The sequence below is a fragment of the Lactuca serriola genome, chromosome 3, assembly GCF_051521515.1.
Source record: "Lactuca serriola cultivar US96UC23 chromosome 3, Lser_US96UC23_V15, whole genome shotgun sequence".
In the NCBI taxonomy this organism is placed as follows: Eukaryota; Viridiplantae; Streptophyta; class Magnoliopsida; order Asterales; family Asteraceae; genus Lactuca; species Lactuca serriola.
In genome coordinates, this window is record NC_136410.1 from 102162635 (window position 1) to 102450992 (window position 288358).

The following is a 288358-nucleotide window of genomic DNA, read 5'->3' on the forward strand; positions in this document are numbered from 1 at the left end:
CTTTTCTTATTTTGAAACCATTTAAAATCATTTTTAAAATCTTTACCTTGATTTGAGACTGGATTCACATGAGTGCCTCCAATTCACTCAAACCAAGGCTCTAATACCAACCTGTAACACCCAAAAAAAATCAAGCCAATTTAAAAATTTCTCAAACATCCAAAAGTCATTAGTTATTACAAAATGTTTCAAAATACTTTAATATCAGTGTATCCCAGAAACCATAAGTCTAAACACGAGGATGTGTAAGGTCATACCTTCGCCTTACTAAGACATCTGAAGCACCTGAAACAATAAACTAAAACTGTAAGCACAAAGCTTAGTGAGTTCCCCTAAAATACCCATACACACAACAATACACATATAATCACAAACAACATATTATGGGTCCAATCAACCATCGGGTTGGAATACCCCAGGCCCACAACCAACAGGTTGGAATGCCAACATACTATGGGTCCAATCATCCTCGGGATGGAATACCTCAGGCCCACAACCAACAAGTTGGAATGCCCACATAATATGAGTTCAATCATCCTCGGGATGGAATACTCAGGGCTCACAACCAACAGGTTGGAATGCCCAGATCTATTGGCCTCCGTACAAAGCAGATAAGCCTCAACGGCCAAACAAACAAGTGCACATATATATAACAGATAATCACATAACAATTTATAGACAACAACTGATCTAACGAATCATACCACATAGCATATAATACCAACCTATCTACAGGATACCGATCTAACAGATCATACCACATACTACATAATATTATCCTACCCTCTAGGATACCGATGTAACAGATCATACCACAGACCACATAATATTATCCTACCCTCTAGGATACCGATCTAACAGGTCATAGTAGGATAACAAAAGCAGATAACAATCCAAAGGGCCAACCTTGGTGCCTTAGACCCTTGAGTATAGTGAGGATAACTCACCTGGCACTACTAAATTCCCGTGGATGAAACTCTAGCTGCTGGTTGACAGATTCCCGAACAGCCAACATCAAACAACACCCAATTACTAATTGGGTTCCAAACCTAAGGTCCAACTCACACTCCAAATGCCAAAAGTCAAGTAATAGGCCAAAGCCCAACATATGGCGCAATTTTCCAAATTGGGCCCAAACCTTTACATAGTCATAATTAAAGGCCCAACTACTTAGTCCAGTCCAAACATTTGGCATTTCCAATGGCCCAATATCATATAATCATCAAGGCCCAAACTATGGCTCATCTACGACCCAGTTTTCCAAATTGGGCCCAAACCATCATATGGGTCTTACCCTAAAGCCCATTAAATTATTCTAGTCCATATGCTTGTTCTTGGATGGCCCACTAAAAATTAAATTACCAAAGCCCAAAAGAAAGGCACAATTCAAGGCCCAAGTGAGATTAGGGTTTTCACATGAAATGATGATTAGGGTTAATTGTTTCTTACTTAACCCATTAGGGAGTTAATCCATTAAGTCCAATATTGCCTTAGGTTAATTTTCCAATGATTATTAATTAATATTTTAACTCTACTAAATAATTCCCGTGCGTTTCCTACCCAATACTAGCCCATTAGTCAATTGGTTGGGCTTTTAGATCACTTTGGACCTCATTGGGCCCATTAGGGGCTTATTGGGTCAATTACGGTTTCCTTGGGCCCATTAGGGCCTCATTGGGCCAATTAGGGTTTCATGCATCCCAAACGAATCAAACACAATAGGGCAAAGCACACCGCCACCCGACACGGCGACCGGTGGCGGCAACCACCACCTCACCCTCATAGTGGTAGTTTGAGTTTCTTTTCATTATTCTACATTGTTGTTACATTTTACAATGCCTTATACCAAAATAAATACACACACACTAAGTAGATAAACACACACACAACCACCTTGTGGTGGCCGGCGGTGGTGCATAGCGGCGGCCACCACCTCATGGTGGTGATGGTGGTTGTTCTCGTGAGTTTCGGCCAATGAAAACTCATACAACACGTTCTTCTATTTGCTAAACAAACCCAGCGACCCACCTAGTGGCGTATTGTGGCGGTAGTGACACAAAAATGCGGCTAATGGCAGTGTTGACGGCAGCACGGTAGCGGCTGACGACGGCAGCCACCGTGTTCAGTGGTCATGGTGGATTGTCTTGGGTTTTTCTAACCAAGCGAACGCCCATAAGCACGTCGCGATTAATCAGCAATCCTCACAACCCAAGTTCATTCGCGAACATCAGTCGCTTCGGGTGGTAAACGAAAACCGTGGCAGCAGCAGCGGCAAGGGTATGATAGCAAAATAAATGGAGAAAAGACACGGTGCTATGGTTCCTTCCGAGTGCAGCAGTAGTGGCAATACAACGAACGTCTGGCCATTTTCATTTCGAGTCATCGACGGCAACTAGAAGGCGACGTGCAAACGACGGGTCAACATGGTAGTGAGGTGACGGCGTTCACACCTCCAAACGGTCTTTAGCGGTTCTCTCTTGAGCATCCACCACGTCCGGCAGCAAGATGGACACAAAATGGTCTTCTGGTGACTTGGGACTTCGACCGATCGGAAAGACAAAAGGGAGTCGGAGTGGTAACGTCAGCTGGAGAATGGAGGAAGGACCTGGTGGCTGCAATGCTACTAGGGTTAGGGGTTTGGACGTGTCTCTCAACTGTTAAATACCGGTTCACGTAACTACACCCCATAATGACAACAATGGCCCCTCCCTCTATTAAGCTTTTTAATTTCAATCCTTAATTTACCCTTTAAACCCTTGTTCCCATAATTCTTTTCAATATAAGTCCAACAGTTACAAAACAACCCCTCCTCTACAAATTGTTCCCAATTAAGATCCATAAATTACCATTTCTACCCTGGCTTTGAGAATCCTTCTCGGAATAAGTCTGATATTTACTCTTTAACCCTCGAAAATCAAAAGTGTATCATTTGGCACCCCGAAACCAACACCCCCACTAATCATTATTTCACTTTGGACAATAATAATATAAAATAATAATAGAATTACTTCTCGGGGTCCCGGGTTTATTATTGACATACTCTATTTTAAACGGGATGTTACTAGTTATGAGTATAGTACATCGAGCAATGAATAATAAGAGGAAGAAGAAGAAGAAGAAGAAGAGGAAGAAGATGTTGACTAGATGTTTTTGTTTCTGTATAAAAGGATGGTTACATTGTATCATTTTTTGTTTTTCCATGCAAATTGGTAAATTTGATGTTATATATTAGTGTCCTTCATGAAAGTTAAATAAAATGAAATTTTATCATTTTTTTGGTACATTGAAAGCATTTAATAAAAGGGGGTATGTGTTTTTGAGATATTCGTATGTACAATATTTTCATTAAATATCAAATTAAGTAATTGTTTATGATGTAATCCAATTTTTTACGTTGAAATGCTAAAAAATTATTCAAGATAACATAATAATATATAATAGCAAATCTTTGTTCTTTCATAGTATTAAATACATATAGAATACAATAAAACAAACAAAATATATTACCAATTCAAAAACATATCATTCAAACCATATCTTACCAATTCCATTGAGCATATTAATAACTCATCCATAGAATAAGAAAATTAATTAAGCATATAATATCCCAACAAAGAAACAAACCAAACACACCATTATGAACTTGATGATTCCACGAGTTTTATTGTCGATGTAAATTTCCATACCTAAATATCTATGAAATTGAACTACTCATTATCAATGTTGCTATGGAATATAATTTAGTAACAAATGTTGTCACAAATTAGCTAGGCTTTTTGTTGCATAGCAAAACAAGCAAACGTAATCAAATTCTATACCAGAATTCCCTAGGAAATACCTACGAATGATACTTCCATAGCAAAACAACTATGGAATTGGTTTCCATCACAATGTTTGTTGCATAGTTACCATGCTTTAGTTTCATGGCAGCAGTACAACGGAAAATGATTTCGTTACAGATTTCGTTGGAAAATTGCTACAAATCTTTTCCCATAGAAATATCGATAGCATAATATCAACGGATATGGAGTCGGTAGCATTTTCCCTAGCAAGTCCCATTATCGCTACCGGAAATAAATTTCATAGACAATGTTGTAGCAACCTTGCTATGAAACGACATTCCATAACACGATTCATTGCAGATTAATAACGAAAATATGTTTCATAGCGACCTTCCTTAACAAAATCATGTTTTTCTTGTAATGCTTTTTATTTGTGTCACGGATTCTCCAAGTGACCTTTAGTGGCATTTTTAGGGTTTTTAGTGACACATTTTATGTGTCAGTATATGACATTTTTTATAGTGTACCGTCGTCGGAATTGGCTTATAATAAAACTTTTTTTTTGTCGAAAATTAGGCCAGACGACCCTTTGACAACCCTTTGACAAGGACATGTCGTCTACATTGGTGGCTCTGTACCGATGACATCCATCCCGACGACATTTTCCACTTTTACAGACGGGCTATCCCGATGACTTTATACAGACGACAAAATCGTCGGTATAGGTTTTTCAGACGACAGGTCGTCTGGATAGTTGCCGAAAATATCGTCGGTATACGCCTCATTCCTTGAGGTGCATGATTAAAAAATGAATAAATGTTTATGTGATTGAGAAGTCGAAGAAGGTGTTGATATCGTTCTTGTGAGATATTTGGTGCGTGAAGATTTAGTTCTTGCAAGCTGAACAACATATTTAAGTTCATCTTTCTTTGTTTTAGTGCAATCCAATTATTTGTGGTTGTCTTCTTTTTATTTTGTTAATTTTTTTTGGAAAGATTAGCAATCATGGTCATTTATAAATAAACAATTATCTATTAACCAATTTCGGTGATTGAAATACGGATTGGCCTAAAAAAATTTGCAAACCATCAAGATTTTTGCAAGGCAGTGGCTTGTAAAAATTGTGGCTATTTGGGGGTTTTCTTATTAAATTTTAGTTATTTGTTTTGAAATTTTTGTATGAAATTATGGCCATTTTTAAATACAAAATTATCCCGTAACCAATATCGGTGACTGAATTACATTTATTTAGGGTGGATTGTGGAAGATTCTAATAAAATGGGGGCTGACGTGTACATTTGAATGACATGGAGCTGCGGACGAAAGTCCTAATTTCAAAGGGGTAGTTCATGTAATTCTTGCTACATAATTAGGAAACAAATTCGAATTCCTTAATCTTGATAAACCTTAGCTGCGATAACCTATCTAAACTTGTGGAAATCGTTAGTATTATAAATGGAAATAAAGCTGTGGTGGGATAATTTGAATCCTACTACAATACTAAATAAAGTTGATGCATATATATACATATATACATCCGAAAATCGAAACTCCCTCGTAAAGAATTTCTGGAAAACTTGCAACCGTTGCAATTAATGGATTCTTCAAGAAGAGGCAACAATGGCGGACAACGTCCAAGTGGCAATCGGGAGTGGAACCAGCATACAAGGTTTAACAACATGCAGCGTCAGAGAGGCTTTCGTAGGGGTTTTGTGAATCGTTCAACCTCTCCACATGTTTCAAATTCTTTTATGCCTCCACAAATGCATGTGCCAATTCGCCCTTTTGGCAACAATTTCATGTACCCTGGTAAGCTTTTTATTATTAGGGTGTGAATCAATTTTGTTGAGTTGGGTTCAAGTTGATATGTTTAATTAAACATATTAGAAAATTGTTAATTCAACTCTACATGGTGAATTCAACAGATTATAAATTTCTAATCAAATAAGTTTTGATAAACGGGTTAGATTTTCTAACCCATCTCAACTTATTTTTCACACGGACTTGTTAAATAAATAATTCATTTGTATTTCATAATATGAAAATACATCTAGTTAAATTAGTTACAAGTTGTACAAAGTTAGAAAAAAGAAATCCAACAGCAAATACAAATTAGGTTGATGTATTTAATTTTTACAACCCTTTTTTTGCTTTATTTCTATGATGCATTTTATGTACATGCAGATTTGACGACTTATGTTCAAGGTTCAACTCCTTCTCCATCGCTGATTACACCGATGCAATTGCCATTGTGGTTTCCTGTTCAAGATCAAGATTTGCATGAAAAGATTGTGAAACAAATTGATTACTATTTCAGGTTCTTTATAATCTTTCATATCTAAAACTTTTGTGGTGGTTTATAATTAGTTCAAAACAATTAACATCTTATATATTTCCCTTTGTTGCAGTGATGAGAATTTGGTTAAAGATTTATACTTGCGACAAAACATGGACGAACAAGGCTGGGTTCATGTCAATTTAATAGCAAGCTTCAAGAAAGTAAGTATTATATACAAGATGCATAAATTGATGCATACACTTTTTTTGAAGCTTATGAGATTCAAACTTGGGTAAACTCCATTTTAATTAAAGTGTTTCATATAAAGTGATCACCATCATGCCACGTTGATATTGGTCCCTTCATACACTCTCTTTTTTATGCTGCATTTGATATCAATTAATTTTCGTGTTTTATTGCAGGTTTTATGTTTAACTGACAATGTTAAGCTAATTCTTGATGTAATGCGGGCATCAAGAGGTGTGGAAGTGCGGGTATGCATTAGTCTTTTTCAAGTCCATCAAACATGTGCTAATTCATAAAAATATTAAATTCTATATAACTATGTTATGGGACTTTATACGAAAATTCATTTTGTAGGGTGAGAAGATGAGGAAGCGAAATGATTGGATGAAATGGATTATCCCAAGTTCCATCAATGTTGAAAGCTTTTATGGTAATTCGGTATCGAATCGCAACATGGTGGAGGCGTCCATGGTTTTCAGGGGGCAACGATGGCTCAAGTGAATCTCGGGTTCAAATGAGAATAATGATGGAACAGATGGTTTATAAGTAACAGATTACTGTTTTTTTTAATAAACGAGAAGATCTCGATGATGAATTATGCGGGGATATCATGAATTTCTATGGCATATTGAAATTATGTTTTGAGATGTTCATTTAAAACATAAAAACGTGAAAAAAATACTAAAAATAGTAACAGAGAAAAAGGCGAAAAGAAAAAAAAAAAGAATAAGACTTGAAACATAGAAAATAATAGATTTAGTTTTAACTTTGGAGAATGGTTGCTTGGATGTTATGACTTTTTTTTGGACCTATGAAAATTATTAGATACAATTTTGTTTCTTTCTTGTGATTGTTTGTTTTTTATAAGTTGGTTGGTGGTTTTATAAGGAGTTGTTTGCTTTTAATTTAATTAATAATGAAATTTATGGGTTAGACACTATAGATATGGTTGTTTGTTTTTGTTATCTTAATCAACAGACAATGATTTAAATGATTTCCAAACCAAAATCCAGTAATGCCTTTCAAAAATTATGAATATATGTGCATAGTTGGTCGAATATATGCCAAAATAATTCCAAAAACTGGCATATTAACATGAAATAAAGAGAATTTAACACAAAGAAACAAAAAAAGATTAGCATATAACCAAATTTAAATCTCACTGTATATATAGGTAATATCTTCATTATCCATTTTTGTATCAAGCAAATCAAGCATTACTAGGCATTTCAATGATCTTTCCATTCTTTTGCACGAAGCAGTGATTGTTAAATTCCGCACCATGATCACAATGGAATGATTTAATTAATTCTCTTTAATTAACGATTGCGCTTCTAACCAACGATATTAGCTATTGTATTCACATCTTGAGGTTGCGGTTTCAAGTCTTGTCTCAGACAGATGATTTAGGAGTAGTTTACTATTAGATTAGATTAGTTGTTAAAAAATATCTTTAATTAGTATTGGACATAAGCTTGAAAGTGGAGAAATCTTGCAAATGTGTCAGATTTATTGCATAAGCAATACACCCACAAGAAATAAGAGTAATGATCTAAATACATATAATAATTTATACCATCTACACTGATAATTGATAATAAGGGAAGTCCAAAGATTAGACTATGCAGTACTAAACATTGAAGAAACATGTGTATTTAAACTATCAAAAGCTAAATGAATGTGTTTTCAAGATGACAAGCATGGCAAGACAAACTAACGTCGCTTTTATTACATTATATAAAACAACTAATTGAAAAAGAATCAAGTACATGAGGACATGCCAATCATTGATTCCATAAAGACCCAGTGGTGGAAAAGAGAGCAACATGAGATCGAGATTGAGTCGCCATATAGGTCACATGAGCTTTCATATCGAATGAGGATCTGGCGAGTACAAAAATCCATCAACGAATATCAAAAATCATCAAATTCAGTAGTAACCTTATTATCTTTGGGTTTGTCCAACATGGGTGATAGGCATGGATAAACCAAGGTTGTTAAGATCGAGATCCTACCTAGGATCGTTTTTGTATTTGCAAGATCGGGATCGGGATCCTAAGATCCCACAAATAAAAGATAATGTGACAACCGGCAACCTTCTGGCCAAGTCAAAGTTAAGTCAAGAGCAAAAAGTCAATCTGGTCAGCTCAACTAGTGTTATGTGTTAGGGATTTCTTTATGTTTATTTATGTACAACTATAAATCTTAATGTAAAGTAACGCTTGAAGGTCCCAAATGTTCAAAAGGTAACACCCTAATTTTATTTGGGGAAGTAACAACTCTAGAAAGTACTATTAACTACCCTTCGGGGGTGTATAACACTCAAAATGGAACGTAACTATGAAGAAAAAACATTAATAAAGGCTCCCGAGAAAGTCTCTCTCAATCTCTCCCACTATATCTCACTCTCTCCCAAATCTCTCCAAGTATGAGAAATCTCTCCAAGTATGTGAAATATCTCCAAGAATATGAAATCTCTCCCAAATCTTTCCAAGTATGTGAAATCTCTCCCAAATCTCTCCAAGTATGTGAAATTTCTCCCAAATCTCTCTAAGTATGTGAAATCTCTCCCAAATCTCTCCAAGTATGTGGAATCTCTCCCAAATCTCTTTACGTACCTTCCTCAGTGAAAAATAGCCCAAAACCGGAGGAGAGAACACAAAAGGACCCTCTTGGTCCGGAAACATCTTGGTCCGGAATGCCTTCTAAGGAACCAAGAGGAGTCACATCTTCGGAACCCCCCTTGCTCCTGATCTCGCATACGTCGGAAGACTTAGCCTCGCCTCGGTTCGGAAGCACCTGGTCGGTCCGGACCACTGACTCCGCCTCCTGAATTCCGAATTTCGCTTGTGACTCTGAAATTTGCGAGATTTAGCCCGAAACTCCTCTGTTTACTTTGGAAATCCGAGAAGATGCTCCGGAAATTGCTTAATGGCTCCGAAATCCTTCCTAAGCCTTCGGACCCTCGCAGAAAATAGCCCCCACTCCGGATTTTCATCATTTTCGGACCTTTTGCTCATTTTAAGACATTTTGATGTCGGAAATCACACCAAACTTGTATTTTTCATATCCTAAGCCCCTTAAACCCCTATTTTATGCCAAAATCAATTATTTTAAACATATTTATATAAAATAATACCCAAGACTTTTGATAAGTTTAAAAAACTTAAACTTGAAGATCGATTAGATCTTAAACAGGTAATATAAAGAGTAAACAGCAAGAACACGAAAACAGTAAACAACTCAAGAATGAATCAAACGTGTCGAATGATTTATAAACAACCCTCAGAAGAGCTCGATAAAGAACATCAACTGTAGAGGATTAAAAGGGTTTACAAGAACGATAAAGAAAGAAATCTGTAATGCTATCGTCTTCTATCAATCGTACTCTGGATCGTTAACCTAATATGCATGCAAGCATATTATTATATACTAAACCCTACAGCTCAACGGTTGGACAGGCCCAAACCGGAGTACAAAATATTGGACTATTAACCGAGCCCAAAGACGCAATACATAAACGAATCTGCTACCCAACAATCTCCCCCTTTGCGTCAATTGGAGCGAGATCATTACTTCTTTCTTGGGCCAGCAGCAGCAGGAACCTTCTTCTTTACAGTCTGAAACAGACGAGAAATAAGAGCAAGTATCGTCTGTCTGAATCGGATGTACCACTGTATCATATCGTCAAAGTATTTGATATCATCCGCTGTATTCTCTTTACACCGATGGATGATCCCAAACACGTGCTCAAGACAAGCAGTGGTATAAAGATGTTTATCCGCTAAGGCAAAGAGACATTTCTGTCCTTCAGCCCTAGTGAACATGACCGAGTTTCGCCTTGGGTCAATCTTTCCCATCTTCATCTGGTTGAGATCACTGGCCGAGCCAAAAGGAGAGATCTTCGGTTTCTTCTTGAAGACAGTGGCAATCTCCTGATCCATCAAGGCGACCTCCATGATATAGCATACCAACTTCCTTTTGAGATGGTCTATGATCGGACCATATTCAGCTTCATTCATAAAGAGGATGTTGTGCATAACGATCCAGTCATGGGGGTTGAGGTTCGGTAGATCTGCTAAGGATATAAGATGTTAGGTTCTTGCAGACCCTCTGATCACCCTGAACCGAACGTTGATGAATCTCCCTTCAGTGTAAGGCTTTAGCACCCGAACGTTAACGATCTTCTGAGCGCTCTAGGTTTGATACTGTGGTTGAGCGGCCTTCAGATAGAATTCGATCAGTTCACGATCAACCTCAGGATGAGGATGAGGAACTTCGGCAACGTTGGCGAAGGCGTGGAAGATAAACGCCTTTCGGGTTAAGGGCATGTCGAACTGCGAGTCGACAGAATTGTAGGAGTCGAAGGAGATCACCGGTTCGAGCCATAGGATGCTTGGAGTATCGATAGCCTCCTTTATCATTCTCTCTCGAGTCCAAGCAGGGAAAAGAGTCTTCCTGCTCTCGAGGAGATCGTGGGCTTCTTTCTTTTTGCGTTCAGATTCTTCAGCTTCTCGCGCCACACGAATGTTGTCATTATCAGCATTGCGACTATTTTTGCGTTTCAGCAAGTCAGCAATGGTTTCTTGATCATCTTCATCTTCTTCCTCAGCTATCTTCTTTCCTTTATCCTTCACACCCGAACCCGAAGTTTGACCTGTAGGAGGAGGTTCGGTTGTGTGAGCAGCTTTTGAGGAAGGAGGTGGTTGAGATCCGAACTCCTTTTCTCCCCCTTGTTTTGGAGTGTACACGAAACTAGGCAGCCCTTCAGTTTTGCTGAGAAGATCCAGGGCAGGGGCGAGTTTTTCTGCAAGGGTTCGCCTCACAGTGTGGTTCAGAATGGGATCGTGCGCTTCCAGGATGTTAGATATTGCTGAGTGTACATCTGAAACACACGTCCTTATCACCTCCCGTTCGGATCGAAGAGCGTCAAGTTGTTGTTGAGAACTTGAAAGTTGAGCACTCTTGACCTTGAGGGCAGTGGTCTTCCTTGCTAGAGCATCCATCAACGAGTTATCATAAGCAATATCCTCTTGGAGTTTAGAGATGCGCTCGTCGATAGATGTCCTAAGGGCAGAGTTGTCGTCACTGATTGATTGGCGAAGGGTAGCGATCGACTTCGACTCTGTTGAGACGAACGTGGTCAATTGTTGAACAATCGGTTCCAGCGTTGTCTTGGTTGCATCGGCACTCTCCTATAAGGACTTTAACAGGGAAGAGGCGTCGGAAAATAGTTTATCGAATTTTTCGGTCGCAGCCTCACAAGCTTTCGTCGAGGCGTCAATTGCTGCAGTGGCAGAAGCGACGGAATCATGCTGAGCCCTGGGGAAGGCATCAACAATCTTCTGAAGAGTGGCTTCAGAGACAGAGGATTGAGAGTTGGAAGATGAGGCAATAAGCAGGTCAACCTTCTCATGCAGCTCCTTAAGATGTTTCTTTGTGACTGGAGCTTCCTCATCATCGTCGCTTTGGACCTGAAACGGACTGAAGTAGACCGAATCGAAGGTCATATTTTCCCCTCCAAGGAAAGGGTTATCTCCATCAGAGGCATGACCTGGAGATGTTGGGGGTGGTGAAGCTGGGGGTGTTGTGGTATGAGTAGGTTCAGGTTGAGGTATAGGGAAAGAGGTTGTAGGAATTGTGGTAGAGGGGTTTATGGTGGGAATGGAAGTGGGAACTATTTGAGTGGGAGAGGGAATTGGTGAGATATGGATTTCCATGTCTGGTGTAGGTGATCGGGGTGGGATGTTGCCTCTTGGAGGGGTTTCGCCTCTTTGAGAGCCGTCCGAATCCGAACTCTCACCTTCTGATTCACTCGAAGAGGAAGCGATGATGAGCTTTCGCTTCGGTTGAGTCTTTCGCCTCTTTGGCTGCGGGGACTGTGCAGCTTTTGTTGATTTCCTCTTCCTTGGAGAAGGACCTTTAGCCCCTTTGGCCACTTGCTTCCCTTTGTCTGCCTTTTTGCCTCTATGAACAGGCTTATCAGCATCGTGAATGGACTTGAGCATCTCCAGCGTGAGATCCCTCGGTCCAGACTGTTTGAACTCCTTGATAGTCCGGATGATTCTGCTGTCTGCTGGGACATCAGCATACATTGTCTCCGGAATAGAACCAATAAAGGGGAATTTTGATGCATCTGAGACGATAATCTTCGTGGTATGGAAAGTATCTATCGAAGACATCGATGCACCGGCAACAATGGGGACATCGAACTTATCCATCGCCCACTTAGTGATGACAGTCCAAAACCTTGCATACGACACCTCAGAATGTCGTGATGAAGAAGAGAGGCTTTGGATGAGTTGTTGCCAGAGAACCAACCCATAATCGACGTTGATTCCGTTGTAGACGCCGTACATGATCGATAAGAAGAGTCGACTGGAGCCATCTGATCCTGAGCTCCGTTCTGATAAACCCTTGAAAAGGACAGTGAACATGCCGTTCCACTATGGTGGCAAACATGACTTTTTAAACTTCGCGACGGAGGAGAGCGCCTCCGTGTACCCCATGTTGTAAAACATACTGTAGAGATGGCCAATCGGAATCGTCTCCGGATTAACCCTTGAAGGGTCAGTAGCAAACCCTAGCAATGCGCCAAATCGTTGCTTTGAAATCGAGGCTTTGTGATCAGAAACCTCGAAGAAAACCCTATCGACTGCTTTATCGTAATGTGCAGTCGCATAAACCTGCGATAGGAGCTCCATGGGCACAGATTCCACCCTAGAAAGTGCAGGAGCGATTGGAGAGTACTTCAGGCACTCGATGATCGGAAACATGTAGGAATCGTACGACTGAGGGGTTAAATCGATCACCAAACACTGTTGAGGGCGAATGGGAAGGATGTGTGAAGTAGCGTGAACTAACGATGATTCTGCCATTGTTGAAGTTGGGAAGAAGATGATGAACAGTGAGGGTTTCAGGGAGATTTTGCTCTTTTGGGAATTTGGATGCGGTAAAGAGGTAAAAGGGAGATGAGGTTGCCTTTTATAGTGGTTATAAGGAGAGAGAAAAATCTGTTCAAATCTTCTATCGAAATACGAAAGGTTTTCCCAGAATGACAGATGCGTGACAGTTAAGGTATGCGATGATCACGCAGGAGAGAGAGTGTCAGATTCCTTGTAACACGCCGCCCAACAAGCGCTGTTTCTGAAGAAACCGTTTCAAATCCACACGCGCCTTTTTGTGCCAAAGAGGAACCGCTTCATATTCGCACACGCGTCCACGACGTCAGTTAAAGAATGCACGTTTCAAATTCGCATGCGTCCCTTTTTACCGCCGTTTGAAATTCAATCCGTTAAACTCCCGCCTGAGTTAGCAACCCTTCATCTTATCCCTGTAACGGCATCTTTTGAATAAAACTCCCACGTGGATGATTTTTGACCACATCTTTTAAGTAACCACCAATTCAGTAAAACAGCCTGTAATTATTAGTACCAGATTTTTGGAAAATCAAAGATTTTCGTGCTAAGAGTGTAAAAAGAAAAGAAATAAAGCAAATCTTTTTAGGAATAAATGTGATGTCAATAATGACACGAAAAAAATGATCCCGGGCACGAATCTCTTCCTTCAAAGTCAAGAGAGACCTTAAAGTGTTAGTGTGGTTTCCCATTAAATAACGATCAAACACTTATTAATAAGTGTTGAAAGGCTTCTTTTAATTAGACTCCTTAGGGTGGCTTTATCTTTGATTCAACAGTTCTAATCTTGAAATAAGATAGAAAGTGAACAAAGTACTTGTGAGACCGGTGTAGTCTGTTGAACAAGTAGGTAGGAATTAATATAAAAGTGGTTAGGAAAATATAAAATCTCAACAAAAAATTAAAAACCGGATCCCAAGGGAAGAAATGTTATGGTGTGTAACAATTTCATAGGAATCACACAAAATAAAAATTTGAGATTTCATCAGCATACATCCGTCAATTCTTTGGTGAAATCTTGAGCAAATTACTTGTTCACCGTCAATTCAGATTTGGTTTTGAATTTTGGGTTTCACTCAGCTCGTAGTGGCACGAAACTAAGATCATAAACACAGTTGTTGTGTAACCATAAACCTCAGCGGTAATTTCTGAGAGTCTCAAGGGTTACGTTGATGAAACGAATGTAATGGAGATGGTGTAAGAAATTAAAGTACCTCTGCTGCGAAAACAAGGACCAAGCAGAAAACTCTTATCTCATGTGAGAAGAGAGTGAGGTAGCTCACGATTAGAATAAAGGTGATAGCCTAATTGGGAAGACAAGGTTTGTTTATACCAATTCATTAAGGCTATTATTCAGAATCTTATGAGGCTTGGGACACATACAGCAGCATGCTTCTAGGGACACTTAAGTAATCCAACAATTATATCCCCATAAACGAATGAACACACAAATAAAATAAAAGATAAGAAAAAAAATATATTTTTGGAGTTTTTGAAATATTAAAAAAAAGAGTAAAAAAAACTTAGAAAGAAAATAAAGAGAGTAAAGAAAACTTTGGAAAAGAAAAGAAAAACATTGAAGAAAAAAAAAAACTTTGGAAAATTTTGGAACCGAACCCGAACGTTCGGTTGGTTTCGGTTGAGAGAAATTTTTGACAAACCAAACCCGAGCGTTCGGTTGGTTTCGGTTTTGAAAAATTTTGGAAAACCGAACCCGAGCGTTCGGTTGGTTTCGGTTTTGAAAAATTTTGGAAAACCGAACCCGAACCTTCGGTAGGTTTCGGTTTTGAAAAATTTTGAAAAACCGAACCCGAACCTTCGGTAGGTTTCGGTTTTCAAAAATTTTGAAAAACCGAACCCGAACCTTCAGTAGGTTTCGGTTTTGAAAAATTTTAGAAAACCAAGAAATTTAGGCTTGCAATAAGAAAATACTTTGAACAATAAGATAAACAGCTTTGTACATGACATTTACAACCAAGAAAACTACCTTTGAAATGATGAGCGAGTGCAGATGATTCAACCGAACCTGAGCGTTCGGTCAATTTCGCTTCTTACGTTTGAGGTTGAGAGGTAGTTTGTGGTACTGACTCTGATTCCATCATACCTAGCCCTTGTAAAATTCTATTGAATGACGCTTCAGGAAGAGCTTTGGTAAAGACGTCGGCCAGTTGATCAGTGGTTCTAACAAAGTGTACTTCGACGTTTCCATCTTCCACATGATCTTTGATGAAGTGATACCTCAGTGCTATGTGTTTGGTTTTGGAGTGTTGCACTGGGTTATGACAGATCCTAATTGCACTTTCAGAGTCACAATATAGTGGGATCTTCTTCATATTGAGTCCATAGTCTCGAAGTTGACTCTGGATCCAAATCACTTGAGAGGTGCAGGATGCAACTGCTATGTATTCAGCTTCGGCAGTAGACAAAGACACGCACGTTTGTTTCTTTGATTGCCAGCTAACCAACTTCCCGTCAAGGAATTGGCAGCCACCTGTGGTGCTTTTTCTGTCGAGTCCACATCCTCCAAGGTCTGCATCTGAGTAGGCTTGAACGAAGAAGCCTGAGTTGGAAGGATACCATAGACCTAAGGAGGCAGTTCGCTTGAGATATCGTAGAATGTTCTTCACTGCAAGCATGTGAGGTTCGCGTGGGTTTGCCTGAAATCTAGCACAGTAACACACAGAAAACATGATGTCAGGCCTGCTAGCAGTAAGATACATCAGAGAGCCTATCATTTGACGATAAAGCGTGATATAAACAGCCGGTTTGTCCAGGGATGGGGTGAGCTTGGTGTTGAATGCCATTGGGACTTTGACTTTGGAATCTCCCATCATGCCAAATTTTGCTAAGAGAGTCTTCGTGTAAGCTTCATGATTGATAAAAATGCCTTCGGGTCCCTGTCTAATATTTAAACCAAGGAAAAAGTTAATAGGACCCATTGACCTCATTTCAAATTTAGTCTCCATCAACTTTTTGAATTCAGCTGTTAGGCTAGGATTCGTTGAGCCAAAGATGATCTCATCGACATAAATTTGAACGATCATAAGGTGGTTACCTTCCTTTTTGTGAAAGAAGGTTGGGTCAACCGAACCTTGTTTGAATTTGGACATCTTTAAGAATTTAGTTAGCGTTTCATACCAGGCTCTCGGAGCTTGTTTCAGTCCATATACGGCTTTATCCAGAATGTAGCAATGATTTGGATACTTTTCGTTCACGAAACCAGGAGGTTGCTCCACATACACTGTTTCTTCGAGTTCTCCATTAAGAAATGCACACTTGACGTCCATTTGGAAAACTTCAAAGTTTTTGTGGGCAGCATAAGCTAGAAATATTCTTACAGATTCCAGCCTAGCTACAGGAGCGAAAGTCTCTTCATAATCAATCCCTTCCTCCTGACAATATCCTTTCACTACCAGACGAGCTTTGTTCCTTATAACGTTCCCTTCCTTGTCCATTTTGTTCCTAAAGACCCATTTGAGACCAACAACCGAGGCTTCTGGAGGAGTTGGAATGAGGCGCCAGACTTTGTTCCTTTCAAATTCGTTCAGTTCGTCTTGCATCACTTGAACCCAATCGGAGTGATCGAGAGCAGTGTTAACTGTCTTCAGTTCAACTTTTGATACGAATGAGTTAAACATGTAGAATTCAACTTTGGAAAATAAGGATGTCTGTTTTGCCTTGAGTTGTGATCGGGTCAGAACCTTTTCAGAGACATCACCAACAACTTGAGAGACAGGATGATCTCTGGTCCATTTGGTGAGAGGTGGGTAATGAGGATCAAAGGTAGGATCTAATTCAGCATTTATCATTTCTTCTGGCTCGGACTGGCTTTCGTAGTCGTATGACATATCAGCTTGCTCCCCCTCGATAGGTGAGCTTTCAGGAATGTTTTGTGAATCTTGGGCTTCAGAGGTTTCTTGTGGTGCTGAGCTTTCGGGCGTTGATGCACCTTCGGATGGTGAAGCACTTTCGGTTTGTGAAGTGCTTTCGGGAGCAGTTGGAGACCTTGGCTCCCCCTCAACATGTGAGGTTGGCTGAGATGACGATGGTTGATCCTCCCCCTGGACTGAAGCATTGTTTGGTGGAGGTTCGTCAGAATTTGATCCTCCTTCATTCATTCTCCTGGCAGCTTCTTCGACAATTTGCTGCATATGGTCTACCTTGTTGTCTGCTGCGCCTGCTTCTGAGAGAGTGGCTTTCTCTGGTTCGTCAAATAGCTCCATAAACTTCTCGTATAGATTAGCGATCGAGACCGTGACTTGGCCAGTTTGAGGAAAGATTTCCCCAGCGGTGTCTTCATTGGCCTTTAGCTTTTTGACATAGCTATCATCGAAAGTCACGTAGTAAGTCTCTTCGATTTTCCTCGAACGCTTGTTTAATACCCTGTATGCTTTAGAAGTGAGAGAATAGCCCAGAAAGATTCCCTCGTCGGCTTTGACATCGAACTTGTTGCGGTGTTCCTTAGAGTTAAAGATGAAACATCGTGAGCCGAACACATGGAAAAATTTCACATTGGGCTTCCTGTTGTTGAGAATCTCATAAGGTGTGAGCGTGAATCGCTTGTTGAGATATGACCTGTTCTGTGTAAAACAAGAAGCAGAAATAGCATCAGCCCAAAAATAAAGAGGTAAGGAAGCGAAACTTAACATGGTTCGGGCAACTTCACACAAAGATCGGTTTCGTCTTTCGACAATTCCGCTCTGTTGAGGTGTATAGGGAGCTGAAAAGTTGTGACTTATTCCCTTTTCTGCCAGGAATTCTTTGAATTCTCTATTTTTGAATTCCAGACCATTGTCGCTCCTGATGTTGCGAACAACCTTCTTCAGCTGTACTTCAATCTGCTTGATGAACACTTTCAGCTTATGAGTCGCTTCAGATTTAAGCTTTAGAAAGAACACCCATGTAAAACGCGAAAAGTCATCAACAATAACAAGAATATACTTGCTACCACCGATGCTTTCGATAGATGATGGACCACATAAATCAATATGAAGTAATTCAAGTGGTTCAACAACTTTAGTGTTTATTATAGATGGATGACTTTCACGACTCTGCTTCCCCATTTCGCATGCAGCACACAAATGATCTCTGTCGAACTTGAGCAGTGGAAGACCTCGAACATGACCTCCAGTGACAAGTTTGTTGATATCTTTAAAGTTGAGATGAGAGAGCCTTCGGTGCCACAACCAGCTTTCGTCAGATTGTGCTTTTGATAACAAGCAGATAGTTGGGTTTCCTTTGATGGGTTTGAGGTTTAGAGGAAACATTTCACCCTTACGCTCTGATTTGAGAATAACCCTCTTCGTCTTTTTCTCAATAATTTCAGAACCCTCATCGCCGAATGAGACTTTTTAGACCGGTACCTCCAACGAGCTGAGATACACTGATGAGGTTGTGTTGTAGCCCTTCCACGTATGCCACCTTCCTTATCGTGAAATCACCGTTAGTAATCATTTCGTATCCCTTGATGGTGCCGAAGGAGTTGTTTCCAAACTTGACGTTTCCACCATTTGAAAGAGACCTGTATTCCCTCAGCTCTTCTTTCTTCCCTGTCATGTGATGCGAGCAGCCACTATCGATGTACCATTCTTCGTCAAACTGCTCGTCACTGATAACCTGAAAAATTTAAGCAGATTTAGGAACCCAAAGTTTCTTGGGTCCACGTGAGCCTTTCACAGGTACAGGAATAGTAAGAGAGATGTCAACCAAATATGTTCGTTTTATTAGTGTTGTTTCATCTTTCTTTTTGATGGTAAAAACTTTGATTTTATTAGGATTAGGTGCGTTCGGTTTAGACTCTGGTTTGGATGCTGAAACCTTCTGTTTACCTTTTTGTTCAGCTGATGATTGAGATTTTTGAGAAGGAACAAAATGGAATTTAGAGCGAGGTGGAGAGGAATTGGAAGAATTAGAAGAATTAGATGAGTAAGAATGAGAGGGCTTAGATTGAGATGACTTCTTAGCTGGAGACTCTAGGTGACCCTTTTGCTTTTGATCATTGGTGGGACCGACCTTAGAGTTTTGATCTCTTTTGATTTCAGAACCGAACCTTTGCTTTCGGTTGGTTTCGTTCTCTGAACCAAACTTCTGCTTTCGGTTGGAGTCATTCTCAGAACCGAACCTTTGCTTTCGGTTGATATTTTCTGAACCGAACCTTTGCTTTCGGTTGATATTTTTCTCCGAACCGAACCTCTTCTTTCGGTTGTTGTGGATCTCGTGCGTTTCAACAGGATTTTTCTCATACTTTAGGTTCTTGTCTTGATGTGAGAAATAAGCATTCTGGGATTGCCAGAACTGTTTTCTTTCAGAGAGATTCTTCCTGTATCTCTGATTCCTTTGACGTTTCTGATTTCTCATCTGCTTCGGTTGATGATGGATGTTAGCTTTAGGTTTCGGTTTTTCTTTGGCTGGTTCACTCTGAACTGAGAAAGTTTCACTAGACGGAGTGTCTTCCTTTGCCGAACTTCCATTTTCTTGAGGAATGTCTTTCGTACCACTAGTACTTGGCACATCAAAGTTATTAGGCTTGTTCAAGGGTTCTGGTACGTATCTACCTTTAGTTTTCCATGAGGTCCTTTCAGATAATCCTACCGTTTCATCAGCATTATCGATTGGAGCTGACCAGAAGAACTCATCGCAGCCATCAGCATTGTCTTCGTTTACAATCGCTGTGAGTTCAGCAGTCTGATGTTCGGTTACTCCTGTGACCTTGTACACTTGATTTGGAGTGGTCCTAACCTTTTGATATACAACCGCCTTCTCTGCAAGAATCGGGGACTTTTGTTGGGACAATCGAGCGAACTCCACTGAATTTTCTGAAATTAGATTCTTGTGGTTTTCAGGTTCGCTTTGTGCAAATTCTGAGCAGTCAACCGTGTCCTCTACAGAAATTTCACTCATATTATCATCCTCATTAAGCTCAGATGCATTTTCAACATCAATTTTGTTTTCTGAGCTCAAGTTGGAGTTTAAAGAGTCAAATTTTTGTATGGTTTCGGTTCTTAGTTTCAGTCTATCATTTTCATCCAAAAGGTTTTTAAGCATGTCCTTATGGTCCTTGGATTTAATGAAAGATTCTATTTTGTCCAGTCCATACATATAGGTCGGATTAACGTCTTCAGATGATATCACACTCTCACAATTATACGCTTCGGCATCAATTTCATCCTCCTTAAACTCAAGGAAGGGCAAAATCATGCGATGAATCTTTTGTCCTATTTCACAATCTAGATGAAGCTGAGTAATATTAGTGTAAAGACGTTTAGCAATTAAACAAAAAACATTTTGCTGTTTCAAAAGCTTTAAATTGTCTCTTTGTAAATAAATGTTTTCATATTTTATTTTGACTAATTCCGACTCCTTCAGTTCGATCCACATGCGCCGTTCCTCACTCTTCAAAGACACCCTGCTTAATTGATCAGTTAGGTTAGAATTGGTGACTCGAGTTTGAGTTAAACTACTATCTAGATGAGAGATTCTTGAATTAACACTTTTTAGTTCTTTTTCATATGAGCATTTTGGGACTTTAAATGAAACAAAAACCGATTGTACCTTCTTAATCAGTTCATCGAGCTCGTTGAACTGTACGCTGAGCGGTTTGGCTGTAAAGCACATATCCCGTTGCTCCTTCGGTTCATTACTTCCACCATCGGTGTTGTATCCCCTCATCTGAGACACGTCAGACACCATCAAGCACCTTCCTCCACTGCTTTCCTCTTTTGCCACACAAGCCTTTCCATGAGAAGGCTTCCTCACTTCATTGTCTTCAGAGTCGGTTGACCAAACCTCCACGCCACCGAACTCGTCATCAGAAACCGAACCCTGCACAATTAGAGCATTCATAGAAGGGTTAGCGGTAGATTTCTTCTTCCTGATCTCATCAAGCTTTTTCTGTAGCAAAGCTTCCTCATCCTTTTCAGCCATCTTTTTGAGGACACAATCATTTGCGTAGTGGTTCTTTCCCCCACAATAGTACCAGCTTACTCCAGAATCACCATCTGCCTTTGGTTCCTTCTTTGACTCTTCAGCCTTCGGTTCATCTTTAACCTTTTTTGAGCTATAACTCCCCTGCCAGTTTCGGTTTTTGTTGATGGGGAATCTCTTCTTGATGAACCTTTTAGGGTTAGACACCATCATAGCATAATCCTCAGACGTGAGGTCATAATCCTCCAAGTTGAGGTCTTCGTCCTCCATCACAGCTTTACTTTTTGACAAGAGGGCCAACGAACCTAGGCTTGATACCACATTCTTCTCCTGCAACACGATCTTCTCCTGAGATTTGAGAATGCCCACTAGTTTTGCAATGAATATGATTTAAATTTCACGTGGGCTTTAACTGTGGACACGACTGCTCTCCATTCTGATCTGAGACCATTTAAGAACGTAACCTTCTGCTCAATAAGCTTCCTTTCGATGTCATGTTTGATCATCTTGCTGAGAAGATGATTGAAGCGATCGAACGTTTGGGTCACTGTTTCTTTGGCTCCTTGCCTGAATTCACCAAACTCAGACAAGAGTAAGGTTTGAATTGAGTGTTCAAGGTCCTCGTCTGTAGAGTACAATTCACGTAGCCTGTCCCAAATCTCCTTTGCCATCGTGCATGAACTCACCAGCCTAAAAGTGTCGGACTGAAGGGCGAATCTGATCAATCTTAACGCCTTGATATTACACTGAAATTTATCTTTTTCATCTTGCGCAATATCTTTAACATCCTTCAGGAAATCATTATACTCCTTTTGAGTTTTAATAATCCTTGAAGTTGCAGAGTGAGAAAACGGTCCAGAAACAATTGCTTCCCAGATGAGGTATCCATTATCCTCAGATCCTATAACATAATCTTCAAAGTGATGTGCCCAGACTTCATAATCATGGGTGTACAGGATGGGAATCTTTGTGGTTGATAGAATGTTGTTCAAAATATTGATGGGATTCGATTGTGACTCGTCCATAATGATCGAATAACATGTTCAAAGATCAGACTTGTAATAAATCAGATTAGGGCAAAACAATAAATATCAAGATATGTCAATAATGAGATGACGGCTCAATAAATATCAGTAATTGCGGAAAACCCTAATTGAAACCTTTTTCACAGAAAAGAAGTGTATCGATTACACAGCCTCCTGCTCTGATACCAATTGATAAGTTTAAAAAACTTAAACTTGAAGATCGATTAGATCTTAAATAGGTAATATAAAGAGTAAACAGCAAGAACACGAAAACAGTAAACAACTCAAGAATGAATCAAACGTGTCGAATGATTTATAAACAACCCTCAGAAGAGGTCGATAAAGAACATCAACTGTAAAGGATTAAAAGGGTTTACAAGAACAATAAAGAAAGAAATCTGTAATCCTATCGTCTTCTATCAATCGTACTCTGGATCGTTAACCTAATATGCATGCAAGCATATTATTATATACTAAACCCTACAGCTCAACGGTTGGACAGGCCCAAACCGGAGTACAAAATATTGGACTATTAACCGAGCCCAAAGACGCAATACATAAACGAATCTGCTACCCAACAACTTTAAAGAGATTTCTAAGAAGGTAAGGTGTTTGACTTTATGATGTGATGCTAATTCTTCATCTCCCATGCAAATCTCAAATAAACACACATTATCCATAAGAAAATAAGCTTTACCCACCAGCTTTCCATGCAAATGTCAAGTCACCCTTATCCTCCCCTTCAGATACGTGAACACCTTTCCTCTCTAACTCCCATTTCTTTCATTCACCTTCAGTAATATCCAAAGAACACTCTCAACACCTTCAAGCTTCAAGTTCATCCATTCAAGGGAAATTCCCAGATTTCTTTGGTGAGTATTTTATCCTCTTTAAAAAACTACTCTTTCCATTACTCTAAGATTTCATTATATTTACACACAAAAATTATTCTTAGAATCCCCTAAAGATTTAAGAATCTTTCAAGTTTTGGAGCTTGGAGACTTCCTCATCACTCATCAAAATCACCCAACAAAGATAACCAAGGTGAGCTTCATACCCCACCTTTTTTCTAAGTTTTTATTGTTTTTGGGGGAGAATACAAGTCAAATCTTGTCTAAATCCTTAGATAATTGCATGTATTTATATGTTTAAGTACGTATATTAAGATTTTCTAATATTATAGAAAATTTTTCATGAACGTGAGTTCAAAGATTATATGAAAATCCTAGAAATGTTTACAAAACCACCATATAGAGAATACTTTATGTACAAGAAAGGCCTCCCAAGGTTTGGAATGTGTCCATTCATACCCCTCTTATTTCACATCTTTATATCCAAAGATAAAAAGTTGTTGAAATAGACTTATAAGTTGACAAAATTGCTAGGATCCACAAAGTTTTGGACTTTATGCCCATAAATGATTGTTTTTGCAAACTATTAGGGGGTATTTCATAAATATTGGATATTAATATTTGCGGCAAGAAAATACACAAATAAAGCCTTTATGCCAGCAAAATTTGCATGTTATAAAGTTGCTATCATAAACTCACACAAGTAAAAAATACAAATATAACTCACAACTAGGCTTTTTCCGATAATTTGAATCACACATAGTCTGTTATAAGGAAAAAGGAGCTGTTTGCCAGCTTTGATAATATTGGGTCATTTTGGATAAATATTTAAAAGCGGATTGATTTCAATAGACGAACGAACGAAACGATATATCTAGTTACAACTACAACGATTATTATTATTATTGATTTAGTAAATAATGAATTTCACGATTTGCTCAAAGATCGGTTAGTATTCTAGTCAGACACAATCTTCACGGTACATATATTAATACAATATCGTACACCTTAAGTCCTGTAAGAGTTAAAACTAGAGTCTCCTGGAGAGGGATCGGACATTTATGTATAGATCTATACGGGGTTGACAGCCCGCACCTTTGCTGTTCGCTACAGCTAGACCGGCCAGTCTAGGGTTACAAATGTCTTCAACAAAACCGACGCCTGAAGAACTTCATAACAGACACTCCATCATAGTAGTATGGTTATAACGACTCACTAGAATATATCAGAAACGTATTTATACAGATTTCATCTTCGGTTGAAAATCAACTATTTTTTACTACCTCAATGAGACTTTTCCACACAAATGTTATGTTTTTACCAAAACTACTATTTTATACATCAGATTATATAGGATTTTCTAGGGAAACGATTCGTATAATTTTGAAAACGTTGAATTAAGACACACTTGCAACTATACTCAATTGAAATAAGAATTACAACCATTTGATAAGAAAATATTGGATTTTATGGATTTCTAAACTATCATTAAAGTATTTATACGCAAATGCTTATGAACTCACCAACATATTTTATGTTGACGCTTTTCAAACGACTTGTATTCTCAGGAAAACAATAAGCAGGTTATGGATTGCGGACTCAAGCTTATTTTCTTGTATTTTGGGAAATTTGCTTAGTGATGTTTCGTTTGTGTACACTTGAAAACATAAACATGATGTAAAACAATATAAGCTTGTTATATTTATGTATGTTGTTTGGATTTGCTATGTTTAATTTATATGCAATTGTTATGATACTACGCAATGAAGTCACCCGCCTTCGGACGTTTCCGCTGTTCTGGTCTGGGGGTGTGACTGATTGGTATCAGAGCATTGTTTATACTGAACTAGTATATCTAACCATAAAAGATATAAAACTATAAATACAATTGGATTAAAACTCTCTGACTAAAAGTATACATACTTGCTACGATTATATCATAACAAGAACAGACAAGACAACTTAAAGGTTGAAAACTATAGTCAAACCTGGACAGTTATGTAATCATATATGGGATAAATATAGCCTGATCAACTATATTTATTTAAGATATGACCAACATGTCTTTGAGAGTGGTAGTAGTGTTGCAACAAGCCTAAAGCCTCCCAACTCGTTATCCAAAAGTTTTAAGAACCAAACCTAAAATAATTAAAATACTATAGGAGTATTTTTGGCATTATATCTATTTTCTCGTACTCATATATTCTCGCACAGACGACACAACAGGCTTTCACATCCCTGGCGATCCATACTTTCCCAATCAGGGGAATGGGGGTTGGATTGAGGAAGACCCAGAAGAAGACCCCGAGGAACCCATGGAGGATCCCGAAGAGCTGGTAGAGTTTGAGGAGGAAGACATCGATGAAGAGATCAATGAAGATGACGAAGAAGAGATTGAGGAGGACGAGGAATCAGACGTTGAGTCTGAAGTTATCAACCCTCCCTACATGGAAAGGGTACCGCCATATAGATGGGGCTACAATGGCCCTACACCTCCTTGGGCTGACACTATTGAGAGGTGGGGGCGAAGCCAGAGCCAACAACCACCATTTGGGATGAACCGAGATTACTACAACCTCTAGCATGGAGGACCAGCAGATCGCGCACTCCGTGTCATGGTCAGACGTATTAGGGACATCGGCAACCAGACTCAAGAGACCGCCGACCGGATGATGCAGATGTGGATGGCTATGCAGATCACTGATGCTCGCACGCGAGATTTATATCTAATGGAACGACTCGTAGAAGATCTTGCCACTACACGAGCGGAGGTCAGAGAATACTAGGAGCGACACATCGCTTTGGAGGAGCGTGTACGGATCGCCGAACGCAGGTTAGCCGAGCTCCAAGGCGCATCTACCTCGTTGTCAACACCACCCGACCCTACTCTTCGCGATTAGTACTTGTCTAATTGACACCATATCAATCTTTCTTTTGTGTATTTTCCTATGTATTACCGATGACATGACTAAGTGATCTCACTATTCCTGGAGTCGTGATTTTGCTAGATTCTATTTCCCTACAATAATTGTAAGCCTTATGAAGGCAATTTTCCATGTACCCGGAAGGTTATTAACAATGAAAAATGAATATATATTACCTATTGTGTGCTCTATTGTTATTATTCCATGTTAAATTTATACACACACTTTCTCGTAAACACCCAATCACCGATGTTATTCTATAATCGACAAAACATAAAACAAAATACAATGGATACTCATTTTCCTTCTAATCTGAAGGAACAACAACATAGCACCACCACTGCCGCCCCCGCCGGAGATGAACTCTGTGGCCTTTCAAGCGGCAATATCGGCAACAGTAATACCGGCGTTAGCTCACATCCAAAACGGAAACAACGGCGGTAATGGTCAAGGGACGGGAAGCTCTCATCAAGGGATGAATCAAGGGCCTGTACCTACAAGGACTTTACCAATGGAAGACCCCGCATGTTCAACGAAACTGGAGGAGTTATCGCTTTAAAATGATGGATCAAGAAGGTAGAGTCGGTGTTCGAGATATGCGAATGTACAGAAGGGAGTAAAGTCAAGTTTCCGGCATGCACCTTCATCGATCAGGCATTGTCATGGTGGAATGGCACATTGAGGCCATGACACTCCCCATTGCAAACACTATGTCATGGGAAGAACTTAAAGAGATGTTAATCACCGAGTACTGTCCCCGAGGGGAAGTACAAAAACTTGAACAAGAACTGTGGAACCTTACAGTGCAGAACTCGGACATTGATGCATATATCTCAAGGTTTAACGAACTTGCGTTGTTGTGTCCTGGTATGATTACGTCCGAGGAAAAGAAAATCGAATCATTCATCTGGGGATTGACGCCTCCTATTCAGGGCAACGTGATTTCCTCAAAACCCGAGACCTATGACAATGCAAAGTGCCCGGCCAAGAAACTTTATGATCGCAGTGACAAGAAAAGCATGAAAACAATCGAGGGAGAAAGCAAGCAAGGAGGAGGAAACAAGAAGAATTGGGGAAACAAGCAATAGGGACGGCAAGATGCAGGGTCATCCAAGAAACCACAAACACTAGCAGTGCATTCTGCTACAGCTCTAGCTACACCAGCCCCAACCGCCCCCGCCTCAACCATAGCAACACCAACAAAGTCATACGCGGGTTCCAATTCCAAATGTGACAAGTGTAACTATCACCACTACGGGGCATGTAAGGATTTCCAATGCACCAACTGCAATCGAAAGGGGCACACTGCCCGGTATTGCAAGTTGCCCCCGCAACAAAACAAACAAGCCAGCGACAACAACGCTGGAGCCAACCGTGCATGCTATGGATGCGGAGAAACCGGCCATTTTAAACGCAACTTTCCCAAGAGCAAGAATCAGAACATAGGAAGGATCTTAACCATGGGGCAAGGAGAAGCGTTCCAAGATCCAACAGTGGTGACTGGTACGTTTCCCCTTAACAACTCTTATGTGTGCATTTTATTTGATAGTGGTGCTGAACGAAGCTTTGTAAGCCATAAATTGAAGCACTTATTAAATCAAAACCCTCACAAATTGAACGAAACTTATACGGTCGAGATGGCCAACGGTAAAACAGAATCAACCAACGATGTCTACGTAGGGTGCACACTAACGTTAAATAATCACTCCTTCCCAATCAGTTTGATGCATGTTAATATTAGGAGTTTTGATGTGATTGTTGGCATGGATTGGTTAAGCCCCCACCATGCTGAAATTGTGTGCCACGAGAAGGTCGTTCACCTTCACCTACCCAACAATGAAACTCTCATGGTTTACGGCAATAAATCTGGCTCAAACCTCCGACTCATTTCTTGTATCCAAGCATAAAAGTGCTTGCATAAAAAGAATCACGCATTTCTCGCTCATGTCGTAGATAAAACAAAGGAAGAGAAAAACATTAATGATATTCCTGAAGTACGTGATTTTCCCGACATATTTCCCGAGGAATTGTGTGGAATACCTACCAAGCGCCAAGTCGAGTTCCGAATCGATCTTGTACCAGGAGCCACCCCTATCGCCAAATCACCTTACAAATTAGCTCCTCCCGAGATGCAAGAGTTATCTAGTCAACTAATTGAAATTCTCGACAAAGGATTCATCAGGCCAAGATTTTCACCTTGGGGAGCTCCGGTTCTGTTTGTCAAGAAGAAAGATGGATCTTTCAGAATGTGGATAGATTATCGACAATTGAATAAGCTCACCGTCAAGAATCGATACCCACTCCCCCAAATCGATGGTCTATTCGACCAACTCCAAGGAGCCATTTACTTTTCTAAGATAGATCTGAGATCCGGATACCATCAGCTAAAAGTCTGAGAGGAGGATATCCCAAAGACCGCCTTTCGAACCTGTTACGGACACTTCGAGTACGTAGTCATGCCTTTCGGTCTCACAAACGTGCCAGCAGCCTTTATGGATTTGATGAATAGAGTCTGCCGGCCATTTCTTGATAACTTTGTGATTGTTTTCATCGATGATATACTCGTTTACTCTAAGAGTAGGGAAGAGCACAGTCAACATTTACTGCAGATTTTTGGAACGTTGAGAACGGAAAATTTTTACGCAAAAATCTCAAAATGTGAATTTTGGATTCGTAGAGTGGAATTTTTGGATCACATAGTCAGCGAAGAGGGAATACATGTGGACACTGCCAAGATCAAAGCTATTGAAGGCTGGACAACCCCAAGAACCCTAATCGGAATCCGCAAATTCTTAGGCCTCGCTGGTTATTACCGAAGATTCATCCAAAATTTCTCCAAAATCACCAAGCCTCTCACCGCTCTCAGCCAGAAGAGTGTGCCTTTCCTTTAGAGTGACAAACAAGAAGTTGCCTTCCAAACTCTGAAACAAGCCCTCTGCAGTGCTCCAGTACTATCTTTTCCATAAGGAATGGAGGACTGCGTAGTATACTGCGATGCTTCTAATCAAGGGTTAGGTTGTGTGCTTATTCAACGAGGAAAAGTGATAGAGTATGCCTCAAGACAACTAAAGACCCACGAAGTAAACTACACCACCCACGACCTCGAGCTGGGAGCCGTGGTCTTCGCTCTAAATATTTGGAGGCACTACCTTTATGGTACCAAGTGCACCATCTTCATAGATCACAAGATCCTCCATCATATCCTAAATCAAAAGGAATTGAACATGAGGCAATGAAGATGGGATGAACTGCTAACCGACTATGAGTGCGAAATCAAATACCACCCAGGCAAAGCAAATGTAGTAGCCGATGCCTTAAGCCGAAAAGAGTACTCAGGTCGTCGAATAAAGACATCGACGATGACTATCCATTCCCATCCATCCTCAGAAATCAAAGAGGCCCAGCAGGAAGCCTTGAAGCCGGAGAACGTCACCAATGAGGCATTGTGCAGAATGGAAAAGAATCTGACGGTCAAAGAAGACGGAGCCTATTACCTTATGGACCGAATCTGGACACCGAAGTTCGGTGGGTTTTGGGACATGATAATGAACGAGGCTCACAAAACAAGGTACTCTATCCATCCTAATTCCTACAAGATGTACCTAGATATCAAGCAACACTATTGGTGGCCAAATATGAAAGTAGAGACTGCTACTTACATTGGCAAGTGTCTCCAAGGTTCTAAATAACGTAAGGCGTCACTTGGCGACAATGTCAAGCCTCAAGCTTTTCTGAGCCTTGGCGAGTCACGACGTTTGTAAGGCGTAACTTAAGGCGGCAATTTTCTATATAATTAATATTTTTATGTGTATTTTCATCTATTATTCATTTTTATACACATATATGAGTTAAGGCGGCGTTTTGGCAAAGCTTGGCGGCAGGTGCAAGCCTTGGAGTCGTGGTGCGCCATGGCGGAGCCATGGCGAGCTTTTTAGAACCTTGAGTGTCTCACTTGTGACAAGGTTAATGTGGAATATCAAAAGCCCTCAGGCCTACTTCAGCAAACCGAAATACCCGAGTGGAAATGGGAGAGGATAACAATGGATTTTATAACCAAATTACCAAGACGGCGGACGGTCTGGATACTATCTGGGTGATCGTTGACCGATTGACAAAATCCGCCTATTTCCTGCCAATAAAGGAGACCTACAAGATGGAAAGACTAATGCGAATATACCTGGAAGAGGTGGTAAGACTTCACGGGGTCCCAATATCTATCATCTCGGATCAGGATAGTAGGTTCACCTCTCGTTTTTGGCAATCACTCCAGAAAGCATTGGGTACCCGACTGGATATGAGCACTGCCTACCACCCCCATACAGATGGCCAAAGTGAGCAAACAATTCAGACTCTAGAGGACATGCTCCGAGCATGTGTAATAGATTTTGGCAAATCCTGGAATACCCTCTTGCCCCTAGTTGAATTTTCATACAACAACAGCTACCACACAAGCATAGGAGTCGCCCCCTTCGAGGCCTTATATGGCCGGAAGTGCAGATCACCCTATTGTTGGGCTGAGGTAGGTGACACCCCGCTGGCAAGAGGGAAATTACTGGATAGCACTCTCACCAGGCCTGAGATCATCCAGGAAACAACCGAGAAAATCGTCCAGATCAGATCATGACTTCAAGCGTCCTGGGATAGACAGAAAAGTTACACAGACAAAAGGCGAAAGTCACTGGAGTTCCAAGTGGGAGACCGCATGCTACTAAAAGTCTCTCCATGGAAACGGACGATCCGCTTCGGGAAGCGAGGAATGTTAAACCCACGCTACATCGGACCATTCAAGATTATTGCCTGAATTGGTCCAGTGGCCTATAAGATGCAGTTACCCTCTGAGCTAAGCAACGTGCATCCCGTGTTTCATGTATCAAATTTGAAAAAGTGCTTATCGGATGAAACCCTTGTAATCCTGCTGGAAGAGATCGAGGTAAATGAGAATCCCTTATTCGTAGAAGAATCGGTTGAAATCATGGAAAGAGAAGTGAAACATACTAAGCAAAGTCGCAGCCTAATCGTAAAAGTTCGTTAGAATGCCAAATGCGGGCCTGAATTCATTTGGGAATGTGAAGATCAAATGCTACACAAGTATCCCCACCTATTCGCTAAACCTTGATGACTGCCTCGAAACAAAATTTCGGGACGAAATTCCCTCAAGCGGGGGATGATGTGACAACCGGCAACCTTCTGGCCAAGTCAAAGTCAAGTCAAGAGGAACAAGTCACTTTGGTCAACTCAATTTGTGTTATGTGTTAGAGATTTCTTTATGTTTATTAATGTACAACTATAAATCTTAATGTAAAGTAACGCTTGAAGGTCCCAAATGTTCAAAAGTTAACATCCTAATTGGATTTGGAGAAGTAACAGCTCTAGAAAGTACTAATAAGTACCCTTCAGGGGTGTATAACACTCAAAATGGAATGTAACTAAGTCTAAAGTCCTTACTCTACGAAGAAAAACATTAATAATGGCTCCCGATAAAGTCTCTCTTAATTTCTCGCACTATATCTCACTCTCTCCTAAATCTCTCCAAGTATGTGAAATCTCTCCCGAACCTCTCCAATAATATGAAATCTCTCCAAGTATATGAAATCACTCCAAAATCTCTCCAAGTATGTTAAATCTCTCCCTAATCTCTCCACAGATATGAAATCTCTCCAAGTATGTGAAATATCTCCCAAATCTCTCCAAGTACGTGAAATCTCTCCTAAATCTCTCCAAGTATGTGAAATCTCTCCCAAATCTCTCTAAGTATGTGAAATCTCTCCCAAATCTCTCCAAGTATGTGAAATCTCTCCCAAATCTCTCCAAGTATGTGAAATCTCTCCCAAATCTCTCCAAGTATGTGGAATCTCTCCCAAATCTCTCTACGTACCTTCCTCAGTAAAAAACAACCCAAAACCGGAGGAGAGAACCCAAAAGGACCCTCTTGGTCCGAAACCCTCTTAGTCCGGAATCCTCTTGGTCCTGAACCTCTTGGTCCGGAACCCTCTTGGTCTGGAATGCCTTTTAAGGAACCAAGAGGAGTCACATCTTCGGAACCCCCTAGCTCCTGATCTCGCATACTCCAGAAGACCTAGCCTCGCTTTGGTTCGGAAGCACCTAGTCGGTCCGGACCACCGACTCCGCCTCCTGACTTCGGAATTTTGCCTGTGACTCCGGAATTTGTGAGATTTAGCCCGGAACTCCTTTGTTTGCTTCGGAAATCCGAGAAGATGTTCCGGAAATTGCTTAATGGCTTTGGAATCCTTGCTAAGCCTTCGGACCCTCGCAGAAAACAGCCCCCACTCCGGATTTACATCATTTTCGGACCTTTTTGCTCATTTTAAGACATTTTGACGCTGGAAATCACATCAAACTCATATTTTTCATATCGTAAACCCCTTAAACCCCTATTTTATGCCAAAATCAATTATTTTAAACATATTTGTATAAAATAATACCTAATATTTTAAAGAGATTTCTAAGAAGGTAAGGGGTTTGACATTATGTTATGATGCTAATTCTTCATTTCCCATGCAAATCCCAAATAAACACACATTATCCATAAGAAAATAAGCTTTACCCACCAGCTTTCCATACAATTTGTCAAGTCACCCTTATCCTCCCATTTAGATACATGAACACCTTTCCTCTCTAAGTCTCATTTCTTTCATTCACCTTCAGTAAACTCCCAAGAACACTCTCAACACCTTCAAGCTTCAAGTTCATCCATTTAAGGGAAACTCCCAGATTTCTTTGGTGAGTATTCTATCCTCTTTAAACAACTACTCTTTCCATTAATCTAAGATTTCATTATATTTAAACACAAAAATTATTCTTAGAATCCCCTAAAGATTTAAGAATCTTCCAAGTCTTGGAGCTTTGAGACTTCCTCATAACTCATCAAAATCACACAACAAAGATAACCAAGGTGAGCTTCATAACCCACCTTTTTCTAAGTTTTTATTGTTTTTGGGGGAGAATACAAGTCAAATCTTGTCTAAATCCTTAGATAATTGCATGTATTTATATGTTTAAGTATGTATATTAAGATTTTCTAATATTATAGCAAATTTTTCATGAACATGAGTTCACAGATTATATGAAAATCCTAGAAATGTTTACAAAACCACCATATAGAGAATACTTTATGTACAAGAAGGGCCTCCCAAGGTTTTGAATGTGACCATTCATACCCCTCTTATTTCACATCTCTATATCCAAAGATAAAAAGTTGTTGAAATAGACTTATAAGTTGACAAAATTGCTAGGATCTACAATGTTTTGGACTTTATGCCCATAAATGATTGTTTTTGCAAATTATTAGGGGTATTTCATAAATATTGGATATTAATATTTGCGGCAAGAAAATACACAAATAAAGCCTTTATGCCAGCAAAATTTGCATGTTATAAAGTTGCTATCATAAACTCACACAAGTAAAAAATACAAATATAACTCACAACTAGGCTTTTTCCGATAATTTGAATCACACATAGTCTGTTATAAGGAAAAAGGAGCTGTTTTCCAGCTTTGATAATATTGGGTCATTTTGGATAAATATTTAAAAGTGGATTGATTTCAATAAACGAACGAACGAAACGATATATGTAGTTACAACTACAACGATTATTATTATTATTTATTTAGTAAATAATGAATTTCATGATTTGCTCAAAGATCGGTTAATATTCTAGTCAAACACAATCTTCACGGTACATATATTAATACAATATTGTACACCCTAACTTCTGTAAGAGTTATAACTAGAGTCTCGTGGAGGGAGAGCGGGAATTTGTGTATAGATCTATACGGGGTTGACACCCCGCACCTTTGATGTTCGCTACAGCTAGACCGGCCAGTCTAGGGTTACAAATGTCATGAACAAAACTGATGCCTGAAGAAGTTCATAACAAACACTTCGTCATATTAGTATGGTTATAACGACTCACTAGAATATATCAGAAACGTATTTATACAGATTTCATCTTCGGTTGAAAATCAACTATTTTTTACTACCTCAATGAGACTTTTCGACACAAGTGTTATGTTTTTACCAAAACTACTATTTTATACATCAGAAAATATAGGATTTTCTGGGGGAAAGATTCTTACGATTTTGAAAATGATGAATTAAGACACACATGCAACTATACTCAATTGAAACAAGAATTACAGCCATTTGATAAGATAATATTGGATTTTCTGTCTTTCTAAACTATCATTAAAGTTTTTATAGGCAAATGCTTATGAACTCACCAACATATTTTATGTTGACGTTTTTCAAATGACTTGTATTCTCAGGAAATCAAGAAGCAGGTTATGGATTGTGGACTCAAGCTTATTTTGTTGTATTTTGGAAAATTTGCTTACTAATGTTTCTTTTGTGTACACTTGAAAACATAAACATGATGTAAAACAATGTAAGCTTGTTATATTTATGTATGTTGTTTGGATTTGCTAGGGTTTCATTTATATGCAATTGTTATGATACTACGCAATGAAGTCACCCGCATCCGGACGTTTCCGCCGTTCTGGTTTGGGGGTGTGACAAATAATGTTAATTTATAATTTTAAAACATTAAAATATTTCAAACATTAAATTTTTTGTTTGAACGATATAAAAACTTCAAAATATTAGTCATAAGTCACAATAAAAAATGATAACTGATAAATTAAAAAAGGGTAAAGGCATAAAGTGGTAAAAAAGGTTTCATTTGAAAAAAGAAAAAGAAAGAAAAAAATCAGTGGAAGGGAGGATCGGATCAAATCGGCTCTCGATCTTACGATCCTACCCCAAATACGATATGTTTACGTCCGACTCATTTTTCATACCTACGATCCTACCCCAAATACGATATGTTTACGTCCGACTCATTTTTCATACCTAGGATCGTAAGATCCTAAGATCAGGATCGCGATTTTGACAACCATGTGATAAACCATTGCCAACAAGGACGAACTAAATGGTCTTTTATAGCTAACAGAAAAGAGTGTACCTATGGTCAAGGAAAGATCAGATGTGACGCTAATAATATTTGTATACAATCCAACGTCAGTTGTGAGCGTCATTGTGTAGAAAGCATTAACAACATTGTCTTTCATGGTCATATATCGTTAAGGGCAACCACTACCAAGGCTGAGTAATGGAAGCATTATAAGCTTAAGTATAAAACATAACTTCTATATAGGTCATTGGGCTTCCTGAATGTATGGGCATGTCTTCTTATTGTTGCGATGGTTACGGATGATTATCAATGTTCTAAAAAAATCGATCTTTTAGTTAAATTGGTCTAATAACCGATTCCCGGTTCGACTACTGGTTTAACCGTCGGTTGACAATGGTGTGCATCGACCTTTGAGTTGTGTACACTACGTATAACATAAGTGATCGAGCTATTCAATTTTCTTTGTGAATGAACACTTTTTAATGGGCTAAGTGAAATCAAATTATACAAGTCCAATAAACCGGTTGAAAAGGTTTTTTTACTGGTTCTTTCACACTGGTTTTACTCGGTTTTTAAAGAAATTGTCGGTTCGATCTGGTTTAGAAATTAACATAAAATTTGTCGTTGTTGGACAACTCTCGTCCCCGCTTTCCAGTCTGACTACTTCGGCCGGTTCGAAGCAATTTTTTAAACATTGGTGACGATACCACTATGGAGTATGCATTGACAATTCGCAATCGGTAACATCTGACAAAGTATAAATATAGGCGACAAACATATCATGTCGTGTCATGTCATGTTTTTATCTATTTGATATATAAATGGGTTGCAATAGCTTGAATCTAAGCCGACTTTTTAATTATCGTGTCGTATCAACTACTTTAATTCCATTTCGAGTTGTGATGGGTTGATGGGATTAGGCTTAGAGGAGGTAGAAAAGAGAAGCGACAAGCATGGAGTAGTAGTAGGGAGTTGAACGGGCGAATTTCTCAATAAGTTTAGAAGAGGGAAGTCATAGTGAAGTGAAGTCGCTAAGTCGTGGAGTATGGGATATTAAAAAAAAAAGTGAAAAACTAAAAAGTGGTGTTAACTCAGCTAATCAGTGGCTTCCCCATTACAAAACGACTAAATCCAAAGTTTTCGTTTATATTTCATTTTTGTTTTGGGCATACCAATTTACGTAAAAGATCAAAGTAAGTTGCATTTAAATAAATTGGTCATTTTCATGTCATTTCTTATTATAAGTTTGGACCCTAACCTTATGTGTTTAATTTTCATAGTGTCGTCTCAACTCATTTAATTAAACAATTTAAAATCTCTTACACAAACTCGTTTATTTGAGTCGCAGGTTTGTGTCATGTTGAGATTTGCCACCCTAACCACAAAGGTGGTGACAAGTTAGCGACGGTGACTAAGATGGTGACATAGAGGCCGGTTGGTGTGGCATCGGGTAGGGTTGCCAAAGCAGAGATGATGACTAAGATGGTGACAAAGAGGCCGGTTGGCGACAGTTATTAGTCTATCTCCCCCATCGATTGTTTGAAAAACATGGCTTATTGTGATTATTGTTTTTAGATATGTTTTTAGTAGAGCTTGAGGCAACGAAAGTTTGAAGCATGGTGGGGGAAGATGAGTGGATCGAGTAGGCCAGTTATGGAGGATGAGATCAAGAAATGTGTTTCTCCTTGAAAACTAGCAAAATACTAAAAGATCTATATTCCCAATAATCATCATATAAAATAATATTTGCTAATGACATATAATTCTATAGGGTCACACTTTATAAAAAATTACTACTTATTGATTATTTATTAAATAATCAATGAAATTTGATTATTAATAAATATAATCAACATTTATATTTAATTAGAAAATTATTATTTTATGAAAATAATATTTTAAAGTAAATTATACATTCAGTCATGCGGCTACATCCCGCCATAATTTCATTAACACGTTCCCATTATAGTGGTGGCACAGCTACGTTAACTTATGTCAAAATTATATAGAAAAGATGATTCCATTCATTTTTATTTCAATCCATATGATAAAAAACCATCCAATTAAAACTGTTGAATTAAGTATTATAAATCATAACAAATTTCTTCAAACTAACAACTCTTCTTATAATGTAGCTTAAAAATATTAAAATGTTAATTAAAGTTTATATTTCCATGATACATTGCATGTTTTATGAAATATTATATGTTTTCCGAAAGAAAATTAATCGTTACAAGAAACTATTTATTGATAGAAAATTATTTGCCGAAATAAACTCATTTGTGACAATGAAAGAAAAGAAAATCAATCCATAGTTTTTGATGGAATATATGTACAAATGTTGTATTTTACTTTAGAAAAAACATATAGAAATTCATACTTGAGGATTCCCTTCTTTATGGATTCTTAAGATAATAAGAAAAAATAAATAAGTACCTAACGATTATATAATATTATTAATCTTTTATATGATTTTGTTAATTTTGCTTCTATTGGTTCTCAACCGAAAATTGGAAATAGAAATGATTTATTTTTGAAAGAATGGATCTGACATATAAAAACATATACTCAATATACACAAAAGTGACGAGAGACCTGCCAATACATTGTGTCTTATTTTTAATATGACATGTTTCATAACGCAAAGTAATCGTTAAATTGAAAATAATCATTGTCTATATGTCCCAAGATAACATGTTCCAATTTAAGCAGAAGAGAAAACAATTTCCTATTCGATTATGTTTCACGATGACAAACAATAAAACTCAAGTACAAACAATTTCCAAATGTATGTATTTATCTTACAAAATCGGTTTTCTCCCATGACCAAATCAATGTGACATTATCCAGATAGATATCACATGCAAAAGAATTAATCGCATGTCGAAACTAATTTCTGAAAAAACTATTTACATCCGTCGCTTAGCGCGGATAAACGGCTATTTTGTGTGTGTGTGTGTGTGTATATATATATATATATATATATATATATATATATATATATATATATATATATAGATATATATATATATTAGGTTTAAAGTTAGATGAACCACAATTTTAATTAAAATATTTTCCAATAATAAAAAATAATCATAAATGTTAAAAATAAATGAAAAATAAATAGTAAATTAAACGAATCGTCCATTGTCTAAGTGTCAAAATGCACATTCAATCCCTATTTTCAAAACTAAACTCAGATTGTTCCTCGTTTGGTTAAAAATTTCACGATTCATCCATCCGGACATAAAAATACAATTTTGCCCTTATTTATTTCTTTTATGATTTATTTTCCATTTAGTTGTTATTTATTATTTATTTATTGATTTTTTATTTTAAAAATAATTTTTTATTTCTTTTAATAAAAGAAAGACTCTAAACCCTAAACATAACATCTCCTTACCGCAATTTCTTCTTCAATGTGTATCCTCACCGAAGCAGGTCACAAGTCTATCTGAGAAGAGGGAGATTCAAATTCGAGAAGTTGGTTCAGATCGAACACAAATTGTCTCCATCGATGACCCTCTTATGCGTATACAACCTCTTTCCCACCATGTACATGTTCCACTAAAAACCACCATTGGAACTCCAACTGCGGTGGCGACACACAATGGAAGGAGAGATTACTGATGGTGGTGAGGCTAGATGTGAAACCCCCAAAGTTCTTAATCTGAAACCACACATCTCCTCCTGATTTCTCAAACCCTAGCGCACGGGTGGTGATGGCAACTTCCTCTTTTCTCTCTCTCTCTCTCTCTCTCTCTCTATATATATATATATATATATATATATATATATATATATATATATATATATCTGTGTGTGTGTGTGTGTCTTTATGTATCACATCATAAAACACACACAAGGTGTGTTCGTGTTTCTTTGATCAGGAAGAAGAACGAGGAAACAGATGGCCATGAAGGGTCAAGAGTTTCATGAAAAATTTAGGTGAGATTAGAGGGAGAGAAATCGGTGTGTATATTTCAGGTTTTTAAAAGGATCCACCACCATTTGTTATTTCTGGAACGATTTTGAGATTTCTTAAACAATTTTCACTTTCTAGAATCATTTGGGTTAGAGTTTTCAAATTTTTGGTTTTCTATTTGCAATTTCTGGAGAAGAGAATATCGGGAGAGGAAGATAAGGGGTGGGTGTGCACATTTTCGGTTGTGCTCCATTTTTCCGGTGGTGGTGTTTGTTCTTAAGTCTTCAACAGTAGAGGAATATACATATATATATATATATATATATATATATATATATATATATATATATATATATATATATACTAGTTTATAACCCATGGGAACCACGACTATAAAATTAATTAAACTTTCATAATAAAAACTTATAATTATTAATCAGTTATTTTAAATAAATTATTTATTAGGAGATATATCAAATTTTTAAAGTTATTACAAATTCAAATTTAACATATAATTAGAAAATATAAATTTAAATTTTGAAATGAGTTGCTTAATATATCTAAATGATATAATATTACCGAGAGTTGTATTAGAGTGACATTTGTCAAATGAAGATTAAAACTATTCATTTATTAGAATAGGATATATATATATATATATATATATATATATATATATATATATATATATATATATATATATATACATATTATGTTTAAAGTTGGATGGACTCATAATTTTAATCAAAATATTTTCATTAATAAAAAATAATCAAAAATATTAAAAATAAATGAAAAATAAAATTAAAACGGAATTGTTGTCATTTTATGTATTGCAAGGGATTAAGCATGTAAGTTTAAACTAACGAGGGATGAAACGTACAACGTTTAACCAAACGAGGGACAGTCCGAGTTAATTTTTGAAAATAGAGACTGAACATGCATGTTGGCACCTGGACAAAGGATGATTCGTGTAATTTACTCAATATTTTAACAACTAATTGAGAATTATTATTTCTAGGAAATAACAATCAAAGAGGGAAAAATTATTTATATTTATAAGGTAATATATATTTCATGTAGATTTATTTGGACCCTTAGTGTTTCATTTATTTCTTACATGGGATAAGATAGCATAAGGTTGAGTAAAAGACAAACCACACATCCCATCTCCTTTCAACTTCTCATGAATTCATCAACGATTTGGAGGATTGTGTGTTGACTTCGTCTTTCACCCCATACTTGTACCAAGAGCCATGACTTTTCATTAAGTGGAAGTATAGCCTTCAAGGTATGCATACAAGTATAAAAGGAGAAGAAAAGCTAGTCATGTGGGTTGATTCTTTTACTAGTTTTTCTTTCATTTTCTTCTCTTCAAAACCGACAAATTGAAGCTCTTTCCCTCTCTCCCTTTCTTGCAATAGTTTTCACCTTTTGAGTTCTTTAGTTACATCTCCTTTTAAGGTTTATTATGTATAAGTCTTTAAGGATTAAGAATAACTAATTATGAGTGAAGTAACATCTTCTAAGGTTTACCCTTGATTGGTGGATACATATAGAGAGCTTCTAGTTTGGAGTTTTTGTCTCACTTCATCAAATCCCAATCTCTCATGAGAATCAAAATCTTCGAAGGTTGTAGTTATTTTTCCTTCTATAGTTGATTTAATCTTTCCATGCTTTGCAAAATGATCATTGGTGGGTTAAAATGGTTTTAAGTTTATTCATTTTAAATAACTCTCGCGTTGCTACTCTCATAGTTTATTATAGACTATTTTTAAACTTACTATAAGTTGTTGAAGCAAGTGACAGAATGAAAACATCATAAGAAGATTGTATCCCTTTATGTCCCTTAGAACGGAGTTAACATTTACGTAGTGGATCACAAAATTTCATTAGTTTATGGTTGGTTTATGCACATATGTTTTATTCTTTGTGATGCTTGTTAATGTTATATAATGCATGTTTGTAAAATTAGATTTTAAAATGATAGAAAATATTTCAAAAATAAAATGATCACAAGGCGTTTGGTTTTAATGAGAATTTTCTTTCAACATAAGATTGTAAAACGTTTTAAAAAAATAAAATGATCTTTATCGTTTAAAACTAGCTAATGTCAATTTTCAAAGATTAAAGTTTTATAAGTTTAAGAGTGGGATTTTAGTGACTTATCAAACTCCAAAACTTATATTATAAAAGGAAGTTTTATTAATGTTGTTTAGCACTCAAACATCAAAAATAAATACCACATATTAAATTCTCAAATTTGATCGTGGCAATTTTATATAATTGGATTTGATAAAAGAACATTGGTAAAATGTGATATTAAATAAAAGTATATAATGACTTATTGGATGCACATCATGATATCATATGTTTTTTATACTAGAAGTATAAAAACATCAAAGACCCCTTAAGTGCAAGCCTATGTCATCCACTTAGAAAGCATACGCACGTCACTTGTATAAGCTAGTGGGGTAAAGGTCACCTAACCGCTAGTGTTGTCTTTTGATAGGCCGAGATGTATTCTTGATTTTTATAACCAAGTTATAGGCCGATTAGACAAGTTTCTCAAACTAGATAATTTCATCGGATATATATATTATGATAAAGGTTACCTAAGCAATAGAGATTTGAAACACATATAAGATCAAACATGTCTATTAACTAAGTTATTAGCTATGCCATAACGCTAGAAAATATATAATAGAATGTAACTGATACTCGATATCTACCTTTTTGGATTCAATGAATGGAATAAACGATACTTTAAAATTTATTTGTTTCGCAACTTGGATCCTAGACTTTTATAATTAATGTTTTAGAAACTTAAAGGGTATTAATTATTAATGATTTAAATACTGAAACTACTAAATGAATTTTGTGAAATTTTGTAGATGAAAACATAATCCAATCTCATTACCATGCATTATCTGTCTCTTGTTGATCTTCAAGAAATAGTAACATTCAACAAATACAATTTCTATGAATGGCTCCGTACATTCAGGGATAACCTCAATAGAGATCCGAAATTTTACATTCTTGAATGCCCCTTTCATAAACAACCCGCACTTACCAGTAGAACCGAGCATGATGCTTGGTGAAAGCATCACTATGATGTTGAATATGTATCTGTCATCATACTAGGAACTGCATTGTTGGACTTTCAGGAAGTCTTGCTGAATTTACAAGCATATCATATGTTTCGTCAAGTGAAGAAAATATTTCTGTAATACAAAGTTATTTGGTTTGATCCAGTTCAAACATTGGAAGAATGCAAGGTTGAAAATAGTCATCATGTGTGCTCTAAGAGGCCCATAATTCAAGGAAATGATACTTATACGCCTAAGTAATACAAAAGGCTCATAAATATGGATCTTGTTTCTATCGTCGAGCAACACGACACTTGAAGAGGATTTGTCCCTCTTATCTGAGAAATATTGGCAGGACCAGTCATTCAGGTATCTACCAGATAATAATTATAATTTTTATTTAACACTCAAGTACTTGATTCTTAATATTAATCTAATATTTCTAAATGTCTATAGATATTCAAGAAGAGTAAGCAATTGAACATGAAAGTTGGAACTTCACTCTTGGAGTTTGTTATTTATGTTTAGAACATAAAATTACTTGTATTGTAAAATAACATTAGTTTTAGAAAAATGTATGTTTTGATTTTAGCTTGTCTAAATATATGTCTCGGTTGATTGATTATTTACTTTATCGTTTTTCATAACGAAAACCTTCATATTCTGTAATGATTTAATCTTATTTTTAGAATTAGACCTCTTAATAGAATTATAAAGTAAATATTAGTATTTTCTAATTAAATTTTTTATACAAAAACACCAATTGACTCAAACATGATTTGAATCCAACCGATCTATGATATTCTTATGTTTATTATATAAATATAATATACATATTCCAACTTCAAAAATTGGATTTTTGAATGAAAATAATGTAATTTATTTTACATAGATGAATCTAATTCAAATACAAAAGATTATTAATTCCATTTTCACTAAACTATAGTGAAAACAATTATTAAGGAATTATACATAATGATGTATGACTTCCTTTCTAATGAATGTCTAGATTTAGTACAAGATACATAATCAATTTTATTAACTATAGTCGTTGTAATTATATTTTATATGATAAAAGATAATTGTGAAACCTTTCTTGAAGTTTTCAGTAGTTGAGATAAAAATGAATAGTACCATCTAAAGCCTTAGAGATAATAAATGATCAACTAAACCCTACTAGATATTGGTTTACTTTTTAATCGCTAGAAATTATTCTCCTTTATCCTTTTGGGATTATGCCTTAATCACAATCACTGGTATCTCAAATACAAACACCATGTAAGAATAATTATATAAAACAATTTTATAATTGTTAGTGTAGAAAGACTCCATCCTTATCTTACTTAATGTTTTGAGGATTTGAAGTCTATGTTACACTAAAGCTTCTAGACCAAAAATCTACTAAATAGATATTTATAAAAAAAAATTCTAAAAGGTTATTTAGATTATTATAAACAAACACACCCATAATAAGGTCTCTTATTCCTATAAAAACTGAGTTATCAGAAAGCAAGCTTATAACGCAAAGGCAAGTGGAAGGCATATGGAACTTGAAGTACCTCAAGAACCATAGTCTGGCGTAGCAAGATCTTACACTAGTTTTAAGGAAAAACTGTTAAACATGAATAATAGCTATTTATAAACACAAATTGTTCGCGTATATGGTACAAATCATCTATAAAATGAGAAATATGGAATCTCTATTTGATTAGTTTTATTGATAATTTTTGGCAAATCTATCAACTACCAAAATGCTATATTAGACTTTGAACTTGATAAATGACTTAGAATCATGAACACTGAGATGTAATCCACGTATAATAATCAAGTATGGACTTGATTAATCTTCCTCTTTGTAGTACGACTAGAAGGAGTAAGTGATTATTTTAGAAAGAGTACATACATGAAGATTTATACACATTAAGCAAAAGTTGTTATAAAAGGCTTCACTCATACTCATGTCATTGACTATGACTAAACCTTTTTTCAAAAAGCTATGATTAGAAGAGCAAGGATATGATTTACCATAACCACATACTATAGTTATGAGATTGGACAAATAGATTTCAAGAAAACAAGCTTTGCTTAATAGACACATACTTAGAGATGTCTATATAGCTTAGCCTGGAGGTTTTGATAATCCCAGTTATCCTAACAAAATATGTAGGCCTTAAGATCCCTTTGTGGATATAAAGGAAACATCTCAAGGTTGGAATCGTCATTTTAATATGAAAACCCAAAGTATGTTTTTATATCAAATTGAAAATAGCATGTGTGTTTGCTAAAAACTAGAGGAATCATATTGATATTTCTAATCTTGTATGAATAAGACATACTTAATCATGAGAATTTATATTATGACTATGCAAAGCAGTTTTGCCTTGACTCAAAGATCAGGATTTCTAAAATAAAAGACTGAGGAATGACAAAATACATTCTTGGAATGTAAAATCTATTGAGATAGATAAAGATGAATTTTAAAAGTTTAAACCTTTATGCATATGTTGATAATATCTTAAAACATATCAAGATACAAGATTTCTTTAGAGGACACTTGACATTTCCACACGACACAATTTTGAGCTTGCCTCAAAAAGACCTAACACATAAGTTTGAGCTAGATAAAATGATTTATATTATATTTTATTTGAAAAATGAATCCATCAGGAATGCCATATTATGCACAAGACTAGGTGCATGATCATGCTATGAACATATCCTAAAATACGAATAAGATACATGGGAAAGTCATTAGATGACTATAAGGACATTCTTAAAGTACTTAAGAAGAACTAAGAGAATTTATGGGAGTTAATCAGAGATATTTATGTAGAAGAGCTAGATAAGATGCTAACTTCAAAACATATTGATATAATTTTAAATTATAATCGGGATAAGACTTCGTTATGAATGAAGAATAAGTTTTGCTGGAAAGAGTTCCAAGCAAAACATTATTGCATAATCTGTTATAGAATTTGAATACAATGCTACTTCAGAGCTGCAATCAAATATGATTGGATGAATGAGTTCATTCGAAAACTAGGTTGATTACTTCCATTCAGGGATCACTTACATTAGAACACCACTCATATTATCCAAGACATTTAACTATATTTAGAATAAAGTCAAATATACAGATAAAAGTATTCACAAAATTCATACAAATTAAATTTGGTAATACCCATTAATTAAGTCATTCCTTTAAGCTAAGCATGAAAGGTCATGATTAGGCTATAAGACTTTGTTATTCTAGAATTAAGATTTGATTTCAATTTAGTATTTGGATATTTGAATATTGTAACAACAACTATTATATTGTTTTGATATATTAGGATATGATGCTCATATTCATACTTGTTGTGTTGCATACTAACATGTTTAGTTCATGAATAATTTATTTAATCTAAAAATTCATAGCCAGTCATAATTATGGGATCAATTATGAAGTAAGACTAATATGAGTTAGATTGGTTGTCACTCATAAGATTAAAGTAGGTAAGAGTTTGTAACCAAGATTCACAGGTACTTGTCAGAGAACAAGTATTGGACATGACCCAAATCAATATCACTTCATGGATCGTTAACATGAGTGATACTTGAAAAAGGTACTATATTTGTATCCTTAATACTTTAGATATATATTAGGATTTGCGTTTAGGGAGTGTTATGCTTTGATATGGATAGATGATGTTCTATGACCAGCCAGTTATCAAGAACATTGATAGGTATGGTACGAACTGTATAAGAGGCATATGTAGTCAAGATTGGATTTATTCCTCTTATGTGTTGAGAATTAGACATTTAACGCGTGTTACCCAACTTGGAACACTAAAAGAGATTGATTTTGATCCAAGTCTCATGTTCAATAGGATGTTTGCAACAAATGGGTAACTGATAAATTTACCTTATGCATCAATTGTAGCATTAAGCTTTTGGGAAATAGATGTTGATGACTAACATTCTTTGTCTTGTGTTATTAGGGGTAGTGAAAAGTTGTTAGACGTTCACCACTGTCTATATGAATCTATGATGAGTCTTGTGCAAAAAGGGAAAATGATATATATATATATATATATATATATATATATATATATATATATACACACACACAACCAAGAATCGTTATAGAATGATATTTTCTAAGTACGTGTGATCCTATATGGTCACGCCTTAAAGCAAGTTAGTACTTATTGATTATTTATTAAAGAAATTTGATTATCAATAAGTATTAATAAAATTGTATAATATGTGATGGCATTACATATATGGATTTTGAAAAAAAAAAAAAAGCTCAAAAAATGACAAGTGGAAAAAAAATTCTAAATTTTTTAGAAAATGACATGTGTCAAATTCAATGTGAACTTGACATTTAACAAAAATAATATTTATTAATTTGGATAAGATTTATACACGTTAATTGAGATATTAATCATATTTTATAATATGTGATGCCATTTAATAGGTGGAATTTGAATAAAAAAAAGTTTAAAAATGACATGTGCAAAAATATAAATTCTAAATTTATAAAAAATAACATGTGTTAAATTCGATGGCAAGTTGAAATTTGGCAAAAATAATCTTTATTTATTATGATATATTTTCAAATACAACATTCATATGTTGACAATTTTTATAAAATGAAAGACTAGTTTAGCAAAATTTGGTGATGGGTTCAACCGATATAACTTTGCAAAACAAGTCCCTCAAACTTTCTTTTGGTTTTTTATGACTCTTTGTGAACGATTTTTTAAATATGGGGTTTTATATAAAAGTAAAAATTTCTAAGCGGATTGAGATAATTCATATTTACACAGTGAAAAGATGAGGAATCCAAATGGATGCATGAGATGGCCTATTCCAAGATAATTTAATGTGGAAAGCTTTCCAAAAAGCTTGGGCTTCGCCTTGGGATGCTTTTTTTTGTGTTTTTCTATGTTAAAATGTAAAAGTTTTGACAACAATGATCAAAAGTGTCAAAGTGACTAAAGGATTATGACAAAAACCCAAAAGCACTAATGGTTACTATTGTTTGTCTCTAATGAACTCTTATATATATATATATATATATATATATATATATATATATATATATATATTAAAAAACCATCAAGGCCCGATTTTTATGGCTCAAACTCTTCCAAGAGCCTAAAAGGACAGCTCATATGGACTGAAACTTGTAAAACTCAAGAAACCCCAACTATGGATCCAAAATGCAACATAAAACACCCTAAAACTAGATCTATGCTTGAAATGGTCAAGGTTAAAGCTTTATACCTCAAATGAGTTAGAAATGATGCCAAACTTCTGGATCTACAAGTCATCTTCATGTTCTTGCTCCTTTGAACTCCTTCTTCTTTAAAATCACCAAATATAACCAAAAATGCTCAAAACTAGCTCAAGATTCATGCAAGAGGCTTAGGGTTCAAGTTTAGCACTTTAGGGACAGTGGAGGCTGAGGGAATGAAGGTTGGGACGAACTTAAGGTGTTTATATAAGGTGCAAATCCTAAAATTTAGGGTTTGCATTTGGCCAGCTTACGCCCAGCGTATGCAGGGGCTTCCCCTGCTTTGCGCCTCACCTTTGTATGTCGTGCGTACATTATGTACGTCCAATGTACGACCCTCCTCCCAAAACTATAATAGATTTGATCAATAAAGCAACAAAAGGAAATACCTCGCAACTTGGGCATCAAAAATCTCCCTCACGTGAATTAGACTTCGTCCTCGAAATCTGCTGCTGCTGATGCTGGAAATAGCTCCGGGTACTGCTCCCTCATCTCGTCCTATGGCTTCCACATCAATTCTGAGCCCGTACTGTGCTGCCATTGCACCTTCACTAACTCAACCCTTTTTGTTCCTTAGATCCTTCGTCTTCCTGTCGAGAATCGCTACTTGCCTCTCTATGTAGTTTAGGCGGTCGTCCACTTGAATGTCCTCTAAAGGAATCATCGCAGAATCATCAACCAAGCACTTATGTAATTGCGAGACATGGGAAGTGATGTGGATTTGTCTGAGCTTCTCCGTAAGGTCTAGTCGGTATGCCACCTTGCCTACCCGGGCTATAATCTTGAAGGTCCCAATATACCTAGGGCCCAACTTGCCCCGATTATTGAAGCGAATGATACCTTTCCAAGGTGACACCTGGAAGAGGACCATATCCTCGACCTGAAACTCTAGGTCCGATCGGCGTCTGTCGGTATTGCTCTTTTGCCGACTCTAAGCCGCCTGGAGTCTACTCCGGACCTAATGGATCATCTCAAACGTCTTGAGCACCACCTCGGTACTCCCCATGACCCACTGACCGACCTCACCCCAACATATCGGGGTTTTGCACTTCCTCCCAAAAAATCATCTCAAAGGGAGTCTGGTCGATGCTGGCGTGGTACCTATTGTTATAAGAGAACTCGGCGAACAGGAGATATATATCCCAGCTACCACCAAAATCCAGAACGTACACCCGCAACATATCCTCCAATGTATGGATGGTCCGCTCGCTCTGACCATCCATCTGTGGGTGGAAGGTTGTGCTGAGGTGCAGATTGATGGGTTTTATACAAACAATCCTATGTGAGCATGCAACCCTAGATACGGATCTATGTTTTCACTATTAGTCATACAACACTATGAACACAAAAGGAAACCTAGCATGCATCAACTATCTTCGAAATTGACATACGAGAATAGAATATATACCTTTTGTGGTTATATAGTAATAACAACTAATTCCTTGAGTTTCCTTAGCACTTGAAAGCAAGTTCCACAAGTGTAGTACCTCTAATGGATCACAAACACACTTTGAGTGAGAGGATGAATATGAGAGAGAGGAGGAAGGTACTAAGCTCCAAAATTCGGCCCTAGTAGGGTTTTTGCAAGGGGTGGTCGAATTCTAGTGCCTTAGGGTGCTATTTATACTTGAGGCTAGCTAGGGTTTAAAGGTGGAAACCCTAATCCCTTAGCTTAGGGCCTAAGCAAGTTCATGGACTCTATTCCTTAAGCCCTTGGATGAAAACTCCTAGATCCTTCTAGGATTTTCACTCAAGCCTTAATAAAGGTGATCCAATAACCCAAAGTCTCAAATATCAAATGATTACAAAACAGCCCCTATACTTTTAATTAATTCCTTTAATCTCGAAATTAATTCCTAATTAATTTCTGATTAAATACGAATTAATAATATGATTCCAAATTAATATATTATTCATATAATATATTAACAAATCATATTTATACCCCAATTTATTATTCTTAACAATAAACCAGCCCCTCTCCTCAACAGTCATCCTGTCTACTCACCAGTGTGAAGGCAACCCAAAAGGACCATGCTCACAATCGGTCAAGTACATACCAGAATAGTTATGGACTTAGACACAAATCCAACAGTCTCCCACACGGATAAGTCTAATAACTATTATGCGTATGACTTCAAAACCTGAAGCAATCGTAGCTTTCAAAAGCCCTTGTCAACTCTGATCTTATCAGAAGCGTGTCCTTTAGATAAGGGATCATATATTCCTCCATTCTAGATATCGTATGAACTGAGACATGGATTTTAATCATACTCTCTATTCACGTGTTGTTTCCCGATTTCCCATTTATGACGACTGACAACAGACTACAATTGAACACATCAATTTAGTCCCGGCTTGGCCAAGCGCTTAGGGTGTCATCACTAAATCATCTAGGGGCCCACAGATATCACTTTTATCCCACTTTGGGTAAAAGGAACGGATAAACTTCGACTCAATTATTGCTTGCATTCACTCACCGAATCACACACAACAATACGTTTTATAACACCAAGTTACTGGTGCGTTTACATATTATCAATGTGTAGCCGACTCGCAAGATACAACTCACACATCTTGGTTTCAAGAATATAAGATATTATCGTCTCACCAATCACTCGTGATAAAATCCATGAAGCGATCCAAGTGAGCATGGGTTTAATCCAATATTCTAATCTTATAGTAGCACTCATGAACCCTGCAACAAACTTTTGCTATGTCTAAAACACTTCAGTCAATCTACAGTCAGATTCATGACATTCTTTTTTCATTCCTACTTCCAAAGAATGATCGACTGCGGAGGGTTTGAGTAGTCTTATTATTCGGGAATTCAAAACATGCAAAGTGAAACATAAGAATAATACTAATCATATATGGCCCCAAACCTTTGAGTATAAATAAAACACCATTTATTTAATCACCATATTGATTACTCATTATTTGTTGTTTCGGGTAATCAACTTCTTACTTGAATTATAACAACAGTTGTCCCATGCTCTTAGCATGCACAATATGTTTACCTATGGTCCTTTCTTTGTGAAATAGTATAATTAAATAACATTTTCAATCACCCTCATTTCACAATTCCTAATCCATTAGCGTAAGAATACAAAACTCTCGCCAGTACTAGAATATGTTATACTCTAACATTTTATGTAACGGTCATTTCGTAATGTCATGGCACAAAAGTCACCTAGACTCGGCCAACGAAATTACAAAATGCTCTATTGGAGATTGTTACACGATAAATCCATAATTATGAAGTCTCGTATTCAAAGTACATTCCTTTAAACATCCTTCTTGCATAAAAGTTTCTAATCTAGACATTGATTCTTGATATCTAACTCCCAATATGGAAACATTTCCATATTTGCCATATGACAACTCATTCTAAATAGAATCTTATCTATGATGTCAATATGTTCCATCCATGACTATACCTCCAACTGTCCACAAGCGACCAAGCACTGGCGAACCTTAGATTGTCCTTGGCAGTTGTTTAATTCTTTTAGTCAAAACCAGTTCTATTTCCTTTTTCCTTCAAAATGGCCTAGGCATTTGGAAAATTCTAGAACGGTCAAATATTATAGCATATGCAATCGATCCTATACCCGAAGCATATGTGATACAATTCATAATGAAAAAGGTGATACTTTACCAGTTTCATACTATAATATCGTCATAATATTTCTATTTGACGTGCTCTCAAAATTCGAACTATGAAGAGGGATGTCGTAATCATAATTGAATTTTGAGAATGCAAATAATAAATATACCCTTGACTGAATTCAATTAAAATTTCTCGATCTAAGCTTTTAGATCGGAAATGAGGTATAACATTCTCTCCCTTAATTATAGCAAAAACAACATTTCAACCCTGCAACTTTGCAAAGTGAAACTTTTTTTTCTATAATTAGTATTGCCAACTTGCAATACTTAAATAATAATCATGCTCTCACTAACATGATGATTATATCCATTCCTGCATAACATTTATGCTCCCACTAGCTTTGACACATATTCAGAAACCAGCTAAACTTCTAGAAAACAATACTTATTGACTTCCAAAGTTCATCTTTTCTAATATGAGGTGCTTCGATAAGCCTTTATTTAAGCTTTTCAAACTCATACACCTTCCCTTAGATAGCTCACATGTGTGTCTAAACAATTTTAGAAGTTATATTACTAAGTCCCAAATGTTCGGACTAATTGCCAAAAGTCACAATTCGAACTATGAAGAGGGATACCGTAATCATAATCGAATCTGAGAATCCAATCTACACAGTTGCTATCTTCTTAAAATCTTTCTTAGTGAAAGCGTTCCTCACAATCATTTTCATGAAGGAGAGAAACCTTATGACACTTAGATTTTATGGTGTATGTGTTCCTATCCATGTCAATTTGCCATAAGCATAATCGAAAGATAATGTTTGTGACAAATTCAAACTCTTCTGGACAGAACTTGTTCATTCTTAATTTGTTGCCGTCAAGGGTACCACCATTGCTTCCAAGCTATTCATCAACTCACCTATCCAGTCAATGTATTTTCATTTAAAAGGGTGCTTTTCCTTATGCAATCTATTGAGAACTCGTAGAACTCATATGCATAGTTGACCAAACTGGAATGGCAAAGAAACAAGAATATGTCAACACGATAGGCTACAATCCTCAAGTCATGTGCTAGTGTATAATAATAGATTTATTCTTGATTAGTTCTTGAATCTTTTCAAAATTTTAAAACTCCCACTAACCTCTTGACATATTATATTCTCTTATCAAGAAACATTTCTTGACAAAGCAAATATCCAAGAGTTAGTGTGTCTATGTCAAGTCAAAAACCTACACGCAATTTGGTACTAGTTGGTCTTTGTCTTATTGAAGACATCACAACTTACCAATATGTGCAAGTGTAAGAACATTCCTAATTAAGATCTTGTCACTCAAGTCACAATCTTGGAGTATGACTCTAAGACTTGATTTCGGAACGAAGTATGACTCATCCTTTTGATTCAACCATTTCAACAATTTTCGATTAGCCATACTAGTGCACTAAGATGTCTTTAGAGGATCAATTGTGATATGGTTCTTAATTATTAATACGATCATAAAATCCGATACAAAAGTACTCTCCCTTCTTCTTAGATTGGAGAAACTTTTATCTTTCTACCAACTTGATTCTTCTTATTCGTTCTGCCATTCATTGAAACCTTTCAATGATTCAGAATTACATTTAATCTTGTAAGTATAACCACATTCACTAGACTTTTAGTAAATTATGACGAATAGTGTTATTGTTATTTGTGGTGGACTTGACTAGTGCACAATATTGTGTTCAAGTCCTTTAGTCCTTCACTCATACTTTTGTGATCAAGGAATTAGTCTTAATTTCCTAAGTATCAAGATTTCCATACATCACGCAATACAAGTTGTATGATTCCAAGTTTCTGTCCAATTGAAACTTGGGCGATGGTAATCTTTCATTAATTAGAGGAATTTGACACTTCCATAAGCAACATAACTAAGAATCACATCCATTTATAGAAATACACAAACATCAATTTTTCACAACGATTTCATTGCAAGGATATATATAAATAAGACAAATAAAAAAATTATTTTATTCATAATCTTAGCGGAAAACATGTCCTTCAAATGCAAAATCAACTGAAAAGCTATGTAATCAAATATATATTCCTAACAAATCTATCATAACTTTCTAAGCTCAAAATCTGATCTGCGAATCCATGCGATCGTAATCCATTTCTTCGTGATCAGACTCATCTTGCTCTTCCATCAAGCTTCCTCTCTTTTCTTTGATCCTGCAAAACATTCAATTGTAATCTTATCACATTATGTATTAAAAATCAATGAATATTAACTTAATGGAGTTAAATAGTTGATTTTTACCTGAAGTAGAGCCATACTTCTTGACTTTCCCATCTCTTAGATTCTTCAGGTTTTCTGGGCAGCTTCATATCCAATGTCCATTCTCTTGGTAGCACAAATCGGTGGGTTCTTCTAGAATGTCCACGGAATCATGGTTGGTTGAATTACCAGACAAATATGCTCCGTTACTTTGCCAAATCATTTCTGATTCAGCAGCAATAAGCATGTAAGTTAGGTCAATAAGGGTTGCGTTAAGATCCATCATATAATACTCTCTTTTGAACTTATTATATGATTCAGGGAGTGACTTAAGAACCTAGTCTACAGCCAACTCCTTTGGGAAAGTCACACCCAACATTATCAACCTATCGATGTGTGATTTCATCCTTAGGACATGAGCACACACGGATTTTCCATCTTCATGTTTCATTGCCAACAGGGCTTGAGTGATTTTGAACCTTTCAATTCTTCGGTCTTGTGGGTTTGGGAGAACAATAGGAGGTGGTGGTGGAAGTGAAACCAAGCTAGTCCACAATGCAAGGATCGATCTTTAACGTTCATTGTGTAATAAACTTTCACTTTGAGCAGGAAAACCTTTTCCTTGGGATTCGGGAAGACCATGGTTAGATCCAGACATCTACAAAACGGGAGAAAAATCAAGTTAATTGATTGAGTCCTTAATAAATCACCCAAATGAGATATTAAGGCTAGGACCCAACACAATACTCCACAACTTGGGAGAGGGATGTTGTAACCCAAATTGCAGAACATTTGAAGGTAAGTGAATGACGATTCACTAATTTTCCACCATTAAAAATGAAAAAAATTAGGTTTTAAATGTATTGAAAGACTTCTAGATCCTTTGAGATTCATTGAACTCTTCAATAGCATGTTTAAATCTCGATATGCCCCTCGATTTGTGCCTGGGATGTGACAACCTGAAATTTCTATTATGTACAACATTTCAATTCAATAGAAGTCAGAACAGTTTCTGCTAACTTTCAAGCTTTTTGGAATAAGTTTGAGTCATTTTAAGTTAGTACTTCGGGAGATACCAAGAGAGAGGATGCTCTAGGGTTTATTGATTAATCTTTTAAAATGTTTTTAAACGTTTTTATGGGGGGATACAATTTGATCAATTATAGTTATTATATCAATCACATGTGATTAATAACTACCAGTCTAGTGGATTTCTTACTTTTCAAACTGAGTTTTCAACAAACTACTCTTCGAACGGTTTTACAAGCTCTTTTACATATCAAATGAGTACTTTTCAAACTCTGTTACAATTGTGTTTCAAACAAAGGTTTCCTTATACTTTAAATTGTTCTTATCAAACAAACTGCTTTCAAATCGTTTTACAAACTGACATCAAGTCATCCTATCTTAGTTACTAAACTTTTAATTGGTTTTACAAAACTTCTTTTATACTTTTATATTGTCAAATGCATGCCTATGTATGTATAGTTATATAAGTAATGTTTAAAGGACTTAGGAAGGCTAGCTCAGTTTATCTCCTTTTCCTCGTTGGGATGTGGCTTTAGAGCATCGGTTATTCGTCCGAAGGTCATCTAAATATTAGTTATATATTATGTATACATATATAGACATAAAAGTTCTATCAGTCAATTCAATACCCTTGGGTAGCAAGGGTATACTTTCATGCTCATATGTACAGGTCATATTACTAGTAAACTACGATAGGGGTAGTTTAGGAAGTTACTAATACTATTACTAGAACAAAGAATCATACAATGAGTTAGTTCATTCATGAGTCAATACTTGCTAGATAGAGAGAACACACAATACAGCTAGTACACACAGTACATTTCAATACTTGCTAGATAGAGAAAACACACAATACAGCTAGTACACACAGTACATTTCAATACTTGCTAGATAGAGAGAGAACACACAATACAGCTAGTACACGCAGAACATTACAATACATACAGGCTAGATAGAGGGAGAACATACAATATAGCTAGCACATTCATTTCATATACATTAATGCAGTTATGTGAGCCACTAAACGGGGCATGGCACTACCTGCCATGACCGTTTTTGTATCCAGAATCTCCTTAATTGGGGAGCGTATGAGTTTGCGTATAGATCTATACTAGATTGACTATCCTATACCTTGTTTCTCGCTACAATGGGACTTGCAAGTCTACGGGTGCCAAATGTCATTTCTTACGGCGTCTTACATCGTCGTTTTACTAGAGTCAGTAGCAGGATACAGGCCGATCACATGTTACTTTAAATAGCACTTGGTAGAAGGCTACTTTTAATACGAAACATAGGGTTTTCTAGGATGTTCAAATCGTTTACATACCTATACTTCACATCCTTACAAATACTTTCTTACAAATACAAACACTAAAATATTTATGATCTCACCAGCTATAAAGCTAATACTCTCTTTCAAAATAAGTTGTATCCTCAGGTCACCAGTAGACAGGTACCGGTGCAAGTTTTAGAGAAGATGGAGCTCGTTCAAGACTCATCTTTCATTTTGATTTATATTTTGGTGTCTATATAACTTGACAGAACACACTTGTATGAAAATATATTATTAATGCAATGGATGATGTTGTTGCTTGTTTACTATTTTCCCTTGCTGTGATACTGGACATGACGTCCTCCGCCCAAGAATGTTTCCGCCGTTCATGGTTTTGGGGTGTGACAGATTGGTATCAGAGCATTGTTTATAGTGAATTGAGTATATCAACCCATAAAAGATATACAGACTACAAATACAATGGGATTAAAATACTCTGACCAAGAGTTTATACTTTAAATAATAAAATATTTAATTAAGTATACGTGCATGCATTCATACTAAAATAAGTGTCACTAGGACAGTACAAAAGTATTACGATTGTTGGGCAACACAAGTGGACTTAGAGACATATAGTCAAAACTGGGAAGATATAGCCTGATCAACTATATTATCCGAGGGTTGACTAGCATGTGCCTAAGTGTCGTTGTGAGGTTGCAACAAGTCTAAAAACTTACCCACAATACCACAGCGAGAACAATAGAACCTAAACCTAAAATACTATAGGAGTATTTTGTGTTACTATAAGTTACTTATGGGCTAGATTTTTATACCTCTTTTCTCGGATAGATACTATGGCTGGATTCCATCTTCCCGGAGACCCGTACTACCCCAACCACGACAATGCATGATGGCTTGAAGAAGAACCAGAAGATGATCACCCAATGCCTTTGGATGATCATGAAGCTGAAGGCTTTTCTGATGGTTCTGACTCAGAGCCAGAAGTCAACAACCTACCCCCAGCTATTCAAAACCCAAACCCTCGTCCAGCATTTCAAGGACCCACACCCCTGTGGGTCATAAACTTGAATAGATAGAGTCAGGAACAAGGTCAACCTATTCCCTACAATGGAGACAGAAGATTCTACAACCTCACCGAGGGAGGTTCAGCTAACAAAGTCCTACCCATCATAGTTCGTAGGATTTCTCGAAACACAGAATAGGGTCGAGCAGCTATTGGCCGAGTCATGGAGATTGACGCCAACTCTGGCGTGAACACAGTCCGCATTCGCTAGCTAGAGTCTGCTCATGAAAGGACTCGGGTCCATAATGCAGCTCTCCAGAGGGAACTCACTGAAACCCAAGCTGAAGTCAGGGAACTTCGAGCTCAACAAGCAAGATCTGATAGGCGCGTGAGGGACATAGAACGTCTTCTGTCTGAGTCAAGAACTCACTCTGGTAGTTCTCGTCACCGATAGATTCTCATCAACTTCTCTCTTTTGGATATAACCTAGTTATGTAAAACTCTGGTCTAATTCCCTATCTTTGTAAATGTTAGGCCTGATAGGTCTTGGTTAGGTTGTAGCCCTGTCAAAATTTTCCCATTTTGGTTTATGTAAGGCCTCCTTTGGTTGGCCATTTTTCCCGAACTTGTTACATCTGTAATTCCAGTAATATTGACAGGTACCTAATCTCATGGGAATTATTATCCAAATGTTATCATCTATTAGTTCTAGATCTACATTCAATCGTACTGTTGGGCTATGAAGAGTTAGTCCATGAATCATTGTCATCAAATTTTCCTATCGATTTCTTATCAATATCTTCATCTTTGTAAATTTATAGCTCAAAGATGCCTCCACGTAAATCACCAAGACGCAATCCTCCCGCACCAACACCACCTACTCCTCAATTCAACACGACATCTCTAAATGTTGTTGTAGCTCCAGCTGTGGCTACAGCCATGAATCAATATCATACATCCGGTTCCACTAGAGGAGGAACCCCTGTCCTATCTACTCATGGTGAAATCCCTTTGCGCTTGAAAGAGTGCTCCTACAAGGACTTCACCAACTGCAAGCCATTGTCCTTCAAAGGGACTGTTGGAGTCATTGCCCTCTCGCAATGGTTCGAGAAAACCGAATCGGTATTTGCTCATGTCCAGAGGAGAGAAAGGTCAAGTTTGTTGCTTGCACCTTTGAAACAAAAGCCCTAAGATGGTGGAATAGCCATGTTAAGTCACTATGTGTTATAGTGGCTAATGTTATGGGCTGGGAAACTTTGAAGGACCTCAAGATTGAGGAATACTACCCAATGGGCGAGACCCAAAAATTGGAGGAAGAACTGTGGAGCCTAACCATGAAGGGCTCCAATGTAGTCGCCTACACCACCAGATTCTATGAGCTGGTGGCCCTCTATCCCAACATGGTTCATACCTAGGGAAAGAAGATCGAAAGATACATATGGGGGTTAGTGCCTCCATTCCAGGGAGATATGTTGGCTTCAAAGCCCACTATATTTGATAGTGCCAAGCAATTGGCACAGCGGCTCATAAATCATGGGGTTCATAACCCGGCCGCAACAACAACCCTGGCCATCTCAGAACCTTCCAAAACCGCTGACCCCAAGTGAAAGTTCTGGGAGGACAAAAAGAAGACGAAGGCTGCCAAAAACCAGCAGGTCGTGGCAACTCATGCTGCGATATCACCTGCCGCTGCTGTTCCGGTAAAGCAGTACGCTGGAAGTTTACCCAAGTGCAACAAATGCAACTTCCACCACATTGGTGCCTGCCTAGAAATGCAGTGCTTGAACTGCAACAGGAAGGGGCACACTACCCGTTTCTGTAAAGCTCTGGTGAAGCCAATCAACCAAGTCCCCGGTGTTGGAGTGGGCCAACTTTCTATGGATGTGGTGAGGTAGGCTACTTCAAAAGGAACTACCTGAAGAAAGGGTTTGCTGGTGGAGTGGCAAGAGTTCTGGCCATAGGCCATGAAGAGGCGGTTGCCGACCCCATAGTGGTCACTGGTACGTTCCTTCTCGATAAATCTTATGCATGCATTCTATTTGATAGTGGAACAGAGAGGAGTTTCGTGAACCAAAAATTTGCTCATTTACTTAAGAAAAAATAATGAGCACTTAAAGAACCGTTCATTGTAGAAATGGCTAATGGAAAGACAGAGAGCACTAGCAGCATATTCATAGGGTGTACCCTAACTTTAGATAGCCATTCATTTTCGATCGATCTCATGCTAGTCTCAATTAAAAGTTTCAACGTCATTATTGGCATGGATTGGTTGATTTTTCATCGTGCCCATATCATGTGTTACGAAAAGGCTGTTCGCCTCGATCTGCTGTCTTGCGAAGCCCTAGTATTTTATGGCGACAAACCCGGCACGAACCTTCGTATCATCTCGAGCATTCAAGCTTAGAAATTCTTGCGAAAGGAATGTCGAGCATTCCTTGCTCATGTGGTCGATGTGAGCCAAGAAACGAAGGACATTCAGAACATTCCAGTAGTACGTGGCTTTATCGACATCTTTCCAGAAGAACTCCCAGGATTACCTCCGCAACGTGAAGTCGAGTTCAGAATCAACTTAGTTCCAGGGGCTACCCCCGTAACCAAATCGCCCTATGTGCATCGACTACAGGAAGCTCAACAAACTGACCATCAAAATTCGTTATCCGTTGCCTCGTATCGACGATTTATTTGACCAACTTCAAGGGGAGAACTTCTTTTAAAAAATCGACTTAAGATCTGGATATCACGAACTACGAGTGCTAGGGGAGGATGTTCCGAAGACAGCCTTCTGAACTCGTTATGGGCACTACGAATTCATAGTGATGCCGTTCGGATTAACAAACGCGCCCTCTATATTCATGGACTTAATGAATAGGGTGTTTCGTCCTTACTTGGATCAGTTCGTCATCGTCTTCATCGATGACATACTTATCTACTCTCGTAGTAATGAGGAGCATAGTCAACATCTGCAACAAGTCTTAGAAACATTACGTTCGGAGAAGCTATATGCAAAGTTCTCGAAATGCGAATTTTGGATCCGAAGAGTTGAATTCTTAGGGCATGTGGTTAGCGAAGAGGGAATACACGTGGACCCTTCCAAAATCAACGCCATTGAGAACTGGTCAGCACTGAAGACGCCTATAGAAATTTGTCAATTTCTAGGCCTCGCTTGCTACTATCGCAGGTTCATTCAGAACTTCTCCCGCATTGCGAACCCTCTCACAACACTGAACCAGAAGGGCGTGGCCTTTGACTAGGAAGAGAAGCAACAGAGAGCGTTCCAAACGCTCAAACGAGCCTTATGCACCGCACCAATACTATCCCTACCCAAAGGGATAGAAGACTTCGTCATCTATTGCGATGCGTCGAATCAAGGACTCGGATGTGTTCTGATGTCGCGAGGTAAGTTCATCGCCTATGCCTCGAGACAGCTGAAGACACATGAGGTCAGCTACACGACCCACGATCTTGAACTAGGAGCATTTGTGTTTTCTCTAAAGATCTGGAGACACTACCTATACGGTACAAAAAGCACGATCTTTACAGACCACAAAAGCCTACAACACATATTCGACCAGAAAGACCTCAACATGAGACAATGACGGTGGGTCCAGCTACTCAGTGAACCTCGTGGATCGGATCTGGACACCGAAACACGGTGGCTTCAGAGACTTGGTCATGACCGAGGCACACAACACTCGTTATTCCGTGCACCCGGGTTCAGATAAGATGTATCTGGATCTTAAAAAGTTATACTGGTGGCCTAACATGAAAGCATAGATTGCTACCTTCGTGAGTAAATGCCTTACTTGCGCAAGGGTCAAGGTCGAATACCAGAAACCCTCCTTTTTACTACAACAACCGGAAATACTGGAATGGAAGTGGGAGCGGATCACTATAGACTTTATAACCAAGTTGCCCAAGACAACGGGTGGACTTGATACCATATGGGTCATCATCGATAGATTGACCAAGTCTGCACACTTCCTGCCGATCAAAGAAACATACAAGATGGAGAAGCTTACAAGAACTTACATACGGGAGATTGTACGACTGCACGGTGTTCCCATATCCATTATCTCAGACAGAAATAGTAGGTTCACTTTGAGGTTCTGGCAGTCGCTACAAAGTTCCTTAGGAATGAGGTTGGACATGAGTACAACCTACCACCCACAGACCGACGGACAAAGTGAGAAAACTATCCAAACCTTGGAAGATATGTTGCGAGCCTGTGTGATCAACTTTGGGAAAGCATGGGATACTCATTTACCGCTTGTCGAATTTTCCTACAACAACAGTTATCACACGAGCATATAGGTTGCTCAATTCGAGGCCCTCTATGGCCGAAAGTGCAGATCCCCTCTGTGTTGGGTTGAGGTGGGTGATACCCAGTTAGCTAAAGGACGAGTTCCTGATAGCGCTCTCACAAGTCCGGAGATCATACGAGAAACAACAGAGAAGATCATTCAGATTCGTGAATGATTGAAAGCCTCTAGAGACCGACAAAAAAGCTATGCTGATAAACGAAGGAAACCGTTGGAATTCTAGGTGGGAGATCGCGTTCTACTGAAGGTCTCAACCTCGAAGGGCTTGATACGCTTTGGAAAGCGTGGATAGCTAAATCTAAGGTACATTGGGCCTTTCGAGATTCTTGCCAGAATCGGCCCAGTAGCTTACAAACTTAACTTACCGCGCGAACTCAGTAACATACATTCTACTTTCCACGTCTCGAACTTGAAAAAGTGTCAGTCCGACGAGACTCTTGTAATGCCACTCGACGAGATCGAGGTCAACGAGAGCCTCAACTTCGTGGAAGAACCAGTGGAGATCATGGACCGGGAGGTCAAGCAAATGAAGCAAAGCTGTATCCCGATAGTGAAGGTTCGCTGGAGCGCCAATCGAGGACCTGAATTCACTTGGGAGCGAAAGGATCAGATGAAACTGAAATATCCTCTTCTTTTTACTTAATTATTTGTAACTACTTATTTGCTTAAACTCTAATTTCGGGACGAAATTCCTTCTAACGGGGGGATGATGTGACAACTCGAAATTTTTATTATGTACAACATTTCAATTCAATAGAAGTCAGAATAGTTTCTGCTGACTTTCAAGCTTTTTGGAATAAGTTTGAGTCATTTTAAGTTCGTACTTCAGGAGATACCAGGAGAGAGGATGCTCTAGGGTTTATTGTGAAACATTAATGCTCCAAAAACTCCAGGAGTTTGGAGTTTACGGCCCAAATGGTATTTGGACCATAAACCCTAGTGACTATATATATGGCACATAGCCATTTTTCACACTTTTTAACCATTTCAAGCTAGAACTCAAATCCTCTCAAATAGCATCTGACTTTTCCTCCTTGATCTTCAACTTGTAAGTGTTTCTAGCCCTATTAAGTTGATATATTACTTAATCTAGTGATCTAACACACTTCCATCCGTGAAATCATTCCAAAAGGTTAGATCATCAAGTTTCACCAAGAACACCAAGAACACACACTAGTGTTCTTGGACTTTTAGCACCTTTTCAAGCCTCTATCTTGTAAGTACTTCTATCCTAGAGTATCTTAAGGCTTGTTACACTTCCATATATCAAGAAATCACCCAAGAATCACCAAGATCAAGGTGTTTATGGTCCAAGATGTTCTTGAACCGTAAACCTTAAAAAGGGTGCCAAAGTGTGCCTTAGTCCCTTCTAAGCCTTGGAAACTAGCATAGATCCTTTCCTTGTTGCTCGCTACAGTGGGACTTGCAAGTGTACGGGTGCCAAATGTCATTTTTTATGGCGTCTTACATCGTCATTTTACTAGAGTCGGTAGCAGCATATAGGCCGATCACATGTTACTTTAAATAGCAATTGGTTTAAAGTAGTTAGTACAACATTTGTTACTTAATACGACACTACGGTAATATAATATTTTTCCCATTACATTCACTTAGTGAACATTCACACGATGCATGGTAATGTAAAAACTATATTTTTGGTTAATGATAGTCGGATTTGGGAAAATACACACTCTTACAAGAGACACACACATATACTAGACACCTTGGTAGAAGGCTACTTTTAGTAGGAAACATAGGGTTTTCTAGAAGGTTCAAAACTTTTACATACCTATACTTCACATACTTATAAATACTTTCTTACAAATACAGACACTAACATACTTATGATCTCACCAACTTTAAAGCTGATACTCTCTTTCAAAATAACTTGTATCCTCAGGTCACCAGTAGATAGGTACCGGTGCAAGTTTTAGAGAAGATGGAGCTCGTTCAAGACTCATCTTTTATTTTGATTTATATTTTGGTGTCTATATAACTTGACAGAACACACTTGTATGAAAATATATTATTAATGCAATGGATGATGTTGTTGCTTGTTTACTACTTTGCCTTGTTGTGATACTGAACATGACGTCCTCCACCCCAAAACGTTTCTGCCGTTCATGGTTTTGGGGTGTGACATGGGATGCGTAGGATCACAAAATAGGGTGTGAATAACCATGCAAATGTACATGGTGCCCCCAATGTTACAACCACCTCTTCGATGTGCCGGTTAACCACAAACTCTCCACCGAAATATGAAAAACATTGAGTCACCTTTTTCTACCATTTCTTAGAACCAATTAGTGTGCCGGTTAACCACACATGCTCCACTAACGTCTTCGCAAGGTTACAAAATGTAATTTCATGGAATTTCAAGTAACTAAGATTGAGAATTTTGTAAAAAAGGTTTAGTTACTTTATAATTCATTACACTTTTAATGGAAAGTGTTTGCCCTATCCTGCCCGTTCGACTAACGACCCTCCACCAATGAAGGAAGCGGTGGGTGAGAGTGGACACCCGTTAAACGGCCATTTTATAGGCCATAACCTTATACCCCCCTTATAGATCGGCTTCGTGAATGAGGCCTACTAACGGTAAGACTAGCAGTTTAAGTTATACATATATAATATTAGACTTTTAATGTTATATAGAGCATAAGGGTGTATTTTACGCTTTTAAAATACTAAGTGGTTTAATTTAATAAATTAGACTTTTAATTTGATTAAATATAAACCATATGATTACGGATTTATTAATTCTCTTTTAATTATACTTTTAATTAACTTAACAAAACCATAAGGGTGTAATTTGAACTTTTCGAAACTAGGGGTTTTAGAATTTAGACTTTCAAAATTAAAACTTTTAATCAAACAATTTAAATTCCAAAACTTGAGGGCAAGTTTTCAAACTTTTCAAAACAATTAGGTTTCAATTTTATTCAAAAATTTTGAAAAATTAAACCCTTTAATTTTAAAATTTTAAATATTAAAACATTGATTTAATAATTATCTCAAAATTAAACAATTAATTTGGATTATCAAATCTTGTAGGATTTTCTATTAAATTAAACAATTAATTTAATCAAATCCCATATCCCCTAAGATTTGAAAATTTATGGAATGGGATAATTCAAAAGATCTTTAAATATCTATTTAAGGAATCAAGGATAATAACAAGATATGGCATTATCCAAATCCCTAAAATTTTGGGAATCCTATCTAGCGGACAAGGCAAATTTCGAAATTCTAGGGTTAGACAACCCTAAAATCGAAATCTTGGGGCCAAAGGAAAGGGTTTAGGAAACCCTACCAAAAATTTCGAAATCTAGGGTTTAGAAACCCTAATTTCGAAAATCAAGCCTCTAGGGTTTATTAGCCATAAACCCTAATTGTCATATTCATAAATTTGTATCAAATCTAATTGAAAACAAAAACCAATGGCTCTGATACCACTGATTGGTTTTATACAAACAATCCTATGTGTGCATGCAACCCTAGATACGGAACTATGTTTTCACTATTAGTCATAAAACACTATCAACACAAAAGGAAACCTAGCATGCATCTACTATCTTCGAAATTGACATAGGAGAATAGAATACATACCTTTTGTTGTTATATAGTAACAACAACTAGTTCCTTGTGTTTCCTTAGCTCTTGGAAGCAAGTACCACAAGTGTAGCACCTCTAATGGCTCACAAACACACTTTGAGTGGTAGGATGAATATGAGAGAGAGGAGGAAGGTACTAAGCTCCAAAATTCAGCCCTAGTAGGGTTTTTCCAAGGAGTGGTTGAACTCTAGTGCCTTAGGGTGCTATTTATACTTGAGGCTAGCTAGGGTTTCAAAGTGGAAACCCTAATCCCTTAGCTTAGGGCCTAAGCAAGTTCATGGACTCCTTTCCTTAAGCCCTTGGACGAAAACTACTAGATCCTTCTAGGATTTTCGTTCAAGCCTTAATAAAGCTGATCCAATACCCAAAGTCTCAACTATCAAATAATTACAAAACAGCCCATGTACTTTTAATTAATTCCTTTAATCCCGAAATTAATTCCTAATTAATTTCTGATTAAATACTAATTAATAATATGATTCCAAATTAATATATTATTCACATAATATATTAACAAATCATATTTATACCCATATTTATTATTCTTAACAATAAACCAGCCTCTTTTCTCAACAATCATCTTGTCTAGTCACCAGTGTGAAGGCAACCCAAAAGGACCATGCTCACAATCAGGTCAAGTACGTACCAAAATAGTTGTGGACTTAGAAACTAATTCAACACAGACAAGTACCCAACTCTTCATTAAATATCTTCAAGAATCTGGAAATGAATGACACGTCTCTGTCGGAAATCATAGAAACCGGCACCCCGTGCCGGGCCATGACCTTCCTGATATAGATATCTGCTAACTTCTCGGCAGAAATGATCTCCTGAATTGGAATGAAGTGGGCACTCTTAGTCATCCGATCCATGATGACCTATATCGCATCAATTCCTCGCGCCGTCCACGGCAACTTAGTGATGAAATCCATGGTAATATCCTCGCACTTCCACATGGGGATGTCCAATGGTTGCATCTTGCCGTGAGGTCTCTGGTGCTCGGCATTGACCTTCCTGCAGATCAAGCACCTCTCGACGTACTAGGCTACATCTCGCTTAATACAAGGCCACCAGTAATTAGGACAAAGATCTCTATACATCTTCATCGCCCCGGGATGGATGGAAAATCTAGATTTGTGCGCATCCTCCATCAAGATTTGGCGCACGCCGCCTGAGTATGGAACCCACACTCAATGATGGACTGTCAATAAGCCGTGGCTAACATTATCGAAGGAGGAAATCTGACCCACAATTCACTCACTCTTCCGGTGTTCCTCTTTCATAGCCTCTAGTTGAGCCTCCCGAATCCGCTCCAGAAGTGGAGTCACCACTGTCATCCTCAGACAGATATCCCTGATCGGAGCCGCAACTTCCTTGCAGCTAAGAGCATCGGCCACCACATTGGCCTTCGCTAGGTGGTAAAGGATCTCGTAATCATAGTCCTTCAACACATCCAACGACCGACGCTGCCTCATGTTCAGATTTGGATGATCCATCGGGTACCTCAGACTCGTGTGATCCGTGTAAATAGTACAACGGACCCCATAAAGTTAGTGTTGCCAAATCTTGAGGGTAAAAACCACTGCCCCAAACTCAAAATCATGCGTCGAGTAATTTTCCTTGTGAGGCTTCAACTACCTCGAGGTGTACGCCATGACATGCCCCCTCTGCCTCAACACCACGCTCAATCCTGAAATAGACGCGTCACAATAGACTATGAAATCCTCGGCACCCTCAGGCAGAGTAAAAATCGGCGCCCCGAAAAACTTCTGCCTCAAAGTCTCAAATGTTGCCTACTGCTCAGGCCCCCAACAGAAAACGACAGTCTTCTTCGTCAATCGGGTCAAGGGTACTGCTATCTTGGAGAAGTCCTATATAAATCTCTGATAATATCAAACTAGCCCAAGGAAGCTCCAAATCCCAAATGGAGACTTCGGGACCTCCCATCTTATCACGACCTCCACTTTGGCCGGATCAACCAGAATAGCGTCCTGGTTGACAAGGTGCTCCAGAAACTACACCTCGTGCAACCAGAACTCATACTTGGGGAACTTCGCGTACAACCTCTCCGTCCTAAGGGTATCCAACACCTCTCGCATATTCTCCTCATGCTGCTCCTGGGTCTTGGAATAGATCAGGATATCAATAATAAATACTATCACCGACTAATCCAACATCGGTCTGCACACATGGTTCATGAGGTCCATGAACGTGGTTGGGGCATTGGTGAGTCCAAAAGGAATCACCACGAAATCATAATGGCCATATCGAGTCCGGAAGGTTGTCTTCTGCACATCGTCCTCCTTGATCCTCATCTAGTGGTATCTAGAGCACAGATCAATCTTGGAGAACCAACATGCCCCCTGAGGCTGGTCAAACAAATCGTCGATCCCCGGGAGTAGATAATTGTTCTTCACCGTCAACTTGTTCAAATCCTGGTAGTTAATACACATCCGATGCAACCCATCCTTTTTCTTCACAAACAAGATCGGTGCACCCCAAGGTAAACTACTCGGTCTGATAAATCCCTTGTCTAGCAGCTTCTGCAGCTACGTAGACAACTCCTACATCTCTGGTGGGGCCAATCGTTATGGTGCCTTGGCTATAGGGGTTGCACCAAGAACCAAATCAATCTAAAACTCCACCTGCCTCTCCGAAGGCACTCCGGGTAAATCCTCCGGAAACACGTCCAGGTACTCTCGAATAACTGGCACTCCATCAACCGTCGCTCTATCCTGCTCTCGAGTGTCCATAACGTAAGCGACAAACCCCGAGCAGCCTTGATGGAGATAGCGCTTTGCCCTAGCAGCTGAACATAAAACGGGCCGCGCTGAGCTCCCTCTCCTTGGACCACCAACTCTCCCCCACTTGGGGTCCGCACACGCACTAGCTGGTGCTCGTAATCAATCACTGCCCCATTACGGCTCAGCCAATCCGTCCAAACTATGACCTTGTTCCCGTACAGAGGGATGGGAACCAAGTCGATAATAAAACTCTCTGCACATCCTCAAAACACAATACCGAGGGACCCTCAATGCTCGAACGGACCGTTCGTCTGCAATCTCAACCTCTAACGGGTAGTCTAACACACTCGGAGATCCGGATAAACCTCTTGCTGAGTGTAAAAGATATGAACCATCGGATGGCCCTGAGTCAAATAATACCAAAACACATAAAATTTAAGTATCGAAATTGAAATAAAATAAAATCTAAAGGAAAGAAACATACCCGTCACCACATCTGGTGCAGACCGCGCCTCCTCGGCGGTCAACTGAAAAGCTCGGCTCCTCACCATTGCAGCAACCGTCTTGCCCTGACGGCCATCTGTGATCTGTAGGGTCGTTGGAGCTGGCGCCACCACTGGCACTCCTGGTGCTAGACTCGGGCAATGGGCCTTCTTGCGGTCCCTATGATTGCAATGAAAGCAAATCAGGTCTGATGTCTGAAGAGTGGGAGTAGGGACAGTACAATCCCTACTAAAATGTCCAGTCTTGCTGCACTTATAGCAGCCTGAGCCCCCTAACATACAAGCTCCCTCATGTGGTTTGCCACATTTCCCACAACGGATTCGCCCCTGCTGGTTTTTGGACCTCAGGTAGTATCCCTTGGGTTTCTTCGCTGAAACCGTAACAGTCTGACCAGGCTCTGCCTTCCATTTCCCAATGTGCTCCATATTAATCTCTCACTCTCATGCCCTGGCAATCATATCATCCAAAGTCGGTCACGCCAAATAGGTAAAAAACTCCCTGATATCTGCTGTCAACATATTGTTATATCGGTTTTCTTCATCTCCTCATCAGCTACATACCGAGGCACCAACAAGGCCCTTTCCCTGAACTTGGCGGTAATCTCCGCTATAGTCTCTATCGTCTGTCTCATGTCCAAAAACTCCCTGGCCAACTGTTAAATCTCCATTGCTGGTGTGAACTCTGCCTAGAACTTGGTCACAAAATCCGGCAAAGTCATGGCCTCAATGGTCGGACCTCCCAAAGCATAATCAATCTCCTCCCACCTGTCTCTGGCTTGCTCCCTCAAACAACCCGCAACAAATCTAACCTTCAACCCCTCAGGGCAGAAGCTGGTCAGCTGAGCAGCCTCGATGTCTGCTAACCATCACCCCCACCACCCACAACCACCCACCATCACCACCACCACCTGCCTCCATCACCAACCACAACAGCCCCTACCACCTACCCACCCATCCCCATCATTCGACTCTATCACCACCACTTGCCACCACCCTCACAAACCATCACCACCACCTGCCTCCACCATCCATCACCACCACCCATCTCCACCACTAACTATCACCCACTATCACCACCCCCACTACCACTACCAATCATTACCACTCCCATGCATCACCACCACTTACCACCCCCACCACCAACGAACACCACCCACATCCATTATCCATCATCACCCACCCACATCCACTACCCGTCATCACCCACCCATCTCTACTACCCATCACTATCGCCCATTACAACCACCCACTATCATCACCACCACCCATCACCATGACCAACCACAACCTATCACCACCACTATCCATCAAAACCACCTGCCTCCACCGCCTCGCATGTAACGCCCGTGTTTCCTGGCTTGCCATTTTTAGCAATGTAATAGTCTAGGTTAACCTTTGTAAATAAAATTGAAATAATAAAAATGTATTATTTGTGGATTATGTGAATTATGTGATTTATGTGTTTATTTTCTTGATTTTTATAATTTAATGAATTAAGAATAAAAAAAGCGTCAAAATTAAAGTGTGAGATAAGCCCGATATCTTTGCATAAAGTTGTAGTGGTTGAAACAAGGATTCCGGAGATATAAGGAATGCCAAAATCCGAGTTATAACGAAGAAGTTATGACCTGTCGAAGTTTCGCGACAGAACCGGCACGACACCGAGTGACATAAAATATGAATTTAAGATAGAGCGATATTTAGCCTTAGCGATCTAAATGAAAGTCGTAGATTTCGTTAAACCGAGAGCGTGCATAAAAGGAACGCCTAAATCTGACTTCATATGAGGAAGTTATGATTTTCTGAAGTTTCGACTGGGCAGTATGCAGCCCGAATACTCGATTTGAGATCGAGCGGTTTTTAGCCGAAACAATCTAAATGAGAATCGAAGATCTCGTTGTTAGTAGCGAAACGATGAAAAGATAGGCGAGAACGGACATCGGACGAAGATGTTATGATTTTATAACGAAGTTTTCCTGTCCGAGCCTCCTAAAAATAATTAATAAAAATAAAAGTCAAAATTAGCCGACGGAGTCTAAACAAAAGTTGTAGAGCGTAGTCTCACCTTCGCGTGGATATAAAGAACGTCGAAAACGGAGTTCGTATGAAGTAGATATGAATTTTTGAAGTTTAATAAATATTTAATATTTATTTTTAATTTAACTCCGATATTATCCGAAGAAGGGTGAGGCGGTCTATCCGAAGTACGCACCGCGTACTGCTGTACGCCCCGCGTACAGCGAAGGGCACTCGAGTAGTCCGAAGTCGTATGCAGTGACGTAAGGGGACCGATGACGTAAGCGCTGACGACCCCCCGAGGCATACGCCCCGCGTACCCCGAAGTTACGCCCCGCGTACGTGCGAGGGTCAGCCTATAAAAAGGGATCCGAAGGCAGCTTATTCTTCACATACAATTTCTTCATTCTCTCTAGTCCTTTGCTTCGTTTTGCGTGCCGTTTGCACCTCGAAGCCCCAGTATTATTCCCGAGCCCTGAAGCGAGATCCGAAGCCCCGAGAATCCCGAAGAGCGTTATTCCCGAGACGAAGCCCTGCCCGCGAGGAGCCGGTTTTTGTGAAGATCTTCCAGATCTACGGAGAGACGCTGCTTCTATAAGCCGTAGTGCTGTCGGATTATCTTCTGATCAAGTGAGTGTGTAGTTATTTTCTTTCCAACGCAATATTATGAAGTATTTAATATAAAATATGTGCTACGTGTATATATTTTGTGGTTATATATGTGAATGTATATTCTCTATGAAATATGTGTTATGTGTGTGTGCCTCATCTGTTATGTGGAATATGCTTTGATTAAAGCATGTTATACAGGTTTTTAAACAATGTATAAAAATGTATATATTTTTCTCTACTAATGTGTTGGGTAGAACATGGGTAGATAATTGGTGTGAAATAAACATATGAGAGGCCTCGGTGTTATTGGTGTTATTCTAGTCATTCAGCAGAGTATGGATGACGACCACGGACTATTCTAGACTGTCCTGTGGAACACTAGCAGGCTCATTACCTGTAGGTGTTGTGAACGACGTGTTCACCGGTGTACTCTATCCCCCACATGGTTGCCTTTAGGACACTTATTGTTGAGGAAGCCCATCTGCAGTAACGTCCGTCCCGATGAGAATCCTGAAATAAGTTCCTTACAATAGACGTTATTTTTAGGAACGTAAGGTGAGGATAACGGGAATGGGTAATCGGGTTTATTGTTGATTGATGAAATTAAATATAATTATTGTGGGTTTGAAAACCCTATATGCTCACCAGGCTCCCAAGCCTGACCCACTCAGTTTAATTGTATTACAGGAAGTGGCGCAAGAGCTTAAGATGGGCGAATCATCAAGTCATTTTTGTTTACAAGTCTGCATATGTATATATTTGTTGAATGACTTGTAATGTAACCGTTTATGCTTTATGATCTATATCGGAACATGACATCCCGACTTTTGATTATGAAATGAAATCATGAAATGTCTTGATAAATATCTATTTTATCATGTTTTGTTTTTAGGAACAAATTCCGCATCTCTTTTAAAATCAAACGGATTTACTCTGAAAATGTTTTAAAAAGCATAAATGAAATCGGTCTTTTCTGGCCGAGATTTTGGGGATGTCACAGTTGGTATCAGAGCATTAGTTTAAGCGAACTAGGAATTTGTAGGATTTCTAGACTTAAACTTAGTATGCTAAGTGGAGATTGTGAGATGTGTGTCTGATAAATTTTAGACACGAGCACTAGTTTATTTGAGGAAAGTTGCCTAAAATGCTTTTATGTGCTAAATGTTATATGTTGCCATATATGATATTGTTTGTTCGGATCTACGGTTTGTTGCCAACCGGATCTGAAGGTTTATGTGCTTAGGATTCTAAGCGTATGTATACGATATTAGAACTAGCATGTAATCGTTTGGAGTAATAAGGTGAAATTATTCGGTGTATAGATCAAAAATGGTGAGAACAAGAAGTGGAGTTGGAAACGCGGATGAAAACAGGAATCAACCACCTGTAATTCAACAAGTACCTGTTGTAGCTGATGCACCTGAGCCGATAACAATGGCTGGTGTACAAATGATGATTCAAATGATGTTGGATCGTCAGATGGAAGAAACAAGACACCTGCTTAGGCAGAATCGTGAAGAACCGTCAATTCAAGCGGAAGAGCCCGAGGAGAATGGAGGGCAATCGTGAAGAATCGTTTATGTTTTATGATCTGTATCGGAACATGACATCCCGACTTTTGATTATGAAATGAAATCATGAAATGTTTTGATAAATATCTATTTTATCATGTTTTGTTTTTGGGAACAAATTCCGCATCTCTTTTAAAATCAAATGGATTTACTCTGAAAATGTTTTTAAAAGCATAAATGAAATCGGTCTTTTCTGGCCGAGATTTTGGGGATGTCACATCGCACAACCTACCATCACCAAACTCACCACCATCCATCATCACCACCACCTCCCACCCATCACTACCACCCACCAAAATCGTCACCGCCTACCACCATCACCATCCACTACCCATCACCACCACCAACATTACCACATGCAACCACCATTCTTTACCACCACCACCACCATCACCCACAACTACAATAAACCAACTATCACCCATGAAACCAATCACTCACCACCCACGACCATGACTACGACCACCACCTACGACCACCACCCTCCCCCACCTTGTAAAATCCAAAAAATACAACTCGAAAATTTCATTTTTTTTGTTTTACCAAATCACAAACATAAAACATCGTTGATTCCAAGATCATGAAAACATAAAATAGTTATAGTGTATAATCAATAAATTCGTGGAAAAACATTATCAGAGCATAAGTCCCAAAATCCCTACTACAGAAAATCATAGTGTGATGCGTCGCGATCACGTCGACCCCTTCCCATTTGAGTTGGAAGTGCCTAAAACATAAACTAAAGCAGTAAGCACAAAGCTTAGTGAGTTTCCCCTACCATACCACATATAACATAAACTTATTGTCAGGCATATCTGGATGCCCGCCCTACCCTGTCGAGCATATCTGAGTGCTCGAGCTACCCTGTCAGGCATATCTGGGTGCCCGACCTACCCTACAAGGCATATATGGGTGCCTAACCTACCATCTGGTTTATTTCAACTGGTTACGGGGTCTATTTCGCCCCTTACCACTACCAAATAATAACACTCATAAATAACATAACCATCAAGCAATATGTGAACCATGATAATTATCACATAGGCAACCATCATACTGCATGATAAATAAAAGGGTCGGCCTTGGTACCTTCGACCCATAACATTCACGAAGGGAAACTCACCTCAACTTCGAATGTCAAATCCTACTCCAGGGACGACTCAGAACTCCTCTCCCTATAGCACAACAAACCTCCTAATTAGACATTGGCTCCAAACCTGTCCTCAAAGCCCAAACCCTGACTTATGACGTAAGGCAAAGGTTCCTAATCCTTTCCCTATTGGGCCTCTTCTTTCCAAGGCCCAACTTTCAAATTAAAATGTCCAAGTCCATCTAGCTAAGCCTTAAGGCCCAATAAGTCCTAATACCATAAATACTAGGCCTAGGCCTAGATGCCTTAATCCACAGGTGGGCTTCAGGCCCAACAAATCCAGGCCCAAAGTCCTAAGGTCCAAAAACCACATTTGACCCACTTCATGCGTATGCGCGACATACTTGGCACGTACACCCAGCATATGCTGGCCTTCACCAATTACGGGAAGTTGACCCAATACACACAGCGTACCAGGGGTACACCCAGCGTATTGGCCAGCCACCTTAGAAACTTCATTGTGACTTAATTAGTTAAGTCCTCATGTCCAGAACATATATCCAACACCTAAAAGACGTCCTAAACCATAAAGTAATAAAATTTATGCTGTTGCATGCATGGATGGGGATTAAGACAATATTTAAGTCAATAAACACACTTTATGGCCATCTAACAGTTGCATGGTTGAGACTAAACCATCGACGCCCGATTTTTATTGCTCTAAACACTTCCAAAAGCCTAAAAGGGCAGCTCATATGGACTAAAACTTCTAAAACTCAAGAAACCCCAACTACGGAGCCAAAATGCAACATAAAACACCCAAAAACTAGATCTAAGCATGAAATGGTCAAGGTTAAAGCTTTATACCTCAAATGAGTTAGAAATGATGCCAAACTTCTGGATCTATAAGTCCTCTTCATGTTCTTACTCCTTTAAACTCCTTCTTCTTCAAAATCACCAAATATCACCAGAAATGCTCAAGATTAGCTCAAGATGCATGCCAGAGGCTTAGGGTTCAAGTTTAGCACTTTAGGGATAGTGGAGGCGGAGGGAATGAACGTTAGCACAAACTTAAGGTGTTTATATAAGGTGCAAACTCTAAAATTTAGGGTTTGCATATGCATGGGTATGCCCAGCGTACACAGGGGCTTCCCCCGCTTTGCGCCTCACCTTTGTATGTCGTGCGTACGCTATGTACGCCCAACGTACGACCCTCCTCCCAAAAATATACTATATTTACTTAATTAAGCAACAAAAGAAAATACCTGGCAATTTGGGCATTATACACCTTCATCGCCACCAACCACCACCATCTCCACCATACCACCACTACTTACTACCTGCAACCAAATGTGATTGAATGCATATAATCACATAAATCATGTTTGATTCTATGTATTTTATCACATAAATCACATATGATTATATAATACATATAATCACATGTGAATATATGTATCTAATCACATATGATTTATACAAACATGATGCGTTTTCATGTTTTCTAATGAATAATTTTTGTCATGTATTTAATCAAATCTAATTATATGCATTTAATAATATATGATTAATCTAGACAAACATTTGTTTTCATTTTTTTGATTGAATGGTTGTTCTTTTATATATAATTACATGTAATTATATGTATCTAATCACATATAAATTATATTGACAAGATTCTTTTTTGTCCATACAAATCATATGTGACTAGATACATATAATCACATGTCATTAGATGTATTTAATCACATATGATTAAAGTTGACAAAGAACAGTTATTGAATAAAGAACGCAAAAACAAATTTTACACACATAAATCATATGTGATATGATACATATAATTGCATGTGATTAAATACACGATAACAAATATTGAAATCAAAACGCAAAACGAATATTGTAATATAAATCATATGTGATTATATATATATATATATATATATATATATATATATATATATATATATATATATATATATATATATTCTAATCACATTTGATTAAAGTTTCTAAAGAACAACTATTGAATCAATAATACAAAAATAAATCTTGTATAGAAAAATCATATGTGATTAGGTACATATACTCACATGTGATTATATATATATATATATATATATATATATATCGAATTATATATGATTCATATGGACAATATACATTTTATCGTTTTCGATTCAACAATTGTTCTCGTGTATATAATTAAATGTGGTTATATATTTATTTCAAGACATATGATTTATATGGAAATAATTCATTTTTGTTCATATAAATCTAATGTGATTAAATATATCTAATCACATGTGATTAAATACAAGAGAAGTAATATTAAATCAAGTATGTAAAAAATAACTTTTTCTATATAAATCATATGTGATTATATGTATTTAATCACATATGATTTATTTGTGCAATTTTTAGTTTTCACATTTTCAATTAAATAGTTTTTTCGTGTAATTAATCACACGTGATTATATATATGTAATCACATATGATTTATGTGGATAAAACTCGTTTTCGCATTACTGATTCTTTAGTTATTCTCGTCTATTTGAACACATGTGATTTATATATATTTGTAAATGGATTCGTTCATTATTAAATTGTGTTTCATTGTTTTTTTCCCTTGATGTGTGTTTGAGATGGAGTATACTCATTCGATTGTCTTAAACAAAAAAATGTTTGTTTTGTCTGATGGAATAGAATAGAAATAGACCGGTGGTAAAAAATTGTCGGCAATCACTTATTTATTTATTTAATTTTTAATGATACAAACTAATTTTAGATTTCATGGTTCTAATTTAGTTGCAAGTTTATTTTCTAAAAATACTAGAAAATATAGTTTTCAATTTATCGCGATTACGGTCATTTTTTTACTTCCGTTGATAAAAATTTTATTAAAAATAAGTAAGTAATTAGTAGAGCTAAAATTATATATGGTATCTACGTATAATCCAAAAAATCCTTACAAAAATGAATTTTAGTTGAAGCCACATAAACATATCATGTAATGGCTCAGTTTTATTACATATCATTCCTTATACTACTAACTGTAATAAATAAAGATGGAAGATAGGTAACATTAACAATTCTAGTACTTTTATTCATCTTTCTCAACAAAGAAACAAAATAAAATGTTGGACTTAGTTTTCTATTGGAGATGAATGTCTAACAACTAATATAACTTTAATTCTTTTTACCCAAAGATAATGATACGATATGTTATCAGAATTGATCTAATAGTAGGAACACAATAAATAAATAACTAGCTCTAGCACAATCTAACATCCATGACTGTAATTTAATAATGTTTTATTCCACTATAAAATTTTTGGTTTTGGTATTTGATGGAATGGTTGGGATGCATACATAGTAAGTTCAAATTTTCCCATCACCTAAATTTCAAAAATGAAGAAGAATTGGATCGTTAATAACTCACAGATCATAGAAAAAATCAACTCAAAAACACAAAACCCAAAATTAAAAAAATTGTGAAGCATCCAGATGAATGCGTATGAGATATAACTGTTGGATTAATGTCTAAGCCCGTAACTATATTTGGTAAGTATTTGACCCGGTTGTGCATGGTTCTTTTACGTTGCCTTGACCAAAGCAACATGATAGGATGATTTATGAATAAAGAGGTTATTGTGATTTATTAATATGTTATATGAATAATATATTAAATGAGAAAGCATATAGTTTAACTAATATTAGACAAGAATTAATTAAGAATTAATTATGTGGCTAAAAGAGATTAATTAAATAAAGGGGACTGGAACTGTCAATTATGTGATAGTTGATTTGGGCTGAGAATCCTTTTGGATTTAAGGGGTGGACGAAAATTAGAGTGGGAGCCCATCTAATTTCCTCCAAGGCCTTTATTCTGGAAGGTTCTTTGGATTGCTTAAGGCCTAAGCTATCCAATTAGGCTTTTGACTAAAACCCTAGCAGCACAAGTATAAATAGACCCCATAGGTTTCAGAAATCGGCTAACCCTACTTCTAAGAGTATCAGAGCCGATTTCAAGAGCTTTCAACCTCTCTCCAAGATCATCCTCTTGTTTATGGTGTTTGTAAGCCATTAGAGGAGTGACACTTATGACTCTAACCTCCACAGATAAGAAGATTCAAGCTTTGAAGAAGAGGTAATCATCTAGATCTATGTTGTGATGTCAATTTCGAATTATATACACTAGATCTAGGGTTTGCAAGTCTTGGATGAATTGCATGTATAATAGAGAAACCTAGATCCAAGCGTTAGGTTTTGCATGAGCACATAGGATGTTCTTTTGGCTCAAACCCATCAGTGGTATCAGAGCTTTGATTGGTTTCTTTTGTATTGATGTCTTGCTTGTTAATCCTCTCTGAAAATCGTTTTTTCTGCCTTATGCCCGACCTGAATCGGCAAGTCACTAGCTGAACTCGGCAAGTCCAGTTAGTGACTCGGCGAGTCGGAGTGTCAAACAGAGGATATTCGGGATTTCTTGTTGTTTTGCTTAAGGATAATTGCCAAAATTGTTTTTGACTAATAAAATCCAAATATTATTGTTGTTATATTTTTAGCCTTTTCAAAACGAAAGATAATTACCACTTATTTGAATAATAAATTTCTTATGCGATAATAGTTGACTATTTAAATTATTTGATGAATTATGTTGTGAATAAAATTGATTTGGTCAAATTTAGATAATCACTAAATTAAATTTTTAATTTTAAATTATTTGCTATTTGATCCTATGTGTTTTAAAAAGTTCAAAACTTGCACTCAAGTTTTGAAATTAAAATTTTTTGAATAAAAGTTTAATTTGAACTATTTAAATTTCAAACCCTAGAATTTTACAAGTTTAAAATTCAACCTTATACTTTATAATATTATAAGATTAATATATATGTATAACTTAAATGTTAGTCTTACCATTAGTAGGCCTCATTCACGAAGACGATGTATAAGGGGGGTATACGGTTATGACCTATAAAAGGGTTGTTTAATGGGTGTCCACTCTCACCCACCGCTACCTTGATTGGTAGAGGGTCGTTAGTCGAACAGGTAGGATAGGACAATCCTTTCCTCATTAAAATTATAATGAATTTATAAAAGTAACTAAATGTTTTTAAAAAATTCTCAATCTTAGTTACTTTAGGCAAAAGTGAATTCATGCACTTCCATGAAATTACACTTTGTACCATTGCTAAGACGTTAGTGGAGCATGTGTGGTTAACCGGCACACTAGTTGGCTTCTAAGAAAAGGTGGAAAAGGGTGACTCATTTTTTGTCATAGTTCGATGGAGCGTATGTGGTTAACCAGAACATCGAATAGGTGACTGTAACAATGAGGACACCATGTACATTTGCATGGTTATTCACACCCGCTTTGTGATCCTCGGCATCACAGTCACAAACTTGAGGGGCATATCGAGATTTAAACATGCCATTGAAAAGTTCAATGAATCTCAAAAGATCTAGGAATTTTCAATACATTTAAAACTTAATCACTTTTTCGTTTTTCATGGTGGAGAATTAGTGAATCGTCATTCACTTACCTTCAAATTAGTTACTTGTTAGATTATGGAATCCCTCTTCTAATTTGTAAATAATGTTGTTGGATCATAGCCCTAATTTCTCATTTGGGTGTTTAATTGGGGATTCATTTCTAATCAAACTTTGTTCTTTTCCATTTTAGATGTCGAATGTCAACAACATTGCTTCCGGCTCGAGTTCCTCTGACTTGTTTTCACTCATGAACTTGTGTGGGAGAGTGATCTTTGACGGGTCCAATTTCAATGATTGCATCCGCAACATCCAAATGGTCACTCGCTACGAGGACAAAGAGTATGTCCTCCATGAGAAGCTAAAGGAAATCAACGTCAACACTACCTCTGCTGAAGAGATCGCGGCCTTTGAGGCCCATGAGTGTGATGCTACGAAAGTCCATTGCATCATGTTGGTGACTATGACTGCAGAAGTCCAGAAGTCCTATGAGGACATGTATCCCTATGAAATGCATCAAGACTTGCTGGACCGGTACCACCAGAGCGCTAGGAAAGAAAGGTACGAGATCATCACTTTGATGATCACTACCAGAATGGGTAATGGAGAGTCCTTTACCGCTCATCTGCAAAAGATGCAGAGATATTTCGATCGCCTGCTAAAGTTGAATGTTAACTTTTATGAAGAGCTGGAAATCGACATCATCCTTCACTCCTTGCCTCCCTGCTACAACCAGTTCCGCATGACCTACCACATGAATAAGGAAGATGTCACTTTGAGCAAGCTTCAAGGCTTTCTAAGGACTGATGAGAGCAATCTTAAAGGTAAGTCTGTTGCATCAACTGTTGCTCCCGCTGCTGCCCCAGTCTTGGTAATTGGGCAAGGGAAGGGTAAGAAGAGCAAGGCTCCCTCAAAGAGCCACCACAAAAGGAAAATCCTAAGATGGTACCTTTTCTAGTGGATCCAAATTTGGTTATGCTAAACCCAACTCAAACCCCAATGAGGCAGAGTGCCACCACTACCACAAGATAGGGCATTGGAAACAAAGTTGCGCAGAATATCTACAAGCAATCAAGGATGGGAAGATCAAGCCATCCTACGCATGTATTTACACTATTAAATCAAATGATTCATCACAGGCTATTTCTTGGGTACTTGATATAGGATGTGGTTTTCACATTTGTTTTGATTTGCAGGGCCTAAGAAGAAATAGGGATGTGGAGCATGGGAAGATAAATTTGATCGTGGTGAAGAGAAGATCGTCTCCTGTCACCAAGATCGGAGTTTACTCTTTAATGCTCAGTAATGGATTAGGAATAGATTTAAATAATTGTTGTTATTCGCCAGATATGGAAAGCAACATCATTTCATTTCATGATTTATATAGACAAGGTTTTAGATATTCATTTGATAATGAAAAGGGCTCTATTAATGCTTATCTTAATGGTGTCTTTTATTTTGAAACATTGCCTTGTAATGGAATATATGAAACTGTGATGGTTGTAGACAACTTAGGAAATGATGTATTATGTATTGATTCATCCAATTGTTTGAATAAAGCATGCTTGTGGCATTGTCGTATTGGACATGTCAACAAGAAACGCATAGCCTAACTCCAAAAGGATGGAGTGTTGGAGTCATTCGACCTTAGGGACGATGACGTATGCGAGTCTTGTTTACTTGGAAAGATGACCAAGTCACCCTTCACTCGCACTTGTACGAGGGGTGAGTGTTTATTGGATCTCATACACACCGATGTGTGTTGGCACTTTAGATCCACCACAAGGGACGCGAGCCGCTTCTATGTGACTTTTACCGATGATTATAGCAGATATGGGTAAATCTACTTAATCAGGCACAAGTCGGAAACCTTTGAAAAGTTCAAAGAGTTTAAACAAGAAGTGGAGAATCAATTGGGCAGGAAAATCAAGATGCTTCAATCCGATCGAGGAGGAGAGTACCTAAGTCTTCAATTCCACGACTACCTCAAGGAATACAGAATCGTTTCGCAATTGACGCCACCTAGGACACCGTAGTTGTACAGTGTGGCTGAGAGGCGTAATCGAACCTTGCTAGACATGGTTCGTTCCATGATGAGTCGTGCTTCGCTCCCTATCTCATTTTGGGGGTATGCCTGAGAGACTGCCACCCATATCCTTAACTTAGTCCCTATGAAGAAGGTTGCCAAAACACCTCACGAGATATGGACAAGGAAAGCTCCCTCGTTAGCACATATCAAGGTTTGGGGTTGCGAGGATTTTGTAAGACGAGAGACTCACGACAAGCTCGAACCTCGTAGTGAATGGTGTATTTTCATCGGCTACATGTAGAAGTCCTTTGGATATCTCTTTTATAGACTGAGTGACAATGTTGTCTTCGTCATGAGGAGAGGGGTTTTCTGTGAGCGAGAACTCATAAGCCAGGGGGATAGTGGGAGGCAAATCGATCTTGAATAGATTCAAGAGTCAAGCGGTGAAGGAACCTCTAATGCTGGCGCTCAACCCGAGGAGGAAACTCTAGTTGAACCGATTGACGAGTCCTTACCTCTTAGACGTTCCGAAAGAGTTAGGGTTTAACACCAGTTTTATGTTTTTCATATTACTACAGAAGGAGATACGTTCATTAGTGATAGTACACTAGTGAATTTGGACGAACCTAACAACTATAAGGACACCATGGCAGGCCCGGAGTCTGAGAAGTGGAAAGAGGTGATTAACAGCGAGATTCAGTCCATGTATGACAATCAAGTTTGGAATTTGGTTGACAATGTACCAGGTCGTAAGACGGTCGGGTGCAAATGGATCTTAAAGAAGAAGACCGACATGGATAGGAATTTGCACACCTATAAGGCGCGGTTGGTCGCGAAGGGTTTCACTCAAACTCCCAGAGTTGACTATGATGAAACCTTCTCACCAGTTGCAAAGATAAAGTCTATTAGGGTGATGATGGACATTGTTGCATTTCATGACTATGAAATATGGTAGATGGATGTCAAAACCGATTTCCTTAATGGAAAGTTGGCTGAGGATATTTACATGGCTCAGCCAGAGGGTTTTGTCAATACAAAGAATCCCAATAAAGTGTGCAAGCTTGAGAAGTCCATTTATGGATTGAAACAAATGTCTCGCATATGGAATCTTTGTTTTGATGAGAAAGTCAAAGAGTTTGGTTTTCTGCGAAGCGAGGATGAATCATGTATATATGTCAAAGCCAGTGGGAGTGTAACATCCCAAAAATACAGTCTGAAAATTTCGTTTTAAATTAGTAATAAAACCATATTCATCAAACGTCATATAAGAATCATAAAGAATGTATCTCAAAATATCTTAACAACTGTCAAATATATCAGAGTATAAACATCCCAGGCTGAACAAATGGTGTGTGCACTGCAATCTTCCCGAGCTCCTCTTTTGAAGACTGAGTACCTGAAACCAAAACTGAAAACCGTAAGCACGAAGCTTAGTGAGCTCCCCCAAACTACCACATACCATACAATAACATATAAAGCATCTACTGGGCCTTTCCCACTGCATCGGACCGAAGTCCGGAAACTGCATCGGTCCGAAGTCTAGAAACTAACTAGGACCTTGCCCTCTGCATCGAACCGAATTCTGGAAACTACATCGGACCGGAGTATGGAACTAACCAGGGCCTTGCCCTATGCATCGGAATAAAGTCCGGAACTAACTGCATCGGACCGAAGTCTGGAACTAACTGCATCGGACCGAAGTCCGGAACTGATTGGGACCTTGTCCCTGCATCGGACCGAAGTCCGAACATGACTGAACATAACATAGCATAAACACATCAACTAGCATGAATACATATATTGCATACTGCATCGGAACAGAGTCTGGAACACATAACACAAAACATGCTTGAATCACAAAGACATCAAGCACTCTAACTACTGCATCGGACCGAGGTCAGGAACTAACTAAAAATAGTATAACATAATCATAGCATATAATATAAACACATATACTGCATACTGCATCGGACCATAGTCCGGAAGACATAACTCATCTGTATCACAAAGACACCAAGCATAATGAACTACTGCATCAGACTGTAGTCCGGAACTACTGCTAACTAAACGGGCCGACATTATGGCCGTAGACCCGTTCCTACTGGAAGGAAACTAACCTCACACTACTGACGTACCGTAGACACAATCTTATACTGCTGAAGTCCCGCAGACTCAACCTTAGCTGTTGGATGACAGATTCCCGAACTGTCAACACCAAATAGCACCCAATTAATAATTGGGTTCTAACACATAACTATAAATAAATACTTTGGGTAATTACTACATTACCCCTGGCTTGGCTTACCCAAGCCCAAGGCCCAATCCATAGGCCCAAAGTCAACTAGGGATCAAAGCCCAACATATGGCCCAACATTCCAAATTGGGCCCAAAGCTCTACATGGACTTCCCTTAAGGCCCAATTGTTCAGTCCAGTCCAACATGTCTCATTCTAAGGGCCCAATATCATACAACCATCTAGGCCCAAACTATGTCCCATCTACGGCCCAATTTTCCAAATTGGGCCCAATCCTTCATATGGGCCTTACCCTAAAGCCCAACTAATTACTCTAGTCCATTTGATTATTCTTGGATGGCCCAACACAAAGCCCAAGTGAAATTAGGGTTTCACATAAAATGATGATTAGGGTTAAGTGTTTCTTACTTAACCCATTAAGGGCTTAACCTACTAAGGACTTAATCCATTAAGTCCATTATTGCTTAGATTAATTTCTTCCAACGATTATTATTTAATATTTCACTTATTAAAGAATTCTTGTGTGTGTCCTAATAACTTCTCTAATATTAGGATTTTCTCAATTAGCCCATTAAGGACTTGATCCATTAATTCCTATACTAGATAAATGGCATGGAATAATTTGGGCTTAATTCACAATCCAATCCCAATGGCCCACAAGTAGGCCTAATAAGTCTAAGGCCCAATACTCATAATTAGGGTTTTCCACCCAAACATGGCCCAATAGGCCCAAAGCCAATCTCTAAGCCCATTAGGGTTTGCTAGTGCGGCACCACCCACTACCACCTTGGGTAGTGGTGGTCAATGGCGGCTCGCGGCGGCGGCCACCACTTTACGGTGGTGGTTTGAGTTTCTTTTCATTAATCTTTTGGAAATTACAATTACAATTCTTTACTCAAGGATAAACACACACTAACTAACTAACACATACACACATAACCACACCGTGGTGGCCGGCGGTGGCTCATGGCGGCAGCCACCACCTTACGGTGGTGGTGGCCCTTCTTCTCACTTTTCTGAACAAGCATGGCATACAGACAACACACACTAAGTAAAATACTCTTCTATACTCGAGAAATGGATCCAAAACTCCCACCTACAGTGGTTAGAGGCGGCAGTGGCACAACAATCGGCAATAGTGGCGGAGACCGTTGAACGATGGTCTCTAGCGACGGCGGAGTGGCGACTGATAACGACAATACCCCACCACGACTATGGTGGCGGCGCAAAAGTAGCTAATGGTGGCAGGAGGTGCACACAAAATCGATTCCTGAACCACACAGGGTTTGCTTCTCCGATCCGGCGACTCTGATTGCACACAACGACTCCAGCAACATGTAGCGGTGGCGGAACTTTGATGGCAAGGTGACCCAGAGGCGGCTTGGCCTGATTGGAACAACAACATGGATGGCAGTGATTGGGCTGCTCACAGGAGACGGGGTTTGCTTCCTTAACCACGGCGGTAGCAGCGACAGCCAGGCTTGTCAGTCAAAGCGGCTCTTCTCGGCTACAGTGGAGATGGTGGCGGCTGGACATCCTTCGGTGATGGCGACTATCGGAGATGAAGGAGGTGGGTCGGGAAAATAGGAACCGATGCTTAGGGGGGTTTGGCGGCTGCATACATGCCCTAGGGTTAGGGTTTCACGAGATATATATACCCCGATCAAATAGAACTTTCCCATAATGTCAAAAGTAGTCCCTTCTCTCTCCATTTCTTTCAAAGTAATCCAGGAAATTACCTTTTCCACCCTGCCCTCTAAAATTATTTACAAGTTAAATCCGAATATTACCAACAGCCCCTTACTCCATAAAATCTCTTCAACTTCAGCCCCAAAATTACTATTTAGTCCCTGTCTTATATAATACTTACCAATTAAATTCAGATTTTACACTTTTAACCCCCGGCTTCTAGAATGCTTCACATATTAGTCCGAGACTTATATTTATTAATTTATTTAAATAACCGGGGCGTAGTATAGTAAGATTTCTCGTATTGTATGTCGATGACATGCTACTCATAGGAAACGACATCCTGATGCTGCAGGAAGTTAAGTCCTGGCCTGTGAGTGCTTCGCTATGAAGGACCTCGAGGAGGCTTCCTATATTCTGGGAATAAGGATAGTGAGAAACAGAAGTAAAAGGATAATAGGACTTAGTCAGAATACTTACTTGGACAAGGTACTAAAACGTTTTAGTATGGAGAATTCAAAGAAGAGAGAGTTACCAATCGAAAGTAATGCCAAGTTGAGTAAGACTCAAAGCCCGAGTACCGAAGTCGAGATAGCAGAAATGAGCCGAGTACCATACGCTTCCTCGGATGGCTCGATTATGTATGTTATGACTTGTACTCGCCCTGATGTGGCCTTTGCTTTGAGCATGGTCTGCAAATATCAAGGGAACCCTGGCAAAGCACATTGGACCGCAGTTAAGAATATTCTTAGGTACCTTTGGAGGACCAAGGAATGGTTTTTAGTCCTCGGTGGTAGTGATGACTTAAGGTTGCGAGGGTACAGTGACGCCAGTTTTTAGACCAATAGGGACAACTACTGTCCGCAGTCAGGCTGGGTCTTTACCCTTAATGGAGGAGCAGTGACTTGGAAAAGTTCCAACCAGGAGACCGTAGCTGATTCAATGTGCGAATCAGAGTATATAGCAGCGAGCGAAGCGTCAAAGGAGGCGATATGGTTGAAGAACTTCATTGGAGACCTTGGAGTTGTGCCAGCCATAAAGGAGCCCATGGAAATTTTCTGTGATAATGAAGGTGTGGTAGCCTTGACCAAAGAACCGAGGGATCATGGCAAATCTCGACATATCGACAAAAAATATCACTTTATTCGACATCGGGTGGAAGAAGGTCTCCTTGTAGTGAAGAGGGTATTGTCGAAGGATAACCCAACATATCCACTTACAAAGGGATTGTGTAAGGTTAAGCACTTACAGCACGCTAGGAGCATCGGGCTGAAGAACAATATTAGTTTAGAAACATGTAACAGATAAATTGTAATTAGCAATCGATGATTAAATAAAAGAGTATTATTTATTAGTAATGTTACTGTCTTATGTTAATTGTTTACCTATTGTTTCATTTTGCATGTTTTGACTTCCTGAATAATAAGATTATTCGAACAGTCCACAGTCGTTCATATGTTGGAAGTAGGTATGAATGAAGACTGTCATGAATTGATGTGTAGATTGTCTAAAGTGTATTAGACATAGAAAAAGTTTTCTACAATGTTCATGAGTTCTTATGAACTTGATTTGAGCATCGGAATAAACCCATGCTTGCTAGAATCACTTCATGGAATTTATCATGAGTGATCGCAAGATGATAATATCATATGGTCTTAAAACCTAGATATATGGTTTGTTGTTTGCTAATTGGTTGTGCATTGATAATGCGTAAACACACCAGTAACTTGATGTTAGAAAATGCATTGTTGTGTATGATTTGATTAGTGGATAGTAAATGCATATAAGTTGAATTTTATCTATTCCTTTTATCCTAAGAGGGTAAAAGCGATATCAGGGCCCCTCGATGATTTGGTTTAAGTTATGTGTGGGGCCCGGTCAGGACTGAATTGATGTGTTCAATTAAAGTTCTATGTCAAACAAATCTGAGATCGAGAAACAAACTGTTGGACAATGAGTATGACTATGTTCCATGTAATTGTCCGCATGATATTTAGAATAGAGGACTGTATGATCCCTTATCTAAAGGACATGTTACTGATAAGATCAAAGTTTGATAGCATCTTTGAGAGCTACGATTGCTAATCGGATTATATTTACATTTGTAGTTACTAGACTTATCCAAGTAGGAGGCTGTTGGATTAATGTCTAAGCTCGTAACTATATTTGGGAAGTATTTGACCTGGTTGTGCATGGTCCTTTTGGGTTGCCTTCACCAAAGCAACATGATAGGATGATTTATGAATAAAGAGGTTATTGTGATTTATTAATATGTTATAAGAATAATATATTAAAGGAGAAATCATATAGTTTAATTAATATTAGACAAGAATTAATTTTGTGGCTAAAAGAGGTTAAATAAAATAAAAGGGACTAGAACTGTCAGTTGTGTGATAGTTGATTTGGGCTGAGAATCCTTTTGGATTTAAGGGGTGGACGAAAATTAGAGTGGGAGCCCATCTAATTTCATCCAAGGCCTTTATTCTGGAAGGTTCTTTGGATTGCTTAAGGCCTAAGCTATCCAATTAGGGTTTTGACTAAAACCCTAGCAACACCAGTATAAATAGACCCCTTAGGCTTTAGAAATCGGCTAACCCTACTTTTAAGAGTACCAGAGCCGATTTCAAGAGATTTAAACCTCTCTCCAAGATCATCCTCTTGTTTATGGTGTTTGTAAGCCAATAGAGGAGTGACACTTATGACTCTAAGCTCCAAGGATAAAAAAGATTCAAGCTTTGAAGAAGAGGTAATCATCTAGATCTGTTTTGTGATGTCAATTTCGAATTATATACACTAGATCTAGGGTTTGCAAGTCTTGGATGAATTACATGTATAATAGAGAAACCCAGATCCAAGCGTTAGGGTTTGCATGAGCACATAGGATGTTCTTTTGGCTCAAACCCATCAATAACAACAAAATTGATGCCAAATTAGCGAAAAAAACCGAAAATTGTTATTATTACATCCTCGAAATTGATTTCTCAAAAAAAACCCACCATATATAACACATCATTTGAGAGAGAGAGAGAGAGATAGAGAAAGAGAGAGAGAGAGAGAGAGAGAGAGAGAGAGGGATATATGAGGTTGTGGGAAACAATGAAGTAACGTCGGTGGCCATAAGGATGAACAGGCTCTGTTTATGGTGTTAGGTAAAGGAGGAAGTGACGTTGGTGTTATCCGGTGAATCGAGATCTGATGGCCGCTAAACGAGGTCCAATGGTTGGTGTAATGAGATTTGGTAACAGTTCGATGGTAGGAGATGGTGAACAAGTAGAATCAGGCGGCGGTACGGTGGTGGTAAGTGCACAAGCGGAGGAGGTGGTTTCCAACAGTGGGAGGCGAAAGCAGATGACAAACATGCAGACATGGAGGGAATGAAGAGTGGCCGACCTGGTGGTTTCGGCGGCGTTACAATGGTTCGGGCTGTGGTCTGGTGATATCATGGTGGTATTGTAACGACACAAAAATCAAGGGTAAAAATTTTATTTTTATTATAGTCAAAACAAAGGTATCTTTTAAATCCAAGCATTCCAAAACATTGCTAATTAAAAACATTTATTAGAGTTCATCCCAAAATCACATATTGCGGAAACACGGGTGTGTGCGTTGCGATCAAGCCGCGCCCTTCCTTTCCAAATCGATGATACCTGAAACCATAAACAAAATTGTAAGCACGAAGCTTAGTGAGTTCCCCAGAGCATACCCACCATAATCCACATAATCACATAAACCATATTAATCACATAAGCCATGCATATAAACATACAAGGAAGTCGTGGAAAGCCTCCAAGGTCTAACGTCGGGTGCCATATGAACCCTTTCATGGTCTTAGCCCACTGCCATGGGAACCCCCACATAGTCTTAACTAAAAATGCCATAAAAACCATACATACAAACATATAAGGATGCCCTGGAAACCCTCCAAGGTCTTACACCGGCTGCCATAGGAACTCCCTCATGGTCTTAGCCCACTACCATGGGAACCCCTACATGATCTTAGCCTGGAATGTTGTAACAACCCGAAATTTCATGTCACTTCTTGTATCACAACTTGTAATCCGATCCGATCAACCAAACGTTATTTTCAATTTCGTTTCCAATTTCGCCATTTTATTAAGTCATTAGTTTATATTGGCCTAAAATGACTTAATGGGTGTCTTAATACATTAGAAATCATTTTAAACACCCAACTTTAGTGATCGGAATATTTCTAGAAATTACCGTATCGGGTTACGGTAACTCAATCGGGTACGTCCAAAAGCCCCACTTAACGTCGGTATCGGGTAGAATTCTATCTTGTCCAATTCCCGAACACTATATAAACATGTTTAAGACTCCATTTGAAGCCTATGGCCAATTTCTCACTAAACTCTTACAACCTCTCTCCTCAAGCTAGAATTAAGGTCCAAATCTCAAGTTTAAAGCTTCAAATCTCTAAGGTAACCTCCCTAGCATGTTAATCAACACCTTTAGCCTTCAAATTGATGAACTAATTGAGTTTTAGGACCAAGAACATGAGTTTACGGCCAAGGAGCAAGCTTGGGCCGTAAACTCCATTAAATGGGGTTTTAAGCCCTTAAACTCCTTCCTAAACTCAATTGGACTTTAGATATGGCTATGGGACTTCAAGATATGGACTTAGAACATTTGAAACTTTGATTTTGAGCCATTTGAAGGAGTTTACGGCCAAGGCATAAGCTTGGGCCATAAACTCATGTAAAAGGGGTTTTTCATGCCCTTAAACCCTTCCAAATCACTTCTATGGCTTAGATATGAATTATAGGACCTTGGTTTTAGCATTTGGACACTTGAAACATAATTTTTGAGGGACTTATGTGAGTTTACAGCCAAGGTAAGTGCTTGGGCCGTAAACTCCCCAAAACAAGGCATAATTTCATTTCTAAGGTGTTAGAAAGCCATCCAACACCACCAAAAGCCTTGGAATAAATCAAAGGGCCAACCAAAAATAGTTTAAGGGACTTAATCACATCATTTGTGGGATTTCTAAGAGTTTACGGCCAAGGCTTGTTCTTGGGCCGTAAACTCCAAGATTTTTGGTGTTAGAATGCAAACTAAACACCCCTAAAGCCTTTAGATGAATTTTAGAAGCCCTTCTATGCAAGTTTTAGACCTTGAAACACTTTGTATCACCATATATAAGAGTTTACGGCCATGAGGAGGGTCTCATGGGCCGTAAACTCCATATCACCCCTCAAATGTCCCATAAAACTCATGCTAGGTCTTGGAATAATCCTATTAATCACATGTGATTTGTTTTAACAACATTTAACACCATTTTCATGAAGATTAAGGACTTTATGGCCAGGAGCCTATATTAGGCCGTAAACTCCCATAAAATAATCATTTTTATGATTTAAATTCATTCCAAGTGTTCCAATGCATTTTAGATAATCCATTCTAGCAATCCCCATGTCCATTTAAGCCCTTAGATCATCAAAACCACACCAACATGAGTTTACGGCCGTAAACTCATGTGTGGGTGTGTTTTATGGTTGTAAACTCACTTAAATGTTTACTTATGGAGAGTAAACTCAAGTCCCAAGTCCCTAGTGCCATTACAAGTCCGAAGATGTCACCCGGGTCACTCCAAACGCTCGTTTTGAGGTGTTTAACCTCATTGGAGTGTAATGTTCCATATGATTAGTGAATGTATCTCTAATTGTATATATATGGACATTATTTCATTTTACATAGGGACATCGCGAGTAATCAAACCCCGAACCAACGTTTAGTATCCAAAACCGACACGTTTCCGAGTCCGGTGAGTTCATACCCCTACCTTTTTCACTGTTTTTCACTGTTTTCAGTGGGGGGAACACAAGCAAAGTACAAGGGTTTTCTTGTACTCAAAACTTAATTTTTCGTGTGTGTGTGTTTCACATTTCATATGCTTTTAATACTGATATACGTAACTGATAACCAGTAGATCATACAGTTCACTTAAACATTTATTTGTGAAATGGATTTTATAAACGGTTATGTTTTATATATATTTCACAAATGGTTTCCACATTTTATCAGTTAAAAGCATGACATTATAACACATGAACAATATAATTCGTACACTGTCTTGTCCTCGGTAACATTCCATAGAGATACGCGAATGCAGGATTATCCTATTATTACTAGTAAATTTGTTATTCCGTATGATTGGAGACACGTCCTCGGCGAACACTCCACAGAGATACGTGAGTGGAGGACTACACCCGTAACCAGAATCTCTGGGATTTAGAGAGCGTTACTTGAGTGTATAGATCTATATGGGGCTGACTACCCCACACCTGGCTGCTAGCTACAGCCGAACCAAAATGGTTCAAGGGTGACGAAAGTCATAAGGATTGTGGACCACTTATTGCCACAAGGTTGTGGACTACTTATTGCCACAGGTTCAGTCTTTAGTATGGTTATGGAACTCGCAACTAGGATAACAGAGATTTACTAATAGTAATAACGAATCACATACTACATTTTACAGATAACCAGGATTCAGTTTACATCTTTTACATCTTTTGCATCTTTTACATATGATAACCAACCTTCAGGAAGGTATGGGACCTTCCTGGGAAATCTTATACACAACCAGGTCTAACAGAATACATCTTTTGCATTGAAAACAAACATACAGGAAAGCATGGGGCATTCCTGGGTAACCTACACATAATCAGACAAGAGTAACCAACTGAATAACATTACATCTTTTACAATAACTACACTTCAGGAAAGTATGGGACTTTCCTGGGAATACACTGATACATTAAAGACATAAAACAATGTGCCGGATAACTAAACCATACATTACTCTTATGAAACAACAACCAACTTTTAAGAAAATATGGGATTTTCTTGGTGTGTGTTACATTTTCAGAAACCGAAAGGAAACATAAACATTTTCACAAAACAAAACTGCTTATGAACTCACTAGCGTTATGCTGATTTTCAAATGGCTTGTGTTCTCAGGTCAACGATAGTACAGGTACCCAAAGACTTACTTGGTTAAGGATCGTGTGCGTGCAAGGCTCGTTCATTTTGTTTATATCTATATTATGTATCACAACTGTATAAACTGTGTCTTTTGAAACAAATTGTAAAACTTTTAATATGTAATGTAATGTTTGTTTCACTTTACTTACTATGTACATTGGATTTGATACTCAACGTGGAGTCAACCCCGGAAATGTTTCCGCCTTCGGTTTTCGGGGTGTGACAAATGTCATTGGAACCCCTAACCTAGCTTGGTTCAAAACGAAGGCCCAACTCACTCTCTGAAGGCCCAAAAGCACATAATCAACTAAGGCCCAACATATGGAAAATTGGGCCCAAACTTCTACATGGTCTTACCTTAAGGCCCAACCATTTATGGCCCACTTATGGCCTAATTTTCCAAATTGGGCCCAAGCCTTTCCAATTGGCCTTATCCTAAAGCCCAATAATTTACTTAGTCCATAAACATGTTCCTAATTAGCCTATGAAGGCCCACAAAAACTTAGTCCAAGAAATGGCCCAAACCTGAGGCCCACAAACACGAAATCCAATCTCACTAAGTATGCAGGGCATACTCAAAGCGTACAGGCTGTTTGGCTTGTACGCTGCACGTACAGACTTGTATGCCCAACGTACAACTCCATTAAGCCAAATCCTCATTAAGCTCTTAATGCTTGGTCCAACAAGTCCAAACCACAGATCTGAGTCCCAACTAACGTCTAAACTCATCAATTCACTAACTTTGTGACTTTGCATGCCCCAAAAAGACCAAATATCATTTTACTTTCATGGAAATGACTCAAACTCCAACATAGATGGTTTTAAACTCCAAAGGTGCCAACTTTATGGACCTTGAACCTCATAAACACTAAGAGGTGCAACTCAAACCTCCTGGAATAAAATCAAGAGCACTAGATCTCATACTTGGGACCAAAATGAACAAAAACCCATAAATGGTAGATCTAAAACACCAATGATCAAGTTCAAAGCTTTATGCCTTCATCAAGCTGAAAATGAGTCACGAAATCCAGATCCATAACCTTCTCCTTGATCCCCATCTTTGCATCAAACTCCACCTTCTTGGAAATGGACTCCATAAGCTCAAAATGCCACCATGAATGATTAAGGACGATTTCTAGGGTTTTAGAGGGTGGGGCTGACTTAGAATGAAGAATAAGCTTATATAGGGTACAACCCTTGAATTAGGGTTTTCGATCTGACCCTCGTATGCTCCACATACGATGCGACACACCCCGATCCAATCCTTGCATATATGCTATGCGTTCCTAGCTACGTCTCGCGTAGTTCTTTTCTCTTCGGTACACCCTGCGTACCACTTTAGTACACCTTATGTATTACGGATTTTCCCAAAACCCTAATTCTTTCGAAGGCTATAACTTACTCGATACAACTCCGATTCCAACCATTCACCTATCCATAACAAGGTATCAATAAACTCAACACTATTATCGGTTCCTGCCTGACATAAAATGTCACACCCCAAAACCAAGAACAGCGGAAACGTTCTGGGGCAGAGGACGTCATGTACAGTATCACAACAATGAAAAGTAGTAAACAAGAAACAACATCATCCCTTGCATTAATAATATAATTTTAATACAAGTGTTCTATCAAATTATAATAGACACTAAAGTATAAACAAAATGAAAGATATGTCTTGAACGAGCTCCATCTTCTCTAAACCTTGCATCGGTACCTGTCTACTGCTGACCTAAGGATACAAGTTATTTTGAAAGAGAGTATCAACTTTAAAGCTGGTGAGATCATATGTATTAATGTGTCTTAATTTGTATGTAAGTATTTGTTTGACATGTAATGAAAGAATTGAAAATGTTTTGAAAGAAAGTTCGTGTAAGTATGAAAATGTTTGTAAAACAACTGTAAACATTTGAAAAACCCTAGAAATCCCTATGATCCCTACTATTATAAAGGGAGTCTTCTACCAAGACCTAACAGTTCTAATGTAGTCCTCTACCAAGACCTAACTGTTCTAATGTAGTCTTCTACCAAGACTTAATTGTTCTGATGTAGCCTTCTACCAAGACCCGACTGTGCTACCATTATTATTATTATAAGACATTGTATCCTTTTGTACTAGGATACTCAAATATAATTCACCTCATCGATTATGCGAATGGGTCACAAGATAAAGGTAATAATATAAATAACCTAAGGATTACCCTTTGGTACTAGGGTAACTAACAGTGTCAACTAAAGACATCCGTAGATGTACATTTACCTCTGTTGCTAACAGCTGGGTCTAGGAATAGTTAGTCCCTTAAAATATACCTGTAATGGTATCAACCGTTGACATCTGTGGATGTGCTTTTACCTCTATAGCTAACAGAGATTTTATGAATGGTTGATCCCGCAAAGTATCCTTTGGTACTAGGATATTAAATCCACTCTATCTCGCCGATTATGTGATTGTATCACAAAGTGAAGATAAGAATGAGGATTATATAACAGAATCTATACATATAAAATGTATTAGTAATTCATCATATGTTATCTATGTAAACGTACTCATGTAAGTGTACTCATGTACTCATGTAGATGTATCTATGTAGATGTACTCATGTAGGTGTACCTATGTAGATGTACTCGTGTAGGTGTATATATGTAGATGTACTCATGTAGGTGTATATATGTAGATGTACTCATGTAGGTGTATATATGTAGATGTACTCATGTAGGTGTATATATGTAAACGTATTCATGTAAATGTACTCATGTAGAAGTATCTAAGTAATAGTATAGTAATGTATTGTGTGCACTAGCTATAATGTGTGTTCTCTATCTATCTAGCAAGTATTGACTCATGAATGAGCTGACTCATTGTATGATATCATGTTCTAGTAATAGTCCTATATGGTAGCTTACTAGCAATGTAACTGGTACGTATTAACATGGATGTATACCCTTGATACCCAAGGGTATTGAATGAACTGGAAGAAACTTTATGACTATATATGTACACATGATATATAACTAATATTTAAACGACCTTCGGACGGGTACCCGATATCCCACTAGACCACATCTCAAGCACGAAAAGGAAATAGGGTGGATAGCCTTCCTAAGTCCTTTCAACGTTGCTTATATAACTATACATATATAGGCATGCAATTGATAATATAAAAGCATAAAATAAGTTTTGTAAAACCTTTGAACATGATTATTATCTAAGAAAAGATCGACTTGATGTCAATCTATAAAACGGTTTGAAGGCATGGGTTTGATAAAACAGTTTAAGTATAAAGAAACATTTGTTTGAAACACAATTGTGAATGAGTTTGAAATGAAACATACAGAGTAAAAATGTATAGTTTAATAAGAAGTTTTAAACATATAAAATGTTTATGAAAATCATTTGAAGGAAACTGTTTGGTAAAACAGCTAATGAATAGTAAATCATTTGAATGTTGCTTATTAATCACATGTGATTGATATAATAAGTAGCATGATTCTACTTGTATCCCCCCCCCCATAAATCTTTTAAAAAGATTTTAAACATTGATTAAGGGGTATGAACTCACCTGTAGCAAGTGGATCGGAAGGAAGTGTCGGATAAGTGCTTGGTGTCAAGTAAAGACTTAGACACGCACAAAGATCCTAATTACATATGAGGACATATGTATATAAACAATTAGTCTTTAAACAAGTAATAAACAATTCAAGACACTCTAGGACATGACAAACACTTTGTATAAGTGTTATGAGTGTTAAGGAGTGCATCTAAGTGTTGTAGGGAAAGGATAGTGTGTTTGGGGTTCAAGGGTAAACTCCCTTAGAGTTTACGGTTTTCATGACCATTACCCAAGGAGTTTACGGCAGTAAACTCAAGGGTTTACGGTCGTAAACTCTACACTTTATGACCATTTGTTGTTTTGAAGTCTTCTAAGCTATTCCAAACATTCCTACTTCATGTTTAAGCCTTAGGAAGTGTTGTGTAGCATCAAAACAATCCTAAATGGAGTTTACGGTCTAAGGACCATTTCTCCATGAGTTTACTACCTTAAACTCATGAGTTTACTACCTTAAACTCATGAGTTTACTACCTTAAACTCATGATTTTACTACCTTAAACCCATAAGTTTGGTATTTGGGGGTTTTCAAGTCCTTGGCTCAATCATGACAATAGTCTAGGTTAGATTTAGACATAAGGAATAACCATGGGACTTTTATGGGACTTTTACACACCTTTTGGGGTGTTTACGGTTTTGGGAGATCCCCAAACCATAAACACATAAAAATGTAAGATTTTGGTGCTCTTTATGTGTTAAACTCATCAAGGATGAATCTAGACTAGTCCCTAAGGCATTGTGAAGCATCTAGACACTCTAAAGCACCCTAAGGCACTAAATTTGGTGTTTATGGTTTTGGGAGCCTCCCAAAACCGTGAACACCTTGTTCTTGGTGTTCTTGGGACTTTTCCTTGGTATAAACATGTATAGCAAGCTTTAAATGACTCTAGGATAGAAGTACTTACATTTTGGAAACTTGAAATGAACTTAAACTCCAAGAACACTAGTGTGTGTTCTTGGTGTTTTGGAAATCTTATCAAAACACAAAAATGGATGGATGAAAAGATGTAGAATCACTATATTAAGGGTTATAACAACTTGAAATGGCTAGAACACATACAAGTTTGAAGATCTTGAATTAAATCTTGGATGATACTTAAGAGAGTTTTTGGAGTTTACTCTTTTTGGTGATTGGGGAGTAAACATAAAATGGCTAGTTTGGGGAGTAAACTCATGTTTAAGCATGAGTTTACGTTTTTAGGAAGATTTTTCGGCCCAAACATAAAAGTTTGGCCGTGAACTTCTAAGACACAAGGCGTTTGCGGCTTTGAAATTTCAAGATTCGAGACGGCTCTTCTTTTCACCCGTTCGTTTAAAGAATAATATTAAAATAATCAAACGAACTTTAAATTTGCTAAAAATAAGTAATAATGTAATTGACCTATAAATCAAAGTGATTGACTTTTAGGGTTTGACCGAATGAAAATTTCGAGTTGTCACATCATCCCCCTGTTAAAGGGAATTTCGTCCCGAAATTAGAATTTAGGTAAGGAAGTAGGTATGAATGGTCGAGTCGAGAGGTGGGAAACTTCATAATCGATTGATTCACGCGCTCATAAGTGAATTCGGGTCCTCGATTGGTATCCCAACGAACCTTCACTAACTGGCGATGGCGTTGCTTCGTCCACTTGACCTCTCGGTTAAGGGTCACTACGGTTCTATTATGAAGGCGAGGATCTCGTTAATCTCAATCTCATTGGGTTAGACTTACGAGAGTCCTAACGGAAAGGTACGGTTTCAAGATCGAGACGCGAAGGGTAAAATGTACGTTACTGAGTTCGTGGAGTAGGTTTAGTCTGTGAGATATAAGACCAATTCTGTTAAGAATCTTGGAGGTCCTGACTATCTTGGATTTAGCTTTCCATGCTTTACGAAGCGCATTAAGCCTTTCCCAGAGTGAGTTTTCCTAAAGAACTTGATCTCTCACTTGGAATCTCCAAGGTTTCTTTTTCTTGTTTAACCCCCCAGTCAAGGGCCACCCCTTGCTGGCTCAAAGTCGTAAAGGTTTTTGTGATTTGCGAGGAGTTTTGGATGAACTATGACAGTAGGTCTATAAGATCTAGAATTTGGCGAATTCCTGTCGGCGTCTCTGATGTCGAAAGTGTAACAGCCCAGATTTCCAGGTATCTTTTATGCATATATTTTTGGAGTTTTGTGAGGGGACTCGACGAGTTGGAGCTCAAACTCGCCGAGTAGGATCGCGGTTCAGGACGCGGGTTCGCGCCTGGACTCGGCGAGTCCTTGCTGTTTAATGAAACCCTAATTTCCCGATCCTAAGCCTTATTTAAAGGACCTTATGGCCCTTTATTGCGGCTACCTTGATCTTGAGAGCACCAAAGCAGCTGAGGGTTCTTGTGAGTGAGATAAGAGGCCATTATTCACCAAATTTGTGTGTATTTGCAAGAAAGGAAGAGGAAAGTCAAGCTAGAAGAGTTGGGGAGCTTGGATCTACTTTCATTTCATCAGAGGAGGCTTCTTGAGGTATCATTCAGAGCTTATTCTCATGTTTTTGTTGATATGGTCAAATTTAGGGTTTCTTCATGCCTTATTTGCTTTGTATTTGAAGTGTGAGAGGTCCCATGGGGATATGGTGCTTAGATCTGGACCTTAGTAGGTCCAGAGAGTCCCTAATGTCATGCTTTATGTCCTTCCTTTTGGGTTGGAGACTAGGGTTGCCATCTTAGAGGTCATTTCTCCAAAAAGAGCCTTGTAGGTGTTGCAAGGTAACCAAGACATGAACTTTACGTGATGAATGAGCTTAGGAGGTCCATATCTATGAGTGGATGCATGGCATGGACTCGCTGAGTCTGAAGAACAGACTCGGCGAGTAGCATGAAGATTGTCCTTAACCACTCAGCGAGTGGTCCTGCCGAGTTATGGGTTGACTAAGTGAGTCAGGTAGAGTTAGAGAGGGTTGACAGGTGGACTGAGTCGAGCTGGAACTCGCCGAGTTGTTCTTGAGACTTGGCGAGTTGAGTCGTGGTGGCCCCGCGATTCATGCCAGGTGGAACTCGTCCAGTCAGGGGAGTACTCGACGTGTCAAAAGGGAATCCTAGAGAGTTGGTGAAAATGCTTAGACTCGCTGAGTCGCTTTAGTGCACTCGCCGAGTCCGGTCAAAGTTGACCGTTGACCGTTAACCGTTGACCAGTGTTGACTTGATAAGGGTAGTCAACCTTAGTGGTAAAAGTGTTAATTAGAGATATATGATGTTATAGGAGGATTATAGCTCGGAGGATCGAGCACGAGTGATTTCCAGGATTCGCGAGTTATCGAGATATACGAGGTGAGTCTTCTCACTATACTTTACCTTGAGTAGGTAATCAGAGTTATGTGATAGAGTATGTGTATGTTATATGTATGATATGTGTTGTACTGCATTATTTCTATGTGATTTATGTTGTGCATGTTTATAGAGTTGGAACCGGAAGGTTCCCAGAGTTAGAACCAGTGGGTTCACAAATTTTGGGTGCACGGACCCACAGAGTTATAGCCTCGAGTGGCTAATATGTGTTATATGTGGTATTTTGGGGAACTCACTAAGCTTTGTGCTTACAGTGTTAGTGTTGTTTGTTTCAGGTACTAGTGATGACCGTGAGAAGGCGCCGGCTTGATCTGTACACACGCATGGGATTTTTGTTATGATATGTGATCTTGGGATTTTGTATAATGTGAATTGGAGATCTAAACTTGATGTTTTATGAAAATTAAATGAAAAATGTTTTTATATTTTGCGAAAAATTATTTTGAAATTCACGGTGTTACAAAAAAATTCTCAACGGTTTTGATAAATTGACAGAGTACTCAAGAATTTCCACATCACTAATAGTGTGTCTTAGGAAATTTTGACACTTCAACTCCAGAACTCGTGTTCAGAAAACTTTGCGAAAAGTATCTTTGAGGGTAATGTTTCTGCGGGTTCCTTCTTACTACGAGGGTAGATAAGTAAGTCGTTACATGGAGAATGACGAACTGATCCAAGTAAGAAAGACAAACTCTATTCATTAAACTCATGAATGCTTCGGTTGTATTAGTCCTATCCGAGGGGCATCACTACGGACGTGAAGTGTCCGCATCGAGTTCAGAAGGTAGTCTTCCGGACATTCTTCCCTAACACTCAAATTGGTGATATTCGGATCTCAAGTCCATTTCTGAAAGTCATTCTTTCCTTGCGTTTTCTCAACCAATTCATCTATGCGAGGTAGAGACGAGGATTTCTAATGGAAAATCTTGACGGAGTCCTCGATAGCCGAGGTATATACGATGCAATCCGTCGACCTCTGGAAGAATATGACCGGAGTTCTCCAAGGTGAGAAGCCTAGTCTTCCTATTCTATTTTTGTGTAGTTCGCTAAGTTGTCCGGACTGTTCTTGTATCTCCATAGGTGTTTAGACTGAAGGGCGATCTGTTTACAAGAGTCATACTGGGTTCTAAGTTTGTTCACATGAAGATGCGATACTCGTAGTCTTGGGCAGTTCTTCGTCCTGAAGTTCATATTTAGGATTCATACCTGGTTTCACAATCACAATCTCGCGTATACGAGTCGTATATAATTAAGATTGAAAAGGTAGTCGAATAACTGATTCTTCTTTAAGCTCATATCCCATCGAGGAAAAAGAAGTTAAAGTGGAATCATCAATAATAAACCTGTAGAACCTTGATTATATATCACTCTTATGTATACATTCTTCAGCGACAGATCAACCGTATGGATCCTTGGATTGAACTTGACGTACTGTACGAGTGGTACTTCGGGGATTTCTTCGGAAAGGAAAAGGACTATGAGGTAATCCATGCATGAGTACTTCGGTGTTCTGATATGACGGCTTCGTTGGAAAGGCGATTTCGAAGAAAGAGATGTACGTATGAAGCTATTTTCATGAGGATCAAATTGAATCTAGTCGTATGATAATGTCAGAATCGTAAGGAAACTTAAAAGACATTAGATTTGAACATAAGGCGTTACAGACAAAACACAACTGTGCAACCATCAACAGAGTTACAGTACTTTAGATTTACTACAAAACTATTGCTACGAATAAGGTATACTACAAAAGACAAGTATACGCAGCACGAGCATCCCTATACCGACAAGATCTTGCAAAAAGGTAAGACTCTAGTTGAACTAGTTCTGGATGTTTCATAAGTATGTTACAACGAAACACCTAAATTACATTAACGTGGGTTCGGAGCAGGTTCTCCTGCAGCTGTGATCCTGAGAATCTTCCCATCAGTGCCCGAGTTCCTTGTTATTGGACAATCCTTCTTGAGGTGCCCAATTTAACCGCATTGGTGACATTCTGAGCAGCACCAATATTTGTGGTGGAAGTGAAGTGTCGAGTAGGAGTTATGGGGACACGGTTGTTTTCGTTGATCTTCTCTTTTGGACAATTTCTGTAATAGTGCCCTGCCTCACCACAACTATAGCAAACTAGGCTTGCTCCAGTGGTGGAGGTAGTTCTATAGAAACGAGCAATGTGCCCCATCCTGTTGCAATTATTGCATTGCCAGGCTCGGCAAATTCCCTTGTGGTGGTAGTTGCTCCGGTCGCACATCGGGAGTGTTCCTTCATATGGTCTGCTCGGTACCAGGATGGCATAGGTTTCCACTTGTTGTTGTTGCATGGCAATTCTCTGAAATCATTTGCGTTCTACTTGGGCTTGACGTTTTCGTTTCTTGAACTCTGAGTTATTGTTTTGGGCGGTGGAGAATGTTACTATTTGTTGATTTCTCGGATCGTTAACACGATCGGGATTGCCAACTCCTTTTTCAGTCTTGGTTATGTTGACAGTGCTGTGATCTGCAAGGACAACTGTCACGGTAGCCATTACGACAGCTGTAATGGCGGCCTGAAAAGTAGCGGCGTCCATAGGAAAAGCAGAGGTTTCGTTGTTCGGCTGGCTACTTCCGAATGAAGACATGATTCTATAACACGAAAGATAAGGATTTTGTGAGCGCTTCTGGTTGACCCTAGACGTACTTCGATTGTTCAAGTAAAGAGTAGAAGTATGTTCGCAAAGGTTTCACCTACATCCCTATGATGCAGTTCTAGTACTGAGTGGGAGTAAGTTCGTAAAATGGTCTCAAGACGTTTGTCGTTCAAGACTAGGTATCTATGGTTGGTGAATAACATGATCCAACCACTAAAAGAGACTTGGAAAAGTCTCTGGAGTTAAATTACTATAGCCCAATGACTTGACTAAAGCATGTTTCAGATAGACTCCAATGAAAGTATGATAAGAGTACTTGAATAAAGAATGACACAAAAGTTAGCCGACTGTCAATATCTTTGATATTCATGACGTACAAGTTCACGAAAATGACCTTGTAAAAGGTCTTACATCATATCTAGAGAAGATAGTTCTTGACACCATAAAGACCTAACCAAAAGTACTTACAGTACAAGATAGTTTTATAGAAAATGCCACATAGAGAATAGATAGAAAGATGATTCCTTTTAACAAGGAAAATAAAGTAACGCATCTACTACTGGCGACGGTCATCACTCTGGTGAACTCTCAGTTCAACCAGTTGGCGTTCCATATCAAGTAGGTGTCTTTCGTACACCCTCTGGCGTACTCGGAGCTCTATGACTTCGGCTCATGATTCGGCCAGTGTTTGCAGCAAGGTTTCATGGTTTCTCTCAGATCTCTCACGAGCATCTTCTAGACGAATGGTGCGGAGGGTATGCATTCTCGCATCGGCGACAACTTTGGTGATCTGATGTAGGGTTGTCCTACCTTGAGTCTCATTTCGGGCCACTCTGCGGACCAAGACTGGCAAGATTCCGTCTGCTGAGCCCCCATTGCTTAGGTCATAAAAGCCTCGATCACCATTAAATGGCATGGGTTTATCTTGTCCTTGGCTCCATGTTTCCAAGCATTCCACCCACTCAGGCGTCGGGCCATGAAAAGCCGGACGAGCGTTAGGAATTGGAACGGGAGTTGCCTGTGGTAGGTTCTCAACCTCGGGTTCGGAGTTAGCACCGTCTGAAAGGTCTTCATCATGTTGATCATTCAAAGGGATAGGATGATAATTCTCTGGTTCTTCTCCAAACCAACCAGCAATGACTTCGTTCGGAAGATACTGGTTGCCGTGGGGATGGAGTCTAGCCATGTTATCTACGCGAGAATTGGAGTAAGAAAATATTATTAGACAAACTATCTAGATAATTATTTAGATAATCTTCATTAGTTAGATCGCTATTTGTGAAGTGCATACCAGTTATATGTAATCGAAACAGGATAGGCCTTCGAATAAGTGACCTTAACTCCAAATTCACACAGAATAGGGGTAAAGAAAAATTTTCACAGATTCTAAGTCTATATCATCCTAATTACATATAGTCTTAGTGTATCAACTTAGCAACTATCAACTTAGTAATGAAGATCTTGTTTTAGTTTTCAAGTATAATGTACTTATAGTAACACCAAATACTCCTATAGTATTTTAAGTTTAATGTTATGTTCTACTGTTCTCATTGTGGTATTGTTGGTAAGATTTTAGACTTGTTGCAACCACACAACTACACTTAGGCACATGCTAGTCAACCCTCGGATAATATAGTTGATAAGGCTATATCTTTCCAGATTTGACTATATGTCTCTAAGTCCACCTATGTTCCCAACAATCGTAATTCTTTTGTACTGTCCTAGTGACACTGATTTTAGTATGAATGCAGGGACATATACTAAATTAAATATTTTACTATTTAACGTATAAACTCTTGGTCAGAGTATTTTTAATCCCTATGTATTTATAGTTAGTATATCTTTTATGGGTTGATATACTTAATTCACTATCAACAATGCTCTGATACCAATCTGTCACACCCCAAAACCAAGAACGGCAGAAATGTTCTGGGGCGGAGGACGTCATGTACAGTATCACAATAATGAAAAGTAGTAAACAAGCAACAAGATCATCCATTGCATTAATAATATAATTTTAATACAAGTGTTCTGTCAAATTATAATAGACACTAAAGTATAAACAAAATGAAAGATGTGTCTTGAACGAGCTCCATCTTCTCTAAACCTTGCATCGGTACCTGTCTACTGCTGACCTGAGGATACAAGTTATTTTGAAAGAGAGTATCAGCTTTAAAGCTGGTGAGATCATAAGTATTAATGTGTCTTACTTTGTATGTCAGTATTTGTTTGACATGTAATGAAAGACTTGAAAATGTTTTGAAAGAAAGTTCGTATAAGTATGAAAATGTTTGTAAAACAACTATAAACGTTTGAAAAACCCTAGAAAACCCTATGATCCCTACTATTATAAAGGGAGTCTTCTATCAAGACCTAACTGTTCTAATGTAGTCTTCTACCAAGACCTAACTATTCTAATTTAGTCTTCTACCAAGACTTAACTGTTCTGAATGTAGCCTTCTACCAAGACCCAACCATGCTACCATTACTATTATTATAAGACATTGTATCCTTTGGTACTAGGATACTCAAATATAATTCACCTCATCGATTATGTGAATGGGTCACAAGATAAAGGTAATAATATAAATAACCTAAGGATTACCCTTTGGTACTAGGGTAACTAACAGTGTCAACTGAAGATATCCGTAGATGTACATTTACCTTCGTTGCTAACAGCTGGGTATAGGAATAGTTAATCCCTTAAAGTATACATGTAATGGTATCAACTGTTGTCATCTGTGGATGTGCTTTTACCTCTGTAGCTAACAGAGATTTTAGGAATGGTTAATCCCGCAAAGTATCCTTTGGTACTAGGATATTAAATCCAATCTATCTCGCCGATTATGTGAATGTATCACAAAGTGAAGATAAGAATGAGGATTATATAACAGAATCTATACATATAAAATGTACTAGTAATTCATCATATGTTATATATGTAAACGTACTCATGTAAGTGTACTCATGTACTCATGTAGATGTATCTATGTAGATGTACTCGTGTAGGTGTATCTATGTAGATGTACTCATGTAGGTGTATATATGTAGATGTACTCATGTAGGTGTATATATGTAGATGTACTCATGTAGGTGTATATATGTAGATGTACTCATGTAGGTGTATATATATAAACGTATTCATGTAAATGTACTCATGTAGAAGTATCTATGTAATAGTATAGTAATGTATTGTGTGCACTAGCTATAATGTGTGTTCTCTATCTATCTAGCAAGTATTGACTCATGAATTAATTGACTCATTGTATGATATCGCGTTCTAGTAATAGTCCTAGTATCTTCCTAAACTGCCCATATGGTAGCTTACTAGCAATGTAACTGGTACGTATTAACATGGATGTATACCCTTGATACCCAAGGGTATTGAATGAACTGGAAGAAACTTTATGACTATATATGTACACATGATATATAACTAATATTTAAACGACCTTCGGACGGGTACCCGATATCCCACTAGACCACATCTCAAGCACGAAAAGGAAATAGGGTGGATAGCCTTCCTAAGTCCTTTCAACGTTGCTTATATAACTATACATATATATAGGCATGCAATTGATAATATAAAAGCATAAAATAAGTTTTGTAAAACCTTTGAACATGATTATTATCTAAGAAAAGATCGACTTGATGTCAATCTATAAAACGGTTTGAAGGCATGGGTTTGATAAAACAGTTTAAGTATAAAGAAACATTTGTTTGAAACACAATTGTGAATGAGTTTGAAATGAAACATACAGAGTAAAATGTATAGTTTAATAAGAAGTTTTAAACATATAAAATGTTTATGAAAATCATTTGAAGGAAACTGTTTGGTAAAACAGCTAATGAATAGTAAATCATTTGAATGTTGCTTATTAATCACATGTGATTGATATAATAAGTAGCATGATTCTACTTGTATCCCCCCCCATAAATCTTTTAAAAAGATTTTAAACATTGATTAAGGGGTATGAACTCACCTGTAGCAAGTGGATCGGAAGGAAGTGTCGGATAAGTGCTTGGTGTCAAGTAAAGACTTAGACACGCACAAAGATCCTAATTACATATGAGGACATATGTATATAAACAATTAGTCTTTAAACAAGTAATAAACAATTCAAGACACTCTAGGACATGACAAACACTTTGTATAAGTGTTATGAGTGTTAAGGAGTGCATCTAAGTGTTGTAGGGAAAGGATAGTGTGTTTGGGGTTCAAGGGTAAACTCCCTTGGAGTTTACGGTTTTCATGACCATTACCCAAGGAGTTTACAGCAGTAAACTCAAGGGTTTACGGTCGTAAACTCTACACTTTATGACCATTTGTTGTTTTGAAGTCTTCTAAGCTATTCCAAACATTCCTACTTCATGTTTAAGCCTTAGGAAGTGTTGTGTAGCATCAAAACAATCCTAAATGGAGTTTACGGTCTAAGGACCATTTCTCCATGAGTTTACTACCTTAAACTCATGATTTTACTACCTTAAACCCATAAGTTTGGTATTTGGGGGTTTTCAAGTCCTTGGCTCAATCATGACAATAGTCTAGGTTAGATTTAGACATAAGGAATAACCATGGGACTTTTATGGGACTTTTACATACCTTTTGGGGTGTTTACGGTTTTGGGAGATCCCCAAACCGTAAACACATAAAAATGTAAGATTTTGGTGATCTTTGTGTGATAAACTCATCAAGGATGAATCTAGACAAGTCCCTAAGGCATTGTGAAGCATCTAGACACTCTAAAGCACCCTAAGGCACCAAATTTGTTGTTTACGGTTTTGGGAGCCTCCCAAAACTATGAACACCTTGTTCTTGGTGTTCTTGGGACTTTTCCTTGGTATAAACATGTATAGCAAGTTTTAAATCACTCTAGGATAGAAGTACTTACATTTTGGAAGCTTGAAATGAACTTAAACTCCAAGAACACTAGTGTGTGTTCTTGGTGTTTTGGAAATCTAATCAAAACACAAGAATGGATGGATGAAAAGATGTACAATTACTATATTAAGGGTTTTACCAACTTGAAATGGCTAGAACACGTACAAGTTTGAAGATCTTGAATTAAATCTTGGATGATACTTGAGAGAGTTTTTTGAGTTTACTCTTTTTGGTGATTGGGGAGTAAACATAAAATGACTGGTTTGGGGAGTAAACTCATGTTTAAGCATGAGTTTACGTTTTTGGGAAGATTTTTCGGCCCAAACATAAAAGTTTGGCCGTGAACTTCTAAGACACAAGGCGTTTGCGGCTTTGATATTTCAAGACTCAAGACGGCACTTCTTTTCACCCGTTCGTTTAAAGAATAATATTAAAATAATCAAACGAACTTTAAATTTGCTAAAAATAAGTAATAATGTAATTGACCTATAAATCGAAGTGATTGACTTTTAGGGTTTAACCGAATGAAAATTTCGAGTTGTCACATAAAATATCCCAAACCAAAATCCATGTCCCATAAAAACCCGAGCTGACAAATTACTGTAATACCCTTTGATTTAAAAACTCAAACTGAATACCCGAGCAATCCAAGGTACATTATTCAACACCAACGGGATCCAAAACCCAACCCCTCAGTTATCCATAGCGTGCTAGCATTTAATCCTCTGATCCCCAATTCAAAATGGGAACAATTTGAAACAAGATGTTATAGGCCTGGATCTAGCTTCAAGATGAGAGAGAGAAAGAAGAGAGAGAGAGAGAGAGAGAGTGTATGAGTGTGTGATGTATTGTTTTTTAAAACATAAATTAGTGGTCAAAATTTGTTCTCATTTATTCTCAATTTTAAAAATGTTCTCATTTGAACATATATATATATATATATATATATATATATATATATATATATATATATATATAATTTATTAGCTAATTGCAACAAGGTGGAGGTAAAGTGGGCTGACATGGCTTAAGTAAAAAAACATTAGGCGTGTTTGACAAAAGTACCTGTTAGCTGGAAGCGGGTAGCATGTAGCGTGTAGCGGATAGTTAGTAACGGAAAGCTGTAACTTTTATTTGTTATATAAATGTTTGACAAAAATAATCGGAAGCTTTTGAAATAACTAAAATTACATAAAAGCACAATTGATTAAAAATCCTTTCCCTATTCTAATAAATAAATATGTTTATTCTTCTATTGACAAGTGTCACAATATTAGAAATCCTCATTAATGTCAACCTATTAATTATCAATTTTAAATTTCCCACTCTAATTACATCTCTATTCTAATCTTCTCTAATAAATGAAGGTTTTTTTGCCACTTGTCACACTCTCATTCATTTTACCACATGTCATTTTGTGGTTATTTTGAATTAATTTTTATTCCATATATAATTTTGTAGTTTTCCTATTTTATTAAATTCCATATGATATTTAAATTTAATAATAAATGCATATTAATTTCATTAATTGACTTTCCTTATAATTTCAAAATTTTAAAATAAAATCTCATTAATTTGCTTTGATTATTTTATCTAAATGACTTGTTTAAATTTAAAAGAGAAAAAAACACTTTAATTTTAGTAATTCAATATGTTTCTTATTTTTCTTATAAATTCAAATTTCTCAAGTGTTTATACATATTTAATTGTTTTAAATACACTCATATAATACATGAGACTCACACCTAGTAAATGATAGTTTTAATATTCTTTTGCCAAGTGTCAATCTAATACAACTTTTCATTAATATTATGCCACTAGGTGTACAACCGTGTATTACACGGGTTGATTAAAAAAAATTAAATATTAAAGTGTAAATAATAAATATTTTTAAAATAAAATTTTGAAATAAGAAATAAAGAATCGAATTAATTGCAATTTAGTATCATATTTATGACGTATAATACTTTACATATATATGTATATAAATATTATGTGATTTTTTAATTTTAAAAATTGAAAAACTTAAGAATTGACATGTGTATATTATTTTTTTAAAAAATATCACAAAATCACAAGTGTCAAAACAAATGAGATTGACATTTGGCAAAATGGATCTTCATTTATTATAATTGATGTGTCATGTAGATATACCAGACAACTTATTTCAAAATTCAAATTTACATTTTCAAATTATATGTTAAATTTGAAGTTATAATAACTTTAAAAATTTGATATATCTCTTAATTAATAATTTATTTAAAATGACTTATTTAAAATAATTGATTAATAATTATAAATTTTTATTATAAAAATTTAATTAATTTTATAACCATGGTTCGCACGAATTATAAACTAGTTAAATAAATAACTGATTCTTCATTTTAAATTTTAAATTGCATACTCTAATTACATTAAATTAACAACATTAGAATAAAAAAATAATATATATATATATATATATATATATATATATATATATATATATATATATATATATATATATATATATAGGGTTAGGTTCATGTGAGACGGCCTAATTTTGTGAGACTGTGAGATGCATTTTTTAATTTTTTTAATTTTTTTATATTTTTTTTAGTTAATTCAAGTTCCGAAAATAATAATTAATAAAAGAATTTTTTGATTTTTTCATTTATTTTGCATTTTAAAATTATTTTTAGAATATGTACAGTGTAATATTCTATTTAGAATATTTCACGTATTTTTTAAAAAAACATAGGATTTTTTTTTATTTATTTATATTTATTTTTTATTTTTTTTAGTTAACTCAAGTTCCGAAAATAATATTTAAAAAAAGAATTTTTAGATTTTTCCATTTATTTTGCATTTTAAAACTATTTTTTAGAATATGTCAGTGTAGTATTCTATTTAGAATATTTCACGTATTTTTCAAAAAAAAAAAACGGGATTTATTTTATTTTATTTTATTTTTTTTAGTTAATTGAAGTTCCGAAAATAATATTTAAAAAAAGAATTTTTGGATTTTTTCATTTATTTTGCATTTTAAAATTATTTTTAGATTTGGTCTCACGGTCTCACAAAATTAGAATGGTCTCAAATGAACCTGAACATATATATATATATATATATATATATATATATATATATATATATATATATATATATATATATATATATATATATACACATACACACACACAGACACACACAAAATATTGATATTTAAATTTATACAAAATACTTACTTTATTTTCAAAATCATGTTGAATGCTCTCAACAAACTCCTTCATATGTTTTATTACTATAAATCCACATTCTCATCCACCATTTTGTTTGTAGCACGGTATTTAATTCACAATAACTGATTAATAATTTTAAGTGTTTTACTATGAAATTTTTATTAATTTTATAACCGTGATTATCACAGGTTATAAACTAGTAAATAAATATATAAATATACTTTTAAGGTAATTATGAAAATTGATTTCAAAAGCTAAGTAGTGCTTTATTAGATTTGAAGCGTTTTCTTTAAATTAAAAGATAAACGATCATACTGTCAAACGGAACTTTTTGTTTAAACTAGATTGTTTTGTCAAAAGATAAACGATCATACTGTCAAACAGAACTTTTTGTTTAAACTAGATTGTTTTGTCAAAAGATAAACGATCATACTGTCAAACGGAACTTTTTGTTTAAACTAGATTGTTTTGTCAAAAGATAAACCATCATACTGTCAAACATAACTTTTTGTTTAAACTAGATTGTTTTGTCAAAAGATAAATGCTAGAAGCTCTCAAAAGATTTCAAAATCTCAATGCCAAACACCCCCATTGTTTTTGCAAAGAGAAGACCTCAATGATGATGACGATGATGCAAGGATATCTAGCTTGGATTTCTATTGAGATTCTTTGGTAGATTGAACTGATGTTTTGAGAGGCAAATTAACGATTAATCACATAAAAACAAGAAAAAAAAAACAATAAGAGGATTGAATTATTGAAATTGCAAACATCTGTCGAGTAATTCGAGTATATATGTTGTGTGCTTTGCAAATTGGTGATCACATTAAATTTAATTTTCATAAAGACAAAAGTTACAAGACTCCGATTGCAAACTATCTGTCAAGTTTGAGCAGAAATAACCATATCTTCTTCACCATGTCTACAGAACCTGCAATGTTATTCAAGAATAAGCATACAAACATGAAATTAAGAGAACTCAAACACAAAATCTCCAAAATAAATCGACATATACCCTAATTTCAATCTTGCATATCCCTTTTTGTGTTCAGTGAATCAACATCACCAGGTGTTTCGATGATTTTGCCATCCTTTGGCACAAGACAGGGGATCCCATCTACTATCTGATAGAAAAAAGAACATACTCCGAAATGAATTTGTGATCATATTGATAAAAGAAATACTTATCATTGTATTCGATCAGTATCTAAACCATTAGGATGTGAGTAATCAATTTGGTATAACTGTATAATTAATTACTTTTCTTACTACTATGCTTCTCCAAATTGGGATATTTTGACCTAAATCAGGAAATTGTAAGCTTATCGCTTTTTTGCCTAATGCTCAAGCGCATATCAAAAATGGAAGTTGAATAATCTGATCCAAGACAAAGAAAAAGGGAATCATACAACTCACCGGGAAAGAAACACCGATCGCATCACTTATCAGGGAATTCGATTTCTCACAAACCCTAAATCAACAAAAAAAAAAAACGTTCGGATCATTGGGGTTAAAATCGAAACTTGTTTTGATAATTTGAAGAAAGAAATACAGAAACGAAACAGATGAGAGTACCTCAAGGGTTGTTTAGAAAGCGGACAGACGAGTATATCTGAAAAAACTTTACTGATTTTAACTACCCTGCTTGTTGTGACCATTTTTCTCCCCCCTTTTTTTGCTTATTTGATTGAATGACATATTGACATATGAGCAAAATTTATACCCGTTTAAAAATGACATCTTATTATGCCAGTCTAGTCATACGTTCCATGGGCCATGACATATGCATATTAAACACGCAAGCTCAGGCCCAATGCTAGTCCCAACCAAACTTTGTACAATACCAGACATGTTAGAACAAGGTCGCAAAACTCGCTATTCACTATCTGCTAACCGTCAAGTAGCAAGTACTCAAATTCGTTAATTCATGTAAAAATATTTTTAGGAAAATTATATATGTCAAAATAATAAGTTGATTGAAATATATATATATATATATATATATATATATATATATATATATATATATATATATATATATATATATATATATATATATATATAACAAAATTAGATACATTTGAATACATAAAAACTGAAAAATACATAATGGTCTCACTTTGTGAATAATTACTAAAAATTTAAGATTTATATGTAGTACTAATCACATGTGTGTGTTAAATAATAAATCATTAAGTATATTATACGTATTAATCGGCGAGTTAGCCAAGTTTTACAACATTGCTCGCTTCAGTAAGGGGCCGATCAGTAAGGGGCCGATCGGGGAATACTCGGATTCTGTAACTCATATTGCTAAGTGATCGAGTATGGAGTACTCGGACGAGTAATTGACCAACTCGTTGAGCTTTACAACATTGGGCTAGGTTCGACCTTTTGGGCCGATGCAAGCCAAAATCTAGATGTTCTACTCAGTCTTCGTGAAAATGGTTTAATTAGGGCAACATACTATCATGTTCATCATATTAATACACATTAGTTCCCGTTTCCCTTATCATAACATCATATTTTAAAAAAATCAATTATAGCAATGTACTTTATATTTTTTAATTAGGGAAACGTATCATGTATTTTTCTCTTACTAACATGTCTAAAGAAAGCTCGTTCATGGATTCTACTTTTTTCCTTCCTTCTTCGTTTGTTACCATTTAATGGCTCTTTTGTGACCATTTTCCTTCTTGTGTTTGAACACACATAAGATACTATAACAGACATCGACATGAAGCAAAGTAGAATGCTATAAATATATATTATAAGTACATTGTTATTACATGGAAAACACGAAACCAAAAATTATGTCACTTGAAATGAAAGTAAAAAATGGATTCTTGGTCGCACAGTATGACTCCCGCTTTGTGTTGATAGGAGAGAGGGATCCCGACAATGATACTAAGTAACCCCTTTAAAACTACATCAACCACGAAAACCTATGTCATGGCAACTCCTTTGCCACGTCATGGTTACGTCCAAACAAAACAGACGCGATAAGTCTAGCCACCACGTCGTGGGCCTTCCTTGGTCATGTCGTGGTTTCCCGTCATAAAAGCTTTTCTTTAATAAGAGCTTAATCCATAAGAACTAAAGCTAAAAACATCATATCGAATTCCTAATAGCTTGATAATGGATAAAGTTTCCAACTTTATCCATTAGCATGGTCTAAACCACCAAGATCTAGACTTTAAGTCTTAAAGGGACCAACCATGCATCTTTCTCAACTTAATCCATTAAATCCAAGTCTCTAACCTTCAGATCTGAATCAACATGATGATTAGATGGATAAAGTTTCCAACTTTATCCATAATAATGTCTCAAACTTTCAAGATACACCAAAATGACATAAAGGACCAAGATAACTTGCATGGCTAAAAGGGAAGGAAAAAGATCATAACTTTCCTAGTCCATAAGGTCACTGATGGAGGCTAGGGTCCCAAAGGGTTTTAGATATGATGGAAGCTAACAAATACCCTAAAACATAAATCCTTACCTTTAAATACTTTGAAAACCATAAAAAATTGTGGGCTTAGGTTGCACAGTTTTCACCTCGTGACAGCCTGCTAGTCACCTCGTGACGGGTCTCATGCCGTGACAACATTCCTATCACCTTGTGACGATGGGTTTTCACCCAATTTTACTCTAACTTCAAACAATCATAACTTCTTCGTTTCAACTTCGTTTTCAGCGGTCTTTATATGTACGGAAAGGCATTGACGAGCCCCACAACCCTATGTAATTACTTTTGACTTAAAACATATTGAACTAAAATCATTAATTCATTCAAGAAGTCTAAAGCATCACTTTTTCCATTTTTACCATTAGCTCTGAAACACAAATCAAAGGCTTAGATCACTTAACTAACATTATCAACATCAGATAGGGTCTAAAATCTATTTCCTTGATGTCCAAGGCCTTCACGTGATTGGATTATGGTCCACAATCCTGAAATAAGAAACATCCTTAAACTGGATGTTACAACTCTCCCCCACTTAAACTGTATTTTGTCCTCAAAATCCGTCTCAGTTAGGATCTTTGAAAACAACATCAACACAATCTATATACTCCTTATAACCACTTTATAAAATTAAAGCATCCATAAAGAAAACTCATGAGAACACTCGGAACCTTACTTATGCCAACAAACAGCCCACCACTTGGAGACATTTCATTACAACAACTACTTCTTCTCCTTAACTGCAAGACCCAATTCATAGTGATAGCCACGCAAGCTGGGAAACTTCTCAAAAACTAGAACTACAAACTAGATCCATTAATAAACTCCCTAAAATCGGGAACCCATCATCCTAAACTCTAGAAACCATACGTTGACTAGGAACACCACTAAACCATACATAATGAATACCCAAAACATCTCGATCGTGAATTTCAACCAAGCCCAAATCTAGAAAATTGTGCCTAAAATCCTGAAACATACCCTTGACTTATTGACAGATCATTCAAGATATTATCAATGAACTTTACGACCCAAAGTTTCAGATCCAATACCTATCTCTGGTAACGAACTCCTAATAATAGCTTACAAGAAAACAGAGACCCACAAATGCAAATATTCAATAAGACACTTATGATGCACCACTAATATCTCCAACAAAAGTTTACTATCCACATGATCCAAACCAACTGGTCACTGACTCTCTCGACTCCTAAAATGTACAAACACCCAACCATGCTAATAATACTAACGATCCAAGTCCTAAGAGTCTCAACCAAATGACTACCGGGTCTCACCCATATGAGTCATACAACCACTGGTTCATGATACATCGTGACATCCTCTAACCACTAGAACGATAAGCTCACGATGCTACAATGATCTTTCCATCATTCCATTACTAGCTTGAAGACTCACGGCCAGCACCACAGTGTCACACCCCTGATCGGCGGCATAAATGTCGGGCGTGCGAAAGTGGGGAAATTGATCGACGTATATATATATATATATATATATATATATATATATATATAACGTAACCAAACAGTATAATACAAACATTTCATATATATATATATATATAAATATATATATATATATATATATATATATATATATAGAACGTAACCAGAAAGTATAATACAAATTCTTTCTCTTTAAGAAAAAGCTTTCATAAAGTATTTTATCAGCCCTAGCTTACTATCTTTTTAGGATATCTAATGAATCTATGTTGTTATCTTTTATGATATTTTATTATCCTAATTTTCTATCTTTGTAGGATATCTAACAACCCGAAAGTTTTTATCTACCATTCTAAGGCATCCCTGATGGTAGTCGAATCTCTATGGTGTTTGTAATGTATTACCGTGAGCCCCCATAATCGACACTGTTTGACTAATAATTTGCCCCGCCACAACGCTTCATCGGGCGTCGAATGAAAAATAAGGCCTTTGGATGAATATTAACAACTCACTAAGGCATTAACCTTGGGTATTTATCTTTTATCCTTTACCTTTTATCTTTTATCCTTCCTAGGGATTTCCTATAAGAATCACAATATAAGTCTTTTATCTTATAGTTGATATTTATAACTTTTGATCTCATAATTATTTTGTATATATAAGTATTCATATATATATATATATATATATATATATATATATATATATATATACCCTAATTATGGTTATTAAAAAATAGAATATTTGAGCAGGGTAACAATTAGATACTGTGCATATCCCTATATTTGACCGGCATAACTTCTAGGTACTACATTCTCCTAGGGATTTGGCCATTATAACATCTAGGTATTATCTCTTCCTAGACTAGCAAGCATCATAACTCTTAGGTATAATATCATAGCTTACAACTAGGGATAGTATCTATAGCTACATTATCCTAAGGGTTTAAGCTTTATAAAATGATTTCATATTTATAGACATAAATATATTTTGACAGAACCATTTGATACACATGTATTCCCCCTCGTAAAACATTTAAAATAGTGAAATAGGGGTCGTGAACTCACTCTAGTAGCGTATTACGAAGCATCCAAGCCATTGCACTTGAAGCTTCGCGCCATTGAGAGGACTTCCAAAACAACTTGAGAGGTATAAAGAGGGCTTGGGATGAGAAAATCAAAAAGTGAGCATCTCTATTTATAGTGGTTGTGCATGCAGCACACTTCATTCGCGACGTGCACTCACTTCGTGGCTCCATCCAAAGCTTGCCACATGTCACACTTCTGATGGTCCATGTCTCCCTAATCTTCGACGAATCTGGGTGTCAGGCATGCACGACGGGCATGACGTACACTTGGCGTGCAACCGTTAAATCTTTTATAAAAAATCATATATTCCTTATATGAACCTTGTTTCTTATCCACTTTATATATTTGTGTAGCTCTCTACTAGTACTACAACTTTCCTTATGTTCGCATTGCCAAATTTTGAATTTCATTTTCAATCCATATTTTATATTTTTCTGAAAAGCGCATCTCCTCCATACGAACTCCATTTTTGACATTTTTCCTTTCAAAGTCCTTATCTCTCAGAGTACTACGATTTTCCTTTTAGTGACGTTAGTCGAAACTCAACCGATTCTCTATGCTATTTTGACGTTAATAGCGTTATTAACGTGGTTGCTTTTTATCTTTTATGAAATCTTAACTCCTCCAATCGGAGTCATATTTTGCAATGCTTATATCCTTGGAATCACTTTATTGTGTACTTTCCAAATACACTAACCGTTAAAAAATTGATATAACTTTTTGGTTTCTCATTTTTAATTGGTCATATTTTCCAAATACGCTAACCCTATTATTATTATCATTTATCTGATTATTATTTCCTTCAATATGAAAAGCTCTATCGTTATCATCGGTAGATGTTAATCTCTAGTGACAATTGGTGATGGGAAATTCCTAACTGTTACACTAAACTCCAACAAAGTTCATTGAAAATCTCCTCCACCTCGACATGACTATCCTCCACACTCATCTCCCTTAGAATACATGTATTTTGAAAACGTCAACATAATTTTGGAGAGTGCACAACTTTTTTAGATTTCGTGTAACTCTTGGTTCCTGGTACACATTTAATCATAATTTATTCACTTTTGTAGAGCTACTCGACGAGTTGGGGGCCCCAAACTCTTTGAGTAGAAACCATAATGGTCATGGGATTTTAAGTCGCCTACTCAACGAGTTAAGAGCCTCGACTCGACGAGTAGGGCTGGCAGGATGAAACCCTGATTTCGGGGTTTTGCACCCTATTTAAGCATCCTAATCCCTATTAGTTGGCCTCATTTCCAGCCTCTAAGTCCCAAACCCTAATCCATGAAAACCTAGTGCCTTGTATAAGCTTGTGAGTTGTTTTTTAGTGAATATTGTGTGTTTTGAAGCTTGTTGAAGAAGGAGGAGCTCGGGGATTCAGAAGAAAGCTAGTAGATCCATAAACAACTTCTCATCCTCTTCATTTTCTAGCAAGCAAGTCTCAAACTTGCTTAATGGCTTGATAGATCTCCTTGTTATCACTTTATGGGGTTTTTGGTTCAAGAAACATGATCTTTGGGACATGGACATCCCAAGTGGATATACTTTCAGATCTATGACCTTGAGGGGCTCATATAGCATAAAGGTGCAAACTTTATGGCCATGGAAGCCCCATGTAATCTATAAGTTGTCATTTAAGCCTTTTAAAGCTCCAAAAGGCCATGCATGGGAGGAAAGTCAGGAAATTTACGTGTTCATGGAGTGCTTAGAGTTTAGATCTCAGTGAATATGCCTTATTTTGGAGTATGGATGGCTTGTGGACCAAGATCCAGGTCCTAAAGGGTTAGGGTTTGAGCTAAACTCATGAAATAGAAGTATTAACGGGCAGAGTTAGAAACTTTACCCTTAAAAGGACGTTTTCAATATGCATGAGAGATAAGAAGCTTAGATCTGAAGAGTAGGGGCTTAATCCTTTAAGAAAGTCCAATCAGACTATGGAACTCGTCGAGTCCATAAAGGAACTCGACAAGTTGAGTCGTTTTGTCCTGATTCTGTACTAGGTAGAACTCGACGAGTTGACTTGTTTTATCGCAACTACGAGTAGCAGAAGAACTTGGCAAGTGAGGGAGATGACTCGACAAGTTGGATCGCGATTTCAGGACTTCAAATTTATAGAACTCGGAGAGTTGATGGGTCAACTCGGCGAGTTGGGTCAACCCAAAATGTTGACTTTGACCAGAACGTTGACTTTGATAAGGGGTAAAGTAGTCATTTTACCCTAAGGACGATTTTGAATATTGGCTAAGTGTTATAGTGATAATGATAGACGGTGAGTCGTTGGAGTAGCCTTCAGAGATTCCTCACACAAGACTTCACAGCTAGCTTACGAGGTGAGTTTCCTTCAGTAGGAATGGGTCGAAGGCACCAATACCGGCCTGTGTAAAGTATGTATGATAATTAGTAGCTAAGTGTGGGCAAGTCCAATATCTTGGACTTGTGTATGATTAGTAGCTAAGTGTGGGCATGGCCCGTATCTTAGACTTGTTTATGATTAGTAGCTAAGTGTGGGCAGGGCCCGTACTAAAGAGTTGTTTATGATTAGTAGCAAGTGTGGGATGGGCCCGTATATTAGTATTATCTGAGTATGTTTATGAATTGATATATTATGGTATACTTGTTGTCTGCATGATACATGTATGTATGTTTAGATAGCGGGGTGTGGGTGGGGCCCGTATCCTCCAGATAGAGGAGCATGGTAAGGCTCGTCCTCCTTCATTCCATGTTTTCTTCTCCTTTCTCTAGTTCAAAACAGAACTCTTTTCAATTCATTTCGCATTTAACAATGATGCACCTTGGTAAGGCTCTTGGTGTAACACACCCACACAAAGTTTTATTTGAGATCAATGGGAATGAAATTTGAGAAGGCCAAAGGTAAAAGATATAAACACAAGATTTAGAAACTGAGTCAAAATCAATGTATCCATTCCCAGATTTTGAATACCATATTCTTGATTAAACATTTAGCTATTATTTATGTACTTTCTATTTTCACATCCATCCTTTTCTTGGGAATGAAGTTGAAGATTTGGAATTAGATTTCTCCAAAATGTTTCTTACATTGAATGGGTTTTATGATTGATGTTGAGAGTTGTACTACACTGAGGATGTATATAGTTCTAAAACTTTAAGTGCAGTTGGGGTGTAAGAACATGAAATGAAGACTCTAAACAAAACATGTTTATACTCATTCTTACACTTTTCTGATAAAATAAGGAAAATATAGCTTAGTGTGAAATCTAGGGCATATAAGCACACAAAATAACCATAATCAAAAAAGCTCTACGTTCTGAGCATGTGTAGTTGTAATACCTTAAGCCATCTCATATTGCTATATGGAAAGTAGACTCGTATATTATTTTAAAATAAGATATATGGAGGTGGAGCGCAGACACGAAACCGTCAATCACTAGCATTAGGGTCGTCAAACACTCAATAGCTGGTGCCGACAATGACCAGTAGAAAACTAACAAACATATATGATGGTGTACTCAGTGTTGTTTAGTACGACACTAATTTTATGACATGTGAAATATATGTCGTGAATCCTTAAAATTTTAGCAACTATGGCTATTTTGTTTATGACACACATGTATATATGTCATAAAATTAGTCTACAAAAGTGTCATAATTCTAGTGATGAGTTTATGTATCATTAAGGTAGGCCACTTGACCTACTTTTTTTTAATAAGATATATATATATATATATATATATATATATATATATATATATATATATATATATATGTATATATGTGACACACACAAACACACACACACACACACACATATATATATATATATATATATATATATATATATATATATAAATTGTGACCCATCTTAATAAAATTTAGTAAACTACGTTAATATTTTTGAAACAAAGCATATGAATACATCAAGATTTTTAAAGCTCAAACTTTTATTCATATGGGCTGTTGAAATATAAAATTTGAGCTTTAAAAATCTTGATTTATTCATATGCTTTGTTTCCAAAATATTAAGGTAGTTCACTAAATTTTATTAAGATGGGTCACAATATATATATATATATATATATATATATATATATATATATATATATATATATATATATATACGGTCCGGTTTTTAAACAGTGTTTTTTTTTTTTTTTTAATTTTAAAGTTTGAGTTTGGTTATAAAGAGTTTTAGTAATGATACAATTGCTAAAATCTATCAATATATAGGACTTTGTGTAAGAAGTTTAATTTTATTTTTTGCTTATACAACCTGGCTCGACCCGAAACCGTAACTAGTATTTTCTTTCTTTATTTTATATAACTATCATTTAAATAGTGAACCATGTTCTCTTACATTCTAGACTAGCCACTGCATAATTCACATGTCACTATAAACCAAATTTGTAGTAGTGATCAAGACAAGTTGTTTTAGGAGGGGAGCTAGACCCACTACTAGAAAAAAAAGAATGTTAGTAAAATAATTTGTGTGTCATTTAAGGGTACAAATGAAACAAAAGTTTTATAATTGGCACCAGAAAACGTCACAAACATATTTTGGTTTTTAAATCTGACTTTGAAAGAGCGTATGACATTGTATTTTGAGGTCTTAGAAAAGATGACCCCTATCTCCATTTCTTTTTGTTCTTTCTATGGAAACTTTAAGTTGGGTTAGAGGACTTGAGACTATCTCAATGTTTCAATGCAAATGATTCAATTTTTATGGGAGAGTGGTACGTTCATAATGTAAAAAAAACATTTTTCATCATCTTCAATGTTTTTGTTTGCTTTGAGGCTTAAAATCAACCTTCTTTAAGTGAGATGATTGATATCGTTACGGAGTTCAATCATGATGACTTGTTTATGATTAGTACCTAAGTTTGGGCAGGGCCCATATCTTAGACTTGTTTATGATTAGTAGCTAAGTGTGGGATGGGCCTGTATCTTAGTATTATCTGTGTATGTTTATGAATTGGTGGATTATGGTATACGTGTTGTCTGCATGATACTTGTATGTATGTTTAGATAGCGGGGTGTGGGCGGGGGCCCGTATCCTCCAGATAGAGGAGCATGGGCAACACCCAACCTCATCTATAAAAAACAAAAACCAAATTAAATCGAATAAACTAGAGTGGCAAATATTGTATTCATAATCAAATAGAAAATCAAACATGGAATTTTACGGAAACAGGATGACGTAACATGATATTTTTGAGTTTCTCGTTACATTCATGTGGCGAGATTACGATATGGCTCACATAACAAATTATATGATCTATTTTTGGCCAATTCTTAATTTGCTCAAACAAGTATCTTTTACCTTACAAAAACTAAATGGATATAATAAATTGTGTTTTACATAAAATTATTTAAATTATGTCAAAATTTTACATCACATAAAGAGTAATGATTGCACCGGTTAACTCATCCAAATTAAAAAACCATTTTAATATCTTACCATGATAACTACGTTTAACTTTTATACCCAAATAGATTGCCCTCGTACTTTTGTTTTATAGACTACAACTTTCAAACTTGTCCATCAACCATAAGTGCATAGTCATTTTCAAAATAACACATTTTCAATTCTTATAAGTGTCTTCATCTGTGCTCTCGTCCTCCTTCATTCCATGTTTTCTTCTCCTTTCACTATTTCAAGACAACAATCTTTTCAATTCATATCACATTAAACAATGATGCACCTTAGTAAGGCTCTAGGTGTGACACACAACCACACAAAGTCTTATGTGAGATCAAAGGGAATGAAATTTGAGAAGGCCAAAGGTAAAAGAAATAACTCAAGATTTAGAAACCGAGTCAAAATCAATGTATCCATTCCTAGATTTTGAATACCATATTCTTGATTAAACATTTAGCTATTGTTTGTGTACTTTCTATTTTCACATCCATCCTTTTCTTAGGAATGAAGTTGAAGATTTGGAATTAGATTTCTCCAAAATGTTTCTTACATTGAATGGGTTTTATGATTGATGTTGAGAGTTGTACTACACTAAGGATGTATATAGTTCTAAGCATTTAAGTGTAGTTGGGGTGTAAGAACATGCAATGAAGACTCTAAACAAAACATGTTTATATTCATTCTTACACTTTTCTGATAAAATAAGGACAATATAGCTTAGTGTGAAATCTAGGGCATGTAAGCACACAAAATAACCATAATAAAAAAGCTCTACGTTCTGAGCATGTGTAGCTGTAATACCTTAAGCCATCTCATAGTGCTATATGGAAAGTAGACTCGTGCTATACTATTTCAAAATAAGATATATGGAGGTGGAGCGCTGACACGAAACCCGCAATCACTAGCATTAGAGTCGTCAAACACTCAATCGTTGGTGTCGACAATGACCAGTAGAAAACTAACAAACATATATGATGGTGTACTGAGTGTTTTTTTATACGACACTAATTTTATGACATTTGAAATATATGTCGTGAATCCTTAAAATTTTAGCAAATATGGCGTTTTTATTTATGACACACATGTATATATGTCATAAAATTAGTCTACGAAATAAAACATATGAATAAATCAAGAGTTTTAAAGCTCAAATTTTATATTTCAACATCCCATACGAATAATCTATTAGTAGAGGTGCACAAACGTCGGTTTTAACCGAAATACGTTTATTTAATACAGGCAGATTTTTAAACAGTTATATATATATATATATATATATATATATATATATATATATATATATATATATATATATTAAAGTTTGAGTTTGGTTTTAAAGAGTTTTAGTAATGATACAATTGTTAAAATCTATCAATATATAGGACTTTGTGTAAGAAGTTTAATTTTATTTTTTACTTATACAAGCTGGCCCGACCCAAAACTGTAACTAGTATTTTCTTTCTTTATTTTATATCAGTATCATTTAAATAGTAAACCATGTTCTCTTACATTGTAGACTAGCCACTGCATAATTCACATGTCACTATAAACCAAATTTGTAGTAGTGATCAAGAAAAGTTGTTTTGGGAGGGGAGCTAGACCCACTACTAGAAAAAAGAATTTTAGTAAAATAATTTGTTTGTTATTTAAAGGTACAAATGACAAAAAAGTTTTATAATTGGCACCAAAAACATCAAAAACATATTTTGGTGTTTAAATCTGACTTTGAAAGAGCATATGACATTGTATTTTGAGGTCTTAGAAAAGATGGCCCCTATCTCCATTTCTTTTTGTTCTTTCTACGGAAGCTTTACATTGGGTTAAAGGACTTGAGACTATCTCAATGTTTCAATGCAGATGATTCAATTTTTATGGGAGAGTGGCACGTTCATAATGTAAACAAAACATTTTTCATCTTCTTCAATGTTTTTGTTTGCTTTGAGGCTTAAAATCAACCTTCTTTAAGTGAGATGATTCATATCATTATGGAGTTCAATCATGATGACAATACAATCGAAATTACTGGGTGTAAGGTATCACCTCTTCCTTTTACTTATTTCGAGCTTCCTATTGGTTCACATATGTCCATAATTGAAAATTGGAAACTAGTGCTCGATAAATTTTTAGTTAGACTAATGAATTAGGAAGTCAAGGTTCTCTTGGTTAGTTTTCATATCACAATAATAGAGTCCATTCTTGTAATAATCCTAACTTATTTTATGACTTCGTTTCATGCTCCTTGGAATATTCTTGAATCTCTTGAATCTTTGAGGAACATTTCTTTGTGGAGGCGGATGTGCCCGTTAAAGATTGGTTTTGCATTGAGATGTGGTTGGCTTGTCTCCTTTGGTGCAACCTATAGGAGTCCTAGAGCTTGATCAATAGGTTGACCTTTCAAATCTTTTTTCATGACGTTACTTTATCGCATAATCAACTATTAGAGAAAAGCCTTTAATTACACATAATATGTGTCATAAAAGAGTACAAATGACTCATAAATATGTGTCATAGAGCCTTAACCATAATGAAAGATTGCATGCATTTGTATGTCATACATTTATAAAATAAATTTGTGCATCGTAAATTTGACCTTTTTTGTAAATAACAGACAATCTATGACATTCGTTTACGACACACAATTTCTATGTCACCGTTTTGGGTGTTTAGTTTTATATTTATATTTACATTTTTTTTATTTTTGCTTTTTAGATTTGCTAGTTTTCAAATTAAATGAGTATTAATTCCTCACAATACAAAATAAAATATAACATATAGTAAAAAAAATCCATTTTTCACAAAATAACATCATGTCATATACTAATTAATAAACATTTCAAGTAATTAAAAAAATAGTGTAGATAATATTTGTCAAATTGTAACAAACATTTCCAAGCTAACAAAATTATTTTAATACTCAAAATTGATGGGCTTTATATGTTACAAAAATTTCATTTTGGCGGAAAAATATAAACCCTAAGTTCACATTCACCTTAAATGATCTATGTTCTCACTATCATTTGCAAACAACTATTGTGTATCAAGAACCCTAAAGTACATTGCTATTTTCTAAATTAACAAAAGAGTTATAAAGATAAAAAAAACATACCTTTATTTTATTATAGCAAATAAAGTAATATTCCTTCTTTGTTGGTCTTTAGAAAGCAATCACCAGAAGTCGTGTGCCTCTAATGACTCACATCGAAAACCTAGAATGTTGGAGGCTTAAGAAAGGGGAGGAGGAGGAAGAAAAATTTTGAATTCTCTTTTTAGAAGGAACTGATTTAGAAAATAATAACCCAAGAGGGTTTATATAGGTGATAGGGAGGCTAAGGATAAACCAGGTTCCTTTTAGATAACCCTAATCCTTTTGTTTCCCCCTAGACATCTAAGTTTCCTTAGAGCCCAAGAAAAGCTATAGAAACCCTACAAAACTCCTCTAGAACCGTCCCCCCTATGAGATGTTCTAGGATTGGTCAATGTTCAAGTTTGAACATTTTCACTTTTAGTCCTTCAACTTCTAATTAATCCAATTAATCCCAAAATTATTTCTAATTGATTTCTGATTAATTTTTAATTAAACAATACTATTTTCTAATTAATATACTATTCTCATAATATATTAATAAATTGATTATTTTGATTTCAAATTAATTTATTAACTATATAATAAATTAATAAATCAATCTCTTTCTCCGAAAAGCATTCCAATTAATTACTAGGTTTGAGGGCAACTCAAAAGGACTTTGCTAATAATTCAAGATTATACTAATTTAGTTATTGTTTTAAACACATAATCCAACAAAAGTATCATGTAAAAATAAATTTTTCCATATAACTGGACTATTCTTTGCGAATTCCGTCAATATCATCATCTGCGTGTTCATATTTTTCACCCCAACCTGAGAAAAGCATTATATTTAACTATAAAGAGAGAATAATATGCAAAAACATGGAATATATACTAATCATCAATTTTGAAAGATAAATATAAAATGATTTTTATTTCAATTTTCTTTCTTATTAACGCATTGTAATTTGAAATGAATGAAAGTGCATTGTTTTTTCCAACATGAAACCCACTATAATCATAGTAGTGAGAGTGGGACGCTATATTTAAGAAATAAACCTAAAATGATCCTTCTTTTATTTCCTTTCTTATTAAATCATGGTACTTCCAAATAAATTAAAGTACATTGCAATTTCCTACATGTAACCTGCTATTTCAATTATAGTAGTAAGAGTAGGATGTTATATTTAACTAACAAACATAAAAATCACAATTGTTTTAATTATTTTCTCATTAGAGCATTGTACTTTTAATAAAAGAAAATGCATTATTGATTCTTGCATGTGACATTCTGTTTTAGTTATAATACTGAGAGTGGGATATTATATTAATCAAATAAATATAGATCCTTTCCTTTTAGAGCATAGAAATATCAAGTAAATGAAAGTACATTGTTTTTCCCTCCATGTAACCTTTTGTTTCAATTACAGTAGTGAGAGTAGGATGCTATATTTAACTAATAAACATAAAAATGATCCTTCTTTTAATTCCTTATCTATTACAACATTGTACTTTGAAATGAATTATCATAGTGAACGTAGGATTCTATGGTTACATTTCATTGATCGTCACTTCAATTTTTGCATCAACTACCTCTTCCATGAACTTTAACATATAATAGTCACATTAAGGGATACCAGCTAACAAGGACACTATACAAATTCAAAATAAATTATCACTATAACATTGACCCTGATAACGAAGTTGAGGCTACATTTTCAATAAGGAATTAGTTGGTCAATCTAGTTGAGTTTAACCCTCTTGTTGGATCCATTTTGTGTAGAATACAATTCCATTTCCCTGTAAAAGATTAAAATATATATATATATATATATATATATATATATATATATATATATATTAACAGAAAGAATATAATATTTTGATAACTTATATAAAATGCCTATCAATAATTTACCTCAACTGCGAATTTACATTATTAGTTCACAGGATTGAAGATAATAACATGTAGTTGCTTTCAGGTCTAGAACAACCAACACACAATATCTTCTATGAAAACCAAAAACGAAATTAAGTCGAACAAACTAGTTACTAACATAGATTTGAAAATATTGTATTCATAATCATATGGAAAATCGAACATGTGATTCTAGGACAATAGGATGATGTGATAGCCCTTTCTTATGAACAACTGATTTGCAACACTACTACTTGAATTATAGATATTTTTGAATTTCAAGTTTCGTTCATGTAGCGAGATTGCAATCGGGCGCACAAAACAAATTATGTGATCTCTTTTTGGCCAATTATTGATTTTCTCAAACAAGTACTTTTGACTTTACAAAATCTACATTGATTTTATAGATACTGTTTTATGAACAATTATTTAAATTAAGTTAGAAGTTATATCATGTAAAAAGTATTGACTGCACTGGTTAACTCATCCAATAAAAAAACCAATTCAAAATCTTCTAAAGATAAGAAAGTTTAACTCGTGTACCCAAATTGACCGTCCACATACTTCCATTTTATAGACTAAACCTTTGAAATTTGTTAATCAACCATAAGTGCAATCATTTTTAAAACAACACTTTTTCCATTCTTATAATTTTCTTCATTCCTACTCTCGTCCACTTTTGTTCCATGGTTTCCTTTCCTTTCTCTATTTCAAAAGAACACTTTTTTCAGTTCTTATCATATGAAGTAGTCAGGCATCCTTGTAACGACCCAAAAAAATCATGCCTAAAAATCTCCTTTTAAAAACGTTACATAAACCACATTTATCAATTCATAAATTGAAATCAGAGTGTTAAATCAAACATATTCTTAACATCAGAGTAAAACATCCCAGGTTGACTAAACAATGATGTGTGCCATGTGATCACCCCGAGCTCTTCCCTCCGCTACCGGAAGTACCTGAAACCAAAACTGAAAATCATAAGCACGAAGCTTAGTAAGTTCCCCAACCTACCACATACCATACAAATAGTTGTGTACTGCCAATACTGGGCCTCGCCCACTACCTCGGGCCTCGCCCGCTACAACAGGCCCCACCTGCTCCAGGCCCCGCCTGGCTTCGAGCCCCGCTCGGTGTACAGATCTGTTTCCCTTAGGCCCTGCCTGTCTCTGGCCCCCACCCGCTAAACATATACAAACATATAACATATCACATAACACATTAACTATAACTACTCTACTGCATTCCTGTACTAAGGCCTCGCCTGTCTTCGACCCCGCCCCTGTCTTGCTACTGATGAATTATGGAACCCCGTCCATACTCCTGATGATAGTGAGATACGGGCCCAACCTACACTCACTCCTTTCCTAACACGGGCCTCACCCCTGCTCGGCTACTAATGTAATATGGAACCCTATGCATACTCTACTAATGGTGAGATAGGTGACCTCGCCCATACTTACCTCCCTACGAGGCACGTACAAGTATCACACGTACAACAAGTATAGTCTATCATGAAAACCATTCCTTGGGCACCCGCCTGACATTGGACCTTAGTCCTGAATATCATACTAGCAAACAGTGCCTACGGCTAACCCCCGAGTCTTCCTACTCATAACTACATGGGCCGACATTGTGGCCGTAGACCCATTCACACAAAGGGAAAACTCACTTGCACTTCTGAACTCTATTGATAACCCTCTAGCTGCTATCCGACAACTCTCCGAACTGTTGCTCCACTAGCTCCCCAAGCTACCTATACCAATAACAACACTTAGCTTAACTGACTTCCCGAAGTCAACTAGGTCAACTCTGGTCAAGGTCCTTCTCAAGGTCAAAGTGAAAGGGCAGAGTCAACTTCCAGTTGAATCAACTCGCCAAGTTGTTCTACCAACTCGTCAAGTCCATGCACCTCAAATCTCAAAACATCCTCGACTACACTCTTCGAGTCTAGCAGCAACTCGACGGGTTCTCCTTCAACTAAACATTCGGGACCATCTTCAACCGACTCGCCGAGTTGTTCTACAACTCGTCGAGTCCATCTTCATAAGCTAAGGAGATTGCCTTGGACTCACCGAGTTCCTCCTTAAACTCATCGAGTACCATGATCTTCATGCCCGTTATGGACATAGACTAGCTGAGCCCTTCTCTAACCCCACTCACTGATCCGACTCATAAATAAAAGGGCTTGGGCTTGCGTCCTGACTCGTCGAGTCCATGAAATGACTCGCTGAGTCCATCTTGTGACAATTCTATTTTGCCGATTCCAGTCCATTCCAACACCTCAAACTCATAGATCTGGACTCCGTATGCTAGCATTGCACGTAAAGTTGCGAACTTTACGTGCAAGCAAGGTGTTATGGGGCTAAAACACTTAATCCAAGCTTCAAAGAAAACCTAGGTCATGAAATGGGATCTTTGCTGGATAAGGCCAACAACTGTGAGCTCCTAAAGCTTAAGAGTGTCCAGATCTGTTGTCCAATCCATCCTCAAGGATTTAATACTAGGACTAACCTTGGAAATGATCCAAATATGACCAAAAGCAAACTAGAAAGGGGATCTCTCAATTGAAAGCTCAAGGTCCACACTTTTTACCTTCTAACAGTTGCCAAATCGATATGAAGTATGGATCTACACTTCCTTCCTTGATCCTTTCTTCCAAGCCTTCAAAATCCACTCCAATGAACCTTAATCTTCAACGAAAGCTCCAAAAATGAAGTTGGATGGCTAGGGTTTTGGAGTTCTGGACGAGAGAGGCTGTAATGAACCCTAGGGAAGAGAATAAGATGCTTAAATAGGGTACCACGTCCTAGAATTTGGGCTTTCCCAACCCAGACCAGACTCACAGAGTCCTCTCGCCGACTCGTCGAGTCGGTCACTTAATCTGCGACACGGAGCCCGCTTCGACTCGTTGAGTCATTCGTTGGAATCGACAAGTTGACCCCCCCTTAGACTTAGGGTTTTCCTTTTTTTTTCTGATTCTAGGTGTTACAACTCTCCCCCACTTAAACTTGACTTCACCCTTGAAGTCTGCTACGGCCAACTATCCTACAATCCGCTCGCATCACCCTTGCCTGATGAGTATAACTCCGGCCGATCACTTCCATTGACCTTCCGCCCGGTCACTCAGAATAAAACTAGTCCTTGTAGATAACAATCCTCAAGTAAACTCTAATCCCCAAATATCCTGAGAACACAACTCACTCAACTGACAATCCTTCCGGTATTCCCCGAGTACTTATGCTAGATATCCTAGGGGTTCACCCCCTTTTTTTCCTTGCGCGTTTACTGGCCTTCCCAAGGCAATGTTCCATAACTAATCATTTCCTCTATCACTGTGAAGGACATATCCTTCGCAGTATTCATTACTCCAGCCACTCCCAGTGCTGGTCACTACTGCCGATACACACCAAATACTTCTTGCTACTATAATTTAGTGCTGAGCACCCAACCCAACGTATGGATCAAATAATCCTTCAAGTAAAAGATTTATCCCTGTAACGGTTAGACTCCAATGATAGGTGTGCAACATGGTCAAACCCTTCCCTCTGAGATTATCTCACCCTGCTGTGAGAGGCGTAGCACTCCTCGGTCAACTAGCTGTATCATACCATACTTCTTTATCATCATTTCCCTGCCTTAAAGTCCAGCTGTTTCTCATCTGCCTTCCGAATGAACCGAGACCACCCTGGTCCCCACTGATTCTGCCGATAACTAGGTTACCGGATAGCCACCAGTCTCTACAACTAGCACAATCTCTTAGTCGCTCCCAGCGACTTCTGAAAAAGCTTCAGCTATCTAAACTGCTCTATCTATCCTGCCACTCTGGCGCTACAAGCCTTGGGATCCTCGATCCCTATCTTGACTCTAAGGTTCCTACCAGGTCCCACCTGCGCTGCTATGATCTCACGAGCCTTGCCCACAGGTCTTACCCGGGTATATCCTAGAGCGGTCCTCCCCCTTAGTCTCACCTTCCTAGCTATTGTCGTACGGGCCTCACCCACGCGTCTCACCCAATCCATACTACTGAGCAATCCTGCTCCCAGGTGTCACCCAACTGCATCTAACATACGGGCCTCACCCACGGGTCTCACCCAACTGCATCCTGGAGTGGTCTCTCCCAAGGTCTCACCTATCTAGGGCTATGCAGGCCAACTCCATACTAAACCTCAATGACTTAACTTTTCCTGATCCCTACCTTGCTAACTAGGAGATGCGGGCCTCTGCCCACACTATGCTAACTAAACTACTAATGAATGCTACGGCTTACCCGCAGTCTTACATCACTTCCCTCACTAACTTACTGCTGGGGCAAGTTACGGCTATCTCGCAGTCCAACTACACTCTTCATGCTGTCTCTACCACTGACTACTATTCTGAGGGCATCCTGACTCACCCGAGTCCTGCTAGCGATCCTCCAACCTGATTTCCAAAACCGGCCCTCAGTCATCAAATGTTACAACCACCTTGTAGTCTTACATCCTTGCTATACATGCATCCTGTCGAGAAAATCTTCAGCTTGGTTTCTCCAAACCAATCGTCTACTAATCCCAAGTACATGAACCCGACATTGGGAAATTTTTCCAAAATTTCCAACTCCTGAACCCACTCACCCCTCGGACTGCTTTCGCTTCCTTCTCGGAGGTCACTAATCCTTCTAAGTCTAGCATGCTACCGAACCTGAATACTTGAAGGGTTCTCCCCCACTTTGATCCTGCTAATACCTTACGGCTCAGTGCTTGAAAAGGATTCCCAATCCTTCCTATCATCCACTGACCGATTTGTTGAACACCCCAAGCTTACCATAGATAGGGATCTAACTGATCTATCCCCAAACGACACCTTCCTGAAACTAGCAAGACACTACCGAGTCTCGCAAATACATGCTACAGCTACTACATCCGAAGTAGCCTGCTCTATAGGGGACGTCCTCAACTATCATTCTAAAATCCACGGTATGCAGATGGCATATAACTCAATCAGAAGCAGGCCACACAATTCTAGAATATCATTATCCTTACTGATGCAAAACCATAACAATATAATCATAAGTAAAATTTGACAAGAAGTAAAAGTTACATACCTCCAACATCTGTTTCCGCTCGCGGCTCCACTGTAGATAACTGAAAAGCCCTGCTCCTCACCGCAGGTGTCTACCTGGCCCTGACGGCCATAAGTGATCCTCAACATCACAAGGATAGGTGCTATCACCTATCCTGCAGAAAGCAAACTCAGGCACTGGGCCTTCTTGTGGACCCGCTGACTGCAGTGGAAACATATCATCTGATCCATGGATGGTGGTAGCAGTACAATCCCTACTAAAATGACCAGTCCGGCCGCACTTAAAGCAACCAGAATCACCACCACTGCCACTCCTGCACGCTCCCTCATGCATCCTGCCACACTTCCCGCATCGACTGCGTCCCTGATAATCCCTCGATCTCGAATTTGACCCATTGGGCCTTTTTCCCGAACCTGTGGCTACCTGAATCTCATCCGACTTCCTCTTCCTGATCTGCTCCAGATCAATCTCCCTCTCTCTGTCCCGAGCAATCATGTCCTCCAGCGTCTTGCAGCTGGACCTGCTCATAAACTACCTGATGTCACTCCTTAGTATCTCGTGATATCGGGCCTTCTTCATCTCCTCATCCGCAACATACTGTGGAACAAGAAGAGTCCTCTCTCTGAACTTGTCGGTAATCTCCACCACAGTCTCATTCGTCTACTGAAGATCCTGAAACCCCCATGCCAACTGCTGCACCTCAATAATTTGTGTAAACTCAGCCCTAAAACTGGCCGAGAAATCACTCCATGTCATCGCGTCCAACAAGACATCATCACAAATGGCATGTCCAACCTCCTCCCACCAATCCTGCGCTCTGTCCATCAGAAGACAGGAGGCGAGTCTGACCTTGTCCCCCTCGGGACACCGGCTCGTGCGAAAAGTGTTGGCAACATCTGCCAACCACCAGCTGCTAGCAATGGGGTCCCTAGCCCCATGATAATCTGGTGCTCCGTAAGCTCTAAACTCTCAGAATGTCAAGGTACGCGCTCCTATCAAAGCCATCATCTCTGAGCGAAAGGCTCCAAGCCTCTCGTCCAAAATCTCTAGTATACCCTCCTTGACCATGCCAAAGATCACATGAGTCTGGTCAAAGATACTGCGCGTGACCATGCCAAAAATCAAAGTGTTAAATCAAACATATTCTTAACATCAGAGTAAAACATTCCAGGCTGACTAAACAATGGTGTGTGCCATGCGATCACCCGGAGCTCTTCCCTCCGCTACCAGAAGTACTTGAAACTAAAACTGAAAACCATAAGCACGAAGTTTAGTGAGTTCCCTAACCTACCACATACCATACACATAACTGCATACTGCCAATATTGGGCCGCGCCCACTACCTCGGGCCTCACCCGCTACAACAGGCCCTGCCTGGCTTCGAGCCCTGCTCGGTGTACAGATATGTTTCCCTTAGGCCCCGCCTGTCCCTGGGCCCCACTCGATAAACATATACAAACATATAACATATCGCATAACACATTAACTATAACTACTCTACTGCATTCCTGTACTAAGGCCTCGCCTGTCTTGGGCCCCGCCCCTGTCCCACTACTGATGAGTCATGAAACCCCGTACACACTCCTGCTCATAGTGAGATACGGGACCAACCCACACTCACTCCTTTCCTAACTCGGGCCTCGCCGTTGCTCGGCTACTAATGAAATATGGAACCCCATCCATTCTCTGCTAATGGTGAGATATGGGACCTCGCCCACACTCACCTCCCTACCAGGCACATTCAAGTATCACACAGACAACAAGTATACTCTATCATGCAAACCATTCCTTGGGAACCCGCCCGACATTGGACCTTGGTCCTAAATATCATACTAGGAAACAATGCCTAGGGCTAACCCCTGAGTCTTCCTACTCATAACTACATGGGTTGGCATTGTGGCAGTAGACCCATTCACACAAAGGGAAAACTCACCTGCAGTTCTAAACTCTGCTGATAACCCTCTGTGTGACAACTGTCAAAATTCGAGTAGGTTCTAGATTTAATAAACTTAGTTGTACATGTAGGCACGACACATACTAGATTTTGTAACTAGAAACTAAGTTATAACCTACTAGAAACTTGGAAACAATTAGAATCAATGGATAGTGTACTTAGATTTCACATTGATATGTGAATTCTACAACTACTTAACTGTAGTGATTATCCATATTCGGGTCACTCTTTGACTCGAACACCTTTTTATGAACCATATACACACATCATGCACTTGAAATAGTGGTATAAATTAGGTATGAGTCTCGTAGGAACTTAAGTTAAAGTTGAAAAGTAGGACTAGTATACTTGATTCCTCAATTTCGCTTCAATCTCGAAATCACTACATAGAATGCCAATAAACCGCGAAATATAAATTACAAATGTTATTTCTAACATGAATAAGAGTAATTAAACTCTAAACTAGTTTGAACACTCAAAATTTAATTAATTTTGATATCCAAAGACTTACAGACTCATCAAAACCCTAAAAAGCCCTAAAAACCTAAATTTATGAAATTTAACCATAAAAATTTTGTAAAAATAGTTATGAACCTTATAATATGATGTTATAATAATTAAAATTTAGAAAATGCATTCAAGGAAAATAAAATTTATGTCATTAACAATTACCCTTAATTTTGTTGGCTTTTCTACGCATCAAATACACTCTAAAACTAGGCAGCTGAAAAATCGAAACAACGATATACCTAAGTGTACATGCATCCTATGGATCTATGGCTTCATGCTAATTAAATTAACCCTAGAACAATAAAACATAAGTAAGAAAACATACCTCTTATGATGCCCTTGATCTCCATGCTTGAGATCTTGAACCTCCATGAAGTTGCTTGGATGAAAGGATCCAAACCATCTAATGGTATCACACCCAATGACACCAAAGAGTGGAATAAAAAATATCTAGGAGAAGGGTCAATTTCACAAACCCAAAGGAGTTAGAAATCGTCCCTAAGAGGGGGAGGAAGAAGGGTTGGCGAATACTTCAAGCCAAGGTGCAAGGAGGAATGAAATCCCTGAGTCCCTATTTATAGCCTTGGATGCCTCCTTAGGTTTTGTACTCCTTCCCATGTGGGATGGGAGAATAACCACGAAATTTCACTCCTCTCCCATGTGGGATGGAGTGATTTTCAACCAGCCTAATTCCATAAGGTTCTGGAACATTCCTGATTAACCAACTATCGATTAATGAACATTCAACCCTTTAATTAATTAAACTGTTAATTAATTCCCATAATATATTTCCAATTAGTTTCTATTTATTTATTAACCATAATAATTAATAAACTAACTTCTCCTTTGTTTATTCTACTCAATTTGGGTCTTGAGGGTAACCCAAAAGGACCCTGCTACTATTAGAAATAGTACCAATAGTTAATGACCTTGGACACTATTCCAATAGTCTCCCACTTGGACAAGTCATCAACGATACGAGAACTAATATTTCTCAAATAATCAACAGAGAGTTAGCCATCCAATGCAACTACTGAACTCTTGATCTAATCAAGATTCAGCCCTTAGATAAGTGATCAACTATCCCTTCGTTCTATGATTTCTTTATGAATTCGAGACATGGATAATGGTCAATCTCAAGAATTCAATGTTATGTTTCCTGATATAGATTTGTGACGACTGCATCTGACTACTAAATTAAACACATCAATTCCAGTCAGGGCTCGACCAAGCACTTTAGATGTCAGCACCAAATCATCGAGGGGCTCATAGATATCGCTTCTCCTATTAAGGCAGAAGGAACGAATAAACTTTGACTACATAGTTTTTGTCTATTTCATCATGTCACACATGGACATACCCTTTATAACTACCGGTTACGGTTAGCGTTGGAGAAGTCCAATGCATAACAGAATCATAAACAAAACCCCACATGTATCTAGGTTTGAAGAATTGAAGATATTATCGTCTTAGAATTACTCGTGACTGAATCCATGAAGTAATCTCTAAGCATGGGTTGGTCCAATACTTGATTCTCTATTAAGCACTCATGAGTGTTAGAGCAATCTCTTTGCTATTTCCAATCAATATGGACAATCCACTAATACTCATGATAGTCTTGAATCACTACTTACTTCCAAGAGTATGACCGAAAGTGGAAGTTTGGGTAAACTAATACTCGGGAAGTGGGTTCCAAACATGCAAAAGTGAGAACACAGTGATAGGCTAATTGAAATGACCGAAATCCATCATATATTAAGTTCACCACTTAATAATTGCCAAATCAAATTAAAACTTATACTGCATAAAGTTCTCGATTTTTATAACCAACCAAACTAAGAGTGTTTAAGCCAATTCATTTGCAAATCTAATGTCTCTCGACTATGTTTGACTGTCAGACTTGGTCAATCACATTGGCTTAGGAATGGATCGACAAGATTATCTTTCGACATGAATCATTGACTATGATGTCTTTACATTTGACTCACTATCAAATGCATTGGTACCTACTGAGTATGTGTAATGTGAGCTTGTGTGACTTGGGATCCATACTCGAGGTAAGTTCACCCTTAAAGTCACAAAGAGACTTCATAACGACCATCAATGATTGAATTTCAACAAAGATTTCACTAATGAATCTCTTTCAGCCACATTGTCTTCTTTGCAATTTAACCAACCACAACATACTCTAAGTTTGAAAAATCCACTATGGTGTAATACTTGGTACTCTTCCATGCTAAAACTTCACCATTCAGTGAAACACGAAATCTGAATGCAAACAAAAATGTCTTTAGTAGTGCAGAACTTAGCATCAATGTAACTCTTCTGTACTCCAAGGGCACTTAAGAATGTTCTTGATCTTGATTCATACTTGTCATGCTCAAGGCATACGAGTCATTAGATCTAATACATGTCATGGCATTTATGATCGATCCCATAGCAGAAGCATGTGGGACACGACTCATTTGCTTTAGCTCAATAATAGAACTAGGACATTAGCATTGCTCAATGTCATGTCAGCCTAAATTCCTTTTTGAGTTTTGCATGTTGAGTTTCCTCAACATTCAATGTACTTTGGCTTAATCCAATGAATCACTTTGATCTATCTCCATAGATCCTTATTATGTACGTGTTTTGTATCTCCCATATTATAGCGAAAAAATTCTCATACCAAGCCAAGCTTTCACACTTGCTAAGTTAGAGTATAGTTTCTTATGAATCGCACATTATCTATGTACAATACAAGGATGACTACAGTGCTTCCACTAGCACTGACTTATATCTGGTTTATGTATGTTTTTCAAAATTCAAACTCCTTGAAGTTTGTCATTGAAACAAAGATTCTAATTACTCCCACTAGCTTTGACATATATATGGCTCATCTTTATTTCTCGAAATTCATACACTTTGAACTTTCTCATTGAAATAATGATCCATCTTGCGAGATGCTTATTTCGGTCCATAAATGAACCTATTAAGCTTACACATCCTTCAAAACCTATCTTGGTTCAATTATTGTTTGTTGCTATCCATGATTGTCTCTACTTGAAGATCAACTTGCACATAAGGGCTAAGGTCAAGTTCTTGATCTACCAAATAACAACATACATGGAATGAATCTCGCTTTCCAATTCCTCTTTCTATGTTGTTGCCTTTAGGGCCTACCATAGCTTCCAATAGCTGGTACACTCTGATTGCTATCTACCAGTGACACAAATACCTTAGCAATATAAACTCTTATATAACTAGGTCCATGACGTCTTCTATCATATCTATAAGGAAAAATGGAAATATGTCAGTTTCCTTAGTAGCTCTTTCAATTCCAAATTGAATGCTATGTCCAACTTTAGGCTCTTCGTTGGTTGGCTCTTGAATCTTTTCAAGCTCAATGGGGCTCCCACTAGCCTTTTTGGAAATTAGCTCCCTCTCTTGGAAGACTTCCCTTTCAGCAACATACACTTTGTTCTCAAAGGGATAGTTAAACAATTATCCAAAATGCTTGATGGGCTCTCCAACGAAATAACACATCTTTAATCAAAGTCCTAGAATGTCGAGCGCTTCACGACAAGTCTAATCCTTATAATCCTAGACTTACATATATGGCAGTGAGGATAGAATCCCACTTCACATATCATATAGTGTTTCAGGAACCTACTTAGTTGGCACAAGAACAAAGGACTTCTTATAACACTATTCATGGTACAATCCACAAATTGTTAGCAAACACAGTACGACTCATCTAGTACAACATCAATGAACTATTTGTTTCTCTATCCAACTAACACTTCCTAGTGGTAGTGTTTTGGGCGGAGATAGATCATGAAACTCTTTCACGATCACTTAGATGATCGATAAAGTTTGGACTGAGATTCTCATTATGAGTGTCTCATCCTATTGGCCAATTGATTCTTAACTTTGTTATATGAGAGCTTTGAACACCTGAGAGGTTCCAGACTCACATTCATACGAAGTTGGTCTCATTATGTATCGTGGTTAATCTGAACGGTCCATTAGTGTGAACTAATTCCGGCAGATACTTACGTCACCTAGTGACGCATTCATCATCTATCTTGATAAACAAGATTTGCATTTATCATAAGACTCAAGGTCAAATAATATCCAAAATCTGATCCAACTGGATACGTGGTAATGCATTTCTCATTTATGTATCCAAGATTGTGATGCCACAAATACATTTCACCCAAAACTTTTGATGTATTTGAATCAATACATATTGTGGTCATTCTGAACGATCAACTAACATCAACAGATATTCACAATAATAAACCTTATTCAAATGTTCGAATCAATTTTGAACTATTGCTACTATACTAGCTTCATAGATTTTATGACTTTCTTTTAACATGTTAGAATGCTCCACATTTAAATAAGTCAGAACTATCTCATGAATCATAGTATAAACAATTTCAATTATAATACCATAGACTAAACATTTTTGAAAAGAGTTGTCTTTTGATCTTATGAATGTAGCAAGGTCTTGGAATTCATGATCAAATTATATTCTCCATGTTTTAGTCTTCTTACTTCATTTTAGCGACTGCACATTCTTGCAAATGTCAGCACTAATCTTTAGCAACACACTCAAGGTTTAGAAGTAATGTTTTGACGACATTATAATTCCATATATTTGATTGAATAACAAACATGGAAGAACTAGTTATATTTTAATCCAACGGAAAGTAGCACGGGCTCGTGATCCACGATCAAATTTAACTTCTTCATGTTCCAGTCCTTTCACCTCAAATATACATTTGGGCAAGTTTGATTTCTTAGTCCTTTTCTTGTTATGGAAACAAGCAGCTATCAAAACATGTCTTAGAATAAGCCTTCCTTTGTCCTAGCTATTAGGGCCTAGATTAGGTATACCCACACTAATCGCCTTTTAAACCGTGGGCAATTGGCTTTCTTCTTCTTGACACTTCTATTCATGATAGTCAAATATGGGATTGTTTTGAAGTATGAGTTTCTACGATTGGCCTTGTTACTTCCAAAAGGAAACCACAACATGTTACACAACTCCTTAATGGATATTCCAAGTTGTTCATATCAAAATCAAAATGAATTGATTATATGTACATGTTAGCTAGTCGACTAACCATAGTCAACTCCTAACTCAAGGAAATTCCATTTTAGTTCAATATGTCAATTTACAATGTACATTTGATAATTGCTCTTTCTAAAAATTTAGAATGCAATGTTTGAAGTAACCTAGGAAGAGATTTAACAAAGGCGAGATCTTTCCTTTCGTTTATGAGAACTATTCCAAAACTACGAAATTGACAAGATTGATCATCCTCATAGCTAATCCTTTCAAAGGTTTTATAGCAATAGATTTTAGTGGATAAGGTTTTCGGCATCATTCAATAAAATTCCATTATAGTTTGTTTTACTTATCCTTACAAAATAATCACACTAAATTATTTTAGAAGGCTAGGATCCATATTTGGATCCATGATGTGTAAAGGGATGCCGTAAACACACCATAAAGTTATTTAGGTAGGCAAAGCCCTTTGCCAATTTCAATCACCACGAAATTCCCAAATCTTTGAGATTCATTGACTATCAATGGCATGTTAATCTCGGATTATGTTCATCTCAAATTCAATGACGGAGTAGCCTTGGATCACTGAATAGATGGTGAATCGACCATACAAAATCGTGTGGTCCCCGACTCAAGTTACGCTTGAGATTCGCAAGTTCCACATCATTCTCTACGTATACTCTCAAATTGACGTGCCGGTTAACCACGTGAGCTCTATCAACAAGTTATAAAGAGAATGTGCAACTTCTATGGATAATATAAGATTCACATTAAATAGATTGAGAATTAACCTTGCAAAATCGCATGGTCCTCGACTCAAGTTACGCTTGAGATTCGCGAGTTCCATATCATTCTCAACTATATTCTAGATTGATGTGCCGGTTAACCGCACGAGCTCCACCAACAGAATAAAAAGAGAATGTGCAATTTTCATGGATAATATAAATTCACATTCTATTAATAAAACGGGATTTTGTTTTATACGTGTATTTAGAATACTTTTAGATTGACAATTATCACCATCAAACCCTTTCGATAACTCCATTCTCAAAATGCAATAAGGCGGTGAGGGTGGTAAGCGTGAAGCATATTAAAAACCGACCTCATTAGGAATCATAGAGACCTCCTTAAGCCCTTACATTACAACGGGTGAGCCTAGTCGAGGTAAGACTGACTATGTCAATGTTTAAACACGCGAGGGCGCATGTTGTAACTTTCTTATACATATAATAGTAAAATTCTAATATATATAAATACAAGGGGTAAATTTAAGACTTTTTAAATTTAGTTGTCTATTATTAATTCTAATTAATTGCGATGACGCAATGTAACAATTAATAAATCACGAGGGGGCAATATTCAAATTTATAAATCTCTATTACAAATAATATTAAATATTTAAATTCACTATTAAATAATAAATAAATATTCATATTCAAATAAACACCTTTAAATAATATTTATCAATTTTCCAGAGTTAAAACATTTTAAATTAGGTATTTATCCATGTTTGATAAAGCCTCATATTCAAAAAATGACAAAAAATCCGAAACCCTAATTCTGCCGAGGTCACGTCGTGAGCTCCTAACTCTCACGTCGTGAGCTGCGACTAGGGTTTTTATAATTTACGAAAAATTCAATAATCCTTCTACCAATCAATTTCAACCAAGTTTTTACAGAAAACATGGATCTAGGGTGAAGGAAACCATGAACCAATGGCTCTGATACCACTGTTGGGTTTTCTACGCATCAAATACACTCTAAAACTAGGCAGCGGAAAAATCGAAACAGCGATATACCTAAGTGTACATGCATCCTATGGATCTATGGCTTCATGCTAATTAAATCAACCCTAAAAAAGTAAAACATAAGTAAGAAAACATACCTCTTATGATGCCCTTGATCTCCATGCTTGAGATCTTGAACCTCCATGAAGTTGCTTGGAAGATAGGATCCAAACCAGAATCCCTCTAATGGTATCACACCCAATGACACCAAAGAGTGGAATAAAAAATAACTAGGAGAAGGGCCAATTTCACAAACCCAAAGAGGTTAAAAATTATCCCTAAAAGAGGGAGGAAGAAGGTTTGATGAATACTTCAAGCCAAGGTGCAAGGAGGAATGAAATCCCTAAGGCCCTATTTATAGCCTTGGATGCCTCCTTAGGTTTTGTACTCCTTCCCATGTGGGATGGGAGCATAAACACGAAATTTCACTCCTCTCCCATGTGGGATGGAGTGATTTTCATCCAACCCTAATTCCATAAGGTTCTGGAACATTCCTGATTAACCAACTATCGATTAATGAACATTCAACCCTTTAATTAATTAAACTGTTAATTAATTCCCATAATATATTTCCAAAATATATTTCCAAAATATATTTCCAATTAGTTTCTAATTAATTATTAACCATAATAATTAATAAAATAACTTCTCTTTTGTTTATTCTACTCAATTTGGGTCTTGAGGGCAACCCAAAAGGACCCTGCTATTATTAGAAATAGTACCAATAGTTAATGAATTTGGACACTATTCTAATAGTCTCCCACTTGGACAAGTCATCAACTATACGAGAACTAATATTTCTCTAATAATCAACAGAGAGTTTGCCATCCAATGCAACTACCGAACTCTTGATCTAATCAAGATTCAGCCCTTAGATAAGTGATCAACTATTCCTTCGTGCTATGATTTCTATATGAATTCGAGACATGGGTAATGGTTAATCTCAAGAATTCAAGATTATGTTTCCCGATATAGATTTGTGACGACTGCATCTGACTACTAAATTAAACACATCAATTCCAGTCAGGGCTCGACCAAGCACTTTAGATGTCAACACCAAATCATCGAGGGGCCCATAGATATCGCTTCTCCTATTAAGGCAGAAGGAACGTATAAACTTTGACTACATAGTTTTTGTCTATTTCATCATGTCACACATGGACATAGCCTTTATAACTACCGGTTACGGTTAGTATTGGAGTAGTCCAATTCATAACATAATCATAAAGCAAAACCCCACATGTATCTAGGTTTGATGAATAGAAAATATTATCGTCTAAGAATTACTCGTGACTGAATCCATGAAGTAATCTCTAAGCATGGGTTGGTCCAATACTTAATTCTCTATTAAGCACTCATGAGTGTTAGCACAATCTGTTTGCTATTTCCAATCAATATGGACAATCCACTAATACTCATGATAGTCTTGAATCACTACTTACTTCCAAGAGTATGACCGACAGTGGAAGTTTGAGTAAACTAATACTCGGGAAGTGGGTTCCAAACATGCAAAAGTGAGAACACAGTGATAGGCTAATTGAAATGACCGAAATCCATCATATATTAAGTTCACCACTTAATAATCGCCAAATCAAATTAAAACTTATACTGCATAAAGTTCTCGATTTTTATAACAAACCAAACTAAGAGTGTTTAAGCCAATTCATTTGCAAATCTAATGTCTCTCGACTATGTCTGACTATCAGACTTGGTCAATCACATTGGCTTAGGAATGGATCGACAAGATTATCTTTCGATATGAATCATTGACTATGATGTCTTTACATTTGACTCACTATCAAATGCATTGGTACTTACTGAGTATGTGTAATGTGAGCTTGTGTGACTTGGGATCCATACTCAAGGTAATTTCACCCTTAAAGTCACAAAGAGACTTCATAACGACCATCAATGATTGAATTTCAACAGAGATCTCACTAATGAATCTCTTTCACCCAAAAACCAACATGCATGTGATGATCTTCAAGCTTAGAGGCTTGATCATCAAAATTTGTTGTTAAAAAGCATTTAAATAGGTTCATAAAGGATTTATTCCCAAATAAATATTTAAAACTTCTTTTGTGACCAAATCCGATTTTTCCCAGAATTTCATCAACAAAATGAGATGTTCTACTAATTTTCAGAAATTAATTCATTTTTCTGGAATTATTATAATTATTGCAAACAAATATGGCAATAATTCATATAAAATACTTTCTGAGGTTTAGAAATCATAGGTAAATTCGTGGATGTCCCCTAAAATAAGTTATGAAATCTCAGTGAGTTTCATCGATTTTTGTTACTGTATGATATGATTTTGAAATTTCTTTTTGTTTAATTCAAATAAATCATAAAACCACTTTAAGGAATATTAAAAGTCTATATAATATATTTAGTAGCTCCTACCCTAAGTGGAAGACTCCTAAAATATTTTCAGAATTTTTGATAATGCATAACTATTTTTCCCTGGTTTTTGTATTTATAATGAACTAATAATGGGAAAAATAGTTTTACTCCTCCGAAATTTATGAAACTTTACTAGAAGATCCTAAAATACATTATAACTTTAAATAAAAATTTTGATGATTTTTATATACAATATACTATTTTCCCCTATTTTCTAAGATTAAATACACTCAAATCCACAAAATAGGATTACACTATATAAAAATCACCATTGGTATTTTTCCTGGATTATGTACACTGTTAATGAAGTTTACAAAATGTTTAGTAATTTAATTTAACTATTTGATGATTATTCACCAATTAATGATTATTAAAGAGAATAAAATAAAGAAAAATAGCAAAACTAACTGAAAAATACCTTTTATATTTTTCACAGATTATATATGTATAGAAACAATGTTACAAAAAGTTTGGGAAATTTTGGAAACTGTATTCTTTTTATTTCTATTTTTGTAAGAATAAAGTCACAAAAATCATAAAATCGGGATAAACAATTTAGAAACAAATTTTTATATTTTTCCCAGCTTAATTATGTTTAGTGTCACTAATATAAAAAGTTTGGGAATTTTTATTATCTTGAAACTATTTTTAACGAATTTATATTGATTTGAAGGCTTAAAATTTTGGAAAAATAGTTAATCACAAAACAAATTCAAGGGAAATTTGTTTGAAGACCTCTACCGTATTTGGAACAAAAATGTAAAACTTGATGAATTTTGGAAACTGTTTGATAATATTTTTGGATTTTAGGAGTTTAAAACACCATTAAATGTATTGGAATACCCTTAATTAATATTACAAAAATCTGGAAAATATTCAAAATTATCTTAATCACATGAGTTATAAAATTTCACCATTCATAAAAATGTTTGTAACTTAACAATATTAAATTTTGACACATTATTGGCATAATTCTATTGTAGTAGAAAGTATACTAATATTGGATTTCAATTAGAGACACCGTTGTAGGAAAACGATATGGTACGAGTGGAGCATAGTTCAAGGCACCATTGGCATCATCTCAATGCACTGTGAGTCCTCACGCACTCCCCTATTTTCGGTTTTTATGTTTTGGGGTGGAAAAGCATGTCCGAAAAACTATTTATTGTTCGTTGTATTTAAATTGATTTGCATCAAACTCGATTGTTATATTTTGCTATAATTTGCTATATTATGCTATGTATGTCTATGCAACACGAAACATGAGAACTTATCGTCTTAAGTCCCTTCCCTTACACTTTTCTCCAACCATTAACTCTTTGAGCCAATGGTCATTATGGATAGCGCTATTAGGAATTAACAACTCCTCACTCGCCTGATTGCTGGAGTGCATGATACCATATAATCTACGGAACGATAAGCATAGATCTTGATAGGGCATCAGTCATAGGCTTGGTTGGGAACTCATTGTTTGCTCATACACATACAAACTTATTACTTATTATAGCAATAAACTTGTTTATTAATTATAGCAATGAACTTTGTTTCTCATTACAACAACGAACTTTGTTTATTCAAACTTAATACTCATTTTTGCAATATATTTCTATTTATGGAAATTTTTATCAAAACTTGATTTCGATTCATGAAACCAATATTATTATTTTAATCTGTGAGTACTCACCAACTATTTTTATAGTTGACACTCGTTTTACATGCTTTTTCAGGAATCATCAACTAAGTGGCACTTAGGGACACATCACTTTTAGGAGCATTCACATGTGTTGTATTTCAATTTACATTGTAATTCTTATAAAAGTTGTTCAAACCTATTGTAAATTTGTAATGATTTTTAATACTATGGTTGGTGTTATCTTTTAACTTTTGCTATGAAACCCTTTGTACTGCCACGCCCCGTGTTTCCGCTTTAGCGGGGTATGACACTCTGGCTGCTATCCAACAACTCTCCGGACTGCCCCGAGCTACCAATACCAATAACAACACTTAGCCTAACTGACCTCCTGAAGTCAACTAGGTCAACTCTGGTCAAGGTCAAAGTCAAAGGTCAGATTCAACTTCCAGTTGACTCGACTCGCCGAGTTGTTCTACCAACTCGAGTCCATGCTCCTAAAATCTCAAAACAACCTCGACTCCACTCGTCGAGTCTAACAACAACTCCACGGGTTCTCCTTCAACTAAACATTCGGGACCATCTTCAACCGACTTGCTGAGTTCCTCCTTGAACTCGTCGAGTACCATGATCTTCATGCCCATTATGGATATAGACTAGCTAAGCCCTTCTCTAACCCCACTCACTGATCAGACTCATAAACAGAAGGGATTGGGTTTGCGGCCCGACTCGTCGAGTCCATGAACTGACTCGCCGAGTCCATCTTGTGACAATTCTATTCTGCCGATTCCAGTGCATTCCAACACCTTAAAATCATAGATCTGGAATACTTATGCTAGCATTGCATGTAAAGTTGCTAACTTTACGTGCATGCAAGGTGTTATGGGGCTAAAACACTTAATCCAAGCTTCAAAGAAAACCTAGGTCATGAAATGGGATCTTAGCTGGATAAAGCCAACAACTGTGAGCTCCTAAAGCTCAAGAGTGTCCAGATCTGTTATCCAATCCATCCTCAAGGATTTAATACTAGGATTAACCTTGGAAATGATCCAAATATGACCAAAAGCAAACTACAAAGGGGATCTATCAATTGAAAGCTCAAGGTCCAGACTTTTTACCATCTATCAGTTGCCAAATCGATATGAAGACTGGATCTACACTTCCTTCCTTGCTCCTTTCTTCCAAGCCTTCAAAATCCACTCAAATGGACCTTAATCTTCACCAAAAACTCCAAAAATGAAGTTGGGTTGCTAGGGTTTTGGGGTTCTGAACGAGAGAGGCTGTAATGAACCCTAGGGAAGAGAATAAGATGCTTAAATAGGGTACCACGTCCTGGAATTAGGGCTTTCCTAACCCAGACCAGACTCGTCGAGTCCTCTCGCCGACTCGTCGAGTCCTCTCGCCGACTCGTCGAGTCGGTCACTTAATCTGCGACACGAAGCCCACTTCGACTCGCCGAGTCATTCCTTGGACTCGACGAGTTGACCCCCCCCCCCCCCTTAGACTTAGGGTTTTCCTTTCCTTTCTGATTCTTGGTGTTACAATCCCGGTAAGGCTCCTCATGTACCACACAACCACCACAAGCCTCATATGAGATCGATGAAAGGGAAGGAAATTTGAGAAGGCCAAAGTTAGAAGAAACAACATGAGATTTAGAAACTATGTCAGAATCAACGTTTCCATTCCTAGATTCTAAATATCATGTTCTTCATTAACATTTAGCTCTTGTTTGTGAAGTTGCTATTTTGACATCCATCTTTTTTTGTAGGAATATATCTCTTTTTGGCCAATTATTGATTTGCTCAAACAAGTACCTTTGACTTTACAAAATCTAAATTGATTTAATAGATGTTGTTTTACAAACAATTATTTAAATTAAGTTAAGAAGTTATATCATCTAAAAAGTATTGATTGCACTGGTTAACTCATCCAATAAAAAACCAATTCAAAATCTTCTCAAGATAAGCAAGTGTAAGTCTCGTACCCAAATAGGTCGTCCACATACATCCATTTTATAGACTAAACCTTTGAAACTTGTCAATCAACCATAAGTGCAGTCATTTTTAAAACAACACCTTTTCTATTCTTATAATTTTCTTCATTCCTACACTCGTCCTCCTTCGTTCCATGGCTTCTTTTCCTTTCTCTATTTCAAAAGAACACCTTTTCAGTTCTTAACATGTGAAGTAGTGAGGCATCTTGGTAAAGCTCCTCGTGTACCACACAACTACACCAAGCCTCATATGAGACCGATGAAAGGGAAGGAAATTTGATAAGGCCAAAGTTAGAAGAAACAACATAGGATTTAGAAACTATATCAGAATCAATGTTTCCATTCCCATATTCTAAGTATCATGTTCTTCATTAACATTTAGCTCTTTTTTTGAAGTTGCTATTTTGACATCCATCTTTTTTCTAGGAATGAAGTTAAAGGTTTGGACTTCGAAGAAGGAAAAGATACCCTAAGTTCCACACTAAGGTATCTTTTCCTTCTTTTTTCTGATAAAAGAAGGAAAATTTACCTTAGTGCGAAACCTAGGGATTGTAAGCACACAAAATCTGGGGTGTTGTGAGTGAGAGTAGTCGTAATACCTACGCCAACTCAAATTGATAGATGGAAAGTAGACTCATGGTTCATTGCTTCAAAATAGGGTAGACGGAAGGTGGAGCGTAGATGCGGAATTGTCAATTGCTTTCTTCGAAGTCATGAAACACTAAGTTTATGACATTCAAAATGAATGTCGTAAATCCTTCAAATTTTAGAAAATATGATGCTTTCATGATAAACATGTTTGCATGTCATAAAATTAGTGTGTATATGTGTGTCGTAGTTAATGTCACATTAAAAACTTGTTTTCTAGTGATCAAGACAATAGGTGTTGGGAGTTATACCAACTACTAGGGAAAAGAAATTTAATGGCATCCTTTGTGTGCCATTAAAGGTTACAAAAGTTTTTTTTTTTTTTTTTTTTTTTTTTTTTTTTTTTTTTTTTTTTTTTTTTTTTGTCGTTGAAGCGCCAACCACAAATAAAATAATGACATAAACTTTTATATCATACATATACGACATATATTTACGACCGTCATTTTTATTAGGAGTAGCAAGTGCAATATTAATTAGGTTGGTTGGCTTGTAAAACCAGTTCCTCTATTAACACTATGTCATTGGTTCCTTGCTTAACGGCTTCCTATAACGTTTCTAATAAAATAACATTCCAAAAAAAAACAATGAATTAAATTCGGTGTTGCATGTAGACAGAATGAATTAAAATTGGTGTTTCTATTAAATCAACGTTCCAAAAACACGATGAATTAATCTCGATTATGCATGTGGACACCCATAAATAACATTTATTTACATTTTTTTAGAGCAGCGATATATAATACCATGACTCCTTTCACATAACGAGTTGGTTTAAGATTTATTTTGGCTAGTTCATTCCATGAGGAAGATTCGTATGAAGCGATTATCATTACGTATGACTTCTAATTATATAATTTTTAATCTTAATAAAGATTTAATAAATTAACTTAAACATGTAAGTTGTATGTTCTCTTTCCAAAAATACTAAGTAGCCTTTTTAAGTTATATTTGGGATTTCATGCATTCATTAATTCATGTAAAATTTCCATTTCGAAATTTACATGCATGCATAAAACAAATAAATTAAAACAAGAAACGTGATGTCCAGGTAACAAACTTGAACGATAATAACCTGTTAGCATAATGTTACTAGCTCACATGATTGATTAATTCAAATTAAGGTTTCAGGCTTTAGAATGACATGCATGTATACTTGTAACATTCCAATGACGTATTTCCAATTTAAACCCTAAGTATGAAGATTTATTGTATTTTAGCACTTATGTATGAGAAAAGTTGCAACATGGCCCATAGTGGCATTTTTCTAATTTTTGGCTAGAGGTTACAAACCCTAATTTTTAGGGTTTGTACCCTTTATATTCATCGTTATCTCCCTAATGTTTATTCCCTCATCAACTACCAGCCCCATTTTAACTCTCTAGCAAACCCTAGTCCCTTTGAAGCAATTTTTGAGCTTGGTATGTGTGTTTTGGTGTTCTTGAAGGAGGAAGGAAGAAGAGGAATTCACCCTAGAAATGTAGAGCATCATGGATCCAGAATCTTATCACCTTTGGGCACTCCTTGAAGATAAAAAAACTCTAAACTTGATGAAGCTATTCTTAGATCTAAGTTAGCCATGAAGTTTGTGTCCTTTTGTTCACATCAGTTTGGTATTTTGGGTATGAGGTACTCCAATCCATTTAAGCTATTATTTCAGACGCTTTGAGGTGTTTAGAAGTATAAAAATGTGGTCTTGATCATTATTTCCCTTCCATGCATGAGTTAAAAGGTCTTAATGAGTTAAGTAGTTAAGGTTTTTTAGTGTTAAGCAGTTAATGGCCATGCAATACCATAAAGTTGAAAACTTTATGGTCAAAGACAACATTTGGGGTTTGGATCTATAATTTGGACGTAAGGGCTTAAGTATTAAGAACTAATAAGTTGGGAAGGCATCCAACTGCATATGATGGCCTACCAGGTGGTACGATACATGTACATGGTCAAATCCCCTAATTTGGTCATCGATTGAGTATGCCCCGTGTACATCTGAGTACGTCTCGCGTACTTGACTGGGTTGAGTCGGCTGGTTTGTTGAGTTTGACCAATTTTGACCAAAGGGTATTTCGGGTAATTTGATATTAATTTTAAGTTGGGTAATATTTTGAATAATAGGCGTCGGGTAAAGTCGGTTTTCGGAGCAGGGATTATTTAGGTTTTGTTCGGACTGAGATATGAGTTTTCCTCAATGTACTCGTGGTTTAAAGACACCTATGTCAACCCACTAAATTATGTATCCTATTTATAGCATAGTTTTATGCTAGTATATAATTGATTAGTAGATCTGTATGGTTATCTGTAACTGCTGATTCTATGTTTAAGTTTGTTTGCTACATATGTCGACATATTGTGGTTGTAGAGCAGTCCAGATAGTCCGTAGGCCCTGTGAGGCGGTCCAGTCAAGCTGAATGTTCATTTTTGCATGCTCTATTTGTTGTTATGTTGTGTGATGGTACTTTGGGGGAAATCACTAAGCTTTGGCTTATAATTTAGTTTATTGGTTTTTAGGTACTTCTGAGGATCGTGGGAAAGTGAAGTCTTGATCGTGCACATCTTCCTATTTTGATGATAATAATTTTTGGGACACTCTGATATTACTTTACTTTTGAAAGAATGTTTTTTTGTAAACAATGATGGTTAATGGTTGTTTTTGAAAACTTTAAATTTTTATGATTTTTGGAGTGTTAGAGAACTTAAAGTTATAAAACTAAAAAATATTATTTTTTTGGTGCATATGTATGAAACTGATTAATGTCACTTGTTATAAAAGTAGAATGATATAAAAAACAACTCAAACGATTCATGTGGTTTGGAGCAAATTGTGGGTTTCATTCCACTTTTTTATTTTTCACTATTTTCTATGGTATTTTTTTGTTGTGAATTTCCTCATTACAAGACGTTAAATATTATACCTTCTTTATTCTTTTTTTTGTTTATGACTTTTTTATGATACTAAAACATGGAATGGGCCACCTAGCAACACCCAATCCCATTTTATATGGTGTTATTATATGTAGCCTTTCACTCACACAAATTGTCAAATCATAAAGGTACACAAACATTATTACATTCAGAAGGGGGTGTACATTACATGCATTGGGGGTACGCATATAATTCCCCTTTTTAAATTTTTACAACCAGCTTAATTACCATTTTTTTAAATCAATTATGTGATTTTTAGGGGTTGTTTGATAGTTGTTGACTGAGTCAAAGATCTAGATGTGTCAAGGCTAGAAATCTGCCTTTGACTAAGACCAAGATGTTTGATTATACATCTGACTGGCTCTGTTGTATGCTAAAAATGTCCATTTTATCACTTTATTTTTTTTTTTGCTGAATAAAATGTATATGGGGTTGTTCTTAAAATGACCATTTTACACCAATTACATAACAAGGTTGCATTTCATTCACCCTAAAGTCCCTTATGAAAACACCAAAATAACAATGTTACTTTTCATTTACCCGTAATTCCATTGTGCTTAAAATAAAAATATACTCAGTGAAGACACTTGTTGGTGACTGTATAATCTCTACTTTAGTAAACTGTAATACACACTGTGTTTTATACAAAAATGTATATCTACAGTAGAAAACATTATATCCTTATCATGGAGTAATCTTACAGTAGATCAAACGAGTGGAATCAAGTGAAATTGAAGTTATTAAGTGATTATAGTCAAGTAATCAACTAATCAAGTGATGAAACAAATAGTGAAAATATAAACTACATACATAATGTATAATACCTTAATCCATAACTCCCCACATAATCTGAACACATAAGCTTAGTTCCAAATACATATTGATGCTTTTTGAATCAGAATCTTTTTGGAACATCCCAATCTACTGAATAAAATTTTCATTTTTAAAATAAAATAAAAACTAATATTCGTAAAGATACATCTAAGTCAAAACCATTTGTTCATAAACCATAATTCAAAATCAGGGTTATAAGGAAAACCAATGTAAAATCTCGAATCATAAAATTGTTTATTCGTGTGTATAGTCCCACCTTTGTGATCTAATAAGCATCTGAAAATCATTTAATCCACAAATGTACACCAAATACATCACTATTTGATTATACACTATAATCATACATAAAATTATTCATCTAATGTCTAGTAAGCTGGTTCCCTGTTTTTTTCCAAACCAATAAATTCACTGAATTGATTTAAGCCAAAAATGACTTCGACCAAACCCTAATTAAGTCCAAAAGTAATGATCCAAAACATCATTAGTATAACAATACAAGATTGCATGTATAGAGCAACCCAAACCTAAAATCCATTTAAATAAAAAGTCAACGTTAAAATCAGGTACCACCTCCTCTAAGAAATAGCACCAAAAAAGCAGTCTATTCATTTGACGCTTGAAGGTTCTCAAATCCAACCATATGGAAGGACACATACATCACTGACGAGGCTTCTACTCCAGCGACCTCTAACACACCGGAGGCAATGTCTCACTTTGGTCATTGGTTTTATTACTAGACCTATTACGTTTTCATATGAGTTATGATTTGTAAAGGAATAGAGTTAGGGAAGATTTCTAAATTTCTATAACCATAATTTAGATTTTTTCGTCATTATGTTTCAATTTCATCTTTTACACATGTCCTTTTTATGTAATTTTATATATTTCAAAAGCTTTCAACTACTTGTGCCAAATAGTTTTATATAAATAAAATCTACAACTTCCATCTTTCAACTACTTTTTTCGAATAAACCTTATATGAAAACCTATAGTCACTCTATATAGGGTTCATAAATTAGGTAGAAAATACATATAACGACCACATATCATGTCTAAGGGCGTGTTCGACAAAACTAGTTGGAAGTTGGTAGCATTGTAGCTAGAAGTTGTTAATAGGTATAGCTTGAAAATAAAAGATGCCAAGACAAAACAAACATGGCCTTAGATAAGGCTCATTCTTTTTCTATCCTAATCATACTTTTAAGATAACAATCATGTTCTACCAAGGAAAACCGATAAACACCATATATCAAACAAACTCTTTGATGTAGTTGCTTCACTTATTGGTGTCATCCTTGAGACATTCCCTATTTGTTGACGCTCTTTCCACTCCTTTCTCTCTCTCTCTCTCTCTCTCTCTCTCTCTCTCTCCCCTCTCTGTCTCTCTTATGTGTGTGTGGCTTCTACTCTCCTTTCTTGACTCTTCGTATACTTTACATGTAAGTAAAATTTCTCTTAAATTAAGTTGTTTGATGTGTGTAATCGAGATAGTCATACATTTAGTTTGTCATTATATGCTTTGCCTTGCAAATCGATAACTCAATTTTGAATCTTCCCTTTGTATGATGGTCAAAAACGCTAATACTTGTGTATGAGTAAAATAAAATGTAGAATAATAACACAAGTATTTCAAAAATAATAACCAATATTATTTGTCAGTTTTTTCACAAAGAAAAATGTTCTCACAAAGAGAACAAGTACAATCTAAGAACTCACCAAGAACTCTTAGATCTATCTCTACATAAACTCTAATTTTCAGAATACAATACAAATCATCAACTATAAACTAATGAGAGAGGTTAGTACAAATACTAGTCTAAACCTAGGAGATAAAACTTCTATTGATTCACCAAATCATCATTTAAATCAAATCCTTGATTTGATGGGATTAAATCTACTAAGATAATTGAAAATATGTTATTTAAGGAATGGATCAGATCAGATATTCAGAATACTTCTTCATGAAGTAAATCTGATCAGCTCCAAATTCGGATACTGATCAGAGCATCAGTGTCAGCAAGTCACACTGATCAGGGCATTAGTGTAAGCGTCAAGAGATGATCCGATGATCAGCATCTGCTTCAGCTAGAGCAGCTTTAACTTCAGTAGTGTATAACCATTAACATCTATCATCAGTATTCGTTGTATCAGTGTGTCAACATTGTAAGGACTTCAACGTATGGACACACTGATCAGGTCTTCAGTGAATGCTCTTTGTGTGCTGATAATACATTCAGTGCCTTGATGCTGATAGATTCTTTAGGGTGTTTTAATCATCAGTGGATGATCTTTGGTCGTCGACATATGAGCTTCCATCAGCATATCTTTAGATCAACTACTAAAAAAACTTTCACAGATCAGTGTGTGTAAGGGTATTATTTACACTTGCTTAGACAAGACCGATTGTCTACAACGAGTAGATAAACTATATCTATAATGTATATATTTTGCTTCATCAAATCTATACAAATTAGCAACCCAACATTGTTCAATTTTAAATAAATTGATGGTAGGCAAGGGTGGTTTTAACTAGCAATGAAAATTTAATGATATTTGATATATAATGAGTATGAGTTAACAGTAAATTGTTACATTTGAACTTTTCTGAAAATAATAACTTCAACTCTTTTGCCTAATGATCATTGGTGTGATAGACGGACCATATGAGTATAAGTAGAAAACATTGCACAAAATGTAGTAGGACAAATACGTCACATGTGTAAACAAATCAAGAGCCACTAAAACAATAATGTATTTCATGTGTTGTTACCACATAGATCTTCGAATGTGTAGCTAGCTGTTCTTATTGGACCCCTTCTAATGAACACTCGAGAGGTCACACTATAGAGAATGAACAAATTCTAGGTTAGAATGCCTTACCGAGGGGTGAACCCCGATATTGGTCTCTGATGTCTGTTAGATTTTGATTTTTGCATAGTGGGAATATGTTGCTCTTTGCAAATGGTATTTTATTTTATTTGTTGTTGCCACATAGATTTTTGGGTGTGTAGCTAGCTATCCTTATGAGACTCTTTCTAATGTACACTCGGGAGGTCATACTACAAAGAATGAGCAAATGATAGATTAGAAAGGCATAACGAGGAGTGTACCCCGATATTGCTCTCTCAAGCCTAAGTTAGATATTGCTTTTTGCATAGTGGGAATATGTTGCCTTCTGGCCTCTTCCATTTGAGAAATAAACTAGCCATTATATACGTAGAGCTCTGTCTAGTTTGTAAGTTTCCCATTTGTATCTGTATTGGTCTATAGGTTGCAATGGTAGAACCCTTTGATAAAATAATCCTGCTCTTCCGTGTTTTCCTAGGATGCTACTTGGAATATCTTATACAGAAGATTTATTATTATTCTATTTGTGGCCAGTTCAGTAAAATGGCATCTGGGCTATGTTTCTTTTGTATTGCTCAATGTCTTCCTTTTGCTGGCCTGATTCTGGATGGGTCTGGCTCTTACACCATTAAGCCCCCATCCGAATTGTTAAAAGTGGTGGTTGAACTATTTTTAATAATTGGGCTTAAATCTTTAGTTATTTCTAGTGAGAAATGAAACGATTTGTAGTTATCACACGTGCCTTGGTATCTGTCGCGACGTCCATTAGATTGATTTGGCAGCGGTTGCGTTTCCTGCTTTTCGCTTCTTATAAATGCTTGTCACATCCATCGCCTTGTTATCAGATGTTTGTCCCTGTTCGCTGATGCACTTTCTTTGAAAATTATCATTTCTCGTCCAATAATGCCTTTTTTTTCGTTCTATAGTGACCCATGAATGCCTTGACCAGATTTCACTAAAGTATCATCTGACTGATGAAGATGGTGTCGTTCTTCCTAGTTCCACGATGGTTATCGATCGTCCACCTCCACGAAAGATTAGTTTTTATGTCTATTATTTTGAGGTTGGTATGTGCGTGCCCCCTTATTCCTTTTTAGGTCTTATTTTGCAAGCATACAAGATTCATACTTGTCAACTGAAATCTAACTCTATCTACAAGATTGTTTGTCTTGAGTTCTTGTGCCATGTTGTTCTCATGGTTCTTACCGTTGCTTTCTTCCAATATTTCTTTCGGAAATGTAGCGAAAGTGCCTGGTACTATTTTCGTTCCCATGGTCGTAGTCTGATTGAAGGTCTTCCTGAATCCATAAAAATATGGAAAATTGAGTTTTTCTGGTTGAATGCATCTCAGTTTAGTTATCACAAGGTTTTCCATCCTCCTTGTACTATTATTGATCAAAAGCTTGATAGGACTCCTGATTTGGGTCAAGATACAACAAAATCTCATGCTTTAATGTTGTTATGTAGAAGTTTCCAGAAGTTGTATTAGGGCATGTTGGTGTGAGTCCTTACTGGATCCACTTGGTTGTGGTTCTATCCTTATTCGTCCGAGGACCAGGTACATTACCTTCTTTTTGTTTTGTTGTTGTACCTTGGTTATGTACACATTTTCTTTTAGATGGACACCGCCTGCCCTTTCTTTCCCCAACTTCGTGGAGGGGAAAATCTTAGCTCGAGATCTTGGTTCCAGTGGCTTTGAGTTACCCATATAAGATTATAGGTTTACTTACAGTGTCAATGAAGGTAGCAATTTTGGTGATGATAAAGAGGAATTTTAGTCTTGTGTTAGGGTACATGACTCGTACGTCGACAATGGTGGTGAGTATATTCCTAATGTTGCCACCGTTTCTATTCTTGTAAATGATGATGAAGATGATGGTGATCGAAATGGTGCTAATTGTTGGATTAATGTCTAAGTCCATAACTATAATTGGTAAGACTTGACCCGACCCGGCATGGTCCATTTGGGTTGCATACCATCATGCACTTGGATAGACTATAATGAGAGGAATAAGACACTTATGGTTATTAATATATTATAAGTTCTAGTATATTAATAATAAGAATAATAAGATTATTTAATTAGTATTGATCAAGAATTAATCTAGGATTAATTAAGTGATCAAAAGAAGACTAATTAAATATATGGGTTGATTGTGTAAATCATCCATACTTGTATAGTGGGCTAATGCTCCATGGATAATCAAGTTGGGCTAAAACCCATAGGATGGTCCATGGATGCTCCATGGTGTATTTGTACCCATGGATCCAAGGAAATGGAAAGCCATGACAATTAAGAGTTTACCCTAATTGTGTAACTATATAAGCATCTTATTATTGAGGAAAAATCAGCCACTAGTAGTATTCAAGAAAGGGCTAGCCGATTTTGGTGAGTGTAGAATTCTCTCAAGTCATTCTAAGTGTTTTGATGATTGTGATTCCATTTGAGGTGTCACACTTGGGGCACTAAGCACTCAAGCTTCATGAAGACTTTCTACATCAAGAGGTATGTATTCTATCTTGTTACATTATTGTTTTGTATGCTAGATTAGGATAATACCTTGGAAGTTCTTATTTGCATGTATAATAGAGAAAACATAGATCCAAGGTATTTAGGGTTGCATGTACACTTAGGAAGTGTTAGAATGCTCAAAACCCAACAGTGGTATCAGAGCCACGGGTTGTTTTCTGTTATATTGATGCAAATATTTTATTTTCAAAGTTGAAAAAAAAAAGAAAAAAAAAACATGAAGTTTGTCAAATTTTACGATAATTACTTGTTCTTGTGAAAAAACTAATTATTTGTAAAATTTGAATAATTTGCTTTATGAGTTGAATTAGGTCAAATTTAATAAAAGATAAAATAATATGATTATTTTATTAGTTTTAAAAGTTTGATCTAAAAAGTTTTATTTTTTTGAAACCTCCATAAGTTATGGATTTGAAAAGGTTTTAAAAAAAAATTGATTCAAAGTTTTTTTGGAGTTACAAAATTTGGTGTTAATGTTTTAAAGGATTACATAACTTAAGAATAAGTTATGGATCACCAAAAGTTTTTTGTGTTATCTTGTTTTATGAGTGAATTTGGATTAATGAATAAAATTATGTGATAGTTGGTTTTAATCCAAATTAATCTAAGAATTGATTCTAAAATGTGTTTTTGTAACTTGTCCTCAAGTTATATGAAAAGTCACATTTAAGAATCATAAAACTCATAAAAATTGGCAAAGGTTACAAAAATGAAGAGTCTAGTTCTAATTAAATGGTTTTATGACTCCATAACTTGTCCTCAAGTTATGGAGGACCAAGAGTCTCTTCATTTAATAAAATAAAATAAAATAAAATAAAGGTGTAACCTTAATTAATTCCATAAGTTATAAAATAAAGAAAAGTTAATTCTTTTATTAGTTTAAAGTCTTCCATAACTTGTCCTCAAGTTATGGAACTTGAAGAGTTTTTGGATTAAAACTACTTTAAACACATAAGTTATGGAATTAATTAGTTTTGAATAGTTTCAAAACTTGCCCTCAAGTTTTGGAATTTGTAAAGTTTTCACTTATGAATACTTTAATTCCAAGTTAGCCCTTAGAATTTTAAAAGTTAAAATTCAACCCTTATACTTTATAATATTATAAGTTAATAATATATATATGTATAAGAGTAAAGTCAGTCTTACCGCTAGTACGCCTCATTCACGAAGCCGGTCTATAAGGTGGGTATAAGGTTGTTGCCTATAAAATGGCAACTTAATGGGTGTCCACTCTCACCCACCGCTTGCTTGACTGGTGGAGGGTCGTTAGCCGAACGGGTTTGACAGGACTAGAATTCTCCCTTCATTAAAAGTATTAATGAAAAATACTAAGTAACTAAACTCTTAATAATACCCAATCTTAGTTACTTAGGAAAAATGTGAATAAGGTGCTAATCCATGAAATTGCACTTTACACTTTGTCTAAGTCGTTAGTGGAGCGTGTGTGGTTAACCGGCACACTAACTTGGACTTAACAAGGTAGGTAAAGGGTGACTTAATATTTATCATAGTATCGATGGAGCGTGTGTGGTTAACCGGCACATCGATTGAGGGGTAATTTATTAAGGGTACCAAGTGATTTGCATGGTTACTTCACACCTTGTTTTGTGATCCTCGGCATCCCAGTCACAAAACCTGAAGGGCACACTCGAGATTGAAACATGCCTTTGAAAAGTTCAATGAATCTCAAAGATCTAGGAGTTTCAAAACCAATTAAAACCTAATAATTCATTTCGTTTATCTTGGTGGAAATTGGTGAATCGTCATTCACCTACCTTCAAATATTTTATAGCTTGGATTACGGCATACCTCTTCTAAGTTATAAAATAGTTTGTTGGGTCCTAGCCTTAATATTTCATATTGGGTGTCATATTAAGGACTTTAAATCAACTATCTTGAATATCTCCCAAAAGATGTCTGGTTTAGACACCTATGATCTTCCCAAATCTCTTGAAACAAGGTTTCCTAATGAAGATGATGTCCCATGGATATCATACTTCTTCACCTCTTCAAATTATTCTCCCTAACCCACAAGTTCTTGAAAAGTTTAAGGTCACTCAGGCCCTATTAGGCAAGGCAAGGTCTAGGTGTGGTCACATCTTGGAGATGTAGTCACATATTGACAAGCCGGGAGAGTTGGGTGTCAAAGTCTTGAGAAAGTTGGTGGTTCAACTACTTTCTAAGTCACATAGTGAGTTCTTTTGGAACACCTATGAAAAAGACTATGACAAGAGCCTTAATGATCTTATGTATTTGTTAAGATCAACTTCCTAAAACTTTATGGACATTGACAATGATGACATTGGATATCCAGTAAAGCATTCTCTTCCCAATGGAAAGGGATCGGCTATAGTCAACTCGGTTGACCAAATGGTAAAGAGAAAAGCTAAGTCTGTGATAGTCCTGTGTACCATTATCAAAGGGTCCATATGTTTGTATTGCCAAAGAAAGGGCATTGGTTGCGAAGCTGCCAAATTTACCTAAGGATGTTAAAGTCAATAAGTTTGACTCTACTTCAGGTAAATTCCACTATCTAATTCTGTTAAGTTTCTATTCTGAGATTCTTGATACATGATGTGACTGGGTCACATGGTGATGTTTTAAGAATCAAAGAAAAAGTGAAGAAACTTAAAGAAAGAATATGCTGAATCTGATCGCATAGATGGATGTCTATTGCATAGTTTGAAAAATCGGATTCTTGAGCTACTTCTTAGGAGTTATGAGATATTGCTTAAGGAATAGATAACAACAAGTTTTCATATGGATTGTAAGGATAAGTTTTTCCGCAAAGTTTTAAAATAAAAGAAAAATTTTTATTTTATTTATTTTAAAATATCCTTACAATGGCATTTGGAAAGAAAATTGTTGCTTATAAGATTCCATTAACAGCAAGAGTGGAAACATGAAATTGATTCTTTCATTTGTGGTAATGTCTAAATTTACCAAATAAGGAAAGATTCTCATCACCCAAGTTTCAAGTGGACCGGAACTTGGAATCATGCAAGTTGTATAGCATGATGAATGAGAACTTTCAAGTTTTGGAAAATTAAGACTAATTACTTGTTCACATGGATGTGTGAGTCAAGTAAAGGACTTAGGGATCGAGTACACATTCTTGTGCACTGATTAAGTCCACCACAAAAGATCGATAAGAAGAATCAAATAAGGCAGAAGGATAAAAGTTTCTCAAATCTGAAAAGATGGGAGAGTACTTTAGTATCAGTTTTGTGATCATCTTAATGATTAAGAAACCATATCAAAATTAGTTCTCTAAGGAAATCTTAGTGCATTCTTATGACTAAGAAGAGGAACTTGAATTGTTGAAATGGTTAAATCAAGAAGATGAGTCATACTTCGTTCCAATACAAGTCTTAGACTCATACTCCAAGATTGTCATTTGAGTGACATGTCTTAAAGAAGGTTTAAAACACTTGTCAAATGTAAGAGTAAAAGTTTTCTACTCTTGTACATTTGAAATTGGTAAGTTGTGATGTTTTGGATAAAACAAAGACCAACTTAGGCCAATTGGGTAAAGTGTTTTTCTTGATTAGAATCCGTACTATCTCTTGGATGTTTGACAAGGGAGTCTTATATGTCAAGAGGACAGTGGGAGTCTTAAAGGTCTTGAAAGTATCAAGAAATAATCAAGAATAAAACCTCAAGTTCTTCACTAGCACACGACTTGAGGTTTATAACCTATCGTGTTGACATATTTGTGCCCATTCCAGTTAAAGTTGGCTTTGCATATGAGTTCTTAGAGTTCTCAGTTTGTTGCATAACAACTTGGAAGCAATGGCAGGCCCTTGAGCTGCCAGGTGGCAAGAAGTTAAGATTGAGTTCAATCCATATGGTTTTGGATTTGTCATTATCTTTGTCTTGTGATTATGGTTTGACAAATTCATATGGGTAGGAACTCATACACCATATAAATCTAAGTGTCATAAGGTTTCTCTCCGATTCATGAAAATGATGGTGAGGAAACGCTTTCACTAAGTAGATTTTACGAAGATATCAATTGTGTTATTTGCATTTTCAAAAGTCGTTAGTGGAGCGCGTGTGGTTAACCGGCACACTAACATGGACTTGTGAGAAATGGCAAATGCCTAAGCAATTGAGACCATGATTACGGTATCCCTTTTCATGGTTCTTGAAATTGCTTAGACACACAGGTGAGCTATCTACGGAAAGGGTGTATGAATCTAAATTTCAGACTGTCCAGCTGATTTCTGAGTACATGTCAAAGCTAGTGGGAGCATAAGTGTTATGCTAATAATCATCATGTTAGTGGGAGCATGATAATTATGATAAGTATTGCAAGTTAGCAATGTTAATTATAGAAAACAAAAGTTTCAATTGGGAAAAAGTTGTTTTGCTATAATTAAGGGAGAGGAAATTATGCTTCATCTCAAATCTATAAGCTTAGATCGTGAGGTTTTAATCATTTAGTCAAGGATATATATGAATTTCATGTTGGAATGGCTCAACATAAGGAAATTCTGTATATGGGTCCATTATTTGCGTTCTAAAATTCGATTATGATTACGGCATCCCTTTTCATAATCTGAATTATGAGAACTTGGCAAATTGAAATGGAAATATTATAGCAAAAGACTGGTTTAGTCTTTATGTAAGACATCATGAATCGTGTCCCATATGCTTCGGATATAGGATCGATTACATGTGCTATATTCATCCGTTCTAAAATTTTTCAAATGCCTGGGGCATTAAGAAGGGAAAAGGTTTAGAACTGGATATGACTAAAAGGATTAAACAATTGTCGAGGACAATCTAAGGTTTACCAAAGATTGGTTACTCAAGGACAATTGGAAGTATAGTGATAATTCTGGAAGGACCATATTGACATAATCTGTAAGGAGGCAACTCTTGTTCAGAAGTGATAGTCAAAATGGAATCTGGAAATGTTTCAAAGTTAGAATTTTCAATCTGTGTAAGATTAAGGAAACTTAATGCAAGAAGGATATTTCCAAGGAGTTGATCTCCTTTGGAATACTCTGTAATGATTGTTGCCAAGTCTTTGTGACTTTGTGCATAATCGTTACAAGAGGATCAATGCATATAAGTTTAGAATCTAACAGATTTCTGTAAATGGCATGAATTTGGAATTCTTGCATTTGCAGTAAGGATTTGGGAGTGTGAAAAGAGAATCATTGAAGTTATGTTCAATTGATCTAGTTCACAAAGTAAAGATCATAGACAAACATAGTATGCATACTTGGTGTGTGGCATGACTAGTGTTTAAGAAAACATAGTGTACATGCTTGGAGCATGGGACAACTATTGTTTTAAATTCAAGAATAAAGTTGATAGCTGAAACAGTATACAATGAATAATGTGTAATCATATGGTGATAAATAAAAGGTGTTTTATTTATATTCATAAGTTCTGAGACCATATTGGATTCAATTATTATTGTGTTTCACTTTGCATGTTTTGACTTCCCGAATAAACTAGGTTATTCTTCCGGAATGACTAAGTTATTCAAACCATCCACAGTCGGTCATATTTTGGAAGTAGATATGAATTAAGACTGTCATGATGGGTTGTAGAGGTCTAAGGTGTTGGACAAGGCTACAACAATCATGAGTGCTCATAAGTTCTGAGTATTGGATTCAACCCGCGCTCATTGGAATCACTTCATGGATTTTATCACGAGTGATCATGAGACGATAATATCTTATATTCTTCAAACCTAGAGATATGAGTTGTTACTATGAGTTGATAGTACATTGATTGCACGAAACCGCATTTGGTAACTCTGTGCTATAAAACGTGCCTTTGTGTATGATTCAACAAGTAGTAGAACAAGCCATATGAGTCGAAGTTTATCCGTTCCTTTTACCTTCGGGATAAAAGCGATATCTGTGGGCCCCTCGATGATTTGATGATGACAAATGGAAGTGCTCGGCCGGGCCAGGACTGATTTGATTTGTTCAATTAGTCAGTCGTCATAAATCGGAAATCGGGAAACAACAAATGGACAGAGAGAATGATTATAATCCATGTCTCAGTCCATATGATATCTAGAATGGAGGAATATATGATCCCTTATCTAATGGACAAGTCACTGACAAAGGTCAGAGTTCATCGACAAGGTCAGAGTTCGACAGAAGCTTTTGAGAGCTACGATTGCCGGTTGGTTCCTGAAGTCATACGCAATAATAGTTTTAGACTTATCCAAGTGGGAGACTGTTGGATTAATGTCTAAGTCCATAACTATAATTGGTAAGACTTGACCCGACCCGGCATGGTCCATTTGGGTTGCATACCATCATGCACTTGGATAGACTATAATGAGAGGAATAAGACACTTATGGTTATTAATATATTATAAGTTCTAGTATATTAATAATAAGAATAATAAGATTATTTAATTAGTATTGATCAAGAATTAATCTAGGATTAATTAAGTGATCAAAAGAAGACTAATTAAATATATGGGTTGATTGTGTAAATCATCCATACTTGTATAGTGGGCTAATGCTCCATGGATAATCAAGTTGGGCTAAAACCCATAGGATGGTCCATGGATGCTCCATGGTGTATTTGTACCCATGGATCCAAGGAAATGGAAAGCCATGACAATTAAGAGTTTACCCTAATTGTGTAACTATATAAGCATCTTATTATTGAGGAAAAATCGGCCACTAGTAGTATTCAAGAAAGGGCTAGCCGATTTTGGTGAGTGTAGAATTCTCTCAAGTCATTCTAAGTGTTTTGATGATTGTGATTCCATTTGAGGTGTCACACTTGGGGCACTAAGCACTCAAGCTTCATGAAGACTTTCTACATCAAGAGGTATGTATTCTATCTTGTTACATTATTGTTTTGTATGCTAGATTAGGATAATACCTTGGAAGTTCTTATTTGCATGTATAATAGAGAAAACATAGATCCAAGGTATTTAGGGTTGCATGTACACTTAGGAAGTGTTAGAATGCTCAAAACCCAACACTAATGAGGGAGAGTATTTAGTTAAACGAAAGAGAGAAAGGGTTTCGGTTGCTTCGGCTACACTTGCAGCTGTCTGGTGGAGAGGGTAGTTGCGGTGGTAGGGTTATGAAGAGGTCTCTTTCCTTGTATCAGGGTACATTTCAATTGGTTTCTCATAGCTTGGGAATTGGTCATCCATCTTCTTATATTTAACAGCTGAAAAAGCTGAATTCTTCCAGCTTGCCTCGTGATGCGAATACTCCTCATCCATCTGGTCTGATTTATGTTCCTTCTTGGGAATATAGGCTAAATCAATCCCTATTGGATCCCATGGTAGTTATGTATTTCTTTGGGAATTTTGCTTCTCCTGGAACCTGATCAAGCGTTGGTAGGGGGTCAAGGGAGTATACACGGGATATGTTTAAGATTAAACTTGTGGAAAACATGGTATTAGGTTAGGAAGTCATATCTCACAATACTATCCTCTCCAAAATACATTTCACCTTGATGTAAGCACATAGGTTTGGTAATAATCCAGCCGCCCCTTATTCAAATTCTAATTGTGCCTCATATACAATACCTTGGTTCTTCCTATTATTGATGTCAATCTTAACACCTAACATGACGGTGTTAATAGCTTGGTCATCACATATGACCCTTGAGGATCCTTATAATTCATACTTAAGAATTTCTTCTCTTACTTCAAAGTAATCTTGACTTGAGTCAATCATTAATTCAATCCTTCTTAAAGGACCACACATCTCACAGTTCATAGTTTAAGCCTAGGAAGATCAATCCTTGCCCAATTCGCTTAAATTGTGACTCTGATAAAAAAATTCAAACACCATACTTCCAAAACACCATTATATATTGATAAAAATGGGGTATGTCAAGAACTTTCAAATCATTAATCAGAGTTTATTGAAAAGGATCATAAACCTTCTTTACCTCCTTGTTGCTTCTAATGTCGACATACCTCGACTTCACCTTCAATACATGAGTACATAACATAAACATACGAAAGACCGAAGACTCGTGAGCTACATGGGTTTTTGACACTATAACGTACTTCTATAAAGCTTTAGGATTTGATATTTCTTTAGCATTGCATGGTAACATCAAGCGTATAATTATACATATGATACTGTCAACAAGCTAGTTTAACCTTTATATAACATAGCTAGATTCAAAAAAGATCGTAACAAATATGCATCCAATTTATAATCTGAATATAGCTCTATCACCTCCAGCTTGGCTTATACATTGTACTAGGCTAGCCAACACAAAGGCAGCCTCCTAGCATGGCCCTAGAAGAAATGCATAAAATGGTGTCGTCAGGTTCCTGTAATGAAATCTCATATATGACACATTTTCCTATCACAAGCTTCAGCATGTGTGACACATTTTCCTGTCACGGGCTCCAACATATGTGACACGCATGCCTGCTATGGGCTACAACATCTGTGACACATTTTGCTATCATGGGCTCAAATAATATTGATCATCTGCTTATGAGTATCTCGCTTATGGAGTATACTATATCCTCAATCACATAGAAGGCTTCATATACCTTTTTCACAATTAGCCTCTCTGTGAGGCTTTCATCGAGCATTCACCTGTAGATTCTAACACAAATACACTGATAAGATTGTTGGCCTTTCACAAGCCTGTAACCAAAAATGACAATGCAACAGTAACCAAAAAAAAGAGCACAGGGGAATACTGAAAGCTTGAAGCTTTATTCACTCTAAATTGAAAGATGAGGGATGTTCAAAACGTATAGAATAATAAACTATTTAAGGACTAAAAATGTGCTAATAACCAGAAACAAACTCCACTAAGCTTAAGACTCGGTACTCTAGCCTACATGGCTTTTACTTATTCAATACTTCAAATAAACGTGCTAAAAAAACATAAACTGAATAAACTTTTCTGAATTACTTCATCATTTTCCCCTTTAATTCAGAGAACTTAGACCTTCTTGATTCCAACTAGTCTGCACATTTCTTCATGTTTGAACTTAGTCAACTCCTTTGTGAGCATATCAGCCTTCTGTATTTTTCCATCAATATGAGTCACCACAATTTCTCCATTTTCCACAGATTCCCTAATAAAGTGGAATCTTATATCAATATGTTTACTACGCCCATGGAACACAAGATTTTTCATTAGTTCCAGGGTAGATTTGTTGTCCACATACATTGTCATAGGTGGGACATCTTGGCCTGTTATTTCTGATAGCAATCTCTTCAGCCATATGCCTTGGCATGCTGTCATGGTGGCTGCCATGAATTCAGCCTCACAGGATGACAAGGCGACACACCTTTGTTTCTGGGATGACCAAGAGACCAAATTTCCATTTACATAAAACACCATTCCACCTGTGCTTCTTCTGTCATTTACATCTTTTCCATGATCACTGTCTGAGTACCTTGTAACTGAGACCTTGTTTTCACATTTGCTATATGTTAGACCATGATCTAAGGTGCCCTTGACATACCTAAGTACGCCCTTCACTACTTGGAGATGAGCCATGGTAGGTTTTTCCATGAAGCAACTAACCACCCCTACTACAAATGACAAATCTGGGCGAGTATGGGTTAAATATCTAAGTCCACCAACAATACTTCTATATTCTGTAGGGTTAACTAAGTTTCCATCTCCTTCTTTAGTTAACCTCAGTTTGTGTTCCATGGGAGTCTTGGTGGGATTAGTGTCTAGCATACGAGTCTTTGCTAGAAGATTTCTAGCATAAGCCTCTTGTTTCAATGTAATGCAAGAATTGAGCTGATTTACCTCGATTCCCATATAATAGGTCAGTAATCCCAGATCGCTCATCTCAAATTTTGAGTTCATCTCTGTCTTGAACTCTTTCACTTCTTCAGGCGAGCTCCCAGTTACTATCAAATCGTCAACGTAGACTCCCACAATTAAAGTGTTACCTGCTTTCGACTTGGTGTAGATAGAGTATTCTTGGGGGCATCTCTTGAATTTCAACTTCTTCAAATATGCATCCAAACATGCATTCCAAGCCCTGGGAGCTTGTTTTAAGCCGTATAGGGCTTTGGACAATCTTAAGACCTTGTTTGGTTCCTCTTTCTTCTCGTATCCTAGTGGTTGAGATACGTAGACTTCTTCTTCCAATTTACCGTTCAAGAACGTTGATTTGACATCCAGGTGGTGTACTTTCCACCCATTTGTTCCTGCTAGGGCTAGAATTAACGTCACTATTTCGATTCTTGCTACTGGGGCAAAGACTTCTTCGTAATCAATCCCATGCTTCTGAACATATCCCTTCGCCACGATTCGAGCTTTGTGCTTGACTATGTTCCCACTTGGATCTTTCTTCAGTTTGAATACCTATTTTAAACCAGTGGCCTTGCGATTTCTAGGTAGATTAACTAACTCCCATGTTTTGTTTTTCTCAATCGATGCTAATTCCTCTTCCATTGCTCGTGCCCAATTTTTTTCTTTGATTGCTTCGACATAAGAGGTTGGTTCTTCACCATTACGAGCCAATAGAAGTTCTTCTAGGGGTAAGTGGATTTCATCTGTGGCCTCATACAGATCGGTATGGAGTCGATATCGCTTTGGAGCTCCTTCGCCGGTGGAGTCGGATGCGATACTGGGAGTTGATGTGTGAACTGGGGAGTCTTGCGGTGTGTTGAAATTGGGTGTATTTGGGGCGTTTATCGGTGTACCCGATTGACTTGAACCCGGGTCATCTAAATCATTTGACTGGTCAAAATTGACCCAGTCTTCATTTAAGTCCGACGCCATTGATTCCATATTCCCTTGATCAGGGGTATCTGGTACCCAATCACCAATATCATCTTCGAATCCATCATCAAAGTTAAATCCTTCGACAGTGAAGATTATCCCTGGTGTCTCCTTTATCTTTCCGCTATTTTCCCACGTCCATGCCTGATTCTCATCAAATACAACATCCCGACTAACATACATTTTTCCTGTATTTGGATCCATTAATCTATATTCTTTTGTTCCTAACTCAACTCCCAGATGAACAAGGCGAATACTTCTATCCTCGACTTTTTTTAAGTGACTCTTTGCTTCCTTCATGTGAGCCACGCATCCAAATACTCTTAGATGCTCGATATGTGGTCTTCTTCCCGTCCACATCTCGTATGGTGTCGAATTCTTCAAGGCTTTTGTTTGAACTCTGTTTAGTACATACACAGAGTACATTACAGCTTCTCCCCACAGAGCATGAGGCATTGTCATTGTCTTCAGGTTGCAACGAACCATTTCCAGTACCGTTCGATTGCGCCTCTCCACTACTCCGTTTTGCTGTGGAGAGTATGGAGAGGTGTAATGCCTTTCTAACCCGGTCTCGTTACAATACTTTGTAAATTCATTTGATAGAAATTCACCACCGCGATCAGTTCTAAGCACTTTTATCTTCTCTCTAGTCTCCGTTTCTACCTTCCCTCTAAACATCTTGAACATTTGAAGGACTTCATCCTTAGTCTTCATTAAGTAAGCCCACATTACTCTGCTGTAGTCATCCATAATGAGCATAAAATATCTATTACCAGCGGGTGTGGGAGGTGAGATTGGGCCACATAGATCACATTGGAGCAATTCTAGTTTCTTCTTTGCTCTGTAACTTGTCTGGGATGGAAATGGGTTTCGGGTCTGCTTTCCCATAAAGCAACCTTCACAGGGCTGTGTGGGGACTTTCATTTGAGGCACACCACCAATTAGGCCTTTATCGACCATTTTCTTCATTGTTCTAAAGTTGATATGGCCCATTCGCTTGTGCCACAACCATATAGACTCATCACTTTCAACAACTAGACAGATGGGTGTGAGCTCTTCTAGCTCTATCTTATAGAGTCTATTACATGACCTTCGAACCTTCATGAGCAGCTTTCCAGTAGAATCATGCACCCATAAAAACGGATCCTTGATTTTTATCTCATCTCCACCTTCTGCTAATTGACCCAAGCTGATTATGTTACTACACAAATCAGGGATGTAGTAAACTTCATTCATTCTTCTTTGACCTCCATCTTTACACTTAAATACAACTGAACCTTTTCCTTCGATTCTCACTTTTGACTCATTCCCGAATTTCACGAAACCTTGAATTGTTTCGTTCAAATTCATGAACTTGGATTTATCACCTGTCATGTGATTACTAGCTCCTGTGTCTAAATACCAAGTTCGAGTTTGACTTAAGGAATTACCATGGGATCGTAACTGGGGGATTCTCTTCATTTAAATACACTTTTCCTTTATCTTCATATATTGAAAGCAGAAGTGCAGGTTCATCATCTTGGTGTTCTTTGATTAAGTTGCTTTCATGACTTCGTTCCTTCCTTGGATTTTTACACTCAGCAGCATAATGGCCAAACTCCTGGCAGTTATAGCATTGGACTTCACTTTTGTCACGACTGCCTGAGGCGACCTGTCCTCCATTTTTCTGGTGGTGCGACCCAGTCCTGCCACGACCACCACGACCACCGCCATTTTTACCTCTGCCCCTGCCACGACCCCCATGAGAACCACCGAAACCACCGAAACCACCCCGGTTTGATTTTTGTTTTGGATCACTTTCTTGCTTTCTTTTGCTTCTCTCGGACCATTCCTTGTGAGTTAACAGGAGCTTTCGATCGTCACTTTCACCTGCACCCTTCATTCGTTCTTCATAGGCCTTGAGTCTTCCGATCACCTCTTCAACGGGCATTGTTTCCAGGTCTCCGAATTGCTCAAGTGTTGAGGCAATTTGAAGAAATGTTGGTGACACAACTCTCAGTAGCTTCTTCACTACGTGAGATTCTCCCGCTTTATCCCCCAGAGTACGCAAAGTACTCACAATGTTGACTACTTTTCCGATGTAATCATCAATAGTCTCCGTCTCTTTCATGTACAATGCTTCGAACTCAGCCTTCATTGTTTGGATTCTGGCCACTTTCACTCTATCTGCACCAACAAACATGGTTTTGAGAGCTTCCTACGCTTCTTTGGCCGTCTTCTTCTCTGCCAATGTCATGAGCAAGTCTTCAGGTATTCCCTGATAGATTGCTGTCAGGGCCATGTTATCTTTCTTTGTCTCGACAATAGTATTTGCAGTTCTGGGTTCCACAGCATCCCAAACACCTTGAGCCATCATAAAAACTCGCATCTTGATCGCCCATGCCCCATAATTTGTTTTTGACAACATAGGATAGTTAAGTGTCACATGCCCGTCTTTGTCACCATTTCCATTGTTGTTGCTGCCTGCCATATCTTCTTTCCGGGGTTGATACTTGGGCATGTACCAGGTATGCTCTGATACCAAAAATGACAATGCAACAGTAACAAAAAAAAAGAGCACAGGGGAATACTGAAAGCTTGAAGCTTTATTCACTCTAAATTGAAAGATGAGGGATGTTCAAAACGTACAGAATAACAAACTATTTAAGGACTAAAAATGTGCTAATAACCAGCAACAAACTCCACTAAGCTTAAGACTCGGTACTCTAGCCTACATGGCTTTTACTTATTCAATACTTCAAATAAATGTGCTAAAAAAACGTAAACTGAATAAACTTTTCTGAATTACTTCATCAAAGATTTCTCCCAGGTAGCTTTCTTTTAAGCTTATAATAATTTCCTAGCTTAATTATATATATATATATATATATATATATATATATATATATATATATCTTGTACTCACCCATGGAGTACTGTAGAGTCTCAATTACATCTAAGGAATTTCATATTTTGTTTACAACTAGCATTACATAAGTTTTAGCATTCAAATAAACATTTATACTTATAGCTTTTCACGCATGCTTGAAGTTTTTGATAAGCTTTAAATACACTTGTAGGCTTTCTGGCCAAACTACTATCCTCAAGTTGATAATATCTATACACATAAGACTATCTGCCACACATATTAATTTATGAACTAAATGGTTGCAGAGCTTAACCAAAGCTCTTGCTACTCAAGCATATACTATTTATCTAATTTATCAAACCATCATTAATCCCCCTTTTAACAACATTTAAACATTTGCCAAGCTTATTCCATTCAAAATATCACTACTAGAAAACATGGTGTTTTCCTACGGAAAATTTCCGTAGCTAATTAGCTACGGAATTGCTACGGATCAGCTACATAATGGGATGCCCTAGTTTGGTAACGGAATAGCTACGAAAGCGGGTCCGCAGCTATTCCGTAGCTAATTAGCTACGCAATAGCTACGGAATAGCTACAGACGCGAATCCGTAGCTATTCCGTAGCTAATTAGCTACGGAATAGCTACATATGCAAATTCATAGCTATTCCGTAGCTAATTAGCTACGAAATGGCTACGGAATACCTACGGATACTAATTACCTACAGATTAGCTAAGTAGCTACGGATTAGCTACGGATTTTTCTTATTTTCATTTTTTCGGGCACAAAACGTCGTTTTTTTCGCTTTGTTTTCTTCACACCTCTACTATACATGATTATCTTTATTTTCACCAACATGTAGCTATTAATATCGTTCATAAAGTCGTGTGCCCCTTCGGGATCAAGTACTCGTTTCATTGTTTAACATTGTAATGTTTATACTTTTCACCAACTTGTGATGGATTATGTTTGTATACGTATATTTATATACATGAATGAGTTGTGGTATATGTGTACATGTATATGTGTATGTATACGTGTTTGTGAGATGTATGTGTACGTATTCATAAACATTACAGTGTTAAACCATTAAACGAACAATGGATCATGTATGTGCACGCGACTTTATCAATGATATTAATAGCTATAAATTGGTGAAAATATAGATAATCGTATATAATAGAGGTGTGAAAAAAACGGAGCGAAAAAAAACGACGATTGGTGCCAGAAAAAATGAAAATAAGAAAAATCCGTAGCTAATCCGTAGCTAATTAGCTACGGACTAGCTACGGAATTCTAACGGAAAGCATATTCCATAGCTATTCCGTAGGTAATTACCTACGGATTAGCTACGGAGTATGCATTCCGTTAGAATTCCGTAGCTAATTAGCAACGGATTAGCTACGGATTTTTCTTATTTTCATTTTTTCGGGCACCAAACGTCATTTTTTTCGCTCCATTTTTTTCACACCTCTATTATATACGATTATCTATATTTTCACCAACTTATAGCTATTAATATCATTGATAAAGTCGCGTGCACATACATGATCCATTGTTCGTTTAATGGTTTAACACTATAATCCATTGCTCATTGTTTAACGTTGTAATGCTTACATATACATATACACACATACATATACAGAAGCACACACATACATACTTATACAAATATACATATTTCCCATAATTATCATATTTTTTCATTATTTAATTTATACATTAAACGTATATTATTTTAATTGTTTATTTGTGTGTTAACCACATTTTTAATTTTTTTTGAATATTATTATTAATAAAAAAAATAATAATAATAGTGAAAAAAAAGTTTTAAGACTTGAATATTGAAAAGAAAATAATAATAATAATAATAATAATAATAATAATAATAATAATAATAATAATAATAAGCACACACATACATACGATCATAAAAAAAAGTTTTAAGACTTGTTAGTTAAATGTTTATATATGGAATTTTAGTTAATTTAAAATGCATATTATGATATTGATCATTTGTTGAAATGTTATGTATCGTTAGTCATACATATTAGATTAAATGGGATGTTACACTATTATATTGAAATGTTATGATTCTAATTAACATTTTTAAATGGAAATGTAGTTTTAGATCAAAATGTTGTCTAATAGAGAATGGATGTACACGAAGAGACTTGATAGTCGTCGTTTGTTTAATCCGCAATGGCCACATTATGTCAATTTGCTTTTGGATTTTGCTTACACGAACGCAACAAACATCCAACGTATTATTAGGAAAGGGGTGGAAGTTTTTGAAATTAGATGTCCGTGTGTGAAATGCAAAAATATTTATTACCACCCGAGAGAATCAGTTTTTAACCATCTTATTGCCCGGGGATTCATGAATGGTTATTCACTATGGTATTTACATGGCAAAAAATATCCAACACTAGAGATTGGTCAATGTTCAAACCCTGAAACGGGTCAACACATTGATAACGATTTTGGTGATTATCATAGATATGAGGAGATGGTCATCGAAAGAATGCATCAACTCGAGGCTTCTTATTATCAACAAACACCACACAACCCAAATCTTGATGCCCAAAATTTTTATAAAATTTTGAAACAAGCGAGTGAGCCTTTATGGGATGGGTGTACAAAAACATCCACACTCGCCACGACCACTAGATTATTGGACTGGAAATCACAATCTAATGTTTTAGACACGTCATTTGATAAACTACTTTCAATTGTTAAAGACATTCTATCATCTGGCGAGAAGCTTCCTAACAGCTTCTACGAGACCAAGAAAATGTTGAAGCCACTAAAATTGCCTTCAGAATGGATTCATGTGTGTATAAACCATTGCATGCTATTTAGGGGCCAATTTGCTGATCTAGATCAGTGTGTAGTATGTGGTGAAAATAGATACAAAGACAGAGGGAGGAAAGTTCCTCATTTGGTCTTGACTTACATGCCGATTGGACCGAGACTTCAAAGGCTCTTTTATTCAAGGAAGACGGCCAAACATTTAACTTGGCATGCAGATCATTCAATAGATCCAGAAAAGATGACACATCCCAGTGAAGGTAAAGCATGGAATCATTTTGACACAACATATCCTGATTTTGCAAATGAGACGCGCAACATTCGTCTCGGGTTGTGTACTGATGGGCTTAGTCCTAATAATTCAAATACAACTCCCTAATAATTGCTATAATGAGTGCGACTGGTGGAGTCAAACAAGTGAAAGAATATCAAGGAGGCATTTCGTCTTTAGCAACTTACCAAACAAAAAGGATATATGAGAGAATTTCAACAGACCATGTTGTGTGTAAAGACTTTCCTAGACGGAAATTAGACGACTTCCAAAAACAAAAACATTGTCATTGTCCTTATTCAATCGTAATTCAATAGGGATGAAGATGCAGTTGGTGTAGCTTATAAATATGAATTCTAGAAACCATGGCCTTACAAATGGTAGTTTGACATCCAATGCAAAGGAAGCATGATTCACTGAAGGTATTTGGTAGAAATCATAGAATGTCACTCCAAGTTTTCTTCTTTGCCTTTTATATTCTTTTTTAAAAGCTGTTTTGTTTATTTCATCAACATATTTGTTTTACTGATTAATTTTTGTTTTTTTTTAGATTAGGAATTGGATTTTTTTTAATAGTTATGATTTATGAATATGGTGTGATTTAGAAGATGAATATTATGTGATGAAGTTAAAATGAAGGAAGGTGTGAATGTATGATGGATAAAATAAATATTTTAGTGGTGAAAGTTTTTTTTTTTAATTGTGTTGGTGTGTATCTAAAGTGTTTTCGTCATTGTTGTTTTCTTTTTTCGAGTTGCAGCATTAATTGTTCATATGTATATGAAATTTATTTCATAAAAATGTTTCCCATTCCTAAACATTTTCACATGAGTGGCTGTATATTCAAAATTTTGGAACCACAATTTTTAATAGTCATAATTTACGTCTTAATGCTAATGTTTTTTTATATATAAAATATAATTTAACTCTGTCCTTAAATGGGATTATAACTGAGCTTTATGCATTATATATGAAAAATGTCATGAACATGCAATTTTTATTGGGTAAGAGTTCATTTTAGGGATTCTACTTTAAAATGATATTTTTATGCCTAAGAAATAATAAAATGCAAGAAAGTATTGATGCAAGGTTATATTTTTAAACGCAAGAAAGTATTGATGTAAATTTTTATTTTTTGAATAAATTAAGTATATCACCATGCTTTAAGAGACAAATGAACGGAAGTATTGATGCAAGTATGTATTTTTCATGTGTTATTGAAATTTATTACAGTCATTTAATAATAAAACATGAAAGTAGGATGTTTAAATTTGCAAATTAATAAAAATATATTGTTATTTTGCAAATGTAGTATTAATTATAACGTCTAATAACTAATTAAAGTTGTTTTACATATTCACCCGTGTAGTACACAGGTTATAACCTAACTTTTCTGATATTGTTATCACGGCTTGCTATTTTTATTTCAGTGAATAACCAAGGGTTCTCATCACAAAATGTGCAGAAATATAAAAGAGTCCCGCGTTGACAACTGAAAGGATGCTATGGAAATTACCTAGTGTAGTCTTCCCTTGATTCGCATAGGCTACATTGTATCATTAGTGCTATACATCCCTTGGCTACAAAGAATTATAATGGAAAGTACGTACAAGACTCAATTGATGACGTTCAAAATTGAAAAGAAAATGAAAGATATCAATAACCTAGGTTACAATATCTCAACCATGTACTAATATAGCCAACCAGCACCATCTATGGCTACAAAGAATTATAATGGAAAGTACGGACAGGGCCTGTTTTTTTTCAGGGGCCCTTCAATGCGTTTGCAAATTACGACCTCCGTATGCCAACCAGCACCATCTATGTACACGCCCACCAAATCACCATCGCCACAAAGAAGCTCTATAGCGATCATCGACTACCACCACCATCCATTCACCATTACCACTGCATAATCAGGTTAGGGTTCTTGAAATTTTAAACCCTAGGTGTTTTCTATACATTTTGTTTCGGAATTTTTAAACCGTAGCTCCCTTAAACTAGGTTTAATTAAAAATACAATGAAGAACAATAATTTTACAAGAAAAAGAGATGATTGGTGGGGAGATATATGTTCTGGGAGGTTTTCAACCATCTTCACAGGTTCATAATGAAAATATTAAATAAAAAGTTTATTGTATATTTGGATCAAATCATGATTGATGATACATCAAATTTGTATCAATATTGTTTGAATTGGTTATGGATTTGGAGCTATTAGCCTAAAGAATAATTTGTAGTTTTTTTTTTTTTTTCGGTGGAAAGAGTTTATGTAGATTTAATGCTAACATATTTGTGTTTAGATAATTAAGATAATATGATGATGAAAATTACAATTGTTTTTAAATTTTGGCACTTGGTAATGTATCAGGCCTTATGTAATATTTGTTTATGTATTGTTGTTTATGTGTGTGTATTACTTCTTTGATTATGGCACTTCTATACAATGTAATGATCTCTTCGATTGTAATTGTTTTTGGCAGTTGAATTCTTACCAACATGGCTATCAAGGTATTAAACAATTGTTTTAAATGGAGATAAATCCCACTTGAGACACATGTATTGAACCAAAAGTAAGATATATTCTGTAACAGAATTTTAACTGCAGTATAAGCCAGAATTTTAACACCATTTTAAACCTGATTTTTACAACATTTTAACCCTTTATTTTTACAATATTTAATCTGTTTTTTCAGCATTAAAATCAACCTTTAAACTTTCTATTTTTTCAGCCTAAAAACTCTTTTTTTTTTAGTCTTTAAACTCTATGTCAACAGCCTTTAACAACTTTTAATTGTTCTATGTCATCATGATTGGATATATAGAAAAACATCTAGTCTAAGAGCTTTGTTTGTTGAAAATATGACAGTGTATTACACTGACTAGCTCAAGGGCAAATTGCAACAAATAGTAAGATACTTTCACTTCATTTCTATTTTGGTCATTAGGCTTAAAAAATCGTTTCTAAAAATTTTATCGTCGTTTAAAAGAAATCTTTACTTTATATAATTTAATTTGTTACACGTTAAGGCCTAAGGGTCTTTTTTTCCGGCTCGGTATTTGAATTCTCGGGACCGGCCCTGGATAAATTAACAAGGTACCCGTTTTTGCAATCTTAATCAGAGAAATCAAGAAACATCAAGAATTGGTTGGTACAAAAAAAAAAGTAAAGAGGAAGAAGAAGAAAAGAACTGTTTGGTATGTGGAGAAGTATATGAAGTTGATGAAATGATTGACTAGAACAACCTATGTAGCGGGTACGTATGTGTTTTGGGGTTTGACGATCTTTATTTGAGTGTGTGTTCACTAAACAGAGGGTTTCACTTGTTCGTATGATTTATCTTTGGGTATTATAATCGGTGCTTGATATATATAATCCAGGGTCTAATCAACTCAAAGCCGCATGATCGAATTGTCATTAAAGAGCCTAGAGTTGACAACCGAAAGGACGCTAAGGGAATTGTTACTCGATCAGATGTATTTTTAAAAAATTGTGTGAGGAACCACAAGTATACGTTCATTAGAAAAGAATTCCACAAAATTTCTTCAGTAAGGTAAACATCTGAAACGGTTATTGCAAAAAAAAAAGTTATTAGTATTTTATTTTTTGACGTTGTACAACTGTTTTCGAGTTAATGTTGGTGAAAGGTATACAATTTTTTTTTGGTTTTTTTAGTTAGACATGTTTAAATTACAATAACATATTGACAACATTCAAAAATTAAAATAAATTAAAATACTCGTGTAAGACTTTCGATTTTAACTCACAAACAATGTAAACTGTTTGGATTTGCCCAAAATAATATAAATAGTTAAATTAGATAAGAATATTTATAATTTATTTCATTATGCTTTCATTGTTTTATGTAATCCTTGACTTTATTATGACTTTTCAAGCCCATTTCATTTTCCAAGAAATAAATAGGTTCAATTTTAACATTCAAAGAAAAAAAATAAGTTAATGCAAAATATGAAATGAATAATTTTTTTAAAAAATTGTTATTATGATGACATGAATTATATTTCAGTGTTGTAAAACTAGAATATTTAAAATTTAGTATTGAAAAAATCTTTTATGTTAAAAAAATCAATTTATTTATAATTCAATTTATTTTAGCAATTTGCAAACATTGAAAAACAAACAACATTCTTTGACGTAGACATTTGGTCAATATTTATTTTATAGATGTCTGCAATATGATTCGCAAACTACATACATTTTACTTCTTAAAAAAAATTACACGGTAGTAAATTCTCTATATTGTGAGGTTGTTTTCTTAATTGTTATTTGTTGGACCATCGTCTAATTCTTCTCGAAGAATTTGTCACACACTATGGTCCAATCCATTTCTAGTTCCTTCATTTTTGGTCACATATGGATGGCTTTAAGGAGCTTGTGGAATTGTCGTAAACTCGAATAATGTTCATTTGGGGAAAACTATGGCTTTCTTGAAAAGCATATCCAACATCTAAAAAATAATATTAAAATTTTGAAATCGGGACGGAAAAAGAAAAAAGAAAAAAATGCAGCGAAAATCAAAGCTTCAGCAAACGATTACTTCTTATGATGTTAACATGGATCATCGTGTAGCTTCTTCAAAAGATCTAATTGATCATTTTAATTATATCAAAATTTTGGTCCGAATGGATACAACTCAAAATAAAAAGTTCGGGGTGTAAGTGGGGATGTGAATTCCAAGTATTTTCATGTAATTGTAAACAAAAAATGGACACAAGTTTCTATTCGTGGAGTTATGATGGATAATTCTTTCATTATTGATCTTACTCTTATGAAATGTGTATTCTCAAACTATTATCCTTCTAAGCCTGAACATTTCTCCAGGATCGATCTATGTTCATGATGTCTTTCTCGAACTCTTTACATAACGTCCCAAAAATTCATGGCCAAAAATTTGATTTTTTTTTCAATAATACCATTATCCAAACATGTTTATAAAAATCATAAAGGAAATCAGAGTACGTCAATAATATCCTAAAGTAGATCAGAATCATAATAAGTGGAAAATCATGGTGCGTGCAATGCGATCATCTCGAGCTCTTCCCCTTCGAATCCGAAGTACCTGAAACATAAACTGAAAACCGTAAGCACAAAGCTTAGTGAGTTTTCCAAAATACCACATACCATTCATAAATGTCAGCTCAAAACTGAACTGAGTCTTTGTCACCTCCATGTCTATTTCAACCCCAAGTCTATTTCAACTCACATGACAGATCAAGGTTGTACCGGGTCTATTTCAAAACTAGGACTATTTCACCCCTAAGTCTATTTCAATATAAATAAAAACACAAGGCCAACAGTGGGTAGTATGTTGAGTGTATCCAGCTCTTATGCCCCATGTACTCACCCTTGGCCAACTTATGGGGTTTGAACCCAGTACGCGCAACGTGCATGGAAGTACGACCGACATACTGGTCTATGAGTCAACCCTTCTTTGGATGGCTTAATCCCTTAAGACCTTTTCGTTCCAACTTCAAATCTACTCTAAAACATGGTCTTATTCCGTAAAGCTAGAAGCTTTAAGCTTATGCATGGCCTATTAAGCCCCAAAACCCAACTTTAACACTTTAACCTCATGAAATGAACATCAACCCTTGCATGGATGTGTGAAACCCATAAAGCTACCGTTTTTATGCAGAAGGGGATCTTAGAAACATTGATCTAACATCCTAAGCTTCTATTATACCTTATACTCACAAGAACAACTCAAGCGACCAAAATATGCCAACAAACTCCAACTATCAAAATCTAAAAAAAATCGACAAGGTTACAACTTTATACATTTTGAGACTTGCCATGATGATGAGGATTCTGGATCTTCAAGCTCCACTCCAACCAATTGTTGATCACCAAGCTCCTACTTCTTCATAATGCATAAAAACCACCAAATGTTTGCTTCTAAGGCTCAAGAACACACAAGGAAAGGCTAGGGTTTCACGGGGAGTCTTTAGAGAGAAGGAGGCTGATTAGGGGGCAGCCTCAAGGTCCATAATGACATTTAAATGGAGGCCAAACTTTAAAAATTAGGTTTTATGGTATGCTTACGTACGCCCGGTGTATGGATGGGCAGACCCATCGTACACCTTCAACTCCCGTGACTCACTTAAGGGAGTACACCCAACGTACCCCATGGTACGTCCAACGTACTCAGGGTCCGAAAAGGAAATTTTTTGTGAATTCAATTGCGTTGATAAAGCTAGAGTACCTGAAACTCGATCGTTACACTTTATCACATGACTAAATGGTTAAAATGGAGGAGCCGTTTTCTAGCATAGAAATAAAGCGAGTAGTTTGGGATTGTCCGAACAGGATGATTTCACCGTTAAGTTCATTAGAGAGTTTTGGCAATGATTAGGGATGATAAAGTGGTGTTAGTTTCACAATTTTATAGTAAACTATGTTCCTGACAGACAACAAATCATATTTTATTACCCTTCTCTTAAAAATTACAGAAACGAAGGAGATAACAAATTATATACCACTGTTAACTAATAGGTTACGGGAAGAAATTTGTTACCTTGTTAGTCCTGAACAATCAACTTTTATAAAAGGTTGTCATATGATTGATCGGTTGTTGATGTTGAATGAGATTATTGATTGGCTCATAAAAACATTACAAGCAACTTTTGGTGTTTAAATTTGACTTTAAAAAAAGCATATGACAATTTATTGTGGTGTTATTTTGATGATGTGTTAAAAACAATAGGTTTTGGTGAAAGTTGGGGTGGATGTTTGATGTCTTTTATGGCCTCGATGTCAGTTAATGGAGCTCCTAATGACGAATTTTAAATCAATAGAGGGCTTAGACAGGGTGACCCTCTATTTCCATTTCTTTTTATTCTTTCTATTGAGATTATCTCAATGTTTCAATGTGTATGATGCAATTTGTATGCAGAGTGGTACGTTTAGAATGAAAAAAATATATATATTTTTCATCTTCTATATTTTTATTTCTTTGCTTCGGGGCTTGAAATCAACTTTCTTTAAGGAAGATGATTGATATCGGTATGGAGTTCGATCATTATGAGAATACAATCAAAGTTATTATGCGTGAGATGTCACATATTCCTTTTACTTATTTCAAGCTTTGTACCGGTTCGAACATGTCCATAATTGAAAATCGGAAATTAGTTCTCGATAAATTTTTAGTTGGACTAACTAATTAGAAAGTCAAGGTTTTCCTGGTTAGTGTCCATCTTAGGATAACAAAGTCTATTTTTGTAAGAATCACGACTTATTTTATGACTTTGTTTCATGCTCTTCGGAAGATTCTTGACTCTCTTGAATCTTCAAGGAATAATGTTTTTATGGAGGCACATGTGGTCCTTAAGATTAGCTTCTCATGTAGAGGTGGTCGACCTATCTCCTTCAACTACCTAAAGGAGGCCCATAGCTTGATCAATAGGTTGAGCTTTCTCATTTTTTTCATGGCATTCCTTTATAGCGTCATCCAATATTAGAAAAAAATCCTTTAATAAAATACATTGTATGTCATAAAAAGGTACAAAGGGCACATAAAATTTTGCCATAAAGGCTTCAATCATAATTAAATATGGCACACATTTGTATGTCAAACATTTACAAAATACATTTGCGCGACATAAACTTTGCCTTTTTTTTAATACATAATAGACAATCTACCATATATGTTTACGATAGATAATTCGTATGTCATAGTTTTAGGTGTTTATTTTTTTTAGATTTGCTAGTTTTCAAATTAAATGACAACTAATTCCTCACAATACAAAATAAAATAAAATATATACAAAAAATCAATTCCGTACAATAATGTCATATTTCATATAATAAGTAATAAACATTTTAACTAACTAATCAAAAATAGTGTAGATAATATTTATCAAATAGTAACAAACCTTTCCAAGTTACCAAATGTACTATTTGTCAAAATATCATACGAAATTTTTCCATAAAAGTGGACTATTTTTTGCGAATTCCATCAATATCAATATTTGTGTGGTCATATTTGTTGCCCCAACCTGAGAAAAACATTGTACTTAATTGTAAAGAGAGAATAGTATGAAAAAACATGGAATATATACAAGCCATCAACTTTAAAGATAATTACAAAATGATCTTTCTTTCGATTCCTTTCTTATTAAAGCATTGTACTTTCAAATAAATGAAAGTACATTGATTTTTCCTACATGAAACTCACTTTAATTATAGTAGTGAGAGTAGGATGCTATATTTTACAAATAAAATTAAAATTATCCTCCTTTCATTTCCTTTCTTGTTAAAGCATCGTAATTTCAGATAAATGAAAGTACATTGCAATTTCCTACACGTAACCTAGTTTTTCAATTATAGTAATGTGAGTAGGATGTTACATTTAACTAACAAATATAAAAGTCACAATCCTTCAATTCCATTCTTATTAGAGCATTGTACTTTAAATAAAAGAAAGTACATTGTTAATTCTTGCATGTGACGTTTATTTTAATCATAGTAATGAGAGTAGGATGTTATATTCAACAAATAAACATAGAACCTTTCCATAGAGAGCATTGTAATTTCAAATAAGTGAAAGTACATTGCTATTCCCTGCATGTAAGCTTTTGTTTTAGTTTTAGTAGTGAGAGTAGGATACTATACTTAGCTAATAAACATAAAAATGATCCTTCTTTAAATTCCTAATTTATTAGAGCATTGCACTTTGAAATAAATTATAGTATTGAATGTATGATTTTATAGTTACATTTTCATTAATCATCATTTCAATTTCATTATTAACTACCTGTTTCAGGAACTCTAGCATATAATAGTCACATTCAGGGATTACCGATTAGCATGGACACTACAAAAATACATAATAAATGATCAATGTAACATTGATCCCGATAATGAAGTTGAAGTTGCACTTTCAATAACGAATTAAGTGTTCAATGTAACATTGACCCAGTTAAGTTTCACCTTCTTGTTGGATACGTTTTGTGTAGCATGCAAGACCATTTCTCTATAAAAAAAATTAAAAAATATATCAAAAAAATATATTTAATATTTTGATAACTTATATTAAATGCCTATCAATAATTTGCCTCAACTGCAAATTGACACTATTAGTTCTCATGAATGAAGATAATAATATGTAATTATTTTCAAGTCTAGTATGGCCAACACCCAATATTTTCTATAAAAACCAAAATCCAAATTAAGTCGAACAAACTAGTTACTAATACAGATTAGCAAATGTTGTATTCATAATATAATGCAAAATTGAACCTGAGATTTTAGGCCAATGGGATGATGTCATTTCCCTTTCTTATGACCAATGGATTGGCAACACTCATGCTTGAATTAATGATATTTTTGAATTTCTCGTTACGTTTATGTGTGGAGATTGCAATCGGGATAACAAAGACAAACTATGTGATTTCTTTTTGGCCAATCCTTGATTTTCTCAAACAAGCACCTTTTATTTTTGAACATCTAAATTGATTTAATAAATTCTGCTTACAAAGAATTATTTATATTAAGTTAAGAACTTACATTATATAAAAAGTAATGACAACACCGGTCAACTCATCCAAAGAAAAAAACCACTTCAAAATCTCCAGAAGATAAATACATGTAAATCTCGTACCCAAATAGAATGTCCACATACTTCCGTTTTATAGACTAAACCTTTGAAACTTGTCCATCAACCATAAGTGCAGTCATTTTAAAAATAAAACTTTTTCAATTCTTATAAGTGTATTCATTCATACTCTCATCCTCGTTCATCCATTGTTTCTTTTCCTTTCTTTATTTTAAAACAACACTTTTTTCAATTCTTATCGTGTGAAGCGGTGATGCACGTTGGTAAGGATCCTGGTGTACCACACAATCACACCAAGCCTTATATGAGATCTAAGGGAAGAAAATTTAAGAAGGCTAGGGTTAGAAGAAACGACATAGGATTTAGAAACTAGGTTAGAATCAATGTTTCTAGGAATGTGGTTAATGGTTTGGAATTGGGTTTCTCCAAAATGTTTCTTAAATTATAGGGGTTTTATTATTGATGTTGAGAGTGGTATTGCATTGAGGATGTACATAGTTCTAAAAGTTAAAGGGTAGTTAGGGTGTAAGCATGAACAATGAAAACTCTAAGAAAAACATATTTATGTTCATTCTAACACTTTTCTGATAAAAGACGAAAAATATACCTTAGTGTGAACCTAGGGCTTGTAAGCACACAAGATCTTCAGCGTTTTGAGTATGAGTAATCGTACGACCTAAGCCAACTCAAATTGCTAGATAGAAAGTAGACTCGTGGTTGATTCATTCAAAATAGGGTAGACGGGAGATGGAAAGATGGCACACATATTTGATCGTGTACTCATTGTTTTTTTTAATATGACACTAAGTTTATAACATTCAAAGTGAATGTCGTAGTTCCTTCAAATTTTAGAAACTGATGTTTTTTTGACAAACTACTTATGTGTCATAAAATTAGTGTGTATGTCATAGTTGGGATATCATTATAAACTTATTTTCTGGTGACCAAGTGATGTTGGGAGCTAGACCCACTACTAGGAAAAAGAAATTTAATGGCATACGTTGGCTGCCAATAATGGATCACTACAAGAAAGTCGGTCATTAGTGGCGATAGGCGTCGCCACAAAAGATAGGGTATGGCGCCGCAAAAGGTATTAGCAGCTCCCTGTCGCTGCAAAAAGGTCACTGCTAATTCCATGGCGCTAATGGCCAGTTGCTCGCCGCTAATGTGGATCCGTCGCTGCTATTACCTGTCACCGCTAAAAAACTGGCGTTGCTAATAACTTCCCGACGCCACTAAAGACGTCGCCGCAAAAACTGTTTTTTTATTTAATATTAAAATTATAAAAAACATTATATCATTTATAAAATCTGGTAAAATCTTATAGAAATATTAACCCATACACAACCGAAAACAATATAACATTTAAAAAGTATCAATCCACAATCCAAACTGTTAATCCATATAACCTAAATTAAATTATTTTTCCAAACAAAACAATTCATAAAACTCTAAACTTCCTACTCGTCGTCACCACTCTCATCATTTCCTTCATTATTATTTGGTGGTGGCAATGAGCGGAATCACTCTTCCAATGCCGCAGAAGATGTCGGGTCCTTTAGTATCGTTTGCAACATTTCCAACTATAAAAAACAAAATATATTACCAACATATCATAACAGCATCCTACTTTTGAAAAATTACTAAACTACAAAATATCAACATATCAAACCATAACCAACATATCATTATAGCATCCTACTTTACAAAAATTACCAAACTAGAAAATATCAACATATCAAACCATAACCAACATATTATTATAGCATCCTACTTTGCAAAAATTACCAAACTACAAAATATCAACATATCAAACCATAACCAAAATATCATTATTGCATCCTAATTTTCCAAAATTACCAAACTACAAAATATCAACATATCATACCATAACCAACATATCATTATAGCATCCTACTTTCTAAAAGTTACCAAACTACAAAATATCAACATATCAAACCATAACCAACATTTCATTATAACATTCTACTTTCAAAAAATTACCAAACTACAAAATATCAACATATCGAACCATAACCAACATATCATTATATCATTATCATCATACTTTCTAAAAATTACCAAAATACAAAATATTAATTACCTGTGATTGTAATGGTTCTTGTGTCATCGGTTGTTCCTGATCGTACATATACACAATGGTAGGAGGTTTATGTCCATAACAACATAGCTTTCATCGTGAAGAATGTGTTTGTCGCTGCGTATTTAATATGTACGTCTGAGTGCCATAAAAACTTAAGCTCTTCCACTAACGGGAATGAAAACATCTATGTCCTTTCCAGGTGCTTTGGAGCTGGGAATCAATAAGGCCAACATGAATGATAACTCTTACATACAAAGCCATGCTGGCAGATTATATGTGGTGAGTACGACATGCCACGTACTTTGCGGATTACACATGTTACCAAATGAATTAAAACCATCAGATGTCAGCCCTATGCTTACGTTGCGAGGTTCACTCGAGAAGTCGAGGTAATCTGCATCAAATTTTTGCCAGGACTCTCCATCAACGGGATGACGTATCACACCATCTTCTGATCTCCCGGTACTATGCCATATCATATTTTTGGAAGTGTACCTTGAACAAGACAAACGTCGTAGTCTAGGGGTCACTGGAAAGTACCGTAATACCTTATGAGCCACTTTGTTGCCCTTGGTGTTTTTATCAATCCACCGACTCTCTTTACAAACATGACAAATTTGCAATGACTTGTGTTCCTTCCAGAAGAGAAAATAATTGTTTTTGCACACATGTATTAACTCGTACACCAAATCCAACTTCTTCAGTTTCTGGTTGGCTAGATAATATGAACGAGAAATCTTGTTGTCTTGTGGAAATGCTGAATGCAACAACTCAAGGAGTTGATCAAATGAACTATTAGTCCATTTGTTGTTGACCTTGATATGCATCAGCTTTGCTAGAAAATCAAGGAAAGAAAACTCACAACCAGGATATAACTTGGTTTTGACTGCCTCTAACAACTGTTTAAAATCTTCATCGACACCGCTACCCCCTGTATTCGAGGTTCCTTTATCGATGTTGGTATCATTTTCTATCGACTCCAACATAACATCGTCAATAACATCTGCCATCTCATTACTTGGCGACACGACATCTACAACCGAAGGAATTAAAGATTCACCGTGATATATCCACATTTCGTATGCGTATGACTGACTGAAACCATATATACGAACATGACGTCTCATTGTTTTCATATCCATTAAGTAACGATTATCACATTGCTCACACGGACATATGGTTTTACCATTACAATCTAGGTCTAACATGGATTTCTGGATAAAATGGTCGAGTCCTAGCTGGAACTCGAGAGATTGACGATGTGGATTAGTAGTCCAACTTTTATCAATAGACATGACGCAACTGAAAGATAGTTTTGTGTTTAAGGATTACTCTATGGGAAGCAAAAATCAAGTAGAGTATTCATAAAGTCGACGATTCAAAAAGTATTCCAACATGGGAACACATGAACGAATAATTAGAAATGGATAGAGTATTCAAAAAGTATTCATAAAGTCGATGATTCAAAAAGTATTCCAACACGGGAACACACCAACATTAAGCCACTAAAAGTATGTTGCTATTAATTTGGTTTTATAATTAATTTAATTTGATTTTATAAAGATAACTTAATTTGATTCTAAATGTAAATTAATTTGAGTTTCTAATTAGTTTAATGTTTTCTTTTTTGTTATTAGTTTAATTTTTTAAACTAATTTTATTTTATTTTAATATTAGTATTAACGTGATTTTAAAACTAAATTAATTTGATTTTACAATTAATTTATTACTTTTTATTGATTTTTTTAAAATTAATTTAATTTTATTCTATAATTAAATTAAAATTACTAAAAGTATGTTGTTATTAATAACCTAATTAAGCTAAAGTTGTAATAACCAACATTAAGTCACTAACAAAATTAAGCACTTTCAAACCATATTAACAAGAAAATAAAAGAACATAATAAGCACTTTACAATACAAACAATAGCATCGAAGTACAAAAACTATAACTTATCAACAATACATTCAATTTCATACAATACATCCAATTCAACTTCCAATTTCAAATAATTAAGCAATACATCCAATTTCATACAATCCTACCATTTTAGACATACAATTCCAATTCCATAGAAAAATGTACACCTAAATACAAAATCACACAAATCAAGTCTAATTCCATTTTCATGCCAATACACCACTATGAGCATAAACACAAATCAATTATACAATAGGCTGCATAAAATATAAGAAAACATACATAATCACTCAAAAATCATCAATTTACGGTTAAACAAGAGGCTTGGTCGAACCCTCAAAATCACTAACCAAAAAAATCATAAAAGCCATAGAAATCAATGATACAATCAAGTTTGAATAGTAAAACTAACATCCAAACACAAGAAGAATCGAAATTAGGAAAAGAATTCGACATTAGAATGCTCAATTTCACTGAAATGTAGTTGTGGTCGGAATCGTAATGTGTTGCCCTCAATTAAGTCGATGGCCGCCGGTGATGAGGGTGGGTCGCCAGTAAACACGATGCGTCGCCGGTAAAGTCTCTCTTGGTGGTCGGAATCCTAATGGGGTGCAGATGGTGAAGGCAGTCAGAGTTTTTTTAGAGAAAGAATACAGCGACAGAAGGAACGAAGGTCGATTGGGGGTAATAGCGGCGACGTTAGGCTATTACCGGCGACACAGGGGTATTAGCGGCGACACCCTTGGAGGGAAGAGTCAACGCGTTTTTTAGTAAGTAACGACCATCGGATTGAATATAGATCGAACGGACATGGATTGTTTCACGCGGATCGCCATTGTGTTAGCAATATCGGCGACACTAAGCAATAGCGGCGACATGTAACACGTCAATTACATGTCGTCGCTATTACTAACATTTGTTGTAGTGGATACAGATGCAACATAAATTTGTGTTATTGAAGCGTCAATTACAAATAAAAAAATGACATACATTTGTCTTTCATACATATACGTAATATATTTACTACCGGCATTTTTTATACTAGCAAGTGAAATATTAATTGGGTTAGTTGGTTTGTTAAACGAGTTCATGCTATAAACTAATTTGTTCCTTGCCTAACGCCTTGCGATAATATTTCTAATAAATCAACGTTCCAAAAAAAATGTATTAAACTACGTGTTTCATGTAGACACAATGAATCTCGGTGTTTCTAATAAATCAACATTCCAAAAAAAAAAGAATGAATTAATCTTGGTGTTCCATGTGTACGCCCGTAAAAAGCATTTATTTATATTTTTTGAGAGCAAGAATATATGATACTATGAGGAAGATTCGCAAGAAGCCATTATCATTATGTATGACTTCTAATTAGTATATAATTTTTAATTTGAAACAAAGATTTAATAAATTCCCTTAAAAACGTTACTTGTATGTTCTCTTTCCAAAAATAATCAAAGTAGTTTCTGTTAAGTTATATTTGGGATTTCATGCCTTCAATTCATTTCAAATTTCCATTTCGAAATTTATACGCATGCATAAAACTAGTTAATTAAAATAAGAAACTTGCGGTGCAAGTAGCAAACTTCAACTATAAATAACCAGTTCGCATGATGTTACTAGATCATATGATGTTGGGTAATCTTGATTCAGGATATGGATATGGGTATGGGTTAATGGTTAGTATTTGTTTGATTTATTTAGTTTAAATAAATGGTGTTTGACTAGTTCATTAGAAGTGCACGTGGGTATACTTGGTCTTTAAAGCATCCTAGTCTTAAGGAGTCGTTAGCTAGGTTGTAGACTGTTTTAGTTTGTTTCCATTGGATATGTACTACAGGCTATATATATAGCCTTTGTTTTCTGAATATGTGAAGCTAGTGTACAGCAGCTTTGGGTCCAAAATACTTCCATCTCTCCATATTTGTTTTCTGTATACATATATACTTGTATACTTGTGAGTGTGTTTTATTTGAGAGACCACTTGAGGGCCTGTGATCCAACATTTGGTATCAGAGCAGGTTGAAGAGAGCTAGTTTGAGAGTCGACTTTCGGAGGGAGGAGGCTTTGGCTGCAGGGCAACAAGAGCAGCAGAAGCAGTAGCAGGTCGGCAAGAGAAAGAAGGTTTGATTGGCAGAAATCAGAAGAAAGAAAGAAAGACAAGAAGAAAGAAGAATGAAGAAAGTAGAAAGAAGAAAGAAGAGAGACAGGAGAGAAGAGGTCGATCATTGTTGGAGCCGATCACCTCCATTGCCGAGAGATAGACTCATTGTAGAGAGTGAAGCAAGAAAAAGGACTCGGTGGTGCTAGGTCTTTGTGATCAGAAGAAAGAAGAAGAAGAAAAAAAAAACAACACAACTGTGTGACATGTTAGCAGACAAGAAAGAAGAAAGAAGCAGCAAGCGATCACTTTTGATCGAGAAGGAAGGAAAATTGAAGCAAGGTACAGCAAGAAATCTAAGCAAGATAGAGCAAGCTTAAAGCCAGATAGCAAGATCAAACCTAAGTGGTTTGAATAGCAAGTAATAAGATTCGAAGTGACCAAACAAGAAAGTTCGAATCAAGCAAGAAAATAGTAAGTTTAGCAAGATCAAGAGATAAGAACCTTGTGTTCTTAAAGCAAGTAGCAAGAATGATTTGGATAGCAAGAGAAATGTTAGCAAGCATGAAGCAAGAAAAACAAGTCTGTAGCAAGTAGCAGACAAGAAAGCAAGATGGGTTCTCAGCAAAAGAAGATTGAGAGAGCAAGAAAGAAAGCAAGCAAGAAGAAAATACGCAGGAACGAGATCAAGACATGTTTTTTGGAACTCAAAAAACTTAGCAAGAGATGGCAGAAAATGCAGAAGCTATCCATGAGCAAGGAGGAACTGTGGAAGAGGTTTGGATAATCAAGATTAGGGGGTGAATGTTGGGTAATCTTGATTCAGGATATGGATATGGGTATGGGTTAATGGTTAGTATTTGTTTGATTTATTTAGTTTAAATAAATGGTGTTTGACTAGTTCATTAGAAGTGCACGTGGGTATACTTGGTCTTTAAAGCATCCTAGTCTTAAGGAGTCGTTAGCTAGGTTGTAGACTGTTTTAGTTTGTTTCCATTGGATATGTACTACAGGCTATATATATAGCCTTTGTTTTCTAAATATGTGAAGTTAGTGTACAGCAGCTTTGAGTCCAAAATACTTCCATCTCTCCATATTTGTTTTCTGTATACATATATTCTTGTGAGTGAGTTTTATTTGAGAGACCACTTGAGGGCCTGTGATCCAACATATGATCGATTAATTCAAGTTAAGGTTTCATACTTCAGAGTTTCTGCTTCAATAAATCAGAATTTTTAAAAGCATTTGTTCATCAAGAAGAAATTGAGAAACTTATTATGGTTACATCTATGCGTTCATACGGGTTGATAGACGCAGATTCCCGGTGCTTGTACATGATCAGCGCACAGCCAGGTGAGCATCTGCATCTCGATCAACTTATCGGCGTCAACCTCTCTCCAATTCAGGCACTAAAGATCGAAGAGGGTGATGAAGATTTGTGGTGCTTGTTGATTGACCAGGAACCTGCTTATTCAACTTCTGGATGGAAGTGACAATGAATGGTGGATCCATTGCCGCTGCTAGATTCGTGGATGGATCACAAGAGTTCGATGATGAAGAGACTATGGAGATTGCAGAGATTGTAGTTGAGTATGACAAGTACTCGAGGTATCTTAAAAAGATTTCTCAACTTCCAATCACGATTATAAGAAAGAATAAAGAGGATGGATCAAAAGAAGGAGAAGGAAAGATTTGTGTGGTTTGTCAAGAAGAATACGAAGTGGGTCAAACGATCGGAACAGTCAAATGCGGACATGTGTATCATGAAAAATGCATCAAGAAATGGTTGGTGCAGAAAAACTTGTGTCCAATCTGCAGGTCCACAGCCTTTTCATGAAGTTAAATGCCGGTCAAGATTATAGAAATGTGTGCGGATCAGTAAGCAATGATTTGTGGATGGAGCACAAGTGATCGATGATCAACAGCCTATATATGGAGATTATTGCAAAGTTTAGAGTCTCGTCAACAACAAGAACAAGATGATGATGATGATGATGAATCAGAAAAAAGTAGTAGCAGCAGAAGAATCCGAGGATTACAAATAAGAAGAAGAAGAAGAAGAACACGAAGGAGGTGAAGGAGATGGACAAATATGTCTGATTTGTCAAGAAGAGTATTATATGGGAGTGAGTTTATCGGAGCACTGGAATGGTGGACATTGGTTACATCCAAAGTGTATGATCAAGAAATGGTGGTGAAGAATAGAGTTTTCATAATAAAGTTTAGGGTTAATTTTCACATTTGTCATTTTGTTTGTGTTTTACGTAGATGTTTTCAAATACTTGGAAAACAAAAAGAAGATTATGTTTAGCAAATTAATGTTAATAATCAAAATCAGCTTTCAAGACATTAATGATAGTAAGCTTTAGGTTTTAATTAAAACTAATTGGTCTACAAAAAAGATAAAAGTATCGATTGATTATTTCACTGCTGCCTACAATCAACATATCATTTTCAAGTGTTTTTTTTTGTATGTTCGAACTTAATGACACAATTCAAATATAATTTTGTTGTGAACGAGTAATTTCACCTTCTTTTGTCTTCATTGTATCAATTGTAAGTATTTTAATAACTTAGTCTATATATGTATGCGGAAGTTTTCAAGGTCGGACCTTCATACTCGAATCTGGATAAAAGAAAATAGTAGAAGGAGATAGTGTACCTGCTTCCATTGAAGCTTTTGGATCTGAAGAACAGTTTGGTTTTCCAGTTGATCTCAAGACAACTCTAAGAACCCTTTGCACTCAAGAAAAACGAATTTGTGAATTAATTTCGTCCATTTTGATTTGCTCATCATCACATATATTTATAGATGGAGATAAACCCTAATGTGAGAGATGGAAGGGATCTTGAGGATCTTGAGTCAAACCGGGAACTCAAGCCACAAATGGTAAGTGAATATCGGTTCATCAACAATCTTATACACTTGCCATAATATTTTGGATTTAAATGAAAACAATATATATGTTCATTTATAGAATGGTCCCATGATTTTCTAACAATCTCCCACTAAACCATGAATATATAAATGTACATATAACCATATTAGCGCTTTAATGTATGTTATCAAGATATTGGTACCCTTAAACAGTCTTGTCCATTAATCATAACTGTATAGGATCAATGCGGTCTTTGTTACAATTTACGTAACTAAACCATCAATGGTCACATATATAAGTATAACTAACGACATAGATTAAACATGATGCGTGGTCACAAAATCGAAATTGATTTCCGACGAGTTCCTTTTTAACTTGAAGTGAGATCAAACTTCAAATAAGTGCAACTAATAATGAAATTTACCGAATTCGTAAGTTTGTAAATAAAAAACATAATTGTTCTTAAACCAAAATAAAGCACCCAAAAATAAATTGTAAAACTCCCACTAAAACAAAATATCATCAATATTTATCACACCCATGTGTGTAGTATGCTCATGAAAGACCTTGGGAGGTAATCCCTTTGTGAGCGGATCCGCTATCATGGAGTTTGTCCCGATGTGCTCTATTGCGATTTTTCCATTTTGCACTCTTTCTTTAACAATAAGAAACTTAATGTCAATATGCCTTGACTTTGTGGAACTTCTGTTGTTGTTGGAATACAACACCGCTGACTTATTGTCACAATACAACTTTAGTGGTCTTTCAACACCAATAATACGCAGCCCTGTGACTAAGTTCCGCAACCATATTTCATGATCTGATGCCTCGAAACATGCTACAAATTTTGTCGCCATGGTGGAAGAAGTTACTAAAGTTTGTTTAGCACTCTTCCATGAAATAGCTCCTCCTGCTAATAAGTAAATGTAGCCTGATGTGGATCGATAACTGTCTTGGCATCCAGCAAAATCAGAATCAGAATACCTAATGATCTCCAAAACATCTGATTTCCTATATGTGAGCATGTAGTCTTTTGTTCTTTGTATATATCTCAAAACCCGTTTGGCTGCTTTCCAATGGTCCATACCTGGATTGCTTAGATATCTTCCCAACATCCCTACAATGAAAGATATGTCGGGACGTGTACACACTTGAGCATACATAAGACTCCCAACAACCAATGCATAAGGAATCTTCTGCATCTCTTTAACTTCAAGGTCATTTTTAGGGCATTGATCGAGACTGAATTTGTCTCCTTTTGAAATCGAGGTGTCTCCTGGTTTGCAGTTTTGCATGCCAAATCTTTCAAGGATCTTTTCAATATAGCTCTTTTGTGATAATCCTAGAATTCCACGAGATATGTCTCGTTGAATTTCGATTCCTAATACAAATGAGGCTTCCCCAAGATCTTTCATCTCAAAATGCTTCGAAAGAAATTTCTTGGTCTCATATAAGACCCCTAAATCATTGGTGGTAAGTAATATATCATTAACATACAAGACCAGAAAAATGTATTTAGTCCCACTGAACTTGTGATATACACAATCATCTACTATATTTGCCTCAAAACCAAATGAGACAATGATCTGATGAAATTTGTTGTACCACTAGCGGGAGGCTTGCTTGAGTCCATAGATAGATTGATTTAGCTTGCAAACCATTTCCTTTGATTCTTTCGATACGAAGTTTTCTGGTTGCACCATATATATAGTTTCATCAATGTCACCATTGAGAAATGTTGTCTTAACATCCATCTGATGTAACTCAAGATTGTAATGTTCAACTAGTGCCATGATCAACCTAAAAGAGTCTTTTGTTGAAACTGGAGAAAATGTCTCTTTAAAATCAATTCCTTCCTTTTGAGTATAGCTCTTAGCTACAAGACGTGCCTTATGTCTTTCCATATTACCTTTTGAATCCCTTTTGGTCTTAAAAATACATTTGCAACCAATAGGCTTCGTACCTTCAGGTAATGGAACAAGATCCCAAACTTTATTGTCTTGCATGGACTTATACTCCTCGTTCATGGCATCAATCCACTTTTGAGAATTTCAACTTTGCATGGCCTGAGAGAAGTTGATTGGATCATTTTCAATCATTCCATCTGGTTCTTCATTTTCTTGGAGATATACATGGAAATCCGAAGGGATTGCATTTCTCCTTTCTCTAGTGGATCTCCTAAGTTGAGGTTGTTGAGGTTGTTCATTATGAACAGGATAGTGAATGACATTGTCTTGTTGAGGTTCCTGAATTACTTCTTCTTCGATAGGCACATTAACTTGTGTATCGTCAAAAGTAACAGTAGGAATCGAGATTGATTCCTCCTCAAAGACAATGTCTCTAACCTTATTTCTCCCTCCAAACTCAACATCCTCAAAACACGTTGCAGTTCCTGTTTCAAAAATTGATTTTGTTGTAGGATCATAAAACTTATAACCCCTGGATCGTTCAGAATAGCCAATAAAGTAGCTGCTAACGGTTTTGGAGTCCAATTTCTTTTCATTCGGCCTATAAGGCCTTGCCTTAGCTGGACGTCCCCAAATATGAAGATGAGTTAAACAAGGCTTTTTCCCTGTCCAAAGCTCATAAGGTGTTTTAACAGCTGCTTTAGTTGGTACTCTATTAGGAATGTAAGTTGCAGTCTTAAGTGCTTCACCCCAGAGTGACTCTGGTAAAGTAGAATGACTTATCATACTCCTTACCATATCCTTAAGAGTTCTGTTGCGTCTTTCAGATACACCATTCATGCTAGGCGAACCTGGCATTGTGTATTGAGGGACGATTCCACATTCCTCTAGGAATTTAGCAAAAGGTCCTGGACGTTGTTCACCCGATCCGTCATATCTACCATAGTACTCACCACCACGGTCAGATCTAACACATTTAATCTTTTTATTAAGTTGGTTCTCAACTTCAAGTTTAAAAGATTTAAACACTTCCAGTGACTGTGATTTTTCATGAATAAGATATAGATACCTATAACGTGAGTAATCGTCTATGAATATCTTGTCGCATTTCAATTAATTGTTTTTTTTCAACTTTATTTACTTTGAATGATTCCATAAGTCACACCAGAATCATGTATGATGCATCCCCACTGTCGACTTTTAGCGATTTAGCCATGTAAAGACCTAGAACTTTTGGGTTTGAATCTATTGAATCCACATAATTCGCAAATGGTGAAAATAAAACCCTTCCATGTGTGTAAACAATGTGTCTAATAGTTTTTCAAATGTTCAAGAAAATATATCCTTTTAGTAAATAATTGTTGTTGAAGTTTAAAACATCATGAGGTACACAATTTAAGATAATAAAGTTAGGCATTACCTTATTCTTAACTTATGAAGTTTGAGTTGAGGAGAGATATTTAATAGCTACCCCTTTTCCTTCGATGTCATAACTTGGTTTTCCTGGTGCAAAGTAACAATAATTTACAACACTTGAAGTATAACATTTGACAATATACATACACAAACACATATTGAGCAAGTAAACACACTCACCATTAATGTTGTGATCATGGAAACAATGCATTCAATCAAAAGTCAAATCTTGACAATGAAAACCAAAGAAAACTTGTGTAATGGGATCCTCTAGAAATACCAGGTGACTAACATCAAAGTGGCTTAAGCCCTTCATATAGGTTCTCTTTCAACCTATTAGTCATCCTCAAATAATCCGAATAAGGTTTTGGGAAAAGTTCATCAAACTCCCCAAACCTACTACGCACACACCACAATATCATATATACATCAAATAAATCATGTAACTGATGCTATCGAAATGTGTATTAATATATGCATAATATACATCTTCAAATCATCCTAGCGTAGTCATGCATCGTTCATTCGAGTCAATTATACTAGCATGTCATATACATCAAAGTCATCAAAAGGAATCTACATAGCAAATAATTCCTATCATGAAAAAATCACAAAGAATACAATAATATTTGTAAATTGAACATCATATTCAAGCACAATTAATATCAGTTACATTCTAACATGAATCAAATCACTATCTACAAAGTGCATGTTTTGACTATGAACCTTAGTGAGTAAAACTACAAACTCACCTTAGCTTTGACGAGTCCTTTATTAAACTTTAAGTCTCGAGCTCCTTTGAAGTTGTAAAGGTCTCACCTAATAACCACACATACCAAAAAATCATCAAATAGGATCCAAGTTTTATAAACATAACATTAATACTTGTTAACTTCTATATTTATTTAAAACTCTCAGACCGACCCATGTTCAGTGTTTTGATCATAAAAATAAATCTACAACTCCAAATGGTTTGATATTGGAGTCCCTGGAAACAATACTCAATTTCCAACAACTTTGTCACATTAGTATTTTTTTTCAAATACGGAGCAGAATGGCCTATACAACCCTTGAAAGACAAATCAACTTTTCTGTCTAGATTTCTAATATTGATAAACATCACCATCAGCTTGAAGATTAAATACATGGACTTAAGATCATTCCATTTTGCACACAACTAGTATTCAAAAGAAATGATCAAGACGTGGTTGAAAACAAGATGCTATTATTCACACATCAATCCAACACTTATCTTCTTATACCATTTAAGGGTTCAATAAGCTTCACATTAATAAATACAAATGAATTTTAACAAAGACAAAAGTGTCTTAATAGGGCTGGTTAAATCATGAATTAAGTGATTCATTAAGAGGTTCAAGAATGGTTTAATCTAGTTAAAAAAACCAAGTGAATCAAAGTTACATGAATTCTTTGATATACGTATAGACTTGCATCCAAACATCATTAAGCAATTAGAAAAAAACGCACATAGTCTTGGAATATGAACAACCACAACCACCAAATACGGTGGTGGTATGGTGAAGGAATCCGGCAGCCATGGTTGCCGGTGGTGGTGGTGGATAATTCAAAGCAACAAAAAAAACCACATAAAGGCTAATATACTTACCACAAAAAGGTGAATAGGCGAAAAACAATCCAAACACGCCTTCTTTTCTTCCAATGGACATCGCCGTCGGAACCCTAGCCTCGTCAGAGCTTTGTCGGAGCCTCGCCGGAAAAGCTCTACATCCTCCATCCCTCTTTCGTTCGAATCACAACCCAACGGCCCCACTGCCACCTTTAACGACCCACGGAGACAAGAAAACACGGTAACAATGACTGCAATTGCAGGTCGCCGCTGTGGACTTATCCCGCCGGAATACTTCACAAACGTCACCCACCACACAATCTCACTTGATTTCTTCTCTCGCACCCTCTCTTTCTCTTTCTGGTGAAGTACCAACTTGGGAGGGGCGTGCGGCAGCCCTTTTTGATCGCCTCCCAGCCAAACGACGAAATTAACGAAGGAGGAGGAGGTGGACTTTGGCAACAGGGAACGAAGAATAGACGTTAGGGCTGCATAGGGTTTTCTTTTCCCAAGCATCTGTTTCAGTCCCTAGCTTTTCCATAATATCCGCTTTAACCCCTAAATTCAATAGCTCTCTATTTTTCAAGTATTTTCAGAATGACAATCTAGCCCTCAGACATTCATTATACCCTTAATAAATTAAAAATAGCCCAAATATTCACAAAAACTAATTGATTAGTTTATATACCTTTTAACTATTAACCAATTATTTTTAATGTTAACTAATACATTTTTATCCAATTTATTTCCTTTAACAATTTAGAATCGAAATAACTTTATAACAATTAATACTCACGTAACGAAAAATTAACATCGTTAATAGAAGAATTTACAGATCATTACATAATTAAGTTATTTAATTAAGTGGGAAATAAAATTTTACAATTTATTACGAGGGAAATTAAAAAAAATGTAGTTGGAGGGAGTTAAATTAAAAATGTAACTTTTGTAACAAAAGTTAGAGATTTTTAATAAGATTTGCAACTTTTTAAAATAGTTACAATTTTCAATAAAATTTGTAACTTTTTCAAAAAATTTGCATTTTTCAATAACATTTGCAACATTTTAAAAATAAAGTTGCAATTTTTCATAAAATTTTGCAACTTTTTTAAATAAAGTTGCATTAAATTTTTTAGTGTAACCTTTTTGTTCGATTGTGACATTTTTTATAATCAGCTGCAACTGTTGTAAAAAAGTTACATCTACAAGGTTGCATTAGACTCATTTTGTAGTAGTGTAAGTACTTGACCCGGTTATGCATGGTCCTTTTGGGTTGCCATCAAACCGGGCAATGGAATAGGATAATTGTTGGAGAGAGAGAGAGGAATGATTTATTAATTTATTACTTGGTCAATAAATTAATTTGAAATCAAGATAAATGATTTGTTAATGTATTATGGATACAATATATTGATTAGAAATCATGTTGTTTAATTAATATTTAATCAGAATTAATTTGGAATTAATTTTAGGATTAAAGGAATTAAATGAAACTGCAGGGACTAAAGGTGATAATGTTCAAAAGTTAAGCATTGAAGCATTCTAGAACCTCCCTTATAGGTGGGGAACGAAATCTAGAGTGTCCTAGGGTTTCGTTGGGTTCTAAGGGTGCCTTGGAAGCCTTAGGGAGGAAGTTAAGGGATTAGGGTTATCTAAGATACATTTGCCTTATCCTAAACCTTCCTTATCACCTATATAAACCCCTATAGGGTTGGATTTCTTCTAAGGAACTCCAAGAGAGGCTTAGATCCAAAATTTCCACTTCCCTTCTCTCTCCATAGTAATCGGTGGTTGCTAGGTTTGTTTGTGAGCCATTAGAGGCGCGACACTTGTGGCGCTTGCTTTCAAAGACAAGAAGATTCAAGATTTAAGTTGTTATTCCAATATAACAACAAGAGGTATGTATTTCTTCTCTCTTTGTGAATTTCGAAATCCCTATAAGCTTGTTAGGGTTCTTCACATGTTCATAATGTTGTATAACCAATAGTGATAACATAGATCCAACTCTAGGGTTGCATGCACACATAGGATTGTTAGTATAAAACCCATCAGTGGTATCAGAGCCATTGGTTTTTGTTTTCAATTAGAATTATACAAATGTATGAACTTGACAAATTAGGGTTTATAGCCAATAAACCCTAGGAGACATGAATTTTCTAAATTAGGGTTCTTGAACCCTGATTTACAAAATTTGGTTAGGGTTTCCCAAACCCTTTCCTTAGCCTCCAAGTTTTCGAATTCTAGGGTTGTCCAACCCTTGAATTTCAAAATTTGCCTCCTTCCCCAAGATAAGATCCTATTTTTTAGGGATTTGGATAAATGCCATATCTTGTAATTATCTTTTAAGTGTTTAAATTTTGGTAATTAAAGATTTTGAATTATCCCATCCCATAATTTCGAATTTTAGGGAATTCAAGGGATTAGGTTAAATTAATTGTTTAATTTAAAAGGTATCCTTACCAAAATAGAAGATAATTGTCAAATTAATTAGATAATCATTGCCTTATGTGATAAACTTGATTTATTTGAATTATTTGATAGATTATCTTGCAAGAAATTGAATTAGGTCATATTTAGATAATTACTAATTAATTGGTTAATTATTATTATTTGTAATTTGATTTAGAATGTTCTTGCTTATGTTTTGAAAAATTTCGAAACTTGCCCTCAAGTTTTGGAATTTAAATTTTGATTAAAAGTTTAATTTTAAAATGTTAAATTCTAAAACCCTAGTTTTGAAATGTTCAAATTTCACCCTTTGGTTTTATTAAGTTAATTAAAAGTTTAATTAAAAGAAAGTTAATAAATTCATCATCATTTGGTTTATATTTGATTAAATTAAAAGTGTAATTTATAAAATTAAACCACCTACTATTTTAAAAGTGTAAAATACACCCTTAGATTATGTATAACATTAAAAGTCTAATATTATATATGTATAACTTAAATGCTAGTCTTACCGTTAGTAGGCCTCATTCACAAAGCTGATCTATAAGGGGGGGGGGGGGGTATAAGGTTATGGCCTATAAAATGGTCGTTTAATAGGTGTCCACTCTCACCCACCGCTTCCTTGATTGGTGGAGGGTCGTTAGCCGAACGGGTAGGATAGGGCAAACCCTCTCCTCATTAAAAGTATAATGAAAAATAAAGTAACTAAATGTTTTACAAAATTCCCAATCTTAGTTACTTTAGGCAAAAGTGAATTGATGCAATTCAATGAAATTACACTTTGTACCCTTGCTAAGACGTTAGTGGAGTGTGTGTGGTTAACCGACACACTAATTGGGTTCTATGCAAAGGTGGCAAAGGGTAACTCGATGGTTGTCATAGTTCGATGGAGCGTGTGTGGTTAACCGGCACATCGAATAGGTGACTGTAATATTGGGGGCACCATGTATATTTGCATGGTTATTCACACCCTATTTTGTGATCCTCGGCATCTCAGTCACAAATTGAGGGGCATATCGAGATTTAAACATGCCATTGAAAAGTTGAATGAATCTCAAAAGATCTAGGAGTTTTCATACATTTTAGACTTAAATTCTTTTTCTTTTTTTTTCATGGTGGAAAATTAGTGAATCGTCAATCACTTACCTTCAAATGTTCTGCAAGTTGGATTACGACATCCCTCTTCCAATTTGTAGGATGTTGTGTTGGATCCTAGCCTTAATGTCTCATTTGGGTGTTTCATTAAGGATTCAATCAACTAACTTGAAATTTCTCCCGTTTATAGATGTCAAAGTCTGACAGCTATGGTCTTTCTAAATCCATTGGAAAAGGTTTTCCACATAAAGATGATGTTCCACGATTGGATTGTGGAAATGGAAATCATGCTTCATTTCCTCCACCTCCTCCAATAATTCTCCCTGACCCACGTGTTCGAAGACTTGAAAAGTTCAAGGTCACTCAAACCCTATTGGAAATAAGACACAAAGATGGAAAGTTTGTGTGTGCATACGTCTTAAAGATGAAGTCACACATTGACAGGTTAAGGATGTTGAGTGTCGATGTCTTAACAAAAGTTGGTTGTTGACTTGGTTCTTCAATCACTTCTCGAATCATATGGTAAGTTTGTTAGAGAGTACTATATGATGGACCACGACGTGTCACACCCCAAAACCACGAACGGCGGAAACGTTTAGGGGTGTAGGACGTCATGTACAGTATCACAACAGTGTAATATAATAAACAAGCAACAACATCATCCATTGCATTATAAGTAAAGTTTTATACATGAGTGTTCTTTCATTGTGCTAAGACACCAAAAATATACAATCAAAATAAAAGACGAGGCTTGTCTGCAGCGTCTTCTCAAAACCTGTCCTCCATACCTGTCTACTGGCGACCTGAGAATACAAGTTATTTTGAAAGAGAGTATCAGCTTTAAAGCTGGTGAGTTCATAAGTATATAAGTTTCATTGCTTTGTTTGTGAAAACCTGCTATGAATGCCATGAAAACCTTTAAGTGAAAATGTTGAGGTAAGTATGAAATCCCTAGAAAAACCCTTATTTCCTATAAGTATGAAGTGTAGTCTTCTACCAAGACCCAATGTTTTGTATGTATGAAATGTAGTCTTCTACCAAGAACCGGATGTTTTGTATAAATGAAGAGTAGTCTTCTACCAAGACTCGAATGTTTTGTATGTATGAAGTGCAGTCTTCTACCAAGACCCGAATGTTTTGTATGAAGTATTTTTCCCTTTGTGTAGACTAGTACTAAAAGTGCTTAGTCTAACTCATCGTTTATGTGAAAGATATCACAAAATAAAGTAAACGGGAAAAATATAATCAGATAAGTGTTAGCCTGAGGTACTGGTGCTAACAAAACGAATGTAAATGTTGACCGGAGGTACTGGGGCTAACATATTACATATAACCTAATGGACATCCGAAGATAGTCCAATTCTTCCTCTGTAGCAGCAGCAGGTGGAAGGAATGGTTAGTCCCTGTAAAGGTATTCCTAGTATAAGTATTAACCGTAGGCATCCGTAGATGTTCATTACCCACTGTTGCTAACAGGTGGGTTCCGGAATGGTTAGTCCCGTACGTATATCCCGAGGTACTGTGGGATATAGGCCCATCTAGGTATCCCGAGGTACTGTGGGATAGGGTCCTTTCTTAAATATTCCGAGGTACTGTGGAATATGTAGGAAGATTTACACAGAAGGTACTGATAAATCATCCTCGTAATGCGAGATACAAGTAATCCTATTAATGTATACAGATAAGTGTATCTATGGAAAGGTACTCAGGTAATGCGTTTACGTAATCATGTTCATGTATCATGCAAGTATATGTAAAGGTACTCATGTATCAGGTAAACATCTATAAGTACTCATGTATCAGGCAATGTGCTAGTATAGACTCATGAATGAACTGACTCATGTTTGATATCTTCTGACTATCCCTATGATAGCTAACTTGAAAGTATGTTGTTGTTCAAGTAGGTTTATGCAAGGTATCTAGGAGCTTTGAACAATAATATAAAGTGACTTGAAGTCATTATACAATTCAAAACTAATACTTCTGTTGTCTAAGTATTTTAAGATAGAAAACCATTTCACGTGACTTCCTTTGAAATATGTGAAATCTACTGAGTGAAAACATAGTTATAAAATACATGAAACTGATTTAATAACATGTTTGTTTCTACTTGTATCCCCCCCATTAAAGCATTTAAAATCCTTTAAAACATTGATTACGGGGTATGAACTCACCTGTGGTGAGTCGTTTGAATTGCAGTGTCGGATACCGTGCTAGGTGGCAAACGGAGACTTGTTTACACGCACGAGCCTAGTTATCATATAATAAGCATATATATAACTAATTAGACAAATAATAACTTAAATAAATAAGTTAAGACACTTGGAAAACATTTAAACACTTTTATGAGTGTTTAAGGTTCAAATGGTTGCATCTAAGTTGCTACGGGACAAAGCAAAAGGGTTTGAAACATCAAATGGCCTTGTATAGGAGTTCACCATCCAACAAACCCCACACCTTGGAGTTTACGGCCGTAAACTCATGGGTTTATGGCCGTGAACTCCTCAAATGGTGGTTTTGGGTGTTTTGTGGTGCTATCTTGATCCTAGAACACTCCTAGCTTTGTTGGAATAACACATGAAGTAGTTTAAGGATCTAGAACACTCCATATGGGAGTTTACGGCCTAAAGTCCATTCACCCTAGAGTTTACGGCTGTAAACTCTTGGATTTTAAATGTTTTGAGGCTCTTAAACATCAAGGATGGCTTCCATGAATTTATCTAAGGCTAATGGGGACAAGAGGCACACTTTTGTGCCTTCACTTGGAGTTTACGGCCCAAGATATGTTCCTTGGCCGTAAACTCCTTTCAAGGAGTGATTTTTATGTGTTCTACTCTTCATTCTAGTCCCAAGTATTCAAGGCAAATTGTCTTAAGGCCTAAGGTGTGATTGTTGTGCATTTTTCCCTTAGAAAAGGGGTTTACAGACCAAGAGGGGTTCTTGGCCGTAAACTCCTACAAACTTGTGATTTTGATGTAGTTTGGTCCTTCCATTTAGTGGGTACAATTTCTTGTAAAGGGCTAGGACCTTAGGTGTCATGAAAACACCTTTTGTGACCATTTACATGGAGTTTACGGCCTAGGAGAGTTCTGGGCCGTAAACTCACTTTCTTTTGTGTCATTTGAAGTGTTTAAGACCTTAAGCTACTTGGGGAATTAATCTAGATGCAAGCCTTAAAGTCCTTTAGTCCAAAAACCACCATTTAGCCCTTTGAAATGGAGTTTACGGCCTAAGAGAGTTCTGGGCCGTAAACTCCTAATCTTGGGTGGTTTTGTGTGTGATTTCATGTCCCTAATGTGTTTACCTAATGTCCTAAGGCCTTATTCTAGCATCAATGTCGGTTTTGGCTTTGTTTCGGGAGTTTACCGCCCAAGAACACCTTGGGGAGTAAACTCCTAGATCTCATGATTTAGCCCACCAAATCATGTTATAAGCATCAAATATGTAATCTAACACTACTAGAAAGAGTTACTCACAATCTGGGATAAAAAAACCCAAAGATCTGTCAGAGAGAAAATGACTTTTCTCTAGTTGGAATTGTGAATAATGAATTAAATAAATTTAGAAAACTATTTATAGTCCTGAAATATTTTGACAGAAAATATTTTTATTCTTGAACTTAGACTGTAGCATTATGAAACTTGAAATGTCCAAATTTCACAAACTCAGGAGCATCCACTCTCCTGATATCTCTTAAAGTGTAAACCCTAAGGTACACTAACTTGCTCGGAAAAGTCTGAAAATCACTGAAATTGGACTGACTTCTATTGAATAGATATTGTTCGTACAAATGGAAATTTCGGGTTGTCACACGACGTGACCCTCATTGATTTGACTTATTTTCTTGTTGCTGTTGAATCAAAAAATGATTTGGCGCACTGGTGGAGCAAATTTTTCTGATAAATCAATATCCCAACCTTCTATAGGCAATGGCAACATTGGAAGTCCAGAAAGGTTTTCTCTACGGAAGAGAAAGGCTGAGTCTGAGATAGTCCCGTGTACCATTCCAGAAGAATCCATGTGTTTATACTGCCAAAAGAAGGGGCATTGGTTATGAAGCTGCCCTCACTACCTAAGAGATCTAAGAGATGGGAGAGTCAAAATGTATGACTCTGCTTTAGGTAAAATCCACTATCTAACTCCATTAAGTTCCTATTTGGAGATTCTTAATACATTATGTGATAAGATTACATTTTGATGTTTTGAAGGATCGAAGAAAAGAAAGGAAGCTTAAAAGAAGGAGCGAGCTGGGTCTGATCGCGAAGAAATGGATTACGATCACATGGATTTGACGATCAGATTTTTGAGCTGCTGCTTAGAATTATGGTAGATTGCTTAGGAATATGTAATAGCATAGTTTTCATTTACATTGTAAGGATATATATTTTTCTGCAATAAAATAAATTTTAATTTTGTCTTAATTATATTTCCTTGTAATGGCATTTGTGAAAATTGATGTTTGTGTGTTTCTATTATAAGCAATATTAAGTGGATGTGATTCTTAGTTATGTTATTTGTTTGTCGTAATTTTCTAAGTAAGGAAAGATTCCCATCGCCGAAGTTTCAATTGGACCGAAGCATGGAATCGTATGGTTTGAATCATGCGATGTATGGAAATCTTGGTACTTAGAAATTTTAAGGCTAATTCCTTGACAAAGAGTCAAGTAAAGGACTAGGAGATCGAGTTCACAATGTTGTGCACTAGTCAAGTCCACCATAAATAACAACAAGATTATTCGTCATGATTTACTAAAAGTCTAGTAAACTTGATTATGCTTACAAGATTAAGTGTAATTCTGAATCATTGAAAAGTTTCAATGAATGGCAGAACAAATAAGAAGAATCAATTTGGCAGAAAGATAAAAGTTTCTCCAATCTAAGAAGAAGGGAGAGTACTTTTGTATCATGTTTTATGATCATCTTAAGAACCATATTACAATTCATCCTCTAAGGACACCTTAGTTCACTAGTATGGCTATGAAGAGGAGTCGGGAATTGTCAAAATGGATTTAGTCAATAAGATGAATCGTACTTCGTTCCAAGATCAAGTCTTATAGTCAAACTCCAAGAGTGTGACTTGAGTGATAAAATCTTAAGTAGGAATGTACTTATTTTTTCACATTTTGGTGAGTTGTGATGTCTAGAATAAGAAAAAGACCAACTAGTACCAAATTGTGTGTAGGAGTCTAAATGATCTTGAATGGGTTCAAGAACTAATCAAGAGTAAACCTATTATCAAACACTAGCACACGACTTAAGGTTTCTAACCTATCGTGTTGACAGATTTTTGTTTCTGTGCCATTCCAGTTTGGTCAACTATGCATGTGAGTTCTATGAGTTCTCAATGGGTTGCATAAGGGCAAGACACCTTGATCAATGGAAAGTACATTAAAATATAGGGGTGAGCTGCTCAATAACTTGGAAGCAATGGTGGGGCCCTTGATGGAAAGAAATTAATATTAGATAAGTTCGGTCCATATGAGTTGGATTTGTCACAAACATTATCTTGTAATTGTGGTTATGACAAATTCACATGGATAAGAATACATACACCATAAAATATAAGTGTCATAAGGTTTCTCTCCTTCATGAAAATGATTGTGAGGAAACGCTTTCACTAAGAGAGATTTTGAAGATAGCGTTATGTAATTTGAGTTTCTCAAATTCAACTATGATTACGACATCCCTCTTCATAGTTCGAATTGTGGGAAATGGCAAATGGGTCTGAACATTTTTGACTTATTGCTATAAGTTCTAGAATCATTTAGACACACACATGAGTTATCTAAGAAAAGGTGTATGAGGTTGAGAAGCTTAGATAAAGTCTTATCGAAGCTTCTTAGTATTAGAAACATGAACTTAAGAAACTCAATAAACGTTGTTTTCTAGAAGTTCAACTGTTTTCTGAATACATGTCAAAGCTAATGGGAGCATAAGTGTTATGTTGGTATGAATATAATCATAATGTTAGTTGAAGCATTATAATTATGGTAAGTTGCAAGTTAGCAATATTAATTATAGAAAACAAGCGTTTTAATTTGCAAAGTTGCAAGGGTTGAAAAGTTGTTTTGTTATAATTAAGGGAGAGAATATTATACTTCGTTTCGAACTCTAAGAGCTTAGATCGAGAAATTTTAATCAAATTTTGTCAAATATATGAATTGTATTCTCAAAATTCGATTATGATTACGGCATCCCTTTTCTTAATTCGAGTTTTGAGAACATGGCAAATAGAAATATTATGGCAAAAGACTGATAAAGTGTCACGTCTGTGGACCTTCTGGCCCTAACTCTATAAACTATGTAACATACATAGCATAAATCACATAGAAATCACATCATGCAAAAGCATACAAAATACTCTGTCACATAACTCTAATTACCACTCTAGGTAAAGTATAGTGAGAAGACTCACCTCGGGTAACTCGGTAATCTCGAACTCTATAAAAATCTAGTCTAGCCTCCGCCTAATCATATGAAATAAACACTCTTAAATCAATACATCTCTCAGGGCTAGACTATTCCCTCTCTTAGTAGTCTCAGAAGGGTAAAAGACCATTTTACCCCTCTTATGGCTTAAAGACCCTAAAGTTGACCGAAGCCTAAAAGTCAACAAAAGTCAACTCTCCGGGTTACGCTGCGCGTACCAAACATGTACGTTGGGCGTACCCGACGTCCTCACAGAAATGGGGTGCGCGACCCCTTACGCTGCGCGTGCTGGGATTACGCCCAGCGTAACTCCCAGTTTCAGACTCTAAGCTCCTGAGGTCCTAAACAGTTAAGACCCACATCCAACTTCTAGATCTGACCATTTCTAAGCCTCTTAATCCATAAAGTTGGTGACTTTAAGCCTTTGCATGGCTGGACAAGTCACTAACACCCATAAAATTCCATTTCCCAACTCTAGAAAGCTCATAACCCAAGCATGACCTCATAACAACGACCAAGATGGAAACTTTATGGATCTATAACACAAATATCACGGAAATGGGACAGATCTAGGTCCATGGAGTACATTACACTCATAAAGTCTCCACCTTTGGGACTTTTAACCCTAGAAATGCTCCATGCAACATTAAACCAAATAAAGAGGAAAGTTTTGAACTTTATACCTCTAGATGAAGCTCCTTTCTCTAAAGATCTCAGATCCAAACTTGCACTTCAAGCCCTAGCCTCCACAAGCTCTTCTCCTTCTTCTTCATTAACACACCAAGACACTTTTAGCTCCAAAACTCACACACACACACACACACACACTCAAGCTAAGGACGATGGAAAGCTCTCTCTTAGGGTTTCACTCTCTGATATGGAGGCTGAGAAATGAGCCTTAGCATCCTTTAAATAGTGCACAAGCTAAACATTTTGGGTTATCATCTGGACCCGTTATGCCCAGCGTAACCCTGGGTACGCCTAGCGTACCCAGGCGAGTCTGCGTCCAAATTAAGCGCATGAGTATGCGCAGCGTACTCCCCAGTACGCCCAACGTACTCATTTGCTACAAGGACTATCTCCCAAGGGACCACTCCTGACAACTTAAAAAAATGGAAGGCTTAAATAGCTTACCTGAATTTTGGGATGTTACATAATAAATTAACTTAAACATGTTAGTTGTATGTTCTCTTTCCAAAAATACTAAGTAGTTTTTGTTATGTTATATTTGGGATTTCATACTTTCGTTAATTCATGTAAAATTTCCATTTCGAAATTTACATGCATGCATAAAACAAATTAATTAAAATAAGAAACATGATGTCTAAGTAGCAAACTTCATTGATAATCACCAGCTAGCATAATGTTACTAGCTCATATGATTATTAATTCAACTTAAGGTTTTAGGCTTTAGAATGACATGCATGCATACTTGTAAAATTCCGATGATGAGGTATTTCAAATTTAAACCCTAAGTATGAAGATTTATTGTATTTTAGCCCTTATGTATGAGAAAAGTTGCAACATGGCCCACAGTGGCATTTTTGTAGTTTTTGGCCCGAGGTTACGTGCATGATCCTCAAACCCTACTTTTTAGGGTTTGTACCCTTTATACTCATCATTATCTCCCCAATGTTCATTCCCTCATCAAGCACCATCTTCATTTCGACTCTCTAGCAAACCCTATTCCCTTTGAAGCCATTTTTTAGCTTGGTATGTGTGTTTTAGTGTTCTTGAAGGAGGAAGGAAGAAGAGGAATTCAGCCTAAGTGTAGAGCACCTTGGATCCAGAATCTCATCACCTTTGGGCAGGTAAAAAGACTTTAAACATGATGAAGCTATACTTAGATCTAATTTAGCCATGAAGTTTGTGTCCTTTTGGTCCCATTAGTTTTGTATTTTGCGTATGAGCTACTCGAGTCCATTTAAGCTGCCCTTTCATACGTTTTGAGGTATTTAGAAGTATAAAAAATGTGGTTGTGATCATTATTTCCCTTCCATGCATGAGTCAAAAGGTCTTAATGAGTTAAGTAATTAAGGTTTTTAGTGCTAACCACTTAATGGCCATGCAATACCATAAAGTTGAAAACTTTATGGTCAAAGACAACATTTGGGGCTTGGATCTATAATTTGGACATAAGGGCTTGCTTATTAAGCACTTAATTAGTTGGGAAGGCATCCAACTGCATACGATGGGCCTACTAGGTGGTACGACGCACGTACGTGGTCAAATCCTGTAATTTGGTCAGCGATTGAGTATGCCCCACATACATCTGAGTACGTCCCACGCACATCTGAGTACGTCCCACGCACTCGGCTGGGTTGACTCGGCTGGTTTGTTGAGTTTGACCAATTTTGACCAAAGGGTATTTCAGGTAATTTGATATTAATTTTAAGTTGGACAATATGTTGAATAATAGGTGTTGGGTAGAGCCGGTTTTCGGAGCAGGGATTTTATTCAGGTTTTGTTCAGACTAAGATGTGAGTTTTCCTCAATGTATTCATGGGTCAAAGGCAACTATGTCGGCCAACTAAATTATGTATCCTGTTTATAGCATAGTTTTATGCTAACGGGTCGCCGCAATTGCTTCGTAGCTAATAGTCGGCTGTCGTCTCTAATACTGCCGTCTCTAATACCTGTCGTCCCCAATAGATCATTATCGTCGTTAATAACGTCGTCTCTATTAATATTCAAGCAACCGGCCGGAGTTTCTCCGACAAACCTCCCAGGAGGTATGCGTCGTCACAGTTGATCGTAGTCGTCCCTAAAGGCGTCGCTGCAAATGGTTTTTTTTTTTTTTTAATTTTTATCTTTTTTTTGAGAAAAAACATTTTATTTATAATATTAATTTATATACATTATAAAATACAGTTTTAATAAAAATTCATAAATAAATACATACCACATTATACAAAAACATCAAACATACCATATTCCAAAAAATATCTAATAAATCTGAAACAAACATCTAATATATATCACACATAAACTATCTTCAAAATCCAAAATAATATCCTCCATATCATAAAATAAGAAATACTAGTTGTCTTCGTCTTCCCTATTGTTGTTTTCCTCATTGACTTGGTTTTTAGACGAGAAAATAATGTCTCCAATGACCGTCACAAATGTCGGGTTTTGAAGAAAAACATTCATATCCACATCCTACAATTAAGTCACAAGCACATTAAGTTATTAAAAATTCAACAAACTATCACACCATCAAAGCACCAAATCAATTAAGTCCTTGACAATTTCACAAACTACTGAGCTACCAAAAATTACTACAAATATATTGTAACGTCCCAAAATTCAAGACTAAAAATTTCATTTAATAAAACATTACGTTAAGCAAATTCATCGTTTTCAAACATAAACAAAGTATTAGTTTCCAATATACATATTCGTTATCAGAGTAAACATTCCCAGGTTGTCTAAGCTATGGTGTGTGCCATGCGATCATCCCGAGCTCCATCATCCGCTACCGGAAGTACCTGAAACCAAAACTAAAAACCATAAGCACGAAGCTTAGTGAGTTCCCCACCCTACCACATACCATGCATAACCACATACTGCACATACTGGGTTGCGCCCACTAAATGCCGGATCTACAGCCCCCTTCTTGTACTCTCAAGATTCTTCTTCTTCCTCCAAGCTAAATGCACTCTTGAAGGCAATAAATGGTTCAAATAGAGGATATGGCGGCTAGGGTTTGATATCCAGGGCTTAAGAGGCAGTAAGGAGCCCTAGGAAGAAGATTAAGACGTTTATATAGGCTCCAAGTCCCGAATTTAGGGTTTTCCACGCACAGACCAGACTCGCCGAGTCCACTTGGCCGACTCGCCGAGTCGGTCACTTACTCCTCGACTCGGATCCCGCTCGGACTTGCCGAGTCCCTCCTTGGACTCGCCGAGTCGACCCCTAAACTTAAGGTTTTCTTTCCTTTCTTGGCCTTCAAAACTTTGGGTGTTACAACTCTCCCCTACTTAAATTAAACTTCGTCCTCGAAGTTTGCCATGGTCCACCGCCTGACAATTCTGTTGTTCCTTTTCTGACTTCCGGATGAACTGAGACCACCCTGGTCCCTACCAACCTATCAATGACTGGATTACCGGCTCCTACCGGTAGCTAGTCCCAACACCACCACTAGTCGCTCCCAACGACTTCCAAAGAACTTCGACCACCTATAACTGCTCAATCTACTCTGCCATTCAGGCACTACAAACCTGGGATTCTCGATCCCCTAACTTGACACTAAGGTCCCTACCAGGTCCCACCTGTGCTGCTAAAACTCACGGGCCTCGCCCACGGGTCCCACCCGCATCTATCCTTCTATTCCCACTAGTCTAATCACTCTCGCTCGGGCCTCGCCCACGGGTCTCACCCAACCATACTACTGAGCAACCCTGCTCCCAGGTCTCATCTACACTACTAATCTCATACGGGCCTCACCCACGGGTCTCAGCCAACTATATCCTGGAGTGGCCTCTCCCAAGGTCTCACCCCTCTAGGGCTATACAGGCAAACTCCATATCATTCTCGTCCACTACCCTTTCCTGATCCCTATGTGATCACTAGGAGATAAGGGCCTCGCCCCAACTCCGCTAACAAAACTACTAAGGAATGCTATGGCTTACCCATAGTCTTACATCACCATCCATTGTTGACTGCTAGAACGAAGGCACCCATGTGCCATTAGCTATCAAGATCCTCATTCCGACTCCCTCGAGTCCTACGGGCGATCCACAACCTAAATTCTCAACCATAACTAACCATTACCATCACACGCACTAGCTGATGGGGAGTTTCTCAAACTCCCAACCCTGAAATCCTCAATCCATGAAACGTTGAACTACTTCTCTTCCTTCTCGGAGGTCACGTACTCATTCTGGGTCTGCTTGCTCCTCTTTGGGCACACCCGGAGGATTCTCCCCCACTTCGATCCTGCTTAATACTCAAAAGAGATCCGATCTTTGCTACCATTCCATAACCCATCTACTGAGGAACCCAAGCCCACCATAGCTAGGGATTTAGCCAATCTATCACAATCGCTGTACCACTACGAACTTAGCGAGACGTACCAAATCTCTCCCAAGCATGCTACAGTTACTGCATCCTTCAAAACCTACTTCATTAGAGCACATCCCCTATCTACCATACAAATATCCAAGGTATGCAGATGGCATATAACTCGATCACAATCAACCACTCAAAATAAAATACTTTTACCGATAATGATGCAGAAACATAACAATAAAATCATGCACAACTAAAAGAACTGAAAATGGGAAAAATGCATACCTGCAACGTCCGGCGTTGCTTGCGTCTCCAAGGTCGTCATCTGAAAAGCCCTGCTCCCTACCGCAGGTGCCTCTACCCGGCCCTGACGGCCATCCGTGATCCTCAAAGTTGCAGGGGTGGGTGCCACCACCCGTCCTGCTGAAAACAAACTGGGACACTGGGCCTTCTTGTGGCCTCGCTGGTTGCAGGGAAAACATATCAAGTCTGATTCCTGCGCAGCGGTAACAGTACAATCCCTGCTGAAATGACTAGTCCGACCGCACTTGAAACAGCCAGACTCACCACCGCTACCACTCATGCACGTGCCCCCGTGCGCCCTGTCACACTTTCCGCACTGACTGCGGTCCTGATGATCCCTCGATCTCGAATCCGATCCCTTGGACCTTTTTCCCGAACCCGCAGCTACCTGAACCTCATCCGGCTTCCTCTTCCGGATTTGCTCCAAATCAATTTCCCTTTCTCTAGCCCGAGAAATCATATCTTCCAGCGTCTTACAGCTGGATCTGCTCACGAACTCCCTGATGTCATCCCTCAACATCTCATGGTACCGAGCCTTCTTCATCTCTTCATCCGTGACATACTGCGATACAAGAAGAGCCCTCTCCCTGAACTTGGCGGTGATCTCCGCCACAGTCTTAGTAGTCTGCGTCAAATCCTGAAACTCTCGTGCCAGCTGCTGCACCTCAATAATCGGCGAAAACTCCGCCCTGAACCTGGCCGAGAAATCGCTCCAAGTCATCGCGTCCAACGCGGCATCATCCCCCAAAGCATGACCAATCTCCTCCCACCAATCCCTCGCTCTGTCCTTCAGAAGACAGGAGGCAAGCCTAACCTTGTCCCCCTCGGGACACTTGCTCGTACGAAAAGCGTTGGCAACATCAGCCAACCATCTGCTGCTAGCAATGGGGTCCCTAGCCCCATGATAATCTGGTGCCCTGCAAGCCCTGAACTCTCGAAATGTCAAGGTACGCGCTCCCAACAACGCCATCATCTCGGTACGGAAGGCTCCCAGCCTCCCATCCAAGATCTCCAGTATACCCTCCTTGACCGTGCCAAAGATCACAGGAGTCTGAGCTAGGAAACTGCGCGTAACCTCAGCTGATATCAACTCTCTCATCCGCTCCTCGAGCTGCTCGGCCCCTGAACCCGAGCCTGATCCCTCTCCAGCGGCTGATCCGCCCGCTGGTCTCTCTCGCAACGTCACCATGCTGAAACATATAACACACCACTATCAGAAAACTCATCACTGCTGCGAGACCAAACACACCCCCTACTAGGTCCCCGGTCTTGTCTTGGCCCTTCCCGAATCAAGTACGGATCCTCTGCTTTCAGTAGTACGGGCCCATACTACCTTCCACATCTATCCGTACTTTCCTCAGGAATTGCTTTGACTCCACCATGTCCCTCATCCACTACTACTACTCCCAGCACTATCTCATCCTAGGCTTACCCTAGGGAAACCTCTGACTCAACTCAACCAGTCCTCAGCTGCTGAAGGTCTCCTTGTGATGCCAATTAGCCATCACCTGGATATCATCACATGTGACGAGGCTCAGATAATCCTTCAAGTAAAGGACTCGTCCCTACAACGGTTGGACTCAAACGAGAGTTGCGCAATAGGGCCAAATCCAGCACTTTGAGATTATTCAACCCTGATCACATGTGACGTGGCGTATCCACTTAATGGCTAACTCCCATCACTCAAAATCCCACAATGCACAAAGCAAGCAGCATTCGGACAAGGGAAAATCTAACCATAAAATACTCAAGCAATCATATCCACATAGCAAGAATCTGAACTAGCATGCAACACAAACTCATAAACTCAGGCATAACCTAAATAGGCTATCCTACTACTGTCTAATCAGCACTATCATGCAGCTCAAACACATATAATAGGCACATAAGGCATCATTCCTAGATCCTTAGTCCTAATCTAGCATACTGTTCTATCAACTGATAATCATAACATAAACTTGTATGGGTATTTTGGGGTACTTACTTGAGCTCGGTTGATTGCATGCACCACACCCTTTTTCTCTTTTCAAAGTTCTTTTCTTTATGAATTATTTTTTGCCTTTCTAAAACTGTTTTCTTTCCCAAAACTCTCTTTTTACAAAACTGTCTTTTCATTTTGAAAACTTCTATACCAATCCCTGAGTTTGAGTTCAGACACGCTCGAGAGCATGTCTGAATCCCTCAAACCAAGGCTCTGATACCAACTTGTAACGTCCCAAAATTCAAGACTAAAAATTTCATTTAATAAAACATTACGTTAAGCAAATTCATCGTTTTCAAACATAAACAAAGTATTAGTTTCCAAAATACATATTCGTTATCAGAGTAAACATTCCCAGGTTGTCTAAGCTATGGTGTGTGCCATGCGATCATCCCGAGCTCCATCATTCGCTACCGGAAGTACCTGAAACCAAAACTGAAAACCGTAAGCACGAAGCTTAGTGAGTTCCCCACCCTACCACATACCATGCATAACCACATACTGCACATACTGGGTCGCGCCCGTTATCCTGGGCCTCGCCCCCTACCTCGGGCCTCGCCTGCTACAACGGCCCCGCCGCTCCAGGCCCCGCCTGGCTTCGAGCCCCGCTCGGATACAGATCTGTTTCACGTAGGCCTCGCCTATCACAGGGCCTCGCCCACTAACATATAATAGCACATAAACATCTCACATAAGCTAAACACATACTAACGGATCTTGTCCTAAGGCCTCGCCTATCTCTGGGCCCCGCCCCTGACCTGCTACTGACGAGTCACGGAACCCCATCCATGCTCCTATTGGTAGTGAGATACGGGCCCAACCCACACTCACTCCTTTCCTGACTTGGGCCTCGCCCCTGCTCTGCTGCTACTGAGATGTGGACCACCATCCACACTCTGCTATTGGTGAGATACGGGACCTCGCCCACACTCACCTCCCTACCAGGCACATACAAGTATCACACAGACAACAAGTATAAACTATCACATAAACCATTCCTTGGGCACCTGCCCTCTATCATTGGACCTCGTCTCGAGTATCATACTAGCATACTGTGCCTAGGGCTAATCCCCGGGTCTTCTACTCATAACTACATTGGCCGGCATTGTGGCCGTAGACCCATTCATACAATGGGAAACTCACCTGATACTGCTGAACTGCTGCTGCTAATTCCTTTGACCGCTACCTGACCACTGACTCCGGATTGCTGCTCCACTAGCTCCCCGAGCTACCAATATCAACATAACACTTAGTCTAACCGACCTTCAAAGGTCAACTAAGTCAACTCTTGTCAAAGTCAAAGTCCTGGTCAAAGTCAACCTTCCAGGTCAACCCTACTCGCCGAGTCCACTTACTGACTCGCCGAGTTCTTATGCTCAAAGTCCTTCCAATCGTGACTTGACTCGCCGAGTCAGCCCCTGACTCGCCGAGTCTACAGATTCCCGAATCCTGTCCTGACCAACTCACTGAGTCCTTGCTCGACTCGCTGACTCGAGTCTTAACTCGAAGGGTTTAGGACTACGCGACCTGACTCGCCGAGTCTAAGAACAGACTCGCCGAGCACACGACAATCTTCATCCAACTCGCCGAGTTCATGCCTATCTTCATCCGACTCGACGAGCTGTTCATCCCACTCGTCGAGTTCCTCCTCATCTTCAAGCTACTCGCCGAGTCCACTCGAAGGACTCGCCGAGTCCACTCGAAGGACTCGCGGAGTCCATTTAGATCTACATACATGCAGAGGACTTTTGAGTCATGCATGGACTCCAAACTGTAGATCTACCCTTCCCAAGCCTATCCCCCACGTAAAGTTGCAAACTTTACGTGTAGAGAGGGAGATCTAGGCAAAAAGCATCATAAACTAGGGTTTAAGGCCAAGGGGCTTCAAAATCGAGTCAAGGGTTGATACTTTATGCTTCCCCAGCTCATAACACACTTGGATCTGAAGTAGCAACTCCAGATCCGGCTCCTAACTCAACATAATATCATTATGGCTAAAGAACCCCAACAACCACACATAAATCTAGATGCAAAAAGGGTCCAGGAACTAGTTTATACCTCCAAAAGCTCAGAAATATCTTCCCAATCCCGGATCTACAGCCCCCTTCTTGTACTCTCAAGATTCTTCTTCTTCCTCCAAGCTAAATGCACTCTTGAAGGCAGTAAATGGTTCAAATAGAGGATATGGCGGCTAGGGTTTGATATCCAGGGCTTAAGAGGCAGTAAGGAGCCCTAGGAAGAAGATAAAGACGTTTATATAGGCTCCAAGTCCCGAATTTAGGGTTTTCCACGCACAGACTAGACTTGCCGAGTCCACTTGGCCGACTCGCCGAGTCGGTCACTTACTCCTCGACTCGGATCCTGCTCGGACTTGCCGAGTCCCTCCTTGGACTCGCCGAGTCGACCCCTAAACTTTTGGAACAACTTGTGTTCTTTCCAGAAAAGAAATCAATCATTTTTACATTCGTGTATCGACTCATAAACCAAGCCGATCATTATAAGTGTCTTTTTTGCTTCGTAATGTGACAGGGGACCCTGTTTCCTTGAGGAAATGCAGTTTGCAACAACTCAAGAAGCTGATTGAATGAACTATCAGTCCATTTGTTGATCACCTTGATATGCATCAGTTTTGCTAAAAAGTCAAGGGACGAAAACGAACATCCAGGATATAATTTTAATTGGACTTCCTCTAACAGCTTTTGAAATCCATCATCGACACCGCTACCGTCTATATCTGGGTTCCCTTCGTCGCGGTTGATATCATTTTCAATCACACTCCCCATAACATCATCAGTAAAATTGGCCATCTCGTTACTACGCGGTATGTGATCAACAATTGGGTGAGTTGTATTTTCGTCGTGATACTTCCATATAATATAATGTGGACTAAAACCATGTTGAAGTATATGGAATTTTTCTTATGGCTAGTAGTATAAATTTATTGACATTACATTCGTTACACAGACATCTGATTTGACCTTTGTTATCGACGTGTGGTTTGGACCTCTCATGAAAAGATTCGAGTCCTTGTTGGAACAAGGTAGAGTTACGGTTTCTAATAGTAGTCCACGTTTTATCAATAGGCATGTTGCAACTGAAACATAAGTTAAGTTTTACTGTTTACTCTACAAGAACTAGAATAGGATTGAATATTTATAAGGATACAGTAACCGTTCAATCAGATGGAATAAAAAACCGGACAACAGGAGTGTAATTACAAGGGTATGCTTCTAAATCCACTTTTTGAATACCTTACCCCATATACAAATGTGTATTACATGATTGACCGTTTAAGAAAAATTCGGTAGCATTTCCCCTTTGCTACCGAGGAGCAAAGTGAAAATAACAACCGATAATTTCTTAAACAATCAATCATGTAATACACATTTACATCATAAATGAGGTAAGATATTCAAAAAGCAGTCCCAAAACGGTGACAACCCGAAATTAATTTCTAAATCAATTTCGGACGGGTATTTCTAGGTTTTTGATGATTTAAAAATAAGAGAGTTAAATTAAAAATAACTTACTTATTTATTATATCATTGTAATTGAGCGTCTTAATTTTGATTTTTATTTTTTATTATGACATTATACTTTTGAGGATATTATATATTTGTTATTTAAATAATTTTTTTTTCCATATTTTGATTTTTAATTCCATCTTATTTTGGTTTTTATTTTTCTATTTTCAGTAATTATAACTTAATAAATTTAACGTCTTAATTTTTCATTTTTATTTTTTCTTATAAATTTGTACTTTAAACGATATTATATATTTGTTATATATATCATCTTATTTTTCATATCTAGTGTCGTCACTTTAGTAGAATTTTAGGTACTTTAAGAACTCACGTCATCATATCCACCAATTGCATATTTTTAAAAACAAGATGAACGTGAAAGATGATTCTTTCAACGATATTATATATTTGCAATTTGTATCATTTTTTTTTTCCATATTTTGATTTTTAATTCCAACTTATTTTGGTTTTTATTTTTCTATTTTGAGTAATTATAGCTTAGTACATTTAGCGTCTTAATTTTTCATTATTATTTCATCTTATAACATTGTACTTTAAACGATATTATATATTTGTTATATATATCATCTTTTTTTTTCATATTTAGTGTCGTCACTTTAGTAGAACTTTTTTGATAAAAGAAATAGAAACGAGGTACTTTTAAGAACTCACATCATAATATCAACCAATTACATAATTTTAATATATAACGTTTTGTATTTTTAGTGTCTCTTAGTTATTACATATGTCTTTTATTTTATTTTTAATTTGTTTTATTTAAAATAGTAAGCTATTATTATTTCTTTATGAATACTATAACTTCATATGTTATCAAAATTTTAATGTGACGACCGAAAAATTCCAACCAATTTAAACTTTTCATCAACCCGATTTCATTAAATTATTACAAAAAGGTTTTCAATACAATTTATTTAGAGTATTCCCAAAATCACATCACAACATAAACATGAGGAGCGGTACGATCACGCCTTCGCCTTACCACGGTCTCCTGAAGAACTTGAAAAACATTAAACCACAACTGTAAGCCCTAAAGCTTAGTGAAATATCCCCAAAATACCAACCACATATACCATACACGCATAACATGCCATATTATATCCGAACACAGAACAGCCATGCACTTCGGGTCTACTGTGTGACTGGTCCGCCGCACCGGCCAACAGTCCACCTGGTCCACCCTCCGAGTCTAGCCATATACATCGAGTCTGCAGTGTGATTGGTCCGCCCGCACCGAGCCTTCAATCCACCTGGTCCACTCTCTGAGTCTACAGTATGACTGGTCCGCCCGCACCGGGCCTTCAGTCGGCCTGGTCCACTCTCCGAGCCTCGGCACGTCTGGTCCGCCCTCTTGGGGCCTACAGCCTATCCGGACCGCTCGCTGGGCCTTCGGGACAACCGGTCCGCCCTGGGTATCTTGGCCTACAACACAAAGCAGGACCCGCCTCAACCCAACTCCAGTCCAACAACCATGTGCACATAAACATACAATCATATAACAATTCACAGTCAACAAGTCGATCAAACAGATCACATAACATATCATCATCCTAACCAGGATACCGACCTCAGCCATGTCACTAGCATATGTCATCCTTGTTGGATTAATGTCTAAGTCCATAACTATATTTGGTAAGACTTGACCCGACCCGGCATGGTCCATTTGGGTTGCATACCATCATGCACTTGGATGAGAGAAATAAGACACTTATGGTTATTAATATATTATAAGTTCTAGTATATTAATAATAAGAATAATAAGATTATTTAATTAGTATTGATCAAGAATTAATCTAGGATTAATTAAGTGATCAAAAGAAGACTAATTAAATATATGGGTTGATTGTGTAAATCATCCATACTTGTATAGTGGGCTAATGCTCCATGGATAATCAAGTTGGGCTAAAACCCATAGGATGGTCCATGGATGCTCCATGGTGTATTTGTACCCATGGATCCAAGGAAATGGAAAGTCATGACAATTAGGGTTTACCCTAATTGTAACACTATATAAAGATCTTATTCTTGACAAAATTGGCGACTAGTATTATTCTAGAGAGGGCTAGCCGATTTTGATAAGTGTAGAATTCTCTCAAGTCATTCCAAGTGGTTTGATGATTGTGATTCCATTTGAGGTGTCACACTTGGGGCACTAGGCACTCAAGCTTCATGAAGACTTTCTACATCAAAGAGGTATGTATTCTATCTTGCTATAGTTATTATTTTGTATGCTAGATTAGGATAATACCTTGGAAGTTCTTATTTGCATGTATAATAGAGAAAACATAGATCCAAGGTATTTAGGGTTGCATGTACACTTAGGAGTGTTAGAATGCTCAAAACCCAACAGTGGTATCAGAGCCTAGGCTTGTTTTCTTGTTATACTTGCAAAAGAAGCTGGAAAATCGAGTTTTGATGCTGTCTGCCCAGCAGACTCGCCGAGTCCATGAATGGACTCGCCGAGTCCAAGGCAAAATGCATCCAACTCGCCGAGTTGGTTCGTGCACTCGACGAGTTGGACCCCCAGACAGCATAAACTCGACTGTTTTGGCTAGAAATGGACTAGGAACATTACCCTAAGTTGTTTTTGAACTTATAAACTTGTTTTTGATGTGGTAATGTTCATGCTAATCCATTTTCAAAGATAATTGTCAATAGATTCATGTTTTGTATTAGTTTAAGGTTTAGACTAATTACATGAAAAAGTTTGATTTGATTATCTTGTTCTTATGAGTTGCTTAGATTAATAGAAATGTTGAGTGAAATAGTTGTTTTCAATCCATTTTAATCTAAGAGTTGAGTATAAAATGTGTTTGTGTAACTTGTCCTCAAGTTACATGAAGAGTCATATTAAAGACTCATAAAATTCATAAGAGTTGGCAATGGTTACAAAATGAAGAGTCTTGTGTCATTGAATGTTTTTTTTTATGACTCCATAACTTGGCCTCAAGTTATGGAAGTTCAAGAGTCACTTCATTAAAAGGAAAATATGTAACCATAATTAAATCCATAAGTTATAAAATAAAGAAAAAGTTAGTTCTTTTAATAGTTTAAAGTCTTCCATAACTTGTCCTCAAGTTATGGAACTTGAAGAGTTTTTGGATTAAAACTACTTTAAACACATAAGTTATGGAATTAATTAGTTTTGAATAGTTTCAAAACTTGCCCACAAGTTTTGGAATTTGAAAAAGTTTTCAAGTATGAATACTTTAATTCCAAGTTAGCCCTTAGAATTTTAAAAGTTAAAATTCAACCCTTATACTTTATAATATTATAAGTTAATAATATATATATATATATATATATATATATATATATATATGTATAAGAGTAAAGTCTGTCTTACCGCTAGTACGCCTCATTCACGAAGCCGGTCTATAAGGTGGGTATAAGGTTGTTGCCTATAAAATGGCAACTTAATGGGTGTCCACTCTCACCCACCGCTTGCTTGACTGGTGGAGGGTCGTTAGCCGAACGGGTTTGACATGACTAGAATTCTCCCTTCATTAAAAGTATTAATGAAAAATACTAAGTAACTAAACTCTTAATAATACCCAATCTTAGTTACTTAGGAAAAATGTGAATAAGGTGCTAATCCATGAAATTACACTTTGCACTTTGTTTAAGTCGTTAGTGGAGCGTGTGTGGTTAACCGGCACACTAACTTGGACTTAACAAGGTAGGTAAAGGGTGACTTAATATTTATCATAGTATCGATGGAGCGTGTGTGGTTAACCGGCACATCGATTGAGGGGTAATTTATTAAGGGTACCAAGTGATTTGCATGGTTACTTCACACCTTGTTTTGTGATCCTCAGCATCCCAGTCACAAAACCTGAAGGGCACACTCGAGATTGAAACATGCCATTGAACAGTTCAATGAATCTCAAAGATCTAGGAGTTTCAAAACCAATTAAAACCTAATAATACATTTCGTTTATCTTGGTGGAAATTGGTGAATCGTCATTCACCTACCTTCAAATATTTTATAGCTTGGATTACGGCATACCTCTTCTAAGTTATAAAATAGTTTGTTGGGTCCTAGCCTTAATATTTCATATTGGGTGTCATATTAAGGACTTAAGATCAACTATCTTGAATATCTCCTAAAAGATGTCTGGTTTAGACATTTATGATCTTCCCAAATCTCTTGAAACAAGCTTTCCTAATGAAGATGATGTCCCATGGATATCATACTTCTTCACCTCTTCAAATTATTCTCCTAAACCCACAAGTTCTTGAAAAGTTTAAGGTCACTCAGGCCCTATTGGCAAGGCAAGGTCTAGGTGTGATCACATCTTGGAGATGTAGTCACATGTTGACAAGCCGGGAGAGTTGGGTGTCAAAGTCTTGAGAAAGTTGGTGGTTCAATCACTTTCTAAGTCACATAGTGAGTTCCTTTGGGACACCTATGAAACCGACTATGACAAGACCCTTAATGATCTTATCTATTTGTTAAGATCAACTTCCTAAAACTTTATGGACATTGACAATGATGACATTGGATATCTAGTAAAGCATTCTCTTCCCGATGGAAAGGGATCGGCCATAGTCAACTCGGTTGACCAAATGGTAAAGAGAAAAGCTAAGTCTGTGATAGTCTCGTGTACCATTATCAAAGGGTCCATATGTTTGTATTGCCAAAGAAAGGGGCATTGGTTGCAAATCTGCCAAATTTACCTAAGGATGTTAAAGTCAATAAGTTTGACTCTACTTCAGGTAAATTCCACTATCTAACTCTATTAAGTTTCTATTCTGAGATTCTTGATACATGATGTGATTGGGTCACATGGTGATGTTTTAAGAATGAAAGAAAAGTGAAGAAACTTAAAGAAAGAATATGTTGAATCTGATGGCGTAGATGGATTTCTATCGCATAGTTTGAAGATCGGATTCTTGAGCTACTTCTCAGGAGTTATGAGATATTGCTTAGGAATAGATAACAACAAGTTTTCATATGGATTGTAAGGATAAGTTTTTCCGCAAAGTTTTAAAATAAAAGAAAAAAATTTTGATTTTATTTATTTTAAAATATCCTTACAATGGCATTTGAGGAAAAATTGTTGCTTATATGATTCCATTAAGAGCAAGAGTGGAAATATAAAATTGATTCTTCCATTTGTGGTAATGTCTAAATTTACCAAATAAGGAAAGATTCTCATCACCCAAGTTTCAAGTGGACCGGAACTTGGAATCATGCAAGTTGTATAGCATGATGAATGAGAACTTTCAAGTTTTGGAAAATTAAGACTAATTACTTATTCACATGGATGTGTGAGTCAAGTAATGGACTAAGGGATCGAGTACATAGTCTTGTGCACTGATTTAGTCCACCACAAAAGTTTGATAAGACTATTCGTCATGATTTACTTAAGTTCAGTAAATATGATTATACTTACAAGCTTAAGTGTAACTCTGAGACATTGGAAAAAGTTTCAATGTATGGCAGAGCGAATAAGAAGAATCAAATTAGGCAGAAGGATAAAAGTTTCTCAAATCTGAAAAGATGGGAGAGTACTTTAGTATCCGTTTTGTGATCATCTTAATGATTAAGAAACCATAGCACAATTAGTTCTCTAAGAAAATCTTAGTGCATTCTTATGACTAAGAAGAGGATCTTGAATTGTTGAAATGGTTAAATCAAGAAGATGAGTCATACTTCGTTCCAATACAAGTCTTAGAGTCATACTCCAAGATTGTAACTTGAGTGACATGTCTTAAAGAAGGTTTAAAACACTTGTTAAATGTAAGAGTAAAAGTTTCTACTCTTGTACATTTGAAATTGGTAAGTTGTGATGTTTTGGATAAAACAAAGACCAACTTAGGCCAATTGTGTGAAGTGTTTGTCTTGATTAGAATCCACACTATCTCTTGGATATTTGACAAGGGAGTCTTATAGGTCAAGAGGACAGTGGGAGTCTTAAAGGTCTTGAAAGTCTCAAGAACTAATCAAGAATAAAACCTGAAGTTCTTCACTAGCACACGACTTGAGGTTTATAACCTATCGTGTTCTGTGCCCATTCCAGTTAAAGTTGACTTTGCATATGAGTTCTTAGAGTTCTCAATGTGTTGCATAACAACTTGGAAGCAATGGCAGGCCCTTGAGCTGCCAAGTGGCAAGAAGTTAAGATTGAGTTCAATCCATATGGTTTTGGAGTTGTCATTATCTTTGTCTTGTGACTATGATTTTGACAATTCAGATGGATAAGAACACATACACCAGTAAATCTAAGTGTCATAAGGTTTCTCTCCGATTCATGAAAATGATGGTGAGGAAACACTTTCACTAAGTAGATTTTATCTAGATAGCAATTGTGATATTTGCATTCTCAAAGTCGTTAGTGGAGCGCGTGTGGTTAACCGGCACACTAACATGGACTTGTGAGAAGTGGCAAAAAGGTCTAAACATTATGATTACGGCATCCCTCTTCATAATTGTTTAGATACACAAGTGTGCTATCTAAGGGAAGGTGTATGATTTTGATAAAGTCTTATCAAAACAATCTAGTATCAGAAATCTGAACTTTGGTAAGAAAGTCAGCTGATTTCTGAGTACATGTCAAAGCTAGTGGGAGCATAAGTGTTATGCTAATAATCATCATGTTAGTGGGAGCATGATAATTATGTTAAGTATTGCAAGCTAGCAATGTTAATTATAGAAAACAAAAGTTTCAATTGGGAAAAAGTTGTTTTGCTATAATTAAGGGAGAGGAAATTATACTTCGTCTCAAATCTATAAGCTTAGATCTTGAGGTTTTAATCATTTAGTCAAGGATATATATATGAATTTCATGTTGGAATGGCTCAACATAAGGAAATTCTGTATATGGGTCCATTATTTGCGTTCTAAAATTCGATTATGATTACGACATCCCTTTTCATAATCTGAATTATGAGAACTTGGCAAATTGAAATGGAAATATTATAGCAAAAGACTGGTTTAGTCTTTATGTAAGACATCATGAATCGTGTCCCATATGCTTCGGATATAGGATCGATTACATGTGCTATAATCATCCGTTCTAAAATTTTCCAAATGCCTGGGGCATTAAGAAGGGAAAAGGTTTAGAACTGGATATGACTAAAAGGATTAAACAATTGTCGAGGACAATCTAAGGTTTACCAAAGATTGGTTGCTCAAGGACAGTTGGAAGTATAGTGATAATTCTGGAAGGACCATATTGACATAATCTGTAAGGAGGCAACTCTTGTTCAGAAGTGATAGTCAAAATGGAATCTGGAAATGTTTCAAAGTTAAGATTTTTTAATCTGTGTAAGATTAAGGAAACTTAATGCAAGAAGGATGTTTCCAAGGAGTTGATCTCCTTTGGAATGCTCTGTAATGTTTGTTGTCAAGTCTTTATGACTTTGTGCATAATCATTACAAGAGGATCAATGCATATAAGTTTAGAATCTAACAGATTTCAGTAAATGGCATGAATTTGGAATTCTTGCATTTGCGGTAAGGATTTGGGAGTGTGAAAAGAGAATCATTGAAGTTATGTTCAATTGATCTAGTTCACAAAGTAAAGATCATAGACAAACATAGTATGCATACTTGGTGTATGGCATGGCTAGTGTTTGAGAAAAACATAGTGTACATGCTTGGAGCATGGAACAACTATTGTTTTAAATTCAAGATTAAAGTTGATAGCTGAAACAGTATACAATGAATAATGTGTAATCATATGGTGATAAATAAAAGGTGTTTTATTTATATTCATAAGTTCTGAGACCATATTGGATTCAATTATTATTGTGTTTCACTTTGCATGTTTTGACTTCCCGAATAAACTGGGTTATTCTTCCGGAATGACTAAGTTATTCAAACCTTCCACAGTCGGTCATATTTTGGAAGTAGATATGAATTAAGACTATCATGATGAGTTGTAGAGGTCTAAGGTGTTGGACAAGGCTACAACACTCATGAGTGCTCATAAGTTCTGAGTATTGGATTCAACCCGCGCTCATTGGAATCACTTCATGGATTTTATCACGAGTGATCATGAGACGATAATATCTTATATTCTTCAAACCTAGTGATATGAGTTGTTACTATAAGTTGATAATACATTGATAGCACGAAAACGCATTTGGTAACTCTGTGCTATAAAACGTGCCTTTGTGTATGATTCAACAAGTAGTAGAACAAGCCATATGAGTCGAAGTTTATCCATTCCTTTTACCTTCGGGATAAAAGCGATATCTGTGGGCCCCTCGATGATTTGATGATGACAAATGGAAGTGCTCGGCCGGGCCAGGACTGACTTGATTTGTTCAATTAGTCAGTCCTCATAAATCGGAAATCGGGAAACAACAGATGGACAGAGAGAATGATTATAATCCATGTCTCAGTCCATATGATATCTAGAATGGAGGAATATATGATCCCTTATCTAATGGACAAGTCACTGACAAAGGTCAGAGTTCATCTACAAGGTCAGAGTTCGACAGAAGCTTTTGAGAGCTACGATTGCCAGTTGGTTCCTGAAGTCATACGCAATAATAGTTTTAGACTTATCCAAGTGGGAGACTGTTGGATTAATGTCTAAGTCCATAACTATATTTGGTAAGACTTGACCCGACCCGGCATGGTCCATTTGGGTTGCATACCATCATGCACTTGGATGAGAGAAATAAGACATTTATGGTTATTAATATATTATAAGTTCTAGTATATTAATAATAAGAATAATAAGATTATTTAATTAGTATTGATCAAGAATTAATCTAGGATTAATTAAGTGATCAAAAGAAGACTAATTAAATATATGGGTTGATTGTGTAAATCATCCATACTTGTATAGTGGGCTAATGCTCCATGGATAATCAAGTTGGGCTAAAACCCATAGGATGGTCCATGGATGCTCCATGGTGTATTTGTACCCATGGATCCAAGGAAATGGAAAGTCATGACAATTAGGGTTTACCCTAATTGTAACACTATATAAAGATCTTATTCTTGACAAAATTGGCGACTAGTATTATTCTAGAGAGGGCTAGCCGATTTTGATAAGTGTAGAATTCTCTCAAGTCATTCCAAGTGGTTTGATGATTGTGATTCCATTTGAGGTGTCACACTTGGGGCACTAGGCACTCAAGCTTCATGAAGACTTTCTACATCAAAGAGGTATGTATTCTATCTTGCTATAGTTATTATTTTGTATGCTAGATTAGGATAATACCTTGGAAGTTCTTATTTGCATGTATAATAGAGAAAACATAGATCCAAGGTATTTAGGGTTGCATGTACACTTAGGAGTGTTAGAATGCTCAAAACCCAACAATCCTAACTACCAGGATGCAAACATATCAAAGCAGCAACATAACAACAAATACCCGGATCTCAATCCGATAAAGGGTCGGCCTTGGTGCCGTAGACCCGGTTGATATAGTGAGGATAACTCACCTCGAAACTGCCGACTGAACAGGTAACCCAAGCTGCTCCGATCACTAATACGATCTCCACCACTGGCCAACCACCAAAACATTGAACTCAAAACAATATCCAACAATTACCAAAATGCCCCTGGAAGTCAACTGGTCAACCCTTGGTCAAAGTCAAAGTCAACCCCTGACTGACTCTACTCGTCGAGTCAACCCGATGACTCGCCGAGTCCCCATGCTCAGAACTTTCCCCAATCCGCGACTCAACTCGCCGAGTCACCCCGAGACTCGCCAAGTCCAACAACTCTGAGTCCTTTCACACTCTACTCACCGAGTCATCCCTTGGTTCACTGATTCATAGCTCAACCAGAAGAAAGGATAGGACCTCACGACCAGACTCGCCGAGTCCAAGAACAGACTCGCCGAGTCCAAGGCTATCTACAACCTACTCGCCGAGTTGTTCTTCCAACTCGCCGAGTTCTAGAACATCTTCAAGCAACTCGCCGAGTACACCCCTGTGACTCGCTGAGTGCCTCTAGATCTCATTCTAAACAGAACCTTCCAGACCATGCAATTGATCCAAAACGTAGATCTAGCCTCCTACAACCCATCCATCACGTAAAGTGGCAAACTTTACGTGAATCCAAAGAGATCTAGGCATTTTACACTTTAGGGTTTGGGTTTGGGACAAGATAGCTTCACCAATCACTTATCAACAAGGACTTTATGCGATTTTGGATCATCACTACTCCAGATCTGAGGTAGCATCCTCAGATCCATCTTCCAATCCCAAAATGACTCATGAAATCCTCCCAAAACCCCAAAACAACCACCATGGATGACAATAAGGGAGAGAGGGTTCAAGACAGAGGATTCTTACCCCAAAGATGAGTCTAAACTGATGTAGACTTCAGATCCACAAGCCCTCTTGATGCTATCCTCGAATTCCTCCAACTTCTCTTCACAAATCCCTTCTTCCAAGCTTTAATCCTCTCAATAATGGAATTTCTCACGATTAGGGTTTTCTCTGGAACTCTCAGGGTAAATAGAGGCTGAAGAGAAGGCATAACATCCTTTAAATAGGGGGCAAACCTCGAAGATTAGGGTTTTCTTCACCCAACACCAACTCGTCGAGTCCAGCCGCCGACTCGCCGAGTTGGCCACTTAACACGCGACCAGAGTCGTGACTCTACTCGCCGAGTCCACCCATGGACTCGCCGAGTTGCTCTTATACATCTTCACTTTGAACCCTGAACTTGCACTCCTGAACTCGGGATGTTACATTTAAAAATAGAATTTATTTGATGATTTTAAATAAAGTTTTCATGAAAATAAAGGTTTATATTTGTTTACCGAAGATAACATCTTCAAAATTGTTACCCATCATTATCATTAATATTAATATAGAAGTTAATATTAATAAATATTTCATAAGTCTAAAGTTAGCCCATAGTAGCCTAATAAATATTTACATTTTCACATATATTTTTCATACATTTCATATAAAAATTCCTATATTTTCACATACAATATTCATACATTTCATATAAATATCTATATTTTCACATCAAAATGCTTACAATTCATATACATATATTTTTCACATACATTATTTCATAGAAATACACATACACATACATTTCACATACGAATACATTTATACATACATTTTCATATATAATTCTTTCATACATACACATACACATAATTAGATTAAGAAGTACATTAAGATGTATATTAAGATGTAAGCTTAATTAGGCTTTTCAATATGACACCACCAAAATGTAGTAGCAATACACTAAAATAAACTTAACATGCGTTTTGTTTTGAGGTATTATCAAGAGAGAAAAAAAAAAAAGAACAAGTAGAACCTGCAGTTGCCGGAAAACAGAAAATCGCCGGAAAAGTCTTGTAGTTGCCGGAAATTTGCAAGAGCACCAACGGAGTTTACATAAATCACAAAAAAATGAAATTAAGGTGAAATATAGGTTAGAAAACAAGAGAAAGATAAAAGAGAAGAGCAAAAGGCACCTTACCAGAGTTTTAATCTTGCCGGAGAACTCAGAATCCGCCGAAAATGGCCAGATATTGTCGGAATTTACTAGAAATTGACGGAAAATGAAAGCCTAGAAGGAGTGGTGGTTTGGGTTGGTGAAGAACACCGGAAAATGATGGTAAACTGCACCAGAAAACGAAGATCGCTGGAGTTTGCGAGAGGAGGGGTGTTAGGCAGAAAATTAGTCGTCTGGGACGAAGGGGCGGTCAAAACGACGCGACCCCTTTAGCGGCGACGCCGAAGCATTAGCGGCGACACGTTGGAGGGAAAAACACACGTCATTATCTGGTGCCTATTAGCCGTCCGATCTAAAAACAATTGAAGGGTCACGATTAAAGTCACGCGGATCAATAACAATAGCGGCGACAGGTCGTTGCAATTAGCGTCGCCGCTATTACTTGACACCAGACAAAACCCTGACCACCCTGACCAATGGATCACTGTAACAACCTACGATTAAAAGGCGTGTGGCACAAATGGATCACCGGTTGACCCCTTTAGCGACGATGGAATTAGAGACGACATAGTCCTTTAGTGACGAAATAATTGTGTGTCGCCGCTAAAGGCTTGCGTAGTCGCAAAAACCGTCGTCACTAAAGGACTTATTTCTTGTTGTGCGTATGTGTGTCATAGTTGATGTGTCTCTAAAAACCTATTTTCCGGTAGTAGTCGACACAAGTGGTGTTGAGAGGTAGTCCCACTACTAGAAAAAAGAAATTTAGTGACATAATTTACGTGCTATTAATGGGTATGTATCATTGAAGCTTCAATAATAAATAAAAAATGAGTTCTTGCTATAAACTTGGTAATTGGTTCCTTGCCTAACGCCGTGATATAATGTTTCTAGTAAATCAACGTTCCATATAAACAATGAATTAAACTCTGGTTGCATGTAGGTTTAATGCATTAATCTCCGTGTTTCTATTTAATTAATCAACTTTCCAAAAAAAAGGATGAATTAATCTCGATGTTAAATGTGGACACCCTTAAAAAACATTTATGTATATCTTCTGAGAGCAACCAATATATAATATCATGACTCCTTTGACATAACGAGTTGGTTTATGTTTGATTTTAGCCGGTTCATTCATTATGAATAACTACTAATTATATAATTTTCAATCGTAACAAAGATTTAAAAAATTCCCTTAAACACGTTAGTTGTATGTTATCTTTCCAAAACTACTCAAAGTAGTTTCTGTTAACTTATATTTTGAGATTTCATGCCTTCAGTTCATATAAGATTTCCATTTCGAAATTTATACGCATGCATAAAACTAATTAATTAAAATAAGAAACTTGCGGTGCAAGTAGCAAACTTCAACTATAAATAACCAGTTCGCATGATGTTACCTGATCATATGATCGATTAATTCAAGTTAAGGTTTCATACTTCAGAGTTTCTCCTTCAATAAATCAGAATTTTTAAAAGCATTTGTTCATCAAGAAGAAATTGAGAAACGTATTATGGCTACATCTATGCGTTCATACGGGTTGATAGACGCAGATTCCCGGTGCTTGTTCATGTTCAACGCACAGCCAGGTGAGCATCTGCATCTCGATCAACTAATCGGCGTCAACCTCTCTCCAATTCAGGCACTAAAGATCGAAGAGGGTGATGAAGATTTGTGGTGCTTGTTGATTGACCATGAACCTGCTTATTCAACTTTCTGGATGGAAGTGACAATGAATCGTGGATCCATTGCCACTGCTAGATTCGTGGATGGATCACAAGAGTTCGATGATGAAGAGACTATGGAGATTGCAGAGATTGTAGTTGAGTATGACAAGTACTCGAGGTATCTTAGAAAGATATCTGAACTTCCAGTCACGATTATAGGAAAGAATAAAGACGATGGATCAAAAGAAGGAGAAGGAGAGATTTGTGTGGTTTGTCACGAAGAATATGAAGCGGGTCTAACGATAGGAACACTCAAATGCGGACATGTGTATCATGAAAAATGCATCAAGAAATGGTTGGTGCAGAAAAACTTGTGTCCAATCTGCAGGTCCACAGCTCTTTCATGAGGTTAATTAATTCCGGTCAAGATTATAGAAGAGTGTCCAGATCAGTAAGCAATGATTTGTGGATGGAGCACAAGTGATCGATGATCAACAGCCTATATATGGAGATTATTGCCAAGTTTAGAGCCTCGTCAACAACAAGAACAAGATGATGATGATGATGATGATGAATCTGAAGAAATAGTAGCAGCAGAAGAAGACGAGGATTAAAAATAAGAAGAAGAAGAACAACACGAAGGAAAGGAGATGGAGAAATATGTCTGATTTGTCAAGAAGAATATTACATGGGAGTGAATTTATCGGAGCACTGGAATGGTGGAAATTGGTTTCATCCAAAGTGTGGTGAAGAATAGAGTTTTCATAATAATGTTTAGGGTTAATTTTGACATTTGTCGTTTTACGTAGATGTTTTCAAATACTTGGAAAACAAAAATAAGATTATGTTTAGCAAATTAATGTTAATAATCAAAATCAGCTTTCAAGACATTAATGATAGTAAGCTTTAGGTTTTAATTAAAACTAATTGGTCTACAAAAAAAATAAAAGTATCCATTGATTATTTCACTGCTGCCTACAATCAACATATTATTTTAAAGTGTTTTTTTTTGTATGTTCGAACTTAATGACACAATTCAAATATAATTTTGTTGTGAACGAGTAATTTCACCTTCGTTTGTCATGCAACAAACACTTAATCACTCATACCTGCAATTTTGACTTCATTGTATCAATTTGTTATAAAGTTTTTTCAACAATTCTAGTTGTACCTCCAGCTATATAACTTTTTCAACAATTGTAGCTGTACCTCCAGCTATGAAACCCTCTGCACTATGGTATAAATAATTATCACAAAAATAAATAAATAAATAAATAAACAACAAACAAAAAAATAGACAAAGTTTTTGATATCATTCAACTCATTTGCTAGTGCTATTTCCATCTTAGCTTCCAGAAGTCTTCTTTCTAAATCCTTAGGAGCAAATATCCATAATAGAAAGAGAAATAACATATCAAGAGCTGACTCTAGAGATTATAAATATAAGTGCACATACAAAAAAATAAGCTGAACCTTGTATGGTTGAACCTTTACTTCATGTGGTTTATGCCTAGGACTCGATGATCAATTAGACTAAATATAATAGATGCAACAAAGACTATAAAGAGAAAATAAAGAAAAGATTAAATGCAAAGCTAATTTGTAGTTGCTTATGATTATAAATTTTGTTTTTATTGAGAGAATGGTCTTTATATTTTAAAAAAAAAAAACTAGTAACCAAATCAAGAGAGTAAGAATAATAATGGACAATTTTCTTTCAAGGAATGGCATTCCTTCTGTATCCTTTGTTGTATCATAAACCAAAGAAAAACAACATTTGTTTGGTAGTAATGGAATGACATTTTACATTCCTTTGTTCATAGCATAAACCTAGGAATGACATTTTACATTCCCTGAAAGTTTGCCCAATGTGACTGGTATTAGCCATGAAAAGCTATTGAGGTAAGATCTAAGCACAATAAATTTGTAAAATTTTCAAGATTATACAATACTATACAGGGGCGGAACAAATACACAATAAGTAGGGGGGCCGGAATCAAATTTTCAAAACATAACAATATAGACAAGAAAATTTATTTAAAATTTTGCACTCAAAAAATATAACTTATCGATGTATTGCCAATCAAAATGGATTTTAAGTCATGTTTCAAATAACAAAACCAAAAATCATTTAAAAACTCTACCAGTCTACCTTATATTTTATTCTTAATTTCTTTTTTTTACAAAAACTAAGACTCATATTATAAATAAAGAATATATACAAATTTGATTTTAATACTTACTCTTAGTTTATACCAATAAATAGATACATATTTTGATGTTTCTAATTACTTTTACATTTTTACGATACCAAATAGTATAGTATAATTTGTCAGTGAACATTAAATAAATAATAAAACTTCTACAAGTTTACCCTATTGCCTATATCACACTTTACAAAGTTGCAAGATAATATCTAAAGATATTCCATATCTATTAATTCAATGATAATATCATACTTTTGGTGGGAGAAGAGAAAGAGGAAAAAAGAGAGTACTGTTTTCAGCTTCTTATGGAGAGAAACCGAAGAAGGACACGGAAGGCAGGCAGATGGAAATCAGATGTTTTTAACCTCAGGTTTTGTTAAACTCCGGCAGAGAGCAATAATTGAAGGAAATCATGCGAAGAAGGTAATCGACTGGGAGCTATAAATTTTTTGGTTTTCTTAAACTCAAGGTTTGAGTCAAGAATTGTGTAAATATGATTAGAATTTGGATTAGTTTTTATAGGGTTTTGGTTTCTTAATTTTCCTTTTCCTAATAAAACAAGATCTCTCTTATTTTTAGCAACGATTTTCAGATTTTTTTTGGATAGTTCATGGTTATTTTGTTTATACTTTTTGTCAAGAATTGTTGGGTGACTTTATAAATATATTATGCATAGCTGGGTATTAGGAAGCGCAAAACCAGGGGGGGCATGGCCTCCCCCAGCCCCTCTTACGGTCCGCCACTGATACTATATTTTAATCAGAAAATGTTGATTTACTCCATTAAGACGTTATATTTTACACTATAACCATTTAATCAAACTCATTTTTTTTCTATTATTCATAATTGTATTACTTTTAACATTAAACCATGATTGTCAAAATCGCGATCACAATTGTAGGATCATACGATCCTACGATCCCAAGTATGAAAAACAAGTCGGATCGTAAATGGATTGTATTTGGGACAGGATCGTACGATCGTAAGTAGGATCAGAATCCGATCCGATCCTACCTTACCTTGATTTTTTTTCTTTTTTTTTTGCAAATTAATTTTTTTTACAACCTTATGTCTTTTACCCTTTACCAATTTACCCTCTATCATTTTGCATTGTGACTTCTGACTAATATTTTGAAGTTTTATTACTTTTGAACGAAAAATTTAATATTTGAAATATTTTTCATGTTTTAAAATTATAAATTAAAATTATGTTTTATTTTGTAAGATCTTAGGATCTCAATGTCGAACTTAAAAACCCAAAAATGATCGTACCTACAATCTCGATCTTAACAACGTTGTATGAAACAATTTCATAAACATATATTAAAGTATAATATAAAAATAGAGTTTTAATGTATGTACTGGTTGTCCTCCAGCTCCAAGTTTTCAAGCCTCCAACTTTATAGGGCTTTCAGAGTTGTTTATAGTTCAAGTTTCATATGATTTTAACCCAACTTGCAACAAAACCCCAAATGCATAATTTCAACACCATGAATTAATCTCGGGTATGCATGTGGACACCCTTAAATAACATTTATTTATATTTTTTAAGACAAACGATATATAATACCATGACATCTATTACATAACGAGTTGGTTTATGATTTATTTTGGCCGGTTCATTCCATGAGGAAGATTCGCAAGAAGCCATTATCGTTATGTATGACTTCTAATTATATAATTTTTAATCGTAACAAAGATTTAATAAATTAACTTAAACATGTTAGTCGTATGTTCTATTTCAAAAAATACTAAGTAGTTTTTGTGATGTTATATTTGGGATTTCATGCCTTCATTAATTCATGTAAAATTTCCATTTCGAAATTTACATGCATGCATAAAACAAATTAATTAAAATAAGAAACATGATGTCTAAGTAGCAAATTTCATCGATAATCACCAGTTAGCATAATGTGACTAGCTAATATGATTATTAATTCAAATTAAGGTTTCAGGCTTTAGAATGACATTCATGTATACCTGTAACATTCCGATGATGAGGCATTTCAAATTTAAACCCTAAGTATGAAGATATATTGTATTTTAGCCCTTATGCATGAGAAAAGTTGCAACATGGCCCGCAGTGGCATTTTTGTAATTTTTGGCCCGAGGTTACGTGCATGATCCTCAAACCCTAATTTTTAAGGTTTGTACCCTTTATATTCATCATTATCTCCCCAATGTTCATTCCCTCATCAACCACCATCCTCATTTCGACTCTCTAGCAAACCCTTAGTCCCTTTGAAGCCATTTTTTAGCTTGGTATGTGTGTTTTATTGTTCTTGAAGGAGGAAGGAAGAAGAGGAATTCAGCCTAAGTGTAGAGCACCTTGGATCCAGAATCTCATCACCTTTGGGCACTCCGTGAAGGTAAAAAGACTATAAACTTGACGAAGCTATACTTAGATCTAAGTTAGCCATAAAGTTTGTGTCCTTTTGATCCCATTAATTTTGTATTTTGAGTATGAGCTACTCCAATCTATTTAAGTTGTCCTTTCATACGTTTTGAGGTGTTCAGAAGTATAAAAAATGTGGCTGTGATCAGTATTTCCCGTCCATACATGAGTCAAAAGGTCTTAATGAGTTAAGTAGTTATGGTTTTTTGTGCTAAGCACTTAATGGCCATGCAATACCATAAAGTTGAAAACTTTATGGTCAAAGACAACATTTGGGGCTTGGATCTATAATTTGGACATAAGGGCTTGATTATCAAGCACTTAACGAGTTGGGAAGGCATCCAAATGCATACGATGGGCCTACCAGGTGGTACGACGCACGTACACGGTCAAATCCTATAATTTGGTTAGCGATTGAGTATGCCTCACGTACATCTAAGTACGTCCCGCGCACTCGGCTGGTTTGTTAAGTTTGACCAATTTTGACCAAAGGGTATTTCACGTAATTTGATATTAATTTTAAGTTGGGCAATATTTTGAATAATAGGTGTCTTGTAGAGCCGGTTTTCGGAGCAGGGATTTATTCAGGTTTTGTTCGGACTGAGATGTGAGTTTTCCTCAATGTACTCATGGGTCAAAGGCACCTATATCGGCCCAATAAATTATGTATCCTGTTTATAGCATAGTTTTATGCTAACGGGTCGCCGCAATTGCTTCGTAGCTAATAGCCGGATGTCGTCTCTAATACCTGTCGTCCCTAATACATCATTATCATCATAAATAATGTCGTCTCTATTAATATTCTGGCAACCGGCTGGAGTTTCTCCGACATACCTCCCTGGAGGTATGTCGTCGCAATTGATCGTAGTCGTCCATAAAGGCATCACTGCAAATTGTTTTTTTTTTATTTTTTTTGAGAAAAAACATATTTTTTATAATATTAATTTATATACATTATAAAATACATTTTTAATAAAAATACATAAATAAATACATACCACATTATATAAAAACATCAAACATACCATATTCCATAAAATATCTAATAAATCTCAAACAAACATCTAATATATATCATACATAAACTATCTTCAAAATCCAAAATAACATACTCCATATCATAAAACAAAAATACTAGTTGTCTTCGTCTTCTCCATCGTTGTTTTTCTCGTTGACATGGTTTTTAATCGAGCGAATAATGTCTCCAATGGCCGTCACAAATGCCGGGTTTTGAAGAAAAACATTCACATGAACATCCTACAATTAAGTCACCATATCAATTAAGTCTTTAACAATTTAACAAACCACCGAGCTACCAAAAATTACTACAAATATATTAAGTTCTTAACAATATAACAAAGCTACCAAATTCTTTAAGAATTTAACAAGTACCTGTGTTGGTTGCGGTGCTTATAACGGTGACTGCCATTGGGATGAAGCACTTGCAACAACTCAGGAAGCTGATCGAATGAACTATCAGTCCATTTGTTGATCACCTTGATATGCATCAGTTTAGCTAAAAAGTCAAGGGACGAAAACGAACATCCAGGATATAATTTTAATTGGACTTCCTCTAACAGCTTTTGAAATCCATCATCGACACCGCTATCGTCTGTATCTGGGTTCCCTTCGCCGCGGTTGATATCATTTTCAATCACACTCCCCATAACATCATCAATAACATCGGCCATCTCGTTACTATGTGGCATGTCTTCGATAACGGAGTGAGTTGTATTTTCGCCGTGATACTTTCGTATAATATAATGTGGACTAAAACCATATTGAAGTATATGGAATTTCATTATGGCTAGTAGTATAAATTTATTGACATTACATTTGTTACACGGGCATTTGATTTGACCTTTGTTATCGACGTGTGGTTTGGACCTCTCGAGAAAAGATTCGAATCATTGTTGGAACAAGGTAGAGTTACGGTTTTCAATAGTAGTCCACATTTTATCAATATACATGTTGCAACTGAAACATAAGTTAGGTTTTACTTTTTACTCTATAAGAACTAGAATTAGGATTGAATATTTATAACGATAGAGTAACCGTTCAATCAGATGGAATAGAAAACCGGACAACCGGAGAGTAATTACAAGGGTAGGCTTCTAAACCCACTTTTTGAATACCTTACCCCGTATGCAAATGTGTATTACATGATTAACCGTTTAAGAAAAACTCGGCAGCATTTCCCCTTAGCTCCTAAGTATATATAAAATTATATACCGAGGAGCAAAGAGAAAATAACAACTGAAAATTTCTTAAACAATCAATCATGTAATACACATTTACATCCTAAATGAGGTAAGATATTCAAAAAGCAGTCCCAAAATGGGGACAGCCCGAAATTAAATTCTAAATCAATTTCGGACGGGTATTTCTAGGCTTCTGATGATTTAAAAATAAGAGACTTAAATTAAAAATAACTTACTTGTTTATTATATCATTGTAATTAAGCGTCTTAATTTTGATTTTTATTTTTAATTATGACATTATACTTTCGACGATATTATATATTTGTTATTTATATCATTTTTTTTTCCATATTTTGATTTTTAATTCCAACTTATTTTGGTTTTTATTTTTCTATTTTGAATAGTTATAACTTAGTAAATTTTACGTCTTAATTTTTCGTTTTTATTTTTTCTTATAACATTGTGCTTTAAACGATATTATATATTTGTTATATATATCATCTTTTTTTTTTTTTTTCATATTTAGTGTCGTGTAGAATTTTAGGTACTTTTAAGAACTTATGTCATCATATCAAACACTTGTATATTTTTAAGAACAAGTTCAACATGAAAGATGATTCTTTCAACGATATTATATAATTGCTATTTATATCATTTTTTCATATTTTGATTTTTAATTTCAACTTATTTTTGTTTTTGTTTTTCTATTTTGAGTAATTATAACTTAGTAAATTTAACGTCTTAATTTTTCATTTTATTTTTTCTTATAACATTGTACTTTAAACGATATTACATATTTGTTATATATATCATCTTTTTTTTTTCATATTTAGTGTCGTCACATTAGTAGAATTTTTTTGACAAAAGAAATAAAGACGAAGTCCTTTTAAGAACTCACATCATCATATCAACCAATTACATATTTTTAAGATATAACGTTTTTCATTTTTAGTGTCTCTTAGTTATTACATACATTTTTTATTTTATTTTTAATTTGTTTTATTTATAATAGTAAGCTATTATTATTTCTTTATGAATACTATAACATTATATATTATTAAATTTTTAAAAATATAATTTATTTGATGATTTTAAAAAAAGTTTTCAGTAAATTAAAAGTTTATATTTGTTTACCGAAGATAACATCATCAAAATTGTTACCCGTCATACATATTAATATAGAAGTTAATATTAATAAATATTTCATAAGTCTAAAGTTAGCCTGTGGTAGCCTAATAATATTTACATTTTCACATATATTTTTCATACATTTCATATAAAAATGCCAATATTTTCACATACAATTTTCATACATTTCATATAAATATCTATATTTTCACATAAAAATGCCTACAATTCATATACATATATTTTTCACATACATTTTTTCATACAAATACACATACACATACATTTCACATACAAATAGATTTATATATACATTTTCATATATAATTCTTTCATACATACACATACACATATATGACAAGACTGATGTTAAGCAGCCATATATATATATATATATATATATATATATATATATATATATATATATATATATATATATATATATATATATATATATATATAGACACACAAACAGTGCTTAGGGGCTGTTTGGCAGGATTTGAATTTTTAAGATCTGAATTTTTAAGAGGTCTGAATTTCTAAGAGGATCTGAAATTTTAAGAGCTGAATGTTTAACATGCTATTTGGTTGGGACCTCTGAATTGTTCTGTTGAATTATTAAAATGACCATTTTACCCTTCTGTTTTATTTTTTATTAAATTCAACTGTTTATTTAGAAAATAACCTAATAAAAATTCTTAATTATGTATTAAAAAAATATATAAACACCATATAAAATCCAAATTTAGCATAAATCAAAATTAAACACAAATCCAAATCAAACATAAATATTTTTAAATCCACAATATCATACTAAAATCCAAATAAAATCCTACAAATTTAATTTCACCCCAATTGATTCGCAATCTAGTCACGTAAATTATCCATATATTCATTTCCTTGTGAACCCCATTCCATATCGTGTACGTTTTCGCCATCATTTTGTCCCCCTTGTGGTTGAACATTGTTCTCCTCGAACGCCATAAATAACTCATCATGAATATCGCATTTCCTTATGAAATTGTGGACTGCAAAACAAGCAACGACTATATCTCTTTGCACTGAAAAAGGAAAAGGAGCCATTCGCTTTAGGATTGGGAATCTCGTCTTCAAAGATATGCAACCAATTAATTAGATTAAGAAGTATATTAAGATGTAAGCTTAATTAGGTTTTTCAATATGACACCACCAAAATGTGGTAGCAATACACTAAAATAAACTGAACATGCATTTTGTTTTGAGGTATTATAAACAGAAAAAAAAAAAAGAACAAGTAGAACCTGCAGTTGCCAGAAAACAGAAAATCGCATGAAAAGTCTTGTAGCTGCCGGAAATTTGCGAGAGCACCACCAGAGTTTACATAAATCACAAACAAAATGAAATTAAGGTGAAATATAGGTTAGAAAACAAGAGAAAGATAAAAGGGAAGAGCAAAAGGCACCTTACCAGAGTTTTAATATCGCCGGAGAACTCAGAATCCGCCGAAAATGGCCGGATATTGCCGAAATTTGCTAGAAATTGATGGAAAATGAAAGCCTAGAAGGAGTGGTGGTTTGGGTTGGTGAAGAACGCCGAAAAATGACGATAAACTGCAGCAGAAAACGATGATCGCTGGAGTTTGCGAGAGGAGGGGTGTTAGGCAGAAAATGAGTTGTCTGGGACGAAGGGGCGGACAAAACGACACGTCACCTTTAGCGGCGACGCCGTAGCATTAGTGGCGACACGTTCCAGGGAAAAACACGCGCCATTATCTGGTGTCTATTAGCCGTCCGATCTAAAAACAATTGAAGGGTCACGATTAAAGTCATGCAGATCAATAACAACATCGGCGATAGGTCGTTGCAATTAGCGTCGCCACTATTACTTGACACCAGACGAAACCCTAACCAATGGATCACTGTGACAACCTACAATGACGATTAAAAGGCGTGTGGCACAAATGGATCACCGGTTGACCCCCTTTAGCGACGACGGAATTAGAGACGACATAGTCCTTTAGCGACAAAATAACTGTGTGTCGCCGCAAAAGGTTGGCGTCGTCACAAAAGTCGTCGTCCCTAAAGAACTTATTTCTTGTTGTACGTATGTGTGTCATAGTTGATGTTTCCGGTAGTAGTCGACACAAGTGGTGTTGAGAGATAGTCCCACTACTAGAAAAAAGAAATTTGGTGACATAATTTACGTGCTATTAATGGGTATGTATCATTGAAGCTTCAATAAGAAATAAAAAATGAGTTCTTGCTATAAACTCGGTAATTTGTTCCTTGCCTAACGCCTTGATATAATGTTTCTAGTAAATCAACGTTCCATATAAACAATGAATTAAACTCTCGGTTGCATGTAGTTTAATGCATTAATCTCAGTGTTTCTATTTAATCAACTTCCCGAAAAAAAAAAGGATGAATTAATCTCGATGTTAAATGTGGACACCCTTAAAAAACATTTATTTATATTTTCTCAGAGCAACATATAATATCATGACTCCTTTGACATAACGAGTTGGTTTATGTTTAATTTTAGCCGGTTCATTAATTATGAATAACTTCTAATTATATAATTTTCAATCGTAACAAAGATTTAAAAAATTCCCTTAAACACGTTAGTTGTATGTTATCTTTCCAAAACTACTCAAAGTAGTTTCTGTATTTTTAGATTTCATGCCTTCAGTTCATATAAAATTTCATTTCGAAATTTATACGCATGCATAAAACTAATTAATTAAAATAAGAAACTTGCGGTGCAAGTAGCAAACTTCAACTATAAATAACCAGTTCGCATGATGTTACTAGATCATATGATCGATTAATTCAAGTTAAGGTTTCATACTTCAGAGTTTCTGCTTCAATAAATCAGAATTTTTAAAAGCATTTGTTCATCAAGAAGAAATTGAGAAACGTATTATGGCTACATCTATGCGTTCATACGGGTTGATAGACGCAGATTCCCGGTGCTTGTTCATGATCAACGCACAGCCAGGTGAGCATCTGCATCTCGATCAACTAATCGGCGTCAACCTCTCTCCAATTCAGGCACTAAAGATCGAAGAGGGTGATGAAGATTTGTGGTGCTTGTTGATTGACCATGAACCTGCTTATTCAACTTTCTGGATGGAAGTGACAATGAATCGTGGATCCATTGCCCCTGCTAGATTCGTGGATGGATCACAAGAGTTCGATGATGAAGAGACTATGGAGATTGCAGAGATTGTAGTTGAGTATGACAAGTACTCGAGGTATCTTAGAAAGATATCTGAACTTCCAGTCACGATTATAGGAAAGAATAAAGACGATGGATCAAAAGAAGGAGAAGGAGAGATTTGTGTGGTTTGTCAAGAAGAATATGAAGCGGGTCTAACGATAGGAACACTCAAATGCGGACATGTGTATCATGAAAAATGCATCAAGAAATGGTTGGTGCAGAAAAACTTGTGTCCAATCTGCAGGTCCACAGCTCTTTCATGAGGTTAATTAATTCCGGTCAAGATTATAGAAGAGTGTCCAGATCAGTAAGCAATGATTTGTGGATGGAGCACAAGTGATCGACGATAAACAGCAAAGTTTGTTTTCCTGTTAGAGTCTCGTCAACAACAAGAACAAGATGATGATGATGATGATGATGAATCAGAAAAAGTAGTAGCAACAAGAAAAGACGAGGATTACAAATAAGAAGAAGAAGAACAACACGAAGGAGGTGAAGGAGATGGAGAAATATGTCTGATTTGTCAAGAAGAGTATTACATGGGAGTGAGTTTATCGGAGCACTGGCATGGTGGACATTGGTAACATCCAAATTGTATCATCAAGAAATGGTTGGTGAAGAATTGAGTTTTCATAATAAGGTTTAGGGTTAATTTTCACATTTGTCATTTTGTTTCTGATTTACATGTTTTCGAAAACAAAAAGAAGATTATGTTTAGCAAATTAATGTTAATAATCAAAATCAGCTTTCAAGACATTAATGATAGTAAGCTTTAGGCTTTAAAACTATTTGGTCTACAAAAAAGAAAAAAGTATCCATTGATTATTTCACTGCTGCCTACAATCAACATATCATTTTAAAGTGTTTTTTTTTTTGTATGTTCGAACATAATGACAGAATTCAAATATAATTTTGTTGTGAATGAGTAATTTCACCTTCTTTTATCATGCAACAAACACTTAATCACTCATACCTGCAATCTTGTCTTCATTGTATCAATTTGTTATAAAGTTTTTTCAACAATTGTAGTTGTACCTCTAGCTATGAAACCATCTGCACTATCGTAGAAATAATTATAACAAAAAAAAAATAGATAAATAAATAAACAAATAAACAAAGTTTTTGATATCATTCAACTCATTTGCTAGTGCTATTTCCATCTTAGCTTCCACAAGTCTTCTTTCTAAATCCCTAGGAGCAAATATCCATAATAGAAAGAGAAATAACATATCAAGAGCTAACTCTAGAGATTATAAATATAAGTGCACATATAAAAAAAAAAAATAAGTTGAACCTTGTATGGTTGAACCTTCACTTCATGTGGTTTATGCCTATGAATCGATGATCAATTAGACTAAATATAATAGACGAAATAAAGACTATAAAGAGAAAATAAAGAAAAGATTAAATGCAAAGCTAATTTGTAGTTGCTTATTATTATAATTTTTATTTTTATTGAAACAATGGTCTTTATATTAACATAATAACTAGTAACCAGATCAAGGGAGTAAGAATAGTAATGGACAATTTTCTTTTAAGGAATGGCATTCCTTCTCCATGCTTTGTTGTATCATATACCAAAGAGAAACAACATTTTTTGGTAGAAATGGAATCGCATTTTACATTCCTTGGTTCATAGCATAAACCTAGGAATTACATTTTACATTCCTTGAAAGTTTGCCCAATATGACTGGAATTAGCCATGAAAAGCTATCGAGGTAAGATCTAAGCACACTAAATTGTAAAATTTTCAAGATCATACAGTACTATATTTTAATCAGAAAATGTTGATTTACTCCATTAAGACCTTACATTTTACGCTATAACCATTTAATCAAACACGTTTTTTTTTCTATTTATAACCGTATTACTTTTAACATTAAACCATGGTTATCAAAATCACGATCATGATCGTAGGATCGTACGATGTTATGATCCCAAGTATGAAAAACTAGTCGGATCGTAAATGAATCGTATTTGAGACAGGATCGTAGGTAGGATCGTACGATCCGATCCTACCTTACCTTGAATTTTTTTTTTTAATTTTTTTTTTTTTGCAAACGAATTTTTTTTACCACGTTATGTCTTTTTACCCTATACCAATTTATCGTCTATCATTTTGCGTTGTGACTCATGACTAATATTTTGAAGTTTTTATTACATTAGAACGAAAAATTGAATATTTTAAATATTTTTCATGTTTTAAAATTGTACATTAAAATTATGTTTTATTTTGTAGGATCTTAGTATCCCAATCCCGATCTTAACAAACCCAAAAACGATCGTACCTACGATCTCGATCTTGACAGCCTTGAATGAAACAATTCATAAACATATAGTAAAGTATAATATAAAAATAGAGTTTTAATGTATATAATGGTTGTCCTCCCGCTCCAAGGTTTCAAGCCTCCGACTTTATAGGGCTTTCAGATTGTTTGTAGTTCAAGGTTCATATGATTTTAACCCAACTTGCAACAAAACCCCAAATGCATAATTTCAACACGATGAATTAATCTCGTGTATGCATGTGGACACCCTTAAATAACATTTATTTATATTTTTTGAGAGCAACGATATATAATACCATGACTTCTTTCACATAACGAGTTGGTTTATGATTTATTTTGGCCGGTTCATTCCATGAGGAAGATTCGCAAGAAGCCATTATCATTATGTATGACTTCTAATTATATATCTTTTAATCGTAACAAAGATTTAATAAATTAACTTAAACACGTTAGTTGTATGTTCTATTTCCAAGAATACTAAGTAGTTTTTGTTAAGTTATATTTGGGATTTCATGCCTTCATTAAATCATGTAAAATTTCCATTTCAAAATTTACATGCATGCATAAAACAAATTAATTAGAATAAGAAACGTGATGTCTAACTAGCAAATTTCAACAATAATAACCAGCTAGCATGATGTTACTAGTTCATATGATTGATTAATTCAAATTAAGGTTTCAGGATTTAGAATGACAAATGTGTCTAGTTGTAACATTCCGATGATGGGGTATTTCAAATTTAAACCCTAAGTATGAAGATTTTTTATAGTTTAGCCCTTATATATGAGAAAAGTTGCAACATGGCCTACAATGTCATTTTTGTAATTTTTGGCCCGAGGTTATGTGCATGATCCTCAAACCCTAATTTTTAGGGTTTGTACCCTTTATATTCATCATTATCTCCCCAATGTTCACTCCCTCATCAACCACCATCCTCATTTCGACTCTTTAGCAAACCCTAGTCCCTTTGAAGCCATTTTTTAGCTTGGTATGTGTGTTTTGGTGTTCTTGAAGGAGGAAGGAAGAAGGGGAATTATACCTAAGTGTAGAGTAGAGATGCACACAAAAACTGGCTTTGACCAAACCGGATCGGATCGGATTTAAAACCGGATTTTCAATCAGATCGTAATCCTATATTCCAAATCGGATTTGATACCGGATCGTAAACGGGATTCGCTTAAACCGGATCCAAATCAGCCACGAAATCCGTTTAAAACCCAATAAAATCGGTTTTAACCGACTTCAAATCTGATTAAAATAGGATTCGGATTTTGGTTGGAACCGGATCAGATTTTGACCGGATCAGATTTTTAATGACGTAAGCGAAACCGGATCGGATTCGGGCTGTGTGCATCTCTAGTGTAGAGCACCTTGAATCCAGAATCTCATCACCTTTGGGCACTCCATCAAGGTAAAAAGACTCTAAACTTGACGAAGCTATGATTAGATCTAAGTTAGCCACAAAGTTTGTGTCCTTTTGGTCCCATTAGTTTGGTATTTTGAGTATGAGCTACTCCAATCCATTTAAGTTGTCCTTTCAAACGGTTTGAGGTGTTTAGAAGTATAAAAAATATGGTTGTGATCATTACTTCCCTTCCATGCATGAGTCAAAATGTCTTACTGAGTAAGTGGTTAAGGTTTTTAGTGTTAAGCACTTAATGGCATGCAATACCATAAAGTTGAAAACTTTATGGTCAAAGACAACATTTGGGGCATGGATTTTTAATTTGGACGTAAGGGCTAAAGTATTAAGAACTTAATGAGTTGGGAAGGCATCCAACTGCATACGATGGGCCTACCAGGTGGTACGACGCATGTACATGGTCAAATCTCCTAATTTGGTTAGCGATTGATTATGCCCCGCGTACATCTGAGTACGTCCTGTGTAACCGGCTGGGTTGAGTCGGCTGGTTTGTAAAGCTTGACCAATTTTGATGAAAGGGTATTTCGGGTAATTTGATATTAATTTTAAATTCGGAAATATTTTGAATAATAGGCGTCGGGTAGAGCCGGTTTTCGGAGCAGGGATTTATTTAGGTTTAGTTCGGACTGAGATGTGAGTTTTCCTCCATGTACTCATGGGTCAAAGGCACCTATGTCGGCCCACTAAATTATGTATCTTGTTTATAGCATAGTTTTATGCTAGTATATATAATTGATTAGTATATCTATATGGTTATCTATAACTGCTGGTTCTATGTTTATGTTTGTCTGTTACATATATCGACATATTGTGGTTGTAGAGCGGTCCAGATAGGTTGTCGGCTCTGCGAGGCGGTCCAGTCAGGCTTAATGCTCATTTTTTCATGATGTGTTTGTTAAGGTGTGTGATGGTACTTTGGGGGAACTCACTAAGCTTTGGATTATAGTTTAGTTTATTGTTCTAGGCACTTCTGTGGATCGTGAGTATGTAAAGGCTTGATCGTGCACATCTTCCTATTTCCTTTATATTAATTTTTGGGACACTCTGATATTACTTTACTTTTTAAAGAATGGTTCTTTTTGTACACAATCATGGTTAATGGTTGTTTTTGAAAATTTTAAATTTTTATGATTTTTGAAATGTTACAAAACTTAAAGTTATAATTGAAAAATATTATTTTTTTGTTGCATATGTATGAAACTGATTCATGTCATTTGTTATAAAAGTAGAATGAAATAAAAAAACAACTCAAACTATTCATGTGGTTTGGAGCAAATTGTGGGTTTCATTCCGCTTTTTTATTTTTCACTACTTTCTATGGTATTTTATTTTTTTTGTTGTGATTTTCCTCTTTGTTTAGACATTAAATACTATAGCTTCCTTATTTAATTTTTTTTACATTTATGACTTTTTTATGATACTAAAACATGGAATGGGCCACCTAGCCACACCCAATCCTTTTTTATCGGGTGTTACTATATGTAGCCTTTCACTCACATAAATTGTCAAATTATATGGGTAAACAAACACTATTAAACTCAGAAGGAGGTGTACATTATGCACTTTGGGTGGGTACGTATATGATTCTCCTTTTTATATTTTTACAAACCAACTTAAGTACCTTTTTTTTTAAATCAATCATGTGATTTTTAGGGGTTGTTTGATAGTTGTTGACCGAGTAAAAGATCTAATTGAATTAGAGCCTGAAGAAGCTCTGACTACATCTGCCTCTGAATGAGACCATGATGTTTGATTATGCATCCGACTGACTGTGTTTTATGCTAAAAATGACAATTTTATCATTTTATTTTGTTTTTTGTTGAATAAAATGTATATAGGGTTGTACGAAAAATGACCATTTTACTCCAATTACATAACAAGGTTGCATTTTATTCACCATAAAGTCCCTGATGAATTTCATTTAGCCGTAATTCCATTGTGCTTAAAATAAATATATACTCGGTGAAGACATGCCAAAAACAATCCATCCAGCACACTTGTTGGTGACTGTATAATCTCTACTTTAGTAAACTGTAATACACATTGTTTTTTATACAACAATATATATCCATAATAGAAAACATTATATCCTTATGATGGAGTAATCTTACAGTGGATCAAACAAGTGGAATTAGGTAAAATTGAAGTTATGAAGTGATTATATTCAAGTAATCAACTAATCAAGTGATGAATCAAATATTGAAAATATGAACTATGTACATAATGTATAATACATTAATCCATAACTCCCCACATAATCTGAACACATAAGCTTAGTTCCAAATACACATTAATGCTATTTGACACTACTAGAAAAACAGCCTTTTACGACGCGCAATGCGTGTCGTAAAACGCTCAGACGATGCGCAAATGCATGTCAAGAAAGACCCTGTCATAACGAGAGACGACACGCTTTTGCGCGTCGTCTATTTACGATGCGCAATTATGACACGCATTTACGACGTGCGTTTACGACACGCATTGCGTATCAAGGAAGGCCATGTCATAAAGGAAGATGACACGCATTTGCGTGTCGTAACCTTACGGCGCGCATTTACGACTCGCATTGCGTATCATTAAGGCCCTGTCAATAAAGGCCATGTCATAAATGAAGATGACACACATTTTTACGTATCAGAATTTTAAATGTTTAAAAAAAATATTATTTATAGATTTACTAATTTTCAAATTAAATTTGAATTTAATGTCTCATAATAGAAAATAAAATATCATATACAAAAAATACAATCCATTGCATAAAATTTAGTGTCATACAAAAAATCGTCCATGGAAAGATAAAACAAATCAATAGTTGTAACAAAAAATTACAAACTAATTAGATACAAGAAATATAAAAAAATATACCCTCAACATTCTTAATTTTTTCCCAAGTGACACTTATTTCCGGTCTGTTAATTTCCATGTGCTTGTGTTGAGTAAAAAGTTCAAAAGATGTCCAACCCCAAGTGCACACAACAAGTAAGGTATCTGTAATTAAACATTAAACACTTTTTACAAATTTTCCCTCATAGACGAAGATAAAGATGAAGATGAGATGAGAATCATACCCCTTCAAAGGCACAAAGAAGAACAGAACGTGATATTATTTCGCCACCTAGATGTTCAACTTAATAAGCTGCAATATGTAATTAAAATAATAATAATAAATTACATTAGCATTTGACATTATTGATGAATAGTTCAAGTACTGTTTGTTTAAATGTTAGGGTAAAATGGTCATTTAGTCTCATTCGGACACTTTACCAATACAGAACTTAATTTGGTATGCAATATATGTCCGTTTCTTTTTGACTTAATAAAGAAAGAACAAACCAATCCTATCAAACATAAGTAATTTAAGAGAGAGAGAGAGATCACATACCTATCAAACATGCTATGCAATATGCACCAGTTTAGAGTCCATTCAAGGCACTTGGTTAGCACGAGGCAATAACATGTACCATTTGGACCTTTCTTGATGGTGGGCCCCGCACCTAGGACCCACAAAGATATTGGGAAGCTTAGCACCCCTTTGTTCAGCATGCCAATCAAATAATTTTCCTTCCTCATGATCAATCACATCACAATATCATCAGCAGAAAGATCCTTCACCACACATAACTACTGTGATTCTTGAATTTGAACTACTTTTTCAAGAATCGATGCCCATGGTGTTGTTTGCATCTCATTGTCAGTCACACCAACACCTACAAAAAAAATTCAAAAAAGTTAGAAACTTCAGTAATTAAAATCGAAAAAGCATATCACTTATTAACATGATCACATGCTACAAATACTTGTTAATGTAGAATTGGCGTATAATTGAGTTTATTTTTTAAACAAAAAGAAAAAATTAAAAGTATAATACTACAAATGGAAGCAAATCATACCTCAACTGATTCAATAAATGGAATCAGAGCTTTTTCTCCATGAACACTAGTAACTCTAAGAGACCATTTTGCGTATTTTGTCTCTATAATTTAAGTTTTTATAAAATTACAAAACTTGCAAACAATTCCCTTTTTAAAAAATTTCGTCTGATTAGAATAAGAAAAAAAAGTATAAAAATTTTACCTGAAGTACGTTGAAATTGATTAAAGATTATTTGAAAAAGATCCACATAAACATATAGAGGGATTTGCATTTTAAGAAGATGCAATACACCAGACATTACCTAATTAAAAAAAGTTATTAAATTTAAGGTTAAAAAGAATGATAATAATAATAATAATAAGTTGATTAAATTTAATAAACAACATGACAATTGACAAAACTACCCTTTTATTTCTTTTTATAGTAAAAAACCTTTTATTATAAAAATTACCTAAAAATTCACTTTCACATTTTTTTTTCAGATTATGTGTTGTATTTAGACTGAATGTGATTAAAAATAAAAATAAAAACTATTAATATACCTCAAGATACGGCTTGGTGTTGCTTTTCCAGTTCCCTCTTGAAGTGATACTTAATGTCTTCTGTCTTAAAACATGGTTCTCTTTCTCCAAGCTTGTTATCAAAGCTACACAATAAAATCAACTATAAAATAGAAGCATATAATATATAAAAACAAAAACTACTAAATATAACAATACCTTTTTAACTTCTGTTGGAGTAGTGCAGATGTTTTCTCAACCTCCCTCAGCTTTTTAAGGGTACTGGATGCATCTTCTTTAGCCTCAGTAAGTTGGCTTTGCAGTGTTGAGTTCTTTTCTTCCAATGTACTCAGTGAGCTCTACATTGAGAAATGAAATAAGTAGCTTGAAGTTCCATATTTATATATTCAAAATAATTCATCTACCTACCTTCAAATAAGAATTTTCTTTTCTCAAGTCAGCCATTCCAACTAGTTCTCTTTCCAAAGAAGATTTTTCTTTCACTGATATTTCCAGTTGATTTTGCAACACTGCAATTTTGTTGCATTCATTCACAGTAGCCATCTTTGCTGCATTCAAAACAATTAGAATTAGATATGGCTGTAAGGGTATAAGTTCATGAATCTTACGATGATGTAAACGAGGTCATTTGGATCAAAAAACACATGGTGAGATGGAGGACTAAGGGTAATTTCGTCTTTAGTTATTAACAGAAGGAATGGAAGCATACCAGCTAAGCCAGTATATGCGCGAATGTTTTGAGGAGTTTGAAGTTGTAATTGTGTTTTCAAGAGCCAGATACCTGAAAAAGTATCTATTAAATGATATAATAAACCCAAAAAAAGTGAAAGAAAATCACTAAATGAAGAGTAAGTATAGCTGTAACAGAGGCCTAATTATGTTCAACTGGTCTTTTCCCAATTTTACCCCCTCCTTTGTAGCAAATTTAAAATGTAAATATCAAATCAAGGTAACTTTATCAATAATTAGAGTATAGAAAAAAGACCTAAAAAATGCAGTTAAAGCAACAATGCCAGCTTGAAGGATCTCATCTTCAGTATGTGTGACAACAGAATCTCCAGAAATGTCTCGTAAAATCTCACCAGAACAAGTTTACAAAGTTTACACTTACTTAAACACCAGCACTTTGTCTTGTGGTGTAAGGCTATAAGCAAGTGGAAAACAAGTGTATAAAGGGTCAAGTGCTCCAAATAAATTAGCCTGATATGATATAAAGGGTCATACGTTCCAAATCTGCATTTGTACTCTTTAAGTAGGTTCTCAATTTTGAAAGCCTCTTCAAATATACCTGTTAGGATCTAACTATTTTTGATAATGGTTTGAGATACTTGCATCAAACTATAAAAAAGCATTCACATCCACATCCTACAATTAAGTCACAAGCACAATAAGTCATTAAAAATTCAAAAAACTATCAGACCATCAAAGCACCAAATAAATTAAGTCCTTAACAATTTAACAAACTACCGAGCTACCAAAAGTTACTACAAATATATTAAGTTCTTAAGAATATAACAAAGCTACCAAATTCTTTAAGAATTTAACAAGTACCTGTGTTGGTTGTGGTGCTTGTGACTGTAACTGCCATTAGGATGAAGCACTTGTACCTGCAGTTGAAGAAGGTTTAGGCCCAATGCCTCTCACATGCCCCCTTCGTGTACCCAACACCTTCTCAAATATTGCGATCCAATCAATGTTGTCTGGATCACCACCTGAGTCGGCTATGTGATGAGTCTGAAGAGCAACCTCAGCAGCCAAAGCATTCTGTATTTCACAAAGATTGTTTATATATGTTAAAAAACAAAAAAAAAACAACAATTTACTTTATTTTTAAGTAATAATAACTTACATATTGGTCTTCAACTAAAGGATCAACAAATTCGCCTTTGTTATTCATGTGCGCACGATGAAATGCTTCAAGACTATTTAAATTTTGTTTAACATTACAAAATATGTTATAGTTGAATAAACATTAAAAAATATGTTATAACTGAATAAGCATTATCATAACTTACTTTCTTAAAACAAGCACTACCATAGCTGCAAGTCCCTCCACGATTCTTAACTACTTGCTTCTTCCGACATTTTCTGTTTCCAACGGATCGTTTTTGATGTTTTTCTGTTAAGAAGTGGTCAATAGCAGCATTCCAACGCTGCAGATCCATACCCGTAGGGGCTTAAGCCGTTGCTGCCTCCACATCCCCTTCAAAATCAAGAAAACGATTTTTTTCAAAATTTTTGCGGCCTCTATACCGCGCACACACTCAATTTTTTCGATGAAGTACCATCAACTAGTTGAATCATCGTACCATTTTTGGATCGTCTGGTACTGTGCCAAATCATATCTTTAGCTGAGTGTCTAGAACAGTACAAACGTTGTAGTCTAGGGGTTACGGGAAAGTATCGTAAAACCTTATGAGCCACTTTCTTGCCCTTTGTATTTTCATCAACCCACCGACTCTCATTACAAACTCGACACTTTTTCAACAAATTGTGTTCTTTCCAGAAAAGAAAGCAATCATTTTTACATTCGTGTATCGACTCATAAACCAAGCCGATTGTAACGCCCCATCTCTGGTATGTTGTTTCCGTGGCATTTATTTAGAAGTTTTCTTGAGGGACTCGGCGAGTCTATGGCCTGACTCGTCGAATAGGGTCGAGTTTTCGAGCACGTATTAGTCGGCGAGTCCATATTCGGGACTCGGCGAGTTTGCTTGCCAGGTAGAAACCCTAAATCCCCGGGTTTGCACCCTATTTAAACCACCTTATGAGCCCCCAAACTCGTTCCCTTCACCCTCAGAGCATCATTTAGCAAACCCTAATCATTTCCTTGTTTATTTGTGCATTTCTTGTGTGAATCTTGAAGTTTTGAAGAGAAGAAGGAGGCTAGATCCAAAGGAGAAGAAGAAGATCCAAGGTCTTGCTCCCATTTCAGAGTTCATTGAGGTATTAGCCGATTTCCTGCTGTTTCTATGATTGATTTCTCTTTAAAAACCATATTTAGCCTCTTTTAGCCATTTCTTAGCTTGTTCTTAGTAGAGAGATCACATTAGATTGATTAGCCTTCGGATCTAGCCATGTTTCAGTCCCAAAATCGTAGATCTATCACCTTTATGGAGCCATTTTGCATGATAACCCTAGATCTACTCTTCTAAGTGCCTTTTTAGCCTTTATCTCCTTTTTCATGTGTATGTACACGTAAAGTTGGAAACTTTACGTGGTAAATCAGCCTTAGGGACTCAGATCTATAATTTGTATGCGGTGGTGTTGAGCAGAATCGAGTTCTTAGGATCTGCATGCATGCGACTCGGCGAGTCGTTCTTCGGACTCGGCGAGTCAGGTCACGAGTCCCCGATTTTACCCTTTGAGTGATTCCGAGTGGAGGCCAGTGAGTAGTAGGATGGACTCAGTGAGTCGGAGGTTAGACTTAGTAATGGAGGGACTCGACGAGTTGTTCATACAACTCGGCGAGTCCAAGGCAATCTTCTTAGCTCAAGAACAACTCGTCGAGTTGTTCATATGACTCGGCGAGTCGGATGCAGATTGTCTGAGTTCTTGAATCAAGAGGGTACTCGTCGAGTAGATGCCATACTCGACGAGTAGCCACGAGTAGGGTCGAGAAGTGAGACTAGAGACTCGGTGAGTTGGGTCAATTGTAGATTGACTTTGACCGGGAGAGTTGACTTTGACCAAGGGTAAAAGAGTCATTTTACCCCAGTGCAGTGATTAGCATTTGATTGAGTGTGTTTATGGATTTGTAGCCGGGGAGATACCGGAGCAGCAGTAGTTAGCTTCCAGAGCCATTCACACAGCAGCCAGTTCACGAGGTGAGTTTCCTTCCAGTAGGAACGGGTCTACGGCCACAATGCCGGCCCGTTTAGTTAGTAGTAGTTCCGAACTTCAGTCTGAAGCAGTAGTTCAGTATGCTTGATGTCTATGTGATTCAAGCGTGTTTGTGTGTTATATGTTCCGGTCTTCAGTCCGATGCAGTATGTAGTATATGTGTCTATATTAGTTGATATGTGTTATGCTATGCCATGATCAGTCAGTTCCGGACTTCGGTCCGATGCAGGGGACAAGGTCCCAGTCAGTTATGGACTTCGGTCCGATGCAGTTAGTTCCGGACTTCGGTCCAATGCAGTTAGTTTCGGAATTTGGTCCGATGCAGCTAGTTCTGGACTTCGGTCCGATGCAGTGGGCAAGGCCCAGTATGTGCTTTATATGTATTGTATGGTATGTGGTAGTTTGGGGGAGCTCACTAAGCTTCGTGCTTACAGTTTCAGTTTTGGTTTCAGGTACTTCCGCAAGCAAAGGGAAGAGCTCGGGATGATGGCATCGCACACACCACAGCTTCAGTTTTTGTCCTGGGAGTTGATTCCGTCAGTTGATATGTTTAGATACAGTTGTGATACAATTTTCTTTCTCTCAGTATTTTATCATGGTTTTTGAAACACGCAACATATGATTTTGTTATGTGATACTTGGTTTCATGTTTTTGTTATGATAAAAATTGAAATTTTTGGGTCGTATTTTTTTTTGTTGTTTCAAGTTGGTATCAGAGCCTTGGTTTGAGGGATTCGGATACACCTCCGGGTGCATTTGAACTCAAACTAAGGGAAAGATAAAAAGATTTTCAAAAAGAAAAATGTTTTCGAATGAAATTTTGAAAAGCACTTAGAAAGAAAAGAATTTTTAAACAAGATAAGGGTGTGGTGCATGCGATCAGCCGAGCTCAAGTAAGTACTCCCAAATTACCAATACAAGTTTTATTATTATGATTAATTGTTCCAGTTTCAGTAGAACAGCATGCTAGTATAGGACTAAGGATCTAGGAGGATGCCTTATGTGCCTGCTATATGTGTTACAGCTATATGAGAATTGCATGCTAGTATTGAGTAGACAGCAGTAGGATAGCCTGTTTAGGTTATGCCTGGTAGCGCGAGCTTAGCGTTGTATGCTAGTATAGTTTCTTGTTATGAGAGTAGATTTGCTTGAGTAGTTTCCGATGTCCGAATGTTGCTTGCTTCGTGCTTTGTAGAACTCTTGGTGATGAGAGTTAGCCGTTAGATGAATACGCCACGTCACATGTGATCAGGGTTGAATAATCTCAGAGTATTTGATTTGGCCCTATTGCGCAGCTCTTGTTTGAGTCTAACCGTTGTAGGGACGAGCCTTTTACTCGAAGGATTATCCAAGCCTCATCACATGTGATGGTATTCAGGTGATGGCTAATTAACATTACAAGGAGGCCTTCAGCAGCTGAGGACTGGTTTGAGTTGAGTCATAGATTTCCCTAGGGCAAGCCTAGGATGAGAGTAGCAGAGATCAGTAGTAGTAGAAGTGACTTGGTGGAGTCAAGGCAGTTCTTGAGGAAAGTACGGATAAATGTGGAAGGTAATATGGGCCCGTACTACTGAAAGCAGAGGATCCGTACTCGAATCAAGGAAGGTCGAGACAAGACCAGGAAGCTAGTAGTAGTATCAATGATCCCTTGAGATATTTCAGTTTTCTGATGTTGCTATGATGTGTTTCAGAATGGTGGTCTTGCGTTCGAGGACAGCAGCCGGCAGTGGAGGTGCCGGGGAGGGATCAGGATCAGGCTTGGGGGACGAGCGCATGGATGACCAGACCAAAGAGTTTCTTTCTTCAGAGATTACTCGTATCATTTTAGAGCAGACTCCTGTGATCTTCGGTTCGATCAAGGAGGGTATCCTAGAGCTGATGGATGAGAGGTTGGGCACCTTCCGTGCCGAGGTGGCGGCCATAATGGGGTCGCGCACACTTACGTTCAGGGAGTTCAGGGCATGTGGAGCTCCAGACTATCATGGGGCGCGGGACCCCATAGCGAGTACTAGATGGTTGGCGGATGTGGCCAACGCGTTCCGCACGAGCAGGTGTCCCGAGGGGGACAAGGTTAGATTGGCGTCCTGTCTTCTGAAGGACAGGGCACGGGATTAGTGGGAGGAGGTCGGACATACCATTGGTGATGATGCAGCGTTGGATGCCATGACCTGGGCTGATTTCTCTACCAGGTTCAGGGCGGAGTTTGCACCAGTTATTGAGGTGCAGCAGTTAGCCAGAGAGTTTCAGGACCTCACCCAGACTACAGAGACCGTGGCGGAGATCACCGCCAAGTTTAGGGAGAGGGCTCTTCTTGTTCCTCAGTATGCAGCCGATGAGGAGATGAAGAAGGCCCGTTATCATGAGATGTTACGGTGCGATATCCGCCAGTTTGTGAGCCGGTCCAGCTGTAAAATGCTGGATGAAATGATTGCTAGGGCTCGGGAGAGGGAGATTGATCTCGAGATGGAGAAGAAGAGGAAACCGGAGGCGGTTTCGGGTACATGCTGTTCGGGCAAAAAGCCCAAGGTTTCTGATCACAGATCCAGGAGTCAGCAGAGCCACGGTCGATGTGGCAAGTGTGGGAGATTGCACGATGGGGTGTGCAAGGCAGGGAGTTCCGGTTGCTACAAGTGCGGTCGGACTGGGCATTTGAGCAGGGATTGTATGGCCCCTGCTACTGCCATTGCAGCATCAGATCTGATTTGCTTTCAGTGCAATCAGAGGGGACATAAAAAGTCCCAGTGTCCGAGTTTAGCTGCAGTAGGGAAGGTGGCTGCACCTGCCCCTGCTACTTTGAGGATTACAGATGGCCGGCAGGGCCGAGCCGAGGCGCCAGTGGCAAAGAGTAGGGCGTTTCAGATGACAGTAGAGGAGGCGCGAGCGACTCTTGATGTGGTGACGGGTATGTATCTTCCTTTCATCTCTATATTATTATTGATTGATTATTGCTTATGATTGTATGTTTTATATAGGGTCGTTCTCTGTGAACGGCATTTCTGCTATGGTATTATTTGATTCGAGGGCTACCCGATCATTTGTATCGCTTACGCTTAGCAAGAGATTTAGCAAAGCTCCAGTGGAGTTGGATCATAGCAGATGACAGGACCGTGAGGGTCGCCAGAGTGCATAGAGGGTGTTCTCTTTAGTTGTTTGACGAGCAATTTTCGGTGGACCTGGTTCCTATTCCCCTGAGAGGGAATAAGGTTATTGTAGGCATGGATTGGCTAAGCCCCAATGGGGCGGTGATTGATTGTGAGCTTCAGCTAGTGAGGGTTCGCACTCCCAGTGGGGGAGAGTTAGTAATTCAGGGCGAGAGGCCACAGCGCGGACCAACCTTTTGTTCCACCGCGAGAGCGAGACGCTATTTTCAGCAGGGTTGCGCGAGTTATGTAGCTTATGTCTTGGATGCCCGGGAGAAGGGCAAGACGACAATTGATGATGTTCCGATAGTGCGAGACTTCCCGGATGTATTTCCTGAGGATTTACCGGGAATACCTCCTGAGAGGCAGGTTGAGTTTAGGATCGACCTGATTCCTGGTGCGGCTCCGATAGCCAAGGCACCGTATCGCCTAGCTCCCCCTGAGATGCAGGAATTGTCTACGCAGCTGCAGGAGCTGCTAGACAAGGGTTTCATTCGGCCGAGCAGTTCGCCTTGGGGAGCGCCGATCCTGTTTGTGAGGAAGAAAGATGGGTCGCATCGTATGTGTATAGATTACCGGGAGTTGAATAAGGTAACGGTGAAGAACCGTTACCCACTTCCGAGGATAGATGATCTGCTTGGCCAGCTTCAGGGAGCGTCTTGGTTCTCCAAGATCGATCTACGCTCCGAGTATCATCAGATGCGGGTTAGGGATGAGGATGTGCAGAAGACAGCTTTCAGGACCAGGTATGGTCATTATGAGTTTGTGGTGATGCCATTTGGGCTCACCAATGCCCCAGCCGCGTTCATGGATCTCTTGAATCGCGTGTGCAGGCCGATGCTGGATCGGTCAGTGATAGTATTCATAGATGATATCTTGGTATATTCCAAGACGCAGGAGCAGCACGAGGAGCACCTGAGGGAGGTGCTGGAAGTTTTGAGGAGGGAGAGACTTTTCGCAAAGTTCTCCAAGTGTGAGTTCTGGTTGCACGAGGTGCAGTTCCTTGGTCACCTCGTCAACCAGAAGGGTATTTTGGTGGATCCGGCCAAGATAGAGGCCGTGATGCAGTGGGAGGTCCCGAAGTCTCCATCCGAGATTCGGAGCTTCCTAGGGTTGGCAGGGTATTATCGGAGGTTCATTCAGGATTTCTCCAAGATAGCAGTGCCGCTCACCCGACTGACCAAGAAGTCGGTGGTATTTCGTTGGGGGCCTGAGTAGCAGGCAGCGTTCGAGACCCTCAGACAGAGATTGTGCGAAGCTCCGATCCTTACCTTGCCAGAGGGAGTAGAGGACTTCGTAGTCTACTGTGATGCCTCAATCACAGTTATGGGAGCAGTGTTGATGCAGCGAGCCCATGTGATAGCTTACTCCTCGAGGCAATTGAAGCCTCACGAGGCTAACTATCCTACCCATGATTTAGAGCTGGGGGCGGTTGTGTTTGCCCTCAAGATTTGGAGGCATTATCTTTATGGGGTCCATTGTACTATCTACACTGATCACAAGAGTTTGAGGTACCTTATGGATCAGCCGAGTCTGAACATGAGGCAGATGAGGTGGTTGGATGTGCTGAAGGATTATGATTGTGAGATCCTTTACCATCCAGGGAAGGCCAACATGGTGGCCGACGCCCTAAGCCGCAAAGTGTCGGCAACCCCTATTAGAGATTTGTGTTTGAGGATGACAGTGATTACTCCGTTGTTGGAACGGATCAGGGAGGCTCAGGTTGAGGGCCTCAAGGAGGAAAGGAAAAAGTGTGAGAGGATAGTGGGCCGAGTAGCTTCGTTTGATTATGACAGTCGGGGATTGTTGACACTTCATAGGAGAGTGTGGGTACCGTACTGGGGTGGGGTACGGCAGGTGTTGATGGATGAGGCTCATAAGTCTCGATTTTCTATCCACCCAGGGGCGACGAAGATGTATAGAGATCTTCGACCCGATTATTGGTGGCCCTGCATGAAGCGGGATGTCGCTTGGTATGTTGAGAGATGCCTGACCTACAGGAAGGTCAAGGCGGAGCACCAGAGGCCTCACGGCAAGATGCAGCCGTTAGACATTCCCGTGTGGAAATGGGAGGACATCACCATGGATTTTGTCACCAAGCTTCCCAGGACCGCACGAGGGTAGTAATGGATCGGTTGACGAAGAGTGCTCATTTTATCCCGATCCAGGAGAGTATATCGGCAGAAAAGTTAGCCGATATCTATGTGCGTGAGATCGTGGCACGTCATGGAGTGCCGGTATCGGTGGTGTCAGACCGAGATGTCCGTTTTACATCCAAATTCTGGAAGCGGTTTCATGACGAGATGGGTACTCGTCTTCATTTCAGCACCGCTTTCCACCCTCAGACGGACGGGCAGAGCGAGAGGACGATTCAGAATCTCGAGGACATGCTCAGGGCATGTGTTCTAGACTTTGGTGGCAGTTGGGATACGTATCTTCCGTTAGCGGAAATTTCGTATAACAACAGTTATCATGCGAGCATTGATTGACCTCCCTTTGAGATGCTTTATGGGAGGAAGTGTAGGTGAAGAGATTTGTAATCGAGTTTAAGATCAATTCAAGTATAAATTCAGAAAGAAGAATAACGATGAACACGAGAGTAAATATAATATTTGTTCAGCTCATATTATGCTTTTGATTTTACAGAGTACAAAGAATAATCTGTAAAAGAATGAGTAAAAAGTTTTTTTACTCACTTAGTACAGACCCCTATTTATAGGAGAACAAAAGCATAAAAATACTAAGGACTAGACATTAAGACTACTCTTTATAATGCCTTAGTACAAATAACATTACATCCGAAGACCCTTCTTACGAAGACAAAATATACTTCGTAACAATCTAACTAACACTTCGACTATTACGACATTTAAGCCTTAACAATCTCCCCCTTTGGAATAAAGTTCAAAGTCCTCAAGATGTCAGTGATTGAACAGCATACATCAGCAGTCTTTGGATTTCCATGTACCAAGAGATAACTTTCTTTATCTCTTTCTTGTCTCCTTCAGAGTTCTTCTTGCAATGATTCATACGAATAATGAAGTTCGTATATTGTGAATTTGTGTATCTCTCTACTTCGGAAGTTTGAAATAAGAACCTTTTAGCTCTTCCAGCTTTGTCTTTTCCTGCAAAAACAATCCCCAATGGCTTTAAAAATATTTCACCGTCTTCATACTTTTTCAACTCATTTTGCTTCTTTGAAGGTGCCATTGGTACAGTTATGTCGAAGCCTTTAACAGTAGCAAGTTCAACATCAGTTTGAGCTAAGCACTCAAAATAATTCTCCAAAAATATTTTTATGTGCCTACACCCAAGACTGAAAACATCTGGTTCTTTTTCTTGGAGATAAGAAAATGACTTGTCTTTAAGCATCAAGGCAATGTTGATGAGATCATAAGTGTTCATCAAAGGAAAGTCTGCCACAGTAAATTCTTGTAACTTTCCACTTGCCCTTGACACAATGTACTTCAGATTTTGAAACTTCCCTTCGAAAATGACATCCCTTTTTATAGATATCACCTTCTTGATCTTCTCCAAGAACCATACTTCTTCTTGAGCCTTTGCTAATACAGCATGAAATCTTATCTTCATCTTCTTTCCCTCTTCAATTTCCATTGTTTTTGTTTCAGCCTTGAACTGTAGCATAACAAACATCATTTCATTGATTGGAAAATCAAGTTGACCAAAATCTGTGTTCGTCACCTCAAAGCTCTTTTTTGGAATCTTTTCAAAAGAATACATGTGATCAAACATCACCCTGGATTCTATTGTTTCGTAATTGAAAACTTTCGAAGGATCACCCTTATCAACATTCGAACCATCCAAAGCCCTTTGTCTCATTATACTTTGAACATGCCTCATTCTCTCAACCTCAGCTGCCACCTCAGCTTTCTTCTCTTTATTAGACTTCTCAACCATAACTCCTTTTCCCTTGTCTTTAACATTTGAAGGAGCTATATTCTTTGACGAAGAGACATCACTCTGTTTCTCAATTACAATACCTTTTGATATAGGTTTTGAAATTGGAACTGTTGTAGTCACAGTCGACATGACTGGAGCAGCTGAAACAACAGTTGGCTTTACAACCACTTTCGAAGGATACACTTTTCCTACTACCTTCGTATCTTCAGTTGTCTTCACATGTTCCCCAGCCTTTGTATGACCAACCTTTTCTCCCCCTTGCACCCCTGTGACAGCAGGTGGGGCATCTGATGTGTTTGGTAAAAGGCTTGATATACGAAGTAATGGAGCAAGGTGTTTGTGTAAGATAGCTTCGAAATGTGTAAATTTCTGAGAAAGAAATTCTTGAGAAACAATTGGAGAGGTAGATTTCGAAGACAGGTCTTGGAGTTCTTTCAACAATTTGACCAACTCTCCAAAATTTTGTTCTTCTTTGGCAGAAAGAGAGATCATCTGAGGATTCATCTGCTCTAACATTTTGACACATTTTACAACCGCATCACAAATAATGTCGATCTTCTGATGTGCTGATTCATACCCTTGCTGAATATTCTGAACCTCCTTCGTCATGTCTTCACGAAGTTCGTGAATTTGCATGTTAACATCTTCACGTACCTTCTTAACTTCTTGTACGAAGAGCACATGACGCTCCTTCGTAACAATCTTCAAATCCTTCACTTCCTTCATAAAATCAGACCTCAGGGAATTGATTCGATTCTCTGTAGAACTATCATTCTGATTAGTCTTCTCAAGAACTCGTCTTTCAGAATCACGAATTAATCCTGATGCCTTCGAAATAACCTTGCCTTCCATTTCCTTCATTATGGAATCAACTTCCATGATGGTAACACCAGCACTTCCCACATCTGCTTCAGATTGCAAGATAGAATTCAATTTCGAATTCAAAATCTTGAACTACTTCATGGTCATCAGCATATGATCAGGAAAATCTTCTTCAGCTTGATCAAAAGGAAGAGCTTCGAACGTTCCTCCAAAGCCTTCGTTATCAGTTTCATCATCAACAGCCATGGTTTCAGCAATAGGTGAGGATGGATTTGGTGGATCAGTTGATTGAGTTGAGAAGATAGTGGTAAATGGTTGATCCATAATTGATTGAAATGTTGGAGAATCAGTTGTGGATGTAACTTGAGGTAAAGAAGTTGGTTCAATAAGCTTCACATCAGCAGGCTTCGAAATATCAGTAGACTGACTGATATCTACTTCTTTAGGAATTTCATTTTCGGGTGTCTCAGGAACTTGATCTACTTCTTCGATTCGTTGGGTTTTCTTCAAAATTTTTGCCATATCTTCAGCCATTCGTTTTTAGAAGATGGAGACACCGGAGCTGGAATTTCTCTAACTGTGACCCCTTGATGTGTAACCTATGTTTTCTTCACCAACTGAGATTTTCTTTTGATTTTGATACGTCGAAAAACACCCGTCTTCGAAGGAATCGTTTCTTTTGATGGAGACGCTTCGATTACTGGTGTATCAACCACTGAGGTTAAAATTGGAGACACCTCTTCGACAGTACCAGATGTAGCTATTGGCTCTTGATTCTTTGGTTCTGCTTTCACCCCTTTTTCCGAACACCCACCCTCTGTCTTCTTCAATTTCTTCGACTTCTTCTTCTCTTCTTGTTGTAACATACCAGTAACGACGGTTGTGTCAATGGATTGCAAATATGACACCAACACTTCATTCGTTGGATCTACCTTCTTGAGCATTGCATCCGGAATGCGAGCAATTGTTGTAAAGATAGCCGGATCATCATGCACCTCCTTCGGACTACCATACATGTGAAAAACCGCTTTTTCTTCGTATTCCGGAACTTCGATTTTCTCCTTCTGATAGACATATTGTACTATCAGACTCCAATATCGTGCACAAGAAATCCTCTGCTTAGCACTTGTCTTCGAAATGCTAGTTAAGAACTCTGTCCATAATTGTTCAGAGTAATCTACTTGCAGATCGTAATACAATCCAGCTACCATTGAATACACCTCCATCCTTCCTTTATCAAGACCCACAGTTCTTCCAGTAAGACATCGAAGGAAGATGCCAAACAAAAAATTCCATATTGTAGGTAACCCCGACTTCTTGAAATCACCAATACGCATCAATGGAGGTTGATGGCCCATCTCATTGAACATGAACACCACTTGAGAAGAAGAAAGTTCATCATAAGGACCAGAATTTGGAATTCCTAAAATCTTGCAAAATAAACGCTTGGAGACCCTAATTCTCATATCATTCACCATTGTGAATTCCACACAACCTGTCTCCTTATTGTATGATGCAGTAGAACCCGCCTTTGATAGCCAAGACATCGGAGCAGCAAAGGAATCAAACATTGCTTTAGACAGAACTGAATTCTGTAAAGCAACCACAAGCATTTGAAGTTCCTCCGGATACTTTGACAAATCTGATTCTACTTGGTAGTTGGAACCCTGGATCTTTAGAATCGGAACGCTAATTATTTCGTCTGTGGTTGGTGATGAAGTAGTCGCCGTTGTTGATGATTAGATCAAAGAACGTTTGAAGAAGATGAATTGCAAAGAGAATTTTGTGTTACAGAAGGTTTGATCGCATAAAGTGTTATTGATTTCTGATTTGCCCTTTTATATGTAACCCTAGAATTTTGAATTTGAAGCGGGATACAATAAATGCTTGCTGACATGGCACCTTGAAATACGGAATGTACTCATCAAAAAGTAACAATCGTAACTGTCAACACGCCTTACACGCTTATCATACACCATGCGTCATCAAGAAACAAGACTATTTGATATTCCCCAAAAGAATTGTAACCGTCGGATGCCTTCGGAATAGAGGTCAGGCTCTTTCACTTTGAGGTTTAAAAAGCGAAGTCATATGCCAGAATTTCGAAATCGTCAGTTTAAGTTGGTGTTACTCAAACCTCAAGGATTTCGTGTGTGCTGTGTTCCAAAAGAAATTAGATGAGAAACAAAGAAAAATTTTGAAAACTTGTGATGTCAAAAATTTATTTTGACACAAAAACAGTTTAATCCCAGGCAAAGATATCTTCGAAAATTATCAAGAGAGATAATTAACAGCTTGTTTGGTTTCCCGTGAATTACAATCAATAACTTGTAGAGAAGTTTCGAAGGGTTTCTTTTATAGGTCAAATGGGTGGCTTCGAAAATTTCGTTACATATCAACCTTAACATAAGGTGATAAATTGTAAACAAAATTAGTTGTATAACCAATGTAGTCAGTGACAACTTGGTTGCGAATGATATTCAAAGTAACTAGAATTTTCGAAATACACTCACACAGAAATCATATTCATAAAAAAATTTATGCTGGATCTTGTTAGGAACAAACATCGTAGTTTTCGAATGTTTGATTAAGATCACTCAAAAGAAATGAATATGATTTTGAGTATAAAAGGTACTGAAACAAATGCTTCGTAAGATCTGGAACATGGGTCCCCGTCAATTCCTTAAGGTTTATGATATTTTGGGTTTCACTTCCATCACGGACTCATGATGTTAGATCATAAACACAGACTTGTGATTTGTCTAGGTTTTGATTGGTTTGATCAAAGACCTCAAGGACAAATCGCTTCGAAAACTTGGAATGTAAGAATTGTTTTGGTTTAAAAAAAAGGATAAGAATCGAAGTGTACCTCTGTTATAATGGACAAAACAGAAAACTCTTAACTCATTTGAGAAGAGTAAGGTAGCTCTTGTTGATTTATGCAAATACAAGCCTTGTTGGGAAGAAATTTTCATGAGATAATTTCATCAAGGCTTTCATCTCCCATACATAGAATCATACGAGGCTTGAGACAACATGCAGCAGCATGCTTCTAGGGACATCCTAACTAATCCAAAGTGTATCGAGATCATATCTTTCAATAGAAACCAGACACATGAATCCTTCGTATTTGAAACTTGACAAAACTCACAATACACATGTTAAAACCAAAGAGAACAAAAAATATTTTTGGTATTTTTGAAATTTTTCAAAAAAAAAATTAAAACCAAACCGAAACAAAATCTTTTTGGATTTTTAATTTTTCAATAAAAGAAAATATTTTTGATTTTTCAGGTTTTTCATATAAAAAAAATTAAACAAACTAAAAGTCTAACCTTCGTTGAAATGCGTACAAATACGAAGCATTCGAACCGTTGACTTGAACAGTAATCTCTGATTATGTATTTCAACAAGGAATAAATCTTCCGAATGCGAAGCGTTCGAAGCGTTGACCATGAATAGTAACATCTAATTATGTACTTCAACAAGAAATAAATCTTCCGAATGCAAAGCGTTCGAAGCGTTGACCATGAACAGTAACCTCTGAACACTGAATCACCCTTTCCGTCCATACACCAAATGATTCAGACCCATCACTCTTCTCTTTTATCACATAGAAGTGAATTTCCATTAATCATACCCAATCCTTCTAAGATACGAAGAAATGATTTTTCATCCAATGCCTTTGTAAAAATATCTGCCAATTGTTCTGTTGTTTTCACAAAATGAACTTCAATATTTCCATCTTCAACATGATCTTTGATGAAATGATATCGAAGAGCAATGTGCTTAGTCTTCGAATGTTGCACAGGATTATGACAAATTCTTATTGCTCTTTGTGAATCACAATATAAATGAATCTTTTTCATATTAATTGCATAATCTCTTAATTGACTTTGAATCCAAATTATCTGTGATGTACACGCAGCTGCAGCAACATATTCAGCTTCAGCGGTAGATATTGAAACACATGTTTGCTTCTTCGATTGCCAACTGACCAACTTTCCATCTAGTAATTGACACCCACCAGTTGTGCTTTTACGATCAAGACTGCATCCTCCAAGATCCGCATCCGAATAAGCTTGTACAAAGAACCCTGTTTTCGAAGGATACCACAAACCTAACGAAGTAGTGCCTTTCAAATATCGAAAAATATTCTTCACCGCGGTTAGATGTGGTTCACGTGGATTCGATTGATACCTTGCACAATTACAAACAGAAAACATAATATCAAGTCTACTTGCAGTTAAATACAATAAAGACCCAATCATGCTTCGATACAGAGTAATATCAACAGCAGATTTATCTAACGAAGGAGTTAGCTTTATGCCCGTTGCCATTGGTATTCGTAACCTTGTGCTATTCGTCATTCCAAACTTTTCTAACAAATTCTTCGTATATTTCTCCTGATTAATGAAAATGCCTTCCCTGTTTTGACGAATATTCAAACCCAAAAAGTTATTAATTTTTCCCATCATACTCATTTCAAATTTGCTTTTCATCAGGTCTTCGAATTCTTTAGATAAAGCAAGGTTAGTTGAGCCAAAAATTATATCATCAACATAAATTTGAACAAGCATCAGATGATTTCCAATTTTCTTTCGAAATAAAGTGGGATCAACTGATCCTTGTTTAAATTTAGATTGTTTCAAAAATGATGTTAGAGTTGCATACCATGCTCTTGGTGCTTGTTTTAACCCATATACAGCTTTATCTAAAATATAAACATGATCAGGACGTTTTGTGTTTATAAAACCTGGTGGTTGTTCAACATATACCGTTTCTTCGAGTTCTCCGTTTAAGAATGCACATTTTACATCCATTTGATAGACATCGAAATCTTTATGAGCTGCAAAAGCCAGAAAAATACGAACAGCCTCAAGTCTTGCGACAGGGGCAAATGTTTCTTCGTAATCAATTCCTTCTTGTTGAGAATATCCTTTAACAACAAGTCTAGCCTTATTTCGAATAATGTTTCCATCTTTGTCAGTTTTGTTTTTATAAATCCATTTGAGTCCAACAATTGACACATCAACAGGTTTTGGAATTAATCTCCAAACCTTGTTTCTTTTGAATTCAGACAATTCAGCTTGCATAGCAACAACCCAATCAAAGTGTTCCATTGCAACCTTAACTGTCTTTGGTTCGATTTTGGAAATAAAAACATTAAACATGCATAACTCTTGATGATTATTCAATACCTCATTTCGTGCATGAAGTTGTGCCCTTGTCATTATACCTGCTTGTGGATCGCCAAGAATTTGATCTTTTGGATGATTTCTTGTCCATTTATCCAATGGTGGATAATTAGGATCAAAATCCAAAGGTGCATCTTCGAACATAATATCTGTTTCTGATCCATTTATGGAAATTGAATCTTCAGCATCATCAAAATGTTCTTCTTCAAGAATTGGATCCTTCTCAATTATGGGCTCCCCCTCGATGATTGACTTCGTTTCGATATTTTGCTCTGGTTCAATGATCGGCTCTTCTTCAATAATTGGCTCCCCCTCAATATTAACATTTGTTGACATGTTATCACTTTCACTATAACGCTCCCCCTCAACAAAACTATTTGAATCCAAGTGCTCCCCCTCCACTGGATCATCAGATTGTTCATTTGTGTTTAGATTCAAAATCGAAATTGAATCATTGTCATGCTGCAAATTTTCTGATATTTGATTATCGGGTGCATTTGTTTCTGCATCAATTGCTTGATCTGAAATACCAAAAATCGATTCATAATTAACATCATCCATTTCAATTGAATCATCTATATTTGAAGAATTTTGCAAAATAGGATAATTTGCAAATTGATGATTAGACTTTTTAATGTAATGATCATCAAATGTCAAATTAAAAGTTTCTTCCATTTTGTGAGTTCGCTTATTTAACACTCTATAAGCAACAGAATTGTGTGAATATCCTAAGAAAATTCTTTCATCAGCTTTTGTTTGAAACTTCGAAAGATTATCCTTAAGATTCATTATGAAACACCTACATCCAAAAACATGGAAAAATTTGACATTAGGTTTTCAATTATTGATTATTTCATAAGGAGTAACATTAAACCGTCTGTGAATGAATGATCGATTTTGAGTAAAACAAGCAGTTGAAATAGCTTCAGCCCAAAGATATTGAGGTAAATTCGAATAAGCCAACATTGTTCTTGCAGCTTCGCATAATGATCGATTTCTTCTCTCAACTACACCATTTTGTTGTGGTGTATAAGGAGATGAAAAATTATGCGAAATTCCTTTCTCCACCAGAAATGAATCAAAAAGACGATTTTTGAATTCGGTTCCATGATCACTTTTAATTTTTTGAACTGAGTTCTTCAATGAAACCTCCATTTTCTTGATAAAATCAATCATCATTTGTGGAACTTCGGATTTTAACCTAAGAAAATAAACCCACGTAAATCTTGAAAAATCATCTACAATTACCAAAATGTACCTTTTCTTGTTAAGAGTAGCAACTGTTGATGGACCACATAAATCAATATGCAAGAGTTCGAGGGGTTCAACAATCTTCGAATCTATTGTGATAGGATGACCTTGTTTGTGTTGTTTTCCTACTTCACAAGCTGCACACAAACTGTTATTATCATATTTAAGAATGGGTAAACCTCTTACCAGATCTTGTCCAACAAGTTTGTTGATGTTTTGAAAATTGAGATGTGATAATCTCATGTGCCATAACCAGATAACATCGGCAGCAGCCTTCGAAAGTAAACACACAGCAGGTTTGCCTACAATAGGAACAATATCCAATGTAAACATATCACCTTTTCGTTTTGACTTAAGTAAAACTTCCTTTGTCTCAACATTCGAAATGACACTGCCTTCTTCATTAAAAAGAACTTGATTTCCAGTGCCCAAAACAAGTTGTGAAACACTTATCAAATTGTGCTGTAAACCTTCAACAAATGCAACTCGGTTGACAGTGAAATTTCCATTCGTTATCTTTCCATAACCCTTGACTTTGCATTTGTGATTATTGCCAAACTTAACCACTCCTCCATTTTCTAGGCTTCGAAAATCACGCAAGTTTTCCTTCTTACCAGTCATGTGACATGAGCATCCACTATCAATATACCACTTGTTATCATATTGCTCGTCACAAAGTACCTGCGATTATTGAAAAAATTTAGGTACCCAAGCCTTGTTGGGTCCATTCATATTAGGTTTGTTTTTCAATTGTAAAGTACAACCATTAACCCAATCACAAACTTTTGTTTTGAAATTGTCAATAAATTTAACATTTTCATTCGAAGGGTCAGATATATGAGTTTTTATTATTTTCAAATTTTCACTGATTATACCCTTCGCATTTTGAGTTTGTGATGTTTCACTTTTTGTTTTCGTGACCGGCTACCAAACTTTAACTGAAATATTTGACTCTTTGGATGACGAACTACCATTCATTGAAGGATTAGCATACTTGTCATACGCCTCATGTATCTGTTCTTTCGAAAACTTACTTGATTGATATATTTTTCCTTTTCCTTCCAACCAATGATCAATATTTCTTTTCGTTGTTATTCCCTTCGCATATGAGACTTTGTCAGCTTGTTTCTTCAAAGGATTATAACATTTTGCTGAACTTGGAACATAATCCACTTTTGGTTTTGAAATATACAATTCATGATAAGATGTATTGATTTGTGATTTTGAAATTTGTGTTTCAACCTTTTTCTGAAAACTTTTTCTTGGAAGTGTTGTTTTTGTTCTATTTGAAACTTTTATTTTATTATTTGAAAATGAATCATTTTTCTTTTCAAAACTTTGAGACTTTGATTTTTCTCTAAAACCTTTTCTTCCTCTTGAAAAATTTGTTGATATCATATTTAATGATTCAATAGTTTGCCAAAAAATTGTTTTTCTCGCTTGACGTTTCGAAATATTATTTTCCTTTGAAAATTTTTCAACTTGAGCTTTAAATTCTTTTGAATTTAATTTTATTGCTTTGTTGACTGTTTTAACATCTGTTTTAACACCTTCGTGCTTTGTAAACACATTTTCAGTTGGATTAACTTTCTTCTTTTCAACTTTTGACTTTTCAACCCATACTCTTTTTGGTTTTTGATGTTGAAATTTATATGAGTTCTTTGTAAGATTAATTTCAATTGTGCTTTGATTCGAAAAGAATCCTTCATTTGAAGTTTGCATATTGTGTTCCTCAACCATCTTTTTGAATTCATGCTTTATATTTTCAACATTACCTGTTGTTACGAAGACTTGATTTGGGAACACAATATCATCAGTGCATTTGAAGATTGGATACACAACAGTATTCGATTCAAGATAATGAGCACCTTTTTCACTAAGAATTTTCTCAAATTCTTGTGTATCCAAATAGACTTGATCAACAACCACTCGAGGAATTTCAATTTCTTTCGACCTTTGAATTGGCTTCGAATTTGTATTTTCTTCCTCATTGTCACTATCATCGGTTTGACTATCATGTATTTCCACAAACTCCATATCACAAACTTTCGAAGTTGAGGGTTCATCAGTGTCAATTTTTAAGAATAAATCTTCACATTTTTCTTTCCCTTTAAAAGAATTTGCTACATTTATGACAGACAATTGAGAATAATCTACATCCTCTAAATCACTAATTCCACTAATATTATCATAATTATCTTCAATATCAGCAAAATTAGTTTCACAATTAGATGTAGAATTCTCAGTCTTTTTCAAAATTCGAAGTTGTTCTGATTTAGATAAGGTCTCATTTACAATTTTTACTAAATCATTAGCATCAAGATAATCTTCGACTTTAGCAATTCCAAATCTAAACCTATCATCTGGAACTTTGTTAAAATCAGAAATTTCTTTTTCACAATCATATGAAATACTATCTACCTTAGCTCTATCATAAGCTAAAAATGGTAGTAATTTTCTATGTTGTTCCTTACTTATTTCACTCGAATGATGTAACTCAGTTAATTTTCCATACAATCTTTTCGCAGAATTACAAAAAAATATTTCTTTGTGCTAACAACAAGTTTATTTCCTTTGCTAAACTCTCCCTATCCTCCATAATATTCGAAACTTGCAATTCTAAGTAATCAATCCTAGTGACTTTTGAATCCAACTTTTTTCTTGTCTCTAGTAATTGATCACTTAACTTTTTCGCTTCATTGCTAGCAGACACAATAATTGAATCAAAATAAGTAACAGTTTCATCAAAAGATACTAATTCCGAATTATATGCAGAAACTGGAATGTTAAAAGATTCAAGAATGTTACGTACCTTGGTAGTCATGGGCGACCTGTCAGTAGACTTCGAAACGAAGCATTGCCCACACACTTCGTAAGTCTGTTCTTCATCTGAATCCTCTTCCATCTTTGCATACATAGCTCCATGTGATGGATTTTTCATCTCTTCATCATCTGAACCCGAAGACCATATTTGATATGTGCCATCCGATTCAGTTTCTCCATGAGCCACCAATGACAAATTCTTTGCTTTCGACTTTACATCCTCCAGTTTCTCAGTGTAATAAGCTTCATCCTGTGTTTTATTTTTCTTTTCCTCATTCTTCCTCAACAAGCAATCTACTGCCAAGTGATTTGCTCCATAGAAATAATGGCAATTAATCCCTGTATCACCTTTCAACATCATCTTCATTTGCTCCATTTGACTCTTCGAATCAGTCTTCACTTCTTTCTTCTTCTCATCCACTTTATTTTTGTTCTCAAAACTACTCTTCGAATCTGATGACTTTATCTTTGGATTAAAAGGTTTCTTGAAAAATTTCTTTACTCGATTGTTTGAGTAAAATGCAACAGCCTCATCATCATAATTCATCAGAAAACCTTCTTCTTCATCAGACTTCGATTTTTCATTCTCTCTTTCTGGAACCTTCGAAACAAGTGCCAATGGTCCACCAAGACTTGCTATCGCTTCCTCAGCTATTTCATTAACTTCATTTTCATGAGATTTTAATTGATTGTATAAGTCATTCAAAGTCGAAGTATCAAAACTCTGTTGATTTTTCACCATCATACTCACACTCCTCCACTCCTTTCGAAATCCCATTACAAATATCAAATTGTACTCCATTGATGACCTTATTATACTATAACGGTTACAACGATAGATTATCTCGTTGAACCGATCATAGTATGCTTCAATAGACTCATTTTCTTTTTGTTTGAAATCTTTGAGTTCCACCAGGCATTGTTTCACAGATGTGATTTTCGTCTTTTCACTTCCTTGAAATTTGTCTTTGAGATTGTTCCAGATTTCTTTAGCTGTTGTGCATGTTCTGACAAAATTATACACAACAGGAGGCAACGCACCTCTTAATTCCCTCATGCATTTCTTCTCCAGTTGTTTTAAACAATTGGTTTGATTATCGACTTCCGAACTGCTTGAAGACATATCGATTGGCTGAACTTGTGCAGGTTGATTGATTTCTCCTGAGATGCATTTCCATAATTCTTCATCCAATCCGTTCAAGTAATCTTCCATCCGATCTGCCCACTGATCATAATATTCTGGAATAAGCATCAGAATTTTTGTGGATGATCCAAGCAAATGAGAAAATGATGTCATCGAATTCAGATTGAATGACGCCATTGTTGTACGGACAAAAGCTTCAAGATGATACAAAAACTTTGAGGATATTGAAATCAAATTGTATATTTCAAATCAGAATCACACAAAGAACACTCGATTTACAAATATTTTTGCAGAATCAAATCCTAGATTGAGATCAAGAAGAATTTTTCACACTAAAAAAGAACGGAAACTTTTTGAATCAAACAGTAGATTCAAAAATCTTTTTGAACGTATGAAAATCAGATCACAGAAAGGATTCCTGCTCTGATACCAATTGAAGAGATTTGTAATCGAGTTTAAGATCAATTCAAGTATAAATTCAGAAAGAAGAATAACGATGAACACGAGAGTAAATATAATATTTGTTCAGCTCATATTATGCTTTTGATTTTACAGAGTACAAAGAATAATGTGTAAAAGATTGAGTAAAAAGTTTTTTTTACTCACTTAGTACAGACCCCTATTTATAGGAGAACAAAAGCATAATAATACTAAGGACTAGACATTAAGACTACTCTTTATAATGCCTTAGTACAAATAACATTACATCCGAAGACCCTTCTTACGAAGACAAAATATACTTCGTAACAATCTAACTGACACTTCGACTATTACAACATTTAAGCCCTAATAGTAGGACCCCGATTTGTTGGGGTGAGGTCGGTCAGCGAGTCGTTGGGAGCACAGAGGTGGTGCTCAAGACGACCGAGTTGATTCAGCAGGTCCGTAGTAGACTGCAGACTGTGTAGAGTCGGCAGAAGAGCTACGCCGATAGGAGGCGTTCAGACTTGGAGTTTCAGGTAGGCGATATGGTCCTTCTAAAGGTCTCACCCTGGAAGGGTGTCATCAGGTTTCGGAAGAGGGGAAAGCTGGGCCCCAGGTTCATTGGTCCTTTCTGGGTTTTGGCCCGAGTGGGTCGGGTTGCTTATCGGTTGGATCTTCCAGTAGAGCTTAGCCAGATCCACAACACTTTCCATGTGTCTCAGTTGAGGAAGTGTTTGGTGGATGAGTCAGCAGTTGTTCCCCTAGAGGATATTCAGGTTGATAGCAGCCTGAATTATATTGAGAGGCCGGTCGCGATTCTGGACCGGAAGACAAAGACCTTGAGGAAGAAGGCAATTCCGTTAGTGAAGGTGCAGTGGCAGCACCGGAAGGGGTCTGAGTGGACGTGGGAGGCTGAGGAGGAAATCAGAGAGCACTACCCAGAGTTGTTTGCAGATTCAGCCGTAGCAGACTTCAAGGACGAAGTCTGAGTCAAGTGGGGGAGAATTGTAATGCCCCATCTCTGGTATGTTGTTTCCGTGGCATTTATTTAGAAGTTTTCTTGAGGGACTCGGCGAGTCTATGGCCTGACTCGTCGAGTAGGGTGGAGTTTTCGAGCACGTGTTAGTCGGCGACTCGGCGAGTCCATATTCGAGACTCAGCGAGTCTGCCTGCCAGGTAGAAACCCTAAATCCTCGGGTTTGCACCCTATTTAAACCACCTTATGAGCCCCTAAACTCGTCCCCTTCACCCTCAGAGCATCATTTAGCAAACCCTAATCATTTCCTTGTTTATTTGTGCATTTCTTGTGTGAATCTTGAAGTTTTAAAGAGAAGAAGGAGGCTAGATCCAAAGGAGCAGAAGAAGATCCAAGGTCTTGCTCCCATTTCAGAGTTCATTGAGGTATTAGCCGATTTCCTGCTGTTTCTATGATTGATTTCTCTTTAACAAGCATATTTAGCCTCTGTTAGCCATTTCTTAGCTTGTTCTTAGTAGAGAAATCACATTAGATTGATTAGCCTTCGGATCTAGCCATGTTTCAGTCCCAAAATCGTAGATCTATCACCTTTATGGAGCCATTTTGCATGATAACCCTAGATCTACTCTTCTAAGTGCCTTTTTAGCCTTTATCTCCTTTTTCATGTGTATGTACACGTAAAGTTGGAAACTTTACGTGGTAAATCCGCCTTAGGGACTCAGATCTATAATTTGTATGTGGTGGTGTTGAGCAGAATTGAGTTCTTAGGATCTGCATGCATGCGACTCGGCGAGTCGTTCTTCGGACTCGGCGAGTCAGGTCGCGAGTCCCCGATTTTACCCTTTGAGTGATTCCGAGTGGAGGCCAGTGAGCAGTAGGATGGACTCAGTGAGTCGGAGGTTAGACTCAGTAATGGAGGGACTCGACGAGTTGTTCATACAACTCGGCGAGTCCAAGGCAATCTTCTTAGCTCAAGAACAACTCGTCGAGTTGTTCATATGACTCGGCGAGTCGGACGCAGATTGTCTGAGTTCTTGAATCGAGAGGGTACTCGTCGAGTAGATGCCATACACGACGAGTAGCCACGAGTAGGGTCGAGAAGTGAGACTAGAGACTCGGCGAGTTGGCGGCCCAACTCGGCGAGTCAGGTCAACTGTAGGTTGACTTTGACCGGGAGAGTTGACTTTGACCAAGGGTAAAAGAGTCATTTTACCCCAGTGCAGTGATTAGCATTTGATTGAGTGTGTTTATGGATTTGTAGCCGGGGAGATACCGGAGCAGCAGCAGTTAGCTTCCAGAGCCATTCACACAGTAGCCAGTTCACGAGGTGAGTTTCCTTCCAGTAGGAACGGGTCTACGGCCACAATGCCGGCCTGTTTAGTTAGTATTAGTTCCGGACTTCAGTCCGAAGCAGTAGTTCAGTATGCTTGATGTCTATGTGATTCAAGTGTGTTTGTGTGTTATATGTTCCGGTCTTCAGTCCGATGCAGTATGCAGTATATGTGTCTATATTAGTTGATATGTGTTATGCTATGCCATGATCAGTCAGTTCCGGACTTCGGTCCGATGCAGGGGACATGGTCCCAGTCAGTTCCGGACTTCGGTCCGATGCAGCTAGTTCCGGACTTCGGTCCGATGCACTGGGCAAGGCCCAGTATGTGCTTTATATGTATTCTATGGTATGTGGTAGTTTGGAGGAGCTCACTAAGCTTCGTGCTTACAGTTTCAGTTTTGGTTTCAGGTACTTCCACAACCAAAGGGTAGAGCTCGGGATGATGGCATCGCACACACCACAACTTCAGTTTTTGTCCTGGGAGTTGATTCCGTTAGTTCATATGTTTGGATACAGTTGTGATATAGTTTTCTTTCTCTCAGTATTTTATCATGGTTTTTGAAACACGCAACGTATGATTTTGTTATGTGATACTTGGTTTCATGTTTTTGTTATGATAAAAATTGAAAATTTTGGGTCATATTTTTTTTGGTTGTTTCACCGATCATTATAAAAGTCTTTTTTTCTTCGTAATGTGACGGGGGACCCTGTTCCCTTGAGGAAATGCCGTTTGCAACAACTCAAGATGCTGATCGAATGAACTATCAGTCCATTTGTTGATCACCTTGATATGCATCGGTTTTGCTAAAAAGTCAAGGGACGAAAACGAACATCCAGGATATAATTTTAATTGGACTTCCTCTAACAGCTTTTGAAACCCATCATCGACACTGCTACCGTCTGTATCTAGGTTCCCTTCCTCGCGGTTGATATCATTTTCAATCACACTCCCCATAACATCATCAATAACATTGGCCATCTCGTTACTACGCCGTATGTCATCGACAACCAGGTGAGTTGTATTTTCGCCGTGATACTTCCATATAATATAATGTGGACTAAAACCATGTTGAAGTATATGGAATTTTTATTATGGCTAGTGGTATAAATTTATTGACATTACATTCGTTACACAGGCATCTGATTTGACCTTTGTTATCGACGTGTGGTTTGGACCTCTCATGAAAAGATTCAAGTCCTTGTTGGAACAAGGTAGAGTTATGGTTTTCAATAGTAGTCCACGTTTTATCAATAGACATGTTACAACTGAAACATAAGTTAGCTTTTACTGTTTACTCTACAAGAACTAGAATAGGATTGAATATTTATAAGGATACAGTAATTGTTCAATCAGATGGAATAAAAAACCGGACAACAGGAGTGTAATTACAAGGGTATGCTTCTAAATCCACTTTTTGAATACCTTACCCCATATACAAATGTGTATTACATGATTGACCGTTTAAGAAAAAATCGGTAGCATTTGCCCTTAGCTACTAAGTATATATAAAATTATATACCGAGGAGCAAAGAGAAAATAACAACCGATAATTTCTTAAACAATCAATCATGTAATACACATTTACATCATAAATGAGGTAAGATATTCAAAAAGCAGTCCCAAAACGGTGACAACCCGAAATTAATTTCTAAATCAACTTCGGACGGGTATTTCTAGGTTTTTGATAATTTAAAAATAAGAGAGTTAAATTAAAAATAACTTACTTATTTATTATATCATTGTAATTGAGCGTCTTAATTTTGATTTTTATTTTTTATTATGACATTATACTTTTGAGGATATTATATATTTGTTATTTAAATAATTTTTTTTTTCCATATTTTGATTTTTAATTCCATCTTATTTTGGTTTTTATTTTTCTATTTTCAGTAATTATAACTTAATAAATTTAACGTCTTAACTTTTTATTTTTATTTTTTCTTATAAATTTGTACTTTAAACGATATTATATATTTGTTATATATATCATCTTATTTTTCATATCTAGTGCCGTCACTTTAGTAGAATTTTAGGTACTTTAAGAACTCACGTCATCATATCAACCAATTGCATATTTTTAAGAACAAGGTGAACGTGAAAGATGATTCTTTCAACGATATTATATATTTGCTATTTGTATCATTTTTTTTCCATATTTTGATTTTTAATTCCAACTTATTTTGATTTTTATTTTTCTATTTTGAGTAATTATAGCCAAATACATTTAGCGTCTTAATTTTTCATTTTCATTTTTTCTTATAACATTGTACTTTAAACGATATTATATATTTGCTATATATATCATCTTTTTTTTTTTCATATTTAGTGTCGTCACTTTAGTAGAACTTTTTTGATAAAAGAAATAGAAACGAGGTACTTTTAAGAACTCACATCATCATATCAACCAATTACATAATTTTAATATATAATGTTTTGCATTTTTAGTGTCTCTGAGTTATTACATACGTCATTTATTTTATTTTTAATTTGTTTTATTTAAAATAGTAAGCTATTATTATTTTTTTATGAATACTATAACGTTATATGTTATTAAATTTTTAATGTAACGACCGAAAAATTTAAACCAATTTAAACTTTTCAAAAACAACCCGATTTCATTAAATTATTACAAAAAGGTTTTCAATACAATTTATTTAGAGTATTCGCAGTATCACATCACAACTTAAACATGAGGAACAGTACGATCACGCCTTCGCCTGACCACGGTCTCCTGAAGAACCTGAAAAACATTAAACCATAACTGTAAGCCCGAAAGCTTAGTGAGATATCCCCAAAATACCAATCACATATACCATACACGCATAACATGCCATATTATATTTGAACACAGAACAACCATGCACTTCGGGTCTACTGTGTGACTGGTCTGCCGCACCGACCAACAGTCCACCTGGTCCACCCTCCGATTCTATCCATATACATCGAGTCTGCAGTGTGATTGGTCCGCCCGCACCGGGCCTTCAGTCGGTCTGGTCCACTCTCCGAGCCTCGGCACGTCTGGTCCGTCCTCTTGGGGCCTACAGCCTATCCGGACCGCTCGCTGGGCCTTCGGGACAACCAGTCCGCTCAGGGTATCTTGGCCTAGAGCACAAAGCAGGACCTGCCTCAACCCAACTCCATTCCAACAACCATGTGCACATAAACATACAATCATATAACAATTCACAGTCAACAAACCGATCAAATAGATCACATAACATATCATCATCCTAACCAGGATACCGACCTAACTGGTCACTAGCATAGCATCACCCTATATCTCAGGATACCGACCTCAACCAGGTCACTAGCATATACCATCCTAACTACCAGGATGCAAACATATCAAAGCAGCAACATAACAACAAATACCCGGATCTCAATCCGATAAAGGGTCGGCCTTGGTGCCATAGACCCGGTTGATATAGTGATGATAACTCACCTCGAAACTGCTGACTGAACAGGTAACCCAAGCTGCTCCGATCACTGATACGATCTCCACCACTGGCCAACCGCCAAAACACTAAACTCAAAACATTATCCAACCATTACCAAAATGCCCCTGGAACAGACTCGCCGAGTCCAAGGCTATCTTCAACCTACTCGCCGAGTTGTTCTTCCAACTCGCCGAGTTCTAGAACATCTTCAAGCAACTCGCCGAGTACACCCCTGTGACTTGCTGAGTGCCTATAGATCCCATTCCAAACAGAACCTTGCAGGCCATGCAATTGATCCAAAATGTAGATCTAGCCTCCTACAACCCATCCATCACGTAAAGTGGCGAACTTTACGTGAATCCAAAGAGATCTAGGCATTTTACACTTTAGGGTTTGGGTTTGGGACAAGATAGCTTCACCAATCACTTATCAACAGGGACTTTATGCGATTTTGGATCATCACTACTCCAGATCTGAGGTAGCATCCTCAGATCCATCTTCCAATCCCGAAATGACTCATGAAATCCTCCAAAAACCCCAAAACAACCACCATGGATGACAATAAGGGAGAAAGGGTTCAAGACAGAGGATTCTTACCCCAAAGATGAGCCTAAACTGATGTAGACTTCAGATCCACAAGCCCTTTTGATGCTATCCTCGAATTCCTCCAACTTCTCTTCACAAATCCCTTCTTCCAAGCTTCAATCCTCTCAATAATGGAATTTCTCACGATTAGGGTTTTCTCTGGAACTCTCAGGGTAAATAGAGGCTGAAGAGAAGGCATAACATCCTTTAAATAGGGGGCAAAGCTCGAATATTAGGGTTTTCTTCACCCAACACCAACTCGCCGAGTCCAGCCGCCGACTCGCCGAGTTGGCCACTTAACACGCGACCAGAGTCGCGACTCTACTCGCCGAGTTGCCCTTATACATTTTCACTTTGAACCCTGAACTTGCACTCCTGAACTCGGGATGTTACAATTCTCCCCCACTTAAATTAGGCTTCGTCCTCGAAGCCTGCGGCAACTCAACTCCAGAAATACTCCCGCCACGCACCACCTGGCATTAACCCAACCAGGTTCCTCAAAGTACAACCATAGAAACCAGAAACTCACTTTCTCCTTTCTTACGGTGTCCTGACCACTGTCTCAAGCCGGCCACCGGCATTACCCTCTGATAACCACACTTAACAACTGAGTACTACCCATGATGCAACACTGCTCCAAATCACAACCATCACTAGACCCATATGAGCTAGAAATAACCATGCACCACCGGATTCCCGATCCGATTCCAACTCTATCCATTCCATGCTGACAGAAAGACACATTATTCAGAGCAACTCCCATGAGTTCTCCTCTTGCAATCACATGCACATGCTGAACTAGCCCTAGCACTCTCGGGTTGGGGAAAACCCGTCACACTGACGACACCTCCAAACATCCCCAGGATGAACCACCACTACATACACAACTCCTTGATCAAAACCAAGCTGGGAGTCCAAAACTCCATCCTTGCATCCCTTCCGAGCCTCTTAACTCTACACCCGTGGAATCCCTTCCGCGACCTCAGCAGACATCCCATCTGGATGTGATTCCATGCCACTGCCGCAATCAGGCTGCTCAAAGACCACAATTGGGACACATCGATCACAATTCTGCACTACTGCTTCCACTTCCGTGAATTTACACTTCCTCCCGGAGATACATTCCTCTCTCCCTTTCCCTTACCAAGGGAATCCACTTGGCCGCATTGTTACTACGACAAGTGCCATGGTGCTCGCCCAACGCTACACCAATCCTTTATAGCATAACCGCTATCCATGCAACACACATGCTCTGAATCTACTCACAAGGACTCTCGAGTCCATGCACCATCTCCACTAATCAAGATCAATACCCGGGGCCAGACCTTCTAATGCTAACACATCGCAACAAACACAATCCCTTTCCTCGAACCGGTCTAATGATACCTGTAGAGTCTTCAGCATGACCGGACCGCCTTACCAGGCCTTCAGTCAATCTGAACCACTCTGAGAACCTTCAGCCAATCTGGACCGGCCTGCAGTGCCTTTAGTCGGGCTGGACCGCTCTCCGAGCCTTCGGCCTGACTGGTACGCCTACCGGCCTTCAGTCTATCCGGACCGCTCAACCAGCATTTATCATTCCGAGTTATCTCTCCGGGAAATCCTCCCATGCATACTATTCTAGCCCTCTAGGGGTTCCGAACTCTATCTCCATCACACAAACTCAATCCCGGCCTGATCCCAGGCCCTCCCCAATCAAGTACCCTTGGTCTGTATCTCACCCCGCACGCATACCATTTACTCATACCAGCCTATGCTCTTGGCTGACAGAACACTACTGAATCCCAAACATCTAAACAACCTTACATGCTCATCGATCTTCTGGAGAATTTTCCAATTCTCCCCCACTTATAGCACTGACTATCAATCACCGGTCGCCATTACCGACCTCCCTCAATAGCCTTACACAACACAACACTTACACGCGAACTGCGCCTCGGAAGCATAAACAACCTTCACAAAAATCACATTTCCACACTGATCAACCCGAGCTCGAAAGAACTCAATCTACAGTTAACCACTCCTCAGAAAGCAGATGTTATCCGACATTCATACCAACGCCAGATTCCCACTAATAAACCCCACAAATGATAACCAACGAAATTCCCATCAGTAACCCATAACCATACCATAACTCTTGAAGAACAACGAATACCACACTGAAAACCACACAAATAGACTAGCATATAAACAATACTCCACAATAATCACAAGATAATCAAGACATCAAGAAAGAAACATACCCGCGGCTGCATCCGACACTACTCTGACCTCCTCTGTTGTAAGCTGAAAAGCACGACCCTGAGCCCTTGGGGGATCCGCTCCACCCTGACCTCCACCCGTGATCCTCAAAGTGGCCGGTGCTGGAGCCTACACCGGTCCTGCAACAAGCTGTGGATAGTTGACCCTCAAGTGCCCCACCTGATGACAATGATAAAAAATCCTCAAATCCCGAATCGGCGCTGACTGCCGACAATCCCTCGCATAGTGCCCCTCCTTTCCGCACTTGCGGCATGCACCACCGGACCTACAAACTCCGGTGTGACCCCTCCCACACTTCCCACAAGCGTGGCTGCTCTGATCTCCCACCCTAGAATCAATGGTCTTGGACCGTTTCGGCGCCGGCTGCGACTGCACCGGAGCCTGCCTCAGCTCACGTAACTGCAACTCAATCTCTAACTCACGCCGCCTGGCGGCCTCCTGCAACTCCAACAAAGTCTCGCACCTCTGCGTAGACACAAGCTGTCTGATATCCCTCTTGAGCATGCTCAAATATCGAGACATCTGAGCCTGCTCCGAAGCGAACTCAGGGCAGAACATTGCCCTCTCAGTGAACATCCTGGTGATCTCAGTCACCGACTCCGAACCCTGCTTCAGCTCAAGGAACTCCTGAGCCAATCTCTCTCTCTCTCAACCCGCGGAACATAACGAGTGCTGAACATCTCTCTGAACTGATCCCATGAAACCGCAGCCCTCTGCGCATCTGAATATGACCCCGTGGTCAATCTCCACCAATCCTTCGCCCTGATCCTCAACAGGTTCAGAGCACACCTCACCCACTGATCTGCAGGGCATGAACACGTGAAGAAACACCCCTCCACGTCCGATAACCATCTCATAGCAACAATCGGGTCCTGAACTCCATCAAAGGTAGGAGGCTTCGTATTATCGAAGTCCCGATACTGAAAACCCCGACCAGCTCTTCCCCCTGCCGCTGCTACAGCCGCTGTAGCCGCCGCTGCAGCCGACTCTATGAGAGCTGCATAACGCTCATCAAAATACTCAACCATGGCGGTCTTGATCGACCCAAACAGTTCCGGCAACTCAGCCCGGAACAATGCAGCAACCTCATCATGCAGGATCTCACGAATCCTCGCATCCAACTCGCACGTGCTAATCTGACCAACAACCTTGGGCGGTACTGACCCGCACAAAACTCCCTCTCCTGCTCCTGATCCTGACTTGGATCCACTCCCAGCATGCCTCGGAATCTCCATACTGAAAAACACCACAAAAATCTCAGACACTTCCCACTAACCCGGGAACCAACTCTCAACCCAACCCTAAAGGTCATGGTTTCCCTGATACGTGTATGGGTCCTGTGCTTTCAGTAGTACGGGCCCATACTACCTTCCACACCTACCCATATTTGTATGAAGTACTACCACAACACCCTAGTGAAAACATACAAAACAAGCGTTCAACCCTCACTACTAGAGGAACACTAGAAATCTCCCACAAGGAAACCCTAGGCTAACAGGCATCATAAATCAGGCACATTATCATGAAATCTGAAGATCCCTAGCCTAGCACTAGCATGCTGTTCTATCAATGCTAAAAAAAATAAGTATCATGTATGGTATTTTGGGGTTACTTACTGGCTCCGGCTGATCGTACCTCCGCGTCCTCCTTTACCCATTTTGAAAACCATTTTAAATTCTCTTTTGAAAACCCTCCTCGATTTGAGACTGGAGTCACACGAGTGTTCCTCCAATTCACTCAAACCAAGGCTCTGATACCAACTTGTAACGACCAAAAAATTCCAACCAATTTAAACTTTTCAAAAACAACCCGATTTCATTAAATTATTACAAAAAAGGTTTTCAATACAATTTATTTAGAGTATTCCCAGAATCACATCACAACATAAACATGAGGAGCGGTACGATCACGCCTTTGCCTTACCACGGTCTCCTGAAAAACCTGAAAAACATTAAACCACAACTGTAAGCCCGAAAGTTTGTGCGTATGTGTGTCATAGTTGATGTGTCTCTAAAAACCTATTTTCTGGTAGTAGTCGACACAAGTGGTGTTGAGAGGTAGTCCCACTACTAGAAAAAAGAAATTTAGTGACATAATTTACGTGCTATTAATGGGTAGAAGCTTCAATAATAAATAAAAAATGAGTTCTTGCTATAAACTTGGTAATTGGTTCCTTGCCTAACGCCGTGATATAATGTTTCTAGTAAATCAACTTTCCATATAAACAATGAATTAAACTCTGGTTGCATGTAGGTTTAATGCATTAATCTCAGTGTTTCTATTTAATTAATCAACTTTCCAAAAAAAAGGATGAATTAATCTCGATGTTAAATGTGGACACCCTTAAAAAACATTTATGTATATCTTCTGAGAGCAACCAATATATAATATCATGACTCCTTTGACATAACGAGTTGGTTTATGTTTGATTTTAGCCGGTTCATTCATTATGAATAACTACTAATTATATAATTTTCAATCGTAACAAAGATTTAAAAAATTCCCTTAAACACGTTAGTTGTATGTTATCTTTCCAAAACTACTCAAAGTAGTTTCTGTTAACTTATATTTTGAGATTTCATGCCTTCAGTTCATATAAGATTTCCATTTCGAAATTTATACGCATGCATAAAACTAATTAATTAAAATAAGAAACTTGCGGTGCAAGTAGCAAACTTCAACTATAAATAACCAGTTCGCATGATGTTACCTGATCATATGATCGATTAATTCAAGTTAAGGTTTCATACTTCAGAGTTTCTGCTTCAATAAATCAGAATTTTTAAAAGCATTTGTTCATCAAGAAGAAATTGAGAAACGTATTATGGCTACATCTATGCGTTCATACGGGTTGATAGACGCAGATTCCCGGTGCTTGTTCATGATCAACGCACAGCCAGGTGAGCATCTGCATCCCGATCAACTAATCGGCGTCAACCTCTCTCCAATTCAGGCACTAAAGATCGAAGAGGGTGATGAAGATTTGTGGTGCTTGTTGATTGACCATGAACCTGCTTATTCAACTTTCTGGATGGAAGTGACAATGAATCGTGGATCCATTGCCACTGCTAGATTCGTGGATGGATCACAAGAGTTCGATGATGAAGAGACTATGGAGATTGCAGAGATTGTAGTTGAGTATGACAAGTACTCGAGGTATCTTAGAAAGATATCTGAACTTCCAGTCACGATTATAGGAAAGAATAAAGCCGATGGATCAAAAGAAGGAGAAGGAGAGATTTGTGTGGTTTGTCAAGAAGAATATGAAGCGGGTCTAACGATAGGAACACTCAAATGCGGACATGTGTATCATGAAAAATGCATCAAGAAATGGTTGGTGCAGAAAAACTTGTGTCCAATCTGCAGGTCCACAGCTCTTTCATGAGGTTAATTAATTCCGGTCAAGATTATAGAAGAGTGTCCAGATCAGTAAGCAATGATTTGTGGATGGAGCACAAGTGATCGATGATCAACAGCCTATATATGGAGATTATTGCCAAGTTTAGAGCCTCGTCAACAACAAGAACAAGATGATGATGATGATGATGATGATGATGAAACTGAAGAAATAGTAGCAGCAGAAGAAGACGAGGATTAAAAATAAGAAGAAGAAGAACAACACGAAGGAAAGGAGATGGAGAAATATGTCTGATTTGTCAAGAAGAATATTACATGGGAGTGAATTTATCGGAGCACTGGAATGGTGGACATTGGTTACATCCAAAGTGTGGTGAAGAATAGAGTTTTCATAATAATGTTTAGGGTTAATTTTGACATTTGTCGTTTTACGTAGATGTTTTCAAATACTTGGAAAACAAAAATAAGATTATGTTTAGCAAATTAATGTTAATAATCAAAATCAGCTTTCAAGACATTAATGATAGTAAGCTTTAGGTTTTAATTAAAACTAATTGGTCTACAAAAAAAATAAAAGTATCCATTGATTATTTCACTGCTGCCTACAATCAACATATTATTTTAAAGTGTTTTTTTTTGTATGTTCGAACTTAATGACACAATTCAAATATAATTTTGTTGTGAACGAGTAATTTCACCTTCGTTTGTCATGCAACAAACACTTAATCACTCATACCTGCAATCTTGACTTCATTGTATCAATTTGTTATAAAGTTTTTTCAACAATTCTAGTTGTACCTCCTGCTATGAAACTTTTTCAACAATTGTAGCTGTACCTCTGCACTATGGTATAAATAATTATCACAAAAAAAAAAATAAATAAATAAACAACAAACAAAAAAATAAACAAAGTTTTTGATATCATTCAACTCATTTGCTAGTGCTATTTCCATCTTAGCTTCCAGAAGTCTTCTTTCTAAATCCTTAGGAGCAAATATCCATAATAGAAAGAGAAATAACATATCAAGAGCTAACTCTAGAGATTATAAATATAAGTGCACATACAAAAAAATAAGCTGAACCTTGTATGGTTGAACCTTTACTTCATGTGGTTTATGCCTAGGACTCGATGATCAATTAGACTAAATATAATAGATGCAACAAAGACTATAAAGAGAAAATAAAGAAAAGATTAAATGCAAAGCTAATTTGTAGTTGCTTATGATTATAAATTTTGTTTTTATTGAGAGAATGGTCTTTATATTAAAAAAAAAAAAAAAAAAAAAACTAGTAACCAAATCAAGAGAGTAAGAATAATAATGGACAATTTTCTTTCAAGGAATGGCATTCCTTCTGTATCCTTTGTTGTATCATAAACCAAAGAAAAACAACATTTTTTGGTAGTAATGGAATGACATTTTACATTTCTTTGTTCATAGCATAAACCTAGGAATGACATTTTACATTCCCTGAAAGTTTGCCCTTGCCCAATGTGACTGGTATTAGCCATGAAAAGCTATTGAGGTAAGATCTAAGCACAATAAATTTGTAAAATTTTCAAGATTATACAATAATATACAGGGGCGGAACAAATACACAATAAGTAGGGGGGCCGGAATCAAATTTTCAAAACATAACAATATAGACAAGAAAATTTATTTAAAATTTTGCACTCAAAAAATATAACTTATCGATGTATTGCCAATCAAAATGGATTTTAAGTCTTGTTTCAAATAACAAAACCAAAAATCATACAAAAACTCTACCAGTCTACTTTATATTTTATTCTTAATTTTTTTTTACAAAAACTAAGGCTCATATTATAAATAAAGAATATATACAAATTTGATTTTAATACTTACTCTTAGTTTATACCAATAAATAGATACATATTTTGATGTTTCTAATTACTTTTATATTTTTACGATACCAAATAGTATAGTATAATTTGTCAGTGAACATTAAATAAATAATAAAACTTCTACAAGTCTACCCTATTGCCTATATCACACTTTACAAAGTTGCAAGATAATATCTAAAGATATTCCATATCTATTAATTTATAGATAATATCATACTTTTGGTGGGAGAAGAGAAAGAGGAAAAAAGAGAGTACTGTTTTCAGCTTCTTATGGAGAGAAACCGAAGAAGGACACGGAAGGCAGGCAGATGGAAATCAGATGTTTTTAACCTCAGGTTTTGTTAAACTCCGGCAGAGAGCAATAATTGAAGGAAATCATGCGAAGAAGGTAATCGACTGGGAGCTATAAAGTTTTTGGTTTTCTTAAACTCAAGGTTTGAGTCAAGAATTGCGTAAATATGAATAGAATTTGGATTAGTTTTTATAGGGTTTTGGTTTCTTAATTTTCCTTTTCCTAATGAAACAAGATCTCTCTTATTTTTAGCAACGATTTTCAGATTTTTTTGGATAGTTCATGGTTATTTTGTTTAGACTTTTTGTCAAGAATTTTTAGGGTGACTTTATAAATATATTATGCACAGCTGGGTATTAGGAAGCTCAAAACCAGGGGGGGGGGGGGGCATGGCCTCCCCCAGCCCCTCTTACGGTCCGCCACTGATACTATATTTTAATCAGAAAATGTTGATTTACTCCATTAAGACGTTATATTTTACACTATAACCATTTAATCAAACTCATTTTTTTCTATTATTTATAACTGTATTACTTTTAACATTAAACCATGATTGTCAAAATCGCGATCACAATTGTAGGATCATACGATCCCAAGTATGAAAAACAAGTCGGATCGTATATGGATTGTATTTGGGACAGGATCGTACGATCGTAAGTAGGATCAGAATCCGATCCAATCCTACCTTACCTTGATTTTTTTTTCTTTTTTTTTTTTGCAAATTAATTTTTTTACCACCTTATGTCTTTTACCCTTTACCAGTTTACCATCTATCATTTTGCGTTGTGACTTGTGACTAATATTTTGAAGTTTTATTACTTTTGAACGAAAAATTTAATATTTGAAATATTTTTCATGTTTTAAAATTATAAATTAAAATTATGTTTTATTTTGTAAGATCTTAGGATCCCAATGTCGAACTTAAAAACCCAAAAATGATTGTACCTACAATCTCGATCTTAACAACGTTGTATGAAACAATTTCATAAACATATATTAAAGTATAATATAAAAATAGAGTTTTAATGTATGTACTGGTTGTCCTCCAGCTCCAAGTTTTCAAGCCTCCAACTTTATAGGGCTTTCAGAGTTGTTTATAGTTCAAGGTTCATATGATTTTAACCCAACTTGCAACAAAACCCTAAATGCATAATTTCAACACCATGAATTAATCTCGGGTATGCATGTGGATACCCTTAAATAACATTTATTTATATTTTTTTAAAGAGCAATGATATATAATACCATGACATCTTTTACATAACGAGTTGGTTTATGATTTATTTTGGCCGGTTCATTCCATGAGGAAGATTCGCAAGAAGCCATTATCGTTATGTATGACTTCTTATTATATAATTTTTAATCGTAACAAAGATTTAATAAATTAACTTAAACATGTTAGTTGTATGTTCTATTTCCAAAAATACTAAGTATTTTTTGTGATGTTATATTTGGGATTTCATGCCTTCCCTAATTCATGTAAAATTTCCATTTCGAAATTTACATGCATGCATAAAACAAATTAATTAAAATAAGAAACATGATGTCTAAGTAGCAAACTTCATCGATAATCACCGGTTAGCATAATGTTACTACCTAATATGATTATTAATTCAAATTAAGGTTTCAGGCTTTAGAATGACATTCATGTATACCTGTAACATTCCGATGATGAGGTATTACAAATTTAAACCCTAAGTATGAAGATTTATTGTATTTTAGCCCTTATGTATGAGAAAAGTTGCAACATGGCCCACATTGGCATTTTTGTAATTTTTGGCCCGAGGTTACGTGCATGATCCTCAAACCCTAATTTTTAGGGTTTGTACCCTTTATATTCATCATTATCTCCCCAATGTTCATTCCCTCATCAACCACCATCCTCATTTCGACTCTCTAGCAAACCCTAGTCCCTTTGAAGCCATTTTTTTAGCTTGGTATGTGTGTTTTATTGTTCTTGAAGGAGGAAAGAAGAAGAGGAATTCAGCCTAAGTGTAGAGCACCTTGGATCCTGAATCTCATCACCTTTGGGCACTCCGTGAAGGTAAAAAGACTATAAACTTGACGAAGCTATACTTAGATCTAAGTTAGCCATAAAGTTTGTGTCCTTTTGGTCCCATTAGTTTTGTATTTTGAGTATGAGCTACTCCAGTCTATTTAAGTTGTCCTTTCATAAGTTTTGAGGTGTTCGGAAGTATAAAAAATGTGGTTATGATCATTATTTCCCGTCCATACATGAGTCAAAAGGTCTTAATGAGTTAAGTAGTTATGGTTTTTTTGTGCTAAGCACTTAATGGCCATGCAATACCATAAAGTTGAAAACTTTATGGTCAAAGACAACATTTGGGGCTTGGATCTATAATTTGGACATAAGAGCTTGATTATTAAGCACTTAACGAGTTGGGAAGGCATCCAACTGCATACGATGGGCCTACCAGGTGGTACGACGCATGTACACGGTCAAATCCTATAATTAGGTTAGCGATTGAGTATGCCTCACGTACATCTAAGTACGTCCCGCGCACTCGGCTGGTTTGTTAAGTTTGACCAATTTTGACCAAAGGGTATTTCACGTAATTTGGTATTAATTTTAAGTTGGGCAATATTTTGAATAATAGGTGACGTGTAGAGCCGGTTTTCGGAGCAGGGATTTATTCAGGTTTTGTTCGGACTGAGATGTGAGTTTTCCTCAATGTACTCATGGGTCAAATGCACCTATATCGGCCCAATAAATTATGTATCCTGTTTATAGCATAGTTTTATGCTAACGGGTCGCCGCAATTGCTTCGTAGCTAATAGTCGGATGTCGTCTCTAATACTTATCGTCCCTAATACATCATTATCGTCATAAATAACGTCGTCTCTATTAATATTCTGGCAACCGGCCGGAGTTTCTCAGACAAACCTCC

The 288358-nt window shown here is 36.8% G+C and overlaps 2 protein-coding genes across 2 annotated transcripts; both read right to left on the minus strand.

Annotated features, from left to right (window-relative positions):
* Positions 1 to 109669: 109669 nt before the first annotated feature.
* LOC145094603 (Trm112p-like protein) lies at positions 109670 to 110648 on the minus strand. The gene is made up of 4 exons (XM_079032741.1): positions 110514 to 110648; positions 110355 to 110409; positions 109954 to 110062; positions 109670 to 109869 (listed from the first exon to the last, which is right to left on the minus strand). The coding sequence occupies exons 1-3, from the start codon at positions 110594 to 110596 to the stop codon at positions 109961 to 109963; spliced, it is 240 nt and encodes a 79-aa protein (XP_078888867.1). The 5' UTR covers positions 110597 to 110648; the 3' UTR covers positions 109670 to 109869; positions 109954 to 109960.
* Positions 110649 to 167677: 57029 nt separating this feature from the next.
* LOC145095573 (uncharacterized) lies at positions 167678 to 168433 on the minus strand. The gene has a single exon (XM_079033424.1). It carries the CDS (start codon positions 168431 to 168433, stop codon positions 167678 to 167680), a length of 756 nt encoding a protein of 251 aa, XP_078889550.1.
* Positions 168434 to 288358: the final 119925 nt, after the last annotated feature.

Coding starts and splice junctions, on each gene's coding strand:
- LOC145094603 (XM_079032741.1), bottom strand. CDS start 110,596: ATGGTCACAACAAGCAGGGTAGTTAAAATCAGTAAAGTTTTTTCAGAT. Junction 110,410..110,513: donor CTTTCTAAACAACCCTTGAG/GTACTCTCATCT, acceptor TTGTTGATTTAG/GGTTTGTGAGAAATCGAATT. Junction 110,063..110,354: donor CGATCGGTGTTTCTTTCCCG/GTGAGTTGTATG, acceptor TTTTTCTATCAG/ATAGTAGATGGGATCCCCTG.
- LOC145095573 (XM_079033424.1), bottom strand. CDS start 168,433: ATGTTTGTTGGTGCAGATAGAGTGAAAGTGGCCAGAATCCAAACAATG.